General features: G+C 45.0%; 1 protein-coding gene across 1 annotated transcript; it reads right to left on the reverse strand.

Annotated features, from left to right (window-relative positions):
• Positions 1 to 43,794: 43,794 nt before the first annotated feature.
• KCNN3 (potassium calcium-activated channel subfamily N member 3) lies at positions 43,795 to 204,211 on the reverse strand. The gene is made up of 8 exons (XM_063440114.1): positions 203,193 to 204,211; positions 110,783 to 110,878; positions 71,391 to 71,809; positions 69,119 to 69,260; positions 56,543 to 56,653; positions 49,768 to 49,895; positions 48,853 to 48,922; positions 43,795 to 48,016 (listed from the first exon to the last, which is right to left on the reverse strand). The coding sequence occupies exons 1-8, from the start codon at positions 203,961 to 203,963 to the stop codon at positions 47,720 to 47,722; spliced, it is 2,034 nt and encodes a 677-aa protein (XP_063296184.1). The 5' UTR covers positions 203,964 to 204,211; the 3' UTR covers positions 43,795 to 47,719.
• Positions 204,212 to 246,313: the final 42,102 nt, after the last annotated feature.

Below are 246,313 nucleotides of genomic sequence, written 5' to 3' on the forward strand. Positions count from 1 at the left end.
ATTGAGAAAGTAACATTACCTTGTGTTTGTGAACAAGCAGAGTACCTTTGCCCTGCAATTATGTACTGGAAACATTACTTTGCCACATCATGTATGTACGTAGTGGGCATTGGATAGCATTCCCCTCATCCCCCATAAAACCATAACTTACCCCTTCAAATAACAACAGACACAACTTCTTGGATAAAACAGGCCACAGCATTTATTAACACAACCAAATACTGTATAACTATTTTAACGTATAACGTATATAGTAAATATCATAAATTAACAAATAATTTGCATACAGTAACCGAAGAAAACATCCTTGCCAATCTAAGTCCTTCTTCCCCAACGCTCTCACTTCCCCCCCTCTGCATAATAAAACATCTTCCTTTTCAGGGCTCCCCACCAGACGGTTTTCCGTTCGGTGGGGCCCAACCATAATGCTCCCCACCGGTCGTCTTACAACCCAGTGGGGACACGTCCAACCTGGTAGCTCCTCCAGGTTCACCATAAGAGACAGGGGGAGGATGAGACCATCTAACCTACAAAACCATCCCTTATTTGGCAAGGACATGCCCCCGCCTCGCTGTGACAACCCCCAGGCCCAAAGTAGCAAAGGGAGGGTGGGAGGGAAACTTGTTGCTGGCCCGGCTCCTAAGTGGCACTGAGGTCAGTCTAATCTGTCACCACCCACTTCCTCACATCTCACGCTCCCACCAGTAGCACATTTTGCTCTGCAAAACGCTGCACCAATCAGCATCTCCTCAGGGTCAAGGCATCTCTATTGAGAACGTTCAACACCTCAATGCAGAGAGTGGAGACTCTGTATGCATGTGCTGCACACTGTGCAGCACTGGACTAAAAATCACCTCTAGTGGCTGTCTGAGTGACTGTCACTAGAGGTGTCACTAGGAAGCAATGTAAACACCGTATTTTCTCTGAATAGGCAGTGTTTACATTGAAAAGCCTCCAGGGACAGGATATACACACCACTACCTTAATACATAAAGTGGAGCTTGTATAAATCTGTAAAAATAAAACAAAACGATGGTGCAATATTGCCAGTTCAAATACTTCAAAGTTACTCACAAGTAAAGAGCCATTAACCTCATATGGCTCTGATGGAAGGTGTAGAAGGACGCTTAGAGGAGGTCCAACTCCTATTACTCCTGGTCTGTATTGTATACCACTGGTAACCTGGACACAGGATGCTGAAGATGTTGCTTTTAAAATATGCTTTATTTAAAAAAAAAAATAATACAATAAAATACATAAGTCTTGTATGGTATATGGATGCTATGGTCCTGGAGTGTGCAGAATAGTCCAAAACGCGTTTCGCCCTTCTAATGGGGCTTCCTCAGTTGTTTTTTGTCACTTGCTGTGTCTGCTCCGTTTTAAATGTGCCGATTTTACTCTACTTCCGGTTTGGAGGTTGCGGTACGTCACTGCCGGTATTTCTCTGCAGTGGAACGCATTGTGCGTTCCAGATGTCCCATAGGTGTAATTCCTTATGTTACTCGAAATTGTCTGTTCATATTAAGGGGAATAGGGATATGATTGTATATATTCCTGTTGCTACAATTTGGCATACATATAGCTAAGAAACAGAAGTGCAACTGCATACCTATGTTGAGTATTCCTGTTATTGCTAGTTAGCATGTATGTAGCTGACATATATAGCTTGTTAGAAGAAACAGGGGTGCAATTGCATATATGTGCTGTATATTCCTGTCATTTACACTTGAGCATATATAGCAGAAACAAAGAAATATGCATAATACACTTTCGATGTCTGAATTTCAAACCAAAATCTAATCTTGAAAATGGGAATGTTACTTATTTTAAAGGGACACTATAGTCACCAGAACAATTACAGCGTATTGAATTTGTTCTGGTGAGTGGAATCATTACCTTCTGGCTTTTTGCTGTAAACACTGTCTTTTCAGAGAAAATGCAGTGTTTACATTACAGCCTAGTGATAACTTCACTGGCCACTCCTCAGATAGCTGTTAGAGATCCTTCCTGGGTCATGGCTGCCTAAAATGCATCCAAACATTCAGTATCTCCTCCCTCTGCATGCAGACACTGAACTTTCCTCATAGAGATTCATTGATTCAATTAATCTCTATGAGGAGATGCTGATTGGCCAGGGCTGTGTTTGAATCATGCTGGTTCTGCACCTGATCTGCCTCTTTGTCAGTCTCAGCCAATCCTATGGGGAAGCACTGTGATTGGATCAGGCTACCACTTCTGATGATGTCAGCAGACTGCTTGTTTTTTTTTTTTTTTAGGCAAACAGCATGCAGAGTTACAGCTTCTGGCTTGAATACAGTAAGATGTTGCTATAATTATGGGGGATTTGGGGGCCCAGGGGGGCTAGGTGGTGGTTTTAACACTATAGGGTCAGGAATACATGTTTGTGTTCCTGACCCTATAGTGATCCTTTAAATTCCATAAGATTATATGCCTTTCTTAAAAACATATATTTAAGACAAATTACACGGTAAGAAATCAATAGGAAATAATAATATTTTCATTACAGCAGTGGAGAAAGCAAAATAGAAAATGGAAATGATATACTATTTGCTATTTCTAAGAAGCTTAATTCATAAAGTGACATAGCTCGAAGTCTTGAATCAGACCACGGGGGATCATTGTGTTGAAATTAAAAATGAATTGCATCTCTTCCATTCCTATTTTTTATTAACCCCCCCCCCCCCCTCCCCTCCCTCTCCAGTCTTTTTTTAACTAGCTTTATGGCACAGAAGAATAACCCTTCTGGGGGGACATACTAAAAGGAATGACAGATTGGAATTCCCATAGACTTTAACAAGGCAGTGGAATGCCCATAGAGATTAATGGAAACAAAATATTTCAATTAGAGACAAAACTATTAGACATATGAAATAAATCTTTTGCTTAAATACTCTCCAGATTCAGTGTCAATTTTTGACATTGAGATTAGGTGGGATTATCATTGTTTTCTATGGAATGACAAGGGTGAATGACTAAAGAGAATGCCCATAGAGTATAATGGAAAGTAAAATATAAACTTATTTGCCGGGAAATCTGTTACATAGCAAATTAATCTTAACCACAGGTGTTCCCCAAGTACAGAAGTAGATTATAAAATTAAACGTAACTGGGATTATTGCTCTTTTCTATGGAATGACAGGTAAATGATACAATGGAATGCCCATAGAGTATAATGGGAAGTAATATGTGACTCGGAATCTGAACCATGAAACATATCAAGTAAATATTTTGCAGGCATACTCTACAAGTTCATTGTCAATTTTTGTCCCCATGTCTCCAAGCTAGTGTCTCACTGTCCTAGTGCCTCCATGTCTTAATGTCCCCTTGTCCCCCAGCCAGTGTCTGTGTCCCTGGTGTCTGTGTCCCCATGTCTTCAAGTGTCCTCTATTTTCCCAGTGTCCCCATGTGTCATAGCCAGTGTCCCCTAGTCTTCCAGTGTCACTGGTGTCTCCGTGTCCCTAGGTCTCCCCGTCTTCCTAGTGCCTAGTGACATGGGGACCCTGGGATATATGGGGACATAGACACATGGGATTACTGGAGGACACAGGGAGACATGGAGCACATCATTAGATGCATTTATGCCAAACTCAGGGTGCTGTCTGCATAGTATGCCCTTAGTTGGCCAGCTGCATGATTGGCAGGCAGCCTGACATCCATTCATGCCAGGCTGGCCTTCTAATTATTTGGGCAGACATCTTTTTGGGCATGTTCGCCCCTTTTGGCAGGTTACGTGATTTGTGTCAGTGGCACACCCTTTTACCATGCCCATTGACTTCCTGCTTGACTGGACACTGCTGTTAGGGGTTATGGATTTACTTGAAAGATGAAAACATAAATTAGAGGGAGATTAGCATAGGGTATGTGTTTTCTTATAGCTGTTGTTTTCTTTCTCTCCAGCACCATCTCCATCAGATACATGACGCTTGGGAGTGTTTTAGTGTTTTTGGTCGATATGATCCTGTAATTAGGCCCGTCATAATTGTTAGCACCAGGCCCACTGTGCTGTTAATCTGGCCCTGTCACTGACACTCACTAGCAGACACACATACTGACACTCACTAGCAGACACACACACTGACACTCACTAGCAGACACACACACTGACACTCACTAGCAGACACACTCACTGACACTCACTAGCAGACACTCACACTGACACTCTCTAGCAGCCAAACTCACTGACACTCACTAGCAGACACACACACTGACACTCACTAGCAGACACACACACTGACACTCACTAGCAGACACACACACTGACACTCACACTAACACATGTTTTTTTTTTTATTTAATCCCCCAGCCTCCTTACCTTTTGGAGTGCTGAATGGATTCCCTGGGGTCCAGTGGTGCTGCTGGGCTCCTGGGCGGGCACACGCGCGGGAGGGAGCACTCTCCCATGCGTGCTTCCTCTTCAGCTCCCTCGCGCACCGCGTAGGGATGCCGGCGCCGGAAGATGACGTCATCTTCCGGCTCCGGTATCAGTATGCGGCGCGCGAGGGAGCTGAAGAGGAAGCACACATGGGAGAGTGCTCCCTCGCGCGCCCGCAGAACCGGGTGCTCGGCCACGCTACAATAGGTCGTCGGTTGGAGGGGAGCGCAGTGCGCTTCCCTCCTTCCGGACAGCCTGATTTTGCGCCCCCAGGGCCGGTGCGCCCTAGGGCGGCCGCCTGGGCCGCCTTATGGTAGCGCCGGCCCTGCATACATACATATATACTGATTGACATACATGCATACAGACAGACATGCATACTGACACTGACATCCATACACACATGCATACATACATACATACATACATACATACACACAGACATACATTCATAATGACATACAGACATACATATATACATACTGACAGACATAAATGCATACTGACATGCATGCATACAGACACTGACATACAGACATACACACACATACAACAGACATACATTCATACAGACAAACATTTATACTGGCATACATGCATATATACAGATAGACAGACATACACACTGACACACACAGCTCATTGTTCAGCCACCCTCCTGTTTATTACCTTTTTTTTGCAGGAGGATGACTGGGGCTAATGGGAGTCAGTTTCGCTCTCCCTCTTCAAGGCCTCCACGCTGGCTCTCCTCCTGCACAGAGTGAGCTAGGATGAAGTGACCGCCCGTCACTTCCTCCCAGCAGCACTTGCGTTGCGGCTGCATTTTTCTTTTTAAGGGGCCCTGTCGCGCTATTACACAGTCACAGCGCGCTGACCGCGCCCCTGAAGATATAGGGCCCATCGGGTGGCCCCATCTGCGTGCGGGCCCCGGTACAACTGCACCGGCGGCAGTTCCGTCGATACACGTGGGGCCTGGGCAATTTCAAATATTTACACTGAACCTGGAGAATATGCCTGCAAAATATGTACTTGATATGTTTCACGGTTCAGATTCCAAGTCACATATTACTTCCCATTATACTCTATGGGCATTCCATTGTATCATTTACCTGTCATTGCATAGAAAAGAGCAATAATCCCAGTAACTTCTAATTTTACAATCTGCTGCTGTATTTGGGGAACACCTGTGGTTAAGATGAATTTGCTACATAACACAGATTTACCTGCGAATGAGTTTGTGTTGCCTCCCATTATAGTCTCTGGGCATTCTCTTTAGTCATTCACCCATGTCATTCTAAAGAAAACAATGATAATCCCACTTAATCTCAATGTCAAAAATTGACACTGAATCTGGAGAGTATTTAAGCAAAATATTTATTTCATATGTCTAATAGTTTTGTCTCTAATTGAAATATTTTGTTTTCATTATTCTCTATGGGCATTCCTTTTACTTCCATTGTTGTCTATGGGCATTCCACTGCCTTGTTAAAGTCTATGGGCATTCCAATCTGCCATTCCTTTTAGTATGCCTTCTGGATTCTGGTTGTGGTGTTGTTTAACCCCTTAAGGACCGAGGACGGTTCCGGACCGTCGTTGGCATTTTTGCGTTGCCAACCGCTGACGGTCCTTAACGTTGTACTGAAAGATGTACTTACCCGATTGCTGTCGTTCCCCCTGCGGCGATCGGCGGTGCTCCCGGTGTGGGGAGACTGCCTACAGCCCAGACAGTCTCCCCATGGCGGATTAGGACCCCTTTGGCCACGTGATCGCTCAACAGAGCGGTCACATGGTCACAATAGGTGTCCTAGTGTCTGCCTTCAGGGGGACTGTCTGTGCTGACAGGCAGTCTCCCTGCAAGTGTAAAATCATTTAAAAAAATAAAAGTTAATGTTTTTTCATTCGCTTTTGTAGATGACTAAAAGATTTTTCAAGTAAAAGTCAAAAAAATATTTTTCATCATATTTTTTATTTTATTTTTAAATTAAATTACATGAGATTATATAAATAATGGTATTTAAAGAAAGCCCTTTATGTCCTGAAAAAAAAACAATATATAATTTGTATGGGAACAGTAAATGAGAGAGCGGGAAATTACAGCTAAACACAAACACCACAAAAGTGTAAAAAGATGCCTGGTCTCAAATGTACAACATCGCAAAAACAGTCCGGTCCTTAAGGGGTTAAAGTGTCTGGAGACACTATGTGACTCCAGTCCCTTTCTGATATTCCTCACATGTTCTGATACCCTTATGTTGGTACAACAGATCGTTCTCCCTTTATATACAAAATTTCAGGGACATTTAAGTGCATAGATTACATCCTTAGAGTAGCATGTTAAATGTTCTTTGATTTGAAACTCTCTGTTTATATGTGGGTTTAAGTCTGTAATGTGTCTTTTTTTTTTATTTCTAGTTGTTCTGCAGGCTAGGCAAGAGCCGCATCCGTTTTTTAGGAAACTGTTCTTTGGGATTGTTGATATTAAACTACTATCAACTAGCGTACTCTTTAAGTTTCTTGCTCCTCTGTATATTAATTTGGGTTTAGGTGGTAAAATGGATTTCAGGATTGGATCGTCTTGTAGAACGTGCAAGGATTTGCATATTGCTCTACACCACTACCTTATGTTGAAAAGAAAGCTTTGTTAGATTTTATTTTTTAAACTGGCTCCTAACTTTATAATTCAAAGCAATTTTGTCAAGCCCTGATTTACTTGGAGGAGAAGACCTTGTGGAAGTGTGTTGCTTCCACACTATTGCTCCTGAGTCATTCTTTGAGGATTTGGGCCCCACTTGGGCCTGTCCTGTTCTCAGGTATGGGCTTTTTGCTTTTTAGAATTCCAAACAAATAAGATTCTCTTGGGATTATTCACTAAAGTGAATTTAAAATTTCAGGCCAGAATTGTCAAATTGAAATTGCAAATTGGATAAGTTTTCTAAGTGGCCTAAATTTGAAATTCACTTATTTGAATGCTTGGTTCTCTTTTCAGTGATTGAGCCTGCTTGTATTGAAACTTGATCTTAGTTTGATTAAAATACTATGGAGAAGGGGCGGGGCCCGACAGCCGAGCTAGCCAGACGCACATGCAGAGAGCTCCAACACAAACAAATCTAATATTGGCTATTATTGGCCAAAATCTCAAAAATAGCAGTCTTGCTCAACAATAACTGCTTTCGGAATCGTGTAGGGGTGTGTGGACACCTGATTTAAAACTTTTACCGAGAAACAACACACTCCACAAATGCGGCCTAGCGAAGAAAGTGGCCTAGTGGTAGGGGGAGGCGGCCGATCTCCCGCCCTGGGGACCGCTATAAGCAGCAGCTCTCCTGACGTCCCGCATCCCCCCCCTCTGGACCGGTGGGGGTCACCCCGGTCCCCGCTGGGGAATCTTACAAACCTACTCGAAATAGCTGACCTGCCGGAATGGGGACCTCAGATCGGGCCAAGCAGCAACCCCTGCAGCCAAGATCAAGCCCTGAGACCCAGACCTGGAGAGAGCACTTTGAAGCTCGATTTGATCGAGTCTGCCAGGAATTATTTAAGCGCATGGAAAATAAAGCCGCCCGCAAAGATCCATTTGCTGTGAAGGTGAATGAGGCTGAACCGGCAACTTACCGACCCAGCGCCCACACAGAGTCACACCCTTCCTGCAGACGGGACCGCCGGTGGGCCCTCCAGGCACCGAACCGCAAGGCGACACGCCAACAACGACCCCCCATCCTACCATCTCGCAGCGGCTTCTCAGCACGACGCTCCAAACTACTCCGTCGCAGGGCCCACGTATGGCAGCGCAGATCAAAAGCACAGATAAAGCCCAGAGACCAAGCTCCAGCTACAGGACTAGATGGATTGTTGATTGGCGCAGAACAGGAGCAAACAGGCATCTGGGACCGAAGGGGCTCTCATTTGCAGAATGATGGACTCAGGTCCCCCAAAGCTGACAGTCTACCATCAGCAGGCATTGGTTAGGCATTCACTGGCAGAGACACATAGTCCCCTTAATGCAAAGCTTTAATGCAAGGCTATGTTGTTGTATTTTTTTTTTTCCTATTTTTTGTGTTTTACTTTCACCCCTCAGCAGTCATACCTGTAATACAATCAGCTCAGGATATATGCCTCTGCGGTTTTTCTCTAAGGCAATGCAGATTTACAACCAGTGGAAACTGTGCTTTAGTTTTTATTTCCTTTTCATATTAGTTTTCCCTTGTTTTATCACTTTGATCCTGCCTTAGTCTCCGCCATTATCTTTCTCTGTCACTCAAGATAATTTAGCATGTTACCTACTGTTCATAACCAGCAAATACCATGCCTAGAAATTATACATGTATAAAAAAAAAAAAAAAAAAAAGCTATTTCTACTTTCTATAAACGTAAATACCCAGTGCTAATCATAGATAAGCATGTTATATAACTCTCCTTTCTTTGATACAGTTAATGTCAGCCTATACTACTTTTAAGCAAGCTTACTGCCTTTCCATTCTCTGACACAACCTGTATTATTATCCTGTTAGTTACATAAAAATGTGCAGTTCTTATATGTCACAGCATAACGCCTGTGAAATGTCTTTAAATGTTACCGTGACAAAATAAGCATGTCTGTCAAATTTTTGCACAACAAAAATAAAGAATTAAAAAAAAAAAAAAAAAAAAAAAAATACTATGGAGAAAATAGCAAATGTTAATGAGGACATTCCCCTCCCCTCCCCTCATGGTAATTAAAGGTTTAAAAGCCTTTTTTTTCCCACTTCCCTCTTTCCAGCACCAAGGTCCCTCATCACTGGTCTCCTCCACCAGTGATGGTCACGCTGATGGGGGTAAACTAATGCTCATGGGGTACATCCAACGTCGTTCATGGAGCCACTCTAGGTTTTCTTAACCCTATAATGTAAAGATTGTAGTGTCGCATAAAACTGCTTTGTTTTACATTGTAGATTTAAGGGGACATGCAAACTGTGTTTTACATTGCAGGTTCAAAGGGACAGGGACACTGTTTTACATTGCAGGGTTAAAAGGACAGGGACACTGTTTACATTGCAGGTTTAAAGGGACAGGGACACATGTTTTACTTAGCAAGGTTAAGGGGACAGGGACAATATTATAAAGCTTGTGATAAAGAACTGTAGGCTCAAAATACAGTCATTTATTTTGTCATATTCCACTTGCTGTAAAAGCATTAAATAAAGGTGTTTTGGTTTGCGATGTAAATCAGTTTAAACATGTGTTTATTCTTTTAAGACATTATTAGAAGTCACATGACAGGTGTGCAGACAGAGGTGTGTATGTACAAAACACAACGAGGGATCCGGCTGGTAGCCTAAATTGAGATAAATATAAAAACAAAATATAGTGTAATAAAGTTTGACAGAAATATCATTTGCGCAATATGAAATGCACTCACAGGATCTTGGACAGTTCAGGCATATATGGTGCCTCCCCTGATGGTATGGGGGGCTGGGGGGAATTCCCCTGGACACTGGGGACAGAGGTGTGTATGTGAATGCAGGGATGTATCTACATTCTTTTCTCCTACCTTTCATTACTTCCATGACTGGTGAAATGGGGAGGAAGAATGATATGTGTTATACAGTACTCGTGACATTTGAATCAAGGAGGGAGGAATTGACTGGTCCATTTCCCGAACGTGACCTTTCCACCTTTTAATTCCACCGCACAATCTTCCTATTCCTTCTCCTCAAGAACAAAGGAAGGCAACAAATATACTCACTGATAGGGGATCATAGAAACATCATATCATTAAATGAGGAAGAGAGTTTTTTTTTTAGTAATAGATACAATGTGTTTGTAGAATCTATTTCTTAAATCTCTTACTTGGTACCCACTTTATATTTATGGTAGTTGCAAATGTTGCATTTTACTAAACCTTTGTGGCATAGTTAACAACAGGTACATGGCTCAGATAGAAGAATGAGGTTAAACCCTATGTCTGAGCACAATATGCCCTGTAGCAGCGAGTTTGTAACTAAGACATGCTAGCAATCAAAGATTAAGACATTTCCCAGTTTATTTCCAGTGTGATACTGACAAAACCTGAACTTTTGTTGTGCTTTGAGGAATGGATTAGTGGTTTCTAGAATATTAAAATACATTTTTATAGTTTGATTACATTTCCCATTCAACAAACTACTAAAAAAATCACTCCTAAAGTGCGTATTGTTTCCAGTTAACTACCCATACTTATATTAAAGCAGAAGACTGGATGTCCAAAAGATCACAAGAAGGGCATGTTGGGTATTCCAGTGCTAAACCTAACAGCAAACACCCAACAATGCCATTACTAGCGCCTCAGGGGTGGGTAGGATTGGATCTCTTACTTTGATTGGCTTTTGAGCATCATGTGACTTTTTTTAGAGCTGAGCATAAGGGAATTTTAATTCTAACAGCTTTCATTCCCATTGCAGATTCATGCTGTGCATCCAGAGAAGGAGTTCAATAATACAGATTAGCAAAGCAAGGTATGTAAAGATGAGTGTCGCATCCCCTTAACCATATCTTTATCTATTATCTTATTACAGTAGTTTGAAGTTTAAAAGTAATTGTAAAGAAAGTATTGGTATTTAATTTCCCAAAGGCGTTAAAAGACTAATAGCGGGACGGTGTTGGAGATGCCCTTCTGTTGATTGAAGCCCAACAGGAGGGACTTTTTTCTCCCGAATGGCTAACATGAGATGCTGCTGTGAGAAAACCGTGACCCTGAGCTTCTGCTTATTTTAACCTGGGGCCCTGCTAACTTTAACTAGTGATCCTGCTGATCCTATTAAAGCGGCACTGTCATGCCGAACTTACCTTTCCTCAATCTCTTCCTCTTCTCCCCCTCTCTCAGGATCTGTTCTTCTTTTCTTCCTGTCTTCTTTAGTTTTCTTTAAAACCATATGTAACGGATCGCCTGGCACCCCGACTTGGTACCTCCGTTAATGGATGCTCCTAGTGCTTCCTGAAGACTCCAAGCACTCTGGCAGACACCATAATCACCGAATCCGAGAAACCTTTAAATTCTCCCAAGCGTATGAATGCTGTAGACCATTGAATAGGAACCATACGAATAGGCCTGTACTCCTAGCAGTCAACTGGAACAGCATACAATCAATCCTTCCCCCAATAATGAGACGACACATCACTTTGAGGTTAAAACAGGAACTCTGGACTGGCTCATCCAGCCTGGCTTTTATTACACTAATCCACATACAGGCCACACCCAGGGGGAGGCATAAAATAACCAATCACATACATGGTTCAGCCCACACATCCCCTCCCCTCAGATAACATTAAACTCAATTATCCGGTACACTTTTTCAGCCCAGTTCTGGATGTACCCCAAAACCCGGGGGTACACCTTTAAATCCAGCATCGCTGGATAGCCCTTATTCAGGGGGACAACATATCCAAAATTCAAGTAATTCGGATGAATGGTTCGTGAGACATGGGGTTCCAAAGATTTGACCGACCGCATGGGTAAAGTATCCGAAAACAGTTCCATGCATTTTGGCCCTGCGGTCGGTCACAAACAAGGGAATGAAAACAGGCGAATTGCCTGTGTTATAGAGCCTGGAGAGGGTTTGAATTAATTCCCTTGTTTATGGGGTTCTTTCTACCGAACGGCGGGTCATTCGGTAGTTTCCACACGAATTTCTGGAAGTATGGAGGTCTCAGCGGTGTTTGCCTAGTCAAGTGTCCGATTTTAGTTCCAGACACTCGACGGCAAAACACTGCTGTTCGGTAGTTTAAGATGGCCGCCGCCACGTGTTTGTTTCCCGAATGGCGGCCACCCAGAGGACAAAGAATACATTACACTGATTGCCAATTACCCGTTTGCAACATTGTTGCAAACTGTAATTGGAGGCACACTTATTCCTGGGTGGTCTGGTTGTTCGGTAGTTTCACTCAATATAATGAATGGAGTGATTCTACCGAACAATCAGGTGAATGCTGCATACATATCCCAGGTTAAGCTTAACACACAAATACACATATAATATTACAGGCAGTACACTAGAATATGTATCACAGTCTTAAAGGGACAGTAGTCCCAAAAGTCCCAATATGTCCATAGATGCTGTTAAAAGGGCCAGTAGCAGCAATATACAGTACAATATGCCCCAAATAACCCAGGGGCCATAGTCAGTAGGTAGGAGGCTAGCAAACAGGCTTCTCCAGGGCCCAGTGGCGAGGTTGGTTTCGCCACACCATAAGACAAAGTAGGGACTCTTTGTCTTATGGGATTCCTCCGCTTGACCAGCTCTGACCAGCGGAGGAGCAAAGTGTGCTTCATTTCCGCTGGTCAGAGCAATTTTCCCATGATCCCTAGCTTTCCTCCCTGTTCCCACAATGCTTCCTGTCAGTATTGCCAAACGTCCTGTCACTTAGACAGAACGCCGGCAAAACTGCCGAATTGCATCCTAACAGAATTCTCCATTGGTGTTAGGATGCAATTCGGTACTTTGTTTGTATCGGAATTTCATTCTAATGAATGAAACTCCGATCCTATTCATTGCCGCGGCTGCATCTTGCAGCCGCTTAGTAGATAACTCCCTAATTCCCACGGTATCACGGTAACTAACCTGTAAAAAAAAAAAATTAAACTTGCCATTTGACGTCTTCTTTTTTCTAAATTCTTCTTACTTCAGCCCCCCAAAAGGCCAAATAAAAATCCATAAACCCGTCGCACTTAAAAAAAAACCAAAAAAAAAAAACGAGCGCAAACAAAAATTAATCCATCTTCACCCATGGAGGGCACGCCGCGTACTGAGCTCCGCAGGGCGGGTCAAGGCTTATAAAGCCTTGCCCCGCCCTGCAATTAGGCTTAGAACACAATGATTGGTTGGTTTAAGACAATCAGAGTGCTCTGTGTCATTTTACACAGCGTGGGAAAATTCAAAAGAACTTTCCCACGCTGTGTAAAATGACAGATCACTGTGATTGGATGGTTTTCAAGCCATCCAATCACAGTGCTCTGTGTCATTTTACAAGCGTGGGAAAATTCCAAAGAACTTTCCCACGCTTGTAAAATGACACAGAGCACTGTGATTGGATGGATTTCAAACCATCCAATCACAGTGCTCTGTGTCATTTTACACAGCGTGGGTTCCCACGCTGTGTAAAATGACACAGAGCACTGTGATTGGATGGCTTGAAATCCATCCAATCACACTGCTCTGTGTCATTTTACAAGCGTGGGAAAGTTCTTTGGAATTTTCCCACGCTTGTAAAATGACACAGAGCACTGTGATTGGATGGCTTGAAAACCATCCAATCACAGTGATCTGTCATTTTACACAGCGTGGGAAAGTTCTTTTGAATTTTCCCACGCTGTGTAAAATGACACAGAGCACTCTGATTGGCTTAAACCAACCAATCATTGTGTTCTAAGCCTAATTGCAGGGCGGGTCAAGGCTTTATAAGCCTTGACCCGCCCTGCGGAGCTCAGTACGCGGCGTGCCCTCCATGGGTGAAGATGGATTAATTTTTGTTTGCGCTCGTTTTTTTTTGTTTGTTTTTTTTAAAGTGCGACGGGTTTATGGATTTTTATTTGGCCTTTTGGGGGGCTGAAGTAAGAAGAATTTAGAAAAAAGAAGACGTCAAATGGTAAGTTTAATTTTTTTTTTTTTACAGGTTAGTTATTTTATTCCCCCCTCACTATTTTTAGGGTGAGGGGGGTAGGTAGGGGATAGAATGTTTTGGGTGGGGGGTGACTAGGGGCTTGGGACCCCTAGTCACCGTGATGGGGGGGGTCATTTAGGGCCCCCACCCACCGCGCAAGGGTGGGGGCCAGGGGGGGAGGACAGTAGGTCCCCCCCTTATTGTTTTATTAGGGCCCCCAACCACCGCGCAGGGGTGGGGGCCAGGGGGGGAGGACAGTAGGTCCCCCCCTCTTATTGTTTTATTAGGGCCCCCACCCACCGCTCAGGGGTGGGGGCCGGGGGGGAGGACAGTAGGTCCCCCCCCTTATTGTTTTATTAGGGCCCCCACCCACCGCACAGGGGTGGGGGCCAGGGGGGGAGGACAGTAGGTCCCCCCCCTTATTGTTTTATTAGGGCCCCCACCCACCGCGCAGGGGTGGGGGCCGGGGGGGAGGACAGTAGGTCCCCCCCCCTTATTGTTTTATTAGGGCCCCCACCCACCGCGCAGGGGTGAGGGCCAGGGGGGAGGACAATAGGTCCCCCCCTTATTGTTTTATTAGGGCCCCCACCCACCGCGCAGGGGTGGGGGCCGGGGGGGGACAGTAGGTCCCCCCCTTATTACCATTTTTTTTTTTTACAGTGAGCAGCCACAGGCTGCTCACTGTTTAGTGGACATGCCCCTACTCGCGGTATAGCGAGTAGGGGTATTGGGGAGATTTTAATCTCCCTTGTGCTATTATGGGGGTCATATTGACCCCCATAGAGTGAGGGGGGGACATGGGGGGCTTAGGAAGTGGCGAGGAGCACTGCTCCCTGCCGCTTCTATAGTTACATATTACAAGGAGGGAGCTGCACGCCGGTAGCTCCCTCCTTGTAATAAACTGAACAAACAAACTAACACTGATACACAGTGTTAGTTTGTTCATCTGATTTTTTCTATTCATTCATTCGTCTGTCTGATGAATGAATGAATAGATGAAATTCCCGTTCGCATGTCCAGGTGTTTCACTGGGCATGTGCGGGAATCTCACAGTCTATCTAGTGTGGGCAGATGACGTGTCCCACAGGGACTTCACCTACCCACACAAAGATGGCGGCGCCCTGAATATAGATCGGGGCAGAAGATAAAGAATTAAAAAGAGGTAATGTGGGGGGCTTAGGGGCATTTGGGGGTGACTAGGGGGTCGATTGGATGTAGTGGAGGCGGGAGGGGGGTTAAAAAAAAACGGGATTCGGCATGACAGTGCCGCTTTAACTCCTCTCCTGTTAGTGGATAAACAACTAATTAGAAATGCTACATTTAGATTTTAGCTGCTAAATAACAATGTATAAAAGATGCCTTAAAAGACACTATGTTATTATTTTTTGAATTTTTTTTTCAGTAACACATTTTAGATTTTCTATTGGCTTATTTTGGCATCTCCTTTAGACTAGATTTACTGTGTTGAGAGAAGTATTGGCTGATTCTCTTGTGTGTTAGGAATCTGTTGGCCTTACTGTTCTGGACGCCCATAAAGGTGGCACCAATCTTTAAACTAATAATGGTGTAGGATTCATTTTTTTTTTTTTTTTGTCAATCTTTCTTTTATTGAGGCAAATGGTGTTAATGGTACAGAATAAAGAAAGGGAGACGAACAAGGAATATACAAGATAGGGATATTACATCATGTTTCATCCCCTAAAAACTTCAGGCTCATTTTATGTTATTTAAATAAAAACGAAACGTTCTGTACTGTTGCGTCAAGACTATGTACCGACTTACTTAAATTAATGCACACGTTTAGATGGTGAATCTCAGTTGGCATATGTGCTTCTGGTTAATCTGTCTCATTTTTTTGCGATGCCATCTATCAAACCAATCTAGCTAGGCACAACAAGTCCAACAGTATAGTAATGCTTAACAAATATCAGGTACCGGTAGTTCTGCGCAGTTTACACAGTACCGTTTAAATGACAGGGTATGCTATGTGATTGCATGCTGTATGTACTGAGGAATAATATAGTGCATTTAGTGGATCAATGGAAGCAAGATTAAATGTCAGGCATGTTATGCACTATACGTAAAAAAGAAAAACTGAAATTAAAAGAAAAAGAATTGGGGCGGGGCCTGACACTCACCATGGCTGGACGCACTTTCAAATAGCTCCGGCCCTTCAGGCCTGAAATCTGTGCTAAATAGCCTAAAAGCAACGCAGAAATAATCTTATTGCAGCTGCAGACCGACACTCTCACCCCTGGTACCGTTCTGGGCCCGGAGCGTAACAGTCTGACACGCACTAACCACGACAGAAACCTGCGGCCTAGCGTGCCCGGCAAGTGGGGGAGACGGCCGGTCTCCCAATCCGGAGAGCACACCTGGCAAGAAACCTTACCGCAACTCCGTCCCCCCCCCATAGGACCGGAGGGGGTTATCCCGGTCCCCACCGGTGAGCTGATTTGCACCCGCTAAGGTGGACAAACCACAAACTCGGGCCTACCGACACACGACCCACTCAAGATGGCGGAGGAAGCATGGCTCCCATCTGCAAACAGCGACCCCAGCGACATACTCACCCGGCTGGACAGGCACTTCTATAATTTCTGGCAGCAACTTGAATACAGGCTCCGACCATTGGCACCACCACAAACACAAGATCGCTTCCTGCCAAAGCCCGTAACCCCACAAGCAGCAGGGGCACTCGGGAGGCAAACCCCATCCAAGTGCGGGGCAGCGCGGAAACAAACCCAGAGGCCACCCAGGTCTTCTTTCCACCGGACACCACAAGCGAATCACCCATGCGCTACAAGCCCACCTGGGCAGAGAGCCCCTAGAAGGAATACCAAGACAGAGTCAAATACGGTGGAGCAGGCCCCAAAATGGCGGAGAGGCGCGTGGCATCCCCCATCTAAACATCAGTGCAAGGCAGCACGGAAGAAGGAGCCATTGAGGGGGACGCAGTTACAAGCGCGTATGAGACCCGTTGCACCAAGCAGATTGCCGGCTGCGGGACAACAGTGCAGAGAAGCTTCCCAAACTGCAGATGTTGCCCATCAAGCTAGAGTGGCACAACAATGCAGGAGGAGACCCAAGGTGGAGCGAAGGGTTGGTGACCCATCAAGGCGCAGCACGACTGCGCTGCACCACAAACCAAGTAAGTCACTGCTGCCACTAGCAAAGATCAGACAGACGTCGAACACCTTGCCGGAATGCTACTCTGAGCTTACCTGCTTCCACTCCTGCGGGCTGCTAGGCCTGACACCGGGACTCTCATGGCAAAACTTCGTCTGGCTCCAACAGGGAATTGGCTAGCTCCAAAGAAGAGCTGAGGACTGTCCCACTCCTGGCAAGTTGTTCCAAAGGCACCCGCAACAGACTCAGAAGCTTTCTGTTTTTTTTTTTTTTTTGTGTCTTACATGAGTTGGACTCACAAATGAAGAGTCTTAGGGACCTCCGAGGGGTCACTCTCAGTTATAGTTACTCCTGATGCATATACCCTATTTTTGTTTAATCTTTTTTCTTTCTGTTTTTATATGCACTGTGCTTTCCATATGTATACTTAATCCTCCTCAGGTATAGACAGTATCGCTGATAGCCAGCATATATTGTTCTGAGAAGTTTGCCTCGCATGATTAGACCTTTGTATTACTCAGCACCCGAACGCACATACTAATGGATAGGTTACTGTATTGCGATAAATGTTTAATCCCTTAAAAAAGAAAAAAGGGGAAAAGGCAACTGCTCATGTATAGTTGTTTTTAACTCTAATCACTTTTAAAGAAAATCGTCTAGACCTAGCATAATTACACATTGTGCATCCCAGCATAGCATCTCACCTCACTTTACTCATACACTCCACAGAAATGCACTCAGAGGCCTGAACACAATAGCGACACAAAGTTTAATGTTAACTAAGCTTGCCTCCTACCATGTCCATACTCAACTACCTTTAAACACAAAATTTGTGCTAGATATTGCATGTACCTCTCTGTTAAACTGTCTACTATGCGTTGGAGGAATGCCGTTGGGGTACCTCACAACCGATTGTTAAAAGCTTATGTACAACAAAAATAAAGAATTAAAAAAAAAAAAGAATTATGTTAGATCAGGCTACAGTAGGCTGTTAAACAAGCTATGAAAGCCACCAGTCCGTCATGGCAACGCAAAGTGAAAACAGACTAAAGATAACCGTGTGGTTGAACTCGTGGGAAGCAACATGGACAGTTCAAGTGGTGTTCCATGTAGATGTTGAAACTCACTGCCGAGGGCGTTTGCAAGCAGGTCCTGTGGACCGATGAATCCACTTTTAGTCGATACCCCTGCAGGGTAGTGAGGTAACTCGTGCTTGAAGTGTCCCCAGGTGTACGGTGAGGTGCGGATGTTGGGACGCCGCCCTCCTGCCCCAGGCCGTTGTGAAGGGTTCTTTGAGGCCGGGTTTTGCAGCGTTCGGGTATCCGGCGGTGTGGTCGGTGCCGTGGAGGTGTTCTCCGCTTGGCCTTCAGCCCAGGGTGGCTTTTAGTGTGTATTGGTTGCGGCTCTGTGTGGTGTACCTGAGTAAGGCCCCTTCCTATTCCTCACCTCCTGTCTCTCTACCTTTTTCTAGGAGGCTGGATGTATCAGCTTACTACGTTGCTCCAGGTTGTCCCAAGAGCTTTGGAGTATTATGTCCAGTTGCACATGATAGTGCTCCATCAGTTGTGGTAGTGTGGGCTCTGTTCGCGTGAGCTCGTCCACCATCTTGCGTTGGCCGCTGCCAATAATGCTTAGTCGAGAGAGTGCTACCAGAGGTGGCGTAACTTTATGCCTTGGGCTGGTGGAAACCGGGATATCCCCCACTGGACCATAGGGGGGAAACGGGAGTTCAAGCTTGATCGTGTTGCGACTACTGGACGCAGGAGAGCGGCCGTCTCCCCCGTGCCAGCCATGTGAGTAGGCTGCAGGAGCCGATATGGAGGAGCCGTCCGGTTGGGCCACATGAGTGGTGTCCCCAGGTAGGACTCAGTTTAGTCTGCCTTGTTAGGGACAGTGTTTGTCTTGTCTCCACTTCCACAAGCAGTTTACCGGCTTAATTAGTCGACCCGTTGTGGGAGCTGCAGGGAGACACGTCCGCTTGGCTCTGCGGTCAGGCCCCGCCCCCGATTAATTTTAATTTTATGGCAAGACAGGAGGCTTCATATTTACTTTACCTTCTTTACTGAAAACCTCCAGCAGCAAAGAAAAAGTTAACATAACTTTTCAAAATAACCAATCAGAACAAAATAACAGCAGTATAAAACCACCAGATCCTCCCACTTCCTCTTTCTTTGCTGCTGCCTCCAGGTGAGCACTGTCCAACTCAGAGAGTGTGTCTGCTCTGGGTTGTTATTTGATCATTGTATTTACATCCTTGTGTTTTGAAATCTCTGTGCCTGTGGGTTTTTGCTGGGCTGATTTTCACGTCTGCAGCTGCCATTTTTTTTTGAGTCACGTGGGCTCCGTGCATTACAGGTTTCGCTAGCCCCACTGCCTTGCTGTCTGCTGCCCGTGTGGCCAGCCTTCCCTCTCCCTCTGTCTCCCCTATATTGTTATTACTTCATTTTTTTGCAAGGAACTTCACCATACAGTGTAAACTGTACACACACATTACACATCAACGAGACCTGCGGGATTCCCTCCAGCCCTACCGTCCGCGTCTATTATCTCCCTTCCTCTAAGTCACCTAGAGCCTCTCTCAGGCGGGCAAAACAGGGGTATGCAAGTCTCGTGTTCGTGGGGCTTATGTTTGTGGGTCTGTTTGTTTGGAGTCGCATGATCGGTCGTTCTTTGCATCAGTGGGTGTCTAAACTTGGTAGCGTGAGTCAGTGGCCAAGGGCGTGTTGCAGTTGTGGTCTGTGTGGATGTCCATGGTCAGGCAGGTGTCCATATGCGTGAATATCTGTCCGAGGAAGTGTCCACTAAGTCCATCAGTCAGTAGGTAGTCAGCGAGGTGGGGGGGGGGAGACAAGGAAAAAAGTAAGAGAGGGAGGGAGGGTCTCGCCCCGCCACCGGCCAGAGCCCCACGGGTCCCTACTCAGCCGCCTGTCCGGGCCCCGGCGGTGTCCGCCCCAGCCCCCGCCCGGCCACATGCACGATCCAGGGCGCCCATCTCCAAGCGTTGCGTTCCTGAGTTCCACGTATCTCAGCCGTCAGGGACTCCATCGCGAAGATCTCCTCCACCTTCGCCATCCATTGTGGCAAGGTCAGATGTCTTTCGATTTCCACCTGGGAGGAATTAGGCTTTTGGCGGTGTTGAGTAGGTGTCTCGTTATAGTTTTCTTGTAATTGGCCAGCGGAGCCCGCGTGTGGTTGAGGAGCATAGGGAGTGGTTCAAAGGGCATGTCGGAGTCTAGTATTTCAGTGAGTTTGTTGTGGATCTGCTGCCAGAAGGCCGCAATCGGGGGGCACGTCCACCAGATGTGAAAGTCGGTTCCCTCATCCGCCTCGCAGCGCCAGCACGTATTGGTCGGCATGATCCCCATAGCGTGAAGTTTAGTTGGGGTTCTGTACCACCCGGTCAGGAGCTTGTAGTTAAGCTCTTGTATGTTGGAGCTGAGTATTCCTTGGTAGGAGAGGACAAGGATCTTTTCCCATTGTTGGTCTGTGAGAGTCATTCCGGTGGCCTGTTCCCACTTAGAATGGAAGCGGGTCGGGGGGCCCTGTTCTGCTGCTTGGATTAGGGTGTAGAGAGTCGAGACCCCCCCTGACTAGGTGTTCCTTGCGAGCACAGAGGGCTTCAAACTGTGTGGGGTCCCTTTGCAGGAGATGCTTCCCCGGTAGGGCTGCGTAGGAGCGTTGCACCTGGTGGTATCGATATCTGTAGCGGAGAGCTGATTTCTCGCAGCTATTCTCCACTTTAGATCCAAGGGAGGCTCAGGAACAAGTCATTAGTAAATCCACAGCAGAGTTTCCAGCAGGTAAAAAGGTTCAGCGAAATCCCCACAGCACTCCCAATAACTGGACGACACACAGTTTCAGGAGTAGAACTGACAATCGTTTATTCCAAGGTTTCTTATAAAGCCTGCTCCCATGCAAGGGAGGGAACTACAATAATTATGACAGTAACCAATGCAGTGCTTGTTACCTCCCACACATCTCCTCCCCTCAGAGTGAGTCATAATCCCCTTAAGTTGTACGGTACTTTACCCCAAACTTGGATGTACCCCTAAACCATCACATATCCTTAATATCAGGGTACCGCTAGGTAGCCCTGATCTGGGTGAATATAATATCCAAAATTCACCCAGATCGGACCAGGGGTTCGGTAGTTACAGGCAGGGGAAGTTTGACCGACCGCACACGAGTTGGTATCCGAAAAGGGTTCCACGAGAATGGGCCCTGCGGTCGGTCTCCGTTCGGCAGTTAAAACAGGCATTTATAATTGCCATCCACATTTACATTCACCTAGATAGTGATTCCCTCATTCGGTACTTTATTACTACCGAATGGGGATTCGTTATGTTTCTCCGTTCGGCAGTTACGGAGCTCTGGAGGTCTCAGCGGTGCTTGGTTGTTTGAGTGTCCGATTTGAGTTCCAGGCACTCGACGACCAAACACCGCTGGGATTTTCATGCGTAAGATGGCCGCCGCCACGTGTACGCATGCCGAATGGCGGCCACCCAGATACAATGTTAATGAGCCGGTTAACTTGCGGTTGGAAGGAATGTGAACTTTAATAGCCGGCACACTTCTCTCTGGGGTGGTCCCTCCGTTCGGTAGTTTCCATAAGAATATAGTACGGATGGAAACTACCGAATACCATACAATTCACATAATACACACACGAATAGCAATTTCAACATAGGGAAAACATATACAAACACAGTCACACAGGCATTTTGCAGGACAGGCTCACTGCATTCCGCTACACTGCTCCCCCTTGCCCACAAGCCGGCATACACAGTCTGATCCCACACGGATCGGCTTGGGGATGACCGGGGAGCTCACGGATCATTTCTCCAGATCAGTTTGTCGCGACAACCCGTCGGCGTTTCCATTTTGCTTACCCGGGCGGTATTGAATGTTAAAGTCAAAAGGCTGCAGCGCCAAACTCCAGCGCAGCAGCCTGGCATTGTCCCCAGCCACCCGGTTCAGCCAGACTAACGGGTTGTGATCCGTGAGCAGCGAAAAAGCCTGTCCGTACAAGTAGGGTTGCAATTTCTTCAAGGCCCACACCACAGCCAGGCATTCCTTCTCGATGGCGGCGTAGCTTACTTCCCGGGGTAAAAGTTTGCGACTGATGTAAGCCACGGGATGTTCTCCGCCATCGGCCCCGACTTGGCTCAATACTGCCCCCAATCCAAACATAGAAGCGTCTGTGTGAACAAGAAAACGTTTAGTTGGATTGGGAGCGGCCAAGACAGGGGCATTAACAAGTGCATCTTTCAAGAGTTGGAATGCCTGCTCACACTCCGGGGTCCAGGTTACTTGGCGGGGAAGGTTTTTACGTGTCAGGTCCGTGAGGGGTTTGGCCAGGGCACTATAATTGGGGACAAATTTCCGGTAATACCCTGCTGTCCCTAGGAAGGCTAACACCTGGGTTTTAGTTGTCGGGGTAGGCCACTGTGATACTGCCTCTACTTTGGCGGATTCCGGCTTCTGCTTACCACAGCCCACTCGGTGGCCCAGGTACTGTACCTCGGCCATCCCAATACTACATTTAGCTGGTTTTAGGGTCAAACCCGCCTCCCGTATCCTATCTAGAACCGCTCCTATATGGGCCAAGTGTTCCTGCCAGGTATCGCTAAATATGGCAATATCATCGAGATATGCGCAGGTATAGTCTTGGAACCCATCTAGGAGGCGGTCCACCATCCGCTGGAAGGTAGCCGGCGCGTTTTTCATCCCAAACGGCATGACCTTAAATTGGTACAGGCCGAATGGGGTGACAAAGGCGGACTTAGGGATGGCTTCCGGGGCTAAGGGAATCTGCCAATACCCTTTGCACAGATCAATCGTGGTAAGGTATTGTCCCCTGGCCATTCGGTCTAGTAATTCATCGATCCTCGGCATCGGGTATGCGTCGGATACGGTCTTCTCATTCAGTCTCCTGTAGTCCACGCAAAAGCGGGTCGTGCCGTCCCGCTTTGGTACGAGGACCACTGGAGATGCCCAGGGACTATCTGAGGGCTCAATCACTCCTAACTGTATCATCTCCTCAATCTCTTTGCGCATATTCTCCCGGACCGCTTCAGGGATGCGGTATGGGGTCTGGCGCATGGGAAGTTGACCGGGGGTGTCTACTCGGTGGGTGGCCAGAGGGGTGTATCCAGGTACATTAGAAAAGGTCTCCTGCTTTTCCTGCAGGAGTTGTTGTACCTCGATACGCTCCTGTGGGCTCAACCGATCCCCCAATACAACTGCTCCTAAATCCCCAGCCAGCTGTCCATCTTCTAACAGATCGGGGAGGGGTAGGCTGTCGCTCTCTTCAGAGGTGGGGGCGCAGATAGCTGTCACCTCCTCTGAACGCTCCTGGTAAGGTTTCAGCATGTTCACATGGATCATGCGTCGCCCCCCATTCCCTGCGCAGTGGCCAATTATATACGTGGTGTCACATCGTTGTTCTACCACTTTATAAGGGCCTTGCCAGGCGGCCTGTAGCTTATCGTGTCGGACAGGTTTTAAAATTAAAACTTTCTGTCCGACCTGAAAGCTGCGGTCCCTGGCGCCCCTATCGTACCAGGTGCGCTGACGCGTCTGAGCTGCCTGTAGGTTTTCCTTTACCGTCTTGGTGAGTGCTTCCAGGCGATCTCGGAGGGCCAACACATATGGTACAATAGGGGTACCGTCCACGCTACGGTCTCCCTCCCAGTGCTCTCTAATCAAGTCTAGGGGCCCCCTTACCCTCCTCCCAAACAGCAGTTCAAAGGGGGAAAATCCTGTAGATTCCTGCGGCACCTCCCTGTACGCAAACAGTAAGTGCGGCAGGAATTTTTCCCAGTCTCGGTGAGTCTCGGCGAAGGTTCGGAGCATCTGTTTTAAGGTGCCATTGAACCGTTCGCAGAGCCCATTAGTCTGGGGGTGGTACGGAGCACTAATTATAGGCTTAATTTTGCAGAACTTCCAGAGTTGTTGGGTAACCTCTGCCGTGAACTGAGTGCCCTGATCCGAGATGATCTCCCTGGGTAACCCCATCCGGGAGAAAATCTGCATCAGCGCCTCAGCCACCGTCTCTGCATGTATATTCGTTAAAGCTACTGCCTCGGGGTAGCGAGTGGCATAGTCCACTACGGTCAGGATGTACCGTTTGCCCGAGGGGCTAGGTTTCCGGAAGGGGCCTACAATATCTACGGCAACCCTATGAAAGGGTTCTTCAATTATGGGTAGGGGGTGCAGCTTCGCCTTACGCTTATCCCCCCTCTTTCCCACCCTCTGGCACGTGTCGCAGGTATTACAGTACCTGCGTACCTCCTGGCTAATCCCTGGCCAGAAGAAACTTTGGGTCAATCGATATCTGGTACGGCTGACCCCCAAATGTCCGGATAGCGGAATATCGTGCGCTATCCGGAGTAATTCGGTTCGGTACCTCTGAGGTACCACCAGCTGTCTTGTAGCAATGGGGTCTGACCCATCTATCTGTTTACTTGTTTCCCGGTACAATAGCTGTCTGTCCCATACAAATCTTTCCCCCTCTGCCCCCGGTTGGATAGAGGTGACCTTGTCTCGGTATACCTGTAAGGTAGGGTCAGTGATTACCTCGGCTACAAACTCGTCAGGAGGGGCCCAAGGGATACAGTCTAGGGAAGGGGAGGAATTTCTTACCTGGACCTCCGGCAGTGCGTTGTTTTGTTGGGTGCGGGCCTGTTGCCTGGTGACTACTGGGTGTGCTTCTTCAGTAGTTTGTGGTTCAAATGCGGAGGTGAGTTTGCCCAGATCATTCCCCAGGACCACCTCAGCAGGTAATTGCGGCATTAGTCCCACTTCCACATTCCCGAACCCCGCACCCCAATGCAAATGTACCCTGGCTGTGTCTAGCCGATACACGGCTCCCCCTGCAACCCTGACAGCCACAGTCTTATTCAGCTTGGCCTTGTCCGAAACCAAATGGCTTTGCACCAGGGTGATAGTGGCTCCCGAGTCTCGGAGCCCCTGCATAGGCTTCCCTTCCAGATATACGGTCTGCCTATGGTGCTGGCGGTTATCCGCATGTGCCTGTAAGGGGTTGGCCTCATGCAGCACTTCCCACTGTTCCACAGTCGTGACTGGAACGGCAGAGCTGTAGGGAAGTGGTACCTCGTCCTGGTAATGATGTGCTGCTGCTCTTGGTGGTGGTGGTGGAGGCCCTGGTCGGATCCAGGTGTTGCGTTCCCTGGACTGCGGACAATCTCGCTGGTAATGTCCCCACCTCTGGCATCGGTGGCATTGCACAGAAGCAGGTGTGCGGTATCTCTGCTGCGCTGCTGCTGGTGCTGGTGGAGGAAGGGCTCTTGGTGGGGGTTGAGGGTTAGGAGAAAATGAATTTACCCCTAGTGGCCGCATGGCCGGTTTGGTACCCACTGCCTTGGTTTGTCTGCGAGCATCCATAAAGTCATCTGCCTTTTTGGCAGCCTCGGTGAGGGTGGTGGGGTTACGATCCCTCACCCATTCCTGTAGTTCTGAGGATATACCCTCATAAAACTGCTCCAACAGCAGCATTTGTAACAAGTCCTCCATGGACCTCGCTTTACTCGACTGCATCCACCCAAGAGCTGCCCTTTCTAGTCGGCAAGCCCACTCTGCATGTGAATCTTTGCCCACCTTTTTCAATTCCCTGAAACGTCTCCGGTATGCCTCTGCTGTTATTGCATACCGGGCCAGGATAATCTCTTTCACCCGGTTATAGTTCCTAATTTCCACATCTGGTACAGTGCGGTAGGCTTCCGCTGCCCTTCCTGACAGCCGTCCTGCTAATATGGGTACCCACTCTTCCCTTGGTATGTTATGCAGTGTACACAGTCTCTCAAAGTCCTGGAGGAAGGCATCTATATCCTCCTCTGCTTCCACATACGTTTTAAAAGCTTGATAGGGAATTTTGGGCTTACCCTCTTGTGCCACAGCTCCTGCTGTACTTCTTTCTGGTGTTTGTGGTCTCCTATTTCTCTTCACAAACTCCTGCACCTCTGTCATGGTTTTAGAGATGATCTCTGTGGGTGGGTTTTCCCCATAAAAGGCCAGTCTGTATTGTAACTGCCTTTGGAACTCCTCCTGTTCTGTTTCAGGTCTTTGTTCCGTGGCCTGGACCTCCTCTGCTCTGTATTCTGCCATTACTTCGGTGATAAGCGTTGCTTTGGATTTGCTGCTGGCGGAAACACCTTTCGCTTCCAGAAGGTCTTTCAATGTGGTTCTTTTAAGCGTAGAAAGGTCAATCTCCATTAATCCTTGTTCCTCTGTGAGTCTGGATCCCAGCGCTGCCAACCAATGTAGCGGAGAGCTGATTTCTCGCAGCTATTCTCCACTTTAGATCCAAGGGAGGCTCAGGAACAAGTCATTAGTAAATCCACAGCAGAGTTTCCAGCAGGTAAAAAGGTTCAGCGAAATCCCCACAGCACTCCCAATAACTGGACGACACACAGTTTCAGGAGTAGAACTGACAATCGTTTATTCCAAGGTTTCTTATAAAGCCTGCTCCCATGCAAGGGAGGGAACTACAATAATTATGACAGTAACCAATGCAGTGCTTGTTACCTCCCACACATCTCCTCCCCTCAGAGTGAGTCATAATCCCCTTAAGTTGTACGGTACTTTACCCCAAACTTGGATGTACCCCTAAACCATCACATATCCTTAATATCAGGGTACCGCTAGGTAGCCCTGATCTGGGTGAATATAATATCCAAAATTCACCCAGATCGGACCAGGGGTTCGGTAGTTACAGGCAGGGGAAGTTTGACCGACCGCACACGAGTTGGTATCCGAAAAGGGTTCCACGAGAATGGGCCCTGCGGTCGGTCTCCGTTCGGCAGTTAAAACAGGCATTTATAATTGCCATCCACATTTACATTCACCTAGATAGTGATTCCCTCATTCGGTACTTTATTACTACCGAATGGGGATTCGTTATGTTTCTCCGTTCGGCAGTTACGGAGCTCTGGAGGTCTCAGCGGTGCTTGGTTGTTTGAGTGTCCGATTTGAGTTCCAGGCACTCGACGACCAAACACCGCTGGGATTTTCATGCGTAAGATGGCCGCCGCCACGTGTACGCATGCCGAATGGCGGCCACCCAGATACAATGTTAATGAGCCGGTTAACTTGCGGTTGGAAGGAATGTGAACTTTAATAGCCGGCACACTTCTCTCTGGGGTGGTCCCTCCGTTCGGTAGTTTCCATAAGAATATAGTACGGATGGAAACTACCGAATACCATACAATTCACATAATACACACACGAATAGCAATTTCAACATAGGGAAAACATATACAAACACAGTCACACAGGCATTTTGCAGGACAGGCTCACTGCATTCCGCTACAATATCTAAGGATGCCCGTCGCCTTAGGCTGGGACAGCATTTCCTCCATTGGTCGTAGTGTATTGCTAACGAGCCATGCGCGGAGGTTTTGAGCCTCACTTCCACCAAAGCCCTCGATGTCTCGCAGCGTCAGGCCCCCGGCAATATCTGGGTTGTGGATGACCGGGGTCAGGGGAGGCGGGTTTGTTGTGAGCCCTATCTTGTGCCTGATCCTCGTCCAAATCCCCAGCGTCGCCCCGATATAAGGGTGGGTCCTTAGGTCACCATCTCGTGTTGGGTTCTGTGTCCACGTCACTGGGGGGATTCGGCCTCCAGCTTGCACTCTTTCAATGAGTACCCATTGCTTGTCCGTCGTGGGGACGTGCCAGTCTATGATCCGCAGGAGGTGGGTGACTTGGTAGTAAGCTCGTAGGGACGGCAACCCCATTCCCCCTCTGTGTCTCGGGAGGGCTAATTGTGTATGTTTAATTCTCGGGGGGCCAGTCGCCCAGATGAACCCAGATATTGCGGAACGCAAGGTGCGGAAGTAAGCCGGTGGGATCGTGATCAGGATAGTTTGAAATAAGTACAATAGGCGCGTTAGCAGGTTCTTCACCGCGCTAATGCGCCCGAACCACGTGACATACATGCATCCCCACCTCAGTAGGTCTTTGCGTAGTGTTTGAAACATGGGGAGGAAATTTTCCTGATAGAGCTGCGTGGGTTCTCTCGTCAGCCAGATTCCTAGATACTTGATGCTATTTGAGTACCATTTAAAGGGGAGGTTCGCTGTTAGCCTATCCACCAGCTCCTGTGGGAGGGATAGAGGTAGTGCCTCTGATTTGTCTGGATTTAGTTTAAAATTGGAGACTGACCCATATCTAGTGAACGCGGCTAGGAGGTTGGGCAGTGGGACCGCCGGGTTGCGTATGAAAAAGAGCAAATCGTCAGCATACGCGGCTACCTTATGTTCCCTGCCGCCAAGGGTTATCCCCTCAATGCCCCCGTCCCATCTGACCGCCTCCAGAAATGGCTCTAGAGAGAGGGCAAACAGAAGGGGGGACAGAGGGCACCCCTGCCGCGTCCCGTTCCGGATGTCGAACGTCTGGGAAAGGACTCCATTTATGCATAGTTGTGCCTTCGGGGCCGTGTATAGAGCCGAAATCCATTTGAGGATCTGGGGTCCGAAGCCCATAGCCCGCAGGGTGGCTTGCCGGTAATGCCAGTCCACCCGGTCAAACGCCTTTTCAGCATCTGTTGAGAGGAGAAGACCCCCCCGGTTGGTAGTTTGAAAGAGATGCATGATGTTAAGCGCCCTGATGGTGTTGTCCTTTGCCTCTCTCCCGGGGATGAATCCTGTCTGATCCGGGTGGACCAGGGTCGGAACTAGTCGGCCGATTCGCTGCGCCAAGATCTTAGTGAAAAGTTTGAGGTCAGCGTTAAGCAGGGATATGGGTCGGTAACTAGAGCACGCCGTGGGGTATTTCCTTCCTTAGGTATTACTGCGATAGTAGCGAGGAGAGTGTCACCAGGAAATCGACCGTCCAGCAACTCCGGTAGCAGAATGTCTCCGAAGGTCTTGAGGTATTGTGCGGGGAGGCCATCAGGTCCGGGGGCCTTATGGAGGTGTGTGGTTTTCAGAGCTTTCGAAAGTTCCTCCAGCGTGATGGGGGCGTCCAGCTCCTCCCTGTGCTCCTGCGTGATGGTCCGAGTCACATTTTGTTCCAGGTATTCTTGCGTCAGTCTTCGGCTCCGTCGTTGCTCGTGAGCCGTCGCTGCTGCTAGTAAGTTGTAAAGCTTAGTGTAGAACTTCTTGAATTTTCCTACAATCTTATCAGGGATCTGGGTGAGGGGACCACGCTGCGTTTTGATCTTGGTGATTTGGCACCTCCTTTGTTTTAGTTGGAGCATCCTCGCCAGCATGCGGCTACACTTGTTGGAGTATTCATAGAAATGTCGGTTAGACTTTCGGAGGGCATGGGCCAATTTCTGCGATAATAATTGTTGTAGTTCCCTACGGGTCTCCATTAATTCTCGGTATGTGATCTCCGATAGGGAGGCCTTGTGTTCCGTCTCGAGTTGGGCAGCCCTCTTATGTAACTCCACGATTCGCGCACTCTGTGCCTTCTTCCAAGCTGTGCAGGTCTTAATAAAATGTCCCCGGACCACACACTTCTGGGCTTCCCAGCGGGTCAGCTGTGGGGTCTCTTCTGCCCTGTTGTCGTCGAAGTAGTGCCGCAGGACCGTTCTAGTCTCCTCCAGGGCCACTTGATCAGTTAAGAGACGTTCATTTAGCTTCCATTGCCTGCCCTTGGGTTTATGCAAAGGCGAGGCCAGGAGGGACAGCATTACCGAGTGATCCAACCACGTGACAGGCAGGATGGCGCTGGTTTGCAGGAGGGAGAGGTATTCCTGTGCTATCAATATGTAGTCGAGGCGGCTGTATCCGCGGTGAACCGGGGAGTAATAAGTAAAGTCCCTGTCATCAGGGTGCAGGACCCGCCAGCTGTCCGCCATACCTGCGTCCCTGAGTGCCGCTTGTGTTGTCCTGAGGCATGACGGAGGCAGCGAGCATCATCCTTTGGAGGTGTCCACTCGTGGGTCCATGGGTAGGTTGAGGTCTCCGGCCACTACAAGCAGTCCCTCTCAGAATTGTTCCAGCAGTCTGAGCGTTTTGGAGATACAATTGTGTTGTTTGGTGCGTAAATAGAGGCGAAGGTGTACTTTCTATCCGCGATCGTGCCCTTAAGGAATAGGTATCGCCCCAGACGGTCCGCTTTTTCGTCTATACAATTGAAGGGTCTGTGACTGGCGAAAAGGATGGCCACCTCGGCTCTTTTAGCCTCCCTATGGTTCGCAAAGAACCCCAGTGGAAATCTCTGATCTCTGAGCGTGGGGCCATTCAGACCCCGGAAATGCGTCTCTTGTAGAAATGCCACCGACGCCCTGGCCACCCACAAAGACCGCAGTAGGTGCGACCTCCGCTCTGGGGCGTTCAGGCCCCTGGCATTGTTGGACCAAAGGTGCAGCGGCGCAGGGGCAAACCCCCCGGGACCCCGGCTCGCCATGAGGGCCGGCTCTGCGACGCCGGCCGGGGGGGGAGGGACCAGGGGATCAAGCAAGGCGGGTGAGTGGGCGGGGGCGAGTGTCTTGTTCGTGTGTGTCGAGTCAGTGGACGTTCGTTCCTCTGTCGTTGTCTCGTGTCAAAGGGGGGGGGGAACTTGTATAACTATATACAGTAACAGACTTGACTGTCTAGGGGGATGAGTCTGGGGGAAAGCCCTCCGGTCTATTAAATAGTCTCCCCGGTCTTCACCCCGTCCTAGTATATCCCACAGTCCATCTACGGGTGTGTGCGCAGCCCGAGGCACAGGTCAGGGCGGTGATTAGGCCCAATTATGTGCACACTCTCGGTAAGATTTTACTATAGCCTATCCGTCCCTACCGCTCCCTCCCCCCGGCCTCCAGGTAAATTCTTCCTCTTGCGCCTTAGGGCACTGCCAGGGCGCCCATGACCCCAACCCACCCCGAGGTCTCCAGGGTGTATGGAATGAGTAAGTGGCCACAGATTTGGGGGCTATGGATATGCTGCTGATAGGTCAGCCTGTCCCCTAGATTCCTACGGGTACTGGTACCACCCTGTTCGAGGCTCAGGTGGGCATTCTGAACTCCTACCAACCCCTCACGTATTCCCTCTCCCATCAGCCCACACCCGGCATTGCAATGCTCGCCTCAGCTTCCATCCAACCTGACATCCGCCTCGTGCGTATGCCTTCCCCCTGTCCGCCCGCACACGTCTCCACGTCTCCCCCCCCATCCCCCACCCGCCCAGGGCTGCAGCAGTTCAGCAATCCATCTCGATCCTATTGTCCAGGACATTCGAATCCCAAACCAACCCCGTGGAATCCCTAAGCTCTCCTTGTCCCTGTTCTATCCCGGGGAGTGGAGGGGAAGGGGGGGGGGAACCAACAGGAGCAACCAACAGCACGAGATATCCTTGGGCAGGCAGTCTTGTGGGTGCAGGTCGAGGCGCCCATGCGGCTAGTGTCCTGCTGCCATTTCCCTCCCCACCTAAGACTCCTAGGGCGGGGTGCTGGCCCACTTCCCGGCAATACCCCAGTACCTTAGGGCCCGGCTGATGCCCGGCCCGCGTAGGCTTCACACGTCTGCTCATTCTTCAGCCCTTACAGGACCACCCCACATCCTGGGCGTCCGGGCGTCCTCCCTCCGTGGTGCTGTCTGGCGTGCTTCTTCCCCTGTGCCCTGCTGCGGTGCCAGCGGGGTTTGCAACAGCCAGTTGTGAATGCTTGGGACATCTTCTGGCCAGCGGACCTGGAGCCATGTGTTCCCCTGCTTCACCTGGAGACTGAAGGGGAACCCCCATCTGTAGGTGATCCCCCTGTCCCGCAGGGTCGTGGTCAGTGGACGGAGGGCGCGTCTGGCGTCTAATGTGAGGCTGGACAGGTCTTGGTAAAACGCGACCTCCGTGCCCCCGAACTGGAAGCTGTTAGAGCCTCTTGCAGCCGCCATGATCTTGTCTTTTAGGCTGTCGGAGTGTAGGCAGCACAGGACATCCCTGGGGCGGCCGTCCGGTCTCGGCAGCCCCAACGCTCTATGGATCTGGTCATACTGTATCTCCGCTGGGCATTCCCGGCCTAGTAGCTGCTGGAACAGCATAGTGACCGTTTCCGACAGGGGAGTCACATCTGGCTCAGGGAGGCCGCGGATCCTAATGTTGTGGCGTCTGCTGCGGTTTTCCAGGTCTTCTACCTGTCTTCTGAGGGATAGGAGCAGGTTTCCCTGGTGGGTAGTGGCCAGTTCAGCCGCCTGGTGCTGTGTGCGGCTTGCCTGGGCCTCCGTCTCCAGTGCCTCCACGCGGATCTCCAACGCCGACAGGTCGGTGCGCAGGGCCGCGATCTCCTCGCGGACGGCCATCCGGAGGTCCTGCAGGAGGCTGGTGGTATCAGCCTTCCTCAACATTTGCCCTGAGATCGCGGCCAGCTCCTGCCAGATCATCGCCAGGGTGTCCTCCTGTGTTTCGCCGGCGGTGGCGCTTCCCGCGCTTCCTCCTCCTGGGGAATTAGGCGCCATGTTTCCCGTCAGCCGGGGAGTGCCGGCGGAGCCCGGGGTGGACATGTAATCATCCAGCGTGCCGGTTTGGCGGTGTGGGGAACCTCCCAGGGTGTTAGACTTCTTGTTGCGTACCATTTTGGAGGGCTCCGTGAGAGAAGAGATGCGGATTTTTCGCTTATTAAGGGCCGGGAGGTGAGGAGCTCTATCTTTAAACGTCCTTCTCCATGCTCGGTCCGGCCACGCCCCCCCACAGCATTCCATACTATAACTATAAGAACCAAGACTGCTTCATCTCAGTCAAGTGATCTGACGTTTTGCTCTCGCAATGTAAAATATTGTGGTGGAGATATGGCAATGTATACATTGCTGGGCTAAGCACAACTCCAATGACTGTAACCCTAACAGCCACTAGATGGTACTGCTGCAGTAAGCACCGTGTCAGACTTTGTTCTGGACATTCAACGTCCTAACCCATTGCATGATGAAAAAGAAGGCTGATCCTAGTAGTGGATATGGTGCTTGGAGTACTTCTTTATCCCTTTCACTAAAGCTGTGTGTACGTGATTCCCATGGTATGCACCCAATTGGGTAAACACTATTTTTAATACTGCAAGCAAAATGTACGCAAACTAATGTAGTTTTTAATTTGTCCCATTTGGGGTCAGAGACAGCAGAGCCAACGCCCCCATTAGAGCGCTAATTCTACATGGACCACCTGCAGCTCCATGGTGGCACTGTACTACTCACTGGGCAGGTCTGCACCTCCGGCTGGTTGCAGATCACTACCGATGCTCCCTCCTACTCCGTGACCATAAGTGAGCATTCAGCAGGGTCCGCACCCATTAGAAGGTGCAGACCCGCTTCACAAGGTAAATAAATAATTGCACCTGCCATACCAAAATGCAATTAATACGGGGAGTGGGACGGGGGGAGGAACCCAAAATAATGCTGCTCAGTGTGTTTGGAACCTGGATACACACAAAAACCAGAAGCAGCCCCCTATGCACACAACACGCCTCAAGGAGCGCTACCCCCACACTCTTACGCTCCCAGACCCAAACATACATTTAATCATAGACACAGAGACACACATTCATCCACATTGATACTCACTGCCAAACACGCACTCTCAGTCACATACAGTGGCAAGAAAAAGTATTTCACATATGTGCCCGAGAGTGCGTGGAATTGGTTTGTTTTCTGCATTAATTGGTCATAAAATGTCATCTAATCTTCATCAAAATCACAAGTAAACACAAACACAATATGTTTGAGCTAACAACACAATTATAGTCTTTCATGTCTTTTATTGAACACATCCCATTAAACATTCATAGGGCTATGGAAGAAGTCGATGAAGGCTCAGATTTAATAGCTTGTTATCTTCCGTTGGCTGCAATAATCTCAACCACGATAGCTGCACAACATTCAGGAGGAATTGTGGACCATTCTTCCTTACATAATTTCTTCAGATCAGCCATATTCTTAGGATGTCTCTCTTGAGATTATCCCACAGCATCTCTATGGGATTAGAATCTGGGCTCTGAGTTTGCCACTCCAAAAGGCAGATTCTTTTTTTTAAACCACTCTGTGGTGGATTTACTTTGATGATTAGGATCATTGTCCTTCTGTATTGCCAAACTTCTACTGAGCTTGAGCTGGTGCACCCTGATATTGTCCTGTCGGGTATCTTGATAAACTTGAAAATTCATTTTTTCCTCCTTGATGGCCCCAAAGCAGCCCCAGATCATAATGCTTCCTGCACCACAACTTAACCGTTGGGATGAGGTTTTCATATTGGTATGCTGAGTCCTTTTTACGCCATACAAACTGGCGTACTCAACCATAGATTCATCAGTCCAAAAAGCATGTTCTTATTACCGCTGTGGAGTGTCTACCAGGACTTTTGGCAAACTTTAGGCGCCAACCAATGTTTTTTTTAGGAAAGCAACTACTTTCTTATGTTTACCAGTTGCAATGATTTCTTGAAGCCTTTAACTGTCACTCTAGGATTCTTTTTTTCTCATTGAGAATTGTGCATTTTTTCCTTGAGTCATCTTGGATGGACGGTCACTTCCAGGGAGAGTAGCTCCGCACTAAATTGTTTCCATTTATAGACCGTTTGTCTAACAGTGGATAGATGAATATCTAAGCTCTTTCAGATAACCCTTTTCAGCTTCTTGATCGCAGGTCTTCTGAGAGCTCTTTTTTGTGAGGCATGATTCACATCAACACATGGTTTTTGTGAATAGCAAACACAAAATGATTGAGTGCTTTTTAAAAGAGTAGCTCCACCAGACAAGGACCCCCTTGCACCTGAACATTACAGACCTATCTCACTGATCAACCATGATCTTAAGATCTTAGCGAAAATACAAGCAGAAAGACTGAATCCGTTGCTGACCTCTCTGGTCCACGCCGACCAAGTGGGTTTCATTCAGGACAGACAGCTATTTGAAAATACTCGGAGGAACATCGACCTGATCTGGAAGCAAGCTACCTCAAAAATGCCGACGTTAGTGGTCGCTATCGACGCAGAAAAGGCTTTCGATAGGGTGAGGTGGCAATTTTTGTTCACGGTGCTGAAACATCTGGGGTTCCCGGACGAATACATAGCAACCACGAAGGCTATGTACCACTACGTACGGGCACAAGTACAGATTACAGGAGCCCCTATGACGCCATTTCGGCTATATAACGGAACCAGACAGGGTTGCCCACTCTCCCCCCTTCTATTCGTGCTAGCACTGGAACCACTACTCCAAGCTATAAGGCAACATCCGAACATACGGGGTGTGCGGGTGGGAAATAGTGAATTCACTGTATCGGCGTACGCCGACGATGTCCTCCTTACCATCACCAACCCCTTGGATTCTATGGCTGCTCTGCAAGATGTCATAAGAGAGTATGGCGCGACATCGGGTTATAAAGCCAACATGAAAAAGACCAGTGCAATGCCGATTCACATGCCAGATACCGACGTACACCGCATCCGAGAGACCTACGGACTTCGAGTGGAAAGGGATGCCTTGAAGTACTTGGGCATTCAACTTACGGCTGACCCACTACGCCTATACTCCGCTAATTATGACCCCATGCTTCGAACATTGACTGGAGATTTAGAGAAGTGGACGGACAAGCCAATTTCCTGGATCGGACGGATTAACTCGGTTAAAATGAACGTCCTCCCACGTATTCTGTTTTTATTCCAAGCTTTACCTATTCGAGTTACAAAAACCCAATTGATTCCGTTACAAAGATCAATAGGTGAGTTCATATGGCAGAATAGGAGACATAGGATATCTAGACAGGTCCTATACAGACGTAAGGATAGAGTGGGATTGGGCCTACCGAACCTATATTTCTACTATTTAGCTGCCCAGTTGACACAGGTAGCGATGTGGCACTCTTCGCCGGAAGTGAGGCGGTGGGTGGAGATAGAATCCGAGATGACGGGGTGGGACGTCCCCCATTTTACCATGTGGGTCCCGAAGGACCATAGGCCTCCGATACGGGCACTTTGCCCGTCCATTCAAAATTCACTCCGCATTTGGGACGAGAACGATCGCAAATACGGACTGGCATCATCCCCGTCCCCCTTAACTCCGATACTCCGGAATAGGGATTTTCCGCCGGGAATGGCTCCTAGAGAATTTCAGAATCTGGAAAGATTAGGGTTGCAGCGGATTCATCAACTTTACCATAATGGGCAGATAGTCCAATTTGCAGACCTTCAGCGAGAATCCCACTTAACACCAACTGACTTTTTTCGCTATCTTCAGATTCGGGACTTTGCTAGAAAGCCCCACATAAAGGGAGCTGCGCAAGCAGGGTTGACATTCTATGAGAAATTATGCCGAGCTGGAACCGTCCCCAAGGGTATGATAACACACTTGTACGCCCACCTTAGCACGGAGAAAAAAGAATGGGGCCGTTTGGCCTACGCTGCCCAGTGGGAGGCGGATCTGGGAGAAGTTTTGGAAGGAGTAGACTGGCAGGAAATATGGGAAGCTAACAAAAGTTCATCCGTTTGCGTCACCCTCCAAGCACAAACATGGAAGACCATGTTCCGCTGGTATACCACTCCTGTCAAACTCTATAAGATGCGCAAACTGGATACGGATGATTGCTGGAGGGGATGTGGTACCAGGGGTACGTATCTCCACATGTGGTGGGAATGCCCGAAACTACGTAGCTTCTGGAAGGCAGTTGAAGGCCTATTGACGCAGACCTTTAACAAGCCCCTACTATTAGACCCGTGGGTATACCTACTAAACAGATCCATTGACGGATGGACCAAAAGGGAGCAGACTCTTGTCCACAAAATAACCCTTGGGGCTAGACGAACTATTGCCACAGCTTGGCGCTCTCCTGAAGGGCCGGAGATTTCGGGAGTGATATCTAGGATCCGAGACTGCCGATTGATGGATGATCTGACAGCACGAGTGAAGGTGACGACGGAGAAATTCATAAAACTTTGGGAGCCCTGGGATAATAGTTTAGCAGGATCTACGTAGACGGACCATATACATCAGTATGATGGGGTTTGGGGGGCCCTGGGTTTTTTTCCGTCCCGCGCTGGCCCAGGCTGGTCGTCCCGCTCTTGCCGCGTCCCGGTTCCGGCGCCTCGCCCCTTTTCTCTCTTCTCTCTATCTGGACTTTTTCCTCTTCTCCTTCTTCTTCGACCACCCTTATTTCTCGGCTCTCGAGCGATGGGGGTGGGTCTCTCTTTATAACATAGGTCTAATTCTCTCTTATTCCTTATTTTGCCTGCCTTACCAACATCTCCTCAGGTGCGATCGGTGTGATAAGGGAAGGTGGAGACCTGGTATTATCCGGTTCCCTTTCCTACTAAGCCCCTTAGGGGACGACTTAGAATTGCCTGAGACTTATAAACAACCTTCAGTTGACTTAGATGACCTGAACGGGGAAGCCAGGGGTGGTTTTGCATTTGCTATCAGTTCGCTTCTCGAATCACCACCGTTAGCTACTGCCCACCTGACACGTAGCTTTATGTACTTGTGCCTCCTGTCGGATCGAAAACCGGGGACTTAAACCAAAACATATTAGAATGATACCGAATCCCCGATGGGAGGCGGGTGGAATGGAATTTAGGGGTAGGCGTGTCTTGTAGACAGATATCGATTAAGATTGCTTCTTGTTAAGAATGCTCTTTTACGCTCAGGCTTCTGCGCAGGCCACACGGTCGTATTGCTCCTGTTTTGACAATTACGGGCAAGAGTAGGGAATTTAAATACTGATGCCATATAAAAAACACAAAATCCTCGATGGGGGGGCAAGTTGTATAGCATTTACAAGGGGGCTTGTAATATGGGCCTATTTTCATTATTACGTTCACCAAACTGTTCTTTTGTACTTTGGCTTCTGCGCAAGCCTTCAAATTGTCTAATTCTAGCCATACCTATCGTGTGCAAAAATAAAGAATTTAAAAAAAAAAAAAAAGAGTAGCTCCAATCTTGTTTAATTAATTGGACACCAAATTTGCCCTTTTTTTAATTTTATTTATTAGAATTGGGTTTCACATGCTTTTTTCAACCTATACTGTGAATATTTGAATGATACATTCAATATGTAATAGAACAATACATTCATTTTGGTGTTATTGGTTAAAACAGTTTGTGATACGATTTTAAGATAAATGTATACATAAATTCAGTCAGTTTACGTACTTTGTCTTGCCATTGTAATTTGTACACAGTTACACAATACCAGACATAAAAACACAGACACACAATACCCCAAAACGTTTGTACCTTATGTCCTTGTAAATAAATTGTTTTTTTTGCATTTGGTGTGTGCATTTGCATTTGTTTGTGCTGCCCATATTTTTTCTATTTTTGTAGATTACTTTACCCTGTTTGGAGCTGCAGATGGAGGTGTTAGCAGCAAAATAGGAAAAGTTTGTATTTTGATTTTCTCTGCAGTAACCATTACCTCAGCCATATACTGGTCATAACTGTATATTCGGGGTCAGGGACGTTTTAGCCGCGAGGCAAACAAGGCATTTGCCTTGGGCGGCATGTTCCAGGGGGTGGCAAAAAAAGCCGCCCCCAAATGCCCAGGGCAAATGCCTTGTTAGCCTTGTGGCTAACTGACATGCTGGGCTGGCGGGCGGCTGGCGAGGGAGCACTTCCTCTGAGCTGTCTGCTCAGCTCCCTCGCGCGCCGCAGAGTGATGCTGGGAGCCGGAATATGACGTCATATTCCGGCTCCCAGCCTCACTCTGCGGCGCGCGAGGGAACTGAGCAGACAGCTCAGGGGAAGTGCTCCCTCGCCGCCCGCCCGCCAGCGCCGCCCGCCAGCCCAGCAGCCACTGGGACCACCAGGGAGAAAGAGACACCCCCCCCCCCAGCATTCCCAAAGGTAAAAGTGTTAATCTGAGTGAGTGTATGTGTGTGTGTGTGTGCCTGTTAGTGTGTGTGTGTGCCTGTTAATCTGTATCTGTTAATGTGTGTGTGTGTGTGTGTGTGTGCCTGTTAGTGTGTCTGTTAATGTGTGTGTGTGCCTGTTAGTCTGTCTGTTAGTGTGTGTGTGTGTGTGTGTGTGTGTGCCTGTTAGTCTGTGTCTGTCAATGTGTGTGTGTGTGCCTGTTAATCTGTGTCTGTTAATGTGTGTGTGTGCCTGTTAGTGTGTGTCTGTTAATGTGTGTGTGTTCCTGTTAGTGTGTGTCTGTTAATGTGTGTGTGTGTGTGTGCCTGTTAATGTGTGTGTGTGTGTGTGTGTGTGCCTGTTAGTCTGTGTCTGTTAATGTGTGTGTGTGTGTGTGTGTGTGTGTGTGTGCCTGTTAGTCTGTGTCTGTTAATGTGTGTGTGTGTGTGTGTGTGCCTATTAGTCTGTGTCTGTTAATGTGTGTGTGTGTGCCTGTTAGTGTGTGTGTGTGTGTGTGCCTGTTAGTGTGTGTGTGTGCCTGTTAGTGTGTGTGTGTCTGTTAGTGTGTGTTTGCCTGTGAGTGTGTGCCTGTTAGTGAGTGTGTGTGTGTCTGCTAGTGAATGAGTGTGTGTCTGTTAGTGAGTTTGTCTGTTTCTGTTAGCTAGTGTATGCGTATCTGTCAGTGAATGTGTGTGTATGTGTATTTAGAAGGCGGGGGGAGGGGGTGGTGCGGGGGGGTGGGGGGAGGGGAGAGGGGCGCCTGAGTTTTGTCCTGCCTAGTGAAGCACAAAACCAGGATACACAACTGTTCGGGGCCAGTACAAACCATTATCTGGAAATCTATTCATAAACAGGGCTATACATAGGACACAAGGTCACACATTTAGGCTGGAAGAAATTAGATTTCATCTAAGGCAAAGATAAAGTTTGTTTTTTACAGTAAGAACAATAAGGATGTGGAATTCTCTGCCTGAAGAGGTGCTTTTATCAGAGTTCATACAGATGTTTAAACAGAAATTGGATTAATACTTGCAAAAACATAACATACAGGGATATAATTTCTAATTAGTGGGATAATAGCTGCTTAATCCAATGATAAATCTGACTGCCATTTTGGGGTTAAGAAGGAATTTTTCCCTAATTTGTTGCAAAATTGTAAGCTCTTCAGACTGGGTTTTTTACCCTTCTTTTGGATCAACAGCAAAGGCTGAGGAAGCCTGAGGAAGGCTTGATGGTCTTATGCTTCTTTTCAGCGATGTAACATGGTATGCTTGGTGACAGGCTCAGCATAGGCCTATTATACACAGGCTTAGCATTATCCCGCTCAGAACTCTCGTTCCTAGCTGCCTAATAACACTGCCGATGGTGGAGTTACACCGCCGGTAGCAATGTGTTTTAACTCTGTATGTGCAGTGTTTCAAAGTGAAAAGCTGCACATACAGACCTCAAACACCATGACGTGGTCATTGGTCTTGGAGTAACCTTTGAATTCTGTTTACATATATGTTGGTATAACTACTCATTTAGTTTCTAATTTTGTATAACAATAATGAGATATATAATGTCAATATGACCTAGAGATTTTCAGTTACCTGGTAGCACTTACTGCTACACTTACCTGTGTTTTAAAAGTGCCTTGACTATATTCTAGTCCTGAGTTTGTTAAAGTCGATCATTGCATCTCTGGTTTGCACGGTCCTTTTTGGAATTCTCTGCTCTGAGTGGATTCTTCAGATATATTAACATTATTGATTGTACTCCGGAAACATTGCCATTTGATTCTATAAAGACTGCATAAATCCATTATCGAGCCTACTCACCAATTCCTTGCAGTTTTTCTACAGATCTACAACACAATACGGTGTGTCTCTGCTTTCTAGATACAGTTATCTGTTCGTTCACTTTGCATTGTATAAATGTGAAAGCATTGAATACAGTAACCGGCTATTAAACCTTGGAATACAGTCTTTATATTTTATCTAACAATGGATGCCACTACTTAGACTTTCACTCGGGTTCCTTTGCTTTATGAGTTTTTGCAAGGCGATTCAAGATGGTCATTATTTTGTAATACATAAATAGAAGTAAACATGATGTTCCATTGATTTTCCTGGTTTAACCTTGCTCCATGGGGGTAGCCATCTTTAAATCTTGGTCAGAACCACCATTTATTAACCTAAACAAAAGCTGTCTGCTCTCGGCTAACGAATTCTGTCCAAACACTGATGGAACAGATATCACTAATGTGTTACGGGAACAACCTCTTTAGCAAGAGAGGACATACAGTTAGCATTCATAATCAACTGGACACAACCATGGGTTGGAGCCAAGGGACTTCTGGCACCATATCCACCTCAGCGAACTGTTAATGTGTTTATAGTGTACATTTTTTATCTGGGGATTTTTGTATTATAAACCACTCTTGGCCAATTAAGGGAACACTGTGGGCATCTAATTGAAGTTGTTATAGTGATATCACTCTTACATCGCCTGTCTCCCCACTCCCCTGCAAAATGTAATATTTTAATAGATTGATGGCTTGGAATTCAAGTCATTCCCCCAGACCGTTTGGGTACGAGAGACTTAACTGTTATTTTCTAGCTTTCTTACCAAGGCATACTGTGATGTCATGAGCGCATGCTCGATGCTGTCATCGTGTGTCATAGAGCACCATGACCACTTTAAAACACTATTTTGGTCATGGTGCTTGGAGTAAGCCTTCAAAGAATACAAACAAAAGATCCTTATACCATTTCACATTCATATTTTCTTTTTCGTTGCAGTTCTTTTTAAATACATCCTCAGAGTTGTTCATGACGTATCCAATTGGGGTAAAATCCGTTGCCCTACTGTATCATCTCCTCTCTTTCTCTGAATTTCCTGGTCAGTTTGCTGATGAAAACAGTGGCAAGGATGACGGTGGCCATTTTCAATGAGGTAACAAAGAAAATACAATTTTGAAATCACTCACTAAGCACACACGCCACACTCCAGCAATAATAAATGAGACCAAAGTCTGTTGTATTTATTTGCAAATTTATTATAATATTTATTTACTGTACAGTGAATGCACCTGATTGAGACAGGATACAACACTAGCATTCTGTCTATATAGAAAGAGTAAAAAATACCTTACTTGGTTAACTATATCTTTTATAAAATATAAAAAAATACGTCGGCGGAAGATACATATTTTATGAAGTAAAGAGAGATGGGCGAATTGCCGTCATCAACACGTGATTTGTAATTTGGATATTTTTATGGAGACCGTTCAGAGCACGCTGCTTCTTATTTTTTTTGTCTGACAAAAAAAATCAGTGTATTTAAGTGAGCATCAGAACCTGTTAACCTTAGTCATGTTACCATGTGTGCGTCATGGGACCTTGTTTGAAGAATGGAGGCAAAAATGAGTGACTATATCCCCATCATTAATTTACTAAACATTAGCTTTATCACGACTATAAGATACAGGCCCAAGCCCACAGGTCTCTGCATTTTCCTATGGCTTTCGTTGAGTTAACTGTAGAATGTTCTACAAGGTCTCTGTGCTGCTGCAGGATTCCATTTCCCAGAACTCTCTGCTTCACCAGTCATTCGTTTTAACTGTTTAACGTTTAACTATTTTTAGTTCACTTGAGTGTGTGTTTGTGTGTGCGTGACTTGCCTTGGGGCCCTGAAACACAAATTCAGCCCTTGAGCAAACTGTAGTAAGAAGGAAAACATAGCAATGAGGAAATATTTTCCTGAGCGGCAATAGGCGGGGGTGGTTGGCTGAATGGGTCAGCTGACTGCTTTTGACCTATGACAGCTGCCCATTGCAGTTCTAAATTAGTATGACTATAAGGAAGAGTGTAATAATCTGCCTTAGCCATACATCCAGTCGAGTCCAGGCTGTGGGAGATCAGGGAGCTTTAATTAGTGTTCAATGGGTACAATGCCGGGGGACTCCAGGCACTATAATCACTTCAAAGAGATTAAATGGTTGTACTGCCTGCAGTGTCCCGTTAAAGAGACACTGTCACTCGGTTCTCAACAGCAAGGGTAGCAAGCATAACATGAATAATATATACATTGTGGCATCAGAATTTTAATCCTAATGAACAGATTAAGAAAATATTTCTTGTGACATCACAAAGTATCATTTGCGTTTTGTTTTTTTTTTTACTTTTTTATCTGTACTCTTGATTTGCTTTCTGGTAGCACAATGTTTTCCTCAGTGTATAAATACATTCAAATTGTAAAGGTTTTACATTTTTAAAATGCAAGTTGAACCTCCAGTCACTCAGCACTTATAAATCTGCGTATAAATGTATCCACGTGGTTTCTTTGTAGTGCCTGCTAGGCAAGTCACATGATCTATACAGCTGTTCATAGGGAATAGTCTCTACTCACTAAACTGAGAGCTGATTTGCAAACGTAAGGCCATCATTGCCAAACTGAAAACATTCTCGGCAATTTCCTTTTCCTATAATGTGCAGTTCCCTGTCAATTTTCCACAGTTCCTTGTTTACTGAATAAACCGATTTTCTTTTCTATATTAACCCTTGCTAGAAACATGAAAACGTACTTGCCGGGATTTGGTTGAAAGGGCACCTGTGTTACAGGTGGTTAAAATTAATGTCTAAGTGATTCTTTCTGCCCTTCCAACCTGCAGGGTTTCCTTTTTTTACCCAGGTAGTTCAGTTGTCATGATTGAGATTTTGCAAGTTAAAAAAAGCAGGCAGTTACACTTCTACTCCCAGAATCCCTAGCTATGCAAGCCGTATTATGGAAAGTTACATTAACATGATTGAATGAGTCCCTTTCTTGATTGATGAGAGCTCACTGCAGTAGCTGCAAAGCATGAGGACATGCAGACCATGCAGTGGCTTCTAATGTGTCTTTTGCCCCCCACTCAATTTTTTTTATGTATACTTTTAATCGATCTACCTCCTGCCCAATAGAACTTGCTTCTTAATTTCTGCCCTCTTTATTGGAATGCCATTGGCACAGCTAGCTAGATTTTGCCTGGTAGCACCTCCTGAGTATATTCAGAAGAGTACTGCTAATGTTCAACCAAAGTCTCTAAGTCTTCCACCTGACCAGGGCAATTTATTAAAAGTGCAGTAAATTCAGTTTGTAATTAGACACAATCCTGCGCTAAATCCTACTGATTTCTAGAAAATATATAGATAAATTGCACGTCTAGCTTAATTGAAGAAAACTACTTCTGTGATAAAAAAATATCATGAAAGTGATGTAAAGGTTATACCGTTATTGGATAACTGCAATTTTTTTTCAGAACACTGAGGTCCCTTTTTCGGGGGAATTTAAGTATGTAGCTGAAAATTATATAGTCATGCAGGTATAAGGCGTCAGATACACGAAATATTGCATCAATGGGGGGTACACGTTTCTATGTTCACAGTGCACCACAGGAGAACAATACACTGGAAAAACAATACAAACTCTGAGAAAAACACTGATCTAAAAGAAACAGAAAAAAACTCAAATGGGAGAGTTAAAGGGACACTTTTGTCACCAAAACAACTTTAGCTTCATGAAGCAGTTTTTGTGTACAGATCATGCTTCTGAAGTCTCACTGCATAATTTTATGCTATTTAGAAGTCTAAGCACTTTTGGTTCTGTTTATGCAGCCCTTGCCACACCTCCACTGGCTATGAGTGACACAGACTGCATGAAAAAAAAATTTTTTGAATCACTTAAAAATTTTTTACCTCCTGCTCCGTAAATTGAACTTTACTCACATACAGGAGGCTCCTGCAAGGTCCAGCAAGCTATTAACAGTGCAGCAGATACAACATTCTAAATTAAACAGAATTTGCAAGAAATTAAGTGTAAACATTAGATGTCTCTTTACAGGAAGTGTTTAGGAAGGTCAAGCAAGTCACATGCAAGGAGGTGTGACTAGGGCTGCATAAACAAAGTGATTTAACTCCTAAATGGCAGAGAATTGAGCAGTGCAACTGCAGGGCCACGATCTATACACCAAAACTGCTTCATTAAACTAAAGTTGTTTTGGTGACAAAAGTGTCCCTTTGAAGCCTCTTTGGCAGAGCTGGCATTGTTTATTCAATATATTGTCTTCTTGTGGTAAAATCTGCACCTGGAAATATTTGTTCTCATATTATATTCCATGCATCTGATGCCTAGCAGTTTGTGTGTGTATTTTTTAGATATATGATATATTGTAGTAGAAGTTAGATGCAATTAATATCTTGCAATACCTGTTTTTAGTGGACTAACTGAATTCTAAGGGTTTTAAAGGCTTGCAATCATCTCAGTTAGCAAATAAAGATAAATACAAAATAATAAAAAATAACTAGTAACCCTTTATATGACACTTTTTTTCCTCTATAACACACACGTAAACTTTACTGTTGCATTATCTTTTTTAAAAAAAATATATATATGCTTTAACTGGGAGATGTTTATAATATATTATTTAAAAAAATAAATGAAAAGGACTGTCCCCACCCCCATCTTCATGTAAGATCACTCACACTACCTCTATCATCTGTCAAAAAATCAAAACCACATCACAGAGGTTTCATTATGTGTGTTCACTAAAAGGAATCCAAACCTAAATGTAAAACAATGTTCCATGTTTACCTGATGTTTCCCTGTTCCACATTTTTTTAGGCCAAATGTGTTTAGTGATCTTTTTGTAGAGGGATGTGTGTTTATATAATACTTTGTTTTGTAGGAATAACACTGAGTGTCTGGAATGTGAGCGACGGAGCTGGGATGCCCAGTTTACTGGGTTTATAATACTCTCTATATACGATTCTGGACAATCCCTGTAGTGTGTTGTTTTGTGCGTTTCCTCCGAAGTGGCAGATACTGTTGTTGTTAGAGCTAAGAAGCAGATGATGATTCCAAGTTCTCTTTTCTACACAGTAACGGTCGTTCTATAATGCCCAATCTGCTCAGAAACAAATGTAACTCTATAGATGTAAACATGCGGTATTATTGAGCAATGCCGAGTATAACTCGGCTGCACAAGTTACTGCAGCCTCCTACCCGTTGTAGCGGAACAGGAAACCCTAAAGAATATTCTATAATAGAAATGTGGCTCACTACTATTTTTCTTTCCACAGCATTGCACACACAAATCCAATCATGCTCTCTGATGCCTTTTCAAATCATGATACAGTTTTTATCTAGCATTTCATAGAGAGATGATTGGTGTAGACCCATTCCCAGTTGTCGTGCGTTATTAGATTGGTTTGTAAAGGCCTGGATACAAACTTGCCAGACTAGAAGTATTCTGTCTTCTACAGCAGTAGTAGTACTACCAAGAAAAACAGGAGCAAAAATTGATTTCATAGAACCTGGGAGCCAGATTACTATATTAAGCACCCAACTTTGTTTGTGGAGTTCAACCCACTTTCTAAGCTGATGGGAGCAATGGGTGTAATTGTACCGTCTGTTTAAAAAAAAAAAAAAAAAAAAAATCTGCCAAAATGACTGCAGTAACTGTATGCGGCATCATTGTTGGCATGTTCATTGCAGAGTGCCATTCATCTCCAGAGCAGTGTGGGATACACTTGATTGTTTGAAGCATAAATTCTGCAGTTTTGTTTTTTTTTAAATATGGTAGTTATTGTCTTTTTGGGGGTCCTTTTACAGGTTCACAGCTGTCCTTCTCAGTACAAGGCATAGCAGGAGCCACTGCTCCAATTGTCATCATATTTTTTATTTATTTTTTTAAGTCCCCGTTCGTGCAGCTGTGAGCCACACAGACTGTCATATCCACAGTGATTTATATAGCACTCCACATTCACACGCTCTACTGCAACATCAGTCGCTTTCCACGCAAAGCTTAACACACACTGGAAGAGCGCTTTTGAGTGGGTTTTGGTGCAAAAACAGTGTGCCCTCGAAAGTGTTCCATATGTACTAAGGCAAAAATATGTTGTGGACTCACCGGGAGCACGGGCAGGCGAAGCGTATTCAATTATTTTAGCCACCTTAGAGGTAGCAGAGGTTTTTTTTTATTTTATTTTTTATCAATGCTGTACATTTGAGTCAAATGCCAGCCAGTTTACTGTATATAAATATAAATACATCTGTATGCCAAGCACAGAATTGTGCCAAAAAAAAAAAAAAGATTTAAGTGAAGTTGTACCCCATAAAACATTGGCACACAAATGCCACATGCAAGGAAAACTTGAACTTTGCGTTAGAGTAATACCATAACGGCCTGTAATAGCCCACATTTTGTTTTTATATTTATATTTTTTTTGTGTAAAGTGTACCCCTTTGATAATTCTTCATTCCACTTGCCTCGTCCTTAGCAAATGGCAGTACCTTGCTCTTACCACTAGGAGTGCCCTTGCTTGCATTAGAGATGGATGTCCATCCATATGCAGTAACTCCTTTATGATAATGTAGGAATCCGGCAACACGCAAGATTTTTTCCAGTAATTACAAAGGACCCTATATTTATCCATTAAAAGTGCCTGAACGTTTTGAGGTCTGTTTTTGACCATAAGGAACTAGGGAAGAACAATGAGCATACGGACAAGAGCTTTGGGGTTGTATCACCCCCTTTTCTTCTTTGCAAAGCATTGCAGGCTACTTGGCAGTGAATGATTAGATCTCTTTTTCTTGTGGTATTCGTTCTGCGCCTCCGATGTTAGACCGCAAAGGCTGGCCATTCTTTCCTACAGTGAGGTCCTGCCACAGGTTAGCTGAGATTACATAATGTTCAGGGACCCAGCAGTCTGATTAGAGAGCTGAGCCCCTCCTAATATTTCTAGAGAGAAGATACATTTTGGGCAACTAATGCCTCGCTTCTTCCTTTGCCGCTCAACAGCTACTCGAACTGGTGTGTGGCGTTGGAAAGGATGCTGAACTGATCCCCATGGGGCTGTCCGATAAAGGGGTCTGGGGAGTCCCCACAGCAACGCCAAGTCCGCGGGATTCCAGGACAACAGAAAGGATGTGCTGCTGCTGTTGACGCAGGGCATCCACAATTAGGGCAGGAAGTGTGTTGAAGTTGGAGGTGATCTGATCCAGCTTGGTTTCCAGGCTGCCGATCTGCTTCTCCAAATCCTCACTCCTGTCGTTCAGTTCAGTGATAAGATCATACATCACGCTCTGCATCTGGGAGAGAAAACCGGGGTTAGTGTAGAGTTAAATGTATTGTCATTTCAGAATGTAGTGAGTTCACATACCAGGGATGGCATGAAATAAATATTGTTCCCTGTGACCGTTCCAGGGACAAAATTATTTTACTTTTGACAGCAGTTCAGTGAGTTGTGACATGTTTTGCAAGAATGATTCTTTTTACTTTAGATACATACAAAACCAATACAAACTACTTTCTTGACCTGTTCAGCAGCAGGTTAACTTAAAGGACAAATGGTCATTCACTGACACTTTAAGAACAGAATTTTCACTTACTAGAGAGAGATCAATACAAATATATATGTGGAATTCTCCACTTAGAGAGGTTCAGATACAGTCATGTCTGTATACAACTTTTATGTAGAACATTCAGGTATGTAAAATTTAAGATGAATGTTATCGCAGGTTTTTAATCAAAGAAGAAATCTACATCTCTGTAAAAAAAAAAAAAAAGGGGGGGGGGGGTTATTTTAAAAAAATGTGTCTCATCTCTTTTCTATAAAAGGTCCCGTTAGCATATTTTAAGAGACACTCCATTCCCCTGAAGCTCCCAAGTTTGCTGAAGTGCTTTGTGTGTGAAGAGTATGTCCTCTTTTTCCATAGAAATTGTCACTTTTATAAATTACCTTGTTAATCAGACAAACGAACCTGTTACTTCCTGGAAGTTTAGTTTAATAGAACAGAGGACTTGCTTTGAAAATACTTCATTGAGCAAATTGTGAAATAAAAATAATGTTTTTACAAGTCTAGTACTGGCCTCTCCACTCTCAATGTTTAGATTAGGAATATAGCAGGGATGTAGGACTTCTTACCTTGGAGAGATCCACCAGAGTGTTGGCTTGATCACTCAATTTTCTCTGTTCCATCTTTACACTCCTAAGTCTGCAATAGACACAATAAGTTCACTAATCACCCGACAGGAAAGCAGCCGCTTGGGAACTGGGAGTGAATGAAAAGAGGGGTTTGAGAGAAAGAAATTGAAAACTAGCAAAGGGACAAACTGGGTCTAATGTTTAATTTGGGAGAATTCTAATAAAATCATCATGTCAGGTAGTAACGATTCCACATAAATCCCTGATTAAATGGGGCGTCTGATCGTCCTTTGAATGAGGGGAAAAAGTTAGAGGTGGAAATAAGAAGATAAAAATGGTAAGGCAAGAATAGTGAGACTAAAGTTAAAGAGGAGAAAAGTGATAGAGGTTTATGAGAAGCACAAGAGACCAGAGATAAGAGGAAGTAAATGAGACCGGGATGAAGTAAAGTGTGATAAAGAGAATGAATGGAAGAGCGTAAAGAAGGGAGAGGAGAAGGCAAGAGAGTAATTACGTTAGTGGAGGAGGAATTAAAGGATGGCTGAAGGGAAATAAATAATAGGACAAATATCAATGGTAAGGATGAGGAGGAATAAATACGGAGAGGAAGAATAAGCCAAGTAAAATGGACGATTGAAGGCGAATGAAGATGACTGAAAAGAAGGAAATTGGAAATTTGAGAAAAAGAAGGGGAAGGATTGGGAGAGGAGTGGGAGAAGAAGAAAAAAGAATGGGTAGATGAATGAAAAAGTTTTGTGATTGACCGAGAAGGGGAGTGAGTGGTGGATTAAAGAGAGATGAGGAAAGAAAGCAGGAGTGGTAGAATGAAAGGAAGGGAGTGTTAGAGGATAGGCGAGAAGACAGGACTTATATTTAGACATTTAATACGTTTTGGCACAGGACAAATCTACTTACTGGTGAATGGCCTGAAGAAACTTTCTCTGGTGTTTGCGGACTTTGGCATGGTCGATCTTCTTTAACAGCTTGGTGTGCTTGTAAATTAGCCACGTTTCTCGCAGGACATTAGCAGCTGCATTTTTTATCTGTAACGCATACAGCAAGGTTTACAAAACCATCCGACTGGTGATGCCCAAGATGCAACTTTGGTGGTAGAAGCAAGCACAAAGAATAGTGGGATTGTGGGTGAGAATACTATAGTTTGGTACACTAAATTCAGCAAAGTCACAGCACCAATACTGCAATGTTAATACTGTTTTTAGAAGTATTTGCCCCTATTTGGTTTATTTGCTATTAAGTTGTTAACAAGAACATAACTTATGTACATTTTATAACTTTCGGCCTCTATAAAGCAATGTATTATAATATGCTTAGTTTTGCATATTTCCCCTGTTCTGCAATTCCTTTTTCTTTGGTTTCTGTACTGCGGTTTGTGACGTCACGGCTCTCTTTCTATCCTTCTTTCCTAACCAGCTCTGTTTCTCCAATAATACAGTTACCTTGGTCATCAGGAAGCACAGTAAATATTTCTGGGAGTTGTAGTTTCACTTTCATAAGTATAATGCTGATAACTGAGGTACAACTTCCAGAAACTGCTTCTCTGCTTATAAAGCTCCGCAGTGCAGAGATGGTGGGATGAATTCCGCATTTTGAAAAGCAACACGGAAAAGCTTTTAGAACATTCTAAAAGCCTGGGTATTTATTGCACATTTAAAGGAACACTATAGGGTCAGGAACACAAACATGTATTCCTGACCCCATAGTGTTTAAAATCATTATCTAGCCTCCTTAACCCCCTAAATACAGTAAAATCTTACCTTTATTCCAGTCTGCTGCTTCTGGCTTCGCCCCTGATCTGCCTCGTTGGCTGTCATCATCAGAAGAGGTGGTTTCAGCCAATCACAGTGCTTTTCCATAGGATTGGCTGAGACTGTCAAGGAGGCAGATAAGGGGCTGAGCCAGCACAAGCCAAACACAGCCCTGGCCAATCAGCATCTCCTCATGAGATGAATTGAATTAATGCTTCTCTATGAGGAAAGTTTAGTGTCTGCATGCAGAGGGAGGAGACACTGAATGTCAGTCACATTGTGCAGCACTGCCCCAGGAAGCAGCTTTAGCAGCCATCTAAGGAGTGGCCAGTGGAGGTATTCCTAGGCTGTAATGTAAACACTGCATTTTCTCTGAAAAGACAGTGTTTACAGCAAAAAGACTGAAGGGAATAATTATACTCACCAGAACAAATACAATAAGATGTGGTTGTGGTGACTATAATGTCCCTTTAAATGTGATTATCTAATTTTTTTTAAATGTTTTATTATTTTGAAAATGTTGTTGCGTTTGCATATATTTTCAGAGCATTTCCTGTACCAGTGGTTCCCATACCCAGTGCAAAAGGTACACCAACAGTTTAGGTGTTGTTAGTATCCCCATCAGAACAGGATAAGGCTTGGTTGGGAAGCACGGATCTATTCAATATATTTGTAAACAGAGTGTTAATATTACTTTGGGGAGCCCTCTCTATGTACATCTCTTCTAACACTTTATAAATATATCACTGGGTTACTCTGCTAGTGTGGGGACTTGCTTAAATTTTAAAATAAATGCCTTAAATGTCTCGCTGTATACATCAAGTGATAACAATTCCCCGCTGTCTTCATAATATAACCAGTGATACTTCACCAACCTCTAAAGGCTGTCAGGGCTATCTGTAAGGTGAACAAAACCCTTAAATGATTATTCTCAGCATTTTAAACTGTTTGTGGTTTTGCAAGGTTTATGGTGCAGAGAGTACCATGCACCAACTTTCACTGAGAGGTGGCTTGTAACAAATTACTGATGCTATAATCTAGCCACCCACAGTCCTGACACAACACAGGACAGAGTATTTACATTCTCCTTTCTGTTTTTGTTTTGTTTAACTTGTGTTGTGTCTGTGGTGTCGGGATTTTCACACACAAGTTGTAAGGTTCTCCTCTCCCTCCAGAGAGAGCCAAGCCATGGCTGAGTGCACGTAGCGTTGATGACTTTGCCAATCGCTGCACACAGCCCTGTTCACAACACTGAATGTTTAGAACATAAAAGCAGCGGGTACATGACTACCAGTTTATTGAACATCCTATGTGATTAACGTCACCGTGGCTGCGGGGGAAAAACTATGTTATATTTTATATCGGCCCCTATAAACCGGAATTAAGGGCTCCTGTTTGGCTAGAGAAGTTTCAAGGTGAATATTACTTTTTTTGTTGCTGTTACTTAGTGCATTATCTACATAATGCATTAAAACATAACTGTCATGTTTTTACAATAGTTTCCTTTTAATGTCATCCTTTATTATCTAATAGAAATTTGCCCACACACCTTAATCCGTGTAACCTATTTCTCTAAGAAACTATTTCAACATCACATATTGTCAGACAGCTGTTTGCTGCCAATGCTGAAATGCCAGCAGAGGACAGCAAAGAGCTATCAGGTTAATCAGACAGGTGGCAGTATCCACAGGTAGGTGTGAGATGGGGTAGGGGTCACATGAAGACACGGGTGATAGGTGTTGGGGAATAAGGAAGGCAATAAAAGTGTGGCTATTGGCTCGCTGTTCTATATTAGGCATTGAACCCGTAACCACACTGCAGTGAGATTGTTTAATGCAGCTTTGATTCTGAACATCGCTTAGCAACAGGTTTACAGAACGTGCGCACATCTCCTGTCACTGAACACTGCTCACGGCTGACAGATAGTGGCAGGTTCAGAGTCTTTGGGGGTCTTGCAGATTATTCAGCAGAAACATGAGAAATCTGTGTGTCATTATTTCTCATCTATTATAGAGGAGAAAAGATGATGCTGTCATGTTGCAGGCGAGAAGGGGAACAGGGATTGAGGGCAGAATTATTCACACACAGTTAGAGCTATAGCGTCATATTGGACAAGCTGTTCCCCATCATATTAGTAAGAATATCATTATTTTAACGTTACGCCAAAATACAAATAATATTTGCAGGTTACACATTGCCTAGCATTCTGTAAACTGCCTGAATTAAACACTTTGTCTAAAATGAGCAATTACTCCCGATACATTTTGGATTTTGCCATTTCTCAGAAATGGTCAGGCGTTCTGTCCAGGCATTCTATAGAATGTCCACATGATGCACGAGATGCCAGGCATTCTACAGAATTCCCATATTATACATTAGATGCCCAGGTTTTCTATACAATGCCCATATTATTGCCCATATAGATTTCAGACTAATAAATACTGTCTGAAATAGTGAGTCACTCAAATTTTTATTTATTTATTATACACATTTTATGTAATGGAAAACTATAACTCATGTGGGTTGATGGGCATGCATGCAGTGCCCAGGCATTCTATAGCACCCCGACATTATGCAGAGGATGGTCAGGCATTCTATAGCACCCCCACATTGTGCAGAGGATGGTTAGGCATTCTATAGCACCCCCACATTATGCAGAGGATGGTCAGACATTCTATAGCACCCCCACATTATGCAGAGGATGGTTAGGCATTCTATAGCACTCCCACATTATGCAGAGGATGGTCAGGCATTCTATAGCACTCCCACATTATGCAGAGGATGGTCAGGCATTCTATAGCACCCCCACATTATGCAGGGGATGGTCAGGCATTCTATAGCACTCCCGCATTTTGCAGAGGATGGTCAGGCATTCTATAGCACCTCCACATTATGCAGGGGATGGTCAGGCATTCTATAGCACTCCCACGTTATGCAGAGGATGGTCAGACATTCTACAGCACTCCTGCATTATGCAGGGGATGGTCAGGCATTCTATAGCACCCCCACATTATGCAGAGGATGGTCAGGCATTCTATAGCACCCCCACATTATGCAGAGGATGGTCAGGCATTCTATAGCACTCTCACATTATGCAGGGGATGGTCAGGCATTCTATAGCACTCCCACGTTATGCAGAGGATGGTCAGACATTCTACAGCACTCCTGCATTATGCAGGGGATGGTCAGGCATTCTATAGCACTCCCACATTATGCAGAGGATGGTCAGGCATTCTATAGCACTCCTACATTATGCAGAGGATGGTCAGACATTCTACAGCACTCCTGCATTATGCAGAGGATGGTCAGACATTCTATAGCACTCCCACATTATGCAGAGGATGGTTATGCATTCTATAGCACTTCCACATTATGCAGAGGATGGTCAGGCATTCTATAGCACTCCCACGTTATGCAGAGGATGGTCAGACATTCTACAGCACTCCTGCATTATGCAGAGGAAGGTCAGGCATTCTATAGCACTTCCACGTTATGCAGAGGATGGTCAGACATTCTATAGCACTCCCACATTATGCAGAGGATGGTTAGGCATTCTATAGCACTTCCACATTATGCAGAGGATGGTCAGGCATTCTATAGCACTCCCACGTTATGCAGAGGATGGTCAGACATTCTACAGCACTCCTGCATTATGCAGGGGATGGTCAGGCATTCTATAGCACTCCCACATTATGCAGAGGATGGTCAGGCATTCTATAGCACTCCCACGTTATGCAGAGGATGGTCAGACATTCTATAGCACTCCCACATTATGCAGAGGATGGTTAGGCATTCTATAGCACTCCCACATTATGCAGAGGATGGTCAGACATTCTACAGCACTCCTGCATTATGCAGAGGATGGTCAGACATTCTATAGCACTTCCACATTATGCAGAGGATGGTCAGACATTCTATAGCACTCCCACATTATGCAGAGGATGGTTATGCATTCTATAGCACTTCCACATTATGCAGAGGATGGTCAGGCATTCTATAGCACTTCCACGTTATGCAGAGGATGGTCAGACATTCTACAGCACTCCCACGTTATGCAGAGGATGGTCAGACATTCTACAGCACTCCTGCATTATGCAGAGGATGGTCAGGCATTCTATAGCCCTTCCACATTATGCAGAGGATGGTCAGACATTCTACAGCACTCCTGCATTATGCAGAGGATGGTTAGGCATTCTATAGCACTCCCACATTATGCAGAGGATGGTCAGACATTCTACAGCACTCCTGCATTATGCAGAGGATGGTCAGGCATTCTATAGCACTCCCACGTTATGCAGAGGATGGTCAGACATTCTATAGCACTCCCACATTATGCAGAGGATGGTTAGGCATTCTATAGCACTCCCACATTATGCAGAGGATGGTCAGACATTCTACAGCACTCCTGCATTATGCAGAGGATGGTCAGACATTCTATAGCACTCCCACATTATGCAGAGGATGGTTATGCATTCTATAGCACTTCCACATTATGCAGAGGATGGTCAGGCATTCTATAGCACTTCCACGTTATGCAGAGGATGGTCAGACATTCTACAGCACTCCCACGTTATGCAGAGGATGGTCAGACATTCTACAGCACTCCTGCATTATGCAGAGGATGGTCAGGCATTCTATAGCACTTCCACATTATGCAGAGGATGGTCAGACATTCTACAGCACTCCTGCATTATGCAGAGGATGGTTAGGCATTCTATAGCACTCCCACGTTATGCAGAGGATGGTCAGACATTCTACAGCACTCCTGCATTATGCAGAGGATGGTCAGACATTCTATAGCACTCCCACATTATGCAGAGGATGGTTAGGCATTCTATAGCACTTCCACATTATGCAGAGGATGGTCAGGCATTCTATAGCACTCCCACGTTATGCAGAGGATGGTCAGACATTCTATAGCACTCCCACATTATGCAGAGGATGGTTAGGCATTCTATAGCACTCCCACATTATGCAGAGGATGGTCAGACATTCTATAGCACTCCCACATTATGCAGAGGATGGTTATGCATTCTATAGCACTTTCACATTATGCAGAGGATGGTCAGGCATTCTATAGCACTCCCACGTTATGCAGAGGATGGTCAGACATTCTACAGCACTCCTGCATTATGCAGAGGATGGTCAGGCATTCTATAGCACTTCCACATTATGCAGAGGATGGTCAGGCACTCTATAGCACTCCCACATTATGCAGAGGATGGTCAGGCATTCTATAGCACTCCCACGTTATGCAGAGGATGGTCAGACATTCTATAGCACTCCTGCATTATGCAGAGGATGGTCGGGCATTCTATAGCACTCCTGCATTATGCAGAGGATGGTCAGGCATTCTATAGCACTCCCACATTATGCAGAGGATGGTCAGGCATTCTGTAGAATGTTTATATTGTGCTTTAAAAGGACAGGCATTCTATAGAATGTTCATGTTGTGTATGAGATGCCTAGGTGTTCTGTAGAATGTTTTACTATGCATTTGATCAGCAGGCATTCTGCAGAATGATGCAGAATGGCCATGATTTTTTTACAAATAAGTCTATATTATGGATGAGATGCCCAGGCATTCTTTAGAATACCCACGTTATGTATTAAATGGCCATGCATTCTATAGAATATATCCATATTACGCATAAAGTAGTCAGATGTTCTATAGAATGTCCACATTATGCATAAAATGAACAATCAACTCATACTTATACACACTGTCCTAAATGGGCAATCATTCAATGGAATATCTGGATTATACACCTATCCTGTAATGTAAAAAAACACAATTTTGGTGCCCATTTTAATGCACTGTATGGTAAAAGTTGGGTTCACAGAAGATATGACAATGATTTAGGAATCCAAGCACTCATTCCACAACCAGGCTTTTTTTTTTTTTTTTGGCACTGCACGCTTACCCGTTTGGTAAGCTGTGTATCCATCATAAAATTATGGACGTGTTTCTCGGCTTTTGTCAACTCCAGTTTCCTGGCAACCACAGCTACCACCAAGGCGGTACATCCAGCGCCCTGCGGGGAACAAATACAAGACAGGTGGAAATCATTAAACGTCTTTTATCAGCCTTCCAAATTTACACCTGACAACCCATCAAACCTGACTCATTTCTATGGGAAACCTACCAAACTATGAAATTAAATAAGTCCAACAGATAGAACAATACCTATTTAGAATAATAAAGAATAGTCATCTGTTCATTCGATAAAAGCTGCTGTTTTACTCACTGTGAGACTTTGGTGTTAAATTAATTTTTAAAATACGTAGAAGCGCGTTTAGTTGTTTTGGTCGATATTTGTTTCATTCACAGCAGTGAGAATTGGCTCCTAAGCTTTACCACACCTGTGACTGGTGACACAGGAAGCCTGGACCTTCAAATAACTCCATGAAATCCAACAAGCAATTTAAGGCTTGGGCCAATATACAGCTCTCTCCTAATTGTCCTTTTCTGTGGGAAATTCTGTCTGTTGGCACATTGAGTGCCTGCATGTGAATAATGCTTTTAATCTATGAATAGAGTTTCTATTTAGAAAGCTCAAACTGTACCAGAAGGAGAGAGAGATGAATCGGATAATCAGAGACAATTGGTGAAAAGAATCTCTGCTGGTCAACTCAATGGAAGCTCTTGAAACTTGCAAGCGTTCCATTATCTGTTTCCCAAAATACTTCCTTTCAGCCTATGCTAGTCTTTTTTTTTTTTTTTTTATTCTTTCATCTTTGCCAAGTTAATTTGTTTTTTCTTTTCTCCATTCCACACATTGAGACTTGAGATGAATTTTCATTCCCTCTCATTAAGCTCTGTTGTTACTTTGTGCTTCTAATTAAGGAATTGACAAGTGCCAATTTGGTTAGTTATTAATGGTTTGTGTACTGTATCACCAGGCCATCATTGTTGTCAGTTTGTTGTAATGTACCACAGGGCCCTCTGTCACTGTGCTGTACTGTACCACTGGGCACTGTGTCACTGTTTTGTAATCTACCACCCGACCCTCTGTCACTGTATATACTGTACCACCGGGCCCTCTGTCACTGTATATACGGCACCACCCGACCCTCTGTCACTGTATATACGGCACCACCCGACCCTCTGTCACTGTATATACTGCACCACCCGACCCTCTGTCACTGTATATAATGTACAACCGGGCCCTCTGTCACTGTATATACTGCACCAACGGGCCCTCTGTCACTGTATATACTGTACTACTGGGCCCTCTGTCACTGTATATACTGCACCACCCGACCCTCTGTCACTGTATATAATGTACAACCGGACCCTCTTTCACTTTATATACTGTACCACCGGGCCCTCTGTCACTGTATATACGGCGCCACCGGGCCCTCTGTCACTGTATATACTGTACTACTGGGCCCTCTGTCACTGTATATACTGCACCACCCGACCCTCTGTCACTGTATATAATGTACAACCGGACCCTCTTTCACTTTATATACTGTACCACCGGGCCCTCTGTCACTGTATATACTGTACCACCCGGCCCTCTGTCACTGTATATACTGTACTACTGTGCCTTCTGTCACTGTATATACTGTACCACTTGATCCTCTGTCACCGTATATACTGTACCACTGGGCCGTCTGTCACTGTATATACTGTACCACTCAATCCTCTGTCACTGTATATACTGTACCACCGGCCCTCTGTCGCTGTATATACTGTGCCACTGGGCCGTCTGTCACTGTATATACTGTACCACTCAATCCTCTGTCACTGTATATACTGTACCACCGGCCCTCTGTCGCTGTATATACTGTCTTAGGTCTGCTGTCATGCTTTCCAAGCTGTGTATCTCCTCCACCCTGGCCACCCACTGCTGGAAAGTTGGCGCGCCATTCTGCTTCCACAGAGTTGGGACCAGGGACTTCGCGGCTGTATGCAAGTGCATCGTTCACTGTGCCCTCTGTCACTGTATATACTGTACCACCCGACCCTCTGTCACTGTGTATACTGTACCACCCGACCCTCTGTCATTGTATATAATGTACCACCGTGCCTTCTGTCACTGTGTATACTGTACCACCCGACCCTCTGTCACTGTATATACTGTACCACCCGACCCTCTGTCACTGTATATACTGTACCACCCGACCCTCTGTCACTGTATATACTGTGCCACTGGGCCTTCTGTCACTGTATATACTGTACCACCGGGCCCTCTGTCACTGTATATACTGTACCACTCAATCCTCTGTCACTGTATATACTGTACCACCGGCCCTCTGTCGCTGTATATACTGTGCCACTGGGCCGTCTGTCACTGTATATACTGTACCACTCAATCCTCTGTCACTGTATATACTGTACCACCGGCCCTCTGTCGCTGTATATACTGTCTTAGGTCTGCTGTCATGCTTTCCAAGCTGTGTATCTCCTCCACCCTGGCCACCCACTGCTGGAAAGTTGGCGCGCCATTTTGCTTCCACAGAGTTGGGACCAGGGACTTCACGGCTGTATGCAAGTGCATCGTTCACTGTGCCCTCTGTCACTGTATATACTGTACCACCCGACCCTCTGTCACTGTGTATACTGTACCACCCGACCCTCTGTCACTGTATATACTGTACCACCCGACCCTCTGTCACTGTGTATACTGTACCACCCGACCCTCTGTCATTGTATATAATGTACCACCGTGCCTTCTGTCACTGTATATACTGTACCACCCGACCCTCTGTCACTGTGTATACTGTACCACCCAACCCTCTGTCACTGTATATACTGTACCACCCGACCCTCTGTCACTGTATATACTGTACCACCCGACCCTCTGTCACTGTGTATACTGTACCACCCAACCCTCTGTCACTGTATATACTGTACCACCCGACCCTCTGTCACTGTATATACTGTGCCACTGGGCCTTCTGTCACTGTATATACTGTACCACCCGACCCTCTGTCACTGTATATACTGTACCACCCGACCCTCTGTCATTGTATATAATGTACCACCGTGCCTTCTGTCACTGTATATACTGTACCACCCGACCCTCTGTCACTGTGTATACTGTACCACCCAACCCTCTGTCACTGTATATACTGTACCACCCGACCCTCTGTCACTGTGTATACTGTACCACCCGACCCTCTGTCACTGTGTATACTGTACCACCCAACCCTCTGTCACTGTATATACTGTACCACCCGACCCTCTGTCACTGTATATACTGTGCCACTGGGCCTTCTGTCACTGTATATACTGTACCACCCGACCCTCTGTCACTGTATATACTGTACCACCCGACCCTCTGTCACTGTATATACTGTGCCACTGGGCCTTCTGTCACTGTATATACTGTACCACCCGACCCTCTGTCACTGTATATACTGTGCCACTGGGCCTTCTGTCATTGTATATAATGTACCACCCGACCCTCTGTCACTGTATATACTGTGCCACTGGGCCTTCTGTCACTGTATATACTGTGCCACTGGGCCTTCTGTCACTGTATATACTGTACCACCCGACCCTCTGTCACTGTATATACTGTGCCACTGGGCCTTCTGTCACTGTATATACTGTACCACCCGACCCTCTGTCACTGTATATACTGTACCACCGTGCCTTCTGTCACTGTATATACTGCACCACCGTGCCCTCTGTCACTGTATATACTGTACCACCCGACCCTCTGTCACTGTATATACTGTACCACCCGACCCTCTGTCATTGTATATAATGTACCACCCGACCCTCTGTCACTGTATATACTGCACCACCCGACCCTCTGTCACTGTATATACTGTGCCACTGGGCCTTCTGTCACTGTATATACTGTACCACCCGACCCTCTGTCACTGTATATACTGTGCCACTGGGCCTTCTGTCACTGTATATACTGTACCACCCGACCCTCTGTCACTGTATATACTGTACCACCGTGCCTTCTGTCACTGTATATACTGCACCACCGTGCCCTCTGTCACTGTATATACTGTACCACCCGACCCTCTGTCACTGTATATACTGTACCACCCGACCCTCTGTCATTGTATATAATGTACCACCCGACCCTCTGTCACTGTATATACTGCACCACCCGACCCTCTGTCATTGTATATAATGTACCACCGTGCCTTCTGTCACTGTATATACTGCACCACCGTGCCCTCTGTCACTGTTATTACTGCACCACCGGGCCCTCTGTCACTGTATATACTGTACCACCCGACCCTCTGTCACTGTATATACTGCACCACCGGGCCCTCTGTCACTGTATATACTGTACCACCCGACCCTCTGTCACTGTATATACTGCACCACCGGGCCCTCTGTCACTGTATATACTGTACCACCCGACCCTCTGTCACTGTATATACTGTACCACCGTGCCTTCTGTCACTGTATATACTGTACCACCCGACCCTCTGTCATTGTATATAATGTACCACCCGACCCTCTGTCACTGTATATACTGTACCACCCGACCCTCTGTCATTGTATATAATGTACCACCGTGCCTTCTGTCACTGTATATACTGCACCACCGTGCCCTCTGTCACTGTTATTACTGCACCACCGGGCCCTCTGTCACTGTATATACTGTACCACCCGACCCTCTGTCACTGTATATACTGCACCACCGGGCCCTCTGTCACTGTATATACTGTACCACCCGACCCTCTGTCACTGTATATACTGTACCACCGTGCCTTCTGTCACTGTATATACTGCACCACCGTGCCCTCTGTCACTGTATATACTGCACCACCGGGCCCTCTGTCACTGTATATACTGTACCACCCGACCCTCTGTCACTGTATATACTGTACCACCCGACCCTCTGTCACTGTATATACTGTACCACCCGACCCGACTATTACTCACCTGTATACTAAGTTCCTACTCCAGTTGTAGACAACATTTATTAAAGTCTGAATTCTGGAAGTTAGGAAGTATTCAATTCAGAGTAACAAGAGGCTTAGCCATTTGGCTTCGGATAATTCTTTCTGTATGACCTTTTATATACATGGTGAATACCAGGGTTATACTGTATATATTCATATTACATTTTTCATTATTATTTTGTTTTTATTTTCCAGTTGACACCTATTTACGGAGTTCTACTCCACTAAATAGATCATTGTCATCATAATTTTGTTTCCTGAGTAAGACTTTTCCGTCTTAACGTACGCGAGAACGTGACATTTAGAAGGTGTCCTGAATCTATCTGTTGCACTGGGAGGTGCGGAGAGACAAACCATTATAAAATTATAATGTTATGTAGTAGTTTATATTTTCTAGATTTACTATAACAGCTGGAGGGCGGCTCTGTGTAAATGAAGAACATTTGTAACATTCCATCTAATAACAGTTTGTTTTTTTAACATACAGATTTCATTCTTGAAATGATCCATATTCTCCTTATATTGTGATAGTAGTATTTAGTCAGGTACTATGCCACGTCACCCTCAATCTGTCTTTGTAGCATGCAACCCTTTGTTTGAGAAACCATGAGTAAATCTCTGCAGAGTTACCCCTGTTCCGACTGAGATTTCCACCGCGCAGTTCTAAGTAGGTCAAGCATGGGGTAGGTGACAATTCATTCAAAATTCATATTATCTCCAATTAGATGCATGCAAGGCAGAGTGTATGAATGTCTGAATGGTCTCTAAATGCGGCTTCTTAACAATGTTGTGTGTGTGTGTGTGTGTGTGTGTGTCTCTCTGTGTGCACAGACAAGAATTAAATCGGTATTATATGGCAAGGAATTTCAGCCATGACCCTCCAAATGTTGTTGAACTACATTTCCCAGAACTCTGTGGCAGGCAGCCTCAAATTTGACTGGGAATAGCTTTTCTGGTAGTCATAAAACACAGATCAGAGAATCACACTGAATGTATTATTTCAGTTCAAAGCAATTCCGTGTTTGCTGTGAAAAAAAATAAAAAAATAGAATCCGCTGTGACACAGGGTTTTCAATGTCCCACTTTACAGGTAATTGAACATAATGCGCTGGTCAGCCAATGACCGCTTACATCTTAAAAGGTCATTTTTAGGCCAGGCATTAAGCTTTCTTTTTTACGTTTTCTATTTCCATGTGCAGAGGGTTAGGATACAAGTACACTTGTTCAACATATCACATTCAGTTAGTAAAATTGAAGCAGTTTGGCTTACTAAACTGCTTTAAAAAGGAACCTCCGGGCACCATAACAACTTTATTAGAATGTTAAATCGTTCACAAACGATTTAACCCCAGAGTCTTCTTTCCCCATTTAGCTCTGCTCTTGTCATTATGCTTCTCCGAGATTCTTCAAATAGGAATTGCGGGCTGCCACGGACAGGGGTGCCGCTGATCTGCCAAAAGCATCCGCTGACGCTCTAATCGGTAGCTTCCCATTCACAAAATGGCTTAAGAAACGTGCATATTTTTCTCAAACCATTTTTATGATGGTGAGCTAAGGATTGACTTAGAGTATCAGCTGACGCTTTAGCCAATCATTGGCGCCCCTGTGGGAAAAAGTCTTAAGCATTATTTTTAAAAGTGGAAGAACAAGGGCAGAGTTAAACGCGGCTGGATAGAAAACTTTGGTCTAAAGGTAAACTGGCACCAAGGACCCCCTGTTACCATAAGAACTTTATTCTGATTAAAGAGACACTGTAGTCACCAGAACAACTACTTAGCTTAACCCCTTAAGGACCAAACTTCTGGAATAAAAGGGAATCATGACATGTCACACATGTCATGTGTCCTTAAGGGGTTAAAGGGAAACTATAGGGCTGGGAAAACATAGTTGGTTGGAATAAAGGGAGCCCTCACATGAAATTACTCTGCTAGAATATTACATCAATTATGCAATAAAAAAGGAGTGTTGTAGGACTTTGCAATTGGGCGGAATCACGCAGAAAGTAAAAAGGTAGTAGATTTAAAAAGCCTTATTTCTATAATCCTTCTGGATGCTAATTCATGTGACAATCTTGATATGGATCGAATCTAATGATGGCAGATAAAAAAAAAAGCAAAACAACAGGTTTTACATCTAAAACTGGTTACATCACATTCCCGTTTCCAAACCAATTTGTCTTTATGTCTGTCGGTGACTGTCTCCATGTCAGTCTTTGTGTCTGTTTCTCTCTCTGGCTGTTTTAGTGTCTGTATCTGCATCACACTGTGCCTTTTTTGGCTTCATGTCTATTTCTTTTTTTTTTTTTTGTTTAAATAATTATTTATTTAGTATTGACACAATGAACAGTAATGACCATATTACACTTCTCATATCTGGCCCTATGGTTGCATAGTCATAGTCAATACAAGTTTTTATTTAAAGCGGCACTGTCATGCCGAATCCCGTTTTTTTTTTTTTTTAACCCGCCTCTACTACATCCAATTGACCCCCAAATACTCCTAAGCCCCCCAGATTACCTCTTTTTTAATCTTTATCTTCTGCCCCGATCTATATTAAGGGCGCCGCCATCTTTGTGTGGGTAGATGAAGTCCCTGTGGGACACGTCATCTGCCCACACTAGATATCACTGAGATTCCCGCACATGCCCGGTGAAACACCTGGACATGCGAACGGGAATTTCATCTATTCATTCATTAGTCAGACAGACGAATGAATGAATACAAAAAATCAGACGAACAAACTAACACTGAGTATCAGTGTTCATTTGCTCGTTCGGTTTATTACAAGGAGAGAGCTACCGGCACGCAGCTCCCTCCTTGTAATATGTAAAGACAGAAGCGGCAGGGAGCAGTGCTCCCTGCCACTTCATAAGCCCCCCATGTCCCCCCCTCACTCTATGGGGGTCAATATGACCCCCATAATAGCACAAGCGAGATTAGAATCTCCCGAATGTCCCTACTCGCTATACCGCGAGTAGGGGCATGTCTACTAAACAGTGACCAGCCTGTGGCAGCTCACTGTAGAAAAAAAATTACATACATTACAATAAGGGGGGGGGGGGGCGGACCTATTGTCCTCCCCCCCTCCCCCACCCTGAGCGGCGGGTGGGGGACATGAAGATAATGAGGGGGGGGACCTACTGTCCTCCCCCAGGCCCCCACCCCTGGGCGGTGGGTGGGGTGGGGGCCCTAAATAAAGAGAGGGGGGGGAACTACTGTCCTCCCCCCGGCCCCCACCCCTGAGCGGTGGGTGGGGGCCCTAGATAAGAATGGTGGGGGGGGACCTACCGTCCTCCACCCCGGCCCCCACCCCTGGGCGGTGGGTGGGGGGCCCAAAAAAATAAATAAGGGGGACCTACTGTCCCCCCCGGCCCCCACCCCTGAGCGGAGGGTGGGGGCCCTAAAAAACAATAAGGGGAGGGACCTACTGTCCTCCCCCCTGGCCCCCACCCCTGAGCAGTGGGTGGGGGCCCTAAATAAAGAGAGGGGGGAACCTACTGTCCTCCCCCCGGCCCCCACCCTTGAGCGGCGGGTGGGGGCCCTAAATAAAGAGACGGGGGGGGACCTACTGTCCTCCCCCTGGCCCCCACCCCTGAGCTGTGGGTGGGGGCCCTAAATAAAGAGACGGGGGGGACCTACCGTCCTCCCCCTGGCCCCCACCCCTGAGCGGTGGGTGGGGGCCCTAAATAAAGAGACGGGGGGACCTACCGTCCTCCCCCTGGCCCCCACCCCTGAGCTGTGGGTGGGGGCCCTAAAAAAAACAATAAGGGGGGGACAGTGTTCTGTGTCATTTTACACAGCGTGGGAAAGTTCTTTGGAATTTTCCCACGCTGTGTAAAATGACACAGAGCACTGTGATTGGATGGCTTGAAATCCATCCAATCACAGTGCTCTGTGTCATTTTACACAGCGCGGGAAAGTTCTTTGGAATTTTCCCACGCTGTGTAAAATGACACAGAGCACTGTGATTGGATGGATTTCAAGCCATCCAATCACAGTGCTCTGTGTCATTTTACACAGCGTGGGAAAATTCCAAAGAACTTTCCCACGCTGTGTAAAATGACAAAGAGCACTCTGATTGGCTTAAACCCACCAATCAGAGTGTTCTTAGCCTAATTGCAGGGCGCGGCAAGGCTTTATAAGATTTTAGAAAAAAGAAGACGTCAAATAGTAAGTTTAATTTTTTTTTTACAGGTTAGTTATTCCCCCCTCACTATTTTTAGGGTGAGGGGGGTAGGTAGGGGATAGTTTGATTTGGGTGGGGGGAGGGGTGACTACGGGCTTGGGACCCCTAGTCACCTTGATTGGGGGGGGGGGATTTTCATTTAGGGCCCCCACCCGCCGCTCAGGGGTGGGGGCCGGGGGGGGGGGAGGATGGTAGGTCCCCCCCACACCATTCTTATCTAGGGCCCCCACCCACTGCTCAGGGGTTGGGGCCGGGGGAGGACAGTAGGTCCCCCCCCTCTCTTTATTTAGGGCCCCCACCCACCGCTCAGGGGTGGGGGCCAGGGGGGGAACAGTAGGTCCCCCCCCTTATTGTTTTTTTAGGGCCCCCACCCACCGCTCAGGGGTGTGGGGGCCAGGGGGGGAGGACAGTAGGTCCCCCCCCTTATTGTTGTTTTTTAGGGCCCCCACACACCGCTCAGGGGTGGGGGCTGGGGGGGGCAGTAGGTCCCCCCCCTTATTGTTTTTTTAGGGCCACCACTCAGGGGTGGGGGCCGGGGGGAGGACGGTAGGTACCCCCCCCATTCTTATCTAGGGCCCCCACCCACCGCTCAGGGGTTGGGGCCGTGGGGAGGACAGTAGGTCCCCCCCTCTCTTTATTTAGGGCCCCCACCCAGTGCCCAGGGGTGGGGGCCAGGGGTGGAGGACAGTAGGTCCCCCCCTTATTGTCTTTTTAGGGCCCCCACCCACCGCTCAGGGGTGGGGGCCGGGGGGGGAGGACAGTAGGTCCCTCCCCCCCTATCTTTATTTAGGGCCCCCACCCACTGCTCAGGGGTGGGGGCCAGGGGGAGAGGACAGTAGGTCCCCCCCCCCTTATTGTTATTTTAGGGCCCCCAACCACCGCTCAGGGGTGTGGGCCGGGGGGGAGGAAGTTAGGTCCCCCCCCACACCATTCTTATCTAGTGTCCCCACCCACTGCTCATGGGTGTGGGGGCCAGGGGGGGAGGACAGTAGGTCCCCCTCCCTTATTGTTGTTTTTTAGGGCCCCCACACACCGCTCAGGGGTGTGGGCTGGGGGGGGCAGTAGGTCCCCCCCCTTATTGTTTTTTTAGGGCCCCCACCCACCACTCAGGGGTGGGGGCCGGGGGGAGGACGGTAGGTACCCCCCCCATTCTTATCTAGGGCCCCCACCCACCGCTCAGGGGTGGGGGCCGGGGGGAGGACAGTAGGTCCCCCCCCTCTCTTTATTTAGGGCCCCCACCCAGTGCCCAGGGGTGGGGGACAGGGGGGGGAGGACAGTAGGTCCCCCCCCCTTATTGTCTTTTTAGGGCCCCCACCCACCGCTCAGGGGTGGGGGCCGGGGGGGAGGACGGTAGGTCCCCCCCACCATTCTTATCTAGGGCCCACACCCACCGCTCAGGGGTGGGGGCCGGGGGAGGACAATAGGTCCCCCCCCCTCTCTTTATTTAGGGCCCCCACCCACCGCTCAGGGGGGGAGGACAGTAGATCCCCCCCTATTGGTTTTTTAGGGCCCCCACCCACCGCTCTGTGCTTCCTGTCTGTGTTTATATCTGTTCCTCTCTGTGTCTGTATCTGCATCACTCTGTGCTTTCTGTCTGTGTTTATGTCTGTTCCTCTCTCTGTATCTGCGTCACTCTGTGCTTCCTGTCTGTGTTTATGTCTGTTCCTCTCTCTGTATCTGCATCACTCTGTGCTTTCTGTCTGTGTTTATGTCTGTTCCTCTCTCTGTATCTGCATCACTCTGTGCTTTCTGTCTGTGTTTATATCTGTTCCTCTCTCTGTATCTGCGTCACTCTGTGCTTCCTGTCTGTGTTTATGTCTGTTCCTCTCTCTGTATCTGCATCACTCTGTGCTTCCTGTCTGTTTGTCTGTTCCTCTCTCTGTGTCTGCATCACTCTGTGCTTTCTGTCTGTGTTTATGTCTGTTCCACTCTCTGTATCTACATCACTCTGTCTGTCTGTTTCTTTCTCTGTCTGTCTCTGTTTGTCTCAGAACACTTAGCATATAAATAAGGTGACTCCATAAGCCTTATAGTCCATTAAACAGAGGTTGCATGTGATCAGTGTTATGTAAACAGGGACCCATGAGTTTATTACACCCTTTTTCTTAACAACGGAAATGTCTTCTCCTTGTGGCTCTTTAGTCCGTAATGGACAGAGAGTGCTTGTCTCGTCAATTAGTAACCAAGCTCACGTTGTGAGGATTTATGGCAGAAAGTAATTTGTACCTCATGTTTATATGTGATGGGCAAATAAACATACAAATGGGAGATCCAATTTCCTGACTCATCTGTGCCCTTATAATGCATAGTACACTCTGACGTAATGCCTGCGGTAACGCTCAGATAGCTCGTTCAAAATTATCTCTTTTTTTTTATTAGAAAAAGCAAAAATTGAGAGCATGTATGACTTTAAGAGTCACCCTATGAGTAGCAAGCAGCTGAGCGAGCATCACAGTCATCTAGCAAAGTTAATTGCACTATTCATGAAAAACTGGAAAGAAAACAATGATTATACCTATTTACAACGTGATAAAAAAAACACGACATAAAAAAACCCTCCTTGCTCGTGATACGGGATTATAGACCATTCTAGCAGTGCTGCGGCCTACTTGGTTGCCTTGGAAACACAGCTGTATGGCCTACTGCTAAGAACTCATTACTGTCCTAACAGTAATATTAAATCGGGGAGAGGGGAGCTGCTTGAGAAAAGCAGGTTGGAGTGAAGGGAAAGCCCTCTCATGAAATGACTCAGCTAGAATATGACATTAATTATACAATAAAAAAAGGAGAAAAGACACGGGGTATTTCCATGCCCTCAATCGGCTGTAAAGAGAGCGATGGGGAGAGTATGAATTGCAAAAGAAAAGCTTGCGAAATAATTACTGCTGGAATCCGGGGAGAAGATAATTAGAATCCCTGAATTAGAACGAGATATTTTTAATCAACGGGAGGCTGATTATATGCTGTGAGCTCTGCGAATACCAAAGGGGCCGTGTTCCGAGATGGAGCATTGTGAGTTTAGCAGCAGACATGCCAGCATATTGAACAGTACAGTGTTCAGCTGCTGACGGCACTATCCAATCTCTGGTGTTTGTCTCCTGTCTAGAGAACAAGCCACCAAACCGTACAATAGCATCTAATAAAAGAAATGCAGGCTGCCGTTATATAAGATAGATATTTTTAAGCTATTACAATTTATAAGGATAAAAAGTAAATGGCCCCAAAATAAGTCAGAACATGCTCATTTTAGTGCCCAGTGACTGAGATATTTCTTTCTGCTGCATCACGACTTTCTTGGCTCTTTGGTACCACTTGGAATCGAACTGTCAGTCCCATGATAATTTTGTGTTGCACAGCTAATACAAACTAATGAAAAGGCCCTTACCGCACTGAATCCACTTCTAAAAACTCAATGCTTTTCTTACCATAATGCCAGTGAGCAGACAGACGCCTTTTCCACAGTAGGTGTTTGGCACCATATCACCGTATCCGATGGAGAGGAACGTAATAGAGATGAGCCACATTGCCCCTAGAAAGTTGCTGGTCACATCTTGTTGGTCATGGTACCTAACAAAATGAGACAGAAGTCAACAAGTGAGTTTGGAGCACATATGGATTTCCGAAACTTAAAGAGAGGTGGATTCCAATCTACTGAACTATAAACTCCTAAGCAGTGTGACCGTTATTGCGGTGAAACAATTTGACACGCAGCTACAGTGTTAATAAGCTTCATATCTCAAAAATACTGGCCCTGAAGCAGAGAGGATCAAACCACAAGGGCTGTCGCTCCTTTCAGACCTACAGGATTTCCTTAATTAAGATTCACTGAATCAAATCTGTCACAGTTAACAGTACCGTGCCTTCGCTGATGAATTACCTGTTAATTAAAGAAATCCGTCTAGGTTGGTAGGCCTCTTTGACTGGCCTTGACATGCCAATCCTGAACACTAACATTTCATAGGCGTGCGCACGGGGTGTGCCTGGGCACACCCTAATGATATCAGCATTTTCCCGCCCCTGTCATTATTTAATATAATAATATCAATAATAATATCAATTTGGGGAAAGCCTTCCCCCCCATCAGCCCCTCCGCTGGGGCGAGCTGTGAGGTCACCTAAAATTTAAAAAAATCAGGGATGTCATGAGATGGAGGCAGACCTGTGCCGGCCGGGCATCCTGTCATATAAATGCTCCGCAGTGAAGCTACGGTGCTCACACGTGCACTGTGAGTCAGAACTTCACTGCTCACTTTTCGGCAGTGCTGAGCCGCGGCTAGAAAGGTAAGTGCCTGTGTCTGCCACATTTTCTCCCCAACTCCTTCCTAGTCTGCTATGTATGCTTGGCTAACTATCTCCCCAAACTATCTCCTACTCTCCCCAATCCCTCTCCAAGCTGCAATTTAAACGTCCTAATTCCACCAAAACCTGACACACATCTTCCCTAATATTTTTCCAGGTTGCAACCTAATCTTCCTAGTCCCTCTCAGAAACTGCCTTCTCATCTACCCAATCCTTCTCCAGTCTGCCACCTCATGTCCCTAATACTGTTTTAGACTAAAATTTTATCTCTTCCCAGACTTGTCTCACTCTCTGCTAATCACATCACTGTCACCATCACACACACGGTAAGCCAATCCCCAGCACACAGACACACTTCACCCCCAGCACACACACACACAAACATATACACACACACACACACACACTTAACTCCAGCACACAGGCACACACACACACACACGCACACACTTAACTCCAGCACACAGGCACACATTTCACCCCAGCACACACACACACACACTTTACCCCAGCACACACACAAACACACTTCACACCAGCACACACACACACACACACAAACACACTTCACGCCCAGCACACACACACACAAACAAACACACACACAAACACACTCTTAACCCCCACTCTGCAGTTCTAATACTTTTTTTAATGTTTGTTTGTATTAATATATCTGAGTGCGGGTCTGTGTATGTGTGCAAGAGTGTATTTGTGTGTGTGTGTGTATATACATAACACACATATACACGCGGTGTGCGTGTTTGTGCATTAGGGTGCACACCCTAATACAATAGGCTGCGCACGTCTATGTTACATTTACCTAAGAGCAGGGCTTTGTGTGTGCTTCACTGCGTCATGATTTAGATTTAGTATTGCACATAAGACACCATCTCTGGAGGTAACTCTTTGCTTGCAGTACCTCCGTGTATTTTATATACCTGATATGAGAGTGTAAGCGATTCACCTGCATACTGGAGTTTTAAAGACTGCTCATACCCAGAATTAAGTTCTGCTACTGACCCAGACACTCCAGTGAATAATAAGTTCATAGACGGAGTGTACCGAAAGAAAGCTCTAATAGGGCCAGAAAACATTGCAAGTCCACATGCATTATGGGATGGTATAAAATTACAATTTTATTTTAATGTGGCTATTTAAAGAGACTTTGTACACTATTGCTCTGGCTCAGTCAAAGCTGGGAGTTATATATAGCCCATTTTTATTAATAACATTAAAGTGCAACCCTTTATTTTATTTTTTACACTTTTTTTTTTATTAAATCGATTGTTGACTTTTTAACAAAGTATGGACAAAGTTTAGGTTGTTACTCTTTGCACATGCTCTTTGTCTCCAGTCATGTCACTAACTGTCTCCTCACCTCTTCCAACTGTCTCCTCACCTCTCACACACCCGTACAGTCCAGGCAGCAATAATCCACAGGGAAATGCTGAAGACCAGAAGAACCGTTCCCGGGCAGATGGTCATCAAAGTCTTCATCACAAAGCGGGTGTTGAAATTGATTTTGTTGAGCGCCCCTATGCTGCGGGATGAGGCGTCCGTGAAGAGCTTGCTGTGCAAAAGCATGACCCGGGCTATCAAATAAAGCCTCAGGAACATTGGTATAGAAAGAATAATGTCTACATCTGCCTCAGCCTGGGACGGTGTGTAAGAGAACGCCAGTCGAGCGTTCCAGAAGAATTTGTATTCTCCGGGGATAGGGTGAATGGCACAGATCAGCAGCTCCAGGCTGATGTAGAATATCCTCTCATAGGTCATCGCAATCCTCCAGTCATCTGCACCATTGTCTATGACAAAGAGCTGTAAAAAAAATTTAAAAAAAGTTTTTGTAGAAAAATCAACACGAGAAACAGGACACAACAGTGACACAAATATACAGATTAAATAAGAGCTTATGTCTTGGCTTATAATTGTAACAGTGTGCAAATAACCCCAGCCTACACTTAGAATATCATGGTAGCGGGCAATGCTCCACGTGTCTGTATAAGTACTTGTATGGCATATGTTTACCACCAGTACCAACAACATGCCGTCCATGAAAATGGTGACATAGCTGTCTGCAGTCTGACAAAAGGGCTCGTACATCCAAGGGCAGCGATATAATTCACCTTTCTGATTAATGACTGCTTAACCGTATGTATGCTATAAACCCTCAATGAGTAAAGAAAAGAAAATAATAGCCCAAAAATATATTCAGAACAAAAAAAAGAGGAAGTATATATATATATATATATATATATGTCAAATCTCTTGTCTTTAGCAGAATTACGTGTTTATGTTTTGCATAGGTTTGGGGGGATTTCGCATATTCACTTCCTATTGTCTGGAGACTGGTAAACGCATTTTGAGAAACTAACAGTGGCCTATCGTCACATGGCACACTGTGGTGGGATACTGCATAAGGAAATCGGGTACAGTTTAGATTTACAATGGTACAGGATTCGGTAAAATATCCTCAAATATCTTGTTTTATACATATATAAATGTATAGTGATAAATCTGGTGACAGGTTGGATTTAAAAGTAAACTCAGAGATTAGAATGGAAACATTTAAAAAGTGTGAGAATAATGTTTCTACATTATTTGTAGTTTTATTTGTGGTTTTCAGAAGACACATAAAGTCTTTATAAGGTCAGCAGTAGTGCCATAAGAAATATGAGTTTAACTTGACAATGAAGACATGTACAGTGTGGCCTGAATGTGAAGGAATGAAAAATAGTCACCACTGTGAAAGAATTAAAGAAAATACATTTTGTGGCCAAGGTGAAGAATAATGAATTTCAAGGCTTGTATGTGAGAAATGTGTTCTACAGCAACTGCAAAAGGAACAGTTAGTGGTTATTGTGTGAGTGAATGCATTGTGTGCCCAGAGTTCTTAGAACACATGATTTATTTCCATGTGTTTTGGGGTACTTTCGGGTATGGTTAAAATGTATGTTTTCTCTGCCTGGAGATAATTTGAGTTTAATACAGTTCCTGACTCAATTATCTCTCAGGCACAGGAGATGGATTATTCTGTTTTGGTGGGAGTGTCCTGGACCTGAGAGCCAATGTAAGTAAAGTGTGTACTGTGTCATAGTCCCCTCTCAGGTCCAGTCGGGAATATATTATAGTAAACCCCTTTCATGGGGACTTGCATATAAGGATGCATGTGGCTCCCATTAAACAAGTTCCTCTTCACCCTCAACATAGAGCCTCGTCTCATGTGTGGAGGGGACAGCTATATTCACTCTGGGGATTGCTATAATCACTATACTCCCTTGGATTGCGACACTTGCTCTTGTAAGAGCATCCTGCTTTACTCTCTGGACTAGGAGAGGTCTACCCACTGAAAGCTGAATCCTGGTCTTGGGTCCCGGGTTGGTGGAGGACAGCAAGACCCCAACCAAGCTGTAATGCTGGCTGTGGGGTGTACGGTGGTTATGGTGTTCCAGTGCGTTGCTTATGGTGCTCAAAATTACTATGAAGCAGCGAATGGCGGAGGCAACCAGTCCGGGTGCCAGGTGGTCCATCACAAATAGAGGGATTGCCCTGCGTAACCCCAGATCAAGGGATTGCACTATGTGGCCCTTGACAGAGGGATTGCACTGCGTGGCCCCTTACAGAGGGATTGCACTGCGTGGCCCCTTACAGATGGATTGCACTGCGTGGCTCCAGATAGAGAGATTGCACTGCGTGACCCCAGATAGAGGGATTGCACTGCGTGACCCCAGATAGAGGGATTGCACTGCGTGGCCCACAATAGAGGAATTGCACTGCGTTGCCCCAGATAGAGGGATTGCACTGCGTTGCCCCAGATAGAGGGATTGCACTGCGTGACCCCAGATAGAGGGATTGCACGGCGTGGACCCAGATAGAGGGATTGCACTGCGTGGCCCACAATAGAGGGATTGCACTGCGTTGCCCCAGATAGAGGGATTGCACTGCGTTGCCCCAGATAGAGGGATTGCACTGCGTTGCCCCAGATAGAGGGATTGCACTGCGTGACCCCAGATAGAGGGATTGCACTGCGTGACCCCAGATAGAGGGATTGCACTGCGTGACCCCAGATAGAGAGATTTACTGCGTGACCCCAGATAGAGAGATTGCACTGCATGGCCCCTGACAGTGGGATTGCACTGCGTGACCCCAGATAGGGAGATTGCACTGCGTGGTCCCTGACAGTAGGATTGCACTGCGTGGTCCCTGACAGAGGGATTGCACTGCGTGGTCCCTGACAGAGGGATTGCACTGCGTGGTCACTGACAGAGGGATTGCACTGCGTGGCCCCAGATAGAGGGATTGTACTGCGTGGCCCCAGATAGAGGGATTGCACTGCGTGGCCCCAGATAGAGGGATTGCACTGCGTTGCCCCAGATAGAGGGATTGCACTGCGTTGCCCCAGATAGAGGGATTGCACTGCATGGCCCCAGGTAGAGGGATTGTACTGCGTGGCCCCAGATAGAGGGATTGCACTGCGTGGCCCCAGATAGAGGGATTGTACTGCGTGGCCCCAGATAGAGGGATTGCACTGCGTGGTCCCTGACAGAGGGATTGCACTGCGTGGTCACTGACAGAGGGATTGCACTGCGTGGCCCCAGATAGAGGGATTGTACTGCGTGGCCCCAGATAGAGGGATTGCACTGCGTGGCCCCATATAGAGGGATTGCACTGCGTTGCCCCAGATAGAGGGATTGCACTGCGTTGCCCCAGATAGAGGGATTGCACTGCATGGCCCCAGGTAGAGGGATTGTACTGCGTGGCCCCAGATAGAGGGATTGCACTGCGTGGCCCCAGATAGAGGGATTGTACTGCGTGGCCCCAGATAGAGGGATTGCACTGCGTGGCCCCAGGTAGAGGGATTGCACTGCGTGGCCCCAGATAGAGGGATTGCACTGCGTGGCCCCAGATAGAGGGATTGCACTGCGTGGCCCCAGGTAGAGGGATTGCACTGCGTGGCCCCAGGTAGAGGGATTGCACTGCGTGGCCCCATGTAGAGGGATTGCACTGCGTGGCCCCATGTAGAGGGATTGCACTGCGTGGCCCCAGGTAGAGGGATTGCACTGCGTGACCCCTGACAGAGGAATTGCACTGTGTGACCCCAGGTAGAGGGATTGCACTGCGTGGCCCCAGGTAGAGGGATTGCACTGCGTGACCCCAGGTAGAGGGATTGCACTGCGTGACCCCAGGTAGAGGGATTGCACTGTGTGACCCCAGGTAGAGGGATTTCACTGCGTGATCCCAGGTAGAGGGATTGCACTGCGTGGCCCCAGATAGAGGAATTGCACTGCGTGGCCCCATGTAGAGGGATTGCACTGCGTGGCCCCAGGTAGAGAGATTTACTGCGTGACCCCAGATAGAGAGATTGCACTGCATGGCCCCTGACAGTGGGATTGCACTGCGTGACCCCAGATAGGGAGATTGCACTGCGTGGTCCCTGACAGTGGGATTGCACTGCGTGGTCCCTGACAGAGGGATTGCACTGCGTGGTCCCTGACAGAGGGATTGCACTGCGTGGTCACTGACAGAGGGATTGCACTGCGTGGCCCCAGATAGAGGGATTGTACTGCGTGGCCCCAGATAGAGGGATTGCACTGCGTGGCCCCAGATAGAGGGATTGCACTGCGTGGCCCCAGATAGAGGGATTGCACTGCGTTGCCCCAGATAGAGGGATTGCACTGCGTTGCCCCAGATAGAGGGATTGCACTGCGTGGCCCCAGGTAGAGGGATTGCACTGCGTGACCCCAGGTAGAGGGATTGCACTGCGTGACCCCAGGTAGAGGGATTGCACTGCGTGGTCACTGACAGAGGGATTGTACTGCGTGGCCCCAGATAGAGGGATTGCACTGCGTGGCCCCAGGTAGAGGGATTGCACTGCGTGGCCCCAGATAGAGGGATTGCACTGCGTGGCCCCAGATAGAGGGATTGCACTGCGTGGCCCCAGGTAGAGGGATTGCACTGCGTGGCCCCAGGTAGAGGGATTGCACTGCGTGGCCCCATGTAGAGGGATTGCACTGCGTGGCCCCAGATAGAGGGATTGTACTGCGTGGCCCCAGATAGAGGGATTGCACTGCGTGGCCCCAGGTAGAGGGATTGCACTGCGTGGCCCCAGATAGAGGGATTGCACTGCGTGGCCCCAGATAGAGGGATTGCACTGCGTGGCCCCAGGTAGAGGGATTGCACTGCGTGGCCCCAGGTAGAGGGATTGCACTGCGTGGCCCCAGGTAGAGGGATTGCACTGCGTGGCCCCATGTAGAGGGATTGCACTGCGTGGCCCCATGTAGAGGGATTGCACTGCGTGGCCCCAGGTAGAGGGATTGCACTGCGTGACCCCTGACAGAGGAATTGCACTGCGTGACCCCTGACAGAGGAATTGCACTGCGTGGCCCCAGGTAGAGGGATTGCACTGCGTGACCCCAGGTAGAGGGATTGCACTGCGTGACCCCAGGTAGAGGGATTGCACTGTGTGACCCCAGGTAGAGGGATTTCACTGCGTGATCCCAGGTAGAGGGATTGCACTGCGTGGCCCCGGGTAGAGGGATTGCACTGCGTGGACCCGGGTAGAGGGATTGCACTGCGTGGCCCCAGGTAGAGGGATTGCACTGCGTGGCCCCAGGTAGAGGGATTGCACTGCGTGGCCCCAGGTAGAGGGATTGCACTGCGTGACCCCAGGTAGAGGGATTGCACTGCGTGACCCCAGGTAGAGGGATTGCACTGCGTGACCCCAGGTAGAGGGATTGCACTGCGTGACCCCAGGTAGAGGGATTGCACTGCGTGGCCCCAGGTAGAGGGATTGCACTGTGTGACCCCAGGTAGAGGGATTGCACTGCGTGGGCCCAGGTAGAGGGATTGCACTGCGTGGCCCCAGGTAGAGGGATTGCACTGCGTGACCCCAGGTAGAGGGATTGCACTGCGTGGTCACTGACAGAGGGATTGCACTGCGTGGCCCCAGATAGAGGAATTGCACTGCGTGGCCCCATGTAGAGGGATTGCACTGCGTGGCCCCAGGTAGAGGGATTGCACTGCGTGACCCCTGACAGAGGAATTGCACTGTGTGACCCCAGGTAGAGGGATTGCACTGCGTGGCCCCAGGTAGAGGGATTTCACTGCGTGACCCCAGGTAGAGGGATTGCACTGTGTGACCCCAGGTAGAGGGATTGCACTGTGTGACCCCAGGTAGAGGGATTGCACTGCGTGGCCCCAGGTAGAGGGATTGCACTGCGTGACCCCAGGTAGAGGAAGAAATATGAGTTTAACTTGACAATGAAGACATGTACAGTGTGGCCTGAATGTGAAGGAATGAAAAATAGTCACCACTGTGAAAGAATTAAAGAAAATACATTTTGTGGCCAAGGTGAAGAATAATGAATTTCAAGGCTTGTATGTGAGAAATGTGTTCTACAGCAACTGCAAAAGGAACAGTTAGTGGTTATTGTGTGAGTGAATGCATTGTGTGCCCAGAGTTCTTAGAACACATGATTTATTTCCATGTGTTTTGGGGTACTTTCGGGTATGGTTAAAATGTATGTTTTCTCTGCCTGGAGATAATTTGAGTTTAATACAGTTCCTGACTCAATTATCTCTCAGGCACAGGAGATGGATTATTCTGTTTTGGTGGGAGTGTCCTGGACCTGAGAGCCAATGTAAGTAAAGTGTGTACTGTGTCATAGTCCTGGGGCACTGCGTGGCCCCAGGTAGAGGGATTTCACTGCGTGATCCCAGGTAGAGGGATTGCACTGCGTGGCCCCAGGTAGAGGGATTGCACTGCGTGGCCCCAGGTAGAGGGATTGCACTGCGTGGCCCCAGGTAGAGGGATTGCACTGCGTGACCCTAGGTAGAGGGATTGCACTGCGTGGCTCCAGGTAGAGGGATTGCACTGCGTGGCCCCAGGTAGAGGGATTGCACTGCGTGGCCCCAGGTAGAGGGATTGCACTGCGTGGCCCCAGGTAGAGGGATTGCACTGCGTGACCCCAGGTAGAGGGATTGCACTGCGTGACCCCAGGTAGAGGGATTGCACTGCGTGACCCCAGGTAGAGGGATTGCACTGCGTGGCCCCAGGTAGAGGGATTGCACTGTGTGACCCCAGGTAGAGGGATTGCACTGCGTGGGCCCAGGTAGAGGGATTGCACTGCGTGGCCCCAGGTAGAGGGATTGCACTGCGTGACCCCTGACAGAGGAATTGCACTGCGTGGCCGCCAAAGTGTGGGATTTAAATGTGTGGCCCAGAATAGGAGAACGAACCCTTGTTATAAAGAGAGTAAGGAGTAAAAAGTAAATGAATGACTTGGGCAGTGATGGTAGGAGAGAAGGGATTTAAGAAGTCAAGCTGGGGACGACATGTGGTATACACAGGGAATTAAAAGGTCAGCACTGCAGGTATGGGCAGTCGTACACCAGCAGGATTTTCCAGTCCTGCTGGTGTACGACTAATATCGGAATTAAAATATATCTGACAGTATGACAGACGAGAGCTAGGCCCGGCTCACACAACCCAATGCACCATTTACAATGTACCGCAGTCCTGGCAGACTTCCCCTGTTGGCATGACTTTTGTGATTCACAAATCTCTGGCCAGATGCTCTCATCTCAGAGGATTGGAGCTGGAGCTCTGGGACCATTTGTCTCTTAATCACAATTTTTATTTATTTAATATTTCTTAGATAATGGCTTAATCAGGCTCCGGAGTTTCACTTTGTGTTTTGTTGTGTTACACAAATTTATGGAACTTAGTGTTAAAGGGACACTCTATTGCCAAAGAAAAATAAATATATATATATATGCCCCCCACCTCCTAAAGACTGTAAGCTTGTTTGAACAGGGTCCTCTTCAACCTATTGTTCCTGTAAGTTTATTTGTAATTGTCCTATTTATTGTTAAATCTCTCCCTTTTATAATACTGTAAAGCGCTATGGAATCTGTTGGCGCTATATAAATGCCAATAATAATAATTATATATATTAATAATATATCTGTTTAGTAGATATATCCCCGATGAGAACATTCATGCATTTAATATATTTTTTTTTTCTATTGGAGTCAAATCTAAAAACAGCTTTTCAGAGATCTTTGCAAGGCAGGTGCTCTGGGCAATTACTGCTACTTGAGTTTAGCTCCAGTTGAAAATCCCCCCACAAAGTAACAGGACCAGTTGTTTAATGTGTCTCTTTCTCCCCTCCCATGTATGCCTCTTCCCCCTAGCCCCTTTTCTGTGTCTCTTTCTCCCCTTCCAGCCCCTCTGTGTCTTTCTCCCCTCAGCCCCTTGTCTCTTTCTCCCCCAGCCCTCTTGTCTCACCCCTCAAGCCTTTGTCTGTCTCTTTTTCCTTTTTCCCCTATTTGTCTCTTTTGCACCTTTCCCAGCACCCGACTGTCTCCTCCTCCCCACCCCATCCTGTGATGCATGGGCGAACAGCCCATGTTAGAGGAGCGTCTATAGCCTCTATCCAGTCTGGAAAAAGATGCTTGGTCGGTCCTCCTACTTCAAATTTGGGACACTGTGCATGCAATCTAATGTGCCACCAGATAGGAGTGGTGTGTTAAGTTGTACTATTCTTATCAGTTTAATCCCTGTTACGTCCCCTATCAGGGGACGTGTATATAAGGCATCAATTTTTGGAAGCGGGAGATGGAAAAACATGCTTGATCGGTCCTCCTACTTCAAATTTGGGGCACTGCGCATGCAATCTAATGTGCCACCAGATAGGAGTGGTGTGTTAAGTAGTCCCCCTCATCAGGCCTTTTTTAGTCTAATGTATCGCCCACTGTCAGTCCCTTCGGGATCCATCCCTCATTCATCTTAATAAAGTAATCTAGACTTTTTTGACCTTGGCGACTTCTCTTCTCAGTGACAATACCTCCTGCTGCACTGAAGGTCCTTTCTGACAGGACACTTGAAGCGGGGCAGGCCAGAAGTTCTATCGCAAATTGGCGAGGTAGTCTGCTACCTGTCGGTCGAGTCGTTCTCTGAGGGTGGACCCCGAAGGGCTGTGGCGATGCGTAGGACTTAAAAAGCTCCGCATGTCCTCCATCAACAACACGTCTGTAAAGCATCCTGTCCTTGCCGGCGTGGTCGTGGGAGGAGGATTATTTTCACCTCTTCCCCTGTTAGATTCCCGTTGTGCTGTGACATCACCCTTATACGCTGTGTAAAGCATACTTTTTAATTGATTTTGGAACTGCTGCATCCTTTCCGACTTGCCGTAATTCGGTAACATTTCAGGCACTTTCTGCTTATACCGGGGGTCTAGTAGCGTGGACACCCAGTACAGGTCGTTCTCCTTCAGCCTTTTTATACGAGGGTCCCTCAACAGGCACGACAGCATGAAAGACCCCATTTGCACAAGGTTGGATGCCGAGCTACTTATTTCCTGTTCCTCGTCCTCAGTGATCTCTCCGAAGGTATGTTCTTCCCCCCAGCCACGTACAACACGGGTACCAGATAGGTGACAATGATCACCCTGGGATGCCTGTTGTGGTTGGTCTTCCTCCTCCTCCTCAAAGCCACATTCCTCCTCTGACTCCTCTTCCTCACAATCCTCTTCCAGCGTTGCCGCAGGTCCAGCAAGCGATGCTGATAAGGCTGTTTCTGGTGGTGATGGTGACCACAACTCTTCCTCTTCACGCTCATCTACGGCCTGATCCAGCACTCTTCGCAGGGCACGCTCCAGGAAGTAAACAAATGGTATGATGTCGCTGATGGTGCCTTCGGTGCGACTGACTAGGTTTGTCACCTCCTCAAAAGGACGCATGAGCCTACAGGCATTGCGCATGAGCGTCCAGTAACGTGGCAAAAAAATTCCCAGCTCCGCAGAGGCTGTCCTAGCACCCCGGTCATACAAATACTCGTTAACGGCTTTTTCTTGTTGTAGCAGGCGGTCGAACATTAGGCGTGTTGAATTCCAACGTGTCGGGCTGTCGCAAATTAAGCGCCTCACTGGCATGTTGTTTCGCCGCTGGATATCGGAAAAGTGCGCCATGGCCGTGTAGGAATGCCTGAAATGGCCACACACCTTCCTGGCCTGCTTAAGGACGTCCTGTAAGCCTGGGTACTTATGCACAAAGCAGTGTACGATCAGATTACACATATGTGCCATGCACGGCACATGTGTCAACTTGCCCAAATGCAATGCCGCCAACAAATTTCTTCCGTTGTCACAAACCACTTTGCCGATCTCCAGTTGGTGCGGAGTCAGCCCGGTGGAGTGCTGGTCCGGTGTGACTCTCTGCTTTCAGGCAAGTCAATCCCAAGATGGCGTGACACTGCCGTATCTGGGATGTGGAACAGTACCTGGGGAGCTGGGGGGGTGCCGTTGATGTGGAGCAAGACGCAGCAGCAGAAGAGGACTCAGCCGAGGAGGTTATGGAAGAGGATGGAGTAGGAGGAGTAGAGGAGGTGGCAGCAGGCCTGCCTGCAAGTCGTGGCGGTGTCACCAACTCCTCTACAGAGCCACGCATTCCATGCTTGGCAGCCGTCAGCAGGTTTACCCAATGCGCAGTGTAGGTGATATACCTGCCCTGACCATGCTTTGCAGACCAGGTATCAGTGGTCAGATGGACCCTTGCCCCAACACTGTGTGCCAGACATGCCATTACTTCCTTTGGCACAATCGAGTACAGGTTGGGGATTGCCTTTTGTGCAAAGAAATTTCGGCCGGGTACCTTCCACTGCGGTGTCCCAATAGCTACAAATTTTTTGAACGCCTCAGACTCCTCCAGCTTGTATGGTAAAAGCTGGCGGGCTAAGAGTTCAGTCAAGCCAGCTGTCAGATGCCGGGCAAGGGGGTGACTTTGTGACATTGGCTTTTTACGCTCAAACATGTCCTTGACAGACACCTGACTGTGGGGAGATGAGCAGGAACTGCTCAAGGCGAGAGACGGAGGGGCGGATGGTTGAGAGGGGGCAAGGAGGACAGCAGTGGTTAACGTGGCTGAAGATGCTGGACCAGGAGGAGGATGGCGGCTTTGAGTTTGTGTGCTGCTTGTACTCATGTGTTGATCCCATATGCGTTTGTGATGTGCGATCATGTGCCTTCGCAAAGCAGTTGTACCTAGGTGGGTGTTGGACTTCCCACGACTCAGTTTCTTTTGGCACAGGTTGCAAATGGCATCGCTGTTGTCAGAGGCAGACACACAAAAAAAATGCCACACTGCTGAGCTCTGCAATGACGGCATTCTGGTGGTGGCAACAGCATGCGTTGATTGGCGTGCTGTCTGGCTGACCCTGGGTGCCGATGCATGCTGTCTGACTGTGCCACTAGCTCCTTGCGACGACCTCCCCCTGCTTCCAACTCGTCGCCTCCTCCTCCTCTCTGTCTCCCAATCTGAACTTTCCCCCTGTTTTTCTTCTCTTCTAGCGGGCACCCACGTGACATCCACGGACGCATCGTCATCATCAACCACTTCACTTGTATCTGACAACTCAGCAAAGGAAGCAGCAGTGGGTACAACATCATCATCATCACACCGTACGTGTGTAATGCTGCCTGACTGAGACATATCCCTGTTAATGTTAATTACAGCAGGCAACTGTAATTACATTACACAGAAAAAAAAAAAAAGCAGACTGATGTTCTAGCCCTAAAAAGGGCTTTTTGGGGTGCTGTCCTTACAGCAGAGATCAGATGAGTCCTTCAGGACTGTAGTGGACACTGAATACACTAGCCTAGCTATCGATTTCCCTATCAAATCAGCAGCAGCTACACTGTCCCTACTCTCACTAAGAATGCAGCTTCACAATGAATGTAAAATGGATGCTGTCCAGGAGGTGGGAGGGTCTGGGAGGGTCTGCTGCTGAATGGCTGGAATGTGTCTGCTGACTGTGAGGTACAGGCCAGGGTCGCCAGCGAACAGTTCGGGACATCACTAGTTATAAGGAAAGGCTAGAAAAACTGGATTTGTTTTCTTTAGAAAAAAAGGAACTTCAGAGGGATTATGATAGCACTAAACAAATACATACAGGGTCAGTACATATAAATCGCTATGTGCTAACCTGTTCATTAGCAGAAATATACAACAACTAAGGTCACCTTGAGACTAGAAGAACGGCGTTTTCACATACAGCAGAGGAAAGGGTTCTTTACAGTAAGAACAATAAAGATGTGGAATTCTCTGGTTGTGTTATCAGAGTCTATAGATACATTTAATAAAGGCTTGGGTGTTTTGTTTTTTCATAAACAGAATAGTCAAGGAAACAATTGATATGTATGTAAACAGGTTGTTGGTCCAAGGAGAAAACTGATTTCCATTATGGAGTCAAGAAGAAAAGGTTTTACCTTTTTGTGGCATATTTGGAAATGAGTACAATTGGGTATTTGTTTTTATTTTTTGCCTTTTCTTTTGATCAACTGAATAAAAGAATGGGATTCACTATTGCATTCATCCGCATATAGTAATGTGTTTGATGGTCTTTACCGTCCTAACAGGAATAGTTTTGCCCATCTACAGCCGTGCGCCCGGATACCTGATAAACCCAGCATGTCTAGGGACGCCGGCCGCTGCGAATCTATGCCACTTTATAGCCCCATGACCGCCCACGTATTTTTACATTCTCTCATTGCCCTGTCGTGATTTCTGCATGATGGTAATCCGAGACTGCGTTCCTGATCTTGATTTTTTGGTATTTGACTTTGGCTTTGTTCTGACTTCCCTGATTTCTGGCATCATTGACTTTTGGCTTTCCCTCATCGTTGTGTCTGATTCTGTATCCCTGACCTCGGCAAGTATTCTGTCTATCTTGGATAAGTTAAGTCCAGCCATTCTAAGGTCCGGTTAGACGTTATCCTTAGTCCTAGGTGTGACACAACTCTGCGTGCTGGATCAATTAGTAATCCTGACAACTATTGAGCTTGATAGACTTTAGTCTTTTTTTAACCTAGACAACGATGTAACCCAGTGATGGCGAACCTTTTTGAGCCCGAGTGCCGAAACCGCAATACATGCCAACTTTTTTTTCCTTAAAGTGCCAACACGGCAATTGCGTGTGTGTGTGGGGGGGGGGGGGGGTGCGTGTGTGTGGGGGAGGGTGCGTGTTGTATGTGTAAATGAGGGGTGCTGTGTGTGTGTATGAGGGGTGCTGTGTGTGTGTGGGGGGTGCTGTGTGTGTGTGGGGGGGTGCTGTGTGTGTGTGGGGGGGTGCTGTGTGTGGGGGGGGTGCTGTGTGTGGGGGGGGAGTGCTGGGTGTGTGTGGGGGAGTGCTGGGTGTGTGTGGGGGGAGTGCTGGGTGTGTGTGGGGGGAGTGCTGGGTGTGTGTGGGGGGAGTGCTGGGTGTGTGTGGGGGGAGTGCTGGGTGTGTGTGGGGGGAGTGCTGGGTGTGTGTGGGGGGAGTGCTGGGTGTGTGTGGGGGGAGTGCTGGGTGTGTGTGGGGGGAGTGCTGTGTGTTTGGGGGGGTGCTGTGTGTGTGTTTGGGGGGGTGCTGTGTGTGTGTTTGGGGGGGTGCTGTGTGTGTGTTTGGGGGGGTGCTGTGTGTGTGTTTGGGGGTGCTGTGTGTGTGTTTGGGGGGGTGCTGTGTGTGTGTGGGGGGGGGGGGGTGCTGTGTGTGTGGGGGGGGGGGTGCTGTGTGTGTGTGTGTGTGTGTGGGGGGTGCTGTATGTGTGTGAGAGGGGTGCTGTATGTGTGTGAGAGGGGTGCTGTGCTGTGGGGGGTAAGGGGTACTGTGTGGGGGGGTAGGGGTACTGTGTGTGGGGGAGTAGGGGTACTGTGTGTGGGGGAGTAGGGGTACTGTGTGTGGGGGAGTAGGGGTAATGTTGTGGAGGAGTAGGGGTACTGCTGGGGGGTAGGGGTACTTCTGGGGGGTAGGGGTACTTCTGGGGGGGTAGGGGTGCTGCTGGGGGGGTGGGGAGGTGCTGTGGTGGGTAGGGGTGCTGCTGGGGGGTGGGGTGGGGTGTTGCTGTGGTGGGTAGGGGTGGTGCTGTGGTGGGTAGGGGTGGTGCTGGGGGGGTGGGGTGGTGCTGGGGGTGTGGGGTGGTGCTGGGGGGGTAGGGTGCTGCTGGGGGGGTGGGGTGGTGCTGGGGGGGTACGGTGCTGCTGGGGGGTGGGGTGGTGCTGGGGGGTAGGGTGGTGCTGGGGGGGTGGGGGGTGCTGGGGGGCTGGGGGGGTGCTGGGGGGGGTAAGGGTGGTGCTGTGGTGGGTAGGGTGCTGGGGGGGTAGGGTGCTGCTGGGGGGTGGGTAGGGTGCTGTGGTGGGTAGGGGTGGTGTTGTGGGGGGTAGGGGTGAGGCTGTGGTGGGTAGGGGTGCTGCTGGGGGGGTAGGGTGCTGCTGGGGGGGTAGGGTGCTGCTGGGGGGGGGGTGGTGCTGCTGGGGGGTAGGGGTGGTGCTGTGGTGGGTAGGGTGCTGTGGTGGGTAGGGGTGGTGCTGGGGGGTAGGGTGCTGCTGGGGGGGGTAGGGTGGTGCTGTGGGGGGTAGGGGTGGTGCTGTGGTGGGTAGGGTGCTGTGGTGGGTAGGGGTGGTGCTGCAGGGGGGTAAGGGTACTTCTGGGGGGGTAGGGGTGGTGCTGTGGTGGGTAGGGTGCTGTGGTGGGTAGGGGTGGTGCTGGGGGAGTAAGGGTACTTCTGGGGGGGGTAGGGGTGGTGTGTTAGTATCCCACCCCCTCCTTTTTACCTCCAATGAAGTGTGGGGGGGGGGCACAGCCATCCCTGGTGGTCCGGTGGTGGTAAGTACTGCAGGGGGAGGGATCTGTGTAGCAGCTCCCCCTGTCCTCCCGCGCGATGCTGTGTGGAGCGTTGCCATGAGCTCCCCCTGTCCTCCCGCGCGATGCTGTGTGGAGCGTTGCCATGGTAACGCTCGGCAACGCTCCACACAGCATCGCGCGGGAGGACCGGGGGAGCTGCTACACAGATCCCTCCCCCTGCCTCCCGACCCGGAAGCAGAATAGGCGCCTGCCGTTTCGGGCAGGCAGGCGCCTATTCTGCAGTGATGGCGGACCTGTGGCCGCGTGCCCACAGAGAGGGCTCGGCGTGCCACCTGTGGCACGCGTGCCATAGGTTCGCCATCACTGATGTAACCCATGGGGTCTTCTGCTGCGTAACCTTGTTGTTGTGGCCTTTCTGTCAGTCTTCACCAAAAGACAAAGCTTGTCATTCTTAAATTCTGTTAGGCCAATAAAAAAGGTATTACAAGATACGAATTTCATCTGTTATTTAACATCTGCATCACTGGAATAATACGGCTACAATCTCTGCTTGATAATATCCATCGAGTTCCAGGGTCTGTTGTGCACTAAATTCACAAGTTTCCTAGATGATTTCAGCAATTAAATCACAATGTCTTTCAAATTGTAATTTTTGGTTAAGCATCAAACGCTTATGCCTATACATGCTTTATGTATTCATTTGCAGTCATACACTCACTTTTTTGAATTTTTGCATTGAAGATCATGTGTAACCAAGGAAGAAAACACCTAGCAGATTTGGGATGCCTTTCAGGCCCAAGGAATCCTATCGCACTGAAATTGCTTTTACATTGCAACCACTCTCATTCTCTATTTGTGACTGGTTAAAAGTGACTGGAGTTTCAAATCAACTTTAGGTACAGGGCTGCAAGAGAAAGACTCTGATTTAAACCCCCTCACTGAAATGTGGCATTTCCCACTCCAGAGAGCCTGCCGTTCCTTTCAAGATGCTGCAGAGAACTCTATAGATTGTGGCATGCTGGGCCCTCCTCCGCCAACAAGACTAATTAGGAATTTCCTAGTACTCCTGATAAATCTATTTGCAGCTTTCATTTCCAGTGGGCAATAAAGAGGAAAGTACATATAATAACTTTGAAAACTCAGTTTAAAGGACAGAACAGACAAACATATATGGTATGCAAACCAAAGTCAAACTCCACCTCTAAATCCATAGCCAAGATACATTCTGTACACTTGGCAGCTGGGCAGAGAAGATTTAGAATTGATTTGCGGAGAGTTCACACTATATTGAGAATACATCAAATGATAGCTAACCTACAAGGAACCTCATCCCAGCTCTGTACAATCTGGAACCTTGAGATGTGGGGTCCCTAATCCTCCCCGTTTCCCCTGTGGCATCTCTTTCCCACATTAATTTTTCTCATCTTTCTTTCCCTCTCCCTTTTTTGTCTTCCTTTTACTCTCATCCTGTTTATTGCTTACAAGATTGAAATAATGTTTAATTAGTTCCTATTCACTGTTATTGGGGCACCCCGTGAGTCTTCCTTAAATTTGTTCCTTCTGGTTCATATTTTCATTTCTGTGGGACTTAAAATCTCTTTGTTTATGTTCTTATTGTGTATTGTAGAACTTCTACAGAATAAAATTTCAATTGCAATAAAAATGGAGTGAAACTGAAATTTTAGGATCAAATAGCCAAGCTGGAGAAAATCTTTAAAATGTCACTGTAGGCACCCAGAACACTTCAGCTCATTGAAGTAGTCTGGATGCAATGTCCCATGTCTCTTAACCCTACAGTGGTAATTATTGCAGTTTCTGAGAAATTGCAATAATTACCTTGCAGGGTTAACACCTCCTCTAGTGGCTGTCTATCGGATGGACTTCCGGGTGCTTAGACGACTTTTGGTCACCTAACTGACGCTGGACGTCCTCACGCTATGCATGAGGACTTCCAGCGTCACTGGAATCCCTATAGGAAACCATTGCCATGCATGCACATTACAAGCGTGGGAGGAGCCTGACCCAGCGTCAAGGGACATCGGAGCTGAATTCTGTTAAGTGACCGAAGAGGTTTTAACCTTTGTTTTCCTGGCACTATAGAATCCCTGTAATTTAGCTATGAAACTAGCAGAGATATTTTGGCTTAAACATCAGTTCCATTGTCCATTCTCCACAGTTACTGATTTAATGAATACAAATTGTTATATTACTTAAAGGGACACCCCAGACCCCTAAAGCACCTTAGCTTGGTGAAATGCTTAATGTGGGAAGAGTGTGTCATCTTTTTTTTTAATTTTGCAAAAAGTGCAGATATCAATAGAAACCGGCATTTTTATAAATTAAACCTCACTACACCCCTCTGGCTGTCAATCACACAACTAGTCCTGTTACGTCCTGATTTGGTTAGCTCAGTGGAGATACACTCAAGAGGCAATTGCCCAGAGCACCTGCCTTGCCAAAACGTCTCGTTGAGCTGTATTGGGAAGTCTGTGATTGGACCGCCACAGAAAGTCTGGGCGGAGTTAGAAGGGAAGGGCCTTGCAAAGGCTGCAGACGAGAACTGAGGCTTTTGCAAGATTTATTTTACCTATACCCCCAATAAAAAATGCATAATTATATGCATGCCTGTTTACTTCTAAATAGTGATTTAAAAATAAATAAATAAATAATTTAGGCAGTGGAGTGTGCCTTTAAAATAATATGGTCCTGTACTTTAGAGACCCCACCCAGTCTATAAAATAATCGGCTGAATGCAATTAGAGCTTTGGCTATGCAACAGGTGGTTTGGTTATTCCTTCCCTTAGTTTATATAAGGTTTGCTCCTTTTTGCAAATATGTTGGTGCTTTCTTTCTTCTTTTTCTGGAGTGGGTATTTTCCGACTACCTTCCTTCCTCACACTAGAAATGCTGTATACATAAACCTCGAGAAAGATAAAAACACAGTTATTGCAATTGGTAATGCTGTTTTGTACCAATTTTGTAAAATGTAGAGGACAAGTTGAATTGTTCAATAGTACCAGCATGAATTTGGCTACATGTGGGACAGGTGTAGATAGAAGACCATGCCGGTTTGGAAAATGCATGGCCGTGCCATTAAAAGGCCTGCTTTAGAGAGAAAAGTCCATTTGTCAGGAACAGATCCTGCCTGTTGGGGTTACCATGGGAACTGCATCAAAGTCCAAGACTTGTCTAATTAGGATTCCCCAGAGAGAATACCCGAGCATTGCCACTCATGGTCAGTCTGCTAAGTGGTCCTGACCGAGGCAGCACCTGATGTTACAGGGCAATTACAGCATATGTGCGTTCGTTTACATATATGTAACTGTGCATGCTTACTGTATGACATTTACCCACTATCTGAAATGATTGCGTTTGTAATTGCATTCTATGGACATAGAGTGCTGTGCATTAGCCCCCCTCCCCTGGACAGTTCCATATTTTGCTGTGTTATAACCTGGAAATAAAATGTATTTTATGGAGATTCTTGTATGAGTGGAATGTTAAAGAGAAACAATCGAGAAAGCATTCTACATTTATCATTTATGATGATTGGAGTTGTTCTACCTGTGTAGTTGGAGCACTCATGCAGAACCTGGACAAAACTGAAAAGGATGGCTAATAGCTGCAACAATTTTTAAAAATCTCTGCAGTTATAAACCTGCCTTGGGAAACAAATGGAGCAAAGTTTATTTTGATGTTTACAGTGATCCTTGAATTAAACCAATAAAAGAGCACCATCTGTTATTTTTATAGGTATCAGCCCCTCTCCCCCTAGTTAATAATACAAGGACGAGCTTTGGCTCCAATTCTGTGTATTGAGAGTATTAATATTTATAGCGCCAACAAATTCCTCTGCGCTGTTCAATTGGTAAACTAACAAACAAAGTATTTGTAACCAGACGAGTTAGATACACAGGAGCCAGAGGGGTTATGGGCCTCGCTCAACGAGGTGCATGCTAAATCTCTTCCAGCTTTGCACATCAATGCCAGTGCAATATTACTCGGTCTCAGTGTAGGACTACAGGTAAACAGCAAAACGTCTGATTGAGATGTGGGCTTTGACTGATCCATTTAAACCGTTCCATTGAAGCATTGACCACCTGCATATTATGCAGTGAAGAGAAGGGCTGTATATTAGGAAATGCTTGAAAACGACCGCATGTCACACACTGCCTAATAAAGACTTCATATTATGCAGTGCCTGAGGACGGCTGCATGTCACACAGTGCCTCATGACAACCTTACGCTATGCATGCCAGAAGACAATTTCTAGTTAGACTCCGTATTAAGAACGCTATATATTCTGTGAAGCCTGAGGATGTTGGTCCGTAGCCCTGACCATCTGTGTCTGTTCTCCTCAAGCTACTTAAGAAATTACTTCTAACCAAACTCTAATACTTATTGGTACCCCCTCTCCTTCTATCCAGTCAAAAAATGATAAAGTTGGCTGAATTATCTAAAGGCAAATATAATGAATCCTATATTCTTTAATCTGCTCTCAGGAATAACAATAGTGTTAAGCTGAACTGTCACCACCTGTAGAAAAGATCTGGTTGTGCTCACCTATAATTGTGCATCTTGTATCATCACTTATTGCAAGCCACACCATCCTCCATTCTCTCACTGAAAAAAAGCACACCCTCCATTCTCTCACTGAAAAAACACACACCCTCCATTCTCTCACTGAAAAACACACACCCTCCATTCTCTCACTGAAAAAACACACACCCTCCATTCTCTCACTGAAAAAACACACACCCTCCATTCTCTCACTGAAAAAACACACACCCTCCATTCTCTCACTGAAAAAAACACACCCTCCTTCCTCTCACTGCAAAAAAACACACCCTCCATTTTCTCACTGAAAAAAACACCCTCCATTCTCTCACTGAAAATAACACACCCTCCATTCTCTCATTGAAAAAAACACACCCTCCATTCTCACTGCAAAAACATACCCTCCATTCTCTCACGGGAAAAACACACCCTCCATTCTCAAGGGAAAAACACACCCTCCATTCTCACTGAAAAAACACACCCTCCATTCTCACTGAAAAAGCACACCCTCCATTCTCACTGAAAAAACACACCCTCCATTATCTCACTTAAAAAAACACACCCTCCATTCTCTCACTGAAAAAAACACACCCTCCATTCTCTCACTGAAAAAAACACACCCTTCATTCTCTCACTGAAAAAAACACACCCTCCATTATCTCAATGAAAAAAACACACCCTTCATTCTCTCACTGAAAAAAATACACCCTCCATTCTCTCACTGAAAAAAACACACCCTTCATTCTCTCACTGAAAAAACACACCCTCCATTCTCTCAATGAAAAAAACACACCCTTCATTCTCTCACTGAAAAAAACACACCCTCCATTCTCTCACTGAAAAAACAACACCCTCCATTCTCTCACTGAAAAAACACACACTCCATTCTCACTGCAAAAACATACCCTCTATTCTCTCACTGCAAAAACACACCCTCCATTCTCACTGAAAAAACACATCCTCCAGTATCTCACTTAAAAAAAACACACCCTCCATTCTCTCAATGAAAAAAACACACCCTTCATTCTCTCACTGAAAAAAAACACACCCTCCATTCTCTCACTGCAAAAACACCCCCCCATTCTCTCACTGAAAAAAACACACCCTCCATTCTCACTGCAAAAACATACCCTCTATTCTCTCACTGCAAAAACACACCCTCCAGTATCTCACTTAAAAAAACACACCCTCCATTCTCTCAATGAAAAAAACACACCCTCCATTCTCTCACTTAAAAAAAACACCCTCCATTCTCTCACTGAAAAAAACACACCCTCCATTCTCACTGCAAAAACATACCCTCTATTCTCTCACTGCAAAAACACACCCTCCAGTATCTCACTTAAAAAAACACACCCTCCATTCTCTCAATGAAAAAAACACACCCTTCATTCTCTCACTGAAAAAACACACCCTCCATTCTCTCACTGAAAAAAAACACCCTCCATTCTCTCACTGCAAATACACACCCTGCATTCTCTCACTGAAAAAACATACCCTGCATTCTCACTGCAAATACACACCCTCTATTCTCTCACTGCAAATACACACCCTCCATTCACTCACTGAAAAAAAACACCCTCCATTCTCTCACTGCAAATACACACCCTGCATTCTCTCACTGCAAAAAACACACCCTGAACTCTCTCACTGAAAAAAATTAACCATGCATTCGCTCACTCAAAGAAAACTCCACACAATGCATCCCCTCACTGAAAAAAACACACCCTGCATTCTCTCATTGAAAAATATACACCCTGCATTCTCTCACTGCCAAAAACACACCCTCCATTCTCACTGAAAAAAACACACTCTGCATTCTCTCACTGCCAAGAACATACCCTGCATTCTCTCACTGAAAAAACACACTCTGCATTCTCTCACTGCCAAGAACATACCCTGCATTCTCTCACTGAAAAAACACACTCTGCATTATCTCCCTGCCAAGAACACACCCTGCATTCTCTCACTGCCAGGAGGAACACACCCTGCATTCTCTAACTGAAAAAAATCACACACTGCATTCTTTCACTGAAAAAACACACTCTCCATTCTCTCACTGAAAAAAATACACTCTGCATTCTCTCACTGCAAATACACACCCTGCATTCTCTCACTGAAAAAAAATACACTCTGCATTCTCTCACTGCAAAACACACCCTACATTCTCTCACTGGAAAAAACATACCCTGCATTCTCTCACTGAAAAAAACATACCCTGCATTCTCTCACTGAAAAAACATACCCTGCATTCTCTCACTAAAAAAACACACCCTGCATTCTCTCACTAAAAAAATCACCCTGCATTCTCTCACTGCAGAAACACACCCTGCATTCTCTCACTGCCAAGAGCACACCCTGCATTCTCTCATTGCCAAGAACACACCCTGCATTCTCCCACTGAAAAAAACGCACTCTACAATCTCTCACTGCAAAAACGCACTCTGCATTCTCTCACTGAAAAAAATACACTCTGCATTCTCTCACTGCAAAAACACACTCTGCATTCTCTCACTGAAAAAAATACACTCTGCATTCTCTCACTGCAAATACACACCCTGCATTCTCTCACTGAAAAAAAATACACTCTGCATTCTCTCACTGAAAAAAAATACACTCTGCATTCTCTCACTGCAAAACACACCCTGCATTCTCTCACTGGAAAAAAACATACCCTGCATTCTCTCACTGAAAAAAACATACCCTGCATTCTCTCACTGAAAAAAACATACCCTGCATTCTCTCACTGAAAAAACATACCCTGCATTCTCTCACTAAAAAAACACACCCTGCATTCTCTCACTAAAAAAAATCACCCTGCATTCTCTCACTGCAGAAACACACCCTGCATTCTCTCACTGCCAAGAGCACACCCTGCATTCTCTCATTGCCAAGAACACACCCTGCATTCTCCCACTGAAAAAAACGCACTCTACAATCTCTCACTGCAAAAACGCACTCTGCATTCTCTCACTGAAAAAATACACTCTGCATTCTCTCACTGCAAAAACACACTCTGCATTCTCTCACTGAAAAAAATACACTCTGCATTCTCTCACTGCAAATACACACCCTGCATTCTCTCACTGAAAAAAAATACACTCTGCATTCTCTCACTGCAAAACACACCCTGCATTCTCTCACTGGAAAAAACATACCCTGCATTCTCTCACTGAAAAAAACATACCCTGCATTCTCTCACTGAAAAAAACATACCCTGCATTCTCTCACTGAAAAAACATACCCTGCATTCTCTCACTAAAAAAAACACACCCTGCATTCTCTCACTAAAAAAATCACCCTGCATTCTCTCACTGCAGAAACACACCCTGCATTCTCTCACTACCAAGAGCACACCCTGCATTCTCTCATTGCCAAGAACACACCCTGCATTCTCCCACTGAAAAAAACGCACTCTACAATCTCTCACTGCAAAAACGCACTCTGCATTCTCTCACTGAAAAAAATACACTCTGCATTCTCTCACTGCAAAAACACACTCTGCATTCTCTCACTAAAAAAAAACATACCCTGCATTCTCTTACTGCAAAAACACACCCTGCATTCTCTCACTGAAAAAACGCACTCTGCATTCTCTCACTGAAAAAAACGCACTCTGCATTCTCTCACTGCAAAAAATACTCTGCATTCTCTCACTGCAAAAAATGAACCCTGCATTATCTCACTCAAATACAACTCCACACCCTGCATTCTCTCAATGCAAAAACACACGTTGCATTCTCTCACCACAAAAAATGCACGCTGCATTCTCTTACTCGAAAAAAACAATAACGCACCCTGCATTCTCTCACTGTTTTTAATTATACAATCCATGAAAATGTGTCTCTTTAACTGATAACTCCTAATAGTTTAACTGATTTTTGTTTTAATAAAGGGTAACTCTAAGCACCATAACCACTTATGGTGCAAAGATACAGTTTGTGCAATAGTCACAATATATTTAGTTTGCTTTTGCCTTGATGTAATTTCACCTCTGTGTCAATCAACCACCAAGGAACAATAGTTCAGAGTTGGCTATATCTGTTTTAGGTTTGTTCCATAAACACCCATCCCTTCCAAGCTGCCATGTTTCCCTTTTTTTGCTGTTTGCAAATTAGCGTTTCCCCGAGATGTTATTCAGTTTTTTGCAGCAGATGAGAGACCACTTCTAGTGCCATAACCATTTCAGGCCATTGTATTGGTTATGGTGCCAGGAGTGCCCTCACGTCCTTCCCGCGCCCTCAAACTATTTGGTAACGGTTTTCCAACTTACCTGGGGTACTGTGGAGCTGGTGGGTTCTGCAAGGAGCTTCCATTAGATCCACTGAGCTTAGCCTAACCTGCCCCACCGGGTTCACTCAGTGCTGATAGCCTCCAGCTGCGGAAAAGGAGAAGACTTATGCCCAGTAGACCATTTGTAAATAGTTTGCCTACTTACACTAGAAGAGCGTGAGGGCAGGCGTTCCTGGCACCATAACCAATAGAATGGGCTGTAGTAGTTATGGTGCTTGCAGTGTATCTTTATTTGAAAAATAAACTGAAACTCCCCAAAACCTGTGTTAGTTAAGAATCATGATTGGTCACTACAAAGCCTGGAGTTCTACAGTATATGCCGAACATTTTAATTTGACTTTTTTTGTTGTTGATGTAATTTTACATTTTCTTTCAATACATTGCTATCATATCTATTTATATCTAATCATTAACTAAAGTGATGGGTCATCTTCTGCCTGGCGTGCCCATTTTAATCAGTCTGTAATTAGGTCACTGCATTCTGGAGCCGCTGTAATTACAGAGAGGCAGACTATACCCACACTATCTTTTTTTAATTGTTCATACTAGCACCGACATAATGTAAGTGGACTGTTTCAAAAGTTGTCTTTGCTCAAATGCAGTTTGTCTCTGCTGCTTTATAATAAGGAACCTGTCTTGAACAAATAGGTTTTTCTTTTAATTCTGAACTGTAAAGGAGACGGGAGCACCGTGGGGAGCGGCGTCTAAATCCTCGGCCACTTCAAAGATTGTGGGCAGCTGAGCTGAGCTAATGCCAGAGTGGTGCAGTTGGCATAATGACACTTTGTCACCATATATAATGGTGTTATCTCCAGGAGCCTGAAGCAGGCATTTAGCTGCCTTCTCTTATCCTCCTCAGCCCAATGGAAAAAGCTCAGGGGACAGTGCAGCCTCTGGGTGGTTTAGAAAGAGGCTGTGACCATTTAAGAAATCATTTCTTGAGCTGCTCCCACTTTACTCCCGGAATACTGATACACAGGGAAGGGAGAGGTGAAGAGCCTTTCAGACCAAGGGCAATTGCAGAAGGAAAGTTTCTAATAAAAGGGACCAAAATTATTCCCAGTCAATCCCACTTTCAGTTTGGCTATTCTGGCCTTAAATCTGAAATCCACTTTGTATTCTTGGCAATTCTCTTTTTAGTTAATAACACTGCAGGCCAAAATACCTATACATTTGTGTTTTATCACATACAGAGATGACAAATTAGTTACTGAAGTTTTTCTGGATCCCTGTAATGGGACACACTTGTTTAGTGATATTTGAGTGCGCAACATAGTAGCATTCCTGTCTCTTGGGGAGACTCCACAGTGTTACAATTCAGACTGTTTTTCCTTCATATCTTACAGAGTCCTCTTGTTCTTAACCAAAACATATTTCCTACTGTGTACAGATCAACACCCCAAAGAAACAATTTTTAAGAAATATTTCACCCCACTCTCACTGCATTTTAGGTCACTTGTTTTCTTCACTAGGAAAAGGACAATATCCTGTTAAATTAGCTAAAGCAGCCCTTCCAGATGTTGTTACTGGACTGGAGTTTATACATACTTGCCCCTGCTATAGACAGGACCTTATAGGAGAATATTAGATCCCACAGACCAGAATAAGATGCTCCTAATGGGTGGAACCTCTTTTTCATAACAATGGGGTCTGTATGCAGCTTCCGTTATATCAAAACTGTGCAATTCGTGATCCTAGAATTAAGGTATTTTCTTTTTTTTTTGTCGTCATATTTTTGCATTATTTTTCTTGTATAATCCATATAATGCATTAAAAATAGTAATTTTACCTCATTGTTGCTGATATACTGATATATACAATGCATTAAAATGTGTCCCTTTTATTTGATAACTCCTAATAGTTTGACTGAGTTTGTTTTAAAAAAGGGTAACTCTAAGCACCATAACCACTTATGGTGCAAGGATCCAACTTTTTGCAATAGTTCGGCTGCAAACACTGCCAGTCGCAAGATATTTAGTTTGTTTTTGCCTTGATGTAATTCCACCTCTGTGTCAATCAACCACCAAGGAACAATAGTTCAAGGGTGGCTATATCTGTTTTTCCAAAGCTTTGCATGGGAATCTTTCTATGTACAAATTGATAGTATCTGCAGTATGGCTGCTATCAGTTTACATAATAGTTTCATCCATCCTAAGTGTTGAGTGGGACTGCTGTTGGGAATAAATTACTCATCTCCAAGGTAAGAGTTTCTTCCTGGTGTAGTGGCTCGACAGTACACAAAAAGAAACTTAAACTAATGTATCCTTTTTAATTAGTTATATTTTAAAATTCATTACCTACATTTATCTGCCACAACATTAAAACCACCTGCCTAATTTTGTGTAGGTCCCCTGTCGTCCTGACAAAACAGCTCGGATGCGTCAAGGCATGGACTTCCCAAGACATCTGAATGTGTCCATCAATACATTAGCAGCAGATCCTTTAAGTCCCACAAGTTGTCAGGTGGGGTCTCCATTGATCAGATTTGGTGTTCCGTCACATCCCACAGATGCTCAATCGGATTTCAGATCTGGCGATTTTGGAGGCCGAGGCAACACCTTGAACTCTTTGTCATGTTCCTCCAACCATTCCTGAACAACGTTTGCAGTGTTGCAGGGTGCATTATCCTGCTGAAAAGGACCATTGCCACCAGGAAACAATATTGCCACGAAAGGGAGTCTTCAACAATCACTAGGTAGGTGTGGTAAGGGGAACAGCCCGGGTCTGGGTATAGTGGTGCATACTAAAAGGTGTCCTGTGGGGGGGCTGGACCTAGCCGCCGAACTGACTGGTCGCACCAAGCGTGAGCTCCAAGTGAGAACCACTATTAAGCTGCCTTTTCCTACCCAAAAAAACTATATTTAACGCTGGAACGCATCGGGATTACCCGGAGCCAGGGACGTTTTAGCCGCGAGGCAAACAAGGCATTTGCCTTGGGCGGCATTTTCTGTTAGTGTGTGTGTGTGTCTGTGTGTGTGTGTATGTCTGTTAGTGTGTGTGTGTATGTCTGTTAGTGTGTGTGTGTATGTCTGTTAGTGTGTGTGTGTATGTCTGTTAGTGTGTGTGTGTGTGTGTGTGTGTATGTCTGTTAGTGTGTGTGTGTGTGTGTATGTCTGTTAGTGTGTGTGTGTGTGTGTGTGTATGTCTGTTATTGTGTGTGTGTGTGTGTATGTCTGTTAGTGAGTGTGTGTATGTCTTTTAGTGTGTGTGTCTGTTAGTGTGTGTGTGTGTGTCTGTTAGTGTGTGTGTGTCTGTTAGTGAGTGTGTGCAAGTCTGTTAGTGAGTGTGTGTAAGTCTGTTAGTGAGTGTGTGTGCAAGTCTGTTAGTAAGTGTGTGTAAGTCTGTTAGTGAGTGTGTGTAAGTCTGTTAGTGAGTGTGTGTGTATGCCTGTTAGTGAGTGTGTGTGTATGCCTGTTAGTGAGTGTGTGTGTATGCCTGTTAGTGAGTGTGTGTGTATGCCTGTTAGTGAGTGTGTGTGTATGCCTGTTTGTGTGTGTGTGTATGTCTGTTTGTGTGTGTGTATGTCTGTTTGTGTGTGTATGTCTGTTTGTGTGTGTATGTCTGTGTGTGTGTATGTCTGTGTGTGTGTGTATGTCTGTGTGTGTGTGTATGCTAGTGTGTGTGTTAGTGAGTGTGTGTTTGTTTCTGTTAGCTAGTGTATGCGTATCTGTCAGTGAATGTGTGTGTGTGTGTGTATTTAGAAGGCGGGGTGGGGAAAGGGTTGGATGGGGGTGGCGCGGGCGGGGGGAAGGGTTGGGTGGGGGTGGCGTGGGCCGGAGGGGGGCGCCTGAGTTTTGTCCTGCCTAGGGCAGCACAAAACCAGGATACACCACTGTCCGGAGCACCAACCTGTAAGGTTTTTGGGACCTACAGGACGAATTATACTCGACCGCACACTGCGGCCTACCAGCGTCTGTGAGCGTTGGAGAGGGGGCCGCTCTCCCTGCTGGCTGGCCTGCTGAAACAGCTAAGGTGGTTGGGACCCCCGTTTCCCCCCTCCCCCTTGCCAAAACAAACAAGCTTGACTCCTATGCAAAGCAAGATACAGTGCAACCCCTGACACTCACGCTCTGCTCCAACACCGAGGACAAGATGGCGGCAGCTGAGCCTGCTGCAAAAGCAACGAGCCCTCTGGAGATCTTTGAGGAATGACTAGAGGCCCACTTCAGAGAATCCTGGTGGAAGCTTTTATGTAGAGGATCAAAATCTACAGGAGAGCAGTGGAGAGAAGACAGGCAGTCTAACTTACCTCCCGACCACAAATACCTGATGGCTGACAAGTGCTGGAGTCCACCAGCGCCTTCTAAACCTGAAAAGCCATTAAGTAAGGTGGCACACTCACGCATTACCAAATAGCAGAGCTCAACTGATCGGAGATCCTCTCTCCCCCCTCGGCGGAAGCAAAGCACCACAACTCCCTCGAAACCCACAGGGGCTCACACAAAGCCTGTAGCTGCTGTAGGCCCAGCATGGAGGTCCGGGACTTTGACCATAAAGGAAGCATAGATTTAACCCTTTAATTTTTACATGCAGACGACTATAAATAACATGCCTAGCTAGTTTCTACATTACATTGTTAGGTTCAATCTTACCAGGCTGTTTAACTCCCATACTATTATTTTCTTGTACAAAACACAAAACAAAGTGCAGTGCGTCATGCCTATTCACAAATACGCTTTGTTAAATTCTCTAATGCAAAATGTCATAATGGAAACATGTATCTGAAATTTCAAACCGCACTTCAAAAATAAAGAATTTAAAAAAAGGTGTTCTGTGATCACCTGATACCCTGTCTTCCCACTGTTTATAATAGCATACTAACAGGAGAAACATTATCCCCATAGATGACCTTAGCAAACATAGTTCTACTTCCTAAAGAAGGTAGAGATTCAACTCAAATTAGTAATCACAGAGCAATTTCACTTTTTAACGAAGGTGCCAACATTTTTGCTAAATTACTGACGAGATGGCTGAATTACATGTTATTGACTCTAATCCATCCTGACCAAGTGGGATTTATCCCAGATCACCAGCTCTATGAAAATACTAGAAGAACAAGTAGAGGAAGTCTGGAAAGCACGAACCACGGGCACCAAGGACATCTTCTCTGTTCTTTCTCAAGATGCAGAGAAAGCTTGTGATAGAGTGGATTGGCCTTACTTGTTTAGGCTATCAGAGCATTGGGAATTTCCAGAAACCTTCAGGAAAGCAATTAAAACACTGTATACGGGTTTGCAAGCTCATTTGGTACTTCCTGGTGCTGGGCCCTCCTTTTTTGCGCTGTCCAATAGGCAATGGACAATGCCTATTGTCTCCTCTGTTGCTCTCTTTATCCCTCCTTTCCCCACTTCACCTGATTAGAGAAACACATGCCATTCAGGGATAAATAGTTGGAAAAGATTGCTTTAAAGTAGCGTATGACGTTGACAACGTTCTTTTAACATTAGGAGACGTGATGAAGTCTATGCCCCCATAATTTCAACTCCTATAATCTTTTAGTGAGATTATGGGCTATAGAATACATGTTGATAAATCAAGTGCTTTGCCAATTAATCTGTTGGCTGCTGACACTGGACTGCTGGTGTCCAGCCAGAGGCGTAGCATGGGGGGTGCAGGGGGGGCCGGCCGCACCGGGCGCAACATCTGGTGGGGCGCCAGGGGCATATTAGCCGCGAGGCAAACAAGGCATTTGCCTTGGGTGGCATTTTCCAGGGGGCGTCAAAAAAAGCCGCCCCCAAATGCCCAAGGCAAATGTCTTGTTAGCCTTGTGGCTAACAGACATGCCGGTGGGCTGCTGGGCTGAGCGGGCGGGCGGCATTGGTGGGCGGCCGGCGAGGGAGCACTTCCTCTGAGCTGTCTGCTCAGCTCCCTCGCGCGCCGCAGAGTGAGGCTGGGAGCCGGAATATGACGTCATATTCCGGCTCCCAGCCTCACTCTGCGACGCGCGAGGGAGCTGAGCAGACAGCTCAGGGGAAGTGCTCCCTCGCCAGCCTGCCGCCTGCCAATGCCGCCCGCCCAGCAGCCACTGGACCACCAGGGAGGAAGAGAACCCCCGACCCCCCCAGCATTTCCAAAGGTAAGGATGCTGGGGGGGGGGGATACATTTAAAAAAAAATGTTAAAAATGTGAGTGTGTGTGTATGTCTGTTAGTGTGTGTGTGTATGTATGTATGTCTGTTAGTGTGTGTGTGTGTGTCTGTTAGTGTGTGTGTATGTGTCTATTACTGTGTGTATGTGTCTGTTAGTGTGTGTGTGTGTGTGTCTGTTAGTGTGTGTGTGTCTGTTAGTGTGTATGTGTCTGTTAGTGTTTGTGTGTGTCTGTTAGTGTGTATGTGTATGTGTTAGTGTGTGTGTGTGTCTGTTAGTGTGTGTGTGTCTTTTAGTGTGTGTCTGTTAGTGTGTGTGTATCTGTTAGTGTATGTGTGTGTGTGTGTGTGTGTGTCTGTTAGTGTGTGTGTGTGTGTGTGTGTGTCTAAAAATCCACGGGTTAGGGGGCGCAAATTACTTGCCTTGCCCCGGGTGCTGACAACCCACGCTACGCCACTGTGTCCAGCTAACCATTCCCCATTGTTTCTATCTATCAAAAGAGACCTTGAAAATTAGGGTGATAAACCAATAGCTCGGATTAGCAGAATCCATGGTATTAAAATTAACATTCTCCCAATAGTACTTTCAAGTATTACTGATATTCGTTAGGAAAACATTCGTAGAGGGGGTTAAACCCTCTCTCCTCTTACTCCAGTCCTTTGAAAATTAGATAACCCTCCAGGCTAGATAACCCTCCAGAATAAGATTCTCCTAATCCTAATCAAGAAATTAAAAACATTTAGAAGAAGCTGGGATCCAAAGATATTTATACCTCTGGAGAGATTCCTCTGTTTCAGGTATATTCAAATATGAGACTTTGCCCAACAAGACAAATTCTAAAAGGCACAAGCTCCCAGTTAACTTTCTATGAGGACATCTGTGTTCAAGGGTTATATAGGGAGGGCCTATATCACCTATTTACAGCTATCTGCACCAACTCTACCGAATGGGGACTGTTGCGATATGTAACAAAAATGGAACAGGATTTGCAGGTAGTCCCAGAGGGAGATTCATTGGAGGAAATGTGGGAAGCTCAGCTATGGCTTCTATCTCTGTGATCTCCCAGGGAAAAAAAAATATAAAATACTGTTCAGATGGCATCTGACCCCTGTGCATCTGTTCCACAAGGGCAAAAAAACTTCTGACACGTGTTGGTGGTTATGTAGCCAGCGTGGGACTTATTAGCTCTTTTCATGGACATGTCCGAAGGTAGCCCCCTGCTGCTGAGAGGTTGAGGTTCAGCTGCTATATTTCCAAGGTCTTTTGTTTTGGATCTTTGGTTGTTCCTTTTGTTCCAAAGAGAGCACAAAAACTCTTCAACAAAATAATGTTGTCAGCAAGGAGCGCCCATGCTGCATCGTGGTTAAACACCACAGAGCCATCAATCAGGGAAGTCAAATTGAAAATTATTGAAAATAAATGAACGGACCATTTAACCACATTGGTTCACAATACATTACCTTCATTCGAAAAAAATATGGACGTCATGGACAGATTATACCCCCACAGTCTAATTTTTATACTTGTCAATGCCACAATAACATCACCGCAGCAGATTTCGACCCCTCACCCCACTTCCACACTTTGTGTTCTCTTCCTCCCCCCTTCTTCTCTAACCTCCCGTGTTTGTTGTTGTTGTTTTTTATGCATTTTGTAAAACCTGACCATACTATGCCATGTACTGATGCTTGTTCCGCTCTTTCACATTGCTCATTCTCAAAATAAAGACCCGACATTTCTCTTTAAGTTGTAACAAATCAGTACTGCTATTTTGGAGGAGGACAGCGGCGTAACTAGAAACTACAGGGCCCCGGTGCAAAAATTGCCCTGTGCCCCCACCCCTTCATTTGTATAATATAACACATACAGATACATACATGGACACACATGCTAATACACAGCCATACCATAATCACACACATTCAGATACACAGAATGACACTTCTAAAGAGACACACACTGGCACACATACAGAGACACATACAGATACACAGACACACACTGACACACATGCGGATACACAGACACATAGAGACACAAATGCAACTACACAGACACTCTTAATGACAAACATTCAGATACACAGAATGAAACTGTGACATACATACAGATACATAGGGGCACACACTGACACACATGCAAACAGATACACAAAAAATTCCCAAAAATGATCAAGGGTAGAGATTGCATTTTTATATGATTAAATAAGTTTTGAAATAAGAAAGGCTGCCTAACAGAGTCTGTTGTTATAAAGGAACCTTACTCTTGAAGGAACTTTATAGGCATCCAGACCGCTTTATCTAAATAAAGTGGTCTGGGTGCCATGTCCCCCCAGTGCCAGTCCTGCAGCTGAGAACATTGCTGTTCTGCAGGAATGGCAATATTTTCATTACAAGATTAACGTGGCTGTCATGCTGATCATCAATCTTGATGATTTCAAACAAGGAGACGGAGTGGAACGCCAGAGACCAGCACTGCAAGGGAGAAATGTTAAGTAAAACTTACCTTTTTAATCCTAGCAGAGTGGCCAGGCATTATACTACTAGGAATATACATTAGTATTCCTAACGCTCTAGTGTTTCTTTAAGTCTGCCTTCCCCACTCTACTAGACGTCGTGCAGTGGCTATGGGTTAAAAGGCATCCATTTCATCGTTAGCTGTAATAACAGCTTTATATTCAAGAATTTCACACAGCAAACTTCCGAAATTTAGAGAATCCCCGTCCAGCCCTGGGAAAAAAAAAGGTCTGTGCAGGTACAGAATGTATAGAACCAGTTGATAAAGTGGATAATTTAGCCTTTCACGCAGCCCACCTACGCTGCATACCTCCAGGGTGCGGAGGTATTGCAAGAAATCCTATTCCCCAGCTGTACAGTATTAGGGATGTGATCTCCACAGGATCGCTTTCTTTTCGGAGCTGCTTCAGAACAATCTAATACTGGAATTAGACAGAAGCATTTGTTAGAAACCTTTTCATATAACATTAGCATTGTGTAGGAAGGTGGGGGATCGCAGTTCAAGGGCCCACGCCATTTCTGTTTTGTAAAAACGAAAGAACGCACAGAGGCAAACATCCCTTTTTTTTCCATCTGCAAAACGTGATTGATAGAGAATAAAGGACACATGAGGCACTCAGATATAATAGTTTTTTAGGGTTCCTTGTATGAGGGATCCTTGGTATACTTTCTGAGATCGGGTTTCCTGTGTGCGCAGCGTGCGGTAAAAAAACTAATTGTTTTCAAACGTAATGGTGGAGTCGCAGAATGTGATATTGGTGCACCAAAACTATCAAACAAGTACATTTTTCTGAAGTTAATTGATTTCCTTTGTAATTGCTCCAAAAATTAGAAAGATTGTAGGGGAGAGAAAACTTAGATTAACACGCAATCCGGGTTATTAACTAAACACCAATTTGTTTTTTTTTGGTTGGGCTGGGTGAATCGGCAGCGATCATCCGGATCCATTCAGTGTCAGGATTAAAAGCAGAGCTTTTCGCATCTGAACCTTATACAAAGTATAGCATTTAGAAGATTCACAAAGCACCGATTTTAGCCAAATTTTGACCTATACACATCCAGCAGGATGCACATGCACAATTTAATGATTACGTACTTGCTTTTTGCAAGTCAAGAATAATTTCAACTACTATTTGCCTGCTGGCGGTGCAAACAGTTTAAAACCCTTCGGCAATGTGAGGGTCAGCTATGCAGTTGCTGGCCAGTGCTTGCTAGCATTAAAAAAGAAAATAAAAACCCTAAGGGGATCAATAAGGCCCTCTATAATTAAATAGAGGTTTTAAATCTCCCTGTGGCGGCAGGGAACAAAGCTTATAAATGTTTGAAACTTGCAACTGGAAAGCCATCAAATCCAGATCTAATTCAGGCTCATGTGGTTATCCAGATTTTGAAGTCTGAATCGAGCTCTACACAGCCGAATGCTTTTGTCCCATTTGTTATATGGCCGTTCTGACTTTAGTTAAGTAAGACTGTACATACAATTTTGTCCCAGTGTTCTGTTAGAGACACTTGTATAAATCTCCTCTTTTTTGTTTGTTACGTATACAGTGTTTAAATCATCATAGGGACATATCAGCTTAGCAGAGCTAAGTGGTGCATTTCAATTCATAGTTCACAAACCCAGTGCACTGAGCTCTGTGGGGCATTAGCAATGCTAATTATAGATTTGGTACTATAATGTCCAGTCACGCACTGTCTATTGTTAGAACCGCAAGATTTAGGAGTCTGTAAGCAGCTATGGACAGCTCCCTTCGCTGTGAATACTACATAAATCCCAGCAAGTCTAACCACGTGTATCTCTTTGAGCGCCAGCGACATGTGCAAGGCAATTAATTGCTCAACCTTTTGGCAGACTAAGCATGGTGTATATAACTGTGTATACTTCCCAACGCCTGGCATCTCATCTGTTTCTCTTTATAATTTATTTTTTTTATTATTATTGGCTAAAGCACACTTTATTGAGTGAAGGTGACTTTATAAACATTACTTTGTTTTGAAGTTGTCATAACAAAGGGATCGCAAGATCTAGCTTCCTTTAGATGATGCTTTCCCTACATATTTGTTAACACTCTTTGTTACGGGCTCTTCAGGATATCCGCTCTGGAACAGTGCTGAATTCTGTGCCTTCGCCGCTACGTCTAACACAGGGATAAAAATGGCATAAAAGCAACAGGAAGTTTACACAACAGTCTTTAAACTGTTCATCATTTCTTTTCCTTCAGCGTTCTAATCTTGGAATTTTTATAAATGTACCGCAGGGAATCCCTTTCAATCTGATTTAGCTGGTGATTCCTGCCCTCGGGATGACAGGACTATTGTGAAACTACGATAGGATGTAGTGTTCCCTGAACCTGTGTTAGTTCTGAGTTCCATTACAAATCTGCACAATATCGCATCCTTAAAAGAACTGTGTAGGGTCCCTCTGGAGACCAGACTATGCGGAATACATTACTCAGTCTACTTAGAGCTGCAGGGTTCATAGTTAGGCCTACAGAGAGCTACAGGTATCATTGCACAGTCTGCAAAAAATTCTAGAGTTCACTTGTCATTTTATGGAGTACTACAGGGTTTAGTGTTCCATCTATATAACGTTCTTTTGTCCAGATCTGCAAAATGTAGTGCCGTCTCTGGGGTAAGCTGGATGGTTTAGCATTCACCAAAAACCAACAATATAGTGCAGGGGTCAGCAACTTGTGGCATGCGTTCCATGCATGCAACTTAAGGTGCCTTTGCACAGCACTCAAGGCTGCTAGAGCCAAACAGGCTCTGGGTTATCATGAGTTCCATTGGAACATCAGATATGTGCGAGTGCAAAAAGGTGGTGAGGGACAATCCTCAATTTACGCTTTGCCGCATTTAGAGGAAGAGATCTTAGACAACTTCATCCCAGCACTTGTGAAAGGGGATCTGTACTGGAGAAGGGCAGCCTGCAGCAGCTGGACCCCAGGAATGCCACCCACAATCTTATATATACAGAGAGCTGGAGAATAAGCCCTCGCCTCTCCAAATAATACAAAGAACACACACAAACACACAAACACAACTCCACTAGCAATACACATACACGCACGCATTCCCACAAGCAGCCTCTCACATGCAATACTACAAGCAGCCCCACACATACAAACACCACCAAACACACAATGTGACATATCATCCACACACAATTTCACAAGCAGCTCCCATACACAGCCCACATTCACAGGTATTATACACAATACCACAAACTACTCATAAACATATACAATATAACAGCCCAAATACGCACAAATACAACTCTACAAAGCAACTGCAGCACCCATAAATAACACAAGCACAATATGGCAACATCCACACTTCAATTTATAAAAATAGGACCGGAATGCCAAGGGACTTCAAGATCTTGGTTTGGCACAGTACTACTAAAAGGTTGCCTACCTCTAGTATAGTGGGTAACTAGCGAACTTCCTGTAGGATTATTTATAACAAGGCATCAATCTATCTATGGTGGCCGTGCTAAGTCCCCCTGTTGACGGAAAAAAGTAGGGGTGCAGCAGTAGGACACTAGGACCTATGTATGTGTTGAGCAGTTCAGCAGCTGAAAGACATGATGAACATTGTTCTGCTATATATATAACGTAGCACACAGCTGTGTACCATTATTCATACACAGGAGCCAGCGCTCCATATTGGCCTGCGTCTGCCTGATCACTAGCCCTGGGATGTGACCTCTGAGTGTTGGCAGGAGAAAAATGTATCTGAGTACTGAGCACTACTGCTCAACAATGTACTTCCAGAAATACATCAGAGGGTTGGAATTCAGTCAGCCTTTTAACTGACTCCACTATACAGGAATATCCCTTGTAGTAAAAGTTAGTGAGGCTTAATAAATCTGCAGTTCTGGAGAGGGGTTTATGACAGCACCCATGTTTTGGAACAGTCACAGAGATGAGGGCAGTAAACAAGGATCCACTGAATGTGTTGTTTGTAAACCGTGCATGCGCAGTGTGTTAAATATATCCCCAAAATAAGAAATAAGAACAGCACCTGCCAGCCACAAAGGTGCAGGGAATCCAGTTCTGCCCAAACCAGTGTATATTCAGGAAAGTATAAAAATAAACTCCAGCACTTATTTTTTTAAAGTAGTGTCCCTTTATTCATCTGCCCAAAGTGTAAAACAGCAACGTTTTGACCTCTGCAATGGTCTTTGTCAAGCTTGATCAAGAACATTGCAGTAGTCAAAACGTTATTGTAAATATAAACATACAACACTCAAAAGTTGTAGAGCAACAAATATTTAGATACACCGGCTTGCAGTTACAGAACTCTGCAAAGCACAGCCACCACAAACAACACATCATCCTGAGGGATAGAACTCTGCAGATATTCACAGGAAGGAATTATTAACACCACATCAGCCTTTAAGAATAGAATTCTGCAGAAAGCTAGAGAAATTATTAACAGGTAGCTACATTAGTCTTCAGCTACAACTTAGAAAATATTCAGCAGTAATACAAACAAATACATACATCATTGTGTAGCCGAGAGATCTGCAGAAAAACATCATTAATATAAAGAAATACATTAAACCGCCCGTAATTAATGAACTCCCCATATACCCAATAATACTAAGATGCATCTGTCAGAAACTATGGAGCTTAGCATAAATTCTGAATAAAAATAATAAAAAGGATTAAATCATCATGCAACAGCTATAGAACTCTGTAAATAGAGAAATATGAACAGGTAGATACATCAGCCTGCTTTTATAGAACCTGCAGATATGCAAAGTAAATATTATTAATTAGCAGCTACACAAACCTGCAGATATAGAACTTCATGGATAACCAGAGGAAATCTTTACCGGTAAATACATTAGCTAAATGATGGCGAACTCTGAAGATATACTGAGTAAATATAAATATCTAGATACATCAACCTGTGTCTATAGCTAGGGAATCATAAACCGATACATCTGTCGCTCTATATGGATAGTATTCATCTGGTGTAACAACAAGTATAATCTAGAACTGTGTACAAGAGTGTTTCAATCATATGTACTAAGATGTGTATTATTAAATTGTCTAACAGGACAGAATTCATCTTACAGTAAGATACGTGGCAAGTCGTTGTGGTTTTGCAGGACATATGCATTCTGTCAGGCAGGTTTTATGTATGTTTCCTAGAAATCTGTGATTCATGCGCGAGTTTACAGCATTGGGGTCTATGGAGGATCTTGCGGACCCTCTATCGATAGAGCCAATTCCAGGCAGGAGATTGAACCTTCTTGACGACGGTAGCTCCGCTCAGTGTCCAGGGGTGTCAGACGTAGGAAAAATACTGTCATTATTTTGTCTCAGTATATCTTTTGACTAAGTTTCAGTGAAATCCCAGCACAGTCAGTATGAGTATTTCATAAAGATAAAGATATACTCATTAAGTGTATACCAAAGCAGTCAACATAGCGAGGTTTGGGACTCTTGCCCAAATATCTAATGGATTTCATATATTGGGAGGTTATATAGCAGCACAGTGCAGTCATGATCAAATTTAGAATTCTCAGGGCAAACCTACTCCTCCAAAATAAAGTTTTAGAAAACATTTATTCCGTTTGTAATCCTTTTAACCCTGCCAAAGACCCCGTAGTCCATAATTCTCTAATATTAACAACATAAAAACCTATTTCTATCTAGGTAATTTGTGTGCAGAATGTGAATACTGTGGTTCCTGATTGAATTTAGGTGAATGCTATGAATGCAGGGTAAAGGATATAGGGTGAATGAATTCTGTGTGCAGGCAATGAATTTAGAATGCAGTGTGAGAATACTGTATGCGGGATTCCGTGCATTTTGAGGGAATCCAGGTGTGTCATTACAATGGTGCCCTGTGTTGGGGTTTAGCTCCCGCATTGACCTGTGGCGTGTGCAGCCGCACAGCCACTAGGTTTGTAGTGCTGGCTGTAGGTGGTGGGGTCATTCTGCGCTGCCTGCCGGTTTCCTGGTTGAGTGTGGTGGCCACGTGCAGCGTTTGGTTGTCAGTCCAGCACCTGTGCCGCAGTGAGTGGAAGCATGCCCCCGGATAGTGTAGCTCCATTTCCCGCCTCGGGGATCGCTGATGTCTGTGTTTTCTGATGGCCGATCTGGAGGCTTGGGGTAAGCGCCTGTAGTGGCGTCGTCGTGTAGCCGGGCGTATCCATGCGGCCACAGCTTTTGTCGCTCTGTGATGAGCCATTCCGCGGCTTTGCAGCGTTTTCCAGAAGCTGGTACAGAGCCAATCGACGGATCCCAGAGGGTGTGTGGGTGGTTGGGCTTGTGAGTGCCATGTTTGAAGCCTGTGCTGGGCGGCCATCTTGTCCCTGCCGCGTTGGCTTGGTGCCCCTTTGCGCAATGTGGCCAGTAGGTCTGCCCTCCTGCCTTATCTGTTTGTCCAGGGAGGACTGGGATATCCCCCGCCGGTCCAAAGGGGGGGGGAGGGAGGTAGGATGGCGTGAGATCGTTTGCGGGCTCTGGCTTCAGGGAGAGCGGCTGCCTCTCTCCCGAGCTTTCACACCAATAGGCCGCTCGTGGATTTTGCCCACTCACAACTGACATTGCACAGGTCACCCAAAATGATATCAACAGAGAGAGGAGTTACACGGCATTAAAGATACAATAAATCAGCATTTGGCTGGTTTTTCACAGAGCGTAGGGTGCAAGATAAAAAAAAATGACAACCCCATGCCCTCCAACTTAAAATAACATAACAGCTAACGTTTGGAAACAATTGCACATTTGTAGTGCTAGTGGAGGTATCCCGACCCTGATTTGTAAATCCAGTTTACCCGGGTTTAATAAAATGTGAAAAACATGAACAAAGAAAATGTAAATTGGATTTAAGAAAATACTGAGACGATGTGCTACCATAAATTCCTTACCATACAGGAGTATTTACAGTCATACCGTGCTACAGGTGTAATTACTGGAGTGACACATTGTAAGTACAGAGATTTGTAGGCTGCCTGGGGCACTCGAGAGCAGAGAATGTAAGATGTGGGTATTGAATTACTGAACTAACTGTGCTACATGAAATAGGCTGATTGTGCAGGGTCACATACTGGAGGTGAAAGTGACAGAATGTCATGGAATGATGACAACTACAGCTGAGCATGTACAGAGAGTAAGTGTGGCAGGAGCAATATGTGATCATTGCGTGTGATCAGTACAGTGTGAGGGGCCAAGTATGAGGAGTGAGTGTGACAGGAGCAATATGTGATAATTGCGTGTGATCAGTACAGCGTGAGGAGCCAAGTATGAGGAGTGAGTGTGACAGGAGCAATATGTGATCATTCAGTGTTATCAGTACAGCGTGAGGAGTGAGTGTGACAGGAGCAATATGTGATCATTCAGTGCGATCAGTACAGCGTGAGGAGCCAAGTATAGTGAGCGAGTGTGACAGGAGCAATATGTGATTATTCAGTGTGATCAGCTCAGCGTGAGGAGCCAAGTATAGTGAGCGAGTGTGACAGGAGCGATATGTGATCATTGCGTGTGATCAGTACAGTGTGAGGGGCCAAGTATGTGGAGTGAGTGTGACAGGAGCAATATGTGATCATTGCGTGTGATCAGTACAGCGTGAGGAGCCAAGTATAGTGAGTGAGTTTGACAGAAATTGAGTAAATGGGGAGGGATAAGAGCAGTGTAAACAGTTAAGTATAGGACGTGAGTGTGACAGATGAGATTCAGTGTGATAAATGCTCACCTACCTGTACCTCCCTTGCATGGTAAGCGATGATCAGACCCAATAGGATGATGGAGGAGAAGCTTATAAGGCATTTCAAGGCCAGGGAAAACATGGAGTCCTGCAAGGGAGAAAGACTCAGTCAGCAAGCCAGTACTCATCTTGTGACAGTTCCTATACCACCTCTACTGGAAGGCTGCTGCATGAAAACACATCCCCCGTTCTAAAAGCCATTTATAGTGAGCTCTGCCTTTCACTGTGTATAATATACACCATCTACATCAAGATACAATGGGATTTTCTTAACACCCAGTCACAAAGGGGTTAACATTTGCACAAAGGCATCAGGCCAGACACTGAAATGGCACAGATATCTGATATAGATCTAATCTATAGCCATGTTAAAATGTGTCTTATACTTATCTGATCCTTCCTGCACTATATGTAATCATTAAAGGGACACTATAGTCACCAAAACAACCTTCTATAAACACTTCCTGTAAAGAGTCATCTAAAGTTTATCCTTCCTTTATTGCAAGTTCTGTTTAATTTAGATTTTCATATCCCCTGCTAGAGCCCAATGTATGTAATTAAAGTTCAATTTAAAAAGAGATACAATTGTCTAAGGTAACACATCTGATTGAAAGTGAAACCATTTTTTATTTTTTTGCAATGCAGGCTGTCAATCAGAGCCATAGAAGGTGTGACAATGGCTGCATAAACAGAAACAAAGTGCTTTAACTCCTTAATGGCAGGGAATTGAGCAGTGAAACCTGAGAAGCATGATCTATATACACTAAAACTGTTTCATTAAGCTAAAGTTGTTTAGGTGACTATAGTGTTCCTTTAAACATGTACAACCGTTTGAAACAAAATGGAGCCTATTCACAAATCAATGAATTGTAGACAAGTGAGAAGGAAATGGCCTGTTTTAGGTGAAATAAAAAAAAAAAAAGACAAGAAAATCTTTTTTTCATCTTAAATATTTTGGCCTAAGATCTGTACCTTGTTGTTTCCCCACAATTCCTTGTTTAGTGTATAAACCTCACATTATTATAGTATCTCACCAATCTGAAATACAGAGACGTCAGCCCTAAAAATGGGCCACTAAAATAAACCTATTGAGAATGGCAAAAACATCTCCGAACGTGTGTGTATGTGTGTGTATGAAAAACATGTACAATGTTCCTCGAGAGCTTGCACTCTTTGTGAGCTGGTATACGAGGCGATGAGCACTTTGACCATGTAGTGTTATTAGACCAGACGGTAGGTAGGTTACGGAGATGTCTGTTTGGTTGCTGACATGACAGATGCAATTATCTGACAGTGTTTGTGTTTACTATCTGCAATCTCCAATCTGGACTAGAGAACCATTTCCTGACGTACGGGAAGTGAGGGCAAACAACATACACTTAGAGACATTATGGGAATCGCTGATTGTTATCAGGCTGGCTGCACGAAGGTGCAAATTCAGCAAAAAAAGAAATTAAGCATATCACTTTTCTCACACTCCCCCACCACTAATAAAGGTTGTAAATAATATGAATACTTTTATTCTTTGAGCATATTAGATCATTTCTGGTGGCATCCACTTGCTAAAAACGGCCACTGTCCATGAGATGACATGGAAACCTTCCAAGTCTTATTTACTAATGAGACCACCTACTAATCCATGTATTATTCCATCCATATACAGTACGTGTGGATACATGTTTGTGAATACTTGTACAAATATTCATACATTAACACTACTCCTTATATCTATACGGACATGTACAAATACATGTTACAATGAATTCACACATATGCACATATAAAGGTAAGTCGATAAATATATCTAATTCACCATTTACCAAATGTCTCATTTTACAAAAGTTACACTGCAATTTTATTCTGATGATTTTATTTTTACACTCTTAAGTCTTAACAGGACACTCCACTACCCAAACACAACAACAAAATTTTTAAATATGTGATTTAGTAGATATGCATGTTTTTATTAGGTGTATAAGTTTAATTATGCATGTTGTCATTGGGGTTATATGTAAAAATAGCTTGCAAAACCTGCAGATCTCTTGTCTGTAGTTTTTGCAAGCCCTCCCCTTTTAACCCCACCCAGACTTTCTGTGGCTGTCCAATCACAGACTTCCCACTGCAACTCAATGAAAAGTCAGGATTAGCAGATATGCTGGGCCTTAGTCAGCCTGCAGCCGGCTCCAGGGATTGGGGCAGTGATTGGCTGAGAGAACTTAGCTGACGCTCCTATCATTGCCCGCTACCACTGGTATGGCGTTAAACAAAACATAGCTTCACCCTCACCATTTTGCCCTTGGAGGCAAGGATGCAGGCGAGGACTGAGCATCTCTGCTAAACATTGAGTAAACCATTTAACACTGATGTTGGACCCGGCAGCCACAGACTTCAGGCACCGTAACCACTTCAAACAGTTGAAGTAGTGGTAGTGCCAACAGTGTTGCTTTAACCCCTTAAGGACACATGACATGTGTGACATGTCATGATTCCTTTTATTCCAGAAGTTTGGTCCTTAAGGGGTTAAAGAAAAAAATACAACTAAGTTTCCACTAGAGTATATTCCAATGAAATTCTCCAATTGAAATACAATATTGTCAGCATCGATCTATGGAAATAATATAAGTACATGATGATATAATGATGTACCACATATGACCATCATTTTTCACCTACTACAGTGCACCAATACTTCCATACACAGTCAATTATCAATCCTTATCTCTGAAATCTTGATTTTCAGTGACAATTGCATAATGGGCATTTTACCAAATGTGTTATATAGACAACCTATCCACAGAATTAGACAAAACCACTGGCTACTTACTAGTATATGATTATGGACAGTATGAAATGCAATTAGCTAACCACAAGAAATAGAGAGTCTTGTCTGTGGGCTTATAATCATTGATTTTTAGCCATTTCATATGCAGTGCTTAACGTGAGCTTACGCTCTAAAGGGGATAATGGAACTGTAGAAAATTGTACTAAAGGAGAAATTTAAGTTAATGACTGGAGGATTTGAAGGGCCAGTAATGTCTGATTATAAATTACTCTTATAAAGGAAGGCGTTTCAAGGCAAGCTGACATTTTTGTCATTTATCATTTTACTGTGTGTTAGAGAAAAAAATAAAGGTGAGACAGGACCAGTCTGAAACCACAAACCAAACATTCTCATCACCACAAAACATGAATACTCCCAAGCACCCCTATCACCATGAAACACTAATACTCTGAAACACATAAATAACCAAAACATATGCTTACTCCCAACCACCCCTTTACCACAACACTCTAATACTCCAACCATCCCTTTACCACAACACACTAATACTCCAACCATCCCTTTACCACAACACACTAATACTCCCAACCACCCCTTTACCACAACACTCTAATACTCCCAACCACCTATTTACCACCATACAATAATACTCCCTACCACCTCTTTACCACAACACACTAATACTCCCAACCACCTATTTACCACCATACAATAATACTCCCTACCACCTCTTTACCACAACACACTAATACTCCCAACCACCCCTTTACCACAACACTCTAATACTTCCAACCACCTCTTTACCACCATACAATAATACTCCCTACCACCTCTTTACCACCATACAATAATACTCCCTACCACCTCTTTACCACCATACAATAATATTCCCAACCACCCCTTTAACACAACACACTAATACTCCCAACCACCCCTTTACCACAACACACTAATACTCCCAACCACCCCTTTACCACTACACACTAATACTCCCAACCACCCCTTTACCACAACACACTAATACTCCCAACCACCCCTTTACCACAACACTCTAATACTCCCAACCATCCCTTTACCACAACACTCTAATACTCCCAACCATCCCTTTACCACAACACATTAATACTCCCAACCACCCTTTTACCACAACACTCTAATACTCCCAACCACTACTTTACCACAACACACGAATACTCCCAACCACCCCTTTACCACAACACACTAATACTCCCAACCACCCCTTTACCACAACACATTAATACTCCCAACCACCCCTTTACCACAACACACTCATGCTCCCAACCACCCCTTTGCCACAACACACTAATGCTCCCAATCACCCCTTTGCCACAACACACTAATACTCCCAACCAACCCTCTACCACAACACTCTAATACTCCCAACCATCCCTTTACCACAACACTCAAATACTCCCAACCATCCCTTTACCACAACACACTAAGACTCCCAACCACCCCTTTACCACAACACTCTAATACTCCCAACCATCCCTTTACCACAACACATTAATACTCCCAACCACCCCTTTACAACAACACTCTAATACTTCCAACCATCCCTTTACCACAACACACTAATACTCCCAACCATCCCTTTACCACAACACTCTAATACTCCCAACCAGCCCTTTACCACAACACACTAATACTTCCAACCATCCCTTTACCACAACACATTAATACTCTCAACCACCCCTTTACCACAACACTCTAATACTCCCAACCACCCCTTTACCACAACACACTAATACTCCCAACCATCCCATTACCACAACACACTAATACTGTCAGTGATTCCTGTGGCAAACCTAGCCACTTCAGACTGTGCTGTTTTATGTCTAAAGGTTGTCCTAGAAAGCTGGTCTAATTCTATTAGTTTCTGTATTCACTTGTAACAGTTAGAGAGAGCATTCGTATGCTAGCAGCCGAAAGCCGCTAGCATTCATATGGTAGTTTCACGAACAGTGACTTTACACACTGTTCGTGAAACGAATAAAGTACCGAATGGGAGCCCACACACAGGGGGGTCGTGTGGCTCCCATTAACCGATTGCAACATCGTAGCAATCGGTGGCCATCTTGGATCTTCCTTTTGCCCAGCGGTATTTGGTTGTCGAGCGCCTGGAACTAAAATTGGCTACTCGATGGTGCGAACACCGCTGGACTTCCAGGCTGTTCGGGAGCGCCGGTCTTTCGGTATTTGTTTCTCAATTATGTATTCGGTACTTTTAGGATGAATGTATATTAAAGTGTGTTTCATGCGGCGTTCAGTTATTTATGCTGGGATCTGAGTGGTACTTTCACAAAGTGTGCGCTCAGACCCCAGCTATCTGCCGAACGGTCATTCGGTACAATAGCACGAATAAAACATAAGTTACTGATCTTTGTGTGAAAAGCCGGTTCTGCTGTACGGAGGGATAATCCACTTAACAGGATATTCTTGTGGGAGTATCCCTCTCGTACAGCAGTGCATGGTGGGAGAAATGTCCTGCATTTTCAGTTCCCCATGTAGTCCTCTTCTGTATAACCCATGTAAAGTGATTAAGGAAACCCCTCGCATGGGGAACCAAAATCGTCAGTTGACTCCCAGAACTGTGTTTCGTCCGGTTACTGGGGGCTTTGGGATATTGCCTTCATTTCCAGCACTTTACTTGGATTACTTTCTGTACCAGCGGAGATATTGGGATTTAATATTGCAGGTCCGCTACAATTCCCATCGCCACAACACACTAATACTTCCAGTCTCTTCGATCATTACCACTGCTTAAAACTTTCCTCACTGCAACACACTAACTAATACTCCTGAATACCTCCATCACTAGAACTATAAAACACTACATGTCCCTAGCACCACATCACACTAATATTTCTGAATACCACCTTTAATATGGCACACTAATAGTTGTAAAGTACCCAGCCATCCGACACACTAACACTCACAGTTAGCCCCATAACATCAACATACAAATACTTCCAGTTACACCCGAAAACACTAACACCGCAACAGAAAACACTATCACCACATACACTCTGATACTTCTATACCAACAGTGGACTATAACAGAGTTCAGCAAATAGTGGTTAATGGGATATATATTTCCCAACAAATTGTACAAGGTAATAGCCCCGGGGAAATATACGGTAGTGTATAAATAACATTAAATATTTACAGAATTAAAGGAACAATCCAAGCTTCGTAACTACAAGCATTGTAACCACTGCAGTGAGCTGTAATGTTTATGGTGCAGGAGATCCCTGGTGCCCCCCCTTTTCCCCCAATGCAAATAGTCTGGGATGCAAGGAGCGACACCCAGTTGACCCAATTGCAAACAGTTTGACTTTTTAAATGTGGGGTGTACCAGTGCGCTCCTGGTACCATAACCACTACAGTGCAATATAGTAGTTATGGTGCTTGGACTGTTCTTTAATCACTAACATTTACATAAGCAACATTTGTGTAAACCAAATAACAAAATTACAATCCCCCTATTTGCTGAAAGCAAATTCAGTTACCTCAATTAGATGAGCACATCTTATTCGGCACCATTCAATATCTGTTTTAGAATGAGTTATTCTTACATACACATCCTATCAAATGTAGGATTCATATTTTATCAACCACAACATTTCAACTATATCCACTCAGAACAAATCCAGTGGAACACCAAATAAATTCACATGTACTTGGCAGAAATCTGTAATGTTAGCCAATGATACATAAATATTATGGATTTAATTAATATTACAATCTAACTTTAATAACAAATAATTGTTAATAATTATTGCTGTATACTGGACCATTTCTCCCATTGATTGTGATCAGAATGGGACTAATTGTAGCTTTTTAAAAGGATAAGATGACATTTGTCTGCCTGCAAATTCTGTCTTAATTATAATTGTGTTTGAGCACTCAGTTGTTTTTTTTCCATAATTCGGTTCTGGTTTTCAGCTTTTCTGTTGCATCCGGCCAGGCTGAAATCTGGTCTATTTTCAAACTAATTTGCAGACTGCTGTGCAAAATTCAGATATTGTTAAATCTTAAGAACAATTGGGTTGATGCATAAAGAGCAATTCTGGGGCAAAGTGCTAAACATGGAGCAGTCGCCATGGAAACCAACGGGATGTTCCTGCTGATTGCTACATGTTAAGAACTTAATACCTTACTTACCCGATAAGTTATATATATCCCAACATTAACACTTTGTGGTCCTTCCCAGGAGACTTTTGGGCATAACTTAGTAACCCTCGTAAGGATACCTCTAGTACTCTATACGTTTTGCTGTTGACTTTTCTTGTAATTTTAAAGACAACCCCTATTTAATCCCTTCCTTCACATGTAACATGGTGTATGTAATGCCTTAGGCACCCTAAAACTTTCCACATCCCTCCCCTTACTCTATAACAATAGCTCAACCCTAAATTAATCCTAGAATTACTCAAAGGAACACCCAAATTAGCATAGCTACTATGGGTCACTCTAGTGGTTATAGTTCCCATAGCCCTCCTCCCCCCAATGTAAGTATTCAAACTGTTTTAGAACAGTCTGACTTCTTACTTGGGGTGAGCTGAGTTTCCCCTCCTGCCTCTACTACAACCTATAGTTTACAGGCTAAAAGGGCTCCGCTCAAAAGGCTGAAAGAGACAAGATGATGCTCTGAGCCAATGAACTGCAGGGCTTAGCTGAGGACGGCTAATGGAGAGGACGAGGAGCAGTGCCCGGTAGACTCCAGCTAAGAATTCAAGCCGACAAAATGGTTTGATTTCTTACACTGGGGATGGGGGTGCCAGGGCTGGGGCTGGGGTCAGTGCTGGGGTTAACTTAATTGGATCAACTAGCACAAGAAATAAGTCCCCTACTCCACCACAACACCAGCAGGTTTCTGGTATGGTAGGGGAGATCCAATAGATAAAAACTGGTGTAGGATACCATCTTGATAACATTTTATAGGCAATCTCTTGAAACTGTGTATTTGTCACGTATTCATCCGCTTATAAAAATGTGATTAATGGCATTTACTTTTCAGACAGGAAAAGTTGTGCCGAACAATATTACTGTCCTGACAGGAAAAGTTGTGCCGAGCAGCAATCAATTCCACAGGAGGGTTTGTGCTGAGCAGCAATTATGCAGATGGGAACCTGGTAACTGCCTTTGAGGTCAAAGGCCGATTACACCCTATCAGATCCAGAGGAGGGGTATTTAGGCGCAGTTCTCATCCTGCTCAGTGCCCTGTCGTGGTTTCCCTAGTGGTTGTCCGAGAGCGCGTTATTGATTCTGGTAATTCTGTTTTTTTGACTTTGGCATTGTTTTTGACTTCCCTGTTTTCTGGCATCCCTGACTCCTGGCTTTTCCTTATTGTTGTGTCTCTTTCTGTATTTCTTTGACTTCAGCTATTCCTGACTATTCTTTGGTACGTTAGTCCGGCCATTCTAAGGTCCGGTATACGTTACCTATCAGTCCTCTGTGTTACACAATTCTACGTGCTGGATCATACTGTAATCCTGACAGTATTGTAATCCCATCTGAGTCAATGACCGTGTAAGTTAGGGTAATTCTTTGTGTTATTGATGGTATTCCAATATAATATTTTGCATGTACCTAGATTTTTGAGTAATGTCTTCCTTTTCAGTGTAACATAATACACAACAGATAAGGTCCGAGTCAGTATAGACATTATTAATTGCTGTGGTACATTTTCTGAAATACCTCACACACAAATATTTTGCCAGCATTCTCGATTCTCTAAGTCATCTAAACAACGATGTAGGAAAGCCAGTTGAGTCTCATGGTGCGCCAGGAAGGAGTCAGAATTAGACAGCCAGACTTTTACTTGTAGCTGTTCTTCCTCAAGGGCCGCCACTCTCTCCCCAATCTGATTGAGGTCCTGATGGAGGTCCTGCCGGAGGCCGTTAACTCCTGCTGCAAATTGGGAGGAAAGTAAGGAGGTTTGGCATTCCAAATCCACTTTAGTCGGCAGCAGGGAGATAGCGGAGAGCCTAAAGATTAATGGCTAACTTGTCCACCGCCATGCCTCCAGGAGACTAGGCCACACGTACAAATGTGACTTGACTGGCGCAGAGGCACTCCAAGGGGGGAGGCCTCTATGTCGTTGGTAAGTAATATTGCTTTATCAAGGACTCAGAGCACTTGGATCGGGTCTCATTTTGTTTCGGATCCTCTATCGTCGCTTTTTCTTTGCCCACAGCACTGTGTTTCTGGTTTAAGTTCTAGTCTTCTCATTCACAGAGAGCAGAGAGGGATCAAACGTCCATCTTGGATTGCTGTGTGCCACGTGCCCTCAACCTTAGGATTTTTACTTTAAGGAATATAAAATGCAAAAATGAAAATCAGTACATTTGCTTGAGTGTCATCAAACTAGGCCCAAAGTAGACTTAAATCAGCAGGCATCAACCAAGAATAATCTGAGCAACCGTGGCAGTCCTCACAAGCCCTGTTTTCGCTCATGCATAACACCGTTGTGGAACTCAGAGGAATGACTCGACCCCATAGTCTTTATTGCAGTGACAGTGGTATAACTGTAGAACTCTGGAAGGTCAAATATTCAACATACCTAATAACTTCTCATGTACACGTGTTAGAAATGTAACTAGCACAGTATACAGTTGAGGTTTTATGTTCCTCAAAGTGACAAGAAGTCAAATTAGATATGACAGAAGCCATGTAGGATGTGTCTCTGGGGTGGAGCTTTTCGAATGGAGTGGGCAACTTCCTCCAGTTCACATTTTATAAGTGTCAGATAGAAGGCTGATGGCTGAGGAATCCATTTCTGTAGCTCTTTTTTGTCTCTTTTACTAAGGGATAATTAATGGTAGGGGCTGTTAAATACTTGTCTCCACAAGTCTAGGTACTGATTAAAGCTTGGGAAATGCACTAGTTAGCTTTATCTGATGACAAGTGGGCCATCTGCTCTAACGCAACCACAACTAGATTAGTGTTTGGCCCAGTAATGGCCAACACAGACCAACGAGAGATTATTCACTAAAGTGAGAATTAACAGGAATCTAAGCGAATCTCAGTTTTAAAAGCAAAACGGCTAAATTGGAAATATATAAGTCAAGTATGCTTCCAGTTCAGCTATTTTGATCTGAAATTTGAAATACATTTTTAATTTCATTTGAATTCTAGTCGGTTCTTACTTTATTGAATAACCCCGCAGGCGTTTTTTTAAAATTATTTCCCATGATGCAGAGCAAACACCATGGGAATCATTGTTCAAATGAGTAATAACAAGAATGCTGAGAATCTCTGTTTTCACTTTGAGCAAATGCTGAAAATAAAAGCAACACAAGGTGGAAAAAAGGGCGAAGACAACCGTGCCGAGACATTTAAGAGTTTCTGCTTGGCTGTTTTACAACAGATACATTTCCCGGACAGAGTGTATGAAGCAAAGCTGTATTTATCAGTGTCAGAACACCAGCTCTCCCAGTTACTCCATTCACTACAAAACATTAAGGGTTATTCACTGAAGTGAGAATTGTCTTAAATTCAGATGGAATTTTAGCTTTAAGGTACGAGTAGTCAAAATGGAGAGTCTTTCCAGTTGACCCTAAATGTGAAATTAAAGGGACACTATAGTCACACAAACAACTTTAGCTTAATGAAGCAGATTTAGTGTATAGATCATGCCTCTCCGGTTTCATTGCTTAATTCACTGCCATTTAGGAGTTAAATCACTTTGTTTCTGTTTATGCAGCCCTTGCCATACCTCCCCTGGCTATGATTGACACATCCTGCATGAAAAAAACACTGGTTTCACTTTCAATCAGATGTAATTTACCTTAAACAATTGTATCTCTTGCTCTGTAAATTGAACTTTAATCACATACAAGATGCTCTTGCAGGGTCTAGCAAGTTATTAACATAGCAGGGGATACTAAAATCTAAATTAAACAGAACTTGCAATAAAGGAAGGATAAACATTAGATGACTTTACAGGAAGTGTTTATCAAGGCTGTGAAAGTCACATGCAGGGAGGTGTGACTAGGGTTCATAAACAAAGTGATTTAACTCCTAAATGGCAGATAATTGAGCAGTGAGACTGCAGGGGCATGATCTAGACACCAAAACTGTTTCATTAAGCTAAAGTTGTTTTGGTGACTACAGTGTCCCTTTAATTTTGAATTTCTGGCAATTTTCACTTTAGTGAGTAACCCTGACAGACTAGTTACATTTACCATCATCACCACACCAGTACTGCCAAATCACAACAAACTATTATATTTTCTGTTACCCCATTGCCAACATACTAATAGTCTACAAATACACATCACAGATGCCTGTAAGGTATTATACCGCCCTAGATCAAGCGGGGAACTGGGTCATCTAAACCTCTATATATACTATGTAGATGCACAATTATAGCAAATAGTCCTATGGCATGTCTCTGCAGGATGCTGCTGCTGGCTAGACCTTGAGTCGGGGTTTATCGGAGCAGACATGTCCTAGTTTTTCCTCTGGCTAAACAAGCCACGCAGGACCAAATCAGGAAAGAATGCCAAGCAATATTGCACTCGATAAATCTATGGCTGGCCCTTCGCCATTGATCCCGATAATAACCCTTTGCCATGCAATATGGAGTTTCCCCCCTCCTCCACATCTACTTTGAGGAAATAATCTTGGGCCTCCATTATCAGTTCAAAACATTACTATCTTTATATACAGATCTGGGATTATGATCGATTAGAGCAGATTAAACATGCTGCAGTCATAGGGCCCACATTTTTCAAAGTCTTGTGTGATCAGGGATGGGGCCAGAAGAGACTTCTCAAATATGTACTGCACTCTGATTAAATTTTAAAGAAAGGGGACAGCTAGCATACACCAAACAGAGGGAATTTAAGAGAGAAGGTGGATGATGGAGTTTGAGAAGATATGTTTGAGGCAGCCAGAAAAGTTTCCATATACATGAAGCTCCAGGAACAGATGTTTATAAAATACTAATGGCACACCCGGGTTAAATTATACAAGACCCTGACCGACCTTTGTTGGAGAGACTGTGGTTTGAGGGACAAGTATAAACATATATGGTGAGTGTGCCCTTGGATCATCCCATATTGGGAAAGTGTCAGGGACTTATTGTCCCAAATATTCTGCAGACCTTTTAATCTAGATCTGTGGGTATCCCTTCTATCTAAACCTATTGATAACTTACCTTCACCCTCTCAAAACTGATCAATAAAATTATGCTTTAACTATTTAATGTATAAAGTACTGGCTCTGGTTCATAGTTCTATGAAAACTAACGTGTGGGCACCCTGGGAGGAGTATACAACCTTGCATGACTAAATAGATTGGGTAATGAACAAGGACTTGCAGTGGGTGTTTGTAGTGGAATGGATGCCCTAACTACACTTTTATCCCCTTATGTTCGGCTGTCCGTACACCCCCTTTCATGTACTGGACCGACTCTGTGTGGTCCCCTTGTTCGCACCCTCTAATCACCGACCATCCCTGGCTGTTAACCACACGTTGTTCAGTCGTGCAAGTGTTTCCCCTGTGTGGCTGCCGTTCGTATAACCAAACTCACGTGCTCCAAAAATTGGCGGCCATTTTGATTCCAGAAACGCAGGCAGCAATACACGGCCGTCGACGGTGTGGAACTAGTTTTGGACATGCGACCCCACGAACACCTGAGAAACTAGTACGCTGCCCATCCAACTTTCCAAACAGTTATGAAAATGGCGTTCGGGAGGCATGAACTGTTGAACAGACGGAGCATTTAATCCCTAACAGCCAGGGGTGGCATTCGTCTGTGTTCGTGTGAGAACCCCCGAAAGATGACCGGTCGTTGACTTGTTTTCTATGGAACTGTTTTTGGGCATCACCTCGTGGCCGACCGGTCAAAACTTCATTCAAATGGCGTTCCCGAACCACCGAAGGAATCTGAGCGATATTTCGACCACGTGGGCACTCAGATCCAAGCTATTCGGTTATATTACTTTTGTGGGGTTTCTATGTTATTAAAATGTGTAATATTGTAGGTTTTCCTGTATCTGAGAGATAATTGAATTATAGTTTTATCACGCAATTATCTCTCATAAACAGAGGATCCTGGGAGGAAAACCCTTGTATTTTTGATATGGAGACCTCATGCTAAGGGTCAGTGCATAAAAGATATGTGTGGCCCAAATAAAATCTATGTTGCCTGGAGAGAAAAGGGTCTTGGATTATTCCAGTGCTTCTTTCAGCTACGAGGAAGGAATAGTGGAGATATCTATGCTGGGTATTGGAGTTCCGCTACAGTGGCTTTTTTGATTTTCTTTTCGTTGTGGTTTAGTTATTGGTTTCAATTGCTTTTAGTTGAATCATATTTTTTTTGTAATATGTCATGGATATGTTGATGGAACAAAGGCTACGGAATGAAACGGTCTGATTACCTTGTTAATGCTCTGTAAACATATTTTCTGTTAAGTCAAAATGTTTTGGGTGTTTGAAAAATTGTCTTTTGTAGTAGATGATCACATATGAGCCCAAAATAAAATAAAGAATTGTAAAAAAATACACATCACTTTTTTTAAATCCAGATGTGGATTGAATTGGCAGAATCAAAGTAAAATAACCACACTGTAAATTAATTAGCAATTCTTATATTTACTTATACTCTACAAATCTAGTCGAAGGCTAATTTCCTAATTTCTTGCAGGCAAATCTACAGAGATCTGCAATATTTTCCCGTTGGCACTGAAAGCAGCCAGCAGGCAAATAATTAAAATAATACAAATCAAATACTATGAATAAATAATATGAATACACTAATGCTAATATATACTTTTTTATAACCTAAGTCAATATGATTTAGTTGGTGTGGTGCTATGGGGTTTCTTTCTCCTACGAAGTTATTTAATGACATCATCTTGTCGTTTCTGTTAGGATTGGCAACTGCGTGCCTGAAAAAATTGTGGAAATTTGGTTGAACCTAAATTGCAAGTAGACAGCTGCCAATTTGAATTGTCACGGTATCTGAGCACTGGGTATATAGTTTAATCATTCCGTTTTGGATTCCAGCTGTTTGGTGGCATCTGGACAGGCTGAAATATAGCCTGCATTCCCTTTAATTCTGAGGCTTGTATTGCATAATTCAGACATTGATAAATCTTGATAATAATACCAGTCTCTCGGATGGTCCTCGATTCCGAGTTGATATTAATTCCACCAAGCATACTCATCTCCGCAATATTTAAAGCTTCGAAGCTCAACCATTGTCAGAACACACAAGTACTACCAAGAACACAACTCACCAGTACTCACAAACCGTTATTGACAAACAGTGACTTTGGGGGAATTTATAGTGAATTTCCAATTCTTAGCCACACTGGAAACATTTTCCAACTAAGGGGATTATGTATAGCATGTTGTGTTCATGCTTATACATGTCTCTGGCGCTATTCTTATTTGTGCCAAAATATTTCTTGCTTCATATCTTGCGTCATTTTATTTCCCTGTTTCTGTTTGTTTGTTTTGATTCACAAATATGTCCAATATTATTCCAATATATTCCAATATTTCAAAATAGGTGCAGATGTGCACCTTTTTTTTTTCTGACAAATTTTTCTGCCAATGTCAGATTGGGAGATTTTCTGTCACAGGTAAGTTTCTACATTCTTCCTTTTTGTTTAAGTAATATAAACATCTTTTTAAGTTGCAAATGCATCTTTATTTTTAAAGGGCCACTCCAGACCCCTAAATCATTTAAGCTTACTGAAAAGCTTTATGTGTGAAGAGTGTGTCCTCTTTTTGTTTTGTTTTGGAAATAGTGAAGATTTCAATAGAAATTGACACTTTTATAAATTATACTGGTTACACCCCCTAGCTTGTCAAGCAGACAACATGTGCTGTTACTTCCTGGTTTGGTTAGCTCAGTCGAAACTCAGGAGGCAGCAATTGCCTAGAGCACTTGCCTTGCAAAGACTTCTCATTGGTAAGTCTGTGATTGGACAGCCACAGAAAGTCTGGGCGGGGTTAGAATGAGAGGGTTTGCAAATGCAGCAGACAAGAGTACTGCAGGTTTTGCAAGCTGTTTTTAGATCTAACTCCATTGAAAGAAATGCATTTTTAAATGCATGCAAGTTTCATTTAGGGTATATTTACTAACAGTGATTTTTATTATTTATTTTATTTGGACAAATGCAAAATAAAATGTGGCATAGAGTAGGATAAAAACGTATTCAGCGTATAAAGCTAGTGTAACAGTTTTATACGTTAGAAAATGGGGCACACACACAAATCCGGTGTAAATTGAAAGCAAATTTAATGACCTAACCACCTATGTTTTCAAGTACGTTACGTTGGCCTAACATTAAATAAATAAACTTGACACTCTTACCCGTCACGTGTTTCTACACATTGTCAAGCAGGAAGGATTACAGAACAAGTTACTTAACTAAGCTTCAGGCACAGGTCACAGTTAAGGTGCCATCGGAGGCTAATTTTTGAGCTGGCTTTCTGAGTCCACAAATTTATGGCAGACGTTGACTGATAGGAAATGAGAGATCTTGCAATTAATTAGAATGCTCTTGCCTGCATACACGAGTGCACAACTGCCTTGCGTAGAGATATCTTTTATCCAGGGTCTCTGCCCATTTCTGTGGGATTGTGCCAATACTGCCATTAGGAACCGTTGTTCGATTCCAGAGTGCCGAGCCATAAAAACAGCCATAATTAATTGCAATTAGATGGCTCTTTCGTTAGTATCGACGCTGTCCAAAGCCTGTTAACGCTTTCCGAGACAGACATTATGCCTTTTATGGACAATAATTTAACAGGTGGGTCACAGTGTTTAGGGGTTAATTCATATCTAAATTCAGCTTCTCAATGCTGTTTGGCAGCGATTAGAATTGTATGCAGATAATAGGAGGAGAATTATAGCTTTCTAATTTCGACATAAATGTAGCAGCATTAGTACAAAGTTGGGGTGATAATCGGCTCCACATGTCCCCTGACGGCAGAGTCATATCTGCTGACAGAATGGCAAATAGTGGTCCAATTAGCTGTATTAGAAACGTTCTCCAACAAAGCTATATTTGCAGCTCATCTGTTCTAGCCTTAGATTAGCAATTCCCTCCTCAATTCCCGGTTTGGTAAATAACATGGATTTCTAGACTGGGTGGCTCTGAATTTTCTCCAAACTAGCAACAGATTGGATTCCACATAAACTAAGCAACTTAATAGAAACATAGAAACATAGAATGTGACGTCAGATAAGAACCATTCGGCCCATCTAGTCTGCCCAATTTTCTAAATACTTTCATTAGTCCCTGGCCTTATCTTATAGTTAGGATAGCCTCTTGCCTATCCCACGCATGCTTAAACTCCTTTACTGTGTTAACCTCTACCACTTCAGCTGGAAGGCTATTCCATGCATCCACTACCCTCTCAGTAAAGTAATACTTCCTGATATTATTTTTAAACCTTTGTCCCTCTAATTTAAGACTATGTCCTCTTGTTGTGGTAGTTTTTCTTCTTTTAAATATAGTCTCATCCTTTACTGTGTTGATTCCCCTTATGTATTTAAATGTTTCTATCATATCCCCCCTGTCTTGTCTTTCCTCCAAGCTATACATGTTAAGATTCTTTAACCTTTCCTGGTAAGTTTTATCCTGCAATCCATGAACCAGTTTAGTAGCCCTTCTCTGAACTCTCTCTAAGGTATCAATATCCTTCTGAAGATACGGTCTCCAGTACTGCGTACAATACTCCAAGTGAGGTCTCACCAGTGTTCTGTACAATGGCATGAGCACTTCCCTCTTTCTACTGCTAATACCTCTCCCTATACAACCAAGCATTCTGCTAGCATTTCCTGCTGCTCTATTACATTGCCTGCCTACCTTTAAGTCATCCGAAATAATCACCCCTAAATCCCTTTCCTCAGATGTTGAGGTTAGGACTCTATCAAATATTCTGTACTCTGCCCTTGGGATTTTACGTCCAAGATGCATTATCTTGCACTTATCCACGTTAAATGTCAGTTGCCACAACTCTGACCATTTTTCTAGTTTACCTAAATCATTAGCCATTTGGCTTATCCCTCCTGGAACATCAACCCTGGTACATACCTTAGTATCATCAGCAAAAAGACATACCTTACCATCAAGACCTTCTGCAATATCACTAATAAAAATATTAAAGATAATGGGTCCAAGTACAGATCCCTGAGGTACCCCATTGGTGACAAGCCCAAGCTTCGAATATACTCCATTGACTACAACCCTCTGTTGCCTGTCACTCAGCCACTGCCTTACCCATTTAACAATATTGGAATCCAAACTTAAATATTGCAGTTTATTGATAAGCCTTCTATGCGCAACAGTGTCAAAAGCCTTACTGAAATCTAGGTAAGCAATGTCTACTGCACCACCCTGATCTATAATTTTAGTTACCCAATCAAACAAAAAATATGTGATTAGTTTGGCATGATCTCCCTGAAGTAAATCCATGTTGTCTCTGATCTTGAAATCCATGTGTTTTTAGATGTTCAACAATCCTATCCTTTAACATGGTTTCCATCACTTTCCCCACTACTGAAGTAAGGCTTTCTGGCCTATAGTTGCCCGACTCCTCCCTATTACCTTTCTTGTGAATGGGCACAACATTCGCCAACTTCCAATCTTCTGGGACTACTCCTGTTATCAGTGATTGGTTAAATAAATCTGTTAATGGTTTTGCTAGTACACCACTAAGCTCTTTTAATAGCTTTGGGTGTATTTCATCAGGTCCCATTGACTTATTTGTCTTTAATTTTGAGAGTTGAAATAGAACCTCTTCCTCTGTAAACTCACGTGTAATAAATGACTCATTTATCCTTTTTCTTAACTGAGGTCCCTTTCCTTCATTTTCATCTGTAAATACCAAACAAAAATATTCATTGAGGCAGTCAGCTAGACCTTTATCCTCTTCTACATAACTTCCTTCTTTTTTTTTTTTTTTATAAATTTGTGGCAAAACTAGCCACTTCTGGACTGTAGTTATTAAAGGTTGTCCGTAGGCTGAATATGTACTGTGTATTTTAACCTGTGTATGTACCGTATGGTGGCCGTTCGCATGCTGGCCGCCGTATGCGGCCAGCACACCAAGCATTCATACGACGAAGCACGGCTATCCTGGCCGTTCGCCGTACGAATACGGACTCCCCAGGTCGACCACACATTCCCAAGTCATGTGGTACCAATTCACCGATTGCAACATTGTTGCAATCGGTAATTAAGGGTTCTCCGAGGTGGCCGTCGATCCACTACCGACCATGCGGCGGTCGGCCATCTTGGATCCTTTGTCCCTACAGCGGTGTTCGGTCGTCGAGAGCCTGGAACTGAAAACGGCTACTCGATGATTTGAACGCCGCTGGACTTCCAGCGCGTTCGGGAGTCCCGCGTTCGGTCCATTGTATGTCCCGTACTTATTCGGTATTTTTAAACTCACTTTAATGTTTTATTGTATTATGTGCGGCGTTCGGTCAATTCAGCTGGGATCGGAGCGGTATTCTCCCAAAGTGTGCGCTCCGACCCCAGCTATCTACCGAACGTTCAACTATTGCAAAGTACCGAATATTGTGTAATTTCTGTATTTTAATGTCAATTGTCGGTTTCGCTGCACGAGGAGATAATCCACTTAGTCGTCCATTTTAGTGGGAGTATCTCTCTCGTGCAGCAAGGCCTGTTGGGAAAGTCACAGTGCATGGTGGGAGAAATCCCCTGGAATTACTGTCTGGAAACCCCTTGCATGGGGAACTGTATAAATATACTGCCTGTGAATAAACCGAGTTAGTTGACTCCCAAACTGTGTTTCGTCCGGTTATTGGGAGGATTGGGAATACTGCCTTGCTTTCTACTCTGACTGTGGATTTCCTAGATGTACCAACGGATATCGTATGCTGATACATTGCATTCCGTTACAATTGGTGGCAAGCGACGGGATCCGAACCTTACAGCCGAAAAAGCAGCGTTCGTGGAAACTGGAACGACCGAACAAGGAAAGCAAGGGCAATTCGTATGGAGATTGATTATACCATACTAAAACGACAAACTTTAAAAGAGCTACTGGAAGCCAGGGGTAAGATAGCCAGCAACAAGTCTAAGGCTGTGCTGATCGCTGAACTGATGGAGGGAGACCGAGCCCGCAGCGCTACACCCCCACCAGCCAAGGAAGAGACCCCATTCCAAAAAGAGCTGCGAACCAGGTTGGAGTTTTTACCGCAACCAGTACCGCTGGAAATACTGACCGTGATGGTATCAGATGTACAGGATTATCTGATGGCGACCAGCACACCAGCAACCCCGCCTAGGGCAGAGTCCGTTACTGCCTCCACCTACGGACAGGTCAAACCCAAAGTCCCACATCACGCCTTTAAAGCGTTTTGTGAAGAAAAGGACGAAATCGATGGGTATTTGCAGGACTTTGAGCGGCTGTGCGATCTGCACGATTTGGAGCCCGCAGTATGGGTGCCGCTGCTGGCAGGCAAATTATCGGGTAGGGCAGCTGAAGCCTACCGTGCTGTACCCCGAGAGGACAGTAAGGATTACCCTAAAGTAAAGAGGGCAAACTTGGAGAGGTATGCTATTACCCCAGAGGCATACCGGCGGAAATTCCGGGGCTTGCGCAAGCCTGAGAAAGATTCTCATGCAGAATGGGCGCACAAGCTGGACCAAGCATCGCTAGGCTGGATACAGGCCAGCAACGCCACTAACATGGAGGAGTTGAGGCAGTTAATGCTGCTGGAACAATTTTTTAATGGTTTGTCCCCAGAAGCACAAGAATGGGTGAGAGACCGGAAACCACTCACCCTACCCGAAGCCGCTAAATTGGCGGATCAGCATTTTGATGCCAGGAGACATCACGGGGCCCAAAATAAGGCTCTCCCTCGGATTACAGGGCCACCCAATAATTTTACCCCTACCGGCCCCACCGCACCCCTGCACAGGCCGGCACTGACTACTCCACCAGCCCCCTCCCGATACAACGGCAGGGCTAACATTCAGTGTCACACCTGCAAGCAGTGGGGGCACATTTCCCGAGAGTGCACCCAAAACCGGAGCCGGCAAGCTTGGAATCAGGTGCGACAAAATTTGGCACCCAGGGCTGCTGCGCACCATTATCAGGTAGCACCCGCCACCCAAGACGTGCTGAGCGCTCAAATTGAGGAGCCTCTAGGGGTGCTGCACGAAGTCATGTCAGTCCGAGCCACCGACAACCGACAGCACCATCGGCAGCTAGTGACCCTGGAGGGAAAGGAGGTGCAAGGGCTCCGGGATTCGGGAGCCACTTTAACTTTGGTTGCACCACATTTGGTACCAGGCGCAACCCACACTGGCGGCTCCGTGGTAGTACGGGTGGCCGGGGGAGCAGTATACCGGCTGCCTACTGCCAAAGTTCATTTGGATTGGGGTGTGGGAGAGGGGACCGTAGAAGTAGGGCTGATGCAGAATTTACCTGCCGATGTTGTACTGGGGAATGACTTGGGCCAAATGACTTCCGCTTTTATTCCCCAGACTCCGTACCAGGAGGCCCTTCCCGTAACCACCCGGCAACAGGCTCGCACCACGGCTACACCAACGCACTCTGAGGCTCAGGTAAGAGACCATGTTCCCCAACTGACCCCCATGTCCTGGGATACCCCGACTACCTTTGCGACTGAAGTCCAGACCGATCCCACTCTCCAAATATATAGGGACCGGGCACAAACCGACCAAGCAGGGTTAGAGGGGGAGCGGTTCATCTGGGAGAGAGAGCTGCTATACCGTGTCACGGCCAAAGATGTGGGGGGGTCTGTCACCTTAACTAATAAGCAACTATTGGTACCCCAGTTGTATAGACAGGAGCTGCTGCGAATTTCTCATGACATCCCCTTGTCAGGACACTTAGGGATGACCCGTACCCGGTACCGTTTGACCCATGCCTTCTTCTGGCCCGGGATCTCTCAGGACGTGCGCCAATATTGCACCTCCTGCGACGTCTGCCAGCGGGTAGGTAAGCGAGGGGATCGCCACAAAGCCAGACTATGCCCCCTGCCCATCATAGCCGAACCCTTCAGCCGAGTAGCAGTGGATATCGTAGGACCCCTGCCAAAACCCAGCCCCTCTGGCAAGAGGTATATCCTAACTGTAGTGGACTACGCCACCAGATACCCCGAAGCCGTGGCCCTCTCTAATATTCACGCTGAGACCGTAGCCGAAGCATTAATGAAGGTATTTTCCCGAGTAGGTTTTCCCCAAGAGATAATCTCGGACCGAGGTACCCAATTTACGGCCGAAGTTACTCAACATATGTGGAAGGTGTGTGGCATTAAGCCAATCGTTAATTCCGCCTACCACCCCCAGTCCAATGGACTATGTGAGCGGTTCAACGGGACGCTGAAGCAGATGCTTCGGACGTTCGGGGAAACCCACAAGGACTGGGAGAGGTTTCTGCCTCACCTACTCTTTGCCTATAGAGAGGTCCCCCAGGAGTCGACAGGCTTCTCCCCGTTTGAGCTATTGTTTGGGAGGAGGGTGCGAGGACCCTTGAACTTGATTAGGGAACACTGGGAGGGAGAGAGTACCACCAGCGAAACCCCTATCGTATCATACGTCCTGGAGTTCCGGGACCGTCTGGAGGCGCTGACTCAGGCTGTACACACCAACCTCCAGGCGGCCCAGCAACGCCAGCGACGCTGGTACGACAGAGGAGCCAGGGACCGCAGCTTTCAGGTGGGACAGAAGGTTTTGATCTTAAAACCCGTCCGCACAGATAAGCTGCAGGCCATCTGGCAAGGCCCATACCAGGTAGTGGAGCAGCGATGCGACACTACCTATGTGATCGGCCCCTGCTCAGGGGTAGGGAAGAGACGCATGCTTCACGTGAACATGCTCAAGCCCTACCATGAAAGGATAGAGGATGTGACGGCAATCTGTGCCTCCTCCTTAGAGGATCAGGAAAATTTACCCTTACCTGACCTACTAGAACCCGAGGAGCAGATAGAGCCCTCCCGGGGAGTTCAGCTGGGGGAGCGGCTAAGCCCCCAGGAGCGTGCCCAGGTACAGGCGCTGATTGTCGCCAAGGGGACTACCTTCTCCAATTTACCTGGATACACTCCGCTAGCCACCCACCGAGTGGAGACCCCGGGGCAGCTCCCTATGCGCCAGGCTCCATATCGGGTTCCAGAATCCGTCCGTACCCATATGAAAGCCGAGCTAGACGAAATGTTGCAGCTAGGGGTTATCGAACCCTCCGATAGCCCCTGGGCATCGCCGGTAGTCCTGGTACCTAAAAAGGATGGCACCACCCGATTCTGTGTTGACTACCGGAGGCTAAATGACAAGACGGTGTCTGACGCCTACCCGATGCCCCGGATAGACGAGCTGTTAGACAAGATGGCACGGGGCCAGTATCTCACCACCATTGACTTGTGTAAGGGATACTGGTAAATTCCCCTAGCCGATGATGCCATCCCTAAGTCGGCGTTTGTCACTCCGTTTGGCCTGTACCAGTTCAAGGTCATGCCTTTCGGAATGAAAAACGCTCCGGCTACCTTTCAGCGGATGGTCATCTCGATGATATAGCCATTTTTAGTCAGACCTGGGAAGACCACATACACCACATAGGGGCGATCCTAGATCGCATTGGGGAGGCTGGGTTAACCCTAAAACCTAGCAAGTGCCACATAGGTATGGCCGAGGTGCAGTATCTGGGCCACCGTGTAGGGTGTGGGCAGCAGAGACCCGAGCCAGCCAAGATTGAGGCCGTAGCCAAGTGGCCTACCCCCAGGACTAAGACCCAGGTGCTGGCGTTCTTAGGGACAGCCGGCTATTACCGAAAATTTGTCCCTGTCTATAGCACCCTCGCCAAACCCCTAACCGACCTGACGAAAAAGAACCTTCCCCGACTGGTTGTCTGGGCCCCAGAGTGTGAGCAGGCATTCCAACAACTCAAGACTGCTCTCACCAATGCTCCTGTGTTAACTGCTCCTGATCCAACTAAAAGATTTCTTGTTCACACAGACGCTTCAATGTTTGGATTGGGGGCAGTACTGAGCCAAGTGGGAGCCGATGGCGGAGAACACCCCGTAGCATATTTAAGCCGCAAATTGCTGCTTCGTGAAGTGAGCTACGCCGCCATCGAGAAAGAATGCCTGGCCGTGGTGTGGGCCCTTAAAAAGTTACAGCCCTATTTGTACGGACAACCTTTTTCCTTACTCACAGATCACAACCCGTTAGTGTGGCTAAACCGTGTGTCTGGAGACAATGCCAGGCTGCTGCGCTGGAGCTTGGCGCTGCAGCCCTTTGACTTTACTATCCATTACCGGCCAGGAAAACAAAACGGTAACGCTGACGGGTTATCTAGACAGACTGAACTCGAGAAGTGATCTGTGAGTACTCTCCCGGACATCCCCAAGCCGATCCGTTGGGATCAGACTGTGTATGCCGGCTTGGTTCTGGGGGAGCATTGTGGCAAAACTAGCCACTTCTGGACTGTAGTTATTAAAGGTTGTCCGTAGGCTGAATATGTACTGTGTATTTTAACCTGTGTATGTACCGTATGGTGGCCGTTCGCATGCTGGCCGCCGTATGCGGCCAGCACACCAAGCATTCATACGACGAAGCACGGCTATCCTGGCCGTTCGCCGTACGAATACGGACTCCCCAGGTCGACCACACATTCCCAAGTCATGTGGTACCAATTCACCGATTGCAACATTGTTGCAATCGGTAATTAAGGGTTCTCCGAGGTGGCCGTCGATCCACTACCGACCATGCGGCGGTCGGCCATCTTGGATCCTTTGTCCCTACAGCGGTGTTCGGTCGTCGAGAGCCTGGAACTGAAAACGGCTACTCGATGATTTGAACGCCGCTGGACTTCCAGCGCGTTCGGGAGTCCCGCGTTCGGTCCATTGTATGTCCCGTACTTATTCGGTATTTTTAAACTCACTTTAATGTTTTATTGTATTATGTGCGGCGTTCGGTCAATTCAGCTGGGATCGGAGCGGTATTCTCCCAAAGTGTGCGCTCCGACCCCAGCTATCTACCGAACGTTCAACTATTGCAAAGTACCGAATATTGTGTAATTTCTGTATTTTAATGTCAATTGTCGGTTTCGCTGCACGAGGAGATAATCCACTTAGTCGTCCATTTTAGTGGGAGTATCTCTCTCGTGCAGCAAGGCCTGTTGGGAAAGTCACAGTGCATGGTGGGAGAAATCCCCTGGAATTACTGTCTGGAAACCCCTTGCATGGGGAACTGTATAAATATACTGCCTGTGAATAAACCGAGTTAGTTGACTCCCAAACTGTGTTTCGTCCGGTTATTGGGAGGATTGGGAATACTGCCTTGCTTTCTACTCTGACTGTGGATTTCCTAGATGTACCAACGGATATCGTATGCTGATACATTGCATTCCGTTACAAAATTCTTTATTTTTGATATGCATCGATGGTACATACTTACCGGTATTGCCACAACGGCAGAAACCAGCAGCTTTGGGCAGAACAATGAGTTAACACTGCATAATTTTTGTAATAAACATGCTTATAGAAATCTTTGCACAGGTCATGTACGTAAAAATTTAACCAAAAGATAAAAATAAAATACAAATATAACACAGGTTCAATGCTTCTGTCACACCCGATGCTTATGTACTTCTAACAATCGCAATGCTGGTTACATGGGTTATGCTTATATCAAACTCTATGCTTTTATCAAACTTAATGCTTATTTCAAACGCGATGCTTATATATTAGTCACAATGCTTATATCATACGCTTTGTATGGGTCACAATGCTGATTTCAGGGGTTATGCTTATGTCAAACTCTATGCTTTCATCGAGCTCAGTGCTTACTTCTAGCTCAGTGCTCGCATTTAACACAATACTTATATCAAACACAATGCCTATATCAACTGGTTATCTAGGTGTTGTTATACTTTTGTGGAGCATGCTAAGCAGTTAAGTGCATATCTATATGAGGGTACATTGACAGTGACCATATTATTTTGTTGGTCGTATATTGTTACCAGAAACAACTATATGCTATTAATAGAGATCATTCTAGTTTAAGATAGGCAAACAAGAGTAATTATAACACGCTTTAACTTTTAGGTAGCTTATAGTGGATAATTATGTTAGCACTGAATTGTGAGCAGAGACTGTGCGGACTTATGAGAGGCTCCAGAGGAGGTTCGCAATACACAGGTATGAGTCCCATAATAAAAAATTAAAATAAGATCAGAGAAAACTGTGATAAAAATAATGGTTAAACAGATGAGTACAAGAATACCCCAGTTTACTGCCAGTGCCGGTTTGCATAAAAACAGCTCACTGTGTCTGACCAGTCTGGAGGCAAATGCAGTCGTGGGAGTTCATCTGGTGGGGAGTTTTGGGAACTTTGCCTACTTCATGTCTATCCTAGCTAAGTCAGTAGGGTGTGCGACGCTCAGTCACTTTTGACTGGTATAAGACTGCCACTTCATATAAGTTAAAAAATACCTCTAGCATCTAATCAGGGCTACATGAGTGTCATAATAAACCAAGACAAAACAAAACAAAACAAGGGGTTCAACGCAGGTCGAAGACCTGGGCAAGAAGACAGATACTCTAACCGGTGTTCTGTGTAAGCTTAATAGTACAGTTATTGTGGGTAATGCAGGGCTAGCCTTGATCCACTGCCCTCCAATGTTGCTAAGTTCGAGGGGCGTCCGGTTGGCTTGTGCCCATCTTCTGCCGGTGGTGGTGGTTTCTCGGTGTGATTAGAGCACCGTAAAGTTCGTCAGGGAATCGTGTCCATAAGATATGGGGGGTAAGTCAACAATTAAAATCCAAATACAACTTTTCATTAGTCCTGCCGGGGGGTTTGTTGTGGTTCGGGTACCTGTCCCCTCAAGTGTCCGCCTGGTGTCGGTTTACCCGGTGCGCCTTATAAGCAGTGGAGGGCGCAGAGTTGGTTGCGGGTTGAAACGGTCTTACGTTTGCTACATCCCAGGTGTGATGAGATTTTGGCCTCTGTTCGGTTGGGCCATGTTCCTGTCGTTGCGGTAGGCCCAGCGCTGCCAGTACTGAGTCAATTTCTGAGGGGTCAGTGACCTGTGTTGTTGCGCCCTTGTGTGTGATATTTAGGCTTCTGGGGAATGCCCAGCGGTATGGGATTGAGGTTTGGCGGAGAGTGGCTGTCAAAGGTTTGAAGAGGCTTCTCCACTGCAGCGTAGGTCGAGATAGGTCCCGAAAGAATGACAGAATGACAGGTGTGGGATGCTTTCCCCCTCACTGCCGCCATGAGTGTTGCTTGGCCTGTCCGCATTTGAAATTGGAGGATGTTATCTCTCGGGGTGTCCGCTGGGGCTCTGGCGGCCCTCGGGATTCGGTATATCCCGTCTGTGAGGGCCATCTTCGCCTGCTGTGGCGTAAGTAGGAGGGTGAGGAGTCGTCCAATATACCCCTGTAGGTCATCCTGGGTCACAGTCTCGGGGACCCCTCTTATCTTGACATTCCGGCTTCTGTGCCGGTCCTCTATCGCATCCAGGCGGTTGGTGAGCAGGGTCTGGGTGCGCTTCAGTTCTGTGTTTTCAGCCTCTAATTGCAGGCAACGTGCGGTGAGGCCCTGCGAGTCCACCTCTGTCTTTTTTACTCGCCCCTCCACGGTGTGGATCTCTTCCCTCAGGACCACCATGTCGGACGCAAAGAGGGAGCGGATATTGCTTAGGAGGGCTTTTATGTCTCCCTTAGTGGAGGGCAATTCGTTGTCTTCATCTGAAGATATGTTGTGTAGGCCCCCTGTGCCGGGGAATTCGTCTAGTTCGTCGAGGATCTGTTCTCCGGAGGAGGCTGAGACCGCGTCGCCATATTGGTTTGGCGCGGGAGTTTCTGCGGCCTTGGCGGGTTGGAGGAAAAGTGCTCCGATATCACGGGTCCCCTCCGGTTTTACGGCCACTTGGTGTCTAGTTTTTTTTCCCATCTCGTGGGGCTGTATTGTAGGTTGCTGTAGTTAAGTTATAACCAGTTAATTTGCGTTTTTCAGGCTTTTGGATGCCGAGCTCTGGCGATGCACGTCTGCTTCAGTTGGCTGTTGGCTCCGCCCCCCCCCCCTTTTGTTTTTAATCTAACTAATCCTTGTTTTACTTTTCTTTTCTCATTTATGTGTCTAAAAAAAGTTTTGTCCCCCTTTTTTACTGACTGTGCTATTTTCTCTTCTGTGTGAGATTTGGAAGCTCTTGCTTAGCCTCTTTCTGCCTAATCTTATAGATCATTCTGTCTTCCTCACTCTGTTTTTTTTTTTATAATTAGTAAATGCTAACTTTTTGTTTTTTACTATTTTGGCCACATCTGCGGAGTACCACAGTGGTTTCTTGATATTTTTGCTTTTACTGACAAGCCTAATGCAATTTTCTGTTGCATTCAGTAGTGCAACTTTTAAATAATCCCATTGAATAATAAATAATCCCATTGAAGTGAATAAAAAATTAAAGGAACACTATAGAATCAGGAACACAAACATGTATTCCTGACCCTATAGTGCAAAACCCACCATTAAGGTGGCTAATGCACCCCCACCCCGTTACCCCCTTAAAAGCATGAAAACTCACCTTATTTCCAGTGCCGTGGGGGTTCACCAGGGGCGGACTGACCGGTTGGGCACTTCGCACGTGGTCCGAGGGCCCGGCCGGCAGGGGGGCCCGCCGCTGCCGTGCACATACCATAATGTACACAATTTTACAGGCGATCGGGGCGCGGGCTTGGCGCAGCAATACTTACCTCTATAGGAGGAGTAGGGGCCCGGTCCTGTATGCGGAGGTGCGTCGACGTCACTACGTGGTGCGATGACGTCGACGGGCGCCGCCTGCACGGGACCGGAAGCCGTGCTGTGCGGAAGGATTCTAAGTGTACAGAAGGATTCCACACACTGAATAAAAAGAAGAAAAACCTAGGGTAGGCCCTCTTTAGAACCCGCCAGACAGCCAGCCAGCAAGCAAAGCCAGCTCACAGGTCAGCAAGGCCTCCAGCCCACAGGCAGCCAGCCAGCCAGCCACAGGCCCCGAGCCACAGGCCCCCAGCCACAGGCCAACCAGCCAGCCACAGGCCCCAGCCAGCCACAGGCCCCCAGCCAGCCACAGGCCCCCAGCCAGCCCCAGGCCCCCAGCCACAGGCCAGCCAGCCCCAGGCCCCCAGCCACAGGCCAGCCAGCCACAGGCCCCCAGCCACAGGCCAGCCAGCCCCAGGCCCCAGCCAGCCACAGGCCCCCAGCCAGCCCCTCTGGCAAGAGGTATATCCTAACTGTAGTGGACTACGCCACCAGATACCCCGAAGCCGTGGCCCTCTCTAATATTCACGCTGAGACCGTAGCCGAAGCATTAATGAAGGTATTTTCCCGAGTAGGTTTTCCCCAAGAGATAATCTCGGACCGAGGTACCCAATTTACGGCCGAAGTTACTCAACATATGTGGAAGGTGTGTGGCATTAAGCCAATCGTTAATTCCGCCTACCACCCCCAGTCCAATGGACTATGTGAGCGGTTCAACGGGACGCTGAAGCAGATGCTTCGGACGTTCGGGGAAACCCACAAGGACTGGGAGAGGTTTCTGCCTCACCTACTCTTTGCCTATAGAGAGGTCCCCCAGGAGTCGACAGGCTTCTCCCCGTTTGAGCTATTGTTTGGGAGGAGGGTGCGAGGACCCTTGAACTTGATTAGGGAACACTGGGAGGGAGAGAGTACCACCAGCGAAACCCCTATCGTATCATACGTCCTGGAGTTCCGGGACCGTCTGGAGGCGCTGACTCAGGCTGTACACACCAACCTCCAGGCGGCCCAGCAACGCCAGCGACGCTGGTACGACAGAGGAGCCAGGGACCGCAGCTTTCAGGTGGGACAGAAGGTTTTGATCTTAAAACCCGTCCGCACAGATAAGCTGCAGGCCATCTGGCAAGGCCCATACCAGGTAGTGGAGCAGCGATGCGACACTACCTATGTGATCGGCCCCTGCTCAGGGGTAGGGAAGAGACGCATGCTTCACGTGAACATGCTCAAGCCCTACCATGAGAGGATAGAGGATGTGACGGCAATCTGTGCCTCCTCCTTAGAGGATCAGGAAAATTTACCCTTACCCGACCTACTAGAACCCGAGGAGCAGATAGAGCCCTCCCGGGGAGTTCAGCTGGGGGAGCGGCTAAGCCCCCAGGAGCGTGCCCAGGTACAGGCGCTGATTGTCGCCAAGGGGACTACCTTCTCCAATTTACCTGGATACACTCCGCTAGCCACCCACCGAGTGGAGACCCCGGGGCAGCTCCCTATGCGCCAGGCTCCATATCGGGTTCCAGAATCCGTCCGTACCCATATGAAAGCCGAGCTAGACGAAATGTTGCAGCTAGGGGTTATCGAACCCTCCGATAGCCCCTGGGCATCGCCGGTAGTCCTGGTACCTAAAAAGGATGGCACCACCCGATTCTGTGTTGACTACCGGAGGCTAAATGACAAGACGGTGTCTGACGCCTACCCGATGCCCCGGATAGACGAGCTGTTAGACAAGATGGCACGGGGCCAGTATCTCACCACCATTGACTTGTGTAAGGGATACTGGCAAATTCCCCTAGCCGATGATGCCATCCCTAAGTCGGCGTTTGTCACTCCGTTTGGCCTGTACCAGTTCAAGGTCATGCCTTTCGGAATGAAAAACGCTCCGGCTACCTTTCAGCGGATGGTCATCTCGATGATATAGCCATTTTTAGTCAGACCTGGGAAGACCACATACACCACATAGGGGCGATCCTAGATCGCATTGGGGAGGCTGGGTTAACCCTAAAACCTAGCAAGTGCCACATAGGTATGGCCGAGGTGCAGTATCTGGGCCACCGTGTAGGGTGTGGGCAGCAGAGACCCGAGCCAGCCAAGATTGAGGCCGTAGCCAAGTGGCCTACCCCCAGGACTAAGACCCAGGTGCTGGCGTTCTTAGGGACAGCCGGCTATTACCGAAAATTTGTCCCTGTCTATAGCACCCTCGCCAAACCCCTAACCGACCTGACGAAAAAGAACCTTCCCCGACTGGTTGTCTGGGCCCCAGAGTGTGAGCAGGCATTCCAACAACTCAAGACTGCTCTCACCAATGCTCCTGTGTTAACTGCTCCTGATCCAACTAAAAGATTTCTTGTTCACACAGACGCTTCAATGTTTGGATTGGGGGCAGTACTGAGCCAAGTGGGAGCCGATGGCGGAGAACACCCCGTAGCATATTTAAGCCGCAAATTGCTGCTTCGTGAAGTGAGCTACGCCGCCATCGAGAAAGAATGCCTGGCCGTGGTGTGGGCCCTTAAAAAGTTACAGCCCTATTTGTACGGACAACCTTTTTCCTTACTCACAGATCACAACCCGTTAGTGTGGCTAAACCGTGTGTCTGGAGACAATGCCAGGCTGCTGCGCTGGAGCTTGGCGCTGCAGCCCTTTGACTTTACTATCCATTACCGGCCAGGAAAACAAAACGGTAACGCTGACGGGTTATCTAGACAGACTGAACTCGAGAAGTGATCTGTGAGTACTCTCCCGGACATCCCCAAGCCGATCCGTTGGGATCAGACTGTGTATGCCGGCTTGGTTCTGGGGGAGCATTGTGGCAAAACTAGCCACTTCTGGACTGTAGTTATTAAAGGTTGTCCGTAGGCTGAATATGTACTGTGTATTTTAACCTGTGTATGTACCGTATGGTGGCCGTTCGCATGCTGGCCGCCGTATGCGGCCAGCACACCAAGCATTCATACGACGAAGCACGGCTATCCTGGCCGTTCGCCGTACGAATACGGACTCCCCAGGTCGACCACACATTCCCAAGTCATGTGGTACCAATTCACCGATTGCAACATTGTTGCAATCGGTAATTAAGGGTTCTCCGAGGTGGCCGTCGATCCACTACCGACCATGCGGCGGTCGGCCATCTTGGATCCTTTGTCCCTACAGCGGTGTTCGGTCGTCGAGAGCCTGGAACTGAAAACGGCTACTCGATGATTTGAACGCCGCTGGACTTCCAGCGCGTTCGGGAGTCCCGCGTTCGGTCCATTGTATGTCCCGTACTTATTCGGTATTTTTAAACTCACTTTAATGTTTTATTGTATTATGTGCGGCGTTCGGTCAATTCAGCTGGGATCGGAGCGGTATTCTCCCAAAGTGTGCGCTCCGACCCCAGCTATCTACCGAACGTTCAACTATTGCAAAGTACCGAATATTGTGTAATTTCTGTATTTTAATGTCAATTGTCGGTTTCGCTGCACGAGGAGATAATCCACTTAGTCGTCCATTTTAGTGGGAGTATCTCTCTCGTGCAGCAAGGCCTGTTGGGAAAGTCACAGTGCATGGTGGGAGAAATCCCCTGGAATTACTGTCTGGAAACCCCTTGCATGGGGAACTGTATAAATATACTGCCTGTGAATAAACCGAGTTAGTTGACTCCCAAACTGTGTTTCGTCCGGTTATTGGGAGGATTGGGAATACTGCCTTGCTTTCTACTCTGACTGTGGATTTCCTAGATGTACCAACGGATATCGTATGCTGATACATTGCATTCCGTTACAAAATTCTTTATTTTTGATATGCATCGATGGTACATACTTACCGGTATTGCCACAACGGCAGAAACCAGCAGCTTTGGGCAGAACAATGAGTTAACACTGCATAATTTTTGTAATAAACATGCTTATAGAAATCTTTGCACAGGTCATGTACGTAAAAATTTAACCAAAAGATAAAAATAAAATACAAATATAACACAGGTTCAATGCTTCTGTCACACCCGATGCTTATGTACTTCTAACAATCGCAATGCTGGTTACATGGGTTATGCTTATATCAAACTCTATGCTTTTATCAAACTTAATGCTTATTTCAAACGCGATGCTTATATATTAGTCACAATGCTTATATCATACGCTTTGTATGGGTCACAATGCTGATTTCAGGGGTTATGCTTATGTCAAACTCTATGCTTTCATCGAGCTCAGTGCTTACTTCTAGCTCAGTGCTCGCATTTAACACAATACTTATATCAAACACAATGCCTATATCAACTGGTTATCTAGGTGTTGTTATACTTTTGTGGAGCATGCTAAGCAGTTAAGTGCATATCTATATGAGGGTACATTGACAGTGACCATATTATTTTGTTGGTCGTATATTGTTACCAGAAACAACTATATGCTATTAATAGAGATCATTCTAGTTTAAGATAGGCAAACAAGAGTAATTATAACACGCTTTAACTTTTAGGTAGCTTATAGTGGATAATTATGTTAGCACTGAATTGTGAGCAGAGACTGTGCGGACTTATGAGAGGCTCCAGAGGAGGTTCGCAATACACAGGTATGAGTCCCATAATAAAAAATTAAAATAAGATCAGAGAAAACTGTGATAAAAATAATGGTTAAACAGATGAGTACAAGAATACCCCAGTTTACTGCCAGTGCCGGTTTGCATAAAAACAGCTCACTGTGTCTGACCAGTCTGGAGGCAAATGCAGTCGTGGGAGTTCATCTGGTGGGGAGTTTTGGGAACTTTGCCTACTTCATGTCTATCCTAGCTAAGTCAGTAGGGTGTGCGACGCTCAGTCACTTTTGACTGGTATAAGACTGCCACTTCATATAAGTTAAAAAATACCTCTAGCATCTAATCAGGGCTACATGAGTGTCATAATAAACCAAGACAAAACAAAACAAAACAAGGGGTTCAACGCAGGTCGAAGACCTGGGCAAGAAGACAGATACTCTAACCGGTGTTCTGTGTAAGCTTAATAGTACAGTTATTGTGGGTAATGCAGGGCTAGCCTTGATCCACTGCCCTCCAATGTTGCTAAGTTCGAGGGGCGTCCGGTTGGCTTGTGCCCATCTTCTGCCGGTGGTGGTGGTTTCTCGGTGTGATTAGAGCACCGTAAAGTTCGTCAGGGAATCGTGTCCATAAGATATGAGGGGTAAGTCAACAATTAAAATCCAAATACAACTTTTCATTAGTCCTGCCGGGGGGTTTGTTGTGGTTCGGGTACCTGTCCCCTCAAGTGTCCGCCTGGTGTCGGTTTACCCGGTGCGCCTTATAAGCAGTGGAGGGCGCAGAGTTGGTTGCGGGTTGAAACGGTCTTACGTTTGCTACATCCCAGGTGTGATGAGATTTTGGCCTCTGTTCGGTTGGGCCATGTTCCTGTCGTTGCGGTAGGCCCAGCGCTGCCAGTACTGAGTCAATTTCTGAGGGGTCAGTGACCTGTGTTGTTGCGCCCTTGTGTGTGATATTTAGGCTTCTGGGGAATGCCCAGCGGTATGGGATTGAGGTTTGGCGGAGAGTGGCTGTCAAAGGTTTGAAGAGGCTTCTCCACTGCAGCGTAGGTCGAGATAGGTCCCGAAAGAATGACAGAATGACAGGTGTGGGATGCTTTCCCCCTCACTGCCGCCATGAGTGTTGCTTGGCCTGTCCGCATTTGAAATTGGAGGATGTTATCTCTCGGGGTGTCCGCTGGGGCTCTGGCGGCCCTCGGGATTCGGTATATCCCGTCTGTGAGGGCCATCTTCGCCTGCTGTGGCGTAAGTAGGAGGGTGAGGAGTCGTCCAATATACCCCTGTAGGTCATCCTGGGTCACAGTCTCGGGGACCCCTCTTATCTTGACATTCCGGCTTCTGTGCCGGTCCTCTATCGCATCCAGGCGGTTGGTGAGCAGGGTCTGGGTGCGCTTCAGTTCTGTGTTTTCAGCCTCTAATTGCAGGCAACGTGCGGTGAGGCCCTGCGAGTCCACCTCTGTCTTTTTTACTCGCCCCTCCACGGTGTGGATCTCTTCCCTCAGGACCACCATGTCGGACGCAAAGAGGGAGCGGATATTGCTTAGGAGGGCTTTTATGTCTCCCTTAGTGGAGGGCAATTCGTTGTCTTCATCTGAAGATATGTTGTGTAGGCCCCCTGTGCCGGGGAATTCGTCTAGTTCGTCGAGGATCTGTTCTCCGGAGGAGGCTGAGACCGCGTCGCCATATTGGTTTGGCGCGGGAGTTTCTGCGGCCTTGGCGGGTTGGAGGAAAAGTGCTCCGATATCACGGGTCCCCTCCGGTTTTACGGCCACTTGGTGTCTAGTTTTTTTTCCCATCTCGTGGGGCTGTATTGTAGGTTGCTGTAGTTAAGTTATAACCAGTTAATTTGCGTTTTTCAGGCTTTTGGATGCCGAGCTCTGGCGATGCACGTCTGCTTCAGTTGGCTGTTGGCTCCGCCCCCCCCCCTTTTGTTTTTAATCTAACTAATCCTTGTTTTACTTTTCTTTTCTCATTTATGTGTCTAAAAAAAGTTTTGTCCCCCTTTTTTACTGACTGTGCTATTTTCTCTTCTGTGTGAGATTTGGAAGCTCTTGCTTAGCCTCTTTCTGCCTAATCTTATAGATCATTCTGTCTTCCTCACTCTGTTTTTTTTTTTATAATTAGTAAATGCTAACTTTTTGTTTTTTACTATTTTGGCCACATCTGCGGAGTACCACAGTGGTTTCTTGATATTTTTGCTTTTACTGACAAGCCTAATGCAATTTTCTGTTGCATTCAGTAGTGCAACTTTTAAATAATCCCATTGAATAATAAATAATCCCATTGAAGTGAATAAAAAATTAAAGGAACACTATAGAATCAGGAACACAAACATGTATTCCTGACCCTATAGTGCAAAACCCACCATTAAGGTGGCTAATGCACCCCCACCCCGTTACCCCCTTAAAAGCATGAAAACTCACCTTATTTCCAGTGCCGTGGGGGTTCACCAGGGGCGGACTGACCGGTTGGGCACTTCGCACGTGGTCCGAGGGCCCGGCCGGCAGGGGGGCCCGCCGCTGCCGTGCACATACCATAATGTACACAATTTTACAGGCGATCGGGGCGCGGGCTTGGCGCAGCAATACTTACCTCTATAGGAGGAGTAGGGGCCCGGTCCTGTATGCGGAGGTGCGTCGACGTCACTACGTGGTGCGATGACGTCGACGGGCGCCGCCTGCACGGGACCGGAAGCCGTGCTGTGCGGAAGGATTCTAAGTGTACAGAAGGATTCCACACACTGAATAAAAAGAAGAAAAACCTAGGGTAGGCCCTCTTTAGAACCCGCCAGACAGCCAGCCAGCAAGCAAAGCCAGCTCACAGGTCAGCAAGGCCTCCAGCCCACAGGCAGCCAGCCAGCCAGCCACAGGCCCCGAGCCACAGGCCCCCAGCCACAGGCCAACCAGCCAGCCACAGGCCCCAGCCAGCCACAGGCCCCCAGCCAGCCACAGGCCCCCAGCCAGCCCCAGGCCCCCAGCCACAGGCCAGCCAGCCCCAGGCCCCCAGCCACAGGCCAGCCAGCCACAGGCCCCCAGCCACAGGCCAGCCAGCCCCAGGCCCCAGCCAGCCACAGGCCCCCAGCCAGCCCCAGGCCCCCAGCCACAGGCCAGCCAGCCACAGGCCCCCAGCCACAGGCCAGCCAGCCACAGGCCCCCAGCCACAGGCCAGCCAGCCACAGGCCCCAGCCAGCCACAGGCCCCAGCCCCAGGGCCCAGCCACAGGCCAGCCAGCCCCAGGCCTCCAGCCCACAGGCGCCAGGCCACCAGCAAGCCCACAGGCCAGCCAGAGGCCCCAGCCCCAGGCCTAGGCCAGCCAGCCCACAGGCGCCAGGCCACCAGCAAGCCCACAGACCAGCCAGCCCCATACAGCCCAAGGCGCCCAGCCAGCAAGCCCACAGGCCAGCCCCAGCCACAGGCCAGCCAGCCACAGGCGCCAGGCCACCAGCAAGCCCACAGGCCTGCCAGCCCCAGACACCCAGCCAGCCTAAAGGCCAGGACAGCCAGTCAGGCCCACAGGCCAGCCAGTCAGGCCCACAGGCCAGCCAGTCAGGCCCACAGGCGCCAGGCCACCAGCAAGCCCACAGGCCAGCCAGAGGCCCCAGCAACAGGCCAGCCAGCCCACAGGCGCCAGGCCACCAGCAAGCCCACAAGCCAGACAGCCCAAGGCCCCCAGCCAGCCAGCCCAAGGCCCCCAGCAAGCCAGCCCAAGGCCCCCAGCCAGCCCACCCAGCCCACAGGCCCCCAGCCAGCCCACAGGCCAGGCCACCAGCCCATAGGCCAGGCAGCCCACAGGCTAGCAGCTGCCCACAGGCCAGCAGCCGGCCAGCAGCCGGTCAGCCGCAGGCCAGGAGCCGCCCACAGGCCAGCAGCCAGCCACAGCTGCCCATAGACCAGCAGCCAGCCACAGGCCAGCAGCCGCCCACAGTTGCCCACAGCCACCCACAGGCCAGCCAGCCCCAGGCGCCAGGCCAGCAGCAAGCCCACAGGCCTGCCAGCCCCAGACAGCCCACAGGACAGCCAGCCAGCCTAAAGGCAAGCCAGCCCACAGGCCAGCCAGTCTGGCCCCTAGCCAGCCCACAGGCCAGCAGCCGGTCACAGGCCAGCAGTCGGCCACAGGTCAGCCACAGGCCAGCAGCCGGCCACAGCCGCCCACAGGCCAGCAGCTGCCCACAGGCCAGCCAGCCCACAGGCAAGCCGGCCAGCCAGCCCACAGGCGCCAGGCCACCAGCAAGCCCACAGGCCAGCCAGCCCCAGACCCCCAGCCGGCCCACAGGACAGCCAGTCCTAGGCCCCTAGCCAGTCAGGCCACCAGCCCACAGGCCGACCAGCCAGCCCACAGGCCAGGCCGCCAAGTTATAGGCCAGCCGGCCACAGCCAGCCCACAGGCCAGCAGCCGGCCACAGCCACCCACAGGCTAGCAGCTGCCCACAGGCCAGCAGCCAGCCACAGCCCAGCAGCTGGCCACCACAAGCCAGCAGCCAGCAGGCCAGCCAGCCGCCCACAGGTCAGCCACAGGCCAGCCAGCCCGCCCACAGGCCAGGCCAGCAGCCGGCCAAAGGTCAGCCACAGGCCAGCAGCAAGCCACAGGCCAGCAGCCAGCCACAGCTGCCCACAGGCTTGCAGCTGCCCACAGGCCAGCAGCCAGCCACCACAGGCCAGCAGGCCAGCCAACCGGCCCACAGGCCCCCAGCCAGCCCACAGGCCAGGCCGCCAGCCCATAGGCCAGCCAGCCCACAGGCCAGCAGCAAGCCACAGGCCAGCAGCTGGCCACAACCACCCTTAGGCTAGCAGCTGCCCACAGGCCAGCAGCTGGCCAGCAGCCGGCCACCACAGGCCAGCAGCCGCCCACAGCCACCCACAGCCGCCCACAGCCACCCACAGGCCTACAGCAAGCCACAGGCCTACAGCCAGCAAGCCCACAGCCTGCCAGTCAAAGCCAGCAAGCCCACAGCCTGCCAGCCGCAGCCAGTAAGCCCACAGTCTGCCAGTCGCAGCCACCAAACCCACAGACTGCCAACCAGCAACCATAATTGAGGTAAGAGGAGCCAACTTGGCCTAGGTATCAGCGAGCTATGTTGTGTTGCTATACTGTGAATAGGAAGGAGAGTATTGGAGAGACCCCCCTCCAGGCTCCATTAGACTCCATTGTAGTCTCTAATGGGGCCTGGAGAGGATTCTTTCTAACACTCTCTCTAAAGGACATTGAGATAGCCTCTGTTAGAAAGACCCCCTTCCAAGGCTATTAGACTCCATTGTAGTCTCTAATGGGGCCTGGAGGAGATTCTTTCTAACACACTCTTTCAAGGACACTGAGATAGCCTCTGCTAGAAAGACCCCCCTCCATGGCCCATTAGCCCTCAATTGTAGTCTCTACTGGGGCCTCGAGGGGATTATTGTTATTTATTTTGCAAAGTTTTTTGCATTTGCTAATTATATTGCATTTGTTTAAAACTTATTGCACTTTTGTTCCTTGTGTCTAAAGATTGTGTAGGGTGTGGCTAGAGGCAGGGCATGGAGGCAGTACAAGGGTGGGGCCTGTAAGGGGACCCTTCATTTATTTTGCCCGGGGGCCCTGAGGGTTCTCAGTCCGCCCCTGGGGTCCACCTTGGTGAAAGCAACAGAATTGCCGATTTTTAGCCAATCCAATGCTTTCCCACAGGGAAAGCACTAGATTGGCTAAAATCGACAAGTGGGCAGGGCCAAATGCCATTTTGGCCAATCAGCACCTCCTCATAGATATGCATTTAGTCAATGCATCTCTATGAGGAAAATTCAGCGTCCCCATGCTGAACGGCAGAGCTGCTTACTGTGCAGCGCCAAGCCAGGAAGCTCCTCCAGTGGCCATCTGAGGAGTGGCCACTCGGAGGTGTTCCTAGAGTCAATGTTTGCATGAAAAAAGCCTCACCAAAATAACTACAATATGCTGTAGTTGTTCTGGTGACTACAGTGTCCCTTTAAGTTCCATTACCTTGTTATGCAGATCTTTTGACAGTTCTTTTCTGCTCCCCATGGCTCGTTATCTAGCCTGCTCTGTGCATCCTCGTGAGAACTAACAAACACAGACACTAATTGCAATTTTAAAAGCCACAGGTATGGGAAATTAACCTTTAATTGCCATTTTAACCCGTGTGTGTGTCAACTTGGGTGTCTGTAACAAGGCCAAACATTCAAGGGTATGTCAATTTTTGATCAGGGCCATTTGGGTGATTTCTGTTATCATTATGATTTTAAAAGGAGCCAAACAACTATATGATAATAAAAATGTTTTGCATGATAACTCATATTTTCAAAATCAATGGCATACATTAAACTGTAGTTGTTCTGGTGACTATAGTGTCCCTTTAAGGCAAAAATTAGTGGAATTAGAACAATTTGCCAAGTCAGCTATGCTTCTAGCTTAGCAACACTGACCTTAACACTTTTGTGTTAGGAATACAAAAATGTGTTCCTCTGCTCTCACTCCCCATCTGGCTATGTAAAGGGTTAAATAACCCCTATTCACTTACCGAATTCCAGAGCCGATGTCCCTCGGTGCTAGGGTACGCTCCGCCTCCTTCAACGTCATCCGATAGTGGGAACTAATGCTTGACGAGTGCTGAATGCACTGAGGGCCTTCCCCATAGGAAAGCATTGCCTCAATTATTATTATTATTATTATTATTGCCATTTATATAGCGCCAACAGATTCCGTAGCGCTTTACAATATTATGAGAGGGGATTTAACTATAAATAGGACAATTACAAATAAACTTACGGGAACAATAGGTTGAAGAGGACCCTGCTCAATCGAGCTCACATTCTATAGGAGGTGGGGTGTAAAACACATTGGGACAGGAATTCGCAGTCAAATAAGGTGGGCTGCCCTTTAGGAGAGGGCAAGAGACAGGTATGTGAGGTAGAGGTTAGTCTTGGAGGCCATAAGCTTTCCTAAAGAGATGGGTTTTAAGGCACTTCTTAAAAGATGCAAGAATAGGGGAGAGTCTGATGGCGGTAGGCAGGCTATTCCATAGGAAGGGAGCCGCCCGCGAGAAGTCCTGCAAGTGTAAGTTTGGCCGTACGGGTGTGGACAACGGACAGGAGGTGGTCACGGGCAGAGCGGAGAGACCGAGAAGGGACATACCTATGGATCTGTGAGGAGATATAAGAGGGGCTAGAGTTGTTCAGTGCTTTATAGGTGTGAGTTAGTACCTTGAATTGACTCCTATAGCATACAGGAAGCCAATGTAAGGACTGGCAGAGGGATGAGGTGTGAGAGAAACGACTAGAGAGGAAAATCAGTCTAGCAGCAGCGTTCATTATGGACTGTAGGGGTGCAGTACGGCTTTTGGGAAGACTAATCAGGAGAGGGTTACAATAATCCATGCGGGAAATTACTAGAGCATGGACAAGCTCCTTGGTAGTATCTGGTGCAAGAAAGGGGCGGTTGCGGGCTATGTTTTTAAGATGGAATTTACAGGATTTGGCAACATGGATGTGAGGCTCAAAAGTGAGACCAGAGTCAAGTATGACGCCAAGACAGCGCGCTTGCAAGGATGGACTGATATGGGTAGCACAAACTTGAAGGGAGAGCGAAAGAGGAGGATCAGTATTAGGAGGAGGAAAGACAAGGAGCTCAGTTTTAGAGAGATTGAGTTTCAGAAAGCGGGAGGAGATCCAGTCAGAGATGTTAGAAAGGCAAGCAGTGACACGTTGCAGGACGGCAGGGGAGAGGTCCGGGGAGGAGAGATATAACTGAGTGTCATCAGCATACAGGTGGTAGTGGAATCCAAAAGAGGTAATACGTTTGCCAAGAGCGGCAGTATAAAGAGAAAATAGAAGGGGACCAAGGACAGAGCCTTGGGGGACTCCAACCGAGACTGGACGAGGGGAGGGGGTATCGTTAGAAAAAGAGACACTGAATGAGCGTTGGGAGAGATAAGAGGAAAACCACGAGAGGTCAGAGTCACAGAGACCAAGCGATTGAAGAGTTTGAAGAAGCAGTGCATGATCAACGGTGTCAAAGGCCGCTGAGAGGTCAAGAAGAATCAGTATGGAGTAGTGGCCTTTGGATTTAGCTGAGATTAGGTCGTTGGTAACTTTGATAAGGGCAGTCTCTGTAGAGTGGAGAGGGCGGAAGCCAGATTGAAGGGGGTCAAAGAGAGAGTTGGAATTGAGGAAATGAGGCACACGGGTGAAGACAAGTCTTTCCAGAAGCTTTGAGGAAAAAGGGAGCAGGGATATGGGACAGTAGTTAGAGGGGGTGGACGGGTCGAGGGATTTTTTTTTAGTATAGGTACTACAGTGGCATGTTTAAGGTCAGCAGGGACGATGCCAGAAGAGAGAGAGCAGTTGAAGATGTGTGTTAAAGAAGGCACGAGACAAGTGGAGAGAGATTTAATAAGGTGAGATGGGACAGGATCGAGTGGGCAAGTGGTGGGGCGAGAGGAGCAAAGAAGAGCAGCCACCTCTTGGTCAGTAGCTGGGGAGAATGTCTGAAGGGTAGGAAAGGCATGATCTATGTGTGGTTGAGAAACAGAATGGCAAGGAGGGGAGAATTATTTCCTTAGCTGTTCAATCTTGTCAGTGAAGTAACATGCAAAGTTATCAGCAGTAAGGTTAGTTTTGCGGGTGGTCACAGCAGGGCGAAGAAGAGAATTAAAGGTGTCAAAGAGACGCCTGGGGTTGCGGGAGCATGAACTAATGAGAGAGGAAAAGTAGGACTGTTTGGCAAGGGCAAGGGCTGCACTGTATGAACACAATATGAATCTATAATGGAGAAAGTCTGACTGGGTGCAAGACTTCCTCCAGGAGCGTTCAGCACAACGGGAGCATCTTTGCAGGTAGCGTGTTGATTTAGTATGCCATGGTTGGGGGCGGGTCCTCCTCGAGGTGCTTGTTTGGAGTGGCGCTGCAGCATCAAGGCAGATGTAAGAGTAGAGTTATATGTGAAGATGGCCAGTGAAGGACAGGAGAGGGAAGGGATGGACAGCAGTCGTCAATCAATATCAGCTGACAACTGCTGGAGATCAAGATAATTAAGGTCCCTCCTGAGTTGAGGGGGGTTAGGCTGAGGTTGTTGGGTGAGGAGGTATGCGAGAGCAAATGATAAGAGGTGGTGATCAGAGAGTGGAAATGGAGTGTTGCAGATACTAGATACTGTACATGCATAAGTGAAGATTAGGTCAAGGGTATTGCCAGCTACATGGGTGGGAGAATTTGCCCACTGCAATAGCCCGAGGGAGGAAGTAATTGAAAGTAGTTTAGTGGCTGCAGAGGTCAAAGGTGGGTTTATAGGAATATTGAAGTCCCCGAGAATTAGGGATGGAATGTTAGAAGAGAGGAAATAGGGTAGCCAGGCAGCAAAGTGGTCAAGGAAGAGAAGAGGGGAACCAGGGGGACGATAAATAACAGCAATGTTAGCAGAGAAGGGTTTGAAAAGGCAAATTGAATGTATTTCAAATGACGGGAAAGAGAGGGAAGGGGGGGTGGGTAGAGGTTTAAAGGAGCAGTGAGGGGAGAGGAGAAACCCGACACCACCACCTTTACATTCAAAGTTTCCTGGGTTGTGGGTAAGTTGGAGACCACCAAAGGACAAAGATGCAGGGGTAGCAGTGTCAGAGGGGGAGAGCCAGGTTTCTGTTAAGGCTAGTAAATCTATTGAACGAGAGATGAAGTAGTCCTGGACAGCAGTGGATTTAGTTATATTGCAAACAGAGCGTGCGTTCCAGAGGGCAGTATTGAAGGAGGAGTTAGAGGAACATGAGATGGGTATGAGATTAGTGTGGATCCTTGGGTTAGTATGTGGTGAGTTTGTTGAAAGGGGACCAGGGTTTGGAGAGACATCACCAGTTGCTAGGAGCAGAAGGATAGAAAGGAAGTGAAGGTGGGAGTAGGATTTGAAAGTTTTGTAGGAGGGTATGTATGTAGAGGATTTTGGAGGAGTTGGTGGAGATAGGCTGGAAAGGTATATGTAGAGTGCATGGGATGAATAGAGAGGGGAGGGGAGTAAGGTGGAAGTAATGATGATGGTGTTGCCAGGTGAGCGAAAGGATAGGGATATTTTAGTAATGAGAGAAGTTAGCATTAAAGTGAAAAATAGAAGGGAGAACATTAGAGAAAATGTGTATTATATAGATATGTAGATCATATATACAAACACACACAAATATCAATGAGTGTCTAAACCATTGTAAGGATGCAGTGTGTTAGAGGATTTCAGGTGAGGAGAGGTTTATTGACTTGATTGGTGTGTTACGGAAACTAGCTGATGTGCACTATCTATAAGTAAGTTGATGACCATGGTGTGGGGTGGGCAATCTTCCAGAGATCATACCTCTGCTTAGAAGATTCTGCAGGACTTTGTTGCTTGGGAGTGCTGGGTGTTAATGCTGTTTTAAGGGGCCCAGTCTCTGCTCAGAAGATTCTGCAGGACTTGGTTGCTTGGGAGTGCAGGGTGTTAGTGCTGTTTTAAGGGGCCCAGTCTGAAATATAAGGTCTGAGGTTAGAAAAAAAAACCACAAAAAACACACTATTATGGGTGGGGAGACATGGGGCTATTGAGATAATTAATTAGAGATTAAAAACTAAAGGAGAGAACTTTGGGATAAAAAGATATGAAGGATCAGATAGGTGAAAGTCATAAACCATGAACATAAATTTACCAGATTATCAGTTAGAGTAGTAACACTAGCTAAACGAACAATTAACAACGAGTCTTAGAGAATGAACATAAAATGACATGATCATACCCGCTTTAAGAAAAACAAAAACAGAAGATCAGGATGGGAGATATAGTTATCAATTAAGTAGTGATAGCATAGGGAGGGAGATGGAATAGAACACAATTTTAAAATAAGAGTTTAAAGGAAACAGTAATGCAGGAATTCTTGAGTAAATCTTCCAGAGATGATACCTCTGCTCAGAAGATTCTGCAGGACTTGGTTGCTTGGGAGTGCTGGGTGTTAATGCTGTTTTAAGGGGCCCAGTCTCTACTCTGAAGATTCTGCAGGACTTGGTTGCTTGGGAGTGCTGGGTGTTAATGCTGTTTTAAGGGGCCCAGTCTCTGCTTAGAAGATTCTGCAGGACTTGGTTGCTTGGGAGTGCTGGGTGTTAATGCTGTTTTAAGGGGCCCAGTCTCTGCTCAGAAGATTCTGCAGGACTTGGTTGCTTGGGAGTGCTTTCCTATGGGGTTTTCCTTGACGCTGGATGTTCTCATGCAGAGGACATGTTAGATGTTGTAACTCTAGTCCCTAATCCTAATGTGATCACCATTGATCCATATTACTAATTTGGCTATTTGCTCTGTAGGCTATGCTTTAATTTTGAACTTAGTCACTGTCCCTCAAAAATTTGCCTTAACGTTAAACCTTCCCTAGAACACAGGATACAGTTTTTGAAATTCTTTGAATTATTGTGATGTTTTGTTCAGTTAACAAGTCCTCCGGTGACAGAGGAGGACGATAATACTGTACAGGAAAATTAATGACTTGTTTAGGGACACTCTAAAATTAGCCTGGCACTTTTTGTCCCACCCAGTTCCCCTGTGCCAGTGATACACAATCTTTTTTTTTTTTTTTTTTTTTTTAATTCTTTATTTTGGTGGTGCATAGCAAGTATATGGTATTACATTACAATTTAGCCATACGTTGGCCGTAATAGTGTACATTTAGTAATGCTATAACAAGGCACCTTTTTATAGATAGAATAACAAGGTTGAATAGTAGATTTGGGTTAAATATAAAAAATTAAAACAAGCAGTAGAAGCATGTCAGTGGTGCGGTATCAGAAGTGTTTTCATAATAGCTTTTAATAGTATAGTTAAAATAAATGGTATGCAGGCTATACACGTGAATAACAGTTGTCTCTAAAATGACACAAAATATAGAATAATTAATTAACCATTAAGGTAGAATATCAATGAGGGAAACATAGACTCACACTTGGTCTTTTGCTGCAATATAGGTCTTCATAAGGAGGTCCTGTTCAAAAGTTTTCAGGATCCTTCTCCTAGTGTTGAATGCAAAAACCGAAAGCTGTGGGCGAAACGCGCGCGTCAGGGGCCCTCGTGTGATCCTCAGAAGAGACCTGCATTAGCTTGTGCTAAGACCAATGTGCATTGCACTGACCTTAGGATCCCGAGCTCGATTCCGGCTACAATAGTGGGGGTTTAATTCTGACCACATCCCTGATCTATTCAGGCATCACTCCCCAGTTCAATAGCAGGAGTTATTTTATTCAGTGCAGATACTTTTTTCTTGCACTATCTATACACACTCCAGTGCCTCTCTTCGATCAAGAAGCACTGTGAATGTGGGCATTGATTGTGCAGACACATTTTTGTCTGTATTTGCTACATACATATTCCATGCTTGTATATGTATGCAGGGGTAACTGATATCAAACATTGTTATATGTAGCCAAATGTTTCTCTAGGAATCCTATGGAGACATATGTATCAGACACTGCATGCCTGTATATTTATGTAAACCAAGCATGGATTACTGATTTAAATCATCATTATATGCAGCTAATACAGGGAGTGCAGAATTATTAGGCAAATTAGTATTTTGACCACATCATCTTCTTTATGCATGTTGTCTTACTCCAAGCTGTATAGGCTCGAAAGCCTACTACCAATTAAGCATATTAGGTGATGTGCATCTCTGTAATGAGAAGGGGTGTGGTCTAATGACATCAACACCCTATATCAGGTGTGCATAATTATTAGGCAACTTCCTTTCCTTTGGCAAAATGGGTCAAAAGAAGGACTTGACAGGCTCAGAAAAGTCAAAAATAGGGAGATATCTTGCAGAGGGATGCAGCACTCTTAAAATTGCAAAGCTTCTGAAGCGTGATCATCGAACAATCAAGTGTTTCATTCAAAATAGTCAACAGGGTCGCAAGAAGCGTGTGGAAAAACCAAGGCGCAAAATAACTGCCCATGAACTGAGAAAAGTCAAGCCTGCAGCTGCCAAGATGCCACTTGCCACCAGTTTGGCCATATTTCAGAGCTGCAACATCACTGGAGTGCCCAAAAGCACAAGGTGTGCAATACTCAGAGACATGGCCAAGGTAAGAAAGGCTGAAAGACGACCACCACTGAACAAGACACACAAGCTGAAACGTCAAGACTGGGCCAAGAAATATCTCAAGACTGATTTTTCTAAGGTTTTATGGACTGATGAAATGAGAGTGAGTCTTGATGGGCCAGATGGATGGGCCCATGGCTGGATTGGTAAAGGGCAGAGAGCTCCAGTCCGACTCAGACGCCAGCAAGGTGGAGGTGGAGTACTGGTTTGGGCTGGTATCATCAAAGATGAGCTTGTGGGGCCTTTTCGGGTTGAGGATGGAGACAAGCTCAACTCCCAGTCCTACTGCCAGTTTCTGGAAGACACCTTCTTCAAGCAGTGGTACAGGAAGAAGTCTGCATCCTTCAAGAAAAACATGATTTTCATGCAGGACAATGCTCCATCACACGCGTCCAAGTACTCCACAGCGTGGCTGGCAAGAAAGGGTATAAAAGAAGAAAATCTAATGACATGGCCTCCTTGTTCACCTGATCTGAACCCCATTGAGAACCTGTGGTCCATCATCAAATGTGAGATTTACAAGGAGGGAAAACAGTACACCTCTCTGAACAGTGTCTGGGAGGCTGTGGTTGCTGCTGCACGCAATGTTGATGGTGAACAGATCAAAACACTGACAGAATCCATGGATGGCAGGCTTTTGAGTGTCCTTGCAAAGAAAGGTGGCTATATTGGTCACTGATTTGTTTTTGTTTTGTTTTTGAATGTCAGAAATGTATATTTGTGAATGTTGAGATGTTATATTGGTTTCACTGGTAAAAATAAATAATTGAAATGGGTATATATTTGTTTTTTGTTAAGTTGCCTAATAATTATGCACAGTAATAGTCACCTGCACACACAGATATCCCCCTAAAATAGCTAAAACTAAAAACAAACTAAAAACGACTTCCAAAAATATTCAGCTTTGATATTAATGAGTTTTTTGGGTTCATTGAGAACATGGTTGTTGTTCAATAATAAAATTAATCCTCAAAAATACAACTTGCCTAATAATTCTGCACTCCCTGTATGTTCTTTTGGGACTCTACTCACCTTATATATCTCTATATCTATAGATTAATCATCTAGCTACTTTATTGCTAAACCTTTCGGTTTTTGCATACAACACTAGGAGAAGGATCCTGAAAACTTTTGAACAGGACCTCCTTATGAAGACCTAGATTGCAGCAAAAGACCAAGTGTGAGTCTATGTTTCCCTCATTCTACCTTAATGGTTAATTAATTATTCTATATTTTGTGTCATTTTAGTGACAACTGTTATTCACTCTATTTACGTGTATAGCCTGCATACCATTTATTTTAACTATACTATTAAAAGCTACATTTTAACATTTAAGGGCACTCACTTTCTCCTCTTTTTCTCCTCCTCACTACTATCGTAGTCTTCAAGGGTTAACCCCTATATGAGTGCATTCCCTTGCTTCCAGTTCTTTTCTATGTTTTCATAATAGGTTACGCAGACTGACTTTATGAGTGATCTTAATATGAGATGTTATCATACGTAAAGGACCACTATAGGCACCCAGACCACTTCAGCTCAATGAAGTGGTCTGGGTGCCAGGTCCATCTAGGGTTAACCCTGCAGCTGTAAACATAGCAGTTTCAGAGAAACTGCTATGTTTACCTATGGGTTAATCCAGCCTCTAGTGGCTGTCTCATTGACAGCCGCTAGAGGCGCTAGAGGATCACGCGACTATAAATTTACTGATTATGTTGATGGTAATTGTTTGACATACATAGATGAAAGAGGTCACTGTCACCCAGTGGACCCCAGGTAAATTGTCAGACTGTGCTTAAGCGGTTTGACTACTTACCCTAGGAGTGAGCCTACAGTGGGCTGTAGTGATTATGGTGCTTAAATTGTTACTTTAATTAGAAAGTTTAGCCAAAAAAATATGAACTGAAAGAATAGTCATTTTAGAGGAGACCTATTGTAATTCAGCTATTTTGGCCTGAACATTTTAATTCCCTTGTCGGTTTACAACAGTTCCCAATAACCCTGTGTGTAGTTTTATTTGAAACATGATGTCTCACCCGAACATGGCTTAAAATGCTCTCCTATACCACACACACTACAAACATCCGCACTCGTCCTTGAACCTTCAAATGAGGCTCAGCGAGCAGGGGCCTACAACGTATTAACCAATTATCCAAGCATCAAAATGCATTAACTTTGGTCCCTGTTGGTTCCTGAGTTTTATGAATCCCCCTTGGTTTTGCCCGGCAGAGAAGCTGATTATTTCAAATTGATTTGCCCTTTGGTTTGTTATCTTTGTCCTGCACTGGTGTGAAGACGTTTCTCTCCATTCTCTCTTTCTCTCTCTCGTCTATTGGATAAAGCCTCAGGCTTTGTTCCATTAATTACATATAAACAACTCTCCAGCACCATGGCCTCAGCGCTGATGAACGTGTGATAGTGCTGCCTGCTGGCGCCATGGAAAAGAAGACAGGAGAGCAGGGCCATCATCACTGTAAGAGACAACTAAAGAGAGGGCACATCACATACAAGGCTTTGCCAGTCCGGAGGGTATACAGAGGATTCTAGAACACAGGGTTATGCTGTACAGCTGCTGGCTCAGACGCTCAGGGGAGAAAGGACGAGACTTATGTTTGTAGCAGGTTGTACGGTATCAGGTCCCGTAGGATCTCTGAACGGGCTAGGGCCAGTGCATCAGCTATTGTTGAGCTAAAACCATCTTGGCTAAGTAATGTTGGCTTCCTCTGATACAGGAAGTCATTTTCCCTCTGGGTATGGTGATATCCTATGTTTGGCTATGGTTGAAAAGTGTGTATCTAATCTGCTGTGTAGCCATTGGGAAAACATTTGTCCAGTTACATTGGGCAGAGTGTCCCGTACATAATCCAATAGTAGACAGCTTCCTTGGGATTGTTAGGGATTCAGTATAATTATTTTGGTTTAATAGGACAGAAATCTCAATTATCCTTTATGGAGTGTCGGTAGTACCTTTACAAAAAATGCCTAATAAGCAAATAGAAGGATCAACGCTGCACAACCAATTAGAAAACAACAAGCGTCAGCAAACCGTAAAAATGGGGCTCCCTCAAAGACCCAACAGTTATGCTAAAAAAATGTCTGCCTTGCAAACTTCTAACTCCTATCTGCAAAACTCCATGCAAAGACGTGCATTAAAAATAGGTAACTGATCAGCCAGGGCATTTTATAGCACTTGATATTATGCCGTTTCAAGATGGAGTCAATCTAACAAATATTAACAGATTAAGTCTCAATTGTGTCATTACAAATAAATGATGACATGGCTTCGTCTCTGCTTTCTTGATTTCTGTATTGATATCACACATGCATGGCTCTTCTTCTATGTCCCCAGATCACTGTATCTGTAGTGTCTCTCTCTCCCTGATCACTGTCTGTATCTGTAGTTACTCTCTCTCTCTCTGATCACTGTATCTGTAGTGTCTCTCTCTCTTTCTCCCTGATCACTGTATCTGTAGTGTCTCTCTCTCTCTCTCTCTCTCTCTCTCTCCCTGATCACTGTATCTGTAGTCTCTCTCTCTCTCTCCCTGATCACTGTATCTGTAGTGTCTCTCTCTCCCTGATCACTGTATCTGTAGTGTCTCTCTCTCTCCCTGATCACTGTATCTGTAGTGGCTTCCTCGCTCTCTCCCTGATCACTGTGTCTGTAGTGGCTCCCCCTCTCTCCCTGATCACTGTATCTGTAGTGACTCCTCTCTCTCCCTGATCATTGTATCTGTAGTGCCTCCCTCTCTCCCTGATCACTGTATCTGTAGTGTCTCTCTCTCTCTCTGATCACTGTATCTGTAGTGGTTCCCCCTCTCTCTCTATCTCTGATGACTGTATCTGTAGTGGCTCCCTCTCTCTCTCTATCTCTGATGACTGTATCTGTAGTGGCTCCCTCTCTCTCTCTCTGATCACTGTATCTGTAGTGGCTCCTCTCTCTCTCTGATCACTGTATCTATAGTGGCACCCTCTCTCTCTCTGATCACTGTATCTGTAGTGTCTCTCTCTCTCTCTGATCACTGTATCTGTAGTGGCTCTCTCTCTCTCTCTCGCTCTCTGATCACTGTATATGTAGTGGCTCCCTCTCTCTCTCTCTGATCACTGTATTTGCAGTGGCTCCCTGTCTCTCTCTGATCACTGTATCTGTAGTGGCTCATTCACTCTAGTCACTCTATTGGTAGCAGGTATTTTTGGCTCCCTATCTGCTCTCCTGATCACTGTTTGTGGCAAACACATACTGAGGATACAGAGACAGTCCGTGGCTTCCTCTCAGCTCTCTGAGAGAAACACATTCTACACCCACCAGAGCTATTTCTACGCTCTTACACCAGCTTTGTTAATTTTTATACCAACAAGAAGAAATATACATTTCTCAAAAAACAGTGAATTGCTTGTATTTCCTGTCCCCCGTTTCATTCACCTTCCACCCCCAAAATTCTACAACTGACTTCTGCAAACATTGTAATTATCCTGCTCAGAAGAAAAGCCTGGCATTACTTAGGGCATTATGTCAGATAAGGAACATTGCCAAGCAATGAGTTATCCAGGCTGGCAAGCTCAGTACTCCCTGGAGTGGCAGCTGGTTCCAGCTGATGGCATTAGATTTAGATGGGGCACAGGGAAGGCTGGATAAAAATTAAACAATTGGTGTTTGGTTGTTGTAGACAGGGCCCGATATTACATTTTCTGTACATCTTTCAGTGCTCAGCCTGCGTATAAAGTTGTATGTTTAGCCAAGTTCTTTGCCATCTGAATGTTCTGCAATTTAAGTATCGTATTTGAAAATGAAATGTGCTGACCACTGAATATCACATGGACAGGAGGCTAAGGAGAGAGGCACAGAGGATGAAGGATCCCATCAACTCAATCCCAACAGCTGGACAATTTGTGAGGACAACCACCAAATAAAGAGTATAGGAAGAGGAAGGGTGGAGGGGAAGGGAAGGGAGAGATTTCTAAGGATGCAGACAGGCGAGTCTCTAATAGAGAGGGGGATCTGAAATGAAGAAAGTAGAATGAGGATCATCAGTACAGGAAAGTAATGGAAGAGGTTGTGTGTATGGAGAAAGAAAGAACGGGATGGGTACATGTCGTAAAGGAACACTCCACTCCAAAAGTGGGGAGTTTGCTATTTAGTAAATATACCCACAGATACGCTCATGCATTTTTGTGCTGCATGTTTTACACTAATGGCTGGAAGAACTCAGCCAGTCCTGGTGTTTCAGTAGCTTTCTGTGCGAACAGAGAATTTGCAGTTAAGCTGTCAGCGTTTTTTACTGTAAGATCTAAAACCACAAGCCTATATTTATACTCAGCAATCAAAGCTTTGCACAAATAACTTCATTCACAATTTTTGTTTGAAGATAATTGTGGCATGTCTGTTGTGTACAGTCCAACACGTTCAACCCAATTAAAGGAACACTATAGTCACCTAAATTACTTTAGCTAAATAAAGCAGTTTTAGTGTATAGATCATTCCCCTGCAATTTCACTGCTCAATTCACTGTCATTTAGGAGTTAAATCACTTTGTTTCTGTTTATGCAGCCCTGGCCACACCTCCCCTGGATTTGATTGACAGAGCCTGCATGAAAAGAAAAACTGGTTTCACTTTCAAACAGATGTCATTTACCTTAAATAATTGTATCTCAATCTCTAAATTGAACTTTAATCACATACAGGGGGCTCTTGCAGGGTCTAGCAAGCTATTAACATAGCAGGGGATAAGAAAAGTTTAATTAAACAGAACTTGCAATAAAGAAAGCCTAAATAGGGCTCTCTTTACAGGAAGTGTTTATGGAAGGCTGTGCAAGTCACATGCAGGGAGGTGTGACTAGGGTTCATAAACAAAGGGATTTAACTCCTAAATGGCAGAGGATTGAGCAGTGAGGCTGCAGGGGCATGTTCTATACACCAAAACTGCTTCATTAAGCTAAAGTTGTTCAGGTGACTATAGTGTCCCTTTAAGCTTCATTCATGAAAAGCATAAATGTAGATACCTGTGTAAGATAATCAAAGCTGTGCAGAAGGGCTGAGGCGTGGGGAGAGAAGAGGTTGGGGCGATAGTGGCCTAATATCTGACACTGGACAAACTGTATAGAGCTGAATAATCAGGGCGTTATTAAAAATTATTCTTAATTCTAGAACGGCAACATATTCCACCGCGCTGAAAAATTCCATGCTGGCATTCATGATTATTATTTATAAAGCGCAAACAAATTCCGTAGCGTTGTACAAAATGGACTTTACCATTTACAATGCACTTTACCATTTGTAAAAATAAAATGCATTCTGACCAATTGGGCCTTTACGCATTCACAGCTTTCCATTATTTGGAGCTGGAGGGAGTGGGAGTACAGTGTGGCCCCAGTTTTTGGTAGATGCATATAATATGACTGTAATGCCATCTCGGTGTTTATAAGGGCCTTGTGTGCTGCATTGTGGGTAGTAAAGGCTGCGTTGCACTGTTTCAATGATACTTCTAGAGTACAAGTACTGCGTGTCAACCTTGAAAATAACCAATATGTGAGACCGAGAATGAACAAAAATCAGTAGAAAGAAATAGATAGTTATCAGGCAAAAATGTGCCCTACGAGATATGTAGACATGCAAACAAATCAGTCTGAATGTTAGAGGTCCTGATTCCGCACAGTGGTTTACTGTAAAGGATCCAGGCTTTGTTTCGCCTTTCTTGCAAGGGGTCCTGACTCTGGACCGGGTTTGATTAAGGGGTCCAGACTGTGTACAGCATTTGATTAAGGGGTCCAGACTCTGTATTGCGTTTGATTAAGGGGTCCAGACTCTGTATAGCGTTTGATTAAGGGATCCTGACTCTGTATAGCGTTTGATTAAGGGGTCCTGACTCTGTATAGCGTTTGATTAAGGGATCCTGACTCTGTATAGCGTTTGATTAAGGGATCCTGACTCTGTATAGCGTTTGATTAAGGGATCCTGACTCTGTATAGCATTTGATTAAGGGGTCCTGACTCTGTATAGCGTATGTAAGGAGTCTTGACTCTGTATAGTGTGTTATGTAAGGGGTACTGTCTCTGTAAAGTGTTTGATACAAGGGATCCCGACTCTGTATAGTGTGTTTGGGAGGGGTTCTAACTCTGTATAGTGTTTGATGTAAGGGGTCCTACTTCTATATATAGTATGTGATGTAAGGGGTCCTGATTCTATATAGTGTTTGATGTAAGGCGTCCTGATTCTATATAGTGTTTGATGTAAAGGGTCCTGATTCTATATAGTGTTTGATGTAAGGGGTCCTGATTCTATATAGTGTTTGACGTAAGGGGTCCTGATTCTATATAGTGTTTGATGTAAGGGGTCCTGATTCTATATAGTGTTTGATGTAAGGGGTCCTGATTCTATATAGTGTTTGACGTAAGGGGTCCTGATTCTATATAGTGTTTGATGTAAGGGGTCCTGATTCTATATAGTGTTTGATGTAAGGGGTCCTGATTCTATATAGTGTTTGATGTAAGTACTATATATCACAGCATATAACCGGACTATATATCACAGTATATAACTGTACTATATATCACATCATATAACTGTACTATATATCACAGCATATAACCGTACTATATATCACAGTATATAACTGTACTATATATCACAGCATATAACTACTAATATATATCACAGGATATAACTGTACTATATATCACATCATATAACCGTACTATATATCACATCATATAACTGTACTATATATCACAGCATATAACCGTACTATATATCACAGTATATAACCATACTATATATCACAGCATATAACGTACTATATATCACAGTATATAACCGTACTATATATCACAGTATATAACCGTACTGTATATCACAGCATATAACGTACTATATATCACAGTATATAACCGTACTGTATATCACAGCATATAACGTACTATATATCACAGTATATAACCGTACTAAATATAACCGCATATAACCGTACTTTATATCACCGCATATAACCGTACTATATTTCACAGTATATAACATACTATATATAACAGTATATAACCCTACTATATATCACAGTATATAACCCTACTATATATCACAGTATATAACCCTACTATATATCACAGTATATAACCCTACTATATATCACATCATATAACGGTACTATATATCACAGTATATAACCCTATTATATATCACAGTATATAACCGTACTATATATCACAGTATATAACCCTACTATATATCACAGTATATAACCCTACTATATATCACAGTATATAACCCTACTATATATCACAGTATATAACCCTACTATATATCACAGTATATAACCGTACTATATATCACAGTATATAACTACTAATATATATATCACAGGATATAACTGTACTATATATCACATCATATAACCGTACTATATATCACAGCATATAACCGTACTATATATCACAGCATATAACCGTACTATATATCACAGCATATAACTACTAATATATATATATCACAGGATATAACTGTACTATATATCACATCATATAACCGTACTATATATCACAGCATATAACCCTACTATATATCACAGTATATAACCCTACTATATATCACAGTATATAACCCTACTATATATCACAGTATATAACCCTACTATATATCACAGCATATAACCGTACTATATATCACAGCATATAACCGTACTATATATCACAGCATATAACTACTAATATATATATCACAGGATATAACTGTACTATATATCACATCATATAACCGTACTATATATCACAGCATATAACCCTACTATATATCACAGCATATAACTACTAATATATATATCACAGTATATAACCCTACTATATATCACAGTATATAACCCTACTATATATCACAGTATATAACCCTACTATATATCACAGCATATAACCGTACTATATATCACAGCATATAACCGTACTATATATCACAGCATATAACTACTAATATATATATCACAGGATATAACTGTACTATATATCACATCATATAACCGTACTATATATCACAGTATATAACCCTACTATATATCACAGTATATAACCCTACTATATATCACAGCATATAACCCTACTATATATCACAGTATATAACCGTACTATATATCACAGCATATAACTACTAATATATATATCACAGGATATAACTGTACTATATATCACATCATATAACCGTACTATATATCACAGCATATAACCCTACTATATATCACAGTATATAACCCTACTATATATCACAGTATATAACCCTACTATATATCACAGTATATAACCCTACTATATATCACAGCATATAACCGTACTATATATCACAGCATATAACCGTACTATATATCACAGCATATAACTACTAATATATATATATCACAGGATATAACTGTACTATATATCACATCATATAACCGTACTATATATCACAGCATATAACCCTACTATATATCACAGCATATAACTACTAATATATATATCACAGTATATAACCCTACTATATATCACAGTATATAACCCTACTATATATCACAGTATATAACCCTACTATATATCACAGCATATAACCGTACTATATATCACAGCATATAACCGTACTATATATCACAGCATATAACTACTAATATATATATCACAGGATATAACTGTACTATATATCACATCATATAACCGTACTATATATCACAGTATATAACCCTACTATATATCACAGTATATAACCCTACTATATATCACAGCATATAACCCTACTATATATCACAGTATATAACCCTACTATATATCACATCATATAACCGTACTATATATCACAGTATATAACCCTACTATATATCACAGCATATAACTACTAATATATATATCACAGGATATAACTGTACTATATATCACAGCATATAACCCTACTATATATCACAGTATATAACCGTACTATATATCACAGCATATAACTACTAATATATATATCACAGGATATAACTGTACTATATATCACATCATATAACGGTACTATATATCACATTATATAACCCTACTATATATCACAGCATATAACCGTACTATATATCACAGTATATATATATATATATATTATACATATGCATACATATACAGTTTGCATACCCTTGAGGAAATTGTGAAATTTTGCCATTCATTTTTTGAAAATATGAGTTATTTTGCAAAACATTTTTATTATCATATAGTTTTTTGGCTCCTTTTAAAATCCTAATGATAACAGAAATCACCCAAATGGCCCTGATCAAACGTTTACATACCGTTGAATGTTTGGCCTTGTTACAGACACACTGGGTGACACACACAGGTTAAAATGGCAATTAAAGGTTAATTTCCCACACCTGTGGCTCTTTAAATTGCAATTAGTGTCTGTGTATAAATAGTCAATGAGTTTGTTAGCTCTCACGTGGGTGCACAGAGCAGGCTAGATAGTGAGCCATGGGGAGCAGAAAAGAACTTTCAAAAGACCTGGGTAACAAGGTAATGGAACTTAAAGGGACACTATAGTCACCAGTAACCACTACAGCTTAATGTCTTAATGTGTAAAGCATTGGATTAGCTCGAACTGGGCCCTTTTTGGTGATGTCACAAAGGGGGCTGAGCCATCCCTGGTGGACCTGTGCGGTGCTGGAAATAAGGTGAGTTTTAAATTTTTATAGGGGGGCTAAGCCACTTTAATGGTGGGTTCAACACTATAGGGTCAGGAATACATGTTTGTGTTCCTGACCCTATAGTGTTACTTAAATTAAGATGGAAAGCAATATAAAAAGATATCCAAAGCCTTGAAAATGCCAGTCAGTACTGTGCAATCACTTATTAAGTGGAACATTTGGGGATCTCTGGATACCAAGCCAAAGTCAGGTAGACCAAGAAAGATTTCAGCCACAACTACCAGAAGAATTGTTCGGAATACAAAGAAAATCCCAAAGGTAACCTCAGAAGAAATACAGGCTGCTCTGTGGTCAGGGCCGTCTTTAATTTTGATTGGACCCTGGGCATGCATTTACTTGGGCCCCCCTGACTACATATAGATACGCACAAATACACTACCTGACACACACACGCAGATACACACTGACCGCATATAGATACACACAAGAACATACAGATACACACAGACTACATATAGATACACTGACACACACACAAACACAGACAGATACAAACACTGGCATACATGCAGATACAAAGGTACACACACTGACTTCATTTAGATACACCGACACACACCCTGACACACATACAGACACACAGATACACAACCTGACACACATGCAGATATACGGATACAAACACTGACACATACAGATACACACACACACAAACACAAATGGATCAACAATGGCTATAATGAAAAGAATACATAGAAACATAGAATGTGACAGCAGATAAGAACCATTCGGCCCATCTAGTCTGCCCAATTTTCTAAATACTTTAATTAGTGCCTGGCCTTATCTTATATCTAGGATAGCCTTATGCCTATTCCACGCATGCTTAAACTCCTTTACTGTGTTAACCTCTACCACTTCAGCTGGAAGGCTATTCCATGCATCCACTACCCCCTCAGTAAAGTAATACTTCCGGATATTATTTTTAAACCTTTGTCCCTCTAATTTAAGACTATGTCCTCTTGTTGTGGTAGTTTTTCTTCCTTCTCCTTTACTGTGTTGATTCCCTTTATGTATTTAAATGTTTCTATCATATCCCCCTGTCTCGTCTTTCCTCCAAGCTATACATGTTAAGATCCTTTAACCTTTCCTCATAAGTTTTATCCTGCAATCCATGAACCAGTTTAGTAGCCCTTCTCTGAACTCTCTCTGAGGTATCAATATCCTTCTGAAGATACGGTCTCCAGTACTGCGTATAATACTCCAAGCGAGGTCTCACCAATGTTCTGTACAATGGAATGAGCACTTCCCTCTTTCGACTGCTAATACCTCTCCCTATACAACCAAGCATTCTGCTAGCATTTCCTGCTGCTCTATTACACTATCTTCCCACCTTTAAGTCATCAGAAATAATCATCCCTAAATCCCTTTCCTCATGTGTTGAGGTTAGGACTCAAATATTCTATACTCTGCCCTTGAGTTTTTACATCCCAGATGCATTGTATTGCACTTATCCACACTAAATGTCAGTTGCCACAACTCTGACCATTTTTCTAGTTTACCTAAATCATTAGCCATTTGGCGTATCCCTCCTGGAACATCCACCCTGTTACATATCTTAGTATAATCAGCAATAATCAGGTCAGTATACCATCAAGACCTTCTGCAATATCACTAATAAAAATATTAAAGAGAATGGGTCAAAGTACAGATCCCTGAGGTACCCCACTGGTGACAAGCCCATGCTTCGAATATACTCCATTGACTACAACCCTCTGTTGCCTGTCACTCAACCACTGCCTCACCCATTCAACAATATTGGAATCCAAACTTAAAGATTGTAGTTTGTTGATAAGCCTTCTATGTGCAACACTGTCAAAAGCCTTACTGAAATCTAGGTAAGAAATGTTTACTGCAAAACCCTGATCTATTATTTTAGTTACCCAATCAAAAAAATCAATAAGATTAGTTTGGCATGACCACCCCCACTGCGAATCATGGTGGTGGCTCACTGATGTTTTGGGGGTGTGTGAGCTCTAAAGGTGTAGGAAATCATGTGAAAATTGATGGCAAGATGAATGAAGCATGCTATCATGAAATACTGGCAGACAATTTGCATTCTTCTGCACAAAGGCTGCACACAGAACACTATTGGACTTTCCGGCATGGCAATGACCCTAAGCACATGGCCAAATTAACCCTCCAGTGGTTACAGCAGAAAAATTTGAATGTTCTGGAGTGGCCATCACAGTCTCCTGACCTTAATATCATTGAGCCACTCTGGGGAGATCTCAAACGTGTGGTTCATGCAAGACGACCAAAGACTTAGTATTACCTGGAGGCATTTTGCCAAGACGAATGGGCAGCTATATCACCTCCAAGAATTAGGGGCCTCATAGACAACTATTACAAAAGACTGCACGCTGTTATTGATGCTAAAGGGGGCAATGCACAGTATTAAGAACTAAGGGTATGCAAACTTTTGAACAGGGGTCATTTCATATTTTCTTTGTTGCCATGCTTTGTTTTATGGTTTTACCATTCTGTTATAACCTACAGTCGAATATGAGTCATAAGAAATAAAAGAAATGTGTTTTGCTTGCTCACTCATGTTTTCTTTGTCGATATATGGGGGGCAGGGCCTGACTGCCAACTGAGTCGGTCGCATCGTGCTGCAGCTCCTACGGGAAAATCACTTACCGCACCTTAAACTGGGTTTTATTGCTATTTTTTCTGGCTGCAAGCTTGTTCTCATACCCGGGGAGCATTCTGCTACATATTGATACCTCTCAAGCCTCAATCCTGCAGACACAGCCCGTGCGAGGCTCCCCTGCGGCCTGCAGTTTGTCGAGGACAGGGAGGCGGCCGATCCTAGGCCTCGACTTTGAGTCTTCTGATCCAGAGCCCTGTACCCTTCCCCTTTGGACCAGTGGGGGATATCCCGGTCCCCACTGGTGTACTGTAGTGGTCACCTTGCCAAAACCTCAAGCTACTAGGAGGTCTGGTGGACCGAGGTCTAGGAACCAAAATGGCCGTCCTGCAGGGGCAACCAGACACTAGCAATAAGCCAAGTAATAGTATGATGGTATAAATAGGATGTGGTATAAGTCGGTTCTGGTGTGCCGGGACCGACGTTCGAGTAGACCTGTAAATAAAGAGGGTCCACCGTATGAATGGCTTGTAAAAAAGGGGAGTGGTGGGTGGGCTGAAGCCGGCATTAACGACCCAGTGAGAGGGGTGGTGTGTGTTTTTATAGCTGGGTAACTTCTGCCACAATTTCAGGCTATGCCTTCTATCTGTAGTCTGGGACAATAAGCTGAGTAATAGTATTGATGGTATATATAGGATGTGGTATAAGTTGTTGTGGTGTGCTGGGACCGACATTCGGGTAGGCCTGTAAATAAAGAGGGCAAAAAGTTTAATGGATAAACACATTAATATGTGTATGCAATACATTACACCAATTTAAACACCTTCCTCAAATCCCTCTCTATTGAGAGATATCTTATAGAGGATTCTTATGTCCCAGTATTCGATTATGTGTACTGGGGTATTACTAGAGGCTGGGAAGTAGTTCCATACTACAAGAATGACTTGAAAAATGCTGAAGAGTAGTGTATGAATTACGGAAAAGTCTTGACCTACTTAATGCAATTGAAAGTTGTGAGTGGATTTTGTGTGATCTTAAGACAGGCACACGCACGTATAGTCCTGTGAGTGTCGGATAATTGGTCTAGTATGTATAACTGGAACCATTGCTAATTGACATGGGATTATCTCTGTAGGTGGTATGACATACGTTGTGATGTTTGTGAGCTAACTTAAGGATGAGGTGGAAAAAGGATGTGAGCACCACCAATGATAGAGTACGTGTTGACAAAATGATGGGCCAAATTGCACCATATCGGTAGTGGCCAGAGCTCTGTTATATGAATGCTAGATATTGGCAGAGTGTCAGTTGTGCCAGCAACCGAACAAGGTCATAATATGACTTGATGTAGTATAATTCTAAGTGTTTTGGGGTATTGTAGGTTGTATTATAGCTTATGGTGCGCTTGGTATCATGTCAGCAATTTGGATCGAGTCAAATCAACAGCTGCTATGAAAGGTAGCCTGTATAAGTATTCAGACAAAATAGAGTTGCTGTTTTGCAAGCCAATGAACTTCGGAAGTAACTGTGAGTAAGGAGAACCGACCCTGATGAACTTTACAACCTGATTTGTTGTCTGGGTAGCATTTGATGGATACTCCCTCCATAGAGACCCCTGGCGAACAGTGATTATGTGGGGCATACTACAAAGAGCCCAAAGTATACTAAAAAGCGGTAGGTTCCATGCAACTGGGGCCATAAGTCACAGAACCAGTTACCTAAAATGGCTGTAGATCCCGTGATGCAGCTGTATCTGCTATTTAATGGGGGAATTAACAGACTGTTGGGAAATGGACGTGGCTTCCCATACCTATAAGAAAAAAAAAAAAAATTGACCATCTGAACATGTCTGTTAGAACAGGCGTGACGAGTATGAAAGGGTTAATGTAGGCTGATGATATGGGAGTTGGCGGCGTAGTCCGACAATGTAGTTGCGACCTCACAGTATGGCACGCGTGACAAAGTTCAGAGAACCAAGGAGACTCTGAAGATACCTATGATAACAGGCACTTGCCAGAGACGGTCTCCACGCTGCTTGGTACATCGGACCCTGCATATGGGTAGGCAGTACTGTGTTTAATTGAGTCCAGTTATATACAGCAAATTAGACTGCTGGAGAAGACTACGGATTAACTTGGGATATTCGAACGCCCAGGGAAGAAAGTATGGCCATGTGTACCTGTGTGTTTCGCGCCATAGTGAATGGTACTTGTAAACTTAATATAACCTGACTAGTAAAAGGTAAGGGTGGGTAATAGATGTAAAGGCCAGTTGTCAAAGTTAACTTCTGATAGCTGTGGACTGTAAAAAGGAGGATAGAGCACATGGTTTGGAGTAGCAGAGAAACAGGGAGCAGATGTGGCGTAATCCACAAGTAAAACTGCAAATACCATCATGAATCGTAAGAGATGTATGCCTAACCCTGGAACATAATAGGTCTTGTAACAGAGGTCCATTAGTCCCTTAAGACGTATGAGATAGAATATTTAAATAGACCAAGTTCAGAAATATTTGGGCATGTACAAGAGTACGGTCTATGGTCCCGAGTTCAAACTACTGGATAGGCTCAATAGGGCATCTGTCTACAACTGGTCTTAGATAGGCAATAATGAGGAATCAAACTGATGCCTCTGCCTTCAGGTACGTTCTTGTTAACCCCTTAAAACAGGAGGGCGTACTATTACGCCCTATTCTAAGCGGCTCTAAACACCGCAGGGCGTAATAGTACGCCCTACGTTTTTTCGTGGGATCCCAGGAGCCCCCCGCGGCACATCCGACGTCCTACAGCCCTCCCGGCCATGTGAGAGTGAGGTCCTTGCGAGGACCTCACAATCACATGGCCGGGTTAGCTGCCTGGTGCATTGCCAGCAGGGGGACTAACTGTAATGACAGTTAGTCCCCCTGCTGGCTGGAAATCAAATCAAATAAATTAAATAAGTGTAAAAAAAAAAAAATATATATATATATATATATACTTAGATCATATATATATATATTATATATATATGATCTAAGTATATATATATATATACACATATACACACACACACACACATACACTGTCTAGGTGTATTTTACTATTAAAATATATATATATATATTAATATCAAATTACACGTAGACTGATACTGATTAAATATATATATAATTATTGTTATATATATATTTATATATAATATAAAAAAATATGTAAATAAGTTAAAAAATAAAATTAAAAAATAATTAAATAAAAATAATTAAAAAATATATAGATGTTATTTCTTTTTTTTTTTTTTTTACGTATAAATTATTTTATTCCTTTTTAGACAAAAATGCAAAGACCAACAACACAACACAGATCGCTTTACACCATTACATAGTCAATACATTCGAAAGCCTCAATAGACAAACATATAACTTATTATACCCTTATCTGCGGGGAACTGTATTGTGATATTAATATATATATATATTTATATCAAAATACATGTAGAAGAAAATAATATATATATTTATATACATAAATATATACGTATATATCACTATATATACACACCTATATATAAATAAAAATATTTTTAAAAATTATATATATATATATACATATATTCATTCTACATATATATTTCTGTAATATTTTTACATACGGTAATTAGGTATCTTTATTAATGACAATTAGAGGGACCTGGCTGACAACCCATGCCGAAAGTATAGGGAATTTAATTTGCTAGCACTGTATTTAACCCTATAACTTTCCAAGCCACCATAAAACCTGTACATGGGGGGTACTGTTTTACTCGGGAGACTTCGCTGAACACAAATATTAGTGTTTCAAAACAGTAAAATGTATTACAACGATGATATCGCTAGTAAAAGTGTTTTTTAAAAAAAAAAAAGTTTTTTGCATTTTTCACGCACAGCACTTACACGGACGATATTATTGCTGTGATACTTTTTACTGTTTTGAAACACAAATATTTGTGTTCAGCGAAGTCTCCCAAGTACAACAGTACCCCTCATGTACAGGTTTTATGGTGTTTTCAAAAGTTACAGCGTCAAATATAAGGCTTGTGTTTCATTATTTTCACATTAAAATTCGCCATATTGGTTACGTTGCCTTTGAGACCCTATGGTAGCCCAATAATGAAAATTACCCCTATGATGGCATACCATTTGCAATAGATGACAACCCAAGGCATTGCAAATGGGGTATGCTCAGTCTTTTTTAGTAGCCACTTAGTAACAAACACTGGCCAAAATTGGCGTTTTTTTGCATTTTCCACACACAAACAAATACTAACGCTAAATTTGTCCAGTGTTTGTGACCAAATGGCTACTAAAAAAGACTGGACATACCCCATTTGCAATACCTTGGGTTGTCTACTATTGCAAATTGTATGCCATTATGGGTGTAAATTTAATTCCTGGGCTACTATACAGTCTCAAAGGCAACGTAACCAATCGGGCAAATTTCAATTTCAAATGTAACACGCTATATTTGACCCTGTAACTTCCCAAAACACCATAAAACCTATACATAGGGGGTACTGTTTCACACGTGAGACTTTGCTGAATACAAATATGTGTATTTTATTGCAGTAAAAGCAAACAGTATTATGACATTGACAGTTAAAATGTCATGTAGAACTAAAAAAATAACATTTATTTTCTCCCATTTTTTTCATATTAAATTATGTTTTATAGCCAAATATTTGATATTAAATGAAAGCTCTGTTTCCCCTGAATAAAATGATATATAATAAGGGGGGTGCATTTAATATGAAAGAGGTGAATTACGGTTGGACAGACATATAGCGCAAATGCCAGGTTTTGTTTACGTTTTTTTTTTTTACAATGTGTACATTTGGCTCAGTCCTTAAGGGGTTAATGGACGGGGAAGAAAATGTGCTAGTGTAATGATGTGAGAAGGGGAACATGTGTTGGATTGTAACTGGTAAAGTTATGAGAGGATGGAAGTAAGGGGCACAAAGTAAGTATTCCGTGGGAGGGTTAGCGATTATTAAATTAGTCAGTTCAACATGTATCGTATTAAAAGGTGAATAAATGTCATATTTCACGGTTTACAATCTGCCATGCTGTCTGCAAATCTCGGGCTTGGTAATCATAAATCCTGATCCCGAGTTGTGGCAAGGGATGATATTCCCTATGTCTGGACAACAGCATTTGGACTGGTCCAGGATCGCAAAGGACTGGCCTAGCGGTATCCTGTTTCTAGGTTGGAGTGTAGGATTTGTCTGGGGTGGAGGGTTTGTTGAGGGAACTCAGGGGTGGAAATCATCCTTGTATCTAGTTATGAGACGTCATATGAGGAAATAATGAAATGTAATTTAACAGCCGTGCTATGAGAGTGTAACCCTGCATCAAATGGTGTCTTGCTTAGTGCCAAATGGTAAAGAAATTAGCCAAACCGGGGATAGTTGAAGTCCTACTAATTTCCAAGTGGCTTTAAGAGGCTTTAGATATGAATTTGGCTGAGGGACTGAGGCCACCGAATGGAGTGGCAGGAATGTTGGCCTCTCTGTGACAGGTGAGGCCCTGTCTAATAACCTATAGAGGTTGAAGCAAGGCTCTAGCTATAAGTTGGGTCGATGGGCGAATACCTCCGTTTGAGGATGGGAGTTGGCCTCACAGGACAGAATTACCATTAAACTAGAATAAGGACAGCACCCCATTCCTTTACAGCGAGTTGATCTATCCTTAAAGGGACACTATAGTCACCAGAACAACTACAGCTTATTGAATTTGTTCTGGTGAGTAGAATCATTACCTTCAGGCTTTTTGCTGTAAATCCTTTATAAATTCTCCAGTCCTCGTAACGGCGGATGTGTCATCACTCTATTCGATTATTCCACATTCCAAGGGTATGGAGGCCGTCCAATTTTTTCTGTCGGCTTCAAATTTATCTTCGGACCAACAGACATTTATTTTGGAGGGTATCCACCTTATTTTGACTAATAACTATTTTTATTTCCTAGACTCTTTCTACCTACAGATCCTTGGGACGGCGATGGGGACTAGGTTCGCACCCAGCTATGCAAACCTTTTCATGTCATATTGGGAGGAATCCTTTATATATGGTGGTCATGGCTGGGTGCAGAACCTGGTCACCTATCGCCGTTACATCGACGATCTGTTCTGGATCTGGAGGGGCTCTGCAGAAGAGCTTACAGCCTTTTTGACACATTTAAACTCCAATTCATGGGGGATTCAACTCACTATGGACCATAGTGATAATCAGGTTAATTTCTTGGATTTACGCATTTTTATTTCCCACAACCAAATATGTACTGAAACCTTTTTCAAGAAGGTGGACGTTAACAGTTTCATTTTTTATGACAGCTGCTATTATGGCCCGTGGCTGGACAACATCCCCAAAGGGCAGATGTTAAGGTTAAAAAGAAACTGCACAAGTGGAGAAACTTGCGAGAGTCAGATTGACAAGTTAGTAGAACAGTTCACGGCAAAAAACTACCCTAGGACTCTACTGGATAAGGCACATAAGGAAGTGGGGAAAATAGATAGGAAAAAGCTACTAGACAAATCAAGTAAAAAGATTAAAAATAAAAATAAAAAGAATAGTAACAAGAATGAAGTTTCCCTAATTTTTGATTATTCAGGGAAGAATAAGGATTTAAAAAATATAATTAATAAATATTGGTTTGTCTTAAAGGAGGACCCCCTGTTAGATAAGATAATCTCGAAAAAACCAAGGATCGTCTACAGGGGAGTACCGAGTATCAAGAACCATCTGGTAAAGAGCAGCTTTAGACAAGAAAATTTAAATAAGAACTTCCTCAATAAAGATGTGGGTTTTTTCCAATGCGGATACTGCTTGGCGTGCAGAACCACGGGAGCCACTAAGTGTGTCAAAAAAGAACTAATAGGGGGCAATACACAACAAGTATATAGTGTGAAACAACTGATAACTTGTCACACCACGAACTGTATTTATGTCCTCACATGCCCGTGCAATATGCACTATGTTGGTAAAACTACCCGGCAAGTGCACATTCGTATTGAGGAGCATGTGCGTAACATAAAAAGAGGTTTTAAGGAGCACCCCCTATCCTCCCTTTTTATTCGCAAACATCAGGGAGATGTTACCAAATTACAATTTATTGGGATAGAGAGAGTTGGTAGAAATTGGAGGGGTGAAAATCTGGACAATAAATTGTCAAAACAAGAAATGAGGTGGGTGTTTAAATTGAAATCGTTGTTCCCTAGGGGTTTAAATGGAGAATTTGAAATTTGTCATTTTTTGTAAATAAATTATAATGTCTGTTTTTTCCAACCTCTCCCCCCTTTTTCAATCAGCAGGCACTCTGCAATAATGTCAGTCTGTATTTAGTATAAGAATTGCATACTTTAGAAATGAGCAGAATATATCTGCACTGTCTATCTTAAGGGATATGGGAAAAGTTAAGGCTTTTCCTGCTGTCTAGAATTGATCTTCGTTGTATTGTTTGTATAGAATTTTTATTAATTACCCTCGTATAATATCCATTGTGTATACTTAAAAACATAATTTAATGAAGTAAGAAGATGTCTCTTTGATAAATCATTATGTAGAATAACTTAGATATGGTCTATATATGCATTAGAAATAATTGTGATTAACATCACTTGGATGATTCCATTTTTTATGTGGCACTGAATATAACCATTTTAGTGTGGGTGCTGGAAGGGGTTAAGTCTATGAAGCTTATTAGTGTGCAATTGAATGATTGAAAAAGATCGTGTGAAACCACGCCCCCCGACCAATGAGGTGAGAGAAGGGCGGCACTATGGACTTAAAAGGAAGACTGAAACCCCATGACGTTGTCGGAAGAAGCCTGTGGAGGCGGGCGAAACGCGTCACACGGACGTCATTGGAGGGCGGACCCGGAAGCGATCACGTGACCGGACCATAACCAGGAAGCGTTTTTTTCGAGTACATGTGTTTTATGCTTTTATGTGGGTGACTCTGCGAGTTTATACCCACCACATCCAAAGTAAGGGTTTTTAACCTTTTTTATACAATAAAACAAATTGTGATACTATTCAATTGGAGGTCCTGCCCTTCTTTCCTTTTATATACAGCACAACGGAATAATCAGTGGACATATCCTCCTGACTACCCTGCAGTGTGGGAATATCCCCTCTCCCAAGGAGCATTTCAAACCCAGAGCCAGGGGTGATAGGGCTCTGGGACATGTGAGTTTATTACATATAACACCTTTTCCCCATATTATTATTACCAGATGGTCTGCACCATTATTTGTTTCTTTATATTTACAGATTATTTTAGCGCGTTCTTTTTGGTAACTATTTTTTTGCTGTAAACACTGTTTTTTCATAGAAAATGTAGTGTTTACATTACAGCCTAGTGATAACTCCACTGACCACTCCTCAGATGGCTGTTAGAGATCCTTCCTGGGTCATGGCTGCCTAAAATGCATCCAAACATTCAGTATCTCCACCCTCTGCATGCAGACACTGAACTTTCCTCATAGAGATTAATTGATTCAATTCATCTCTATGAGGAGATGCTGATTGGCCAGGGCTGTGTTTGAATCATGCTGGCTCTGCCCCTAATCTGCCTCCTTGTCAGTCTCAGCCAATCCTATGGGGAAGCATTGTGATTGGATCAGGCTACCACTCTGATGATGTCAGCAGGCTGCTTGTTTTTCTGAGTCTAACAGCATGCAGAGTTACAGCTTCAGGCTTGCATGCAGTAAGATTTTTACTATATTTATGGAGGCATAAGGGGTCCCGGGGGGTTAGATGGTGGTTTTAACACTATAGGGTCAGGAATACATGTTTGTGTCCCTGACCCTTTAGTGATCCTTTAAGGAATGTGGGGGAATAGGAATATAAAAGAATGGAATGTATGTAGAATGTACATACCTTGCCCAACTAGTGTGGTTGAGCTTGAGAATGGAAACTAGTAGAAAGGAACCTAAGTGTGCAATGGGAACGATAATGAGAATGTTTCCAGAATTGGTTAATTGTTAATGGAGATAAGGCACAACATACTAGTGTTAAAGCATCACCAACATGCGAAAAGTATGGTTATTAGAATGTAGAAAATAAGGGAACTAAAATATGTACAAAACCTTAGTCCATACAATATATTGATGAATAGAGATAATTAATAGTGTTGTGTCTAGGTATGGGTTCCCACTATACGTCCTTTCATGCGCAGGAACAATAGTATAAGTGAGAGTATGTTGTACAAATCTATTCTACTAGTAGGAAACGAACATTGGGGATTCAGAAATCATCTGTGACTGGGATTATGAATAATAATTTTAGTATGTGATGTTGAAAGTGGCATGGTTATACATAACGTAATCGAAATTATGCTACACCAAAGTGGCATGATGAGTGTTGTAAGCATTACATACATGATGAGGGATTCTGGACCCTCGGAGAGTTTGGCCAAGTGTAGGTTGCTTAGGTAGGGTTGTGAGACGAGTGGCAGGGTGGCCGTATGTGGGCAGTATAATTTAATAGCAGATGTGTAAAATGATAGGACATGGTAGATTAAATGTCATAAATTGTAGATTGGCAGAGGGGTACGTTAGAGATAGGACAGTAGCGTATAATGCAGTATAGTTGATAAAGGTTGAATGGTCAGCATAGTGAACATCTAGGGATAGAAAACACCGTATCTTGATATAACTACCTACCTGCCGAGTCAAATGATCTGATGACAGATACAGATATTAATGCAAGGAATCTAGGCCAAGACCCCTGGAGTGCTACAGTGACATTACTGACATGAGACCGTAATGGACATCAACAACACTTGAAGGAGACAGAGTTATAGACCTGAACATGCTATAGGCAATAATGCCATACACTTGATGTAGGAGGAAAGAGGATACAAAACACATGCTGAAAGTGGCATATAAACATAGTGTGAAAGTAACTGCAGTTACTAGAGTAACCATTTAAAAGTCGAGGCATGTAACAACATAACTAGCCCTGATTCAACTGAATTAACCAAAAAGGTATGACCTGATCCTGCAGCACGAGGCTTAATAAAATGAAAACTTGGTTATAGGAAATAAGGTGAACATGTGGTTAATTTGGCCAAATATATTTGTAACCAGCATATAACACATGAGCGACCAAATGTCGCCGAACGTGGCTTGACTGCAAACAGCCTAGCATAAGGTGTGTGAGCCGTGGCCAAATGTGCACTTTAACCCCTTAAAGACACATGACATGTGTGACATGTCATGATTCCCTTTTATTCCAGAAGTGTGGTCCTTAAGGGGTTAAAATTGGCCTGAATGGCGAGAGAGTACTGAGTGTTCGGTCAGCCAAATGTCGGCCGAGCAGGTGCATGGGACTGAGGGAAGCAGGAGGTTAGTATACCAACAAATGACTGAAATATGAGCCGAAAGTGTGGCTCTGTGCCAGAGGCCCGAGGGGCCTAAACTCACTGTTTGCTGCGGCCGATGATGGACGAATGGGAGACCTCGGAACTACTGGCTGCCGACCGGAAGTAGCCTGCTCATGTGACTGAAGGGGCCAGCCGCAGGATGTGCCAGGGAGCAGGCGGCAGAAGGCTTCAGGTGAGGCCTGCGGGTCAAAGGGGGCCCGCAGTGGCAGAATGTTCCTGGGGAGTTGGCTGCAGGGGGCATCAGTTGGGGCCCCCAGCGTGTTGAAATGAGCTGGCTGCGGGAAATTGAGCTGGGACACTGGCGGAAGAAGCGAGCCAGCAGCGGTAAGTTGGTGAGGCAGGTGGAGAAGCTGGGTGAGAAGCTGCAGTCTAGGCGGCCCGGTGTCTCAGCAGTGATTTAGAAGTGCACAGATGTGCCTTCTGAACCCGGTGTTAATGGCCTAGTGAAAGGGCTGGCCTGTGTTTTTATAGCTGGGTAACCCCTCCCACAATTACAGGCTACGCCTTCTATATATACACTGAACAAAATTATAAACGCAACACTTTTGTTTTTGCCCCCATTCTTCATGAGCTGAACTCAAAGATCTAAGACTTTTTCCTATGTACAAAAAAGGCCTATTTCTCTCAGATATTGTTAACAAATCAGTCTACATTTGTGTTAGTTACCATTTCTCCTTTGCCGAGATAATCCATCCACCTCACAGGTGTGGCATATCAAGATGCTGATTAGACAGCATGATTATTGCACAGGTGTGCCTTAGGCTGGCCACAATAAAAGGCCACTCTAAAATGTGCTGTTTTATCACACCGCACAATGCTACAGATGTCACAAGTTTTGATTGTGCGTGCAATTGGCATGCTGAGTGCAGGAATGTCCACCAGGGCTGTTGCCCGTGAATTGAATGTTCATTTCTCTACCATAAGCCGTCTCCAAAGGTGTTTCAGAGAATTTGGCAGTACATCCAACCGGTCTCACAGCTGCAAACCATGTTTAACCACACCAGCCTAGCACCTCCACATACAGCATCCTCACCTCCAAGATCGTCTGAGACTAGAAACCCAGGACCAGCCCCGGGTGCCACATGCTCTAGGTATGCCCCTGCTGTCTAATCAGCCTCTTGATATGCCACACCTGTGAGGTGGATGGATTATCTCGGCAAAGGAAAAGTGCTCATTAACACAGATTGAGACAGATTTGTGAACAGTATTTGAGAGAAATAGGCCTTTTGTGATATCTATATATATATATATATATATATATATATATAAATACAAAATAGAATGGCTGCACTCACGGAATTTCTTCAGTTTAAAATATAACTTTTAATGAAATCGCATAAAAAATCGAAGTTTCAGTCCAGCCTGTGGACTTTCATCAGGATATGCTGATATGATGAAAGTCCACAGGCTGGACTGAAACGTCGATTTTTTATGCGATTTCATTAAAAGTTATATTTTAAACTGAAGAAATTCCGTGAGTGCAGCCATTCTATTTTGTATTTGGATATTTGGAGCCCTGGTAATGCACCCGGTTCATTGCAAGAACTAAAGGACAGCTTGAGTGCAAGGTATTATATATGTTTTTATATATATATATATAACAGTGGAGTATTTTGGGTTCTTCATTAGAGAATAGTAAATTCTTTGCCAGATGGACATTGTTCCCTATTAAATGTTTCCAGGTTTTTAGAGATCCTATCTTACATTGTTATTAACATTTATATTGTCCTGTTTATTCTATTTCAAGCCATGACCTCGTTCATCTATAAGTGTCACGGTACTGTGTATTGTGCATTCCTGTCTTCTCCCACGCATGTTCCCCTACTTTCCCATTAACCCATTCAGGTCCAGGAATTGCAAATCACTTGTTGTCGTGCTGACTCTGATGTGTCTTTTGGTCTTAAAGGGTTACTATACCCTGTGTCAGAATCCAAAATTGGGTCCCTGTGCTATTCTCAGAGGGTTCCCATTGGCTGGAAGAGACATATCATATTTACTGGCCCCTGGCTGCTTCCCCTAATGAATGATCTGCCCTCCTCAGGGCAACAGGGTCCCTCCCCCCCCTAACAATGTGGCTCATTTTAGTATGCAGTTAACGGGTTAAGATGAATTGTGTTCATTCATGTATGAATTTCAGGTCACGTTTAGACATATGTTCAGAAATACTTGGTTAATATGTTACTTTTCTTTATAAACGATACCCAGAACTATATCTGGCTGCAGACAGATCCACCAACATACTTTCCAAATGTCCCTTGCAGGGACTCAAATCATCTGTCCCTCATTTGTAATCTGCGTGATAATTCATCAGACCCACATGTCTCCGAATTTCACTGTTTGCAGGGAAAAAAAGCTGCATTTAACACAAAATCACGAAATCTGCATATTCAGTAAAGCCAACTCGGGCGTATGAGAGGAATCTATCCAGTTGGATGATGATCAATATTCTAAATTACCCCCCAAACTACTCCAAATCATGGGAATTAATGCTAGCAATATGTCCTTTTTTCTAATATCTCACCATGTTTGATGGTCTCACACCAATGCTGACAGGGAGAGGGTGTTTAAATTATAAAGAATATTTTTAGATATTATTTGTAATAAAGTTATCAATACAATATACATATTGATTCTATTGTATTTTGACCCTGGATTTGTTTTACCATTTACCTATTTTGTTTTCCTGAACTCAGCCTGTTCTGTACTATTCTTTATTTTGTGTTAAATCCGGCCATTCTAAGGTCTGGTAAAATGCTTTAATTTTAAGTTTAATTTATTTGTTTAACTTAAGTTCCACGTGTTAGATATTGATTAAATCCTGACAAAAATAAAACCAATTAAAATCTTAAGAAATAGCCCTTCTGCCTAGCCAACGTCCCTCTTGGACATTTGAAGTATCAGAAGCTGTGGCCACAGACTTGTTTTTTTGCTTCTGGTTGTAGGTATTTGAGTACTCCAAAGATGTCTCCATATAGTCCACTAATAAATAGACACTAATGTAAAAAAACAAGGCATCACTGTGCTCCAGCAGGACAGATAAACCCAAAATTGGAACCTGTTCTGCATGAATCACACTGATCACTCTTTTCTCCCCCTGTCAGCATGTTGCAAGGTGAAGAGGTCTTCCAACTACTAAATCTTGCAGGCATGCCCAATGCACTTTTTCAGCATTCCTAGGGATAGGACACTGATTGGTAAGATCAGTGTTCCCCTGTAGTCGGTGTGGAAAGCATAAGAAATAAGAAGCAGGTAAATATGGGGGGAAAAAAATCCTGTTTTTTTTTTTTTTTTTTCAACCTGCAGAGTAGCCACATTGGATGGCCACTACACTTAGCAGCAAGGTAGGAAGTAAGAGCTGCGAGTCACTTCCTCGCAGAGACTGGATCTGTGTGGCAGAGGAGGAGAAGGCAGGAGAGGAGAGGAGGGGGTGCAGAGTGCAAGAACCAACCCCTAAGTCCCAGCATCCTCAGCCTGCAGATTAAACATTTAGGGAAGCTCCTCTCCTGCACCCAAAAGATAGATAACTGGAGGGTGGCTATAAAAGTGTATATTTTGACCTGTATGTGTATATGTATGGCTGTGTATCTGAATGTCTGTCAGTGTGTGGGCATCTGTATGTCTGTCTGTGTGTGTATCTGCATCTGTTAGTGTGTCTTTGTATATCTGTATGTCTGTCAGTGTGTGTCTGTGCGCATATCTGTATGTCTGTCAGTGTGTGTATCTACATCTGTCAGTGTGTATGTGGGTGTGTCTGTCAGTGTGTGTCTGTCTGTGTGCATATCTGTATGTCTGTAAGTATGTGTGTATATCTGTATGTCAGTGTGTGTGTGTATCTGTATGTCTGTCAGTGTGTGTATCTACATCTGTCAGTGTGTATGTGGGTGTGTCTGTCAGTGTGTGTCTGTCTGTGTGCATATCTGTATGTCTGTAAGTATGTGTGTATATCTGTATGTCAGTGTGTGTGTGTATCTGTATGTCTGTCAGTGTGTGTATCTGTATTTTTATATGCAATTTTATGCCTTTAATTGGAAAATGAGGTGCTAAAAACCTATTTGTGGCCCGAAGAAGTTTAGCCTGTTTTAATTTTGGCCCCTACCTACTGCCAAGTTGTGCAGGTCTGCTTTAAACTTTTCACAAAATGCAATAGGGGACTGTCACAAAAACTGTCCCTAGGAGAAGAGTGATGGCTCTGATATGCCACTTAATAAATAATGCATGTTGTAAGCGCCAGGTACGTCTTTGTACCGAGTGCTCCATGATTGGGGCAGTTTATATTGGCCTCTTACTCTGTGTTACTCAGCTTGCCATAAGATAGAACCACATGCAGCAAAGTACTTGGCAGACATGGTAACACTACTGTCTGTGTCTGCACTCCAATCTTCACACACAGGGTATCTCGGAGATAAGAGCAGAGCTCACCCACCAATACGTACTAGCCCCTTGTTTACAAATTTATACTGTGACAAAGGGCGCTCTAAACGGGGAAGCAATAATGAGTTAACTTAACACACAATCATGAAACAAATCAGAGTGAACTCAGTGGAACCAATCCACTATAAGTAAACCCAGTGTAGTGCTAAATATATATATATATATATACACACACACACACACATTTACCCATATAAAGGGCGGGGGATGGGGTTATAAATGAAGGAGAGATTTCACTAAAAGAGGACCAAAAAAAAGATTTTATATATATATATTTCTTATTTGTCCTGTTATAGTGATCACTCCACTCGCACCTCCAGTGCTGCAACTTTCCCACCATGTCTATTTGCTGTCTCCCTCAATACCCTTCCTATTGTGTTTTTATACCCCCCACTCCTCTAGACTGTAAGCTCATTTGAACAGAGTCCTCAACTACCTATTGTTTCTGTTACATTTCGTTATTGTCTCGTTTGGTAAATTCCCCTCTTATTTTAAAGCGCTGCAGAATAAGCTGGCGCTATATACAGTCAGGTCCATAAATATTGGGACATCGACGCAATTCTAATCTTTTTGGCTCTATACACCACCACAATGGATTTGAAATGAAATGAACAAGATGTGCTTTAACTGCCGACTTTCAGCTTTAATTCTAGGGTATTTACATCCAAATCAGGTGAACGGTGTAGGAATTACAACAGTTTATATATGTGCCTCTCACTTTTTAAAAGACCAAAAGTAATGGGACAGATTAACAGTCATAAATCAAACTTTCACTTTTTAATACAGGGTTGCAAATCTTTTGCAGTCAATTACAGCCTGAAGTCTGGAACGCATAGACATCACCAGATGCTGGGTTTCATCCCTGGTGATGCTCTGCCAGGCCTCTACTGCAACTGTCTTCAGTCCCTACTTGTTCTTGGGGCATTTTCCCTTCAGTTTTGTCTTTATCAAGTGAAATGCATGCTCAATCGGATTCAGATCAGGTGATTGACTTAGCCATTGAATAACATTCCACTTATTTCCCTTAAAAAACTCTTTGGTAGCTTTTGCAGTATGCTTCGGGTCATTGTCCATCTGCACTGTGAAGCGCCGTCCAATGAGTTCTGAAGCATTTGGCTGAATATGAGCAGATAATATTGCCCGAAACACTTCAGAATTCATCCTGCTGCTTTTGTCAGCAGTCACATCATCAATAAATACAAGAGAACCAGTTCCATTGGCAGCCATACATGCCCACGCCATGACACTACCACCACCATGCTTCACTGATGAGGTGGTATGCTTTGGATCATCAGCAGTTCCTTTCCTTCGCCATACTCTTCTCTTCCCATCACTCTGCACCTTGTAAATGGGATAATGAGGGAATAACACACACCTGGCCATGGAACAGCTGAGCAGCCAATTGTCCCATAACTTTTGGTCCCTTGAAAAGTGGTTGGCACATATACAAACTGTTGTAATTCCTACACCGTTCACCTGATTTGGATGTAAATACCCTCAAATAAAAGCTGAAAGTCTGCAGTTAAACCACATCTTGTTCATTTCATTTCAAATCCATTGTGGTGGTGTATAGAGCCCAAAAGATTAGAATTGTGTTGATGTCCCAATATTTATGGACCTGACTGTAAATACCAATAATAATAATTTCTCTTCATAATGTATTCTCTTTCCCTTCTTTCCAAGGGTAAGTGTATATATATATATATATATATATATATATATATATATATATATATATATTTATTTAACATCCACTGGGTTTACTTCTAGTAGATTGGCTCCACTGGTCACTCCGATTTGTTGCATGATTGTGTGCTAAGTTGAAGGTACCTACACGTGTGTTGTAGCTGCTAATTAATTTATTACCCGTTGGTGTTATATTACTGTATGAGCGCTTTAACTGCACAGTGCACTTTTTTTTTATTACTAATGAGTTAACTGTAGTCATGTTCACTGATATTGCCCTCCTCTCAAATCCATACATTAATGAAGCGATCCCAAACATGTCTATCACTCAGAGTGATCCTGACACTAAGGCCTAGGGATACATGCAGATCCTGTCCTATACCCCAGCACCCCTTTAAAACAATAATGTAACAGATAAACTGATTGAAAGGGACTCCTTCCATCAATTTCTTCCCCTCTCTGTTGCCGCTTTATAAATAATAAAATAATAATAATAATAATAAGGAGCGAGAGGAAGGTGAATATAATCACTATTCCCATTCCCCCTAATGACTGCAACCACTTTGCTGCTTAACCGTTTCACTACCTAGCGGTTTGCGGAAAAAACATCCACAGAATCCGAGAATTTTGGGCGCCCTGGAAAGTAATGTTTAAATGTATTTTTAATTTCCGTATGCATCAATAGGGCATTTAATGGAAACAGAAACAAAGGTTTTGGTTGGATAGAAATGTACAAAATAAATCATATACCAAATAATGTAGTTACAGATAATAAAAACAGTGTTGGACATAAATAACATTTCTTATTACCGTATGTATCATCCACATTCCCCCTCCCTCCTAATATTCTGTAATCCTTTTCTCACATATACATTATCCCATATATACTCATATTGTGTGTGTGTGTGTGTGTTAATATATATGAAGCACATTGCAGCCATGTTGTATCTTTGGACACATAGACACACACTAAAATTAAATATGTTTAGTTTGGAAAAACGGAGAGGGTATATGATAACTTTATACAAATATATTCGGGGCCAGTATTAACCTTTATCTGGAAATCTATTCATAAACAGGGCTATACATAGGACACGAGGTCACACATTTAGGCTGGAAGAAAGGAGATTTAATCTAAAGCAAAGAAAAGGTTTTTATACAGTAAGAGCAATAAGGATATGGAATTCTCTGCCTGAAGAGGAGGTTTTGTCAGAGACACTACAGATGTTTAAACTGCAATTGGATAAATACTTACAAAAGCATAACATACAGGGATATAATTTCTAATTAGTGGGGAAATAGCTGCTTGATCCAAGGAGACATCTCACTGCTATTTTGGGGTCAAGAAGGAATTTTTTCCTAGTTTGTGGCAAAATTGGAAGCGCTTCAGACTAGGTTTTTTGCCTTCTTTTGGATCAACAGCAAAAACATATGTGAGGAAGGCTGAACTTGATGGACGCAAGTCTCTTTTCAGCTATGTAACTATGTAATGCATGCACACACACGCATACACACACACTGATATATGCACACATTACATACGCTGATTCTTGCACACAAACACACAGAGAAACACTTACACACACACTGACAGATACAGACACACAATCACAGAGCAAGACTGGCAGTGTGTACCGGTATCTGTGAGTTCTCATCTTGTATTGTGTATCTGTGTGTATGCATGGGAGTCTGTATCTGGTAGTGAGTATGCTTATGTGTGTCTTTGAGTGTATATCTGTGTGTATGTTTATCTGTGACAATCAGGAATGTATATCTGTGTGTGAATGTTTATCTCTGTGTCTGAGAGCGCATGTGTGTGGGGGAGCTGCTTGCGGTGTGTTATGTGTATGGGTGACTGCTTGTGATCTTGCTGTGTTCTTTGTGTTTATGGCAAGGCAAGGTGTGTGGGGTGGGATGACTGTGTGTGAGGTGACTGTACTTGTAAGAAGGTCAGTGTCTGCTGAGGAGGTTGGGGGTAATTGTTTTAAGTTAAATAGGGTGGCTTGACGTTGTGATAGTGACTCTGTGTATATCAGTGTGTGTCTGCATCCAGCCTTTTTATACACTGTAATGCTTTTTAAAAAATGTATTTTACATTTGCTCCCCCTCCTGCTTATCATTTGGGCAGTGAGGGTGGACAATGATCCATTCTCGAGTAGTCCAGTGGATTCCCTGGTGAATACGGTAGAATGGAGGCAGGTCCGCACCTCCTGCTCAGTGCAGAATGCTCCCTTACAGTCTCTGATTAGGAGGGAGCATTGGCAGTGATCTGCACCCAGCCTGAGGTGCAGACCAGCTGTGTGAGCAGCACAGGGCCAGGCAGGGAGATCTTTAGAAATGTGTTTGCAATAAACAAAATTAATTTAGCAATTTTTAAAATTATGTTCACATTATTCCTGGGTATGGGAACATACTGTGAGAAATGTGATACATGTTTGTTGAAGTGACTGGTTAAAAAATTTAAAGAGCTACTCAAACCTTTTTCTATTCGCTGCATTTTCAATCAAAAATGCTTTATTGGGCACTATTTATCAGGTCCTTCACTACATTTTACAAAAATATGCAAAGTGATACTGTTTTACTTACCTGGTATAGCTCCCTTATTGCCTTCCACGTCTCCACCCAACATCCAAGGGCCCCTGCAATCCAATCTTCTCATTGAGAATCCTTTGATTGGACCGTTTCACCATCTCAGAGTGCATGCGCGTGCTCTGAGCTATCAAATTGAGGGAGGAAGTGTAATTTTTTTTTTTTTTTTTTTTTTTTAAAGAGCAATACTAACAGTATAGGGAGGCAAGAAGGTCGGGAGGGGAGACCAACACATCCTTTTGCAAGCTCTGCATGGGAGAAGCCAGCGTGTGCACAGTGCGCACTGACGTATTATATGCACAGAATTAACATTTGGCAGTCTGGAACAGAGTTCTGGGCTGCCAAAGTCACGTGTGCGCGGGGTGTAACGAACCTCGGGCACGTAAGTGCAGATATCTCAGTATGTGCAGCACTTCAAGCTGAAATACTGCATTTATAGCTTCCTACCACCATGACTAACTCCCACTAAGCACAGACAACATTTATATAAAGAGAAAACAGAATCAACTCAGGTCTTCGTTATGTTGCAGATCTGTCTGACTCTGTATATAGTAATATAATACTCAGTACTCCATAATGGAGGTGTCTGTGTCTGTATATAGTACTATAATACTCAGTACTCCATAATGGGGGTGTCTGTCTCTGTATATAGTACTGTAATACTCAGTACTCCATAATGGAGGTGTCTGTCTCTGTATATAGTACTGTAATACTCAGTACTCCATAATGGAGGCGTCTGTCTCTGTATATAGTACTGTAATACTCAGTACTCCATAATGGAGGTGCCTGTCTCTGTATATAGTACTGTAATACTCAGTACTCCATAATGGAGGTGCCTGTCTCTGTTTATAGTACTATAGTACGGAGTACTCCATAATGGAGGTGTCTGTCTCTGTATCGAGTACTATAATACTCAGTACTTCATAATGGAGGTGTCTGTCTCTGTATATAGTACTATAATACTCAGTACTCCATAATGGAGGTGTCTGTCTCTGTATATAGTACTGTAATACTCAGTACTCCATAATGGAGGTGTCTGTCTCTGTATATAGTACTGTAATACTCAGTACTCCATAATGGAGGTGTCTGTCTCTGTATATAGTACTGTAATACTCAGTACTCCATAATGGAGGTGCCTGTCTCTGTATATAGTACTGTAATACTCAGTACTCCATAATGGAGGTGCCTGTCTCTGTTTATAGTACTATAGTACTGAGTACTCCATAATGGAGGTGTCTGTCTCTGTATCGAGTACTATAATACTCAGTACTTCATAATGGAGGTGTCTGTCTCTGTATATAGTACTATAATACTCAGTACTCCATAATGGAGGTGTCTGTCTCTGTATATAGTACTGTAATACTCAGTACTCCATAATGGAGGTGTCTGTCTCTGTATATAGTACTGTAATACTCAGTACTCCATAATGGAGGTGTCTGTCTCTGTATATAGTACTGTAATACTCAGTACTCCATAATGGAGGTGTCTGTCTCTGTATATAGTACTGTAATACTCAGTACTCCATAATGGAGGTGCCTGTCTCTGTATATAGTACTGTAATACTCAGTACTCCATAATGGAGGTGCCTGTCTCTGTATATAGTACTGTAATACTCAGTACTCCATAATGGAGGTGCCTGTCTCTGTTTATAGTACTATAGTACTGAGTACTCCATAATGGAGGTGTCTGTCTCTGTATCGAGTACTATAATACTCAGTACTTCATAATGGAGGTGTCTGTCTCTGTATATAGTACTATAATACTCAGTACTCCATAATGGAGGTGTCTGTCTCTGTATATAGTACTGTAATACTCAGTACTCCATAATGGAGGTGTCTGTCTCTGTATATAGTACTGTAATACTCAGTACTCCATAATGGAGGTGCCTGTCTCTGTATATAGTACTATAATACTCAGTACTCCATAATGGAGGTGTCTGTCTCTGTATATAGTACTATAATACTCATTACTCGATAATGGAGGTGTCTGTCTCTGTATATAGTACTGTAATACTCAGTACTCCATAATGGAGGTGTCTGTCTCTGTATATAGTACTATAATACTCAGTACTCCATAATGGAGGTGCCTGTCTCTGTTTATAGTACTGTAATACTCAGTACTCCATAATGGAGGTGCCTGTCTCTGTTTATAGTACTATAGTACTGAGTACTCCATAATGGAGGTGTCTGTCTCTGTATCTAGTCCTATAATACTCAGTACTTCATAATGGAGGTGTCTGTCTCTGTATATAGTACTATAATACTCAGTACTCCATAATGGAGGTGTCTGTCTCTGTATATAGTACTGTAATACTCAGTACTCCATAATGGAGGTGTCTGTCTCTGTATATAGTACTATAGTACTCAGTACTCCATAATGGAGGTGCCTGTCTCTGTATATAGTACTATAATACTCAGTACTCCATAATGGAGGTGTCTGTCTCTGTATATAGTACTGTAATACTCAGTACTCCATAATGGAGGTGTCTGTCTCTGTATATAGTACTATAATACTCAGTACTCCATAATGGAGGTGTCTGTCTCTGTATATAGTACTATAATACTCAGTACTCCATAATGGAGGTGTCTGTCTCTGTATATAGTACTGTAATACTCAGTACTCCATAATGGAGGTGCCTGTCTCTGTATATAGTACTATAATACTCAGTACTCCATAATGGAGGTGTCTGTCTCTGTATATAGTACTGTAATACTCAGTACTCCATAATGGAGGTGTCTGTCTCTGTATATAGTACTGTAATACTCAGTACTCCATAATGGAGGTGTCTGTCTCTGTATATAGTACTGTAATACTCAGTACTCCATAATGGAGGTGCCTGTCTCTGTATATAGTACTGTAATACTCAGTACTCCATAATGGAGGTGCCTGTCTCTGTTTATAGTACTATAGTACTGAGTACTCCATAATGGAGGTGTCTGTCTCTGTATCTAGTCCTATAATACTCAGTACTTCATAATGGAGGTGTCTGTCTCTGTATATAGTACTATAATACTCAGTACTCCATAATGGAGGTGTCTGTCTCTGTATATAGTACTATAATACTCAGTACTCCATAATGGAGTTGTAACGGATGGCATAGGGCTGTCCTCAAAGTTTTTGTGTGATTATTCTCCTGTATAGATATATTGTATGTAGCATTCGTCTGATTGTTCGGTAGTTTCCATCCGTATTCCATACTAATGAAAACTACCGATACTACCTTGTGTGCGGTAGGTAAAATTGTCTCTTCCACCTAACTCCTGAACCCCTGGTCTGATCTGGGTGAATTTTGAATATGTTGGTCACCCAGATCAGGGCTACCAGGGGGTACCACTTATATATTTGTATCTGACTGTTTTGGGGTACATCCAGAAACCAGGTAAAACTGTAGCATGTATAAGTGGATTATGTGTCACACTGAGGGGAGGAGGTGTGTGGGAGGTAACCATTACACTATTGGCTACTGTAGAAATGAATGTGAATCCCTCCCTTGCATGGGAGAAACCTTTAAAAGTAGTTTGTGTGATTAAAAGTTCAGCTCTGCTCCTGATGCTGTGTGTCGTCCAGTCATTAAGATCTGTATTGGGATATTCGTGGATTACCTTGCTTGCTGGGACTATTGTTTTATGGGATTTTATTACTTGTTCCTGAGCCTCACTGGGATCTTTAGTGGAGATAGCCTGTGAAATACCAGCTCTCCGCTACAGGAGGTGTCTGTCTCTGATCCAGACTCACAAAGGAACAAGGACTAATGGAGTACGGATGGAGATTGATTACTCTACGCTGAAAAGATCCACGCTAAAAGACCTCCTAGAAGCAAGAGGTATTGCAGCAAGCAATAAAACAAAAGCAATTCTTGCAGAGGTCATGGCAGAATACCGAACCGATGGCAGTGCAATCCCCGAACAGCGAAATTCGGCGGATGGATTTGAACAAGAAGAATTCCAAAGGCAGTTACAATTTAGGCTGGCCTTCTATGGGGAAAATCCAACGGAAGATATTATCTCCAGGACTATGCAGGAATTTATAATACGGCAAAGACCACCACAGACCACAGAAAGAAACCCAGCAACCACTACCAACGCAGAGGGCAAGACAAAAATACCTTACCAAGCTTTTAAAACTTATGTAGAGGCAGAGGAAGACATAGACGCATTCCTTCAAGATTTTGAGAGACTATGTGCCCTACATAAGATCAGTCCAGAAGAGTGGGTACCCATTTTAGCAGGTCGGCTAACTGGGAGGGCAGCTGAGGCATACAGAACTGTACCGGACGAGGAAATTCGGAACTACCACCGGGTAAAAGAAGTTATTCTGGCTCGATATGCCATCACACCAGAGGCATACCGGAGACGGTTCAGAGAGCGGAAAAAGAATGACAAGGACTCACATGTCGAATGGGCTTGCAGGCTGCACCGGGCCGCCCTCGGATGGGTACAGGCAAACAAGGCCCGGTCCATGGAGGACTTATTACAAATGTTGATGCTAGAACAATTTTACGATGGGATCCAGACAGATGTCCAGGAATGGGTAAGGGAGCGCAATCCAACCTCCCTCACAGAGGCAGCTAAGAAAGCAGACGACTACCCGCAGGCAACAAAAACCTGCACCCACCAAAACGGTGATTCGACCATTAGGGGGAAGCAGCCAACCCCCCCAGCACAGCAACACCACCCCGACAACTACCTCCTTATCCACCAGCCGCTACGCAACAGAGGTTCCGGCCACCCAGTTCTGTGCAATGCCACCAGTGCCAGAGGTGGGGACACTACAAACGGGATTGTCCCCAAGAAAGAGACCGCTCCACCTGGATCCGACCAGGTCCCCCTCCACTACCTCGAGCAGCAGCGCACTGCTATCAAACTGAAACACCAACCCCATATGGCTCGGCAATTCCTATCACTACTGTGGAACAGTGGGAAGTGTTACACGAAGCAGATCCCCTCCAAGCGAATGCAGACAATCGCCAACATCATCGACAAACTGTCTACCTGGAGCGGCTGAGGTGATCACTGACCCCACATTACAGGTCTACAGAGACAAGGTCACCTCGGACCAACCTGAGGGGGAGGGCGAAAGATTTGTATGGGACAAACGGTTATTGTATAGGGAGTCTGACAAGCAGGTAGCTGGGTCAGAGCCAATAGTCATGAGGCAGCTAGTGGTACCGCAGCGGTACCGATCCGAATTACTCCGGATGGCGCACGATATTCCGCTATCCGGACATTTGGGGTCAGTCGCACCCGGCACCGACTGACCCAGAGTTTCTTTTGGCCAGGAATCAGCCAGGAAGTCCGCAGGTACTGCAGTACTTGTGATACGTGCCAACGGGTGGGGGGGGGGACCGGCCGAGGAACCATTCAGTAGGGTAGCTGTAGACTTAATAGGCCCCCTTCAGAGACCCAGCCCTTCTGGTAAAAAGTATATTTTAACAGTGGTAGACTATGCCACCAGATATCCAGAGGCGGTGGCCCTGACTAATATCCATGCAGAAACAGTGGCTGAGGCCCTGATGCAGATTTTCTCCCGGATGCGGTTACCCAGGGAGATCATCTCGGATCAGGGCACTCAGTTCACTGCGGAGGTCACCCAGCACCTCTGGAAATTCTGTGGCATCAAGCCTATAATCAGTGCTCCTTACCATCCCCAGACCAATGGGCTATGCGAACGGTTCAATGGAACATTGAAACAAATGCTCCGAACCTTTGCAGAAACCCATAGGGACTGGGAGCGATTTCTTCCACATCGACCGGGTTTTCCCCATTTGAATTACTATTTGGGAGGAGGGTAAGAGGACCCCTTTACCTGATTAGGGAGCACTGGGTGGGAGACCTGAGCGCAGACGGTACCCTCATCATACCATATGTGTTGGCATTTCGACATCGTCTAGAAGCATTGACTAGGTCAGTAAGGGAGAACCTTCAGGCGGCTCAGACTCGCCAGCGCACATGGTATGATCGAGGCGCCAGGGACCGTAGCTTCCAGGTCGGGCAGAAAGTTTTAATTTTAAAACCTGTCCGACACGATAAGTTACAAGCCGCCTGGAGGGGCCCTTATAGAGTGATGGAACAGAAATGTGATACCACTTACATAATTGGCCCCTGCGCCGGAACTGGAGGGCGACGCATGCTTCATGTGAACATGATGAAGCCCTACCAGGAACGTTCAGAGGAGGTGATGGCCATTTGATGGCCATCTGTATATAGTACTTTAATAGTCAGTACTCCATAATGGAAGTGTCTGTCTCTGTACTCTTGTATTGTATATTGAACAAGTATTTTATATACTCCTTTATATTGCATGTTTCTGTTAATATATGCTTGTTGCTTTTCAAATACTATTGCAATACTCCTTACTTCTTTGTGCTTTGAGGATATTTATGGGGTAATCAATATTAAAATAATATTCTATAAAAATGATCAAAAAAGAATTTAATAACTTTTATTAATATAAAAAATTCATATTTTGGCACGGTTTCCCTATTCCATCCACCCCGATGCAGCTCTACTTTCCATTACTCCTTTTTGGGGACTAGTCCTTAGCCGGCACAGCCTGGAACTCTGCACCGAATAAGAAAATGGATGCTGCCTGGCTAAACGTCATTCGATGATTACTTGGGCTGCATACATCTGATCCAGGCTCGTTTTGGACATTTTGCTTGTGGAAATTATCCCTGCTGGGGATGTATAATTTATTGATATTCTGTTGGAGAAAGTTATGTTTTGGGGTTACTGTTGTAAGGCGCCCTTTTGTCTGGAAGTTAATAAAATCATTCCCATTTAATTGAATTATTCCCCAGATACAGCAAAAGGCTATTGCTACTGTGGATGAACCCCTGTTGTGATTGTCCCTATAAATATGTGCCTGTGTCCCAATAAGTGTTGTTGTTTTACCCTTCACCAAGTGTCATCTGGTGTTTGGGAAAAGGTTATAGTCACTTCAGAGCTTTCTCTTCCAGTGAAAGGAAACTTTGATGGAGGAACTCAGTCAGAGTACTGGAGCTCCGTAACATTTGGTGACATTCTCCCTGGGAGATTCGCAAAGTGAGAACTGCTCAGAGCACGGTGGATGAAGAAGACATATGAGAAGATTAAACTGAGAACAATTAAGAATCTGCTGGAAACAAGGGGCCAGGTAGCCAGTAACAAGTCAAAGGTCACACTAGTTGCTGTGTTAATGGAGGGGAACCAAGTAAGCACAGCGTTCTCCAACTTCTCATCAGAGGAAATTGAGTTCCAGCGCAAACTGAGGACACAACTTGCCTGGTATGGCCTCCACCTGTTGGAGGAACCATCGGGACGACCAAGAGCTGAGAATGACCACCAGATTCAGTTTGCAGAGCTGCGACATTTATAGGGTGCAAGCCCTTCGTCAAGGCTGAGGGAGATATTGATGAGTACATGCAGGACTTTAAAAGGCAGTGTACCTTACATGAGGTAGACCTTGTGGACAGGGTCATCCCAGCTGGTAAGTTGTCTGGGCATGCTGCAGAAGCTTACCGAGCTGTTATGGACATTGACCTGGGGGTTAAGAAAGTACTTCTGGTCTAATTTGCCATTACGCCGGAGGCCTACCGGCGATGGTTTAGAGACTTTAAAAAGGACGATAAGGACTCCTATGCGGAATTGGCCTTTGTTTACATCCAACTGCTACAAACTGGATAAAGGGTTGTCAAGCTACCTCTATGAAGGATGTGGTACAACTCTTATTGTTGGAACAATATTACACCTGTGTAGCCCTAGAGGTTTAGGAATGGGTCTGGTACTGTCAACAACTCACTGTAATAGAAGCAGCGCTGTGCCAAATGTACAGCTGCGACTTGTCCCTAACCTCCTGAATGTTCGGGGGCCCCCCTGGCTACTGCTTTTCATAGACAGGCTCCACAGAATGGACCCCGTTGTCACATCTGTCAACAGATTGGCCATCTATGGATTAACTGCCCAATGGAGTGGTACCGCTCGTCTTGTATTATACCTGGCTTCATCCTGTTCTCCAGGCAGCTACCAGAAGTGGGATGGCTTACTAGTTATTTGGGAACCCTCCAAAACCCCACCAGGACCCCTACACATCTTCCGGAACTTACATCTTCCGCGCAGCATCCTTGTCTGATGAGGGGTTCCAGAGTAGAGTGTCAGTCAGGTGGTGCAACAGACGTGGGAGGATATGACAACAGGGATGGACCAAATTAGGCGGATGTGCCTAGCCAGCCAGGCCTGAGCAGTGGCATATGACGGAGTGCAGAAATCTGGGAGGTAGTTAACCTCCCTCTCAAGCGGCACATTAGGCTCTAGGTAGCGGAGGTAGTTGGCCTCCCTCTCCAGCAGCAGGTGGGGCTCCAGGGAGAGGAGGTAGTCAGCCATCTGTCCTAGCAGCAGATCGCAACCCAGAGAGAGGAGTTAAAGGTAGCTGGCCTGCCTCGACAGCGAAGGCTTGGCTCCAGGAAGAGGAGGTAGATGGTCTCCCCAGCGGCACAGTGCAACCACGTGAGAGGAGATGGAGGTAGCTGGCCTCCCTCCCCAGCTGCCCATTGGAATCCAAGTAGTGGAAGTAGTTAGCCTCCATCACCAGCAGCTGGAATAGCTCCAGGGATAAGAAGTAGCCAGCCTACTTCTCCAGAGGCAGATCGCAACGCAAGAGATGAGATCGTAAGCTTCCCTTCCCAACAGCAGATGGGACTCTGGGAAGAGGAGGTAGCTGACCTCGCTCCCCAAGGGCAGATTGGGCTCCAGAGAGAGAAGGTAGACTGCCTCCCTCCCTTGAGGTCTGATAACCCCTTTTGTAAGACAGGCACTAAGCCTGGATCTACTCGCCTGATCAGAGAATATCCATGACCCGGTATAATTTTAACACGCTGTAATTTAGGTAAAAATTCTGCGATATTTGGACAGAAGGGCTCTTGGTGATGAGCTTTGCATATATTGACTCGGGGTATGATCCAGAGAAAGGGGATTCTGGTGGACATTTTGTGTGCTGTGCCTCTAGGGTTTCGAGGGCACACAAGGGAGCCGATAATGTTAGCTGTAAATAATGTAATTAAATCCCCTGACAGAGATGTACCAGAAGTGGTACAAGTGTACTGTACATTGCTTTGTATGGAAGACCTCCTAAAGGAAAAGTCAAAATTGCTGTGTATAAATAGCTGTGTGCTGTGCAATAAAGATCATTCTACCCACTGCATTCAGACTCCTTTGAAGTGTGGGGGAGAGAAGGTCTCCAGAGTTAAAAATCACTGCAGCCTGGTCCAGTAGAAGAGGTCTTCAGAGACCCTAGTTAAGCTTCGGTGACTGGGCCTGAAATGCTTCAGAGTACCTGGTAGCAGCTAGGAGTGCGGGAGCTCCATCACATTTCGTGTTAGCGCTGAGATCCGAACCCACACCATGAAGAGACTGGCCCTGACACCCAACAAATACCACATTGGGATGGCAGAAGTTCAATATTTAGGTCACCAAATGTGTTGCGAGAAGCAGCGGCTGGAGCAAGCTAAGATAGATACAGTCGCGAATTGGCCCTTCCCCCGTACTGAAGTTATGATTTTCCTGGGTACGGCCAGCTGCTAACCTAAAGTTTCATAGCTAAACCCCTCACTGACCTGACAAGAAAGAACTCTCCAGACAAGTGGTATGCTCTCCGAAGTGTGGACAGGCATTTCAACAGTTAAACACAGCACTCGCAAATGCCCCAATACTGGCAGCTCCTTATCGATCTCCATAATTTCTTCTTCAAATAGACGCTTCTATGTTTGGATAGGGAGCCGTGCTGAGCCATGTCGGGGAGGGCTGCAGCAAGCATCTAGTGGTCTACATCATCCGCACACTATTGCCCAATGGAGTGAGCTACGCCACCTTTGAAAAAGAATGCCGGTCATGGTATGGGCCTTAAAAAAAGCTCCAACCCTACTTATATCCAGCCAGACTGATCTGTAAAAGTGACCCTGTGCACCCCAGACATCCCCAAGCTTATCCATGAGGGTCAGGCTGTGTCTGTCGGACTAATGGTTACATGTGTCTGCTCCGATCGCAATTCTACTAGAGCAGGACCACCTAAAAGAGTATACTCACTCTCCCTGACTCTTTCCCTGTTCCATGCACCCCCATGCAGCAGAGCGTTCTATTTTCAATCCGTGGAACTGTTATACAGGACCGGGCATTTTTAACTCCTTCAGCATGATCAGTCATTAATTGCCTAGAACTCTAAGTCAGACAAGTATGAGGAGGCTGCCGGTTAAACTTACATTCTACACCTATTGCCGCTCAGTTAACCAGTCCCCCAGGAGTGTGCTAATTAGAGGGGACATGGGGAAGATGACGAAACACACCAAGAACTACTGATGAAGAGAGTTATGTTTTGGGGTTACTGTTTTTAAGGCGCCCTGTAGTCTGGAAGTTAATAAAATCAATCCCAGTTAATTGAGTGATTCCACAGACATAGTGATGCCAGGGAGGGAATCTATTGTCACCATTGATAACTCCCAGTGGGATTGTCCCTCTAAATATGTGCCTGTGTCCCAATAAAATATTTTGCCCTTCACCAAGTATCGTGTGGTGTTGGGAGAAATAGGCTATAGTCACTTCATTGCTTTCATTTACAGCAAGAGGGAACTTTGACGGAGGTTCTCAGTCGGAGTTGGAATACTGGAGCCTTGTCACAGGGTAACAATTTGTGTGTCTGTACTCTTGTCTGACATTCATACTATGTTAATAACTTTATGGTAACATAGCAATAGGTTGAGAAAGTCTGATACGCCTCTCTGACTGGGTCATAACCAGAGATTAACTCTTCCTGTGCCACTAACCATTTCTAACAGAAAAAAACAACAACCCACTGCTAGCATTCTGACACTTTGGTGTGAAAGACTGGGGGCATTAACACTTAGCAGGCATAGGCAACATTCGGCACTCCATATGTTTTGGACTACACCTCCCATGATGCTTTGCCAGCATTATGGGTGTACGAGCATTATGGGGGATGTAGTCCAGAACATCAGGAGTGCCGAAGGTTGCCTATCCCTAAGTGTATTAAACTCCTGTGACGGAGATTTGCTATATGTCTCTGTATGCATTGCAATATGCTGAGGATAGTAACCCTTAGTGTGATGGTATGGCTTCCTGTGAAAGCAGTAGGCTATGGCATGAAATGCTTTGTAAAATAATATTAATGCCCCCTCCCCCCCCCCACCACCACCAAAAAAATAAATTAACACTTTGTGTGCTGACACTCCTCTATAGGCTTGATATGTTAACCCTTAGTGAGCAGCATTCCTTTCTGATCGGATGACGTGCTGGACATGGTAACTCTCGGTGGGCAATGCATAGTGTAAGGGCCTGGAATGGTATTAACATTTAGTGTGCCAGTTTGCCTCTTAAGGATTTATTTAGCAAAGTGAGAATTTTTTTGTAAATTTCAAATTTAAAGTCAAAATAGCTGAACTGGACAACTTCAGCCAGCGATACTTCCAGTTTGGCTATTGTGGCCTTAATTTTAAAATTCACCCAGAATTCTGACTTTAGTAAATAAACCTGCTAGTGTTAAAATACTGTTTGATGAGTAATAGGCTGGGTGTAATCACACTAGTGAATAATAAAGTTGTGGGCATTGGTGCATAGTGCACTGACACTCCTATCTGTCATCGTAGGATGCCGAGCGTATTAACCTGTAGTGTGCCAATTCTCTGACCGTGAAAGAGTGGGTACATTAACCATTAGGGTTCTAATACTCCTAGTGTTATTCTTGTGCCACATAACTTTATAACAGGAACCTGGGCTTATTAACTATTAGTGTGCCTGTATTACGTCTTCAGAAAGTAACTTGCCATTAACCCTTAGGATACCGACAATTCTCTCTGAAAGAACAATAGGCTGAGTATGTTAACCATTAGTGTGCTAATGATTAATAATAGACTGGAGATATTAACCCTCAGCATTCCGATACAAAGCTTGGAGGCTTAGGTCTTGCTTTGCAGATACAGCTGCCTAATAGAGTAATAGGCCATTTATTTTTGTTATATGTGAAATAAATAGTCTGGGAATATTAACTCTTAGTGTACTGATACTCCAGTGTTGCATTGTATTAGTTAATACTTTAGAAACCTTTAGTGTGCCTAAACTCCTTGACAACACGTTATATTCTGGATACCTTAGCCCTCAGACTGCTATTAACAGAGTTATTGGCTGGAGTCCATCGTGTGCTTTCTATATTAACCCTTTGAGTACCAATGCTTCTCCGCGCAAGTAGATGAGGGATTTAAACCTAAGTAACATATAGGCTGCGTGTATCAACCCTCGCTCTGCTGCAGAATAATCTTTTCTTACAGATTGATATTGCCATGTATGCCTTGATGTAATGGGAGTTGGCTGATATCTTGTCAACAAGAGGTTAATAGAGGCTAGAGAGTTAAGCTGGGAGTTTTCCCTGGCAGAGTATTACATTGAGGTTAACTAATTTGAAAAACTCTGTAGAATAGAGAATATTGATTTTTTTCTTAATGAGGAAGGAGAGATTAGAATTACATATGACGGCCCCTCCTTCTGTCTCCCCTACTGACCCTTGTTCTGCCAACACCAGGCTTGGCCTGTGTGCCCAGACAGGCCAGGGAGATGCACACGCAAATCAAATTACACTTTCACATTTCCTGGTTTAAGGACAATTAAAGCCTGAGGCGGAAAAGCACAAATCTATATCAGAAGCCTGTAAAAAGTCTTGTTTCAATATTACGCCATCACAGATGGGCCTCTCAGTGATGGTGGTATTTAACAATGGCACACACATGCTTCCAAACTTCTTTGATGAAGACTCCCATGGAATGCTACAACTAGCATTGTTGGAGAATGGAGTAGGTCGTATGATCTAATCTCTCAATCTGCTTCATTATGTGCAAACCCTCCAGAGAATTTCTGTATTTTCTGCAAGACAGAATTGGGGGTGCTAAGCTGCGGTGTTGATTTACTGAGTAGACATCCATTAAGGAGAAGACCTTAAAGGAAGCCCCTCATGCCGCTTGTAGAGACCCCTATGGATCTCTCTGTCCTCCTGTGTGTGCCCTGCAAGGAATTCACACCGCATTGTGACAGCTGCAAGTGTCTCGAATTAGATGCTTATTCAGGCATAATCACACCCTCCTCTTCCTAGCCATTCCATTCTAAGCTGACCACAGAATATGTGAATGAACCCTCGCCTACCCTGTGTCTCTGGTGCCCCTTTACACTCACCCATGGACACAGTAGGTATTTGGCATTTCCAAAGGAGCGTACAAAGTGTCTATTACCAATCCCTCAGTATTCTTGTTCACTGCATAACCCGAAATCATAGCCATCATAGCTACCTAGCGTGACAAATCGTGGCCCCCAAATAGCGTCTATACATGATTGTACCTAGAATGTATACAGGGTTATTCACGAAAGTGAGAATTTTAAGTGGATTTCACATTTAAGGCCAAAGTAGTCAAAATGAAAGCATAGTTGACTATGTTCCAGTTTGGCTATTTCGACCTTTGAAATTTACGATAAATTCAGCCTGAATTTTTATTTTATTGAATAACCCCGTCAAAGTATCAATAGTCCAGAATTATCGGAAGAGATATACCTTCCAGTTCACTACGAAACCCAAGGTACCACTTTTACTAATGTTTATAATGGTTTTATTACACTTTGTTATTTTTGGCCGTGGGTTTACTGGGAGAGAACCGGTAAGGTTTAACATTTCTGACCTCCTCGGTTTGTGCAGCCATCACGAGATGACCAGTTATGTCTGTAAGTGTCTTGCGACTTCACTGTCGTAAACTTAATATTAACCCCTAAAAAGTGCATTGGGGGCTTACTTCTCAAAATGAGAAGGCCGACCTAGGCCAGACTACGGTATCTCAATACTAAGTGTCTGTCAGGCTATCCTGGCATTGAGATACAACGAGCTTTAATGTATCCAGCTATGAATCTGTCTCTCTCAGGACATGGGCACTCCCAGATTTTTGTCAGTCTGTCTAAATGGATACAGGCAGATTATTCATTAGCAGATGAAGGGGGCTGCCAAGCAGCGTTTACCGGCTGAATACAGCTGTCAAGTGGCAGAGTTTGCCTTGCTCATTCAAGAGCAGCTCTTGCCTGCAGAATGAAGGGGGAAAACTAATTGTTCATTCATTCCGTTCCTCACTGAAGCCGCTTAAAAATCAAAGCAGATTCTGAGTTACCAACAAGGGCTGTTATGGAGAAAGAAAGCAGATAATGTGGGAGACATCCACTAGGCTGACTCCAAGCTCTCTGCAACACGGAAAAGAAAAGGCGGTGTGTAATATTACCATCGCTGCATTTTACAGATCTGCCAGGAGAGATAGAGATCTTAAAATCCGCCTGCATCTTATTACTCTGACTCCCTTGTGCTCAGAGATGAGTGAGGCGGCAGATTAGCCTCCCAGACATGCACCTATAGCCTGACGTTCCCTGCCTCTGTGACACCTGTAGCCATTTTCATTCCAGCATTTGCAAGGCAGCAAACCCTCCCTCTCCACATACACATCTGCATTTATAGATTTTGTGCATTGAGCATCTACAAGTCTCTCACACGGAACCAGAAAAGGATTTGGGGGCTAGGTCCCCAAAGAGTGAGCGACAGGGTTACTAAATTTGTTTTGAACCGAAAAGGTGGGGGTAGTAATGGTGTAATGTGTGTGTACTGGTATTTAACTCTCTCCTCTCCCACAGTGGATGCCGGCTGATGTAGAGGGAGTTTATTGACTGTCTATGGCATCAGAGGACCTGTTATTTACATGTGTCCTGTGTGCACACCAGGGATAGGAGCCATTTTTACCCAACTAAGGAGCCCCCTCCCCTGCATGGTTCTCATACATGATACACAGACTTTAATCTCACCCCTCTGGTTTCACGTCCATTTGTCTGGAGAGAAAATTAGGTTTCTATACCCTACCTTTTCGTACAAACCCCAAGACAGTTCAGTCTCAATGACCATTACAACTATCCCAAACATCCCGAATATCAAGGCGTAGTCACTAAGCCTCTTCCTCTTCTCGAAAAGTGCCCTCCTGTGTCCCAGCTTGTATCCAATATTTTGATTTTTCCTCTTGTTGGCTTTTGGGTAGTTGTTGATGCTGTTATTGCCTGAGTTTTGGTGATTGTGAGTGGCATTGGGGTGGTGGTGCAAAGTCTGGTTAGAGCGGTGCTCATCCTTGGACGAGATGACTATCTCCGGTGGGTTGCTGGAGTTGAAGATCTGTAGAGGTTGGCTCTCCGGCTCCGACTCTATCAGATTCCTTCTGGAGGCACTTAGTCGGCTGAGGGGCTTCATCACCCCTCCTGTGTATTTACAAGAGCTCATGGCTATTTCGGTGAATGGGTTGCTGTCCCTTCTGTGGACGAGAGGACTGGCTTGTCTGTGCTTGCATCCTCCTCCAGCACCACTTGTAGACGCCGAAGTTGGAGAGTGTCCAACCAAGTGGTCATTTAAATTGAGCTGGCTGCCCTGCCTGGAGGAAGGGTGGAGAGCGGTGGTGGTGTTTGCGGAAGGAGGAGCCCTGTAACCAGTTGGCGAGGAGTGCAACAGGCTGTGGTGATATGTCTGGCTCTGCAGCTGGTTGAGAGAATGCTGGTGGCTTTCGTCCCCAGCAACAGGACACTGGCACTTAGGGTCTTCTTCCATGTCTCCAACTCCTGAATCATGGAAGTGACCTGACGTGTCCATGGTTTGGATATGACTGGTTACCTTCAGCCCCCCAATCCTGACTCTTTGAATGGGAATTAAAAGGAAATAAAAAAATGATAATGAATGTTGTCTCCAAAGTGCAGTGAATTCCTGTTTTCTTTGGCTTCTTGCCTCCTGCTTTCCTTCAGAGGCAGCTCCTAGACATCGTTGTGTGAGAAGGTGCTAGTGACTAGGAGCTAGATCTATGTGTGACTACTCCTTCCTTCAACAGCTTTCTCTCTCCTCTCGGTTACCAAGCCAAACCCACCACTTGGCAGCAGACTCTCATTGGCTCAGCTGGCAGTTGTGACAGCCCGGCCTCAGCACTGTCTCTTTACCCTTTCCACATCAACCGAGGTAGCACGGAGCTCTGCCAACACTCAGGTAACCGTGGCATGTCTGAGTCTGCTTCCAGGGATTGTGGCAAAGGACTACTGGTTAATAAAAAGCAACATTCTATCAGCTAGCTCCCCCTCTCCCACAGGGCCGACTTTAGACTGCCAGGAACATTGCTGTAAAGGCATTTCTAAAGGGCTATCGGAAATGGCCATGTGAGAACATTAACGGTGTCTAATTAGGCATTTGTTGTCAGAGAGGCAGTGGCTGAATTGCTGACAGGCTGCATCGAGTGCAACAAGAGTTTGTGTGTGTGTGCATGGGGGGGAGGTCCCATTCAGTGTCTTGAGACATGTCTAATGTGAAGAAAACCCGTAGCACTGGAAGGGTTAGCTAAAGCTCTCCGTAAGCTTGACTTAGTGTCTTTAGTGAACAATGGCAACAAAGAGTTAAACGAATATAGATTGCTGCTATAAGTATGCCTGATGTCAGAAGATTGATACAATCTGTTGCTGAACAGGAGAAGATTTGAAAGAATATTTACTTTTTTTTTTACTTTTTACAAAGTGCTGAAATATTGTTAGGAACATTCTGTATGTAAATCTGTTTCCACGTGTGGGGGATGCTGTTTTAAGCGTTCGGCGGTCACATGTGCATGTACATTGACGCAAACGGTGTGAAAAATTAATTTTGTCTTTCGCACATTCTTGCTTCATGTTTGGGAGATAATTGACCCTTCCCAAACAGTCTGAAAATAACTCAATGGGATTTAGTAGCTAAATTCTGCATATTAGTGATTGGATATACAAATTGCAGAATTGATGCTAAACTAGCTGCCTTGGGCATATTCTCCCACAACATATAGTCACAGCAAGACTTTCTTAGCATGAATTAGGCCATTTGGATTTCTGTTGGCTACAAGTCGAGGAATAAACCCCCCCAAACCAATTTCTCCAGCTCTTCTGCTTCACCAACCTGGCTGTTTTGGTCTGAAATGTACTACCCCCCCCTTTTCCTTCTCCCCTATTCCAGCCCTAGGTTCGGCTTCTCACTGCAATGTGCCTGTTTATTCATTCTAGTGTCTTGTTATTTGTGTTTATAAATGTAATGTAAATCGTAGGATCTGCTCTATTTATTCTGTGTGCTAGGTCAAGTATGTGTGAATGTCCAATGTCTGTATGTGCACATATAAATAACACAACAGGTCTGTAACACTTTTGATGCCAGACCTGTACCTAAGGTATTGCATAGCAATGTGTGCACCCGACTTGTATGTTCCAATAATTAAATTATTATTATTTTAAAAGCGCCAACAAATGGGATATATAAATAAAAAATCCCCCCAGACTATGCCCCTCCAGCTTTTTTTTTCTTGCACTACTACTCCCGTCATTCTTTACCACTCATAAAAAAACTGTTAGGGGATTATGGGAATTCTAGTGCAACATCGTCTGTTCTTGGGCACAATAGTCTGATACCCTTGCTCTAGAACAGGCATAGGTAACCTTCGGTACTCCAAATGTTGTAAACTACATCCCCCATAATGCTCTTACACCGATAATGTTGGCAAAGCATCATGGGAGGTGTAGTCCAAAACAGCTGGAGTGCCGAAGGTTGCCTATGCCTGCTCTAGAATAAACATAGATTAACATTTTGTGCCAGAGGATTAGCAAGTAAAGGTATGTCACCCTGTCACTCTAAGGGTTAAAAGTAGCGGGCACACATCGTCTCGGCGTGAGACCAAATTGAATGGCTGATTTCATGTTTCGACCAGATCCATAGCATGTACCCCCTCAGTGTGACAAGCGAGCCCCCCGGTTCCCCCATTGAGAACATGAGGTTTATGCTATATACACCGTGTCTCTGCCAGGAGTGTTGCCATGGACACAGCCTGAGATGTTATTAATGGGGAGGGAATCACACGTTCATATTTGTCAGCTGTTCTCTTCGGATAGGTGGCAGCGCCATGGTATGCCCTGTCACGTCTGGGTAATTAGCCCTCCTGGGCATCTCTTACATTGTACTGGCGCCTGCAGGGACTACACTACCCACAATGCAGTGCACTGGAATTCTCAACCTTAGCCTCTTAAGATGACCCATGGACTAGACACCCCGTGGAGGATAGTGTGCCCAATATTGGATCACATAAATGAGGCGTATAACATTGAGCCAGAAGATAATGCAGTTTATTCTTCAGGCTATAATATTGAATAACCCTGCCCAGTTCACCTGTTTACATTATATTGTTAAACACAGAAATCTTTCTCTTATTTTTACCAGTTTATGTGTTTCTTCCTTCCTAAAACACTGACATATACCGTGGTGCTTTGTAAGTAGGATGGATTGTGGTGATGCATTTTAAATACAAGATTACGCTATAGCATATCTACCATAAACCTCTATTTTGGAGGAAAAGGCCCTTTTATTCTCAGAACGCCATAAGATATTTTGGTTTTGTTCTAAGTTTGATTTTCCGTTGCATTTTTCTCAGTTGTTAATAACATCACCTTAAATGTTCCAGAATAGCCCAGTCATTGGCAATTGCCGTCTAATGCCGGAGAATGAAAGTGCCCCTCTTTTTGCCATTTGCTTAGATACATACTATAGTGTATGTACATTTTTCCCAAACCAACATACGTACCACCTATATGGTGGTTTCGACCACCTCTGCCAGGCCTCCCTGCCAGGCAAACACTACTCTATAATATACGGTCTCCTCGGAGAGAGAGAAATGTTCAAACATTCTCTGTGTCATTTTCTGTCATTTGTGTCTTCTAGTTGTCATTCAACTACAATTCATGTTATTTTGTTACTAAGATTACAAGGGAGCCCCTGCCCAACAGACTAATTGATGATTATGGAAGTTGTGATTTATTTACAGATCAGGTCGCCCTCTCCAGTCTGATTTGTGCTCTGTATCCCGCACACCCTAATTCCTGATATTGTCTTATTGTTAATGAGCCCCAGACAGCCAGAAAAAGTGTCACCGGTGAGGGGGATATCTCAGGGTATTCTCCCATAAGGTTTGCCTTTCTGGTCTCGCCCTCTCACACTGCCGTACTTTGACACCTGCATCTTACACGCAAGCAAAAAGGGGGAAAAAGTGTGAAGCTCGCAAGAGGTGCGACAAGAAGTAAAGATTGTGTGAAGGTGTTAGCTCAGTGCAGTAATTGAGTAAAAAACAAACCGTGCTTCCCCCCTTACACTCCCACCTTATACAAAATGTGTCCTCTTCACAACCTGCGAAAATGTCACTTTCCAAAAGCATTTGGTGCTAAATTTAAAGCCCGGACTGCCATTATTTGTATTGTTTATTTTTTATATTATTTGTGCTGGTAGCTCACAGCAGCTCACAAATTGACAATTTTATTAAAGACACGGAGGCTCATATTATGCATAACTCTTTCTTTATTTCCTCAGCAGCAAAGATAGAGGAATATAAATATTGTCAAAATGAAAGAAAAAACTGAACAGGCATAACAGTCAGCCAATCACATAACAGAGGAAGTAGCTATATAAGTCCTGTGTCTCCCACAATCCCCCTCTTTCTTTGCTGCTTCCTCAGACAGCTAAGTATCCATGTTTAGCTCTCTTACTTGTTGTACTTTGATTGTGGTATTTCTTGTTATTATTGCCATTTACTGATTTTACTTTGGTGTTGTGTTTATTGATGCATCCCTTGTTTAAATGTATATGCATCGTTTTTATTTGTTGTGCTCTTAGTGTGCCTTGGGGATCCCTGGGGGTTTTTCCCCTTTACCGGGAGATTTTTTCTCTCCCTGCCTTTCCCTTGCTCCCTCGCGGGTGCAAACAGTGATTTTTGCCGCGGCCGGTCCTTGCTTCACGACCGCGGCTACGTGCACTTCCCTGCCCGCCCACGGTCTTACCGCGCGGGCAGAGTGCACGCGCCCCTTCCCCCGATGGGTGCACGGCCGCGAGCACTTCCCTCGCGTGCGGCGGCCATTTTGGACGGACCTCCATGCGGTCTGCCTCCTAGTTGCCGTGCAGTCGGTCGCCTCGATCCCTCCCGGGCACACTAACGGTCTGACTATTTCTTATTGCTTTTCTCTGTGGGTTACTCAACCCTTTTAGTTCTCTCCTGCCCCATTTCGTTAGTTTAAAAGTTTGCTCTTACAAACTATAGCCAGCATGCAGGATAGGGATGATGGGCCTGCAGATCCCTCTGGGGACTTTACCATGGAGACTACTGAGAGTGCTATGGCCTCTCAGGAATTTCAAGCATTGCTTGAAGCCACTATGGCTTCCTCCTTGCAGAAGGCTATTGCCTCGGCCATGGGGGCTGTCTCCTCCTCATTTACCCACTCCCTGCACTCTATGGTTGTACCTGCAGTAACCACCCCAACTTCCCAGGGTGGGGGGTCCCCTTCCCCTGCCCAGACAGTGCCTGGGGCACGTAAGGCTAAGGCCAAATCCAAAAATGTTGGCTCCCACTCCTCGATGCAGGTGCTACCTGCCATGAATGACACGCTGGAAGCGGTCACTGATAGCGCGCACCCCACGCGCAAAAGAGCCCCTGGCCGGGCTAAAAAGGCTAGACTATGGAAAAGGGCCAGAGCCCTAGATGATGGGTCGGATACCGACCGGAGTGTGGAGGATGAGTCCGACCATATGGGATATGACTCCTTTGACGAAGGTGAATCTGGCGAGGATTTGCCCCTTACGGGCGTGACCCCCTCAGGCTCCTCTGCCAAGGCCAGTGGCCACTTATTAGACGCCTCTGGAGATACCAAGGCGATTCTTGACCCGCAGGGTAACCCCCTGTTCGACCCTGACGACTTGCGGCACCCCAGGTCCGCTGAGTGGGTTCCCCCAGACCATATTGCCCAATACGTGGCTAAGCGTATTCGCACCCCGCTCTCTAAAGAAGGCCGCAATAAGCTGCGCGCCGAATGCCCGAGGCCTTCCCTCCCCGGCGCCGCCGGCAAAACCCCGGATATTGACCCCCAAATTGCCCAATTCCTCAATAAGTCGGGCTGGAAGCCCAAGAAGGGCCTTGACCACTCCCTGAAAGGGTGCCAGGACAAGATCCTGGATACTCTGGGGCCCCTATCGAAGTTATACGAGCTTCTTGAAGCTGCCAAATCTGGAGACTCAGTTTTGGATATGGATGTGGCCATCGGGTGGGTCCAGCGAGCTATATGCCTGCTGGGCAATGCTAATACGGCTATGTCCTCTGAGAGGCGTAAGGCGATCCTCCTAAAGATCGACCCTAAACTGGCCGCTATGACGGTGACAGAACCTGACCCGACTGAGGAGGGCTTGCTGTTCGTCTCCTCCTTTGTCAAAGACATGGGCTCCTATGTGAAGACCTTTACCGCAATTGATAAGGCGCAAGCGAACATGAAACGCATGTTCGCGCCCAAGGTTTTTGGAGGGGCCGGGCGTAGCAGGAACCGTCCGCCTGGCCGCGGTTACAGAGGCTCGCTCCGAGCACCCAGAGGTTCCTTTTTTCCGTCACGAGGCTTCCAAGACCCGAGAGCACCCACCTTCTTCCCAGCCAGAGGCAGAGCTTGGGGCTCCAGATACCCCCGCAGTAGCGCTCCTAACAGACGTCCTTACGGTGAGTACCCCTTCTTCCCCTCCCGCTCAGGTAGCGGGGAGGTTGGCCTTGTTTTATCACAGGTGGGTGGCACTGACCTCAGATGCTTGGGTACTACAGTGTGTAAGGGGATATCGCCTAGAGTTCGTTTCTATGCCTGTCCAGTTTTATCCCCCCAGAGAACTGTCTCTTCCACCAGATCAGGACGAGATGATTTCCGCGGAAGTCGTGGAAATGTTGTCCAAGGGCGCAATAGAGGAACTGCCGTTCGCCGCACGAGGCTTTACGAGCAACTTGTTCCTTGTACCAAAGAAAGGAGGCGGAGTTCGCCCCGTGATAAATCTTCGCCCTCTCAATGCTTTCCTACGTTACCAACATTTCCAGATAGAGGGCATACACGGCCTCAGAGACCTTCTACGCCAAGCGGACTGGCTGGCCAAACTGGACCTGAAGGACGCTTACTTCACGGTTCCCATTGCCGCAGACTGCAGGGACTACCTGCATTTCACTTGGCATGGCCGACGATGGCGCTTCACCTGCCTGCCTTTCGGTCTCTCTTCGGCTCCTTGGTGCTTCACCAAGCTCCTGAAGCCGGTGGTGGCATTCCTCCGAACCCGAGGGGTCCGCCTCATTATTTACCTGGACGACATTCTGATCCTATCCCAGTCGAGGGCGGACCTCCTACTACACTTGGACTGGACGACCAACCTTTTACAAGGTCTGGGATTTCTGATCAATTGGGACAAATCGGTCCTGACCCCCGCCCAGTCGATAGAATTCCTGGGCTTCAAAGTGGATTCCGTCCAACAGTTTTTGTTTCTACCGGATTCCAAGATGAAAGCCATTCGGAAGGAAATCCGGAGGGCTCTTCGTGTCTCAGACTTGTCAGTAAGACAATTGGCGAGAATTATTGGCCTCCTCGCAGCCTCTATTCAGGCGATCTTCCCGGGCCCACTACATTACAGAGCCCTTCAACGGCTCAAAGGGTCGCACCTTCGACTGGGCCACTCCTACGAATCTCGGATACGCTTGGACGCGGAGTCCAGAGACGAGTTAGAATGGTGGTTGGCACACATGGAGGCATGGAACGGGAGAGCCATTTCCGGCTCCGTCCCAGACGTAGTGATAGAGTCCGATGCCAGCTTGCACGGCTGGGGTGCTCGTTGTGGAGACGTTTCCACAGGAGGCAGATGGTCCGACATGGAGAAGTCGTTACACATCAACTGCTTGGAACTTCTGGCGGGGGCATTCGCGATCCGCAGCCTTACCCCAGGGCGGGCGAATTGCTGCGTTCTGCTCAGGATGGACAACGTGTCGGCGGTCCGTTACATAAATCACCTGGGCGGCACGAAGTCCAAAATGTTGGCGATTCTAGCGAAGGATTTCTGGCAGTTCTGCCTCTACAACAACGTCTCGGTGACGGCGGAGCACATTCCGGGTCTGGACAATTCGGGAGCGGATTGGAATTCCAGACACTTACGAGACTCTGGCGATTGGCATTTGCACGCCTCGGTGTTCCAGGGCCTGGACATGTTATGGGGAAAGTTCCAGATGGATCTGTTCGCATCACGGCTGAACACTCAGCTGCCGAGGTTCTACAGTTGGAGGCCGGACCCGGCAGCGGTGGCGACGGATGCCTTCCTCCAAGACTGGCCGCAGGGTCACCTGTACGCTTTTCCCCCGTTCAACATGATCGCACGCACGATCTCGAAACTGGTTCGCCACGACTGTTGTGTGGCGTTGGTCACCCCTCTCTGGAGATCTCGACCATGGTTCCCTCGCTTGATGGAGTTGTCAATAGATTTTCCCCGGTTGATACCAGTCTTCCAGGACCTCCTTCTGGATCCGGATGGGAACTCGCACGACCTGATGATTCAACACCAGTTGCCCCTGATAGCATGGTTCCTTTCAGGGGACCTTGGGTTGTCTCAGACGTTCCGCAAACAACTCTCCTGCTCCTCGATAACGCCTGGGCCCCAGGCACACGAACGGCTTATCGAGCTTCATGGAGATCGTGGTCTGGTTGGTGCATGGAACGGGCAGTGGATCCCGTATCTGCCCCTCTACATCTGATCCTGGAGTTCCTCACGTTCCTGTTTGACTCGGGCAAGGCGTACCGCACGATCAACCTATCCCGCTCGGCTATTTCGGCCGGACACAGGGGTTTGGATGGTTCCCCTGTCGGCAGACATCCTTTCGTATGTCGCCTTCTCAAGGGTATTCGCCTTGCACGTCCTCCTCGGCCTCGTTTCTCTGCCTTTTGGGATGTCAACGTGATGTTGCAGTTCCTCTCATCGTGGTACCCTAACCATGAATTGACTTTGAAACGGTTGTCATCCAAGCTGGTGATGTTACTCTGTTTGATCTCTTGCAAGAGGGTCTCTGACGTCAGGGCCCTGGATTGGGACGCCGTTGCATTCACCCCAGAAGGTGTTACTTTTGACATATCCAGGAGGACAAAGTCTGCATCCAAGTCGTTTACTTACCCGAGGTTTTCTGGTTGTCCGGCACTCTGCCCAGTGGATTGCGTCAAGGTTTATCTGGATGCTACACATTCCCTTCGCTCCGCTGATCTACATGATTTGTTCTTATCTTTTAAGTCACCTCACCGGCCAGTTTCGACACCTACTCTGGCACGTTGGGTGCGTTGGCTACTATCTTCTGCAGGTATAGACACCTCTGTTTTTACGCCTCATTCTGTGCGGGGCGCGATGGCTTCGAAAGCATCCTCAGTCGGATGTCGTCTAGAAGACATTATGCGAGCGGCGGACTGGTCCAGGGAATCGACCTTTTGAGATTTCTATTTCAGACCAATTGAACACATCGCATCTCGAGTAGTGGCACAGCTTTGAACTTGCATAATATGAGCCTCCGTGTCTTTAATAAAATTCCCAGATTTTACTAGTAACATGACGTAAAGTCATGATTTTATTAAAGACACGGAGGCGAGTATTATTCCCGCCCACCCTCCCGGTGTGGATTCTGGGAAAGGAGATGCTTCGGTGCTATTCAGGTATGCTTTTCAATTAGGTCTGTATTTATATCATGTATTTATATCATGTATTTGCATCATGTTTTGGATGATCTTGACCATTTTATGCTGGATCCTAATTTTATATATTTTCTATTTCAGAATACAGTTTTTTGTATGGCTCCTCACGGTTATGTTTGGTAAGTCTACAGTTTTGAGTTTGGAAATTACCATATTTTTCTATCTTTTTTAGCTTGAAGTTTTCGTATTGTTTCCCGTTTCCTGTTTGGATCAAGTGGGACATCGTTATCTTACCTGGTCTTCGGTTTTCGCAAGAAAGAGGGGGATTGTGGGAGACACAGGACTTATATAGCTACTTCCTCTGTTATGTGATTGGCTGACTGTTATGCCTGTTCAGTTTTTTCTTTCATTTTGACAATATTTATATTCCTCTATCTTTGCTGCTGAGGAAATAAAGAAAGAGTTATGCATAATACTCGCCTCCGTGTCTTTAATAAAATCATGACTTTACGTCATGTTACTAGTAAAATCTGGGAATTGTGTATGATAGACTATTGCAGGTCACAATTGCCACACTGAAATTGCCGAATTGTATCGTATATCTATTACGGCCTAAAATGATCAACTTCATTGTCAATTTCCATTTTCCGATTTAGTGAATAAACCCCTCTCTCGACAAACAACGAGACAGGCTGCACTTGCAGATTTGTGGCAGACGGCACCTTGCAAAGCGTTCAATTTTTATAGAAAGTGTCAATTATCTATGAGAGCATTCTTCCAGTAAATGACAGAAATGGAGAAAAAAAAAAAAAGCACATTAAACCGGTGAGCCAATTAATACCTATAAATCTGACAATTAACGGGAGGTTCAGGTGATTGATATATATATATTTATGAGGGCCTTTCCAGTATTCAAGGAATAAACAATAGTGAGCATGGGACTGTTGCCAAGAACAGATCTCTCTATGAAATAGTGCATAATGATTGGATTTGTAAAAGATTAAATCCTCACTAAAGTAAGACCCAGGTGGGTGTGATATGGAGGGTAGTCTAAACTGGATGACTACGAATTGCATCCACAACTCTTTTGGAGAAACCACGTCTTCCGGAGGGCCACTCAATTGGTTTGCAACGCATGTCTTGCAAAACTACATACTTACTCAAACCATGCTTCTTTCATACGACTTTCTGTTATTATTATTATGATATTTGTAGAGCGCCGTCAAATTCTGCAGCACTTTACAATGGGTGGACGAACAGACATGTAATTGTAACCAGACAGGTTGGACGCACAGGAACAGAGGGGTTGAGGGCCCTGCTCAATGAGCTTACATGCTAGAGGGAGTGGGGTAAAATGACACAAAAGGTAAGGGTAGTATTAGACTAGTGACAGTTGCAGAAGAGGAATCAGTCGGGAGCTATTAACAGTTTCATTGATACGCTTTTATGAAGAAGTGGGTTTTTAACAATTTTTTGAAGGAGTGGAGACTGGGTGAGCATCTAACGGAGGAGGGAAGCGAGTTCCACAGGAAAGGTGCAGCCCTCGAGAAATCTTGTTGCTACTGTTTTTTGTTTTGGAAGGATTATCACCTTTTTTTTGGTAGCGCAGTGGGAATATTTATAAAAACGTTGATAATAGAAAAATGGTGCAAAGTTGTAAAAAAAAAATGGAGTGATTGCCATAGAGACCAATGAGATGATTTTGTTAATTCCATTGGTTTCTGAGATGATAACTCCACTATTAAAACTTCCCCCCTGTAGTTTCCAATTATCAGTTTTATAAATCTCCCCTGTTTATCTTGCTCATGATTTCTCCATCAGTTAAGTTAAGCAAATTAGTTTCTGGGATATCGATGTTGGAGACCGTGATGTAACAAATGTTATTAATATTTTGTTCATGGAGAGTAATTCTCCAACATGTGTTTTGAAATGATACCCAGAGACATTTGTTATCATGACACAGGAGCACAAGATTTACTAGACCTCATCCATCATTACACGGTTTCATTATAGGGGAGAATACCAATCGCCAGACAGCGTCCTATAGGAAGAGTCCTTTCCCAATGGCTTACAATCTAAATACATTTACACTGGCCTTATAATTGAATACTCAACTGGAAGACCCTGTCCAATAGAATCTACAATCTAGTGACGCAATGGAAGAAGCTCTTCTAATGAGTTTACTATCTGACGACATATTGACCGACTTCCCCAGAGAATTGGTTGTTGGAAGACCATTCACAAAGAGCTTACACTCTAATCCTAAAGGCTAATTCTTCAGACCTAGATAGCAGGAATCTGCTTTTTGTGCAACAAGATAACCAGCGGTTGAAATTTATGAAAACTGAAGAGAAAATACTTTGTAACCAGTGAATGAAACAGAGATCTATATACAAACCAGTGGTCCCAAGAGCTTTCAATCTAATTACGAGTAACCCCAATAAGCTTTCTGGTCTAAGGTCACATGGATGAGTGCTACCAATCTTGTCAGATGCTTGGCTCATGTCTTTTTGTGTTTGTGTCTGTATGATTTAGATGTTTCCCCTGTTGTTAACCCTGTCTTTACCTAGTGCCAATATAGATCAATGTGCCGGGCAGCTGTTCCCTAGCACTCTGCTCCATAAGCTGTTTCTGCCTCATTTTTTAATAATAATATGTAACAGCAGGTTGAGGGCACTGGTGGAAGGATTGCGAAGCTGATCTCTTTTCAAGGTCGCTTTTAGTTTGTTTTTTTTATTTTTTAATTCTTTATTTAATATTTAAGAGGTGGTATAAGCAGATATAAAACATTTTCACAGCAAAACACCATGTAGCAGCCCCCCATTTTCCAATAGAACAGAATATAAAAATAAATCTACATTCCATCAAAACAACATATAGGTTCAAGGTCGCACTTCTGAGCTGATGTGATGGTGTACTAACTGGCCTGGGTACCAGGCAGACTAGACACAATGGCAAGCAAGACTCCTAAACCGGTGTACACAATGATCACTGCTAATCTCACCTCTAATGCACACTGTTTGTGCTGCAGCGCCTTACCCCAGCGCCCTGATCGAGATTGTAATTTAGGTATAATTTGCTTTTTTTTTCTCTCTCTCTCTTTCCCTGAACCACTTACTTCTCTGCAAAGAAAAAGTTAATTGGAGTTTATTGACTCAGGCTGGAACTGGAGAATCGACCAGGGAATTCTCTCGGACCAAAATAGCCAAAATCTACAACTCGGCTATTTTGGCCTGAAATGTTCAATTATCTCGCCAGTTATCTATAATGCACAGTTTAGAGCATATAAAGTGCTTGTGCGTTGTGCGTAGCCGTCATTCCTTGTAGAATACGAAGTGCCTCGAGTTGCAAGATCTATAATAAGATTTGCTTTGTGAATCTGCCATGTTGTTGATTCAGGCCCTAACCCCGATTTTGCCACATCTTGTCAGTAAACTGACCTCGACGCAGCATGGTCAGATAGATAGCTTAGTTACGTAGGTTGAAGAAAAAAACTCGACAGCATCTTTTTCAATCCTTCGCACATCTCTGTTGATGCTTTTGATCCAAAAGAAGGTGTAAAACCAATTTGAAGGAATTCGCAGTCATGCTGCAAAAAGGGAAGGTATCGTTTAAAATCCAAATCGGCAATCTCATTTCTGTTTGGATCAAGCTGTCAATATGCTTTATATTAATTACCCTGTCTGTGAGACTCTTGCCATCATTGGCATAGATTACATTGTCCCAAATTCAGGTTGTTCAAATAAATAACTTTAATTAAATAACTACATTTGTGGCATATTTTGAAGGCTGGCACGTTTTGAGTTTTGATTGCAGAAGCAGATAACAAAGGAATTCAAAACTAATTGGGGGGTTGTGTGGATTTAAGGGGCAATTAGGTCTATTGACATGTCCAATATGGGGATTTACAGTATTTTAATCATACACACACACACACACACACTCTCTCTCTCTCCTCCCTCTCTCCTCTCTCAAACAAATAACTATTTTTGTGTATTTGATGACATTATAGTGCTTGAAACCTGTGTGTGCCAGGACATTAAAGTCTTTTGTCAAATGAAAACAGTTTGTTTAAAATAAAGAAATATATATATTATATATATATTTAGAGAGAGAGGGCATTTGAAACCCACTGGAACATTTTGTTTTTCTGTCTGTCTTTTTAGGAGTAAAAAAAAAAAGCAACTTATGTCCTCCAATCTTCCACTCAACGCCTACCTGAAATATCGCCAGGTACACTATCATATGCTTATAGAGGGAACCTTGACAAGACACCTGACTGTACATTGTATGATGGGAATGATTTAGCACCAGAGTGTGGATAAGAGCACATTAACATTAAAATTCCTCAAATATGCAAATAATTGAAATAGTTTTGAAGTTCTCGTGTGAACTGCAGATTCGTAGACTATGTAGCTTCTGTATTTAGCACTTTCATCAAAGCAGGAATTGGCCCAGCCAATCCCGGTGCACCGTATCTATCATAAATTGGACATGTTAGCCCTGTTACTAGCTGACTAGTGAATGCTGTACAGCTCCCAATTATTTCATTAAAATAAATAACACAAGATAATAGACACCCGGTGCAGATGGCTTAGTTCCAGGTTTTTATAAATGAAACAAACTGTAGCCAATAAAGTTTCAAGAGGGAATTGCTAAATTGCATCTCCCATAGAACACTGACATGCAGCCGATTTGCACTCATAGCCATTTCTAGCACGTACAGTACTGCTACACAGCAAAAAGGCAAACACAAAATGCTAGGGGTTTTAGTGCTATTAATTATTAAAAGGGGGGAAAAAAAAACTAAAGAAAATGAATAATAATAATAAAAAAAAAAAAAAAAAAAACAGCATAACATATTGTCTGCCAACCTACACATTTGCCTTAATTAACTTCTTCCTGAAATATTAGCTGAGCATTTAGCAGAGCCAGGCACTAGTCTAAAAATACTGTTAGTGTGTCATTGTTGGAATCCGAAGGTCCTTCTTATTTTGAACATCTGTGCTAACAGCTTCTTTTGGCATCCACAGTGTTATGGAGCTGCCAGCAGTTTAATCTGGATTATGTGCACACACTGTGTCAGTGTCCATCAGTGAGAGGGTGTTACCTGGATTAGGACATGGGACGTAGACACCTGACTCCCATTGGAGAAGACAGACAAAAACTTTCTAAATCTTACGTACAACTATAAATAAAATATATCTGTTGAAGTGAAAAGTTTCAGGGTGGAAAATTTAGCAAAAGATAATTTTCACACTCGTTCAATATTATTCCTGAATTAATTAGCCATGTAACAAATCAATGCTGGAAAGGACAGATCCGATCCCAGCAATGCAAATAAACTCCAGGTTTGCGTTAAGATAAGTTCCTGTATATGAATAATGAGAATAGAATGAAGCCCATGGAGCAGCGCAGCTAAGGGGAATGGGCCTTGACATTGCCAGGAGGCAGGCAGCTAGTTGTCAGTAGTTGGGGGCTGGTCTAAGGACATGGAGTAGGGAGGAGTTACTAGGGGGGTATAAGTAGCGGCCATCTTAGGTCTAACGGCACTTTTAATCCAAAGTTACACTTACCTGTTCGTTGTAGCAGGATTTGTGTGGCTTTGTTTTCTTTTGTCTCCTCTGCAGGTTGTCAGGAAGATGGAAGATTGGCTGGAAGGAGTCAGGGCTGCTGTGCAGGAGAGGGGTCTCGAGTGGCTGAGGGACCGTCTTGGTGATGCTCTGCCGTCCGGATCTGGTAGCTCCCAGGGTCAGAGGCCGGTGAGGAGGACGAGGCCCCCGCAGAGGCTGAGCCCCAGCGTGGTTCCAGCTTCCCGGCGTCCGAGGAGCCCCTCCAGAGGTCGTCGGGGCGGCAGTGAGGCGGTTGGCGGGCAGGCCGCAGGTGGAACCGGCCGCGGGCGTCGTCGCGGTGTGGCCGCACGAAACGGCCGTCAGGCGAGGCCGGAGTCGCAGGCCGCGGGTTCAGGAACCGAGTCGGAAACTGCCGAACGTTCAGGGAGCGAACGTGGAGGTAGGCGGATCGCTGTTCGGACGGAAACTGCAGAACGTTCGGGAGATGAACGTGGAGGTAGGAGATCTGGCGAATGGGCCGAAACTGCCGAACGTTCGGGAGACGAAGGTGGAGGTGCTAATACTGCCGAACATTCGTTTCCCGAACGGGGAGGCAAGACCACTGCCGAACGTTCGGGGGTTGAGCGTGGAGGTAGCTCTACTGCCGGCCGTTCGGCTGCCGAACGTGGAAGCAGCAAAACTGCCGAACGTTCGGTTTTTGTGTCCTCTTTTACAGGAAGGGACGGAGAAGTTTCTGATGTTGCCAGGAGTTCGAGGAAGCGGCCATTGCAGGCGCAGGCCAGCGGACGGAAGAGGAGCGGTACGGCAGGCTTGGCAGCAGGTTCCGGGAGTGCTGGAAGTGCTGCTGGAGGAGCAGGAGCCACGGTTGCGAATCGCCCGGGTGAGTCGCCCTCCAACGCTACTGCCCCCTCAGTTGCTAGCCCACGGGCTACCCCGGTGGTGGGTCCCGGTACTGGCATGGTTGGTGACGGTAGGGTGGCAGGTGGTAGGCAGGGGACTGCTAGGGCTCGGAGGGAACAGGACAGATTCAGCACTGCGAGACGCCATGGGGGGTCCCCAGTCAGAGGGCAGGAGCGCAGTGCTTCGCCAGGGTCTCCCGTGCGACTAGGCCGGGGGCGTAGTCAGGCTGGTCGGGAAGGCGGAGACTTGACGGACGGTAGCGCCAGCGAGGGACAGCGCTGGAGATCGGCGCCCGCTAAAGGGCAGGCCCGCAGGGCCGGAGCGCAAGCAGCTAGGAGACACAGGTCGCGGAGCGACCACCGGAGGGGATCAGAGTCGGACGGCAGGGGCCCCTGCGGGGAGGTCCACACCCGGGGGCGGCGTAGGTTGCCCCCCGCCAGGCGTAGGGGACGGACGCTGCGGGACGATAGTTCCAGGAGTGGGAGTTCCTCGGAGGGAGTGCGGACTGCGGCGCAGGCTCTTACCCCTCGAAGGCGGACGAATAGAAGGGAGTTGGGTGACTGGTCCCAGGAGGAGGGAGGACGGGGCAGGGTTCCTACGACCAGCCTACCCAAGATGTCTTCTTCTCCTTGCAGGTCTCGCAGACGGTCACCCGCCAAGGGGGCGTGACCCTACGCAGCGAGGACTTCCAGACGGTCGCCGGCGGGCGAGGCGGACCGGGCAGCAGGACAGGAGTCGTCAAGGTCGCCCGTGGACCGGGTGAGACCCAGCGCCACAGGCCCACGGCCCGGAGCAGCTGAACGCTTGGGGCAGGTCGCACAGAGCCGGATGACAACTCCACGGCCTTCGGCGGCAAGGGGTTCGGAAGGTGAGGCACTGTCATTTCAGCAGTCGGGGGAGCTTTTAGCGGGCATTAGACAGTTGATTGATTCCTGGGGTGAGGGGAATAGGAAGGAAGGGGATTGTAGTCAGGTATGGGCTCCACAAGGGAAGGTCCTCGGGTCTAGTCCAGCGGGGGTTTCCGGGGCCGGGGGCGGTGTAGACGGAGGCGGAGGCGCGACCCCCGCGGCGGAGGCTTCCAGTGTAGGGACCGAGGGTGAGAATTTGCTTGGGGGGGTCCCGGAGGCGGCGAGACAGAACGTCCACGTTTCGTTTGCGGGTCCTTTAGGCTGTCACCTCAAGCCCGAGGTGAAGGAGAGGATCTGGAAAGGTGAATTTGTGGAGCTCTTTTCGCTTCTCCCCCTTGAGGAATACATTGACCTCAAGGAGGAGGATAAAAAAGACGCAAAAAAGGAGGAGGAGGAAAAGAAACGGAGGTACAGGAAGATTCCCAAAACGTTTGGGAACTGGCTCAGAGCTTTTTGCATCTTGGCCAGCGTGATGGGCGAGAAGGCGGCGGAGCGCTGTTCGCAGCTCTTCTGTTACCTGGACGGGGTTTGGGAAGCATATAGGACGTACGGGGGCCTAGCATGGTGGCGGTACGACGAGCAATTTCGTCAGCGTCTGGCCGCTAATCCGGGGATGCGGTGGGACCAGATGGACCTACCGCTCTGGATAAAATTGATGATGGCGCAAAAAGCGTCCCCCTTTCAGTCCGGGGCCGGCACGGGCGCTTCTACCGCCGTGTCGGCCAACCAGAAACGGGGCTACTGTTGGTCATTCAACGAGGGGCAGTGCAAGTGGGGGGCCACCTGTCGCTTTAAGCACGAGTGCTCAGGGTGCGGAGGAACTCACGGCCTCCACAGATGCTTTAAGAAGGGGAAGTCCGCTCCCGCAGCGGGCGGAGGTTCGGCCGCGTCCCCTGCCACTGGGAGCAACGCCAGTGAAAGTCGGCGCGATGCTGCCCTGGCTAAAGCAATACGCTAACAGGGCGGATGCCGGGTTGTTGGAAGAGGGGTTTTCCAAGGGGTTTGTAATACCGTTTCGGGACCGGGACGGGGTGCCACGGCTTCGCAATCTGAAGTCGGCCGGGGAATTTCCGGGGGTGGTTAGGGAAAAGTTGCTTAAGGAGGTGCAGTTGGGAAGGGTAGCGGGGCCGTTCAGCGAGCCCCCCTTACCTAATCTGAGGGTTTCACCGTTGGGGGTGGTTCCTAAGAAGGAGCCCGGCAAGTACCGCTTGATACATCACCTGTCCTACCCCAAGGGGTCGTCGGTCAACGACGACATCGACAAGGCCCTCTGTTCGGTTTCGTACGCTTCGTTCGATCAGGCGGTGAGTCTGGTGCAGCGAGCGGGACGGGGGGCGTTGTTGGCTAAGGCGGACATTGAGGCGGCTTTCCGCCTTTTACCAATCCATCCGCAGTGCCATCACCTGCTGGGTTGTCATTTTGAGGGGGCTTACTATGTGGACTTGTGTTTACCCATGGGGTGCTCGATATCGTGCGCATACTTTGAGAAGTTTAGCACGTTCCTGGAATGGGTGGTGAAGTTGGAAGCGGGCACTAGGATGGTGGTCCATTACCTGGACGACTTCCTGTGCGTCGGGCCTCCCGGTTCGGAGGAGTGCAGGAAGGGATTGAGGACTCTGGAATGGGTGGCGCATGTTATTGGAGTCCCCCTGGCGGGTGACAAAACGGTGGGTCCCACGACGTGCTTGAGCTTCTTGGGCTTGGAGATCGACTCGATCAAAGGGGAGTGTAGGCTGCCGCAGGATAAGTTGGTGGCGCTGCGGCAGGCAGTGGCGGAGGTACGAGGAGCAAAGAAGGTCACGCTCCGGGCGCTTCAGTCGCTGCTAGGCCGGCTTAACTTCGCCTGTCGGGTGATCCCAGTCGGCAGGGTATTTAACAGGTTCCTGGCCCGGGCGACAGCGGGGGTGGCGTTCCCGCACCACCTTATCCGGGTCTCGGCGGCCATGAAGGCCGACCTGGAGGTCTGGGGTGAATTCTTGCGGGAGTTTAATGGGAAGGTGTTTTTTCGGGAGCCGGTGGCTTCGTCTCAGGAACTGGAGCTGTTCACGGACGCTTCAGGTAGCGTTGGGTTTGGGGCCTACTGCTCCGGGCAATGGTGCGCGGGGACTTGGCCAATGGAGTGGAGGGTCAGCCCGCTGATCCGCAACTTGGCGTTCCTCGAGTTATTCCCGCTAGTCGTAGCACTGTCACTGTGGGGTCCGCAGTTGAGGGACAAGAAGGTCGTTTTCTTTTCGGACAATATGGCAGTGGTGGACGCAGTGAATGGGCTGTCAGCGTCCTCTATCCCGGTGGTTCGGCTTCTCCGCCGTTTTGTATTGTTGTGTATGCGTTTCAATATTGTTTTTAGGGCCCGGCATGTGCCCGGTCTGTTGAATGTGATTGCCGATGCGTTATCTCGTTCGCAGTGGGAGAGGTTTCGGCAGGCGGTGCCGGGCGCACAGGAGGAGGGGATGTCTTGCCCGGAAGAGATGTGGCGGCTCGGGACATCATGCTTGGTGGACTGATACGGGACTCCCTGGCCCCCGCTACATGGACGGCTTACAGTAAGGTGTGGGGGGAATGGGAGGACTTGGTGCAACAGTCGGGGGGCCAGCGGTTGGACACGCTGTTGTGGCTTGTGTGTAGATAGGTTACCAAAGGATCTTCAGCAGCGGTGATAGGGCGAAAGCTGGCGGCGCTAGCTTTTTTGTTTAAATTCAATGGTTGGGAGGACGCCACGAAACACTTTCTGGTGAGGCAGGCGCTGAAAGGGCTAAGGAGGGGGAAAGTGTCGGTGGACTCCAGGAGGCCGGTGTCGTTTGAGCTGCTGCAACGGATTGTGGGGGCCTTGCCCGGTGTGTGTTTTTCGAGTTACGAAGTTCAGTTGTTCTCTGTGGTTTTTAGTTTCGCCTTTTTCGGGGCGTTTCGGATTAGCGAGCTGGTCAGCAGCAACCGCCAAGGGGCGGAGGGGCTTCAGGCAGCGGATGTGGAGGTGTGGAGTGGTAAGGTGGTGATCAATTTGAGGCGGTCCAAAACGGACATGATGGGGAAGGGGACCTTGGTTACGCTGTGGGAGCTCCCAGGTGGGGGCACGTCCACGGAGTCCGGGCGGCGGCCGGAGGTTCATATTTTCGACACGAGGATGGTTCTTCGCTGTCGAAGTTCCAGTTCCTCAAGGTGATGCGGAAGGTTTTGGACAAGTTGGGAGTGGACCCAAGGCAGTTTGGGACCCATTCCTTCAGCATTGGTGCGGCTACGGAAGCGGCGAGGCTGGGGTTGGGTGATGATAGGGTGAAAAGGATCGGCAGGTGGGAGTCCCTGCGGTTCAGGTCATATGTTAGGCCAGACAAGTTGGTGTGAGGCCTTTGGGTGGTTCAGAGGGGTTTGTTATGTTAATGTTGTGTCACGGTTGGAATTGTGTTTTATGTTTTACAGGTTGGACGGCATGGGTGGTTGGCCACTCATATATTTACTGGGCACATCGGAGAGCTGCAGTTCGACGTCGGGGTCTACAGCTGGGCTTTCCAAGTTCCGTGGTTCAACTCCGGTGGTTTGGATACCGGGGTTGGGGTTGGAATGCTATTTGTGGGGAGGTATTTCGTAAAATTTTGTTGGGCCAGGTCCCGGACATTGTGGTACTGCATGCAGGGGGCAATGATGTGGGGTCATTGCCGCAGAAGGTTTTGATCGAAAGTATGAAGAGGGATGTAGACAAGTTGCAGGAGTTAGTGCCAGGGGTTATAGTGATGTGGTCGGAAATGGTTCCGAGGTTTTATTGGCGGCACGCGCGGAACCCTTCCGCGGTGGCGAAAATCAAGGGTAAGGTCAACAAAATCATGGCGGCATATGTGAGGCGAGTGGGGGGGGTTGTAATTAGGCACAGAGAGTTGGAGGATATGCTGCCAGGCTATTTCAGGCGGGATGGGGTTCACCTCTCAGACGTGGGCTTAGATTTTCTCCTGTTAGGTTTCCAGGAGGGCCTCCAGCGGGCAATCTTTTCTCTGGGGGGGGGGGGGTCGCTCAGGAACTCGAGGAGTCGAGCTCTGAGCTGTGGCGGGGGATGGAGAGTAAAGTTGGGGGGAGAAAAGAGTGAGAGGGGGGACAGTTTGGAGTTCAGGGCTAATAGGTAGGCCTTTGGACTGGTTTGGTAGGTTCGAGCTCGTAGGTAGCTCCGAACCAGGGTGTGTAGGGGTGTCTCGGTATGCCCCTACACTGGTGGTGCCCTTTGGTGGCAATGGATGGTGCCCTTGGTGGCAATGGTTGATGCCCTTCGGTGGCAATGGTCATGTTTCAGATTAAGCTAATGTGTTACAATGTTGGTGTATTATGTTATGATGTTACGTTGGGGTGGGTCATTGTCAAGGGGTTAAATTGTAAAATAATGTGGTAAACTGTGCAGGCCAACGTGGGCCTGTTGTGTGACAATGACCTTTATAATTCTATGTTAATAATAAATAAAAGCTGTGATATACTTTTGCCAAAAACCCAGGTGTCAGTGTCATTATTATAATTAAGTATGTGGTGGGGGGTTTTGTGCATATGCCGACAAGGACGACTGTGCACATGTCATGAAGCCCATGGAGCAGCGCAGCTAAGGGGAATGGGCCTTGACATTGCCAGGAGGCAGGCAGCTAGTTGTCAGTAGTTGGGGGCTGGTCTAAGGACATGGAGTAGGGAGGAGTTACTAGGGGGGTATAAGTAGCGGCCATCTTAGGTCTAACGGCACTTTTAATCCAAAGTTACACTTACCTGTTCGTTGTCCCACCCACCCTCCCTTTGCTTTCAGGTGTTTCCCGTTTGGTCACGGCGGCGGGGGATGGAGAGTAAAGTTGGGGGGAGAAAAGAGTGAGAGGGGGGACAGTTTGGAGTTCAGGGCTAAAAGGTAGGCCTTTGGACTGGTTTGGTAGGTTCGAGCTCGTAGGTAGCTCCGAACCAGGGTGTGTAGGGGTGTCTCGGTATGCCCCTACACTGGTGGTGCCCTTTGGTGGCAATGGATGGTGCCCTTGGTGGCAATGGTTGATGCCCTTCGGTGGCAATGGTCATGTTTCAGATTAAGCTAATGTGTTACAATGTTGGTGTATTATGTTATGATGTTACGTTGGGGTGGGTCATTGTCAAGGGGTTAAATTGTAAAATAATGTGGTAAACTGTGCAGGCCAACGTGGGCCTGTTGTGTGACAATGACCTTTATAATTCTATGTTAATAATAAATAAAAGCTGTGATATACTTTTGCCAAAAACCCAGGTGTCAGTGTCATTATTATAATTAAGTATGTGGTGGGGGGTTTTGTGCATATGCCGACAAGGACGACTGTGCACATGTCATGAAGCCCATGGAGCAGCGCAGCTAAGGGGAATGGGCCTTGACATTGCCAGGAGGCAGGCAGCTAGTTGTCAGTAGTTGGGGGCTGGTCTAAGGACATGGAGTAGGGAGGAGTTACTAGGGGGGTATAAGTAGCGGCCATCTTAGGTCTAACGGCACTTTTAATCCAAAGTTACACTTACCTGTTCGTTGTCCCACCCACCCTCCCTTTGCTTTCAGGTGTTTCCCGTTTGGTCACGGCGGCGGGGGATGGAGAGTAAAGTTGGGGGGAGAAAAGAGTGAGAGGGGGGACAGTTTGGAGTTCAGGGCTAAAAGGTAGGCCTTTGGACTGGTTTGGTAGGTTCGAGCTCGTAGGTAGCTCCGAACCAGGGTGTGTAGGGGTGTCTCGGTATGCCCCTACACTGGTGGTGCCCTTTGGTGGCAATGGATGGTGCCCTTGGTGGCAATGGTTGATGCCCTTCGGTGGCAATGGTCATGTTTCAGATTAAGCTAATGTGTTACAATGTTGGTGTATTATGTTATGATGTTACGTTGGGGTGGGTCATTGTCAAGGGGTTAAATTGTAAAATAATGTGGTAAACTGTGCAGGCCAACGTGGGCCTGTTGTGTGACAATGACCTTTATAATTCTATGTTAATTAATAAATAAAAGATGTGATATAATTTTGCCAAAACCCAGGTGTCAGTGTCATTATTATAATTAAGTATGTGGTGGGGGGTTTTGTGCATATGCCGACAAGGACGACTGTGCACATGTCATGGTAACATAGAGTCCAATGAGAGCCAGCTGACCCTTCCCAGTCTGCATTCACAGGATTTACTCTCCATGGCTGTGTGTTAATTCCAAGCTTTCTTTATAGAAATATCCCTATGCCGAAGAAGCTGTCACTGGGATCAACAACATCGTCTTGCTCCCTTCCCTTCCCGTCCTTGATTTTCCTTTGCTTTTTCCCCCCTCTTTCTTTTGCAAGCGGAGGTATCTTGGATTGTATCAGAAATACCCCAGAAATTAAGGATCTCCAAAATAATCCTGATTTGCCCTGAATTGGGGTAGAGTGGTCCCTATTAGCCCACAGATGGGGCCGACAAGTCCAGAAGTTGAATTAAATTGAATGCATTTTATTATTTGTCAGGGAGGGCAGTGAGAATTGTCCCGGCTATTCCCACACACCGTTGGCAGCACTGTTTGGGTTAATATATGGTTTCTGGATATTTTGACACCACTCCTTTAACCCATGTATGTCCTCAATATGTATATACATATATCACCTAAAGCCATTGATTTATTAGTATTTTGATCTGCACTGTTATTGCTCTGTGTTATCGTTTTACTTTTAATTTATATAACTACATTCTAAGAATTGGATACCGTGGATAAGTATTCTGTGTGAGCACATCTCACTTTGTTTTATTCCTATTTCTCGATATTTGAAACCGAAGTGAGAGGGCACGGTCATATAAGAGCAGCTCACGGTTTGATCACATTTTATTTCGAGCACCTACACATAGCACTCTTTTCTGGCATCTTATTTTCACTGGTTTTCATTTTTTAGTAATTTTTTTTTTTTTTTAGGTTGTCTCTTTCAGTGGGCAGAAGATGAGGATCATGTGGTTATCATTAGGCGACGCTAGACTTGGTAAGTTAAAATACTTTAGTGATAACTGTTAAAGAAATGCCTTCAATGATCCTCAGTGAGCTGTAGTGGTTATGGGGTGTCATTTTAAGGCACGTGGGGATTATTTTCAATTGTCTTAATGGGGGTGATTTTTCCAGTCCAAACGAGAATTTATTTGTCTCCGGAGAGCTATTTCTCTGACTGTGTACTTAAAGGAATACTTTAAGGCATTGCTCCTGCTATCACTACTATAGTGATATAGTGACTATACTATAGTGTTGGGCTTAGCTCATTGGCTGAGATTGATTATCTGACATTATCAGCCAATGAGCTTAGCTCAGGATGCTAATGGAAGCTCCTGCTTAGAAGTAGTAAAGGCAGTTTACACTTGTAGTAAGTGCAATTCCATCCAACCTGGACAGCAATACTAAGAGCACTGGGAACACTCATCCCACCGTATCTGTCCAGGCCGAATAGAATTGAACGTGATAATGTGCAAGCGTGATTTTGTGGTTTCCGCATTATCAGTGCGATTGAAAGGGGGGGAGGAGGGGGTGGCAGAGCTATCTACAAGTGTCGCAATGGATGATTTTATCAAACTGCTTTCAAATGTTTTGAGATAAAAGCTGGAGATTTACAGCACCATAACCACAACAATTAGAGGATGCAAGTAGATAAAGTGACATATTGAGATTTTTTGCCATCTTTCTTACAACGTGATGACATGGACATTGGTTAATAACCTTCATCTACACAGCCAGGTGTTGGGGACGTCATTGCTTTCTCACATGGAGTGAGGAAATGACCCCCCCCTTGTGTCCAGGGGGATCCTAGAGAACTCTGTTTGTGATATTTATTTTTCCCTTCTCTGCTTCCTCACGTCAGACACCCCTTACCTTCCCACGTTAGATAAGGGTAGAGGTGTATTGATTAATCTTTTAACTCTTGGCCTGCTGGCCTTTCCAAATTCTGGGGAAAAACAGTGAATTAAAAGTCCCTTTCTCTACCAGGGCCATATTCAGTGGGACTTCAAAAGCCCACGATTTATCTCATAAAATACATTAAGTACTTGTAGAGCATTGACAGGGGAATCACAATGTTTAACCCCTTAAGGACACATGACATGTCTGACACGTCATAATTCCATTTTATTCCAGAAGTTTGGTCCTTAAGGGGTTAAACCAAAATAGGAAAATTTTAGAAAAATTCTAACTGCGCTATTTTTCCATCTAGAATATTTTAGCCTAAAAATGTCTCTTATTATGCCAGATCACCACGGTCTCCAGTTTAGTAAATATGTCACTTAGTGTTTGATAAATATCTGAATTCTGTAAAAAAAAAAAAAAAAAAGAGCATTGACATAGCAGGAACATTTGTGTATTTTTCTGCAGTTTAATGTGTTTAAAGGATTCACATGATCTCTCCTCCTTCCTATGTATTTTAGCAGGACAATAACGGGTTATTCCTCTAATTATTGTCTAGAAATATGACTGCAGATCTCAATCCACTTCCAAGGCAGATGCTTCACTCTAAAAATATATTTTATTTACCAAAGTGAATACCATCCAGGTTTACAATATCCCACACATCTGTTGTAGTAATGAGACGCTTTGGGTTTTTCTATTGACTGAATATAAATGGCTTATTTCAAACACACTCCTCTCTAGTCTTTGTCGATATGTATCCCAAGAGTAGGTGGGCTGTGTGAGGTATTTGGGGAAATTATTAAAAAAAAGGTGGGCAGCCAGCTCCTGTTGTCACTACCGGCTGCTTGTGATGTGCTACATATATGAATTACCTTTAAAGAAATACATAGAGTCTACATTTAATACACTGTGTTTAAAGTCAGAAGATGCTAAGTGAACACAGTGTTGGAGAAAGGTGCCAAAGTCAGGGCAGTTATTGAGAAGGTCACGGAGATTCACCGAGGTCCATATGGAATTCTGAATTCCCAAACTAATGGAAAATGCAAACACTTGCCCTATAATTGTACTTGGAGTATTTGCTAAATGTAGTATAGGATCAAATAATGTGTTGACCCGAAACTGCGTTATTTCTGATTAATTCAGTATCTGCCATTCTTTGTATGTTCTAATACGGACAATGATCAAACAACACCTTGACCATGAATCGCCTTCCTTTAAGCACATTGTTTTGCAGAGGAAAGAGCAGAAACCTGGAAAATGTATCAACCTGCTTGTGCAGAATTAACCGAAAAAGTAACAAAAATACCCAAGCCCCCTATGAACCCTTATTTCCTTGCTCCGAACAGCTGTGTGAGAGTTACGAAAAGTAATGGATGGACTTGAAGCTATCCACCTGCCCTGCCGCCCAGAAGAGAGGCCAAATAATAAAAGTAAAGTCAGAAGGCCCCAAATACCATAAGGGATCTGCTAAACGGTTACCCCACACCGTCTACCCATACAGGCCTGCCATCAGGGGGTGCAGAAAGTACTTAGGTAAGGGGTCAGCTCAAAGAGGAGCCCCCCAAGGGTACTATGCAGTCTGCTGGGGAGATTATCCCCAGACTAGACCTTTACCCTGAGTTGGCCCATTACCTGCCTGCAGTGGGGGATCCCAAGATACTTGGGAACCTCCTGCAAAAAAAGGCAAGCAAACAGGTATACAGATAGTTTATACCTCTCCATCATAGTTGTAACTCGGGCTAAAACTTCCACTCGCCACTAGCCTCTGGTATGCAGTGGTGAGCAGCTTGTCAGCCCTGGCTAGTAGCATAGGATGCCAAGTGTAAAGGAACACTAAAATAATATGAATACAAACCCTTCAGTGTCATTGTCTCTGGTTTTAGAACCCCCCCACCCCCCATTTCCAATAAATGACTTCTTCAAGGCTCCCTCTGCACTGTCTACTTCTCCTCCCGCACACTGTCATTGTGGAGGCATACGTTCCTCCTGCGTGGCCCAATTCAATGCTCACAAGGAGAGCTTGGTTATCTTATGTGCATGTATGACGAGCACCGCGCACCCTGTAGGAAAGCATTAAATCAGGGCTTTCATATTGGGGGCTTCCGCGTCACGTGACTGAGCACTGGATTTAGCATTGGAATGTAAACTTTGCAGTTTCTACAAAATGGCAATTTTTAACATTGCATCGATGAAGTGGCCTTGGCGATTTTTGCAGTCCTTTAAATCTTGGTTCTAAGGCTAATTTGATTGACTAGGTTGCTTAAAAAGAGAATGCTGCCTTGATTGACATAACGTTGGGGTTTATAGACTAAAATACAAACTGTAGCAAATAAAATCCAAATTCTAAAATACCCAGGCTGTGGCTATCGCCGATTTTTAAGATCAGCAGTTATCTGCCTATAGTTTGCCATTTAGATTTCAATGCACTATAGTTGATAGTTTAGTGTGAAAAAGCAAAATAAACAAATACAGTGGACAGATCATTAACCCCTTAAGGACACATGACATGTCTGACACGTCATGATTCCCTTTTATTCCAGAAGTTTGGTCCTTAAGGGGTTAAAGGAACACTGTAAGGGTAAAAAAAAAGAAATCCAGGACGTGGAATTTTAAGCCCTGAAGATATTTTTAGCTGTTATTTTATTGGTTTGCATTTATTTATTTATGCACCCTCCCCCTTTAAAAAAAAAAACATTACATTTTCCTCTCTCCAGGGCCCAGACAATCTTCTCTGTTCTGTAATCAAAGCTGTTTCTCAGAAACTGCAATGTTTTACATTGTCAGAGAAAAAAGACTGCATCTATCTATACCCCAAAATCAGTACATTCAGATGCAGCGGTCCTGATGCTTAGAGCGTCCCTTTAAGACCGTCACTAAGCTTGTTTAGGTGAATGAGAATGGACTTGGTAGGCTGGACAGACACATGAAGACGTAGGTGGGCATTTAATGGAAATGGCTGAGAGATGGTGTTTGATGGATATTGAGTGTGGCACAATGTGAGATAAAAGAAAACCTGCGCAGTCAGGTCACAAGCAGCAAGTGGGAATTCTACAGACGAATCAAGGTGAAATAAAGCATCCCTTATGCATTGTGGTTATTTTCAGCTAGCCCACTCATTCTGCTTGGACGATATTACAGTGTGAGCTAAGAGATAGAACAGCAAAGACATCTGAATAAATCTGATATTTTTGCATAGAACGTAATGGAGAGATAACCCCCTCTGGGTTCTATGCGAGTGTTTCCATAAATTAGCAGAAATTAGGTGTGATGGGAATTGTGTGAGGAATGTGCCTTACAGGAACTGTTCGGGGACGGCGTAATTCCTTGTTCTGTCTCCCATTTGTACATTTCTTCTGCCTCTTGGATGTGCATTGTATTTTTATAACTAACATTGCAAAGATATGTTGGGATATGAGAAGTTTAGTCCTCTGGGCCCTATATCAGCAAACAAAACAAAAATCAGCCCCTTAAAATGAATGTGATATACAGTAAGGCGTCAGGGTGAGCGTTCCACCTCATCAGTGGTTTATACAATCCTATACATACACAAAAACACCCCATTAACCCATTCATTGCCACCGTAAATACAGTACAGATAACAATGCAGAAATTAAAATAAATGCAGATTGCGATTAAACGAAGATTAGAATGCAGCAATACTGAAAGTACGCTGTCACTTATAACAGAACATGGATACACGCTCTCTGCTTATATTATAGCGTATCCCTTCTCTTTAATCATTTCATTCATCAATTTTCAACAAATGATATAATAGCTGCAGGTATTTCTGCCCTTACACGGTGTTCTATATTGATTTATAAAATGATTTATAGTGTTCTATATTCATTTATAAAAGGGCCAGTTTCTATTGACATCTGCGCATTTTCATAAAATGAGAAAAAGAAAAAAAAAAACTCTTCACCCATAATTACTCCAGCCAGCTAAAGTGCTTTGGTGTTTGGAGTGTTTCTTTTAAGGAACATTGCATACAGCACACTGTAGCTCTAATGTAACCGGGGGTCCCTCTCAATGCAAATAGTGTTTTATTCAACTTATTTGGGGTCCAGCAGGCACCAATCTCAGACCCCATAAGAGGCAGAAGCGCAGCATGACTTAGTCCAGTGGCCGCTAGCATGCTCAGTTAGCAAGGGCTTAGCTCATAAGAGTTAAAAAAAGCTCCGTGCAGGACCTACTGGCTCCTCTGGGGAACTGTGACCAGTGCCCAGCAGCCCCAGGTAAATAGTCAAACCATGGTTTGGCTCACCACACTGTTGTGGTTATTGTGCTTGAAGTGCTCCTTTAATTGGCCAAATATATTACCAGCGTTGGTTAGAACTGTAGACAGTGCTCTGCCAGCACTCCGACCTTGTGCTTTGAACCTGCTTAATTTAATAAGTTCATCGGGTAAAATAAACTTGTGATGATGAAAATACCAGGAATTGAGCTATTCACAGCTACTCGCTAAGACCTATTACATTCAAACATCCATCAGCCGATTAAAATAACACACTATAAATCTATGGGGCCAAGGCCCAGCAATAACAGTAACAGTAAATAAAATCTGTCTATTCTTGGTGCATGTTAACCTGCACTCTAATGGGTGAATAACAGACCGTTTTCTAATCTGCAGGCCATTACTAAGCATGCAGAAACATCACCCTTCCATTGCCGTAGGATCGCAGACACAAATAAATAACAAAATATAATAAAGGCAATGTATGGCGCCTGAGGATGCAAACAATACTTTCTTTAAACAAACAAGCATGGATGCCCTCTGTCTACAAACTAATTATGTATTCCTCGGACACTAATTAACCAGCGAGGCTTGGCAAGAAGCTATCTCTGCACGTAGTGCCCCAAATGTTAATGTAATCCAACTACCAGATGCCCCTTCTTCCCATATCATTTGCTATATATTTATTATCAAATAAATATAGTGCGTTATGGGGTCACCCAGCCTAGATATGTAAGATAATGATTGATTAATCCTGTTCCATCACATGTGATTGGCACGGAGCATGTAGGCCCACTATAATGCCCTCTGTGTGAGCCCAGCCAAATCAATAAATACACCTCCTCCTTCTTAGGCCTTGAAAAAAAACAATATACTATATATATATATATATATAATATATTTTTATTCTTACGTATCACTTAATATTCTCAGCGAAGGGGGAGGTCCTATATACTGCCCACCGAGATAGGCCCAGAAAACAAAAAAAGACAGCGAAGCAATTACAGTCACAAAGTCATGAGCAAAGCGTTGGTCCATGGTGATCACTCCAATAAGAGCAGTCCCTGAGCAAGCTTTGACGGGGTCACACTTATTTGTCAATATGGTGAACATACGTTTGTGGACCCCTGACCACACAGATTGTAATAGAACATGGGGCCCTCCTGTGGATCTAGGAATGTGGTCTAGTGTGCGTAGGGACCCCGGCTTTCACTAGAGAATAATTCTTTGGTCATATCGAAGGAGGGCCAGATTAACATAGGTCCAGATGGAATAGACCCATTGTTTATTTTTTTATACTTCTCTTCACTGGCTGACAATGAAATTAGCTAATGTAAAGCTCACTTTGTGCACTATGCAAATGCTCTTGCCGTTTCAGTCTCTCTAACACTGTGACATGTTCCCTTTCTTCTACAATCACTACATACACTTTTTTCTCTGTCTCAGTATACCAGGAGCTTCTGCCTGCTAGTAAGAAAGTTAGGAGAGGAGTGGACAAGCAAGTGGTAGGGGACAGTCCTTAGAAAGTGTAGAGCTAACTCATTATTAGAAACATTTATGCCAAGCTCAGGGTGCTGTCTGCACTGTATGCCCTCGGTTGGTCATCCTGCATGATTGGCAGGCAGCCTGATGTGCATTCACACCAGGCTCACCATCTAATTCTTCGTGCAGACACGCCCCCTTTTTAAGCATGCTCGCCCCTTTGGGCGGTTCTGGTTACGTGATTCACATCAGTGGCCCACCCTTTTACCCCGCCCATTGAAATCCTGCTTCACCGGACACTGCTGTTAGTGGGTCTGGATTGCGAGAGATTAGCATAAGGGATGTGTTTTCTGATAGCTAGATCGTGTGAGTTTACCTCCAGCACCACCTCCAACAGCTACATGACGTTTGGGAGGTATAACTGTTTTAGTGTCTTCTGTCGATAAGATTTTGTATTCAGGCCCATAATAATTGTCAGCACCAGGCCCAATGGGCTCTTAATCCGGTCCTGTATGGACGGTTTGCTGACTCCCAAAACACCGTTATTTATAGAGCTATTTACTAAATTGAGAATTGTCAGGAATTAAAAGAGAATTTCATTTATTGTGGAAGAAGCCAAACTGGAAAACATTCTCCTCATCAGCTAATCTTCTAGTTCAACTATTTGGCCTGTTGTTTGTGGGGGTTTAGGTTGTCAAACATTTCTCTGTCTCTCCCAACACTTTTAGATACACTTACACCCTTACCCTCCTATTGCCTACACCATTTACCTTTCTTTTATCTTTTCAGATCTCGCATATAGATATCTTTCCTGTATCATATGCACACACATTCACTTCTCTCTCCTATACAGGCTCTGCTCTTGTACATAGAACCTTCTCTCAAATACTCACTGTTTTTTCTCTCTCTCTCTCCCCTCCCTAGAAGCATTGCCGATTCCATTCCATCTCTCTAGGGTAGCATTCCTTACACCTCTGGCTGGTGTTTGCTAATGTACAGCTAACAATGAATCCTGTAGACGAGCAAAGACTGGGTACCACAGTTTGCCAGAGGCTCTTAGCTGCTTTCTGATTTCTATTCAAAGAGAGGATATTAACACTGGCCCAAAAAATATATATAAAACCTCTTTGCAGAGATCTGCGAAGCCTGCGGGGTTGTATATTCTCATCTACAAACATTGATTTTCATAGCGGTTTTCACTGTAAAACCTCGGCTCCTGTTGAATCCATAGGACGCATGTTTTTATTATTTACCCATGGTCTCACAAGTATTTGAATTATTTAATAATTACCATCTCTGCTCAGAGGCAACTCTTTGACTGGAAAATACCTTTAGGTGAAATCAGCACGTCAAATCATAGCAGGAGCTGAAGTTGATCTTTTTTTGGTTTTTATACTCTGATATATCGCATCATATTCATCCATTTTCTTAATGTTTGTTTATTTGGAATCCTCGGTGTAGATTTTGTGCCTATGACAGCCATTCCTCTGCCTTGTGGAACAACCCCACCTCTACACATAAAGACTGTCCCTTGACCTCTTTAGGATCAAATTATAAAAGAAGACGCCAATTGGGAAACATATTTTATTTTTTATTGTTTGAAACAATTTCTTAGATATAACCCCAAAGAGAAACTTGCATGTATTTAACTATGCATTTTTTTAATTGGGGGTATGTCTAAAACAGCCTCAGCTGTCAAGCTCGACAAAAATCCTTTTGTGGGTCGAAACATTGCTCTGCTAGCTTTGTCCTAATACATTTGCCTGCTTTTGAGCCTTGGTGTACCCGAGCCTCCTTTTTGTATTGCACTGTGTGTTGGGGTAGTGCTGGCCCCAGGTTTTATTTTTGCACCTGTTCTCTGGCTCTTTTGCAGGAATCCAATCCCTGTTTTTCTATTGCCCAATCGCACATGTCCCAATGGGACGTATTTGCAAGGCAGGTGCTCTAAGCAATTCCCTGCCTCTTGAGTTTAGTCCCACTGAGCTAACCAAACCAGCAAGTAACAGAACCAATTGTCTGATTGACAGCCAGTGGGATGTAACAATGTTTATTTTCTAAAAGTGTAAATTTCTATTGAGATCTGTACTTTTTGTAAAAGTATAAAATGAGAACACAGTTTTAATACATAAAGCTTTTCAGAAAGTTAGTTATTTAGGTGTGTGGAGTGTTCCTTTAAATTTTGCCACTGTCACAGCTTATTTAGTGTTGGCAGCAACTTTCAGCCCACCGCTGTTTTTTTTGTTTTTTTTTTAAATTCTTTATTTTTGCGTGCATGAGAGATATAAATATGGAGCCCACTGCTGTTAATGGAGGGGGTTATTCAGTTAAAAAAAAAGATTTTAGAAGAATAAAGAACAGATTGTTATGGGGACTTAGAATGTCAATTCATAACATATTAACACATGGTGTAATTGACAGTGTGATGGTACAGGGCCCCCAATGTATAGGAAGCACTGTGACTTTCATGTACCAGCCTGCATGAGGTTAGTTACTCACAGGCAGCAGATATTGATGTGTTGGGGGCGGATCTGCCGAGACAGACACAGTTTCTAAACCTAGTAAAGGGAGAGGAGCTGAATTAAGGACAGCAGTCACATTAAGTAACTGCTGCTTGCAATTTAACTCCCACCATGTATGTCCTGGTACTGCCCTAAGATCAGAGGAACCCTAGTCCGATCCCTAATTTAAACAGTGTCTCCCGCTCAGGGTTCTGGAGACATTCATTGAGCACTCAACAGTCCGCCTTTTGGTTTATTATGACATCTCCAAAACCTTCAATTGCATTACTACCATTTTTACACGGCTCACCATTGTGTATTCTATATATCTTAGTTAGACAATATTTTGTTATTTCAACAGACATCACAGCATTCATTAAAAACTGTGCTACCATTAATTCAGCTACTCTATCCAAACTGATCTACCAGGAGATAGACCGGGCACACTTTGAGTCATTCCCCCTAGCTCCTCTCCCTGCATTATACCTAATTGGTGGGTTTAGATGATACAAACTACAAATAATTTGGTGTTTTTTGTTTTCTTAAACTTTTTAGATCACTTTAACAAATATGATAAAAATAATGATGTCATTTAATCACTTTTCAGAACAATTTCATAACTGATAACTATCCATTACTGTAACTATCCAAAACTTTACTGCTCTTTCATTTCTGGTTAAACATTTTCATGAGAGATCCTGAGTGCCTGGACCTGATTTAATTCTTATCTGATAACCAACTACTGTCATGACTAGTTCTGCCGTTTAGGTTCCTCCCTTTCTAAAGGCTGGAGATGCTAAGATGCCAAGCAACTAAATGATTTATCAAGATTTGGGGGTATTTTTGGAAGTGGTATAGTCCTCTCAAACATGCCTAGTCTGCTGTGACAGAATTTGTGCCATCACCCAGTTTGTTTGGGGTCATCAGATCGTGTACATCCTAAAAAACAGGCCGCTTATTGTTCTGCCTTCTATGGCTGTTATTGCGTATCTGCCGAAGAGTCAGACCTCTTTGAAGTGGTTGTTTCCCCAAATACGTGTATCTATTTGTTTATGGTGTTGAACAGTGTCTGACGTCAGGGGTTGAGTACTTGGGATGAAAGTTGTGGAACAAACAAAGTCTGGGGCAGAGTTACATTTTGGGGGTAATGTCTAGTGTCTCATTATCTTTAATTTCACTAACCACATTTGCTGTCCAACACGGTATGTGTAATTTGGCTCTATGCCGCAGTTTGACATAGCACATGACATTCGTAAATCGACGCAGTTATAAGCCAAACTAAGAATTGAGGCAGAATTTGCCACGATAGCTTGTGTGGTCCTTGTGTACTCTTCAAAGACAGCAGACACAAATCACAGCTTTTACCTTCTCCCAATTGTGGGCATGCCAGAACACATGTAACCCATTGTTACCCTAAGAGAAAAGGAACCCCAGCACTAACCTTAAAGGAGTACTCTGGTTGCCATAACCACTTTATCCATCTTACGTTCTAGTGTCAAACCATTTTCAAAAGGTGTCAGCTGCCTCACCTTTATCGTTTGGCTAAGGCAGAAGCATGAGCAAGAAAAGGGGCTCCAGTGATAGTCTGAGAGCGTTTGCTAACCCTCTTAGCCTATGACTGACTGCCCATCACAAGTCAAGGTTAAAAAATGTACGTACTCGAGATGGGCAGCCAATGAGAGGCTTTAGAGCATCACCTGACGCCCTCAACCTATCATTGTTTGTTGCCTTTTGCTACTAGAACAAATGCTACGGCATTAATCAAGTACCAAAGTAGAGGCCGCAGGTGGTTACCTGGGCTTATTACTTCTGTGTTAAATATTTAATTGATTGATAGATACATTATCTTACAGCTCTGTAAAATCACGCCAATTGAGAAGTTTCACAGTCTAGGATTGCATAGATAAATCTTCTATAATCAATTATACATGTAGTGTAATGTTCCATTTTAGAACACCTTGTATGTGTTAAAGAAACACTCCAAACAGCATAATCATTAAAGAGTGATTATACAACTAACTGTGAGCTGTAGTGGCTATGGTGCTTGTTGCTTTATTTTACCCAAGCTAACACTGTAAATAAACCTTTTGCATGACTATCTTACACTAGAGTTGTGGCTGAGCGTGGGTTTCGTTCGTTGTGCTGTGATAATGTACGAAGGCCGGGATTTAATGCTAGTGAAAGGGACGTAATTTATTTTACTTTAATAACATTCGATTTTAGAGTTAGGAAGAGAGGAAATATGGTTTTCATATCCTTTTAAAGAGCAGTTTAAGGGAATATCAAAGATTAAAATGGAATTCAGTTTTTTTTTACATGGCTCTCCTGTCTCTGTGAAATGCCATCATTAAGTATGTTACATACAGAGCTTTATATTTTTGGAGCTCTTATAATCTCTTACTCCCTTGCGGTGCATATCATTTCAGCTTCCTATTGGCTGTGCCAGTAACTACCCCCGGGTAATTTAGAGGATCTGTACGTTTCCTGTGACAGTGGGAAAGGAATAGCCATTGTGTGTCCCCTCTAAAAGGGGCAGAGTGACTTAATCATAAGAAAAACGAATTCAGCATTTAATGTTTCTGCAATACTAGACATTATCCAGTTATTGCTGAGGCACCAATGGGGCACGATCAGCTCAGGATTGTTGTATTGTTTATAATTATAACCCATAGCCCCCATTAATCCCGGGAGTTTGCCAGAAATTCAGATCGATTACACCTTTGCTTCTCTCTGGTATGTATTAAATACTGAACAGAGTTTATGTTTCTTATTATCGTTGTTTCAGTTTTTTTGAGGTTTTTATATTTTATGCTTTGTTGCTCTTTGCTGTTCCATCATCTATGCAAAGCCAATTTTCAATCCACTCTAATGTTTTGTTTTAATGCTGAGCACATTCACATGTTGCTGGTGGGTGTGATGGCAATCCTAACCAGGTATCACGCTATGTAGGCACACCTAGGACAGTGCATGAGCTCAGATTGCTGTAGTGGTTATGGTGCCAGCAGGAATCTGGTGCTATTCTTAATGTTTAGTGAAAATTTGACCTATTATTTAGGGTCCTTTGGGCACCACTTCCTGCCTCTACTGCACCTGTAAGCTCTCAGCTTTGATTTAAGTCCAGTTCATTGACTGAGAGTGAACAGCTGATGATGTCAGCCAGTGAACTGGCCTTGCCTGGCTGGGCTTTGCTCAGAAAGGCTAACAGCAGCTCCTAGCAAGAGGGGACAAGATGACCCAGCAAACCCCAGGTGAGACGTCAAAACGTTATTAAACGGTTTGACTTACAATGGGGGGAGCCACGGCACTCCTATCACCATAACCACTATAGTGTGCATTAGTAGTTATAGTGCTTGGAATATTACTTTTAAGACCATTAATGCAGTTAGCTTTCTCAATCCTAAATCTTAGTATATTATTATTATTATTTTATTATTTATATAGCGCCATCAGATTCCACAGCGCAGTACAATATGCATGTCATAGGTTCCTTTGTCCTAAGACATCTGAAAGTGGTCATAGCCATTTTTTCAATAAATGGCATTTTGTGTCACAAACTTAGAGATCATGATTTTGATGCATGGTGTTGCTGTGTTCATGGCTCCATTTCACTAAACGAGACTATGAGAAGTTTTTGAGGGTTAGACCAGCGTGGTCACATAATGCATCACTCAGGGGTCGCCTCATAGTAGATTCCTGTGCCAAACGGGCCATATCAGCTTAAATTAGGGGTCCTGGTGGAAATAGACTCCCCCAATGTTAACATTTGTAGTGGCTGCCACTCAATCTATGCAGGACCCCCGATCAGCATTTTCACGCTCTGCATGAAGATGTCAAATGCTCCTCCTGCATAAAGTTAATACATCTTTATGAGGACATAGTGATTGGCACACTGCGACATTTGCTGCACATTGTTGGATTGGCTGAGATCATTATAACTGATGATCTCAGCCAGGGGAGGAGCTGTGGCAAACAACACCGAGTGAGATATGATGTAAAAGGACTTTTTAAATAACATTTTACAGTATGTTTATGATATGGAGGAATTCAGGTTTCTATCTAATGATAGAGTGTTTCCTTAACGCACATTGAACTTCCCGATGGAACTAAGAGTTTTTAATGGACCAGAAGTGATAATGGTATAAGTGGCGCCTGTAAATGTAAACAGATCGTACTTGATGCGGTCTTATGATACCAGTCAGTTTTTCACAATTCCATAAATAGGAGGTACTTGTGTGTTTAGGAAGAGCCTAATGGAGTATTCTATGGAGCAATATGAGAGGTTATAGCAGTGTTTATATAGAGTAATAGTAGGAATTATAGAACCTCAGTTCAGGCCTTGGATGCTTTGGATTGGAGTGTGATTGGACCATTCTGCTATTATTCAGGCACTTTATTTTCTTTTTTAAATAATCATTTTAAAACCAAAAAAGGGGTCTGTGCCACAGCACACACAGCACCTGTGTGTCATGAATGCTGACTCCTACATTGCCCTGGAGATCTGATCTGGCCTCCATGATATGTTGCAGCATCGGCCTCTTCATTGTGCTGTTGCTGTGTGTGAAGGACAGGGGTATGACACCATATACCGACTCCCTGGGGTGGCATGATATGGGGATACAGCTGGCAAGGTGATGGGACCATGGGATTGGAGGTAAAATGGGAGGAATTAGATTGAGGTGGCAGTGGTTGGTGTAAGTATTGAAGGTCTATCTTGCAAAAGATTAGAAATAAAACAGAAATTGGACCCTGAGCGGGAGGTTGTTACTTTGCCCCAAAAATTTAAAACTGTTTTTTTTTTCTCAAATTGTACTGTTAAGTGATTCCACCCCATGCAGACCTCTGCCACATGTACTGACTGACTTGATGATAATCTTTTCTATTATTACACTGATATTGTGACTATTAGCGTTGCAGTGAGCAGGCATTATTGTTTGCAGTTATTTGGAGTCTATTTTAGTGAAATGGAAATAGGGGTTTGGGGATGAGCAAGGTGCTGGGGTTAGAACTAGTTGAGGGTTGCTGGCCGTACACAGCTGCAGCAGGACGAGTAATTGAGCCTAAAATAAAATGTACTGGGCCAATTTATTACCAATGGCGGACCTGGTTACGATGAGGGGTTTCATGAAGACTTACGTCTATCTTCTGTCCATACTCCCACCTCTGATGCTCGCCTTAAAGACTTCTCGAGGGCATCATTAAAAACCCACTTCTTCATAAAAGCGTATCAATTAAACTGTTAATAGCTCCCGACTGATTCCTCTTCTGCAACTGTCACTAGTCTAATACTATCCTTACCTTTTGTGTCATTTTACCCCACTCCCTCTAGCATGTAAGCTCATTGAGCAGGGCCCTCAACCCCTCTGTTCCTGTGTGTCCAACTTGTCTGGTTACAACTACATGTCTGTTCGTCCACCCACTGTAAAGAGCTGCAGAATTTGATGGCGCTATATAAATATAATAATAATAATAATAATAATGAAACAATGTGGGGTTATAGGGAAATTACATGTAATAGGAGGCGTTAAAGGGAGCATTATATGTAGTATTAGGAGGAGTTCTAGGGAGCGTTATATAGAGTAATAGGAGGAGTTATAGGGAGCGTTATATGGAGTAATAGGGAGCATTATATGTAGTATTAGGAGGAGTTATAGGGAGCGTTATATAGAGTAATAGGAGGAGTTATAGGGAGCATTATATGGAGTAATAGGAGGTGTTATAGGGAGCGTTATATGGAGTAATAGGAGGAGTTATAGAGAGCGTTATATAGAGTAATAGGAGGAGTTATAGGGAACGTTATAAGGAGTAGTTATAGGGAGCGTTATATGGAGTAATAGGGCGCGTTATATGGAGTAATAGGGCGCGTTATATGGAGTTATAGGGAGGGTTATATGGTGTAATAGGAGGAGTTATAGGGGGAGTTAAATGGAGCGTTATATGGAGTTATAGGGAGCGTTATATGTAGTAATAGGGAGCGTTATATGGAGTTATAGGGAGCGTTATATGGAGTTATAGGGAGCGTTATATGGAGTTATAGGGAGGGTTATATGGTGTAATAGGAGGAGTAAAAGGGAGCGTTATATGGAGTAATAGGGCGCGTTATGTGGAGTTATATGGTGTAATAGGAGGAGTAATAGGGAGCGTTATATGGAGTAATAGGGAGCGTTATATGGAGTAATAGGGCGCGTTATATGGAGTAATAGGGCGCGTTATAGGGAGCGTTATGGAGTTATAGGGCGCGTTATATGGAGTTATAGGGCGCGTTATATGGAGTTATAGGGCGCGTTATATGGAGTTATAGGGCGCGTTATATGGAGTTATAGGGCGCGTTATATGGAGTTATAGGGCGCGTTATATGGAGTTATAGGGCGCGTTATATGGAGTTATAGGGCGCGTTATATGGAGTAATAGGGAGCGTTATATGGAGTTATAGGGAGCGTTATAGGGCGCATTATATGGAGTTATAGGGAGGGTTATATGGTGTAATAGGAGGAGTAATAAGGAGCGTTATATGGAGTAATAGGGCGCGTTATTTGGAGTTATAGGGAGGGTTATATGGTGTAATAGGAGGAGTAATAGGGAGCATTATATGGAGTAATAGGAGGAGTTGTAGGGAGCGTTATATGGAGTAATAGGAAGAGTTGTAGGGAGCGTTATATGGAGTAATAGGAAGAGTTATAGGGAGCGTTATATGGAGTAATAGGGAGCGTTATATGGAGTAATAGGGCGCGTTATATGGAGTAATAGGGCGCGTTATATGGAGTTATAGGGAGCGTTATATGGAGTTATAGGGAGCGTTATATGGAGTTATAGGGAGGGTTATATGGAGTTATAGGGAGGGTTATATGGTGTAATAGGAGGAGTAATAGGGAGCGTTATATGGAGTAATAGGAGGAGTTATAGGGAGCGTTATATGGAGTTATAGGGAGCGTTATATGGAGTTATAGGGAGCGTTATATGGAGTTATAGGGAGGGTTATATGGAGTTATAGGGAGGGTTATATGGTGTAATAGGAGGAGTAATAGGGAGCGTTATATGGAGTAATAGGAGGAGTTATAGGGAGCGTTATATGGAGTAATAGGGAGCGTTATATGGAGTAATAGGGAGCGTTATATGGAGTAATAGGGCGCGTTATATGGAGTTATAGGGAGGGTTATATGGAGTTATAGGGAGGGTTATATGGAGTTATAGGGAGGGTTATATGGAGTTATAGGGAGGGTTATATGGAGTTATAGGGAGGGTTATATGGAGTTATAGGGAGGGTTATATGGTGTAATAGGAGGAGTAATAGGGAGCGTTATATGGAGTAATAGGAGGAGTTATAGGGAGCGTTATATGGAGTTATAGGGAGTGTTATATGGAGTTATAGGGAGGGTTATATGGAGTTATAGGGAGGGTTATATGGTGTAATAGGAGGAGTAATAGGGAGCGTTATATGGAGTAATAGGAGGAGTTATAGGGAGCGTTATATGGAGTTATAGGGAGCGTTATATGGAGTTATAGGGAGGGTTATATGGAGTTATAGGGAGGGTTATATGGTGTAATAGGAGGAGTAATAGGGAGCGTTATATGGAGTAATAGGAGGAGTTATAGGGAGCGTTATATGGAGTAATAGGGAGCGTTATATGGAGTTATAGGGCGCGTTATATGGAGTTATAGGGCGCGTTATATGGAGTTATAGGGAGGGTTATATGGAGTTATAGGGAGGGTTATATGGAGTTATAGGGAGGGTTATATGGAGTTATAGGGAGGGTTATATGGTGTAATAGGAGGAGTTATAGGGAGCCTTATATGGAGCCTTATATGGAGTAATAGGGAGCGTTATATGGAGTAATAGGGAGCGTTATATGGAGTTATAGGGAGGGTTATATGGAGTTATAGGGAGGGTTATATGGAGTTATAGGGAGGGTTATATGGTGTAATAGGAGGAGTTATAGGGAGGGTTATATGGAGTTATAGGGAGCGTTATATGGAGTTATAGGGAGGGTTATATGGAGTTATAGGGAGGGTTATATGGAGTTATAGGGAGGGTTATATGGAGTTATAGGGAGGGTTATATGGTGTAATAGGAGGAGTAATAGGGAGCGTTATATGGAGTAATAGGAGGAGTTATAGGGAGCGTTATATGGAGTTATAGGGAGCGTTATATGGAGTTATAGGGAGGGTTATATGGAGTTATAGGGAGGGTTATATGGTGTAATAGGAGGAGTAATAGGGAGCGTTATATGGAGTAATAGGAGGAGTTATAGGGAGCGTTATATGGAGTAATAGGGAGCGTTATATGGAGTTATAGGGCGCGTTATATGGAGTTATAGGGCGCGTTATATGGAGTTATAGGGAGGGTTATATGGAGTTATAGGGAGGGTTATATGGAGTTATAGGGAGGGTTATATGGAGTTATAGGGAGGGTTATATGGTGTAATAGGAGGAGTTATAGGGAGCCTTATATGGAGCCTTATATGGAGTAATAGGGAGCGTTATATGGAGTAATAGGGAGCGTTATATGGAGTTATAGGGAGGGTTATATGGAGTTATAGGGAGGGTTATATGGAGTTATAGGGAGGGTTATATGGTGTAATAGGAGGAGTTATAGGGAGGGTTATATGGAGTTATAGGGAGCGTTATATGGAGTTATAGGGAGGGTTATATGGAGTTATAGGGAGGGTTATATGGAGTTATAGGGAGGGTTATATGGAGTTATAGGGAGGGTTATATGGTGTAATAGGAGGAGTAATAGGGAGCGTTATATGGAGTAATAGGGCGCGTTATATGGAGTTATAGGGAGCCTTATATGGAGTATTAACATGGAGGGGACACCATGTAAAACACGGTACACATTAGAATATAAAGAAAAATAAAGAATCACCACAGAATCAGGTGCTCACTCTTAACCTCGGTCCCCAACAATCCAATATAAAAATAAATAGGAGCACACCACAAGAAAATTCATCTTTATTCCATTCATACTAAAATATATCATACATATTACACAAATATTACCAAAGGAAATACAAAAATGAATATATGAAATACAAATGACAAAACAAGCATTCAATCAGATAAAAAAAAACTGACTAACCCGTACACGGATCTAACAGCACAAGAGGCCCAATATACCAATATATGAAATCCAAAAATAGAACTCCATACTAAAAAGAATGTCAGTACCAGTATAAGAGAAGGATGGGCGGAAACCAAAAGAAAAAAAAACCCTCCCCGCCCCCACCAACATTTCGGCTGCAAGCCTTTCTCAAAGGAGGATAATCAAAGGATTCTTTTTGGTATGTAAATCTATTTTTTATTTCATTTTTGTATTTTATATCTTGGTATATCAGGCCTGTGTAGGAGTTGGTCAGTTTTGATTTTATCTGATTAAATGCTCGTTTTGTCTTTTGTATTTCATATATATATAATTTTTTTTATATTTCCTTTGGTGTTATATGTGTAATATGCATGATATATTTTAGTATTAATTGAATAAAGATACATTTTCTAAGAGACCCATCCAACATCGCCACATATACGATCGGAGTCAGCACAACAAACTGCATCTCTAGATGCCTTTTTTTCAGCCACAAAGGCTGCAGAAACGGAGACTATACCCCAACGGAGACTATACCCCAACGATCCAGGGCCTCGAGGACCTGCTGAGCGGATACCCGGCGGAACATACAGACACCTCCTACTCCCCGGACCCATCCAACGCTCAGGCTCACATACCAGCTATGGGACGCCAGTCACAAAAGACACAAGGTACGGCCGGGGGCAGGGATATTGGGACTTTACTTCAAAAGCCCGCCCAGCCTAAACCCACACCCGCGGCATTTATGCCGGAGGTAACCCTGACATCTACCTCACCCCAACAACGGCCAGAATCACCTGGGCTCCTTCAAGCACCCAAAACAAACCAGCAAGGGACTGCATCCCCAGGGCAGCACCAACCACCGCAGCCGGATATGACACACACCCAGGCACAACAAGGCCCAGATATACAGGGACCCACATGGGCAACACCGCCTGAAAGGGA

The sequence above is a fragment of the Pelobates fuscus genome, chromosome 13, assembly GCF_036172605.1.
Source record: "Pelobates fuscus isolate aPelFus1 chromosome 13, aPelFus1.pri, whole genome shotgun sequence".
Taxonomy (NCBI): Eukaryota; Metazoa; Chordata; class Amphibia; order Anura; family Pelobatidae; genus Pelobates; species Pelobates fuscus.

Coding starts and splice junctions, on each gene's coding strand:
- KCNN3 (XM_063440114.1), bottom strand. CDS start 203,963: ATGGACACGTCAGGTCACTTCCATGATTCAGGAGTTGGAGACATGGAA. Junction 69,261..71,390: donor ACTGTACGGGTGTGTGAGAG/GTGAGGAGACAG, acceptor TCATTTTGTTAG/GTACCATGACCAACAAGATG. Junction 49,896..56,542: donor ATACACAGCTTACCAAACGG/GTAAGCGTGCAG, acceptor TATGCGTTACAG/ATAAAAAATGCAGCTGCTAA.